This window comes from Numida meleagris, chromosome 5 (genome assembly GCF_002078875.1).
Source record: "Numida meleagris isolate 19003 breed g44 Domestic line chromosome 5, NumMel1.0, whole genome shotgun sequence".
In the NCBI taxonomy this organism is placed as follows: domain Eukaryota; kingdom Metazoa; phylum Chordata; class Aves; order Galliformes; family Numididae; genus Numida; species Numida meleagris.
The window spans coordinates 15,707,228-15,983,967 of NC_034413.1; the positions used below are offsets into that span (position 1 = coordinate 15,707,228).

At 40.5% G+C, this 276,740-nt stretch overlaps 5 protein-coding genes and 4 long non-coding RNA genes across 15 annotated transcripts; 3 read left to right on the forward strand and 6 right to left on the reverse strand.

Annotated features, from left to right (window-relative positions):
- On the forward strand, positions 15,248 to 16,907 carry LOC110400203 (D(1)-like dopamine receptor). The gene has a single exon (XM_021399916.1). It carries the CDS (start codon positions 15,543 to 15,545, stop codon positions 16,872 to 16,874), a length of 1,332 nt encoding a protein of 443 aa, XP_021255591.1. The 5' UTR covers positions 15,248 to 15,542; the 3' UTR covers positions 16,875 to 16,907.
- LOC110399281 lies at positions 22,740 to 26,294 on the reverse strand. Its single transcript, XR_002439068.1, has 3 exons — positions 26,113 to 26,294; positions 24,817 to 24,963; positions 22,740 to 23,000 (listed from the first exon to the last, which is right to left on the reverse strand). It is a non-coding gene; the product is annotated as an uncharacterized LOC110399281 (long non-coding RNA).
- On the reverse strand, positions 42,438 to 73,721 carry TNKS2 (tankyrase 2). The gene is made up of 27 exons (XM_021398859.1): positions 73,505 to 73,721; positions 68,093 to 68,317; positions 67,057 to 67,152; positions 66,699 to 66,735; positions 66,310 to 66,385; positions 65,788 to 65,882; positions 64,677 to 64,743; positions 62,891 to 63,077; positions 61,819 to 61,940; positions 61,267 to 61,358; positions 61,099 to 61,177; positions 59,863 to 60,034; positions 59,097 to 59,176; positions 58,535 to 58,680; positions 57,952 to 58,117; positions 57,433 to 57,652; positions 56,919 to 57,028; positions 56,027 to 56,215; positions 55,354 to 55,606; positions 54,624 to 54,706; positions 53,925 to 54,045; positions 52,562 to 52,659; positions 51,894 to 51,968; positions 51,366 to 51,471; positions 49,847 to 50,033; positions 48,700 to 48,856; positions 42,438 to 48,375 (listed from the first exon to the last, which is right to left on the reverse strand). The coding sequence occupies exons 1-27, from the start codon at positions 73,704 to 73,706 to the stop codon at positions 48,313 to 48,315; spliced, it is 3,504 nt and encodes a 1,167-aa protein (XP_021254534.1). The 5' UTR covers positions 73,707 to 73,721; the 3' UTR covers positions 42,438 to 48,312.
- Positions 75,045 to 125,514, reverse strand: LOC110400326. Of its 4 annotated transcripts, XR_002439750.1 has the most exons (7): positions 125,377 to 125,514; positions 120,585 to 120,686; positions 117,993 to 118,083; positions 116,961 to 116,996; positions 113,095 to 113,226; positions 86,439 to 86,513; positions 75,045 to 76,021 (listed from the first exon to the last, which is right to left on the reverse strand). It is a non-coding gene; the product is annotated as an uncharacterized LOC110400326 (long non-coding RNA). The 4 variants fall into 4 exon arrangements; XR_002439749.1 differs by lacking the exons at positions 75,045 to 76,021; positions 86,439 to 86,513 and adding an exon at positions 103,479 to 103,693; XR_002439751.1 differs by lacking the exons at positions 75,045 to 76,021; positions 86,439 to 86,513 and adding an exon at positions 103,479 to 103,696.
- PPP1R3C (protein phosphatase 1 regulatory subunit 3C) lies at positions 94,872 to 99,246 on the forward strand. The gene is made up of 2 exons (XM_021400123.1): positions 94,872 to 95,068; positions 96,638 to 99,246. The coding sequence occupies exon 2, from the start codon at positions 96,639 to 96,641 to the stop codon at positions 97,581 to 97,583; it is 945 nt and encodes a 314-aa protein (XP_021255798.1). The 5' UTR covers positions 94,872 to 95,068; position 96,638; the 3' UTR covers positions 97,584 to 99,246.
- HECTD2 (HECT domain E3 ubiquitin protein ligase 2) lies at positions 140,492 to 177,103 on the reverse strand. 3 transcript variants are annotated; one of them, XM_021400662.1, is made up of 21 exons: positions 176,858 to 177,103; positions 171,851 to 171,980; positions 165,994 to 166,132; positions 163,758 to 163,860; positions 162,921 to 163,010; positions 162,270 to 162,334; positions 161,296 to 161,341; positions 160,129 to 160,238; positions 158,588 to 158,736; positions 155,981 to 156,104; positions 154,018 to 154,114; positions 153,003 to 153,110; positions 152,352 to 152,484; positions 150,189 to 150,277; positions 148,603 to 148,761; positions 148,075 to 148,149; positions 146,992 to 147,079; positions 146,635 to 146,741; positions 145,353 to 145,468; positions 144,534 to 144,677; positions 140,492 to 142,595 (listed from the first exon to the last, which is right to left on the reverse strand). In XM_021400662.1, exons 1-21 carry the CDS (start codon positions 177,065 to 177,067, stop codon positions 142,475 to 142,477), a joined length of 2,403 nt encoding a protein of 800 aa, XP_021256337.1. In that variant the 5' UTR covers positions 177,068 to 177,103; the 3' UTR covers positions 140,492 to 142,474. The 3 variants fall into 3 exon arrangements, 2 of the variants coding, with proteins under 2 accessions (XP_021256337.1, XP_021256338.1); XM_021400663.1 differs by lacking the exon at positions 165,994 to 166,132 and adding an exon at positions 173,251 to 173,278; XR_002439973.1 differs by lacking the exons at positions 140,492 to 142,595; positions 144,534 to 144,677 and adding an exon at positions 146,022 to 146,199.
- LOC110400630 lies at positions 177,961 to 199,567 on the forward strand. Its single transcript, XR_002439974.1, has 4 exons — positions 177,961 to 178,039; positions 187,292 to 187,439; positions 187,635 to 189,574; positions 191,462 to 199,567. It is a non-coding gene; the product is annotated as an uncharacterized LOC110400630 (long non-coding RNA).
- On the reverse strand, positions 208,491 to 211,172 carry LOC110400631. Its single transcript, XR_002439975.1, has 3 exons — positions 208,996 to 211,172; positions 208,831 to 208,891; positions 208,491 to 208,518 (listed from the first exon to the last, which is right to left on the reverse strand). It is a non-coding gene; the product is annotated as an uncharacterized LOC110400631 (long non-coding RNA).
- PCGF5 (polycomb group ring finger 5) lies at positions 214,219 to 267,476 on the reverse strand. Of its 2 annotated transcripts, XM_021400665.1 has the most exons (10): positions 267,393 to 267,476; positions 247,176 to 247,484; positions 237,846 to 237,942; positions 231,774 to 231,829; positions 231,592 to 231,651; positions 230,304 to 230,452; positions 229,592 to 229,690; positions 228,125 to 228,214; positions 226,160 to 226,219; positions 214,219 to 223,837 (listed from the first exon to the last, which is right to left on the reverse strand). In XM_021400665.1, exons 2-10 carry the CDS (start codon positions 247,285 to 247,287, stop codon positions 223,790 to 223,792), a joined length of 771 nt encoding a protein of 256 aa, XP_021256340.1. In that variant the 5' UTR covers positions 247,288 to 247,484; positions 267,393 to 267,476; the 3' UTR covers positions 214,219 to 223,789. The 2 variants fall into 2 exon arrangements, with proteins under 2 accessions (XP_021256340.1, XP_021256341.1); XM_021400666.1 differs by lacking the exons at positions 226,160 to 226,219; positions 267,393 to 267,476 and having other exon boundaries at positions 247,176 to 247,464.

The following is a 276,740-nucleotide window of genomic DNA, read 5'->3' on the forward strand; positions in this document are numbered from 1 at the left end:
GCTCTGCGCCCGGGACCGCGGCCTCGGCGGGGGGGGCAGCGAGCCCGCCTCGCGCAGGCGCGGGGCCCGCCCCTCAGAGAGACACCATAGAGAGGGAGCAAGCAGAGAGCGCCCTCCCCCGGCGCGGCCACATCCGGGACCGTAGAGCTGCCAGCGAGACGAGGTCCGCCCGGCCCTCACGTTACCGTATTGCCGCGAAAGGCGCCTCCTCACGCGCAGTGACTACCGTATTCCTCCGCCGTGTCGCGCAGCACTGCCACGGCGGCAGCTAGCGGCCCCTCCCCTCCCCGCCGGCGCCTGGCCAGGCCTCGCCCGCTGGCGGACCTTCCCGGTCTGCGCCAGGAGCCGTGCACGGAGCCCCGCAGGACACTGCCCGGAAGAACGCAGCGGCGTGTGGATACCTGGGGTTGCAACGGGGACCCGTCGGGCCTTCGGCAGATAACCTGTCTTTTGTGGAAAGAATAAGGATAATAAAGCCAGGGGCAGCTGCAGCGGGGGCACCGGCAGCGCGGGGCGCTTACGGGAGCTCTGAGGAGCGCGGCGACGGCACCTGCGGGCTGGAGGCAGCTACTGACTTGAGAGCTGCGCCGGCCGTCAGCAGGTGCCGGAGGAAGGGGCGCGGCCGCCCTGTCGGTCCTCAGCACTCACCTCACGGGGTGAGTGCTCCCCCCTCAGCGGGGGCATCGGGCCTGCCCGGCTCTGCTGTGGGATTGCTTTTTTTTTTTTCCTTTCCTCCCTGAGGAGGTAGTTTGAATGAACTCGAGCTTTTGGAGAGGAGGAGGTGAAGAGAGAAACAAGAAGTAGGATGGGCACTGGGAGGCCATAGGGTGAATCCTCTCCCGAGCCATGGTGGGATTTCACAGCTCCCCAGGTTAGCACCGTGAAGGTGGATGGAGGATGCGTGAAGGCAGCACCATACCTGTGCTTCCCACCGCTTTCTCAGAAAATAAATAAATTATTACAGTATCCCATTTCTCATGGGAGAGGAGGGCCAAAAGCCACATGTAAAAGAAAAGGTAGAGGGGCTTTAAGCCCCCACAGCATCAGCAATAACGTAAACTATCACTCTCCCTAGGCGAGCACCAGAGGTAACAACACCTAAGCCTCACAAATTGCCTTTGCATTTCTGCAGTAAATACTCACATCCGGTAGTAAGGAAGGTACATTTCTCCAGGAAATCCATAGCCAGAGGTATCCTCCATTCTGTAACCACCTTCACATGCACTGCAGTGTGGCAGGGGTCCTGGCTTTTAAAGGCAGGCAGAGAGACATGCCTAGAGAGAGGCCTCAGTGTGACATGGAGATGGGGCAGGAGCAGTCGGCCTCTCTAAGTGCTTTTTTCCTTACCTGTGGGCATTTCAGGAAGAAGGATTTTAACTGGGAATCTTCAACAAGATAAAAAGTTGATGAATTTCATTGTGTTATGACTTACTGCTATGATGTTGAAGTAGAAAGTCTTCTGGGCTTAGCTTTAGCAAAGAAAGAAAAATCTGTTGTTGGTGTTTTTTCCCCTTTCTTGTTGCCCTGTAGCTGAACTATTGAGGTCAGGCATGCAACATGGGTGTTTTATACAGCACAAGTAAGCCTTTTGACTTGAGTAGGTAGCAAATACCTGGAATCTCAGTGGCTGGAGAAGAAATGAATCCAGTTTAGATTTTTTGTTTTGCTTTGCCTTGATGCAGGACGTGCAGCTTCATCCAGCTACAGCTGTGCCAGACGAAGGACCATTGGCCTCAGCTGCTTAGAAAAATGCCCAGTGAGGGTTGCCAGGATTACCTGCCCTTTGGATATACCAGCTGAACTGCTTGTAGGAACACTTTGTAGGCTGCTTCAGTCAAACCAACTATTAGCAAAGATGAACTAATAAAGCTTTTTAGTTAACTAAAACTTTTTAATGGAGCTTTTTGTTGTAACTAAGATGGTAGGTTTTCTGTTCTGCACTGCAACATACTGAGCCTGTAGTATTTTAAGCTGATGCAGCGAGTACAATATCCCAAGGAGCACTTTAGTCAACAGCCACGGGCAGGACAAATACTGTGTCTTCAGAAGTAATTAAAAAAAAAGGTCTGAGTAGTGTTCTCCCCATCTTAAGCTGGAGACTTCATACACAGTAACAAGGGACCAACAGTGATTTCACTTATCATCTGTATGTTCATTGTTACTCTGGGCAATGTAATATAAAGTGAATTGTTCTGAAGACACAGCAGCACTGTATGCCATACAAGTAAGGAAAGGGTGGATGCAATGTGAATCCATAAAGTATGAATTATCCAAGAGCTCATTCTGTCCCAGGACAAAAGCTGCCTTGATTGGAGCAGATTTGGGGTTTAAACAAACACTTGGAGATCCAGAGTGTGTTGTACATATTTTCAACGGTGTTCACTGTTTAACTGGGATGTTGAATAGCAGTGTCCCTCCTGAGTAGACTGCTATTATCTAAGCCTATGAAAACTGAGATTTTAACACAGAACCAGCAATACAGTACAAGATGCAAAATGAAGACTGACCCTGAGATTGTCACACAGGATTGGCTTAGGGTGAACTTATTTCAGTCAGTGCAACTGGGACTGTTGGTAACTACACTAGATATTCCAAAGGACAGCAAGTTGTTTCACACGCTTGGTTCACTGATTTGCATTGATTCCCACCTCAAGGACTTGCTAGACAGATAGATTTTTATGTATTTTTCAATAGATTTCCAGAAAATTATTTAGTATTTAAATCAATCCTGTATGTTGAAATTTAGAAACTAATGAGGATTATGAAGTTCCATCTTGTACTTTCCAGAAATTCTCAATCCTGTGATGTACTGGTTACGCAGCCTAGCAGTCAGAAGATAAAAGCTATATTCTTTGCTTCCACTGATTTTATGTGAACACAGGCAACCTACTTCATCTTCAGTGCCTCAGTTTTGTGCTGGTAAAATATGTATTATGATTTCCATTATCCATTCCACTTTCTTAAAGATGGAAAGTGTTATATAAAGTATAAAATGCAGTTACTATTAGATGGTGGGGTTGTATTGCCTCTCTATTTTTTATAACTAAGGAATTAAAGAGGGTATTAGCAGGGATACGTATCATATGGTTCCCACACAGCTATTAATGAAACGACTTTTAGTCAAGTATCTGAAAGTCAAGGCAGTAATTCACAGAAGTTCGCATGCATCTCTGGGCAACCAGCTCGATGTGACCTGGCAGAGCAGGATGAGACGGTAATACAGAGTCTGTAGAGGATCATCAGCAACACTCAAGGAAGAACTGGGGACTAAATAGCAGACAGGTGGTTACAAAGCCTGGAATTTTAAAAGCAGGATTGCAGGAAATGCTACAATAAGGACTAGGACTGAAGGAACATATTTTGAGCCTTGTGAGAGTGCAGTCCCGTGCCACAGTTATTACAGATCTGTGAAAACATCTGGTTCAGAGAATCAAAAATCTAGATCATTTCTCTGATTCATTTTAGGGCAAGACCCCCAGAGAGGTGAATCATCACAAGGGAAAGAGATTGATCTATGGGTGTAGGTTGAAAATGATGGGTCAGATTGTGAACCTCCCGTCTTACTGACATTGAATAAATCATGACATGAGATACAACCCTTACCACACCACAATGTAACTGTGCTGTTGCCTGATACTGTTAAAAACTACGTTGTTTATTCTATAGTTCTGGCCCTTATTATCCAGTGTTTTTGACAAAAGATAGCGTAATTTGTTAGTGAAAAGGAAATAGCTGCTTAGCTGAATATTGTCCTCAAACTGATTAGGGCAATTTGCGTGTAATAAGATCCTTTGTGCTCCTGGCTCTCTAAGGTGACCATTACGAAGGAGGAAACTTTACCAAATAGAAGTGTGTAAAGAAAAAGCAAGTCATGCCACATAATCGTGAAGCCGAGTTGTTTTTCCCGTGGTGAGAACTCTTCTACAGGAACAAAGCCTGTAGTTCAATTTATAAAAGATCTCAGCCATGGAAAATTTACTCCAGGTGATTTGGATCACAAAAAGAAAAGAGCACCTTTTCTACCTTAGCTCTGAGTGCAATGCTATTTGTGGGGAGGTAGCAAGAGAGTGCCCATTAGACAAGAGCTAAGCAAGAGGAATTTGGCTCATTTGTTTTCACTTTTAGTTACTGAAACAGAAAAGAAGCAATCATCACTGGTTTAATTATTGTTTGCCACAAAGCACACATAGAAGTTCCATATAAGCAAGAGTCTCACTGGGTGAGACTGTACAAATAAATAATGCAGGTAGACTTTGCTCCAAAGAGTTTACAGTTGAAGTAGCACATAAGAAACACGCCAGGCTTCTCAATACTCCTTACTCAGGGGGTTGCACAAACTGAAACCCTGCCCCTTGTTCCAAAGATTTATGGTGTGCTGCAGTGACCCAGTCCTGATGCCTTTGAGGCTGGTAAATACACAGGCAGCAGAGAACTAGACATGTCTGCATCCTTGTCTGTTTTTGACAGCTGACCTTTCACTACAGTCCCATGTTAGGAATAGCTCCTGTCTATCACTGCACCCATTCAAAGGTCTGAACACTAGGAGACGTCACATATCTCTGACATAATTAACACAGTTCTAGGTCACTAGTTTTAATTCTGGTTTCCATTTTGATCGGCTCATTATTACTAATTATAATTAAAATTAATTATTATTAATTATCATTAAATTACTTCATTCAGTTATGAATTACAGTGATACAGGCCATTTTTTACTCCCAAGTCTAAAGCACAAGGAATATCCTGCAATAATATAAGCCAAGCAATTGTTTTCAAGGTGGCTGGGAACATAGGCAAAGGATCCAATCCTGCTAATGTTTGTAGCAAGGTATACTGTGAGTGGTGGTAAAAATACATGGTTATGAACAATGCATGCTTTGGTGTATGGTCTTTGCAGAAAAAGACTTAAACAATGCTACTGGCAACACTGAGAAAATATGGAGATATTTATTGAGGAACAAACTGTACAAAAACTAAGCCAATGTCCATCACTGCATTATTCTTTTCAAAAGAACAATGTAGTTAGGCATCAGATGTTACTTAACCAACAAAGTTACACACATAACTAATATGCATCTGTTGGTTTTCCCGTGCCGTTTCATTACTTCTGTAATTAAGAGATTGGAATAGCTTCCTCAGATCAATATATAAGAAGAACCATACCCCTGGGCTCCGCAAACTTCAGATGGTTTTCTATTTGCAATACAGTTGTGCTGTTTGGCAGTTTGCTCCAGAGGCTCTATTCCTTTGGAAATGCTGCCTTGGCAAGAACAGCCTTACTCTCCACTCTAATAACAGTTCGCACTTTTAATACAATGCCTTCTGGACAAGATCTCATCACAGACTCTAGCTAGCAATTAATTAAGACATTCAGAGATACACTGTTTGGCAGGCTCCCACACACTGCAGCCTTCTCCTTAGAACATTCCCAGTTGTGCTGCAGACCCAGAACTGAATTACACTCAGAAGTGTTATATACTTGTATTTAGACAATTCAGTCTGCGGTGCCTTGCTACTATATGCTTATGCTTTCTGTGATTCAAAGAGTGTCAAAACCTCCCTGAGCACTGGAATGGGTTAAACTATATTTTCCATTGCTCTGCTCTGGGCTTGAAGGCTTTCCAGCACTTGCAGGCACTGGAAGGCTCCCCATGCATGTAACCTCCATGTTGCCCACTGCAAGACTGCCCTGTGTAGATGACATTCCTACATAGAGACTTAATCTGTTACCCACTGAGTATTATCATCAAGATACTGAAAAGATAGTGACTGCTGACATCCCAATAATCCTATTTCAAATGTCAACTTGGCCGTCAGGCTACAACAGAAAATAATTTTATGACAGCTTGTTCAGCTGCAAGGACTCTACTTTGTGCTTTTCCTGGCAACTTTTAATGTCACATGCCATGAGAGTTGTATACATTTTTTATTTACTTTTCTAAAGCTAATATGTAGTTGATAAAAAGCTGTTAGTCCACCCACATGGTGATTACAACGTTATCACAAATTCCTGTCGCAGTCTTATACTCCATTTACTTGCTGAATCACTAATAGTAATAAAATTACTTAAATAGATGATAAAATACTAGCAGAAAAAAAAAAATCAGATTATTTTGTTTTTTGCCAAGTCAACTTGTTTTTTTTTCTTGTTTGTTTGTGTTTCTTTTAATTTCATGTTGAAACACACTTTGTGGGCTATGAGAACAGGACTCTGTCTTTGCATTCTTCAAATGCGGGCCTTTTCTTCACAGGCTATGTTCATATTAACTTTCTAGGAATAATCTAGATGATCTGATTTTATGCTGCTCTGAACCTACAGTTGTTATGTATGCATATACAGAATAGCTGTAAATGTTTGGTTAGGCTGAGCATCAGGCCCCGAGCACCCCAAAATTCCATCCACTAAATTTAGTGGCAAAAGAAGTCCGCTAAGAAAACGGTAAGGAGCCTGAAACAGTCTTTCCTCTTGAATTCAGTGAGAACTGAACTGGGCTTAGAACTACATGCAAATGAAATTGTTTCGTTTAATTTTATTATCTCTTCTTGGGATCCAACCAGCATGGAAGCCTTCAAACTTTTCAAAGAATGTTGAAAACATTGTCACAGGGTGTATAAGAGCAAACAGTAGAAAGAGCAAACAATTGTTCAGCGGCAATGTTGGTGCGTACACCAATTTCCTTCGCTCCAGCTCCTGGTCTTGCATTCACCTTCTTAATCCTGCCTGCTGTTACACCATCTCAGCTGTTTTTGCAGCAATGCAATGAATCAGACTGAAGAACTGATATGGCTGGAAAATACCTTAATTTTCTTGCCATGCTATTTTACAGCCCTAGCAGTTCTGTTGGTTTTGCAGCACACAAAACCAGATGATGCAGACATGAATAAACAGCTAGAAGCAAATCTACAAAGTGCTGTTTGCCAATGCTGAACTAGGTCCTGAATAGTAGTAAACTGAAGTTTATCCTTAAAAGAACAGCCCTCCCTTACCTTGGGCAAACAGAGTAACAGGGAGTGGTTGGAAGGGGTAAGGTTCAATTTTCTGCCCTGTGTTTAAGCTGTGCAGAGCGGCAGACAGGCTCTTAGGTAATGCTGCAGCCAGGTACAGCTGGTACAACTGGGGTTAATCACAGGCAAGGCAAAAGGGCAGAAACTTTTAACATGTATTATTTCTTAAGGCTAATTGTTGAGTATATTCACTAAGAAATGTTTGTCTATCTATAATAACCAACATGCAACATTTGGCACCATGGATGGATAGGAATGAGAAACAAGAAGGAAAAAAGGAGAGACGTATATTTACTATGCAGAAATGTCACCTGCTAGTTATCCAGTGTTGCATCCTATGCACAACCTGAGCTATTTTCCAGCTCACACAGAAAGCTTGTGTTAATCTGTGCAGGTTTTTATGCTGTGTTCCTCACTACAGTATCCCAGTCCAGCAGTGCATTAAATAATGGCTCTAAGGACAGCCATTAGGTAACGGCTATGCCCAAATTGTAGGACTGAGGAACATTTATTATTAGTTCCAAGGGTACAACTCATTTTATCCCAACTTGATGTCAAGAGCTAATCATACATCATGCTCCCCACCTTCTCCATGAAAGGGTGTGCACAGAAGGAAAGTCAAAGAAGGACTGAAAAGGACACGGTCGCCAATAGAACCAGAACTCATGTTACATCGTCAAGATGTAGCCAGTGCAACAAATGTTTGTCATGTTCTGCCAAAGGGAAAGAAGGACATCTTTACAGATAAGGATTTTTGGTTGTTTTGTATTTGAACACAAATTTGTTCCACTTTTGCTAGAGAAGAGCAGCAGAGCAGTGGCTAGAACTGCCGGGGCTAACACTGCAATCAAGTGACTCCTGCAGGATGCACTTTATCTGAGCATAGAGAGATCCCAAGTAGTTATTAACCATGATCTTTGCTGTGAACTCTTTATCTGGTCTTTACAAGCTTGAAGCCTAGGGAAGCCCTGAAGATAAAGAACAAGAACTTGAATCTGAATCAGTTTCTGAGACAGTCAGCATAGGATGTGAGGCCTGATTTGTTGTGCCCACATCTGTAAGTGTTCACATGCCTGTAAGTGTCCTCAAGCACAATGCCCAGTCATTTTAAATGCTACATACAGTTCAGCCACAAGCTTACAGGAAGTTAGGCTTTGCATTGCTTGACAGCGTGGGATAATTATCCAGCTTAGATAATAGAAAGTTCATACTGTCAAAGGAGTATTCAGGAAGAATCTCAAGATCTTTCTAAATACAGGTTGGATAGATTGTAGGGATGTGGGATCTTCAAAGAAAAAAGAGTGAATACAGGGTTGTGAAACGTTATAAATGGCTTTCATCTGACTTCTGGCATCACTTCTGTCTTGCTTACACAATATGCACCTAATTGTTGTTACTCCATAAACCCAGCTCATCCTAGCTCCAAGCTTCACTGCGGGCAGTGGATTGGTCATCTCTTCAGGACAGAAAAAATTGCACCTCATCTCTGTGTTGCCTGACCATGTTGTCCTAACAGATCCAGTAGTAGCTGTCTGCAGACTTTTAACATGACTAGAGCTTAAAATGGTCCTTGTGAAAAACTAAAATTCAGTGTCTATTGTGTGTCACATCTACTGGGAGCTAGAAAGCCTTCCACGTTGCTGGCAATCATTGTTTCACTAAATTTCCAAAATGAGCAAGTGTAAAACAAAGCAAAAGGCAAAACTATGGCTGTCTGAAATTGTTTAAAGTCAAATAACTTTGAGTACAGATTAAACTGCACTTCTTAATGCTGAGCACTATCCTATACAGATAGAAAATCCATTTTCAGTCTAGCCTATGAAAATATCATGCATCTTCTGTCCAAAAACTATTTACACATTATGGGTACTTGAAAAAAACCAAAGTAAAAAAAAACATTGATTTTCTGAAGAATTGAAATTTGCATCTTGTAAAGCAAACCAAGGAGACACATTCCCAACCAAACTTTTTGTCTGAAGAGAAACACAAATTATTAATTTCCATAGGACTCTGAATATGATTTGGCAATAATTCTGCCACATCAGTTAGTACACGCGGTTATCAGAAATTTTTCATCCTGCAAAGTGCTGCGTGTGCCCTCTATTGGAATTGTATGATAGATTGCATTTCTTAATTTTAAAGCTGGCTTTATAAATGCAATGACAGTCAATGAAATGTTTGCATCCTAGAGAATATGGATGTACCATTTTGAAACAAGCAACACTTTATTATAGACTTTTTCAGTTATTATCTTAATTACTTTAATCTAGACTAAACACTGGTTAGAATAACGAAGGTAATGACTGCCATAGCAATGTAGTGTATTTTGCATTCCTGTTTATAAAGCAAAATCAAAAAGCCCTTTGCTCTGCCTCTCTGAAAAAGGGCAGCTGTTTTCGCAAAGTACTCGAGCAGCTGGATATGTTGCTTTGTTCAAGTTCTGGCTTTTGTGCAGTGGAACTTTAAAATACAGCTCATATGTGAGAGGGCAAAGATAGCTTTAAAATAATCTTTCCGCCTCCTAAATGATGGGTTGTGTTAGAGGCTGACTCAACCCAATGCTACTCCAGGCAGCCTTGCAGGCTGCTCTGCCTTACAGCAGTGCTCCCTGCCTGCCAGACATCAGAAAATCAGGAGCACTGCACCAGGCCTGCTGGGGCATCAAAGCTTCTGGGTTTTTGGACCGTACCTAAATGTCATACTGGGCCTTTCATCTCTGCCTGAGTTATCTTCTTTATTAAATGGGGAATACTTGCACTGTCTAAAAGTGATTTGAAGGTGCTGAGTGGGAAATACCAGCACTCAGTCACTGCCAACCCTCCCAAGGAAGCTAGAGCCAGAAGGCCAGGGGAGATGCATGACAACCAGCTCCTGGTGTGAGCTTGTTGGTGAGAGAAGCTAACTGCAGCTGTGCTGGGGAGGAACGGGCTTGGGAGCTGATAAGGGCTGGGCCACCAAGAACAGCAGATGGAGAAAACCAGAGTGACTCACTTATGCCAGCTCTGATGAATGATGGAAGGACAAATGTCTTGAGAAAAGAAAACTATGTGATATCATTATCAGTGTGATATCAGTTCAGAAATTCACTGGAGAATGGGCTGAATTACTGAAGCTGGTCAGAACAGTGCTACCACCAAAGATGGATTTTGCCTTTAAGCTGAGCCTCACCCAGCAGACTGAAACAAATTCTTTTAGTCTTATCATCTGTTTTGGAAAGTGAACACGATTTTTCTATTTAGTAATAAATATTCACTTGTTTCTTGGCACAATGCTGAACTCATTTGTTCAATCACAATAAAGATTTATTCTGAAGTTATGATCTTTTTTGAAGGAAAAAGTCTAGACATAATTCTTTTTGTATATATATTGCTAACAGAAAAGATTAAATAGAAGCAATTGAAGCAAGATAGCTCTGGTAAAATGCACAGTTAAGAGATGTTCCTTTGAAAAGTAAGCCCTTTGAATTAGTTGTTTTCTTTCATGTTTGTTCACATTAAAGACGCAATTGAAGTGATAGTTGATTGGACCTCCTACGCTGCTTCAGCCTCCTCATGTACTGATTTTCATAGTTTTAAGGTTTTTAAATCTACCAATTATTTTAAAAAGTTTATCATTCAAACATCATTTGTACACTTGTTATTAGCAGTATCTATTATTTACAGTAGTCACGTAGTCTAAATGTAGACTTCCATAAAATGCCAGCATTAATAAAATTTCTCAAATAAGAGAACAGTGAAGGAGGCAGAACCATTACAGCAGTGCTAACTATTGCTTAAGGAAACAACAGAGACATTCAAACAGAGACGAACCTCTGGAGAGCAGGTGGTACACTTAGCAAAAACAGGCAGGTTTTGTGTCAGACCTGGAAGGTAAAAATATTGCATTTGTATTTAAATTACTACTCTACAATGATGTCCCAGGCATTTCCTATGAGAGGGATTTACACAAGACATCTGGATTGAAAAGGACAGCTCACTAGAATCTCAACCAAATGCCTCAGTATCAGCTAGAAGCCCATGCCATGCCCCAAACAGCATCTGTGATCTCTGCATTGAGCAAAGTCTGAAAACATTCGAACATTTAGCTCCAGATACTCTTGTGTTTGTGTAGAAATGTTCTGACCCATCTGCTGAAACCCCTGTGTGTGCTGACCTGGTCACTCTCCTGGGCATGTGGGCATCTGTGGGAACGAAAGTTGGGGCAAGAGCAGAAAAGGAGCCATGTTGTGTTCCTGTAACTCTCCTGATCTGGGTGGGGCGTGCTGCAATGCGCACGCACAGCTCGCTGCAGACAAAACCTCTGATCCACTCATTAGGACATAGAACTGCTCTGTTTAGACATGAACCAGATACACAGAGGAGGCACAGACTCTGCATTTAGAGAATTTGTCAACTACAAGCATATGAAAGCACTGTAGCCTGGTATGAAAGGATCTGATCAGCAAAGCTTCTGTGAAGAAACACCACCTTTTGCTGAGCTGGTATAAAATACTGTCTTGATTTTGTGAAAATAGCAATAAAGAAGAAGCGATGGTGCTTTTTCTTTAATGCTGAAGCTTCTTTAAACATTATTCCTCCAAAAAAGATTAATAAAAATATCAAGAAACTTCCCCTTATCTCTCAAGGATATCTATTTCAGTGCTTAGTGGTCCAAACGTGCGAGAGGTGGTGTCTTCGCTGCTGCATACCCATTGCAAATGACACTAGCAAATGTTGCAGAAGAACAACTTGCCTGTAATGATTGTTCTCCTGCTGGTTGGTCTGAATTCAAGAGCTGATTATTAAACAGCTCTCTGTGAAATCACTTTAAGAGCCATATTAACTTCAAACGATGTGAAGAGCCACCATGGACTCTGTATAGAACATCACGAATTCAAACTATTTCTATTGAGTGTGAACAGACTCAGTGTGGTTTTGATACTTTGCTGCTGACTTATTTATTCTTTCTTTAACTTGTCTAGACAGCTTCTGAAACAATGAATTATTCAGTGAATTCCAATTCTATTATGCAGGTAAGCCATATCTCTGTAATAAAAATACTATTTAATTTCAACAGTAAATGTTGGCTTCACTGTACAAGTGGATTAGCAGTCTCAGTATATGATCAGGTTAATGAAATTCACATAGCACTGAAAGCAAGAATAAATTACCTAGAGCCAAGATGATAATACACATACACCCGTATTTAAGTACACACTTGTGCAAAACTGGATATAGTCTTTAGCTAAACAGAGCAAAACAAATAGGTAGAGAGACAGATAATCATACTTGTTTCAGATGTTATGTCTTCGCCATCATGATATTTTCTTCCAATGTACTTAAAGTCACTCACAAGCAGTAGCTGTAAAGGTAATCACAAAACCCAATTTAGTGCAATTCAAATGCTGTCACTCAGACTGTAAGGAGGACCACTTCTTCAGAGCATCGTTTTACCAACACGTCAATACATCTTTACACAGCGTAATCACATTCCACTAAATGATAGTACTTCATACAGTTGGTTATAAAAGTTCTCCCTCACTGGGACAAAGTATCAGAAGTAAAAGAACTAGCTAATTGACCACTGTTGGCATTAAATCCATTTGACAAAGCGGTGATGACTGGCACAGGGTGAGTGAGGCCTGCGGAGTGCAGTCATTGCCTGTTGGACCTCGCAGCGCTCCGTGCCCTCCAGCTGGGCCCAGGGCGATGCTAGCAGGCAGGAGCACGGTGGCACAGCACACAAGGGCTGCGTGTCCACCCAGGAGGCACCTCCTTGGGCTGATGGCGGAGCTCTGACCTGTTTGCAGTTGTCCCGCCAGCCAGTGCAGTAGGGACCTACACAGAGGCTTGAGCTCTGAATGCAATAATAGTACACTATCAAAGGCTTAATTTTAAGTTCTGAATCAGATCTCTTCTTAACCATAATATATGCTATAAATATGTGAGCACTGAGTCCTGGATGAGATAGCTTTATGAGGGAGAAGTGAGAGAAGCAGAAGGGAAGGAGTAAGAGAAGGAAACTGGTTTGGGTTTCTGACAAAGGTCTCGCTGAGCAGACTTCTTTCTGTTCTTGGAAGCAGACGGTTGTCTAGTACAACGATTGCATTTAAAAAATGTACAGCGTGGAGGGATCACATGCATTTATATACATTGCAATATGTTTCACGTATATTCTCTGGGGAAGTTTCCTTTTTTGAGAAAGACCAAGCTTATAAATATTCTGGAGTAACAAGAGACTGTTTCACCCAGCCTAGTAGCATCTTCTGCAGTATTTTTCTCGGACCCTTCCTATTCTATACTTGATAAGCTTAATGCATGGAACATCCATATGCCTTAAAAACAAAGTCTGCAACATTTTCAACTCACTTCACACACTGATTTTCACACTGTTGTGTTTTTCCCCATCTCTCTTTCCTCCCTCTGCAATAAGCTTACTCTTCACTCCACTATGCCCAATATAGAAAGATGAGTCGGGCAGTGTTTCTATTCCTGTCATTGCCACTGACTCACTGTATGGTTTCTTAAGCATTTGCATCTTGCATCCTGGTATCTAGGAAGATGAATGTGACTGTCAATGTTTTCTCTAGGATCAGGGCATTAATAACATCTCCCTTTTTGTGGACTCAGTTGTGCTTAATAAGAGTTGTGTCCACAATGCAGACTTCTACCAGTGAGACTTTCAGTAGGGGCTCTCACTCCTACCTAGATTCCTACTTTGATTACAACTCTAGGAACTTAATTTTTTAGAGCTCTGCTTCCCAGCTAGATTTGACTTCAGCCAGCAGTCTCAAAAATTCAAGGTAGGGCACTTGCATAAAAATGTATGCACACAAAACAGTATGATCACATTCACTTTCCTTTTTAATGAATGCTAAACTGCAGATATACAGAGACATCAAGAACAGATTTTTTCTTAACGCTGCCTGTCTTCTACTACAGAGCCCTGTAGCAGCACTGCTGAACATATAAAAACTCTGCTCCTTCGTTCTCGGTGTCTTTCTGCCTTAATTCCATCTACTGTTGTGTTTACAATTCTTAACAAATTCTGTTCTTTGGGATCATTTCACTGATCGTTAAATAAGAATAAAAGTATTGAATAACATTAGCAAACATGTAGATAATTCTTACAAAGATTCAGTTTTTAACACTGGAACAAAAGTCGGAGACATACTGCAGCTTGCAGATGCTGGTAAAATACATGTACGTGGAAAAACAGATAGCTCCAAATAAGCTAAGGTGTGCAGCCTGCTTGCATCTTACAGCCTAGATTATTTTGACAGCAACTGTTACTTTAACAAATCATATTTTTGATCAAAGATGATTCTAAATTGTTAAATAATGAGTTTGTCACAGACAAACACATTAACAAGGATTGTATTTCAGTTCCCAGAGACACAGCAAGAACAGCACGTGGTTCTGCACTATGAAGAATCTGGTCTCCAAGGCACAAAGCAACTTGGATTTTAAAAGCCACGACCAACTGTTGACAATCTGCTACGAGCTGACACAATGCAGCCAGCTTATCCCAAACATGCTGATTTTATAGGGTAAGCTGCCAGCTTTACTATTCAAAATTTGTTTTAAACGTTACAGTCTCTATTTTAACTACCAGGAATATCTTAACCATACAGTGGAAATCCTGGCTTGGCAATTATTTACACTGACACTGGTGGGTGAAGTAGTTTTTGCTGGAGGCAAAAAAGAAAATAAAACAAAAACCTTGTCTAGAAAGAGGTGCCTGTTTGACATATTAAGTAATGACATGAGCTGATCTTTGTTATTCACATTCCAACACACACACACATATATATATATATTTCAATGGATTATCATACCCATTCTTCAAAAAGAAAGGATTATGCCCTATCTGCATTAGGACACCTTCTCTAAAGCAGGCTGTAAATGTATGCAAGACACATTTATATAACAACACGTATGTCATTATAAATGCAGATGGAAATACTGAAATGCATTGGAAAACACCTGAGGCTGAAATCTCCACAGGCAGTTTTTGGGTGCTAATTTCTGCAGGAATGCACGGACAGCCTCCTACCAAAATAAAAACCCACGCTGGAGAGGTCTGAGGCTTCCACGCTCTGGGTTTCTTTACTCCAGAGCAAACAGCAAAACAGAGTAGCTATATTGTGGTGAGAAGGCAGCTTCCACAGCTTCCACCCAGATTTGGTAGCGCTCAGTGTAGGCAGATGCCAAGCTTTACCCTGCTCTTTAGGAAACCAGACATCTCATCACAGTCTCCAGAAGCCGACACGGGGGAACGTCTCCCCGGCACTCACGCAGGAACACACCGAGCACTGCGAAGGCTCCGACGGGCACTGCCCCTCAGCTGGCAGGTGGCCGCGGCTCTGCCCAGCATGAAGCAGCCCTCAGGGGCCCATCCGTCCAACCTCTGTGGCCGCCGCATTCTGGGACGATGCTAAGCAGCGAGCCGGTGCCTCCATCCCACGGCCGCCGGCGGAGAGGGGCACGGGCCACAGCGGGGCACGGTGAGTAGCCTGAGGCGCGGCCAGAGATGCCCCCGGCGGCAGAGTGCCCCTCATGGCGAGCGTGGCAGGCGGCCCACGGGCACTGCAGGCGCTGACAGGCTGCCTGCTGGGATCCCTGGTGCTGGGCACGCTGGCAGGCAATGCGCTGGTGTGCCTGGCCGTCCTGCGCTTCCGCCACCTGCGTACCAAAGTCACCAACTGGTTTGTGCTGTCGCTGGCCGTCTCAGATCTCTGCGTGGCCACCCTGGTGATGCCCTGGAAGGCTGTCACTGAGGTGGCTGATGGCTCCTGGCTCTTTGGCAGCCGCTTTTGTGACACCTGGGTGGCCTTTGACATTATGTGCTCCACCGCCTCCATCCTCCACCTCTGCATCATCAGCCTGGACCGGTACTGGGCCATCGCCAGCCCCTTTCGCTACGAGCGCCGAATGACGCAGCGCCTGGCCTGCGCCATGATCGCCATGGCCTGGGCCCTCTCCATCCTCATCTCCTTTGTCCCCGTGCAGCTGCACTGGCACAAAGCCAAGGACAAGAGGCACCCCAGCTCACGCTGCGACGTCAGCTTGAACCGCACCTATGCCATCACCTCCTCCCTCATCAGCTTCTACATCCCTGTGGCCATCATGATCATCACCTACACCAGGATCTACCGCATTGCCCAGGCCCAGATCCGCCGCATCTCCACCCTGGAACGAGCAGGTGGGCAGTGGCCAGCCCATAGCAAGGAGCCTGCCTCCACTCTGCGGAGCTCCCTGCGCAAGGAGACCAAGGTGCTGCAGACCCTGTCCATCATAATGGGAGTCTTCGTTTGCTGCTGGCTGCCCTTCTTCCTTCTCAACTGCCTGCTACCTTTCTGCCAGCCCGAGAACGACCGTGATGGGCAGTCACCCTGCGTGGGCCAAACCACCTTCAACGTCTTTGTGTGGTTTGGCTGGGCCAACTCCTCGGTGAATCCAGTGATCTATGCTTTCAATGCGGACTTCCGTCGGGCTTTCAGCAACCTGCTGGGATGCCAGTGCCTCTGCTGCAGCACCCCCAGGGCTGCAGTGGAGAAGGTCAACCTCAGCAACGAGCTGGTCTCCTACCACCAGGACACCACCTGCCAGAAGGACGGAGCCACTGCTGCCATGCCACCCACCACCATCACAGCCTGGGTGCAGCCCATGCCCCATGCAGTGAGCCCTCAGCAGGAGGACAAAGAGGAGCTTCCCATGGAGGAGAGGCCAGACAGTGCCCCAACACAGGCTATTCCAGACAGCAGCCCAAAGTGTTGTCGTGTGACAGCCACTTCACAATTGGACTGTGGGGCAGAGCTGTCCCTGGAGACTATTAATCCCTTTACAGGCAGACATGAGGAACACTGTCACCCCATTCCAGAGGGATAAGCAACTGCGTGTTTCACACACGGAGCCACCCCACAGGGACAGCTCTCTGCCTCCACGTAAAGTATGCCCATACCCCTGAAAAGTCCCAAACCAGAGGGATGGGGGCCATTGTTTTTACCCCGGGGGGGGGGAGGGGAGGTGTTTGGACTCCATTCCAAAAGCATACATCAACCACATATTGACATCTTCCCACTGCCACCTTCACCCCTCACCTTGTTTTATAGTAGACTGACATTTCCCATATGTCTGTTTGCCCCCATTCTTCAGTCAAACTTGTGATACTGAGAATTATGTAACAACAAAATTTACATAGAAAACTTAATCTTAGATGTAGCTACATTTCTAAAAACAGGGTGTTTTTTTGTTTTTTTTTTTCCCCATCTCATGGTTTCACATCATATAGGTACATACAGGTCTGAAAGTTTTGTTTGGTTTTAGTTCTGGCTTTAGTTCAAAGTTATGTGTGTGGATTTATACAACAGAATCTGTGCTTAGGCTCTAAAAATTGCACAGTTTAAACATCATCTTATGTTGAGTCAGAAGAACGCTCAACACCTGGAAAACCTATCTGCTGTTATGCAGGACCCCAAGCACAGATTCATGTGTTGAACTTTGGAATCAGTGTTTAATGATGTGGACCTAGGCTCTTCATAGCGATTACCCACCTTTCATTTAACATCACCCACCCATCCACCATTTAGCAGCTGACATTCAGCATGCTCAGTGCCTCACCTGGAGAGCAATCCTGAACAAACCCAGTATTTCCTTGAAAGAGATAGATGCTCATTGTTTTTGTTGGTTTGATTCCCTTTGATTATTGTCTCGGTGATCATATATGAACTGCACATGGATTCAGAAGCTAAAGGCTCAATATCAATTTGTTTGAGGATTTTCCTTGCTACATTTCTTCCTTCTTAAACAAATCAGAAAGTCATATTGTAAGAGTGGCAGCACCTTTTATCTCCTCTGAAAGAACAAGGCCATATTCTAGAGCTGCAAGGCATCTCATCTCACCCCGCAGTGCTCCACAACAGAGCCATCCTGGGGATGTCCTGGCACACCGATAAAACAGTCCTGAAGAGCAGCCCCTCGCTGCCTGCCACACTCCTGTCTCTGGTGCGAGAAATTATTGCTCACTGGAGACCTTAACATTTATTTTTATTTTTTAATGTGTGCATTGTCTCATTATCAATGATAAAAACTGTTAATTAATGGAAGGGAGAAATTTACCTTCCCACAAGGTTTGCTCTGCATTTGAGAGCTGTCTGCCCTAACAAGACTTTTGGACTTAATACATATACTGATGAAAACATATATGACAGAACGGGTTGCAGAAACTAGGCAGTGAATGTATTTGAGTAATGTTCTCTTAAGAATAGTCAGCAGCAATGCCTGGTAGCTTTGACGTAAGAAACTATATTTGTGCTAAGAATGGAAAAGACTTTTTGTATCAGTTCTTTTGGTTATGTTTTAAAATAAGGTTCACTAATGGTCAGATTATACCAAGAAATGAATGGTTATTGACTTAAGGAAGAAAACAATTTGGCCTTTACTTGCAAAGCTTACTAAATGGACAGTGTAGAATTGCTCTTTGTAAGTGATTGTGGAGAGATGTCGCAGAATCGTAGAAAGTTTGTTTGCACCTAATTTATAATGGTCTTTATTGATGTGCGGATGATACACACTATGATATTTTTCAGCTGTACAAACTGTTGTAGTAAATAAAGTGTAATGCTCATGTCTGTAACAAACTTCAGAAATAGTGTATTAGAAATTGTTTATAATCAGTTTAAGTGGCATATTACTGAAGGTGCTTCATGTGAAAATTACACTGCATAGCCCTTCAGGCTGCATCTGCAGTCCATTTAATAATAATCATATATAAATGTTGATATTGTATGTATTTTTACTTTCCTAAACCGGGAACGTTCCTGAATGATAACCTCACTACAGCCCAAACAGCTCTCTGAGCAGTAAGTGAGCAAGACCTGTGTTCCTAACAACTTTTCTCATTGATTGACTGTGATTTCTGATTGACATTTTTCTTGCAACAGAGCAAGCTGCTGAGTTACATTAGGTAAGATTCAATTGACACTGTTAGGCTCAAGTGTGATGAGATGTATTAAAATTACTGCAAAAAGCCAAAGGTTCATTTCAGCAGGATTTAAGAGACAAAATTCTTTCATATTTCTATCACTGCAATCCCTTAGAAGACACACTTTCCAAAGCAGAACTTTAGCAGCATTTTATCTGCTTCTGGATCACAACTTCCAAACAAATCACAAATAGTGAAGGTGTTATTTTAGGGACACCTACACAGGGCTATTCCTCATGCACACGTTTTATAACTCAGATCAATAGATACTTCTTTATGCGCTGACCATATGTGAGGTATTTTCCTGCCTGAAAGCAGTTCAGTTCCGTGCCTAGTTCCACACTCACTGTACTATTAACTTCAAGATGACCTAAAAAATATCCTTGGTGTCAAAACAGTCCAACCTGACAGATACCATATCTAAACACTTATTAGCCAATGTTTAAACATGCTAATCAAAACATCTTCCAGCCCCAGCAAAGTATACCTTGCAGGGCTTTATTATGTACACCGACTGCCTTCTCTGCTAAGGCAAATAATTCCTGCTCCCTTTTCCTTCTGGCAGTCGGTGGGAGCAGCAGGCCATGGTAAAGGTCATAGAACAGTTTGGGCCGGAAGGGACCTTTAAGATCACCTAGTTCCAAGCCCCCTGCTACAGGCAGGGACACCTCCCACTAGACCAGGTTGCTCACAGCCCCATCCAGCCTGGCCTTGAATGCTTCCAGGGAGTGGACATTCACAGCCTTGATAGGCAACATGTTCCAGTGTCTCACCGCCCTCACAGTAAAGAATTTCTTCCTAATATCTAGTATTTGATGTAACTGTACACCACATTGAGACACAGTTTTATCTTGTTTTCTAAGCAACACTTTTCACAGGTAAACTACAACACATGCATACACCACTAGATACCGGTTCCATTTTTGTGTTTTGTCTATTGCTTATCTGTTTCCTTTATTATTATTTATTATAATATATGTATGTATAATATAATATATTATAAAACATTTATATTATGTTTTACCTTGCATTATACACAAACCTTCTGAGACTGCCATTTTCTAAGAAGCCTGTTACAGCTGCAGCATTGCCCCAACACATACCTGTTCCAGGAACTAGAAGGGACTGAAAAATCATGTGTTGCTTGTTTGGCATGAGAAAACATGAAGTCTTGTGACATTGCTGCAATTCAAACCTTAGTAACAAAAAAAACCAGTCTCAAAGAAACACCCCATCAGCAAAATCCTAATAGGTAAAGCCTGAGAAGACTAGATTTCCACCCAACCCCCTCTTTCCACCCTTCTACCCATAACCTAGACAGAAATGCCTCTGTTCCACCCATCATCCTTTTCATTCCCAAATGCGCACAAACGTGCAACTACTGCAGAAGGGTTTCCAGCTTCAGCTCTTCCCACACAGCATCGTTCCATCACTGATTTTGAATGATAAACAAAGCAGTACAAAAGAAAACCAAAAGGAAACCATCACCAAAATAAACATGGTTCCACCATCTAAAGTCTAAGCCCTCACTTTACACAGCAAAAACCAGTACAGTCATACAGATGCTCAGATTTACATTTATATAAGCTTTTCAATTCTTCCACTCGGATGTTTTCATGACAGGCACTTCACAGAAGCCTGTGACAGTTCTGTTAGCTTTTACCTATTGCAAAAAGGGGTTCCCAAGTTTTGGAGGAGATAATGCTTTTCCAAAATTAGTCTCCCTCCCCCCACCCTTTATTTCTTCCTAAATGCAGTTATTTGCTATGCTGAATTGAAAATATCAATGTAAAAGAAGCCAAGGTCATACCTCAACCGTACTTATTTTTTTATATCCTCCCAGAACTAAGATGATAACTTAACATTGCATTTAAACCTTAATTTCAGTGAGAAACAGCTGACCTAGGTAGCAAAAGAGAAATCTATTATACCACTCAGTTGTCACAAACATCTGTTGCTTTGCTGTTGCCAAAATCACGCCTCTCGTGTTGGATTTCAGATGCCGCACCTACACACACCACGTTAAGTATATTTCAATTAGTTGACTTTTTCTCAGTAAAAACGATGTTGAAAAATTAATTCTTTGCTCTTCATAAGCTACTTTTTCCCTTAGCCAGGGGGCTGAGAAACACCATTCACCCAGTGCCCCAGGCTCTGGTGCCTGGAAGTGGTTTTCACCATGGTTACGTGACATCCACCACCAAACTCTTCATTTATCTCATTGTTATAATCTAAGTCACTTTTCTGAATCCTCCCGCCTTTCCCGGTGCACAGGGACACACAGCAGGCTGGGTAACGCTGGGTACTGCCTATTCCTCAGAGCTTTCATTTTAAGCACTGGTTTAAACTTACACCAAAGAAATGTCAGGCACAAAGACATTAGAGCACAGATTTTCTCCTAGCATATTTGGCTTTAACAGCTTTCTAGTAATTCAGGTCTGGGCTTGTTATCCTTTATCCATTCTTGCCTCCAATCATTCGAGACATTTTAGAAAACCCTGTGAATGACACCTGGCCTATACCCACAGTCCATATTTTTCTGTGCTAATTATGTATATGATAACTGCCTAACAATGGAACTTCTGAAAATATTAAGAAATATATATAAGAAAGAAGGGAATAAAAGAAAGAAGGGGATAGACTCTTCAAAAAGGTCTGTTGTGACAGCACAAGGGGAAATTGTTTCAAACTAAAAGAGGGGAGACTTAGATTGGACATAAGGAAGAAGTTTCTTACGCTAAGGGTGATCGGCACTGGCGCAGGTTGCCCAGAGAGGTGGTGGATGCTCCATCCCTGGAGACATTCAGGGTCAGGCAGGAGGGGCTCTGAGCATCTGATGGAGCTATAGATGTCTCTGTTCATTGCAGGGGAGTTGCACTGGATGACCTTTAAGGGTCCTTTCCAATTCAAATGCTTCTGTTCTATGAATTACTGGATGAAGATACCTGATTCAGCATTAGAAACTCCTCCGACTCTGACAAGATGAAGAGAAAAAGTGATGCAGCTGGGATAATATAATCAGGTTTTGCACACTTGCTACAATTTTTTTGCTGTTAATAAAGCTGAGTTAATCAGAAGTCATACTGAAAAATGTGACAAATAGTGATGATATGTACTACCTATAGAGAGCTGGGTTTATCTTTTCCTTGGTGGTCAATCTGAAAATTCTCTCCAGTGTTCCATTTAGATTTCAGGAAATAAAAATATGAAAAATCAGAAAGTGAACTATCAGTTTTCCAAAGAACTTAAATAAATTAATGCATAAAATAACAGCACATAAGGTGCTTACAGATGACTGAATCAGTAATACGATCACCAGAAGCAACATCACAGAAAATGTTCTTGGTAAGCATTTGTTAATAGAGGGAAGCAAATATATAACAGAGCTGAGTTTCAAGGCAGCAAACCAGAGATTAGACATTTTGTCTCTTACGTTTTGGATTACGGCGGAACATGAGTGCTGTCAACCTAATAAACTATAATAAATCAATTGATTATGGTAATTAATAACCATAATATTCTCTCTAAGCAAGCATATCACGTAGTATGGACCCAGTGCTTCTGAGCCATGTGTTCTCACTAGACTAGTAAGGTCTGCCTGGCATGCTGACAGCCTCCAGTCTAAAGTTCTTCAAGAGCTTAAAAGAGAAAACAGCTGCACTATCATAACCCAGAGAGCCCTCTGCTACAGTCACTCCCACTATTAAGCCTTTCACTTTTACAGCAACAACTGATAGAAACATTCTGCTATGGCAGGTAGGAAAAAATAATTTACTAACATTTTCAAGAGTATGTTCCTTCTGCAGTGCAGTGGCACTTGGGTACAGGGTCTGTTCCACGTGAGCAGGACATCTGTAAGGAGCTCTGCTTGTGCCCTTTCACACGGCACTTTTTACTGCACTACTCTTGCTATGACGGCAATTCATTTAAGCTTGTTGCAGAAATCTGTGCGGCAGGACTGTGATGAGGTTCTTGTGCTGTATGGCTTCTGGCGCCATCCTGCTGTCTTCTTCACAGCATCACCGAAAGAGCTTGTGAGAAGAGAATCCTTTCAAACCAAATTGTTTCTTAAGTGACAACAACAACAAAAGCCACATTTACCACCACATTCAAGCAAAAGTTTCTCAAGCCTGATGTGCTTCTTTCAAGCACTTTTTATAAGGTAATAGAGACTTCCTTCCCTGCTTTTACTTCCAGTTGCATATTGTTAGGTTCCTGTTTTGTCTTCAAACTTTAGCACCAACCACTGGTGTTCACCACGGGGCAGTCCAGACACCTGAACTGCTTTTGGACCCAGCCTGACAGCGCTTTACCCATACAAAGCTTCACTGAAAACAAAGGCAACTTTTATGGACAGAGCTACAAGAAAAGTTATGCACTACTGATACGTTTCAAGAACCTTCTAGAGCTGGATTTTAACGAGTATTTAGCTAGCTATCTCTCAAGGAAAAGAGAAGACAGCTGCCCAAATGACTACATAATGTGTACCTATATGAGGAACAAGAAAGGAAAATAGAGCAGTGTCAAGCAAACAACAGGATCCAGTTGTGGCACAACTAACTTCATGCTGTTTTCAAAAGCAGGCCAGACTTCCACTAGCCTAGCCACTAATGTTGTACCACTGGCAATTTATGCTACTGAAGAAGCATGAAATAGCTTTACAGTTATTTGTGGTGGAATTCATTTCCTGGAGACAGTGTGCACCTCACCTGCGGTGTTGCTACAATGATACTTATGCATCTTAGCACATCTGGGACTTGACCAGGGAGAAGGAACACAGATAAAGCATAATGCATTTTGTGCTGGGCTGATATCTCACCCAAGACTTAGGTAATCTTGATTACTTACTCACTACTACCATCTCCCTGACTTCCACGTAACATGCAGTAGATGCTTATCTAAATATGCATTACCTTTATTTTTTATCGAAAAAAAATTATGATTTTGCTTCTGAATAATTCCCTTTGTGAATTTAAGTCTAACTTTCAGAGACAAGCAAGCTGGGCAAGGAAAAATTTGAATTGTAGACTTCTTGTTGAGCTTCAGTGGCTGTCTTACTTTATAAAGCTGAAATGAGTATCTTTGGGGTGGCACAAGCCAAGTTCAGCCAGTGCCTCAAGTAATATGCTTCCAAAACATATTCCCTGCCACATACTGCTACAGCCTACAGCCTTACAGCAGAGTCAAGAATTTGTTCTGATAAAAACACTGATTAAAGATTAAAGGAATTTATTTAAAATAAAAATAATATAAAAATAATAATAACCTTGGAGACTGAAGCAGAACAATGCCACAGGGGAAATGTTCATGTAGTTTAATACTACTGAGTACTGACATTAACATTTCAGAGTTACCTAGAAAAATCCTACATATCCATTCAATAAATGCTCATCATACCTAGGCTCAGCTGTAGTGTGGTTGCAATGAAACAGATGTTCTTCCTCACTAACACTATATTCTCACTTAGATTAAAGGACTTCAGTGGCAAAAGATCCCAAGTCTGGCAAGGGATAGGATGGGGTAAGAAAAGCAAAACTCATCATGGCATATCACTCTCATGCATATTATAGCTCTACTTAAACACAGCATCTAGTCGATTTTATTTTTTTAAACAGTTGACATGGGCCATGTATAGCCTGTGTATTCTGCCTTCATAAATATCATTTATTTGTAGGGCAGGGCCAACTTCATCTTTTGATCGCGTATAACTATGTTCTCCCACTGCTTCAGATATTTAGATAAAACCTCAAGGTAAGCATCAAAATAAACACTATTCTACAGTCAAGGCATGCTGTGTGGTGGAAACAGGATATTCATCATTAAGATAATGACATCTTTCATAATTACCTTTTGACGTTTACTCTTCCTTATAAGTCTTCACACATCATGGAAAGGCAGTGTCCAGCCCTCAGACTGCTAGCAGCTTGGTAAAAGGATTAAGCTCTGAATAAACTGAACATCTGAACTTGCTCCAGGTTCAGGTAGGGTACTTGACTGTGATGACAGAAAACATTTCTCATGTTACATTTTTCCCCAAGAAAAATAGAGTATTTGTTAACAAAAAGTATTTTGTTAAACCTACCAGGTCAGTTTGTTTAAAATACATGTGCCATTTAGGTTCTCTGGAATTTTTACTGGAAAAATCACAGATCAGACCTTCTATTCTAGAAATCAACATTTTAAAAAAGTTTGTATTGCAATATTTGGGTTTGAAGCTATCTACTCAAACCATAAGATATTTCTTCTATTTCCAAGAAATCAGCCTTCCACTTATTAATCGTTTGTCAAACAATTACCATTTTTATTTCTTTTTTTTGAGACATGCTTCAGCTTTTACTTTTAATGAAAGCCTCAAGCCCAACATTTTCAGAATGTGAAAATGCCTCACATTTCACAAAAAGAAAAATAAGAAATCCCACCGTGAGCTTTCTTGGCGGTCTGTACGTTTCCTCCCACAGAGGGAGAACAGGGAGCTCATGCTGCAGCACCAGGTTTTGCACTAGCAGCAGCCTGCCATCCTCACACTGTGCCTGCTGCTTCTTGAATAAAATTGCTCTCACACACCATCTGATACAAATAGTCTGCGTTACCTTTTTAATAGCTGATCTGCATCATTTAGCTCTCTCTCTCTCTCTTTTACTCTTTGCTGACTCTTCTCATTTAAATTATGAAATGAAAACCTTTCTTTCCCAGCATACTGGTCACCTCCACCACACTGAGTCAGTAAAGAAATAGTCTTGAGATGCATTTCTTGAGTTACAAAAAACTTCACTTTTCTAAAAGCGTTCCAAAGACTTTTTTTTTCCTTTTGTGTGTCTAAAAGAGTAGAGGCCAATTGAGAAAAAGGAATTAATTTTCATCCCATAGCACTTGCATGGTTTTTAACTTAGAGTATGTCTGCGTGTTGCTAAAACGATAAGGAATGTATTTTCTACCTCTTTAAATGAACTTAGAATAACCAGCTAAAAGTTCTAAGAAAGAATTGGCCTTTTTTGGTATTCCAGTGAAGTTCTCTTAAGCAGTAGTAGCAATCCTTTCTTTCTGTGATTTTCTTCACTATGACAGGGCAGACACTGATTTATTTTGAACCAGCTTAAATAAGGAAAAAGACAAAGCTGAAGCTCAGCCTTTCACAAGGCTTACATTTTTGATTAGCTGATAGGAAAGCCTGGAGTGGTAGAGGTATTTGAGCATGCCAAGCTCAACAAGGGGCGTTGTCAGTGCCTAGGTCAGTCCACTGATCGTAGAATGAAGATATGAAATAGAGGTCACATGGTTTCTCCGAAAGGTGACAATAAATCTTTGACATACATCTGAAAAAGCAAATGAAGAAAAATCCTGTTTTCCTTCCCAAGACAAGAGAAGAATAAGCATAGCAATCTCAACACGTCTGAAAGAGAAGCATCCTCAAGGCAAAAGGCAGATAAGAAAACACTGAATAGGTGGAATTTCAAATAAGAAAAAATACATATGTAGAAAAATTAGCATGTACTTGTATATCTATCTCTTACGCAAACAGTCTGACTAGATAAAAAGCAAGTCAAAGCAAGGAATGAAAATACAGGATGCAGAGAACAAAGCGACTCCTACAGAGCAGTGGAACCACTACCAAAAACCCAAATCACAAAGACCTCCTGAATCCCACTGTGAAAAGCAGCACTGGAGAACACCAGATGTGAGACTCAGATCAGCTTGTGAAAAAAGAGCCTGCAGGAAGGAGAGATGGAAAAGGTGGTTAACATCCTTTGTTAAAGCCAATGAATTAGGGGCAATATCGTATTCTGGGGTGATTCTGAAATGCCCTACACTGGTCTGGCCACCAAGAGGGCATTCAGCAGCAGCAGCATCTGGTAACTGAAAGACAGGCAAATTTTAAACAGATTCTGCAGCATAAGAAACTGTAAGTCCTCAAATCTCTGATCAATACTACAAATTTTCCTTAACATTTCTATCATTTTTGCAAAAATCAGTCTTCTTAAATGAAAGGTTGGGTAGAACTTGTTGGCACCTTATTGGCATAAAAGAAAAGAATCTGCTCACAAACAGACAGAAAACCCAGACAAAGGCTTCACTCTGACCTCGGAGAAGTGCATAAGCAGGTTCTAGAAGAGACTTAAGAGGAAAATAACATTTCAGCAAGGAAGTTCTTGTTTCATTTTACTCCAGCTGTACTTTCCTGTTGGAAACAGGACACAAACCCCCAGATTTCAGCTGTCTGCAAGTGAAATTTGCTAACAACATATTAACCTTCAAATAATCTTACAAGACCTCCCAGCAGCCATGCTTATTCACCAGCTTGTGATGGAGGATAGATGAAACATGCTTAGTGACTTTGCCTTGAAGCACTCTATAGATTGGAGAGCTGGGTACCCTGCAGGGTAGGCCTAAACTGCCTTTCTGCTGGGAGAAATTGAGACATCTGTCTCCTCATGGCTCTTCAGCCACCACTTCTTGTCTTTTACACCATGCAGAGCTTGGCTTGTTCTGAACAAAAGCAGAATGAGCCTCCCAATTACTTGTCTCCCTGTGGACAAATTTATTACCACATAAAATGATTTTGTTCTCTTGAACCAAAAGCAAGAAATCTGAAGATTGTCATCTCAGACAAGTAGGTTAAACACAGCTATGTTCATGTTGTGTATTTAAATTCAGATTTATGAATCATCATTCCTTATACCACCCACTTCTCTGAAAAGGAACTTTGGATGACAGGACCGGAGACTGCGGCTACTTAACACCCACAAAGCAAGGCTATTCTTGCAACAATTATTGCTGCAATCTTATGGGCTACAGTAAGAAGAATAAGTATTATTCTTCCCACTGACTGGAACTCAACTGAATTTTGAAAGATCAAAACTCTGAAGTCAGAACCCTAACCCAATTGCCTGTACAGTATCTTCCATGTGGGTGAAGTGGCCTACAAATGGAAGAACCTTTTTTTGTCCAAAGAGTTAACAAAAAATAACACCAACAACCACCAGGATAATTCACCCACTAGTAAAATAACTGTGATTAAAGCTATGGACTGTGCTTCTGAAATGGAAAGATGCATAAGGAGACAGCTTTACACAGTGATTGAACGACTTCTATTGCTGTATTTTCCCTCTTAGTTCTTTCCTTCTTTAAGTTAATAAGCCCACAGCTTAAAATATTTCATCTGAAGTCATATGCTTTAGGTTTGTAGCGTTCTCACTGTGCTTCTGCCCTCATTCCAGTTGATCTTTAAGATCAGTGCTTAAAACTGCATACAACATCCCAGTCAAAGGCTGGCTTCAAGCATCTTATGAGTGATACTCTTGATTCCACCTGCCTCTTTTGCAGTTACATGACAAATGCCTCCCATTCAGCTTGTGATTCTCCACAGCCTCACATAGGTTTCTGCAGAGGTGTTATTCAGTCAGCATTCCTCATCCTGGAGATGCACAGACCTGTATCCTGCACTCCTCTGCACTGAGCTGAATCCCATGTTTTAGACTGCTTGTGAGAGTCCTTATGTCGGTTTCAATCCAGATTCTAGCCTGACTCCAAACTGCAATCTAACCCAGAACATCTGTAATTCTTCCCAGTTTCTCCCTGCACAAGTCACACTATTTACTTAAAAGGACAGGGCCATTAACTTCCAAGAGCTTTGTTTCAGGTTCTCAGTAGATGCAATCAAGTATCTCTGTCCTGGTGTACAGGTGAGGGGGAGGAAAAGAAGTTAAAAACCAAACCACAGCAGCAACACAGGCTAGATTATTATTATTATTGCTACTAACTGCAAACAGAACAAAAGGATACAGAGACTTTGGTAAGAATTAGTGTTTTTTTCCCCACATGTTGTCATGGTTTTGTGATTTCCGGTTATTGGTATTCCACATCATAACATCATGTAGTGGATATACCTGGTTCTCAGAAGAGAAGGACTACTACATTCCCCACGGCACTTTGCTCCTCTGTTACCATTTTCCAGCTGGAGGGAAAAGGTAAAAGCTCGCAGTATAAAAACTTGCAGATCACGAGACCTCGTCCCTTTTTCCGCCGTCTCTCGTCTTGGCAGCACCTCGCTCTCCAGCCGTCTTATCGTCGGTAGTAGAGTAAGGCCTACCTTGATTTTGGGACATTCTCTGTATTGGATTTATCAGCTTAAATTGTAATTCTATTGTATTATAGTATGTTGTTTTGCATTCCGATATCTTATTTAGTAAATTAGTTTGTTTCTCCTCAGATTGTTGCCGCTGTTCTTTGCTCTCAGGGCCATCTCCTTACCCTTTTCCCGGGGTGTGGACCCGTGGATCCCCTGTCCCCTTTGTCATGGGACGGGGCCAAACACCCATAAACTGTTGACACATGTCCACCAAAACTGAGAGAAAATTGTAGCATATGCAGGAGAATTAATACAGAAGTAATCAGTACTGAGAACTGACATCCACTTTACCACAAAAGCTGAACCTCAATCATGGAGGAAAGTGTGCAAATAGGTACCAGGAGAACAGGTGAAAACCATTAGGGAAGATACAATTACCACATGGGAACTCTAAGTAGTCTTTCATTGTTTCATTTTATTTCCTCAATTCCTCATCAGTAATAACTAGTATGTGACTCAAAGCTGTCCGAAGCGAAGTACAACAGTCAAGCATTCACTAAAACAGTTATTTTCCTCCAGATCTGATATGCTTAAGATAACCTGCTTTAAAAGGGATCTCAGACATGAGGCAACTCCATTTCACATTGCATAAATGATACCAAGAATGTGGAAAATGGAGGAGGAGCTCAGTGTAATAGAATATAGCAATTACAGGTGGTCAGACCTTAATCTGAACGCAGCACCATGGTTTGGTGGACAAATAAGCTGAGGCACATGATGTGCCTTACGCTCAGTGGAGCCACAGAGGATCTTAATAGTCACAATGCAGTTCATTATGGTGCCTCATGGTACCCACATCCCTAGGTTGGATGCCAAGATTCCTCCTGCAGCCCATGGGAGGTCCTTAGGGCCCATGAAAGGGATTTACACAACCCAGCATGCCGAGCAGAGCGCCGTGCTCAGCTAACAGCAGCTAAGTTTTGTCCTGCAGAGGTAGTTACATACATAACTCCAGGACAGAAGGAGCTACTGGCTTCTACTTGAGATTTTTGGTCATAAAGCCTCTCCTATGGCTTGTTGTCATTTTATTTCCTTATCGAGACCCTCTCTCCCCCTGCTGTTTCCTGCTCCCCAAACAATCAAATAGGGAAAGTGATATCACCATGCTTTAAGTATTAAATGCAGCTGGGAAATAGAACCCCCACACCCCAGTTTTCCCCTGAACTGGAGAGAGGACTTCACATCCTACACCTTGGGCAGCTATTCTCAATCTCTGCAGAAAGGGTTTTTTTTTTAGGACTTAAAGACTAACGAGTCAGTATCAGCCTCCCCATTGAATCCTGCTGGACAGCACTCGCTCAGTGCAGAACAACAGCTCCATCAGGAAAGATTAGAGGGCTCCTGGAACTCCTGAAGCCCCGGGGTAATCACGGCACGCCTTTGCCAGTGCTGCTTCTCCAAGCCAGGTCCCTGCCCTCAGCCACCGGGGCAGCCGCCCACGAGCCAGGCTCGGAGGCAAGCAAAGCACCCTTGCATCCAGCTGACATAGGCACAGATCGCCCAGGGGAGGCAGGGAGGGAACCACACTTAACCCAAACAGCCACGCGAAGCCTTAGAACAGATGTGTGAAAGCCGACATCTACGTGCCTGGGTGCAGCTGGCTCCCACAGCTCCCAAGGGCACCGCTTCCCGGGGCTGCAGCCGCACGTCTCGCACGGACGGTGCGACACCAGCTGTGTCACTAGGTGTCCCCCTCGGGCCGCGCACGGCTGTCCCGAGCCGAGAGGACGCAGCCCGGCTGGGCTCCGCCCGCAGCTCTGCCCCGGGATAACGGCACTGCTTCACGGACCGCCCCACCGACGGAGAGAGATGCTGTAGGTATACGAAGGGATGCGCGCATCTACACGTAAAATTCCCACGTTAAGGAAAATAACGCCCCTAGAATTCTCCACTTTGATACTTCTGAAGTGAGAACTCTAATTCTAAACCCACTCAATTCAAAGGCAAAGCCATTTCCGAGGGAGCTGCCCGCAGAACCGCCGCCGCCGGACGGGACCCCCTCCCCGCCCCAGCGCCAGGATCCCCGAGCGGAGGGGGCGGGCAGAGCCGGCGGTCCCGGACAGCCCCGCGTGTCCCGGGGGGGCCGGCCGGGGAGGGGCGTGAGGGGGAAGCAGCCCCCGGCCCTTGATAACCCCCGCACCCGGCCCGCCGCCGCCAGCCGCTGCCGCGCCGTCCCCGCACCTGTAGCCGCCCGCCGCGCACCGTGAGTTGCCGGGGAGGCCGGGGGCCAGCAGTGCCATGGCGGGGGCGGGGGAGCGGTTCGATGGGAGACGCGGGGGGGGCAGCTCGGTCCCCAGCTGGGTTTGGCCGCCCTGATGCTGCGGGCTCCCGGCCGGCCGGTCCCGGGCCGCCAGCGAGAGCGGGGCGGCGGCTCCCGGCACCGGGACGGCCGCCCCGACAGCCGCGTGTCTCCGCAGGGCGCGGGGCATGCGGCGGGTCCCCCGCCAGTTCGCGCCGTCGCCGAGGCACCGGAGGAGGCTCCCGCGGCGCTGAGAGATGAGGCTGCCCCTGGCCCTGCTGGCGCTGGCCGCGCTGGGGGCCGCGGGCGGCGGGCCGGGGCAGGAGGCGGCGCCGGCAGGGCACTTCTCCACGCCGGAGCAGCACCGGTGCGGCTGGGAGGTGCGCCGGGCGGAGGGGAGCAGCGAGCTGCGGCTGAGCTGCCGGCCGCCGGCGGGCCGCGGGGCGGAGCAGAGCTGCGTGTACCGCGGGGAGCCGCGGCGCTGCCCCGCCTACGGCGCCCGCAGCCGGCAGTTCTGGCGGCAGATCGTGGCCCGGCTCCGCCGCCGCCGCCGGCCCTGCGCGGAGGGGGGCCCGCTCAGCGCCCGCTTCTGCGGCCCGGGCCGAGCGCCGCCCGAGGCACAGCTGCGCCTGGTGCCGCCCGGCCCCGGCCCCACCCCGCCCGGCCCGGCCTCCGCCGAGCCCTCCCCCCAGCAGCTGGCCGAGACCTACTGCGCCCAGCGCTGGCACTCGCTGTGCAGCTTCTTCGCCGGCTTCTGGCAGGGCTGAGCCGCCCCGCCGCAGCCGCGGCCCTCGTAGCCCCCGCCCTTCCGCTCTGTCAGTTTTTCTATTTTAACCTTTCTCCCCCAATAAAGTGCCAACTTTGATAACACTCTGGAAGCTCGCGTAACTCCTTTCGCCCCAGAGCCCGCAGTACGGCAGCGAATGGCAGCCGGGAGCTGGAGAGGTTTGGGGATTGGGGCAGCGCAGTGCGGAGCGCGCTGAAGTTTGCACAGGAATTAAAAAACCACAAACTTATGTAGCGGGTTCAAGGTACAGTGAAACTACCCGGCTAAAAGCCAGTGGTACCAGAATACGGCACAAAGATTTCAGCGTGTAGCTCTAGTGAAGCTGCCTTGCTCGCACAGATCTGTCACAGGCAGAACAGGCTGCCCAGCCACGTTCCTACAGAGCAGATCAGGTCAAACGAGCACAGACAGAGGTGAGAGAACAGCTGCAAACAGACAACCTCAGAGCAGCTGAGTTTGTCCCAAACGATGTGTTGGAAATGAGTGATGTTTTACCTAGCTAACGAGCTATTGCCAAAGCTGCGTTCCCCTTTACAGGAAAATACTTTTCTCACCTTGCATCTGGATTATACAGAATACCAAGAGACATGCACTCAACAGGCTTTGAATTCAAACTGCTGAAAACTGAAAGTACCGGTGTCTCTAAGATAGGGACCTACGTTCTTGTCACTTAGGAAACATCATCTACTCGTGGCCAGTAAGATAACAAGTGCTTCCTAGTGGTTACAGCAGTTCAGGAGGAGCACGGCCGCACCGTCTGGCTGCTGCCCAGACCACAGGTGCAGCTGCTGCCTGCTCACATCGCCCACTGAGGGCCAGAGGTACCAGCATGGACCACAACAGCCCAGGTCTTGCAAGACTTTTCCAGCTATCCCTCTATTTTCCTCCATTCAGCACAAGTAAGAGCAAAACAGCAGGAATTAGGCTGATTTTATCATTGTCTCTCTTCAGATACATCCTTGCACCACACAAGTATCTTTTCTTTGAAGCAGACAAATTGCCTTACAAAGGAGGAGGAGGGGTTTGAGATATTAAACACCTTATCCACTTACTGAAGTAGAACTCCGTGGTCCATTTTGATGGAGAACGTTCAGGCTTCCTTCAGTCTTGATTTTTCATTTAGACATTCCACTCTGATCCTTCAAGAAAAGGAACAGCAGTTTCTACAGCACATGCCTGCCCCGCATTATTTACAACGGTGGATGACATAATTCCACCTTTTGATACAAGGAAGTAACGTATCACAGAGGTTTGATTCTCACAGCTAAGCTGGTGGCTTGTCTGTTAGGATGAAGCGTGATCACACCTCACAGCTGTCTACAGACACGATGCTACTGAGTTAAAACAGGATTTCAAAAGGCCAGCCCTCCTCGGCTGCCTGCAGGCTGTCCACCCGGCACATTTAGATACCTGCACTCCTACACAGCCCTTAGTGCCTGGCCATCAGTGGGAGCACCTGCAAGCTCTGCGTGGTTTTAAGGGTGGCTGGGAAGAGACCACCAAGAGGCAATAAGGATCTGCGCAGTGGCTCCCACAAGAGGTTTGGGCTGCTGTATACATCTCTTTGTGCCAAGGCATTTTTCTTTACAGCAAATAGCTTGGATGCTCCTCAGCAGCACTATGCAAAAGGCTGACTGTAAATGCGTAACTCGCACTTCTTTTTTTACATTCTATCTCACTTTTCCCTTATAACATACAACCAGCCATACAGCAGGCTAGTGGCCATAGCATTGCATGCTCTCTTGCAGTAATATGCAGCTTTGTTTTACTTCCATAGCAATGGCACAGAAGCTTTGTGCAGTGCCTTTAGAGCTTGTGATTCATACTATCAGATGCAAAGGTGCAACACCATGGCAACTGATCTGCTAATCCACATCACACTCCATTTACAAAACCAACTAGGAATTCTGAACAAATACATTGTTTTACCCTTGGAGGAAGAGAAAGAAGAGGATCCTTGCTCAGTGCTTCACTGCATTATTCCCCTTGTTCTCTGAAAGAGCACAAACTATTTCCTACACATCACAAAATAATGAAATATAACAACCCAAGAGACCATATTCATTTAATCTACTGTGGCTAATAATACCAATGTCCATAGTTGAATAGCAACAAATGCTGTGTTTTTGTACCTCAGGTGTTGCAGATCCCAAAGGATGGAAAACCAGTCAGATCTGTAGAAATAGAAGGGGAGTAGACTTTTGCCTCCTCAATCAATCAATAATATTTTCATCTTTCTCCTATGATGAGGTAGTAGCTGACCGCAGACATTAAGCCAGCCAAGCACAGGAAGGATTTATAGCCAAGATCTTCACCTCCACTGGAATCTGTTCCTTTCCAGCCCCACCACAACACAAGCTTGTCATCCTCCCAGATCTAACCCAGACACCCAAGTCTGTCCAGGCCTCCACTGCAGCCAGCCTTACCTCTGCTCTCCCACAGCAGCTAGGCTCGTCCTTCACCACCTCCCTGATTCCTAACTTGGGTGGCTCCTGCCATCTCATCCTTCCCTCTTCAGTTCTTTCTGGCCAGGGCCTGCATCAAGAACAAGAAGCCTGACCACAACACTAGAGCCCAGCCCTGGCTGCTCTCCCCCACGGGCCCTATGAGCTGTGCTATCCCAGAGGCAGGGGATCCCAGGCACCGCTAACAAGAGGGCACTTCCCCACAGGCAGCTGCAGGTGCCCTTACCGTCACAAGGGTGCTGCCAGCTAAATCTGTCAGGATAATAGAGCTGTCTTTCAAGGAAAAGCATGACTTATCTTTAAAAATAAAAAATCAGTGTAGTTTGTAGCTTCTGGATTTTGAATACTAGAGGCTACACATTTTTTCAAGTTTTCAGGATTAAGAAAATCATCTTTGTCCCATATTGTACACAATCAAAATTGTTTTCTTGCCTGTGGTTGCTCAGTAAAGATGGCAACCAGTCTGAATTCGCATGCATTTAATGAGGTTATACAAACAAACAAGTATCTCAGTGTCTCGAGTTTCCAACAGGATTACAAGAGCTGGCAATATCAATTTTCCTTAGGAGAAAAATCAGTGATGCTGAATCCTAGCATGTTTGTAGTGCAGCTGGCTTTGCCTGTGGTTTTTACACATACAGACCCTTAAGCTTAATAAATAGCAAGCCAAAAGTCTCTTTCACCCGTTTCTGATTTTGGAGGTACAATTACAACACGTTACTCTAATTTGTGAGGTTAAAAAGACAGCAAGCTGTCTTGCCGCTTGCAGCAATCCCTGCCTATGAAGTGACACCACAAGGTTGTTATACAAAAGGTTAATATACAAAATAAATCTTTCTCCAATAACTGAGCAGAGCTGAACTAAGAACAGGCATCTGCCAATGTTTTGCACAGCGGTGATATCCACAGCGTCGGCTGCTTTAGGGCTCACCATGGCTGTGGGTTGCTTTAAAGCATTTCTCTTTCTCTAAGTCAGTTTGGCACCCCGTGGGTTAAGTCTGGAACAAGGTGGGAGAGCAGTCCAGTATCCTCGAAAGATGGCTCTGCCCTAGCTGGACAACGTTGCCATCTATCTATTCTTGGTTTTTAAAAGGGAATTGAAATAAGCCAATGCATACCAATATACTGCAATTCAGAGTACAAGTTGCAATTTAAGGTGCAGTTGTTATTGAGCTGTCATAGGCACGCTTTAAATACTTACAGATTCAACTTACCAGGCACTGCCTTCTGCACTTTCAGTGTATCAGAATTGCTCCATTTGGTATTACTGTTTCCTACGTGGGTTTGAGCACAACCTGCTCTGGAAGGATCCCATAGGAGGATACTGTGTCTGTGGAGACTTGTGCAACTTAAAAGCAACCATTAACAAACAGTAAGACAGAGGAACAAAGAAGCAAGTGAGATCTAGTTGGTTAAAGGAACCTTAAATTTCTGGGAATTCCTCTTTAAATGACTCCAATGTATTCCAGGCTCTCCCTTGTGCCTTGAGCCCTTTTCTGGAGCCCACTGTACAGCAAAGCAATGCAAGTGAATGGCAGGCTTTGTGGTTTTGCCAAACACCAAACTCTTTCCTTTGTAATAATTTGGATTTATAAGAATTCCAAGCTCAGTACATTAAAGTGGTTACATGAAAGAGGCTTTTACCCATACAGTATTAAAGAGCTCAGATTAACTCTCCCCACCCTCACAGCCTTTCGTTGCGTGGGAGGGATCTGAATACAATCACATATAAAATATCTGCAGCTTTAGAAACAATTCCGTGTTTTGGGCTTAACCTCGCTTGGTACGTGCCATGCTTTGTGCAGCGCGTACACTCCATGCTGGCTGCTGTGAAGGCAAATATTTTGCCCAGTTTATTTCAGGCATTCAGGAGGTTAATGCTGCCATGTTTCCCCAAGGGGGATGAGGGCGTGAGAGGGCCAGCAAGAGGCAGCAGCTTGGTCTCCATTCCTGCGGTGAATAGCGGCCTGGCCTGCCCGCCATGCTGCGACTCCACTCCTGGCTCCAGCCTTCCCACAGCAGAGCCCCAGTGGCCCCTGTGACAAGTGCCGCGGGCCCACCTGCATGGTCTCGAAGACCAGGGAAACACACAGATGCCTATTTGACAGCAACAATATCTGTGTGTTCCAGAGCCCTGTCCTCGCTGCTGGTCCTCACACTCTGGTTGGGTGCTCATGTTTCTGACTGCTGCCAGTGTGCGCGTTGGGAAGAGGGTTCTGCTGCCTGGGGCCAGCACCACTGCCGTGTGAGTGGCTCGCTTACACTTTGCTCTAGGAAACATGATAGAATAAACATGTAAAACTACTGAGTATGTAGAGCTCACCTGTTCGGTTTTGTCTTGTGCCCTTCAGAAGTGTTCTGTTACAAATGAACCACAGCGAATAATTCTGATGTTAGTTCGATTTTACACCCACTGCAGAGCTACTAGATCAACAATAGAAGTTTTGCGTTCACTGCTCAGAGGAATTTTTTTTCCAATAAAAGACATCAAAATCCTAAAACATAGAATTGATCTACTTCAGCACACGCAGTAAACTGAATATAAAGCAAAAAGTCATGGATCTTTTTCTGCAAATCATAACCAGAGGCACTATTTGGTCTGAGCAGACCTATTGCAGTCAGTATCTTTTGTTGCATGAGTAAGTGAAGGTCTCAGGTCCCAAAACCTCTATATGATTTAAATTGTTGAGAAACAACAAAAAATCCAACAGTAATACATTTTTTTAAGATTGTGCTTGGAACTACGAAATATAAGAGACATCATCCTCTGAGTTAAGTTAGTGAAAAGCTGGGGACGGAACCCTAGAGGCTGACTTTTTGAAGCTGTTTTTCCTTTCGACTAAAAAAAGTTCTGTTTCCTTCCCAAAGTCACAAATAGCAGCAATATGATTTGCACTAACAGGAATAAATCTAGCCTCAACTCCTTGCGTTTTTTGTCTCCTTTTTTAAGAAGAAAACCTTTCAAAATTGTGAATAAATGTATCACGTTTTCTTTTGATGGGAAAAAGGTAACACGACAGCCACACAAGGGAGTATTATTTCGTGTTAGTTGAGACAAGATGTTGAGGGTTCAGAGCTGATCTTTTGTCTCTGCTCAAAGACAAATGGTATAAAATTTATATGCATGCTTCTGTCCTGACAGCAAAAGGGCTTCGACACGACTCTCACTGAGAGCTAATGGCTCTTTGGGATTCTGCTCTCTAAAGTACCCCGGCATGAAATGGTCCCTTGCGATTCATCCCCTGTTAATAGCAGCTCCAAGACTACGGTCTCGCTCTTTTTTTTTTTTTTTTTTAAAGTTCTATTATCCCCAGCTGAAGCTGCCTGTGTTTTCATTGGATCTGAGGCCATGTAGCGTGGACGCTTTCTCCCCTCCGCTCTATTCTCTCGCAGCCCTCGGCAGACACTGAGGCAAACTGAAGGCCCTATTGAGAGCAGGGCCTGATGTCATCCCACCCAGAGAGGGGCCAATGAGCACTCTCCCGCAGCCAACACAGACAGCCAGAGATGTGCATATCAACGGCATCTTAATAGCTTCGGGGGGCTTTTGAAATCTTTATTAGTCCACAGTAAACAGCAGAGGTAATGCGACTGTTTGTTGCAATGGACCCATAGCCAACTACTTGACAGTGCCATAGTCATGCAGCAGAACTGCACCTGCAAACAAAAAAATGCTTTGGTTTAAGAAGTTATTGTAGACCTAAGGGAGACAAAGTCTCCTATTTTCATCTCTGGGAGATGAAGGCAGCTCCACAGACAGGGCCAGCCGTGTACAGGACACACACGTGGGGACAACACAGCACTGGGCCACCAAGAGGCCCTGGGCTGACTCTGCGAGCACCAGGCTGGCAAGGGTAGCCCAAATCGCCTGGCGCTGCTTCAAGCAGGGCATGGGCCCACCCTGGGGCCAAGCCATGCTAGCCAGCTCTGGAGAACACACATCATCTAACCTTAAATTGGAATGGTAGTGAGTGCAAAAGCTAGAGTGGGAAGATCATAAGATGGTGCTAGAAAAAGTCATTATTTCCTGAAGATGAATAGCTAATTTGCTTTTTACTATTACAAATTCCAGGTAAGGACTGAGTACATATAATTACTGTTTGTAAACTTTAAAAAGTGTTTTTTTGGACATCATCTCTTTCCTGTGAACCCTGAAAATCCCTTTCACCACGTGACTCATGCAATTAACTCGGCCATCTCTCACCGGCAAACCAAGGCTGAGGAACATTGCTTACGCCATCAGCTCCCACTGGCAGAAGCTGGCCTTGCAACTGAAAGAGCCAGCCTTGTCCTTCTCCTGTCTTTATCTCTCTTCCCTGTTTCTTTTTTCTTTTTAATGTCAGTGCAAGCGTTTATGCAGCTTTATTACAAACAAGATCAGGGATCCAACCAAGGTTAAAGCACTGTAGGGTGAGGGAAGTTTCAGCTGGATCAGTTCCTCCAGCAGCAGGGAGGTCATCACACAGGAGATGAAGTGAGGGTCCAAAGCCAGACAAGCATGGCTTTCAGCAACAGTACTGCTGAAATCTCACTGAAAATGGCTGTAAGTCTACAGCACAAGCAGTTCGTGTCTTACAACAGAAGGCAGTTAGGAGCGCACAAAGATCCATTTATTTACCTTTCCCTAAACCTAGTCTGAGGAAAGGGTGATTTGAGATTAGCTAACAGAACTGTGTCCCTTAGCATCACAGATCTGTATGATTCAGAATCATACAGAACACTCAGAGTGACCCAATATAGCTTCCAAATTCTGCATGCACATTTCCTAGTGGCTGTAGAAGAGACCAGGCTGTTCCCAGCAGCACCTCAGAAAGATTGATGCCACAGTCATCAGAGAAACAGGACTTGGGTCGTGTCACCCAGCAGTGATAAGACAAACTCCCTGGAGACACAAGGACAGAGCAGCAGGCCTGACACTGGAGAGTTTTACTGCAGTTAAGTTGTGCTTGGGGTGTGGATGGAGAAAGCTTTGTTATAATTGCTTATCATCTGTATTAGAGGAACACCTGAAGGGCCTAACTGGGATTAATTACATAGATCTTTGTAGAGGCAGTCCTTACACCATAAAAATTTGCAACCCAAGAAGAAAACATGGCAAGAAAGGAAGTACAAAATACTTATTTTTGAGGCAGTTTTAAGGTGTTCCAGTGGATTCTCTCTATGAGCCAGAGATTGAACTCAGCTCTTCTGAGATAGGCTTGGACTCTGATTTCCCTCTCTCTAGGGCAGTTCACAATCAGAACAAAAAACAACAAAAAAAGACCATTTGGAGCTGAAGGGAGACTCCTAGAAAACAAAGTGGGATTGCTACTCCGAATGTCTGCATAATCTGTTTTTTGTCAAGAAAACCCACAGTAGGCTGTAGTGAAAAGCATCAAAAGCTGTCATAGACAGGAGGCAAAAAAGCTCAGCTCACCATACATACTGCTGAATGAAATACTAGTGCTACAATAAAAGGCAAAACAGATACACTGGTGCTCAACAGCAAGATGAAATGATTGATTGTGCATTAAATTGCACACAGAGACACAGCTTTCTACTCCTTCATTTAATACCTGCAGTTAACTCCTGCAGACGCTTGTGGCAGCTGTTCCTGGGCCCCTCGCAGAAGCGCTGACAGTTCAGAGGAGCAAGGTACCAAGCTTTGGAGCATTCCCACTTCCCTACTGCAGCAAAGGGGCACAACCATCTGGTTTTGGCCTCTGGTTCTAAAGATCACCAAACATCTGAAATCTTCATTACAGAGAACTGACTGTAGTTCTGTTCACCTTCCATCTGTAAATGCTCTGAATTGCATTATCTGGGTTCGGCTTGGGTTAGAGCTTCTCTCTTTTAACACAACTTCTGTGGGCTCTGATAAAAGTGCATTGGTTATTCAAGTTGATGCATATGTGTACACACACACACGTCCAAGCTCGTCCCCAGTGAAGCACAACCTTCCTCAAGTGAAATTAAGAGTTTACTGCAACTGCTGTTGCTCTTGGTTAAGATTTTAACTAGAAGAGGTCAGACCAAGAGGTATGATTTCTGCCAGGTCTCTTAAACCAATATATCTGCACCACTGCCAACAGCGGCTGAAAAATGGCAGGATGTAAAAGGGAGAAAGCCCCCCACAAAAATCTATTAAAATGAGCCACAAACACAATACCAATGTGGAAAGTCAGGGGGATATGCAAATAGCCACATGTCCCAGAAACCCTAATCCTATCAAGAATGCAGAAGATGTTAATTTGACCATCTTTCACAGCTCATAAATCTATCTGTAGCAAAGCCAGGCTGCCAGATGTCATCAAGTAGCACTTCTTTGATGCTGGCACTTTCAGCATAGATGCTGATCATGCCTCAGTAAAGACCAATAGAGAGCATTGTATGTGTGGCCTTGAGAGCAGCTTCTCACATTTTGCTACAATAGGGGAAAACAGTGGGAAATGTGAATGACTGATTGTCAGAACTGGTGGTCTCCCTTGTGCTGGTTTCCACATATAGAGCTATAGAATTCCCATTCGTTTTACAGTGTTAATATGCAGATTACTGTATCTTGTTCTTAACAATTAATGGTATATGCTTCTCAGCTTAATTTCTTGAATTCTAAATTATAAATATGAATGGAGACATAGTTCCCTTCTCAGAGACAGATATTCCTTATTCTGAAACTGCTTAAAACACCAAACAGCTTTGGCACGATCTTACTCTCATGCTTTTAACATCAAGAATAGAAATATCTTACTTCAAAGCAAGTACAGTTCTCAAAATTAAAGACCTCTAGAAATACATACACACATTTATCCTACCCAAATACAAGGCTGGAAATTGTCCAGTGCAATTTAGGTTCTTTATTACCAACCCAGATCAATTTATTTTGCTTTCACAGGTGTGTACAATAAAGAGCAACAGTGGGTGTTTTTGTGTGAAGGTCTTACCTAGGAGTAACCTGGACAGATCCTCCTTCCATTCAAACTGGAATGCCTTTCAGCTTCTTGCTGGATCTTGTGGTTATCTAAGCTCCAGACTGAACTACTTGGGTACACAGCTTGGCTGGAAAAAGAAACCAGGCAAAGTTATGGAGAACGCTGCAGAGAAACAACTGGAGAGAAAGAGTGGACTTTCCATCAATACAGATGGCATTGGGCTGACTGCTAGCCAAAGACCCAGAGATCCTGATGGAAATTATGCTTTATCTGGGACTTGTCCATTCCTGCCACATGCCATTAGACGCCCTGCTGAGCCCCTGGGCTGAGCTCGGGAATTGCCATTGCAGCCAGACTGTATGCGCAGCCTTTTCTCTGCAGGGCTATGCACTGAATCCTGGTCTGATGTCCATGTAGCAATAACAACACAACGATGCTTGTTAATCCTCTTTAGGGAGCACTGTTAAATTAGAACTAGTTCAGTTGGAAGGAGCCTACAAAGACTGTGTACAAGTAGATAAAGGAATTCCACTAGGTTGAAAGAGAGAAATGCTACGAAATCAGAATAAATTTTTTAAACTATATGACACATATCATTAATTTGCTTGGGGAATCCTGGTTACATCTTATGTCCAGAATTAGATACAAAAGGACAAGTAAATTGCGTCGGAGTTTGTCCCAGTTCATAACTTTACAGTATTGGTACTGCTAAATCAATAAACATAGTTCTGATTAATTTTTCTGAAAATACTGAAATTCTGAGACAAATGCATGGGATTTTATCCTGCTTACACATACAAGAACATTCGTCATTCTAAAACCAGTAATCTGCTAAGAGTCCAACCCCTGTCTTAGCAGCAATCCTGCAGGGTAAAGACAATGAACCACCAAATCCCCAAACCTGCACTTTAGAATCAGTCCAGCAAAGGAGACATATTAAATGTTATTTTAAAATATTTTTTAAAGGAAAATATGTTATTTATTGATATTACAATAGAGCATCTGTAATACATAACAATTCACCCTATTACACAATTAACAACATTTAAGCTATTTATTGTACAACATTGTATCATTACTTATTCTTCTTCCCACAAAAGTAAACACAACCTAAACTTGATACATGAAACATTGTTAAGCCATACATTGAGTTAAGCTCCTGTTCTGAAAAGCTGGCGGTTCTGGGAACAGGAGGGCTCAGGGGGCAGAAAGTGGGCACAGCTAACGCGTAACTGTTTGCTTGCAGACCGCTCCCTGCTGGTTCTCGGCTGTTAAAAGCTGCTACGTGTATAATGAGAGATTCTTCTACCTCCCGCAAATTATTCTCATGATTTCACTATGTCTCTGAACTACTTCCATCCAGCAGCATACCAGGCACTTTATATATAAAACTACCCAGAACTGGCTTTAAAGCTTGCCTCCGAATAAATTTTGCCATTTACATTAAATGTAAAATCCATTTTAACTGGTCCAAGTGTGAAATTACTATTATTTTTTCCTTCTTTCATTATACGAGCATCTTGCTTCCTGTTATCATTGATGAAGTGAACTTTTAAGAGCAGTCCCACCCATAGCGTATGACTCCCATTAGAACTCCACCTTGGGACTAGTTGCCACATGCTGGCACCCACACCTTCGGTGCTGTTGCCAGTCTGACTATACAAATGCTTACAAAGAGATTTTAAAGATAGCTGGAACACTTACAAGGCATATCTAAATAGGACTTTGGAGAGAAGGTTCTATATTGATAATTTAATTTATATACTATAAAATTGGAATATATATATTTATTTCAGAAGTTCAGCAATATGACTTATTCTCCCCCAGTGTAAAGAGCAGCAGTTTTATCATATATATACGATATTTGCCTTGTAATCAAGACACGGCCTGTTCTGTATCTTTAGAACTCCAACTGACCAGCCACATGCTAATCTGTTCTCCACTCAGACAGCTCTGGCACCAATAGAAATTTTGCTTCTCTTTTTAAAAAATCTATATGGTTTTTGCTTAATTCACATCTTTTGAAATAAACCGTCATTAGTCTCTTCATTGTGAAGTCAGATGTACTTTGTCGTCTGATTGCTGGGTTCTGAACCCTTGCATTAAATCACACCTTTATACAATGCGCTTCAGAAGACTCTTAAGTCTCTACTGGGACTATGCTATTTGTGAAACTGCCCTTCTATCATTTTTCCCTTATCTGTAAATATTTTAAATAATTTACTGTAAATTCTCCTTAAGTCTTGACTGACACTTTATTTTATGAAAACAGGAGCACTATCATGAATATTTACTACTCAAATGGAAAGTTTCTCCTTCAGCAGTCCATCTTATACCAGACTAATTGCTTCAACTGCATGATTGCAATGCATCAATAAAATAATTTGAGTTAGGGAAGCAGGGTTCATCAGGCATTGCTCATTACATACAGATTTGCTTATTTAAATATGACACTTTCAGGTTGCCTGGTAGTTCATTCTATCATTAATTAAAACAATAATTATGGTAACCGTAATTAGTAGCCTCCGCTTTAAGTATGACAATTAAAAGCTATTAAATGAAACACACTCCTCAGTTGGCTCATAAATATTATACACACTAATTGATTTACTCTTTTTTTGGAAACAAAATCCACTTTTTCCTCTGTTCACATTATTTCAGTTCTTCCTACATCAGTCTCATTTTCCTGCTTACCCAGTATTTACCTGCTACTTTACCAGGTTAGCAACGAGCTACAGCTCTGTCTGACCTGTGCTGTCCAGTGCCCCACAAAACAGAGTAATTCCCTGTCCCCTGTGCTCCCACCTATGGAGACCTGAGCTGAAACGTACCTCACTTGCACTTCTGCCCCCTAAGGCAGCTGAACAGATTCAGCAATTTTATCAGGATTACAGGGGAGATGGAAAGGGGCATCTGATCTGCACCTCCCTCCTCCAGTTTTCTGGCTGCATTGAAGTCCCCAACCCCATCTGCATACATCCTACCCCTCGTCAGAATCTGTGCAGGCTATTTAATGTGCTACGTTCATTTAAGGATACGAGCTGCTGTGTTGTTTTGATTGGTGCTTACCTCCGAGAGTGCTTCCCAAACAATTCTTTTAAGAACTACTGCTTAGGATGTTTGCCTTCAGGTTTTGAATCCTATTTCTTTTGCTTGCACACATTATTTCCCAGGTCTAATGTGAAGGTTTTGAATTGGCTGCCATTTTCTCCTTACAACCATTTGTTCTCTTAACAAGAGCAGCTATTTTAAAATCCCTGTAATGCCTATACACCAACATTTATTTACCATTTTAACTCAAAATGAGACAGAAATAACCATAAGTTTACAGTACCCTTACAATTTACATTTCTTTCTTCAAATGTGAATAGTATCTCTCTCCCCTCCTATCTTGTCAACCTTCCCCTTTTCAGAGCAAAACACATAACTCCAAACCAGTCGTCCACGTGCTTTTTCTTTTTGTCTTGCTCTCTGTCCTGGCCGCCTGCAGCTTTCCCTGGTCACCTGGGGAGGCACAGGCAGAGAGAACAACCCCTCCCTATGCTCCAGAGCACCACTTCCGAGGCCTGCTGCCCAGGGGCAGCTAGGAGGCAAGTGCCTCCCAGTGCACCCTCAGCTACAGCACTGCCCCTGCTGCCACCATCCTCAGCCACTGCAGCTCCAGCGTTACTGCTCCTCTGTGGTGAATGAGGTAAGGGAAAAAGCATGTGTGCGTATTCATAAATACACACGTATGGATACACATGCAACACTATGCTTAATGAGGAAGTTCAGGGTAGAAAAGGCAGGAGCAACTCCTTTTATACAATTTTCTCCATTCAAAATCAGTGCCAGCACAGCTCTTGAACTTTGGACACACATCGTAGGGATAAATCCTAGTTTTCAGTTACATACAGCAGAAGAGTCTCGCCAAATTATTTCTGAGTTTGTTAGAACTAAAGTCTTACTATGAGTATAGTCTTGAGAAAATCCTAAAATTTTCAATTTCTTTAGTTGAAGCAATTGTTTTTACATTAATTACCTTATAAAATGCAGAATGGGAAGCTAAATTTACTTTTTTGTTTGTTTCTGGTAACAATCTAGATAAGCAAAATTTTCAGGAACGATTTTCTTTGTAATTACACTCCCAAGATACCTTAAGGAAATTTCATCACCTTCTGTCTTCCTAAAGATTTACTCTCCTGCCCTCTAGCGATCATCTCTTTTTGCATCTTCTGTTCAAGTCTGGTTTTGGAAGCCTCCTACCACACAAACGCTCCTTCTGAAAGAGAACTTCTACTTATTACTGCAAGTAAGTGATTTATCACCCTGCTACCAATACAGAAACTGAAAGGTCCAAATTTTAAGGCTACTCTTCATTTTACAAGGCCATTTTCTTCCAGCTTAGGACCAGATAACGGAGTTTTAAATGCAAAATAAATCCAGATGGAAGCTTCAGTGTACTAAAACATCTGCACTGCCAGCTAAAGCGGTTAGTTAGCTATACACCAAACTACAAGTTTCCACAGCAGTTACAGGTTTTTGTCCACACTTCTCTAATGCAATTAATTTCCCCTCTACTGATGTAGTTTGTTATATCATCTTGCATGCTAACATTCAAAACAGTGGGCTGACACACTACATCTGTAATTACTCGTGCTACCAGAAAACCAGTGAATTAAGTTTATTTAGTGTTAAATGAATATGGAATGTTATACAGTACATGTAAAGACACTTCAGGATGAATAAAGCAGAACTAATTGCACGAGAACGAGATTAAAGATTCACCTCAATAGTCAATATTATCAAATCATTACAGCTTCCATCTTCAGAGTGCAAGGTATGCCATGCAAAAAAACAGCTCAAAAAATCCCCAAACAGACAAAACCAGTGTTGTGGTACCACTTAAATCTATCATACCACAATATTTTACAAGACATTAGGTGATCATTCATAGAGAATGAAGCATTTTAGCAATAACAAAGAAGTTTTAAACATACTTAACAGGTTTTGCATGAACACCAATTCCAGCGTTACTATACCAAAGGAACAGGCAACATGCTGGGAAAAGTACCTAAAAATCAAAGCCTTTTTAAGTCATAGCCAATATTACTTTCTGCAAGAGTTAAGTTATGCAATCTTATTACTCAGATTCCCCACATAACTGGGTAAGGTTCAATACATTTTTACATAGAGCATAATCACATAACCACCACATCAGCAAGACGTTTTCATTATCTTGACCAGTTACTACATTTAAAACCATGGTGATAACATGGCCAGCAAACAAATTGCCTTCCGGGATGCTGTCCTGTATGTAGAAATATTAAAAAACTCAAATATACTCCTAACCACTTTAAACCCAAAAGAACTCTAATTTGTATTTACATATTTTTGAAATACGTAGGCAATAAACTGCAGATGGAAGTGAAGTAGAATACATATGAAAGCTATGACAGGGCCGACCGAACCGATCAGCGCATTCAATAACCCTGAATGCGACCTGGCACGGGGCGGTACCTTTGGCACTCCTCTTCCACACCAGTGGTCTCAACAGGGTACCACAGGCAGCCATCCCCACGGGAGAACTGCTCGGCCCCCTTCCACACTGCTCATCCAGTGGCATGAGCACGAGGGACCTGAGCTGTGCGCCCTGATCAGCTCCACTCAGCCAGAAGCACTGCAGGTAAGCACGCTTCTAGGCAAGCGCTTCAACTGCAGCTTGAACATTAACATGGAAGAAACACAGGAGATGACAGGATGGTTTTAACATTTCCACCTCGCAATACTCACATCCTGAGGGCACCAACAGGAGATTCATTTACCAAAATAATCACACGGAGAAGGCCAAGCTGCCCGCCCTCACATTAGGAATGAACCATTTAACTTCCTAGCTTAAATGGAAGCGAGAGGAACTCAAGACAGACCTCCTTGAGGTTAATTTGCCAACTACATTCATGGAAAATAATTTATTAAAACTAACTTGCAAGGTCTACTAGCCTTGAAGTGAGGATACAGGTTAACTATAGCTACAGTTAAATAAAAACTTCAAAAGACGTTTTACAGAAATAAAAATAGGAGACTCTAGTAGAGAGGTGGAAAAACACATCAGCATTCAGTTGGAATATTTTCATAGCCTATCATTCTCAGGAATGTATATTTCATAAATAAAACTACAGACAAAAATTGAGTATTCAATCTAAAGTTGACTATTTCTAAACTTCTTCAGATAAAATTTGTTTTCTCCCTCCCAAACAAGTGATAAACCCTGAAGAAAATTGGCTTTTCAAATCTATTGTGCATGAGCAAACAGATGAACAAACCAACATTTGGAAAAAAACATTTTGTACAAGGTTGCAGTTCTAAAACACTTATATTACAAAGCAATGTAAATAAATACCAAGCTAGTACAAAAGCTCTTATTTACAGTTGTACAAATGAAAACATTTTCAGTGTAAATGCAGTGTTTTAAAGAACACAATATTAGTAAAATGATTTCCTGTATAGAGCATTATAATTTCTGTTAAATTTCAATGCAGTACTGTATAAAACCATTGTTTCAAGTTATTTTTTGTTTATAATTTAGTACAGGCCAACCGCAGTTTACGCCTGAAATGGTATCTGTTAAAGTGCTGAAAAAGAGGACAATTCTGAAATTTTAGAAAAACATACTATACATTATTAAAGCTTTATCAAGTCAAAAACGGCAGATTTTATTCACATTTGCTACCACACCACCTGTGGATGGAAGTTTTTCAACAACTCATTGCAGATAACAGGATGGCAGCCATTGGCATCTTCGCATCCAAGTCTGATGGTTTCTCACACATTATTTGTCTTTAAGCTTCAGTGGTGGCTTCAGGTTTCATGATCTGATAAGTAATCAAGTATTCTGGATAAGCCTGAAAGAGTGACACACACATTCTTTATTATGATTACATTTTCTGGATAAATTCAGAACATTTGCTAGAGAGAAAAAAATAAATATATATGTCACAGAAAAAGACGACAAAACGTCAAATGGTAGAATGCCTCGAGTATTCAGGCAACAAAGAAAATTCATGTTCAGCCACAGCTGGAGTCTGTTTTAAGACAAAAGCTATTCCTAGCACATGGAATGTAAGGGGAAAACAAAATAAGAAAAACAAAAACCCCTCCACAAAATGCAACATACTACATGACTTAAAAAAAAAAGTCTGAAAATCCAAACCAAAAAAGCAACTTACCTGCTCCCCTCTGTAAATGACATATTCTGCCAATGCCAGTCCATTTACACTGGGTCGTCCAGTAACTGAGTGATGTCCAGGGGGAGAATGGGCCATTTTCATAGCACTGAACTGCAGGAAAGACTTGCCCAGCGTTACACGACAAAACAGCAACTGCCTATGTTAAAAGGGAAAAAAGGATCACGAATACAAAATGCTTGCACAGCACTAGAAAGACAGTCTTTGTAATTTTAAACTTTTGCTTGAGAACTATGGAACTCTACAGACACTTTAGTCAGTCTTTGCAGCATGCAAAATTCTGAAGTTTTGTTTGGGAGGACAAAAGTTATGGCATCCTTGGAAAAGTTCTTCAGTCTGAGGAAAGGGTTGGTATTAACAGCAAAAAATACTTATTACTGGAAACAATATGCTTAGCAAAGTACTCAAGATTTCTCAAGAAGCTTTCCCTCCCCTCCCCTTTTCCATTTTAATTTTCTTCTGGTCCCCACTCCTAAATTAATCATGCTAACAACATAGGTCACTTATGCTCTCACATTAGATTTCCATCTAACAGCGTGACTAGACTCTGACCTCCTCTAAAAGTCTAGAAGATTCTTATTTTTACTTGAGAGTACCAGAAAATGGTAACAGTATGAAGTGGAAACAGGTACAGACTCAAGGATTTAAGGGGATTTAAGAACCTAGGTAGTGGCAGAGATTGCATAAATCCATGTCTATATTTTAGTGTCTGAAGCAGCAGTGACATGGCGGAGATGAACTCTTACAAAGCGCATACTCCTCAATACAGCATCTGAGTATCACCGAGCTTTTCCTGTCTCCGTAACAGGCAATCACGTGGACAGAACACTGCTCTTGCTGCATTTTTCACACAAGCAGCTAGCAGATCCTCCTTGCTCTCACACTTAAGTCTGATTCTTACAGCAAGTTAAGGGCAAAGGCTTGGTTATACACACTGAAGACGGTTGAGGGTTCTGTAAGACAAATATCCAAGTTCACTGATCATCTCTGCTAGGTTCAGTGTATAGCAAGGGCTGAGATGGCCTCATTACCGAGGAAATCTTCTCTCACAGGATCCGCTGGCTTGCATGTTGTGTTGCAGACCACCAAATCAAAATTGGATTCTTTTGTGTAAAAGATCATAACTTACCTGTGGCAAACGTAACAAGATCTATCTTTGTGAATTGGACATCCAGTGCCACCTCCAATCCCATACACATATTGATTGCTTTTGGAAGAATTTTCGGCAAAATAAATCCCAGCTCCAAACATGCCACCTATGTAAGCATGTCTCTCATCAAAGCCTTTGTGAATGATTGCATTCACAAATGGAGAGCCTAAGAGAAGGGAAGTAAAATAAAGTACAGTATATAGAAATTTGTAGCAATTTTACTACCATCCCCCAGCTTTTATCTTTTTGGTATGCCATTTCCACACACACAGAGGGAAATCAATTCTGAGTTTCAATTTACACGACCAGTTTGCTAAAGATTTTATGCAAGTGATAGGAGCTGAAAGGTGTCAGCTTGTCATATATTTACAAAGGATAGTATCTCAAGCAACTCTTGCTACAAGAGAAGGCTCAGTGAATCTGCATTCCCTTCAGCACGGCTTCATGCCACAGATTCTGGACTGCACTGCTACACAAATCCCATTCTCTTCTTAACAGTAAGTTGCATTTAAAAAAGAAGTTAAAAAAAATACACTCCAAACAAAACTGTGCAGCAGCTCTCTAAAGCATTCTTCTGTTTGCTTTTCAGTGTTCTTTTTCACCATTTATTTACTTCCAACCAACGGTCATAAAATTTGGACTTCGAGAATAACCTATTAAAAATAGTTAAGACTCTGGATCTTGAGATGCATGATATCCATTAATTTTGAAGAAAGTACGCTTTTAGTAAGCTTTTATATCACAGTATGAATATGGGGGAATTTTTAGAGAAAAGCTGTTCTAGGAAAACACGGCATTTCAGAGTTACATAAGGAATTACAGTGAAAATAATCTCAAGTCTTTTCCTTAAAGAAAGGTCATTCCACCAAGAGGCCGATTCCTCTTACGGTGGTACAGACCACAGTCAAAAGACAGTATGTTTTTCTCTACCAGTCTGGGAAAGCAATAATTACTGTGTTACTGTGACTTCCAAGAGTATCACCGTGTTGGGAACGAAGTAGTTTTTTTTCACTGTAAGGATGAACAGTGGATGTATTTAATTTGCCTATCAGGACAAATTACTTAACTGCACGCAAGACACCTTTCAACTAGCTTTGATATGGTAATTATAACCCTTATTTATTTATTCATCATTCCAGCAAAGGCTATAAATAAGAACTAAATTACCAAATTAAACAATCCCCAGAACTCATAGTAGAATATTTTGATCCTTCATCACTTTCATCAAACCACCAATAAAACCAAATTAGTAAGTTAATGAAGGAGGAGGCACGTCCCTTGGTCTCCATTCATTACTGCTAAAAACTTTTCATTTAGAACTTCAAAATCACCTTTGGGAGAGACAAGGAGGTGCAAGTTTCAGAGGAAGGATCCAGTACATGATACACAGTGTCTTAATAAAACGTATGAAAAATCTAGTTCATATATCCAACAGAAACCCTCCATTAAAGAGTACTGATGGTTAAATGAGTATCTAAGACACATTCCGATATCTCACCATGAAACAGCATCCTTTCGTTAGCATGGTTATGATTCTCTTCAGAGACCTCTTTCCTCCTGTGAGTGTATCTTTCCCATAGCTTTTTGTTGCAGACCTTCTGAATCTGAAACAGTAGAGGTTCCACCCCCAACTGAAAACCTGCATTTACTTGACACATTTTTTTTTAAACATACATTAGCTATATCACAATATGTGAAAACACTTAAAGAATACTTAAAGAATATTTCTTAAAACTCAACAAAACACTGTAATTCTCTAATTTATCCTTGAGTTGATTATTCCAGTATAATACTGAGTAAATTGTAACTATATGCTTAATTAAGAATCAATTATTTTTAAACATCTTAAACATTCTTAATTTGCATAGTCACAATTATACTTTAGTATCCCTCCAAGAACAGGTTGATAAAGCCATCTCTTACAGAATTCAACAAGTAAACACAGAACATTTTATGGACAAGTTAGGGATAATTTCGACCAAAACACTAAGAGTATAACCATTAGTCATGAAAACGTGACAGTTACCTTTAAAATGTTGTATCTATTGAAGACTCCGCCAGCATGTCCTCCATCTCTGTGCTCTCGGACAGTACTCTGCATCTGAAGATTGAGAATTTTAAGGGGGTGGTCACTTTGCTTCAGAATGTGCTTTTTTCACACTTTCAAATAATCAAATGAACTAATTCTGTCTTGGTGCTAAGCAATGCCAGACGGTCTGGATGCACATAATCAGCTTTTACAATTTTATCATTTTTTTTTTAATTGTATCTTGACTAGCTTATGGACTAGATTTCAAATGAGAAAGGCTGCCTTTATTCTGTTTGGACTAATGTTTCTTCGTAACTTTGTCTTATGTGATTAAGTCACTTTCTTGCAAAGTATAGTAAATATATATCTTAACAGGCAGGCAATCGGCAGCAGAGAATTTGAGTTATATGCAAGAGCTCTTCTATATTTTAGAGTTTTAAAAACACGACTAGCAATAACAAAGTTGGTAAGGAAAACAAAACAATCTCATCAGCATGGATTGTAATGGTGATATAATTAAGATGGAAACTTGAAGTATCCTTAATGCAAGTTTCTTACTAATACTTAGAGACACTGGTCACACATAAATTGTCTAGCAATGCTCCTTTGGCTGCATCTGCAGTAGAAATAACAAAACTACTGAGAAGCAACAAACAAATGCATACCTCCTCTTCTACTGACTGAAACTCCTTATCTTCTGAGGAAAGATCTATGAGAAGAGTTCCACTACTGGAGGTGTTTAGAGTCAGGTATGGGTTAAGTCCTGTGAATATAACAAAACATTACAGCATTTTCAGAAACTGCTTTAAGACTGCTGATTTGGAATGAACACCAGTAACAGTTTTCTTCTTAAAGGACCTGTTTTCTGTAAACTCATTTTACAGGATGAAGAGTTTTGCCAAAAGTAAGGCAGCAAATGCCCATGATTTACTCTGCCTTCCATCAGCAACATACGCTTCTGTGGGTGTCAAAGCGCCATCCCTCAAATTATTTCAATGGTTTCAAACAAACTTTTTCAATATCTCCTTTTATAACCCCTCCTCATATATTACCATGAACATACCATAAATGCCATCAAAGCATAGCAGCTGTGTTTTAATACAGATCAAGACCATTTTTATTTATCTGAGGATACTGATCATTCTGTCCACAAAAGTGAACATTTCAGACACCAGCCCATCTGCCTGCGCTTAGCTCAGTATTTCCAACCAACACAACAGGGCAACTTCATGTAAGCTGCTGCCTGCTTGAGAGTTCATTTCAACATTAGGCAGTGGAAAACGATGCAACCTGCCCTTCTGCGGAGTCCTGGAGTCCGCAACTACTGATAATGCTATCATAACAAATAATCAGCCTGAAGTGCTAATACAGCAGGAATATATCTACCAGAAAGAGCGGTGAACACGACTAACACAGTCCATGAAATGAAAAGGTCTGAGTGTGATATTGAATGTTTAGAGGAAACTTAGCCTTATCGCTCCAAATATGCCAAAAGAGTGTTATAGAATGTTCATACAGATTTCAATCATATCTATCAAGTAACTGTGAAGTAATTACTGGACATAAGAATATACAGCCTTTTTGCTTGCCTTCCCAGGTAATTAACAGGGGATCAGATTTAGGTGCCTGGTCAGATATGACATCTCTAAAAAGGAATAGTGTGGGGACAAGGGAAATTGCAGATTCATCCACACTCAGACATCTCACTATCACAGAATCATAGAATTGTAGGGGTTGATACTGGTGTTCAGCTGGAAGATGCTGTTCAGGAACACAGAACTCTGTCAAGAAAACATTGTAATAATGCTCTTCTGTAAAAGCCTTTTAAACAATGGTAATACTGTGTTCAGGGAGAGATATCAAAACAGCAACACAAACATACTTCAGTATAAGAGCACTAGGGCAAGATACAGAAAATTAACAAAACCACTGAGACACAACAATGCCCTTGCCTGAGACAATCTGAAGTATAAATGAAATGAATTCTATGAAAGTAGTATTAGGTAATAACTTAAAACAAGTATATACCTTGCTGTCCAGAAATCAGTCTTTCAACTCCCTTAATGATTTTGTGCCTATGGCCATAAGCGTTAATTCCGATTTCCTTCAATTCTTTGTGTCCCATTTCAACCAACACATCCAATGTTATCTAGAATGGGAGAAATATCATTTTTTGTACTACAGCATAAACAGAACAGCACAGCTGCCAATGAGAGCAGAAACATATCACAACTGCTGAGGCAAAAAGCGAGTAGGAAAATATACACGACTTAGCATATTATCCTTGTCCTTGGCTTTGACTCAACTGTTTTCTCCCAGCTTCTGTCTTCAAAAAAACATGCTATGAAACACACAACCAAGCAACTGGTATTATTAGCAAGGAGCATGTTTCTGACTGAGAAATAAACACAGAAATTACTAATTAGTACGTACTACTTATTTAACTTCATCATTTATGCCACTGAAAGGAAACACGGATATACTCTCAAACTGGTACAGATGCTCTTGTTCACAGGTTTTACTTATATGAATGTAAGTATTCATACATATAATACACATCTATATTAACATATATAAAAAATTCCACAGGGTCAAATCTTTCCTTCATTCCATTCCAAGTTGGAACACTGACTTATTTTAAATACACCTAGTTACACTATTCTAGCCAGTCAGCATTTATTTCCTTGCTTTCTAGCAGAGTATCTGGAAATAGCTGTATGTACTCACCTGTTCTCTCTCAAATATGTCAATTAGATGCTCAAGGCCAAGGTTCCGCACAAACTGATTTATGCTGAAATCTACACCTGAGACTGGAGAAGAAGAAAAACCTCAGAAGAAACATTCACATATGTGCTACATAACAAAATACACACATCTTACACTATCAGTGACAATGATGGGAGATAAAGAAGTTCCTGGCCTCATGAAAATAGGAAATAAATATTTGTTGTCACTAGTTAGTGACGCAATCAGTCTACCCTAAGACTCCAACAGCTGTGTGAGTGTGCACACATAGAAGTGGTCTTTTTGCCTCTGTGAGATAAGCAACTACCTACCTAATAAAAATGCATGTTCAAACAGCAAATATTTTGAGAACTAATACATTACAGAAGTAATCTGCTCAGGACATCTGATCTAACCTTTTAGAAACTGGATAAAGTTAGTTGTAAAACACTGCTTGGAGTCAAACTTCATTTGACTTGTCTTTAAAACACAGTTCACCATTCTGAGTCTGTACAGAAGAAAGAGAATCTTTTAAAGATACTCTGTAAGGAGAAAATATTAAAGTCTTATACTAAAGAGTTTCAGACTTCTGTTCTTCATTAATGACAGCGTAATGAATAGGGATATTGTGTATATTCTGAGACACAGGAACTGTACATCTGTGGGAAACTTCACATACGTATTCTGTAATACAGTAGAAACTGTTAAACATTCCTACTTGAGAAAATCTCACCTTCCTTCTTCTCCAGAACAGTAGCTCCCTCTGCACTGTTTGTACCAACAACTGACGGAAGTTCAGAAAAACTACCAGACAAATTGTCAAGACTACTCGCAGCAGACAGATTGGATGGACTGGATGGAACAGACGACAAGGGATCAGCTGTAGAACCTGGTGTCTGAGATACACTTATAACCTGAGGTTTGTAGCAAGACGGTAAGGCAGAAGGAGGCATTGCTGCTGTCAATAATGCGCTGACATCATCTGCCTAAATATCAGGAGACAATTTATTAAAATAGAGCAGCATTTTTACAGACTTGTTTATCCTAAACGCACTATCATTATTCCAGGCTTACTCCTAAGTATACTGAAATACAAACAAATGCATATTGGAAAACATACATACTTTACAATGCAACTCACAAAGAGTCTTTTATGCTAATAGCAGAGATGATTCTGTAAAAATGTTTATAAATACAAACTAATAAAGATAGAACTTTTGACTTTAATACTTCTTAAAAGCTTACGAGACAGTTACACAAAATTAAGACACATACAAACAAGAAAAGCCATAGCATTTTCAACTCCGCAGGAGTTGCCACACTAGTATTTGTTTGAAGAGTCGTTTTAAGATGAGCTGCCACAAGCAGAAGGTAAGAACAGATTTCCCAAGAACCCCAGCACTTACAGTGACCAGGTCTAAAGGTGTTTGTCCTTCCTGGTTTTTCAGAGTAGGATCAGCCCCATGTGCCAGCAACAAGGCACAAAGCTGTGTCCTTCCTTTCTGGGCTGCTTCATGCAAAGGAGTGAAAGCCCATTTGTCTGTAGCATTCACACACGCATTATACTTTATAAGTAAAGCTGCCACATCTACATGCTGGAAAAATAAAAGCACCAGGTGTATTCCAATGTACTACCAAATATTAAGTTAACTCAGAACTGTTGCTGATAACTTGTGTGTAATTCTCATTCTGAACTTCCTTAAAATGCATTTACTTTGCAATTACTATAAAAATAAGTTTTAAGATGAGATGTTTTCTTCCTGACCTATTATAATACCCGTAAAAGGCTAACATTTCTTCTCTTGAGAAAAAGAAAGAAGACTACAACAGAATTCAAAATCCAGGAGAATCTGAGGGAAAAGTGCCTGAATTCATGCTTCCGGTTGGGAAAGCACACCAATAGCTTTGATTAAAGTCTTGAAAGACTTTAAAGAAAGACTCACAAAGATCCCGAGCCACAATTAATATCTCAATACCAGGAGATTTTGTTGATAATATCAAACTGGCACAGGTATGGAAATGAATTTTGTGGAACACCTTTTGAGCAGCTAACTTTGCACATCTTCATGTTCAGAAAACTGAGCTCTGTCAATTCATACCACTGTTTTACAAATTCAAAAAAGTTTTGCATATAACAATACACTTACAATGACTGAATTATTTCACTTTTTTACAAATAAGATTACGTTACAACTCAACAGCAAAAGCTTTCTAGAGAGTATTGGCTCATAATGCTGTCACTGAAATGCACTGATTTTTTTTTAGTACTAAAAAATCCTCAAAGTCCGATATATTTACCCCATAAGATGCAGCATTATGCAGAGGAATCAAACCTCCTTTATCCTGAGCATTCACATCTGCTCCATGCTGTAACAGGTACTCTGCAACCTCCAAATTGTTGTAACCAGCTGGAAGGGTGCAAAAGGACAGAATAAATGCAACATATCCAACATACCTTTAAAGACTATCTTGACAAGCTGTAGAGAAATGATAATTCACTTAAATTACTTGGAAGTTAATATGCACTGTTTTCACTGGAAGGGACATTATCTGTTCGGGAAGACAGCTTCATCCTACTTAAGGATGACCGATTTTAAAACCTCTGTCAATATATGCCCAATAAAAGACCCACTTGGGCTAGACAGAACAGGAAATTGAATTTAAACAGTTTAGAAGAGTGGAGGAACAGAAGACTAATACGCATATAATACTAAATTAAGGACTTCAGCTTGAGGCTAACATCAAACTAGACATAGTAAATACAGCTACAACAACTTACTACTAACCCTAATCAGTTACACAAAGTGCTGACCTGCTAAATGTAGCGGTGTTGAATGCCGTCCCTGTGTGTCCCGACAGTTGACATTGTCAGGTGAACACAGCTTTTTAACCCGGGCCAAACAACCTTTCTTAGCAGCATCTAGTAGAGCTGCATCTCCTCTAAGTAGGTCTTGAATATCAGTATCACCATCTTTAACAAGGTCTAAAGGAGTATTGCCATCTCTGTTTTTCTTGGTTGGGTCAGCTCCATGCTGTGCACACAAAAAAAAAAAAAGCAGTTAAGTATGCACATATGCAGAATAAATACTTTGCATCGTAGGAATCTTCCACCTTACTAAGCAAATATTCTGACACATTCTTGACTCCTTTGGAGAGAGCCTTCCATTTACTATGAGAAAGGACAACGTACTTGCCAACAGTAGTCCTCCTACTGAAAATGTTTACCTACATTCATTTAGAAACCACAAACCGATTTCTCCAAGAAGTACGATCACACTTCAGGACGAATAAGAAAGAGAAGCAAGCAACCTCCCTCAAGCATATGTAATACCTGCAATAGGAGTTTGCAAATCTCATATTTTCCTTTTGCTGCAGCTTCATGCAAGGGAGTAAACTTCCATAAGTCAGCTACATTGACAACTGCACCATGTTTAACGAGCAGCTCTGCAACCTCATAGTGACCATACGAGCAAGCGTTATGTAAAGGAACAAGTCCTCTGGAAAAAAAAATAGTAAAAAGGTTATCTTAAAAAAAATAGAATCTCTTTTCAAAAACAGCTAAGAACCTAAAACACAACGTACCTTAAACAATCAAATCGTAACAAAACCCCTTTTAAGAAAATTACATTTTCCATAGTAGTCTAATGCAGCAGGAATATCTGCTACCATAGTAGTACAAATACCACTAGCATTATATAAAAGTAAAAACACAATAAAAAATTTTGATGCTGGTCTCAAGTACTGCAAAATGTTTTTCTGGATATTCTAACAGTTGCACTGCAACAGAAGCGCCCATGAAAATAAATGACTGACTGAACAAAGATGGGATGCATATCAGCCATTAAAAATCAAAAGCTCACAAATATAAGAAGTTACAATTGCCATGAAAATATACAGTAAACTTGAATATTTACCCCTTATCTTTTGCATGCACATCAGCTCCATGCTGAAGCAGATACTCAACAACAGACACCCTATTGTATCCAGCTGCAAAATGAAGTGGTGTAGACTGACGCCCTTCAATATCTCTGCAGTTCACACTTTGAACCGTGCATAGTTTCTGTGAAGCCCAACAGACAAAACATGCATCACTGCATACACTGTAGAAACACAGTAAATTTAGTCATAAAACGGTGTTATACACACCCAATTTTGAAAAAACTTTTTTCATTTTAAAAGCTGATTTTTAAACAGAAATTTTACTTTTCACAGGTAGTATTCCCTGAAAAAATAATTATCTTCTCTTCCCAGTCTCATATCTGGGACTTATGTACGGATTTATGTAAGAATCAAATGCAAATTTAGGAGGTGGTGAACATCGAATTTTGTTATCAATAGTTTTTGCACGATAGAAAGGTTTTAGCATGAATCATAACTTTAAATAAAGCCGTGAGAAAAGCTGTTCATTTGCTTGTTTTGAGAAATGACAGTTTGGCATGTAATTCTCACTTATTTTTAGGACATGTTTAAGCTTACTTTTACAGTATCCACATCTCCAGCCTTTGCAGCCTCCAACAACTGTCGATCTGCATCTGAATTACCTAGAGGGATACCTTCTGCAAAAAGAGATTGTATGACAGATAATTAACTGTACATAGTTGAAATAATTTAGGATAGGAAATATTTTCTCTATTTCAAGAATTTAAAGGAAGTCAAGGATTTCATGGAAAAAGCTATTCAATTATAGACAGGTTTTATATTTCCTTTCACATACAGCTGTAGCATTTAAAAAGCTGCTGACAGCAACATGCTTCCTACCAATTTTAGAGTACTGTGAAACCAATTAAATGTTCAGAATCAGACTAATCTGAAGAAGATTACTTATGCATATAGTACCTAAGCTTTAATCATTAAAAATCTGTAGACTGTTGCCTCTGCTAACAAATGCACAGCAATCTTTTTTTTTCCTTTTTAAACTCATTTTCTACTTACAAGATTGTACCCTCCATACATCAAGACTTCTACAGAATCATTCCAGGTAGCTATACCATTAAACATTCCGAGCAGCTCTGACAATCCGCACACCAATGCTACAGATTTAACCATATCTATAAGTGGGACCTTTCCATCTGCACGTGGTTATGGAATAAGAATGGAATAACTCAAGCCAGTTTTTACCTTTTGTAAAAAAGTACTTTTTTTTTCTTTGTGTTCACTATTAGTCCTTTACAATACTCAAAATAGCAAGTAAAACTTGTTATCACATTACTTCATAAAGAGATCTTGAATCAATCAGTTGTACCTTGCAGTAGCTGTTGCACACTTTCATTTCCCATTTGTAAGGCTGTAAAGCCCTGCAGAGAGACAATGGAAGGATCACATCCAGAACTCAACAACAACCTGCAAGTTTGGAGATGACCACAATGTGCCGCTCTGTGAAGAGAAGTCTGGCCAAGGTTATCCAAAGCATTAACCTAAAAATAAAACAGAATCGTTAGAATACATTCTTTAAAGAAATAATAACATCAAAACACTGTTACAGCTATTTTCATTGCTAACTGGGAGCGTTTCATAAGTATTCTTCCTACTTTGATTAAAATAACATTCAGCATATTTTCAAAGGTCATGTCATTTCAAAAGATAAGACAAACAATAGCTGTTCATAAAGTTATAACTGCATTTTACTGAGGAAGAATAGACTCATTTTAGAATCATGGGAATAATCCATGGAGTGAACAAATAGTTACAGCAGTTTTACCGCGTACAGAAGTAGCCTGTGATTTTCACTGTGCAGCAGGAGTCTTTCGTGTCAGCGAGCAGAGTCACTTTTATCTATACTGGCTTACTGTTTTTCAGGTCTAGGACTTTATAATAGTGTTTTAATCAAGGTAACCAACATGTATTTAACAATTCAAAATTCTGTACCCAAAGGTTATCTGTACTCCCTACTGTTCCACTGGTTTTGACTATCACTTTGTAAACTTTACAGCAGTTCACTTCCAAAGGCTGTATCCAGGTTTCCATAAGGAACAACTTAAAATACCAGTTTGGAGCAACCCAAGCCCAAAATTACAGATTATCTCCTTTCTACATTCTCTTTTTGTGGAAATTTGGGTCAAAACACTGTACGGATTTAACATTTTGTTTTCACTGTAGTTTTTACCGCACACAACAAAGTCGACCTGTTTTACAGTTCAGACTTACCTCTTGTTTGTGCATCGCCCATCTTTTTTTTTTTTTAAGCAGAGTATAATTTCTACTTCTTAATAATACAGCACATAATAAGACATTCTGTAAATTTTTAACTAACTTTTGCAATTGAAAAGAGCTATGTCTGCACATTTTATAAAGTAAGACCCACCAAAGACAATGTCTCAGAGTGCAGAACTGTACCGATGGATTGATAGTATATGTCTTAAGCGTACAAATCTATAACTTCAAAATCAAATTTAGCTAAGTGTCTACTCTGCTGTCCATTCTCATGATAAGAAAAGATACACAGAAATTAAACAAGAAAAGTACAAACAGTAACTCATACCTTAGCTTCATGTTTCACAACTACTTCAACAACATCATTATGAGCTTTTTCTGATGCTACATGCAGAGGAGTCAAGAAGCTTTAAAGAAAAAAAAAAAGTAATTCAGATGGTATTTTGCAAAAATCTTCTAAACAAACATTTAGGAGGATTCACTTGTAACCACTCACTCCTTTGTCTTTTCATTAATGTTGGCTCCTTTCCTTAGCAGCAATTCACAAACTTGTTTTCTCTTAGGATATGGTGATGCAGCAGCACAGTGCTGAAAAAACATTAAAAACCAGTAACATTAATAACTCGTTTGCAACACAAGGTTTTATTACTTATTAAGAGCTGGTTGTGTGCAAAGTCAGCATAAAAACAAATTCACACAGAAGCTTATTAATTTAAGACGTTCCAGATGAGATCTTTAGATCCATTCTGCTATTTTCTAACCATCTCTCCAAAAATCTTAAGCTTTACAAAGCTAACATACGTTACTTGCTGTTGCTTAAAATTAGAGCATTCTGTAGAAGAGAGTTCATACAACCTAAGTAAAACAGGCAATTTATGTTAGTCTTAACATTACTCTTAAACAACTTTTTTTTTTTTTAAGCTAGACACCAGTCTGAATTACACAATTACACTGTTTAACAATGCAACTCTGAGTCCTCAACTACTGCTTACTATATTTAGGTCAGTCACAATACACGCAAGACAATTAAGAAATCCTGAAACGTTACCAGTGCTGTCTCATGTGTTTGAGGATGCTTGAAGTTAACTGTCTCCAAAGAAAGATGTTTCTTTATACGAGCAACATCTGATTCTCTTGCAGCTTGTAGCAGCGAGTGACCTTTGAATTCATCTTTAAGGAGAAATACACACATACCATAACATTACATTCCTTAACACCAGAAGGATCAAGAAGATTGATTCTTTCAGTCAGATGAAATTTTCATTTTATTTTCTGGTAGGATATTTAAGGGGCTTCTCCCCCTGCAACAGCCATTGCTGCTAAAAATTTCCAACCCAGACTTAAGCTTTTACACCACTTGACAGAACTTACTAGCTAAGTTAAAACACAAGAATTCCTCTTTGTTTCTAAACCAAACAAAGTTAGAGACATCCAAGCTGGCTGAACAAGATCTACTTCACTCACTCCTGTTCTAGGTTCCATTCTGCACATGTGCCAGTCCAAAAGTACCTTTACTTCTGACCTCTCTTTCCAAAGAAACCATTTATAGTTGCCACCACAAAGTGTAACGTAGTATTTGATTAATCATTTTCAACACATCCCAGAGTTACTGTTTGACCACACAGGGACAGAATTTGAAAGCATTCTTCTCAACCTGTTAAGTATGCTGAACAAAATCAGAGCTTTTCATCAATTTTTTTTTTTTTTTTTTTTATCTTTTAGTGATTGTGGCATACTCAAAGCAAACATAGTCAATATCCAAAATGGTTATTTTTTTTACTTTTCTTCCAACGAAGTACAACGGAATAAAAATGAATATTTCAACAGCCTTGATGCAATGACAGGAGTAAATGGGGAAAACAAAAGTGTACTGGCAAGGTCACGAGGGAAAATGCATTTAGGGAAGAAAGGTCACAAAAAACATCCTGACCACATACAAAGCTGACCGACATTCAGGAACACTCTAGCAACTTTAAAACATAAGTAGTGAAATACAATGCCAAACATTGCACAATTAAGTGTAAGCATTTTCCAAATCTGACTTTTGGCAGTCACTGTCCAGGGAGCCTAAGCATACAGTCTAATCTAAAACTGCAGAACTGATCTCACTTTATACTTACATGCCAATCGTTCCTTTAACTGTGGCGTTGGAGCCAAATCAATGGTGCTTTTGTTGTGACAGTTCAACAGTGTTGGGTCAGCACCATAACTTAACAAAAGAGAACATACTTCCACCCTGTTCTTAGAAGCTGCTTCATGCAGAGGAGTGAACTGCCACAGATCCATTGCGTTCACACATGCTCCATGCTTGAAAAGGAAAGGAGTAAAAAAGATACAATATCAAAACCAGATTTTCAGAAAGATTTGTCAATCATTTCAATGCAGTAGACTGTTAAAAATCAAAGCTTGTATGGAAATGATATCCAAGACATTCTCCAGATATTCACATTCAATATAACAGAACATTTCAGCATACTGCAGTTTTTAATCCTCTGCTGTCTCAAAGTTACATTTACAGAAGCCAAAGACAGGCTAGTCTCTTCAGGCTCTCTTCTCTGAAAATCGAATAGCTAATCTACAGGTCAAATCAGATAAATAATCTAATTCACCTACATCAAATCACCTACATCTGGACAAGCTCCTGTTTCTTATTGCTCTAGAAAAAGTCCACAGTGAACAGCTGCACTAACATCAATATACTTTCTGTAAATGCCCTCCAGTAATGACAGCCAAGATGTCTAGAAAGAAATAAGCAAAGTCAACCTTGATTCAAAACATTAAGTACAAAGTTCTGCAAGTAATACTCTTGGACTTCTAACATCTATGTAATTCTTCTCCAGACACCTTCTGTTCTAATCATAAGCAAGCCTGACTGGACTGCTCCTGGTTAACACTGTACTGCTCACAAAAAATAATACAATAATTACTGGAGCAGATATCCAAAAGGAAATACAACTGCAGTTTGGCAGTTAAGAGACGAAGAGTGGCTAGGTATGTTTTTTGTCTAGTACCAGAAATAAAGATTCACTTTATGATTGGCCTGTGAAGTCACAACAAACAAAAAACATGTCAGTTTATACTTATTACAATATATGCCTATTTCAATCATTTTTAACTTATTTTCTTCTAAACATGAGATTAGTGGGGACAGAGATGACGAGGTAGAAAACCAGCTGCTCCCTGAGCATCCAAACAGCTCCAGTTATCCGACAGCACCCCCTCAGCTGTTTTAATGTTCATGATTTACTGTGACAGATGAGAATGGGGTAAGTTCAGAAGTCCCTTTGTGGCACAGACTTTTGCAGGGCACATCTTGAAGCCCTTCATTTAATGCGTATCATACTTTACCTTCAAGATTAACACAATTCAGATAAGACAATTCAGTTTCAAAAGTTCACTTACATCAAAAAAGTTCACACGCTTTTTCTCTGGTGTGCGGGCTATGATTCTGGCCCAGAATTTACGTTGCCATGTTTAATCCTACAAGAAACTTACTCTTTAACATTAAACCATGTACAACCTCTACCAGTTTTCCTTCTGAAAATCTTTTAACTCTCCATCTTCAAATATTTTTCTATTCTTGAATTCACAATATTGCTCTTTTGTCTGGCTTTTTTTATGGGTGAGGGCGGAAGGCTTGAGAGCAGCAGTACTTACTTGATGGTATAAAATCACTCAACTTTCAAGACAAGAATTAAAAACAGAAAGCACATTTATAAGCTGAAAACTTCATTGCAAGCAGAAGATTCTGTAACTTCAACTTGATAACTAACACACAGCAAGTGGAATCTATCGCCTTTTAAGTTTTTAAAAAGAATGAAAAACATGCAAATTTAACCAGTCTATTAGTCTAACCTGTTCTTACTTAATATTTTCCAAGCTAATTAATTTTTAGCAAAGACTAACCTTTACTAGAAGCTCTGTTACTTCATAATGACCATAGGAACAGGCATTGTGAAGTGGCACCAAATCTCTGCACAGGAGAGAAGGTAGAAATTATCTTAGTACTCCTATTTAAATTCTAAATACATCTAAAACATTGCTAATAATACTAAGCTGCATCTTGAAAATTTAATAAAAAAACAGTATTTGAAAAGTTCAATGAAGATGAGGGGAAATGAGAAGCTGGAGAAGAGCTCATATAAACTGATCAGCCTTTTTCAGAACAACAAACATACAAGTTAACAAGAAGATGAGAAATGAATTGCGCTGTCTTAATGCAAATGAAAGAGCTCCTCTGAGACTTGGAACCTTAATCAGAAAGAAGTAACGGCAGCAACTGTCTAGAGTGACAGCCGTTATTTCCTTTTTCACAAGAACACTGCTATAAAATTAACTTCTCCCTTGGAAACCAGAGTTTACTGGTACTGTTTAAGTAACTGTACATTATTACACAGTAACAGCAGAGCTAGTTCTAAAGCCTGTTTCACATTCTATCAAGCTGAATGGCCTTAGTAGCAAGCGAGAAATTGCCCAAAGTGTATTCTTGTACTGCGGGCTAGTAAGGAAGAAACGACAAAAGTGAATTTCAACACTGAAGGGACAAAGCTGCCTGATCAGACAGCTACTTACATAGCAGTGAAGGGATCACAGGAAAAAAGGAGGGGTAAAAGTTTGCTTTCCATAATCTTTAACGTACATAAGCATATCAATTTTAAAATATGTTTTTCATTGTATTTTATGCAACCATAAACAAACTCAGCACATCCATATTTTGCTACATGTTCTGACATAAGCCATTACAGTATCTGCTGACTCCCCAGAGATTTATTGAAGTATTTTCTTAAACAAAAGTAAGTTGGCTAGTGATATCTGAAAGGCTGCATATTTTATGGTCAGCTCTGCTTGAATTCTTCTGCCTCACAATACTTGAGACTGTCCATGTTGCATTTTTGTCACGACAGAAAGATTCATTATCTCAACTCAGAAATTCTTCACAGTTAAAATGGTGGTACTACTCCTCACTTCAAATTTGAACATTTTCTATTTCCTCCAAACAAAAGAAAAATGAACCTACCCCTTATCCTTCGCGTGTACATCAGCCCCGTGCTGCAGTAACAGTTGTACTATTTTTACACGGTTATACCCAGCTGCTAAATGTAGAGGAGTAGACTGAAACGACAGAACATAGAAGTAATCAGTAACACAAAGCCAGCAGCTGGTTTTATTCTTTTCCTCAAAACTTGTTAACAGTACTAATTACCAAAATCCTTAAAACACTTGTAATACCAAAAAAGCCCAGGGAATATGAATCAGACGTGCAATAACTCTGTTCATTCTTTACTGTCATAATTAACACAAATCTTGAATCTACTTTATTTCTAATATGCCCTGGGATGAAGGTCCTCTTGACAGATTTTTGAGTCCTGCAATTCATTTCTGTGTTTTAGACTGCCATATCTCTAAGAACTTTGCCAGGATAAACAACGTCACTTGCAAAAGGTGAATTGAGATGGCCAGTACAAGCAATGGCTACTAAATGATAAACGGTTTATAATAAACGATAATGAGTTTAAATCAGGTTTTTAAAGAAAAATACCTTTCTGCCATCACTTGCATGACAGTTAACATTTAACGGTGTAAGAAGAGACATCATCTTCTCTTCATTTCCACTCCTGAAAAATAAGATATGAAATAGGCAGAATTCTTTTATTAAAATTGTTAGCAGCTTATAGTTTCATACTTTTCCTGCCTATAACTTTAGAACAGATCTGCAGAATGTTATTTACTTATTTCAGTACTAAGGCAAAGCAAAAAAAAAAAGTATTTATGTAGTTATTTTTGTAGCTTTATTTACAGAAACAGCCAAAGCTTAGTATCTAGATGGAATGTCAGCTCATGGATGTATATATATTCATTACATAGAAAAATCCCTATTCAGCTCTAGAAATGTAACTAAGTTCCAAATGTGTTAATAAAAACGCATACCTGGCACTTTCTAAGAGTTCATCTTTCTTGTATTCACCTGGAAGACAAGGGAGTTCCTTTAATTATAAAAAAAATATCCATATATTGAAGTTCATGAGTTGAGACTGTTTATCATCTTCTTCCAAAACTGCAGGGAGCTAAGTACTAAAAATTTGACACTCCATTTCTGAACTGTTATAATAAAGTATTTATCCAGAACGCATCCTGTGAATGACACAATAAGGCTATACAGGGAACTTCTACCTCGAATTCCAAAACAGAAGTAAGTTGAAGTAATTAAGGAAAAAAAACCCACAGTAATTCTGTATTACATTCATTGGAGTGTTATTAGTTAAAGTAATATAAGATTATCACATACCAGTCAGCACTGCTTTTGCAGATGGGTCTGCTAAATCCAAAGCTGTTCTTCCATCTGTGTTCCGGATGGTTGGTTCAGCACCATGCTGCAGCAATACTTCAAAATGCAAGAGTATTCCATGAGAGCACAATTAGACAAAACAAAGCTTATGAGACATTGTAAGCAGCAAGCAACAACCAAAAAACGCCATTACTGTTCCCAACTTCCCCTTTCAACCTTTTCATGTTAGAATTCCTTAATGGCACCTGTGAACTAGTGAAACATGAGGGAAAAAACCTGACTGTTCCTCTTCTGTTCAGAAACCAGCAGGAGGCAATTTCAGTGAAAACCTGAGTCTACCCCCTAAAACCAGCAGCTAATGCTCAACAGGTCCAGCACACTGCCTCAAAACCACAGGTGACTATTCCCTAAATGGTACACAGTGGTAGCAAGCCATGCATCTTCACAGACCTTGCACTGATACCGGGGCCAATCAGGCCATGCTATATATACTGCTCTCCAGATGTGCTCCTGAATACAGTGAACTGGAGGAAGCCACACAATCAAAACACTATTTTCTCAACCTCTCTTTCTACCTCTTCCTCTCTCTTAAGAATTGTGTAGTCAATATACACAACTATATGGATGTGCTCAACTTGTTGAAGTTTACTTTATATCCTCAGCTAATTTAACGTGACTGCTACGAGAAGAGACATAACTAATTCATTATTAAAGTTTTGTTATTTCCAGTGCACTATGAGTAACAGCAGAAAGCAGAATAAGAGGCAAGGCTGAAGCAGAAGAGTATCTATGTCTATCAGATAGCACTCTAAGGCTCTTTCCCATCAATGTCAATCTTTATGCTTGGGCAATTAACAAAAACAGATCTAAAAATGGTAGTTACTTTGTTTCTCAGAAAACTGGCAGGAATTTAAGTTTACCGAAGATTTTTAACACTTACAGACACAGTTTCATAAAGCAAAAATGGTCTTTAAAAGGTTCTCAATTTTTTTACGGTGAAAGAAAATGAGTTACAGTAGAAGTGCAAGAAAATTACCAATGCAGACATCTGTCTTGCCCTTAATGGCCGCTTCATGAAGGGGAGTGTAATTCCAATTGTCCCGAGCATTGGGATCTGCACCGTGCCGCAAGAGGAGATTGACAACTTCGGCGTGACCGAAAGAGCAAGCATTGTGAAGCGGGATAAGGCCTCCATCATCTCGTGCGTGGACATTGGCACCACTCTGCAGTAAGTATTCAACTACATCCTTCCGACCAAAACCTGGAAGAGAAAGAGCTTTGTCTCATCTGCTAGGGATGAAAGAAAGGTGTAGGGGAAGACAAATCCCCGTCCTCAATACCCATATTGAAACAACACGTTTAAATGACAGTAACTACTGTGAATAAAAATCTCAGCTGGCATTTCTTACAAAAGGAGCATTTACACAGTAACATTATTTTCAAAAACACCCAAAATTATTATATTAAAATCAGTAGAAAAATAATATTCAAGATTATTAAAACAATGAATATCCTGGTAGGGCTCCCACGAATCAACAGCTTCTTGAAAACACAACAACTACTGACAACAAAGCCTCTTTTTCAGTCACTTCATGTGGCTGTTTAAGCTAACACTATGTTGTATGATGCTCCGCCACTCCACAGCCCATCTGCAGAAGGACCAATAGATGAGCTGAGGGAGCAGGAGCGGTGAACAACTATAAGCCAGTGCATGTACAAGTTATATTTTAAATAAAAATAAATACATCTTATAGCATAGTATGAAAATTATTTCACATCGCTTGTTTATAAAAACAAGTAAGCAGTGTTGCTCTCAGGTTAAAACTAGCAGCACTGCTACCTGCTCTCTGAGGGTTCATTAGCATAATGAGCACACTGTTTTCATCTTTGAAATTATCTCTTAAGAAAATCCTTAGGAATGTAAAACATTTATCTGACAGCATTTATGATGAGTATGCACAACCATAATTTAAAGATATTCAGGAAGTCTACTTTCACTGATTCCCAATGTGACTACAAAAACTTGATCTGAAGCACAGAAATGCTCTTACTCCTTCAGAGGCAATTTTACACTCCTGTCATTTATGTTAGCAGACAAAAAAGCATATGCCCATTTGTGGCTAGAAATGCATCGTAAGTAAGGTAATGGCTTCTTCAAAGCCAATTCTACAGCTACTATTGTTTAGCTTCAGCTGTATCTTGCACATTTATATAATAGCACATGCACCACTACCAACTGTGTCCATGTTTTCTCTAGGACCTTTGTAAGAGGCCAGAGTGACTCAGGACTGCTGCTCCCGTGCCTACAGAGATGCTCTAGGGGACACAGCCTACAAAATTCCCTCAAATACTTCATGAAGACCCATCAAGGTCTCAGAGTTATTAGGAAAGATAAGAGCCATATGTTGGTGTACATGTACCATGTACCTGCTGGGTGACAACCCCTTTTGCATGTGACTTGGCCTTCCTTGCTTTAAACACCTGAGTTGCAAACCATTTTCCAGTGGAATCAAGAACTGTGCGGGATGAGGCCTCTTCATGTGAGCTTTTCCCTCAGCCCAAATCACCGTGCGACTGCAAACAGCAGTGCACCCAGAGCCAGCGGGTTTCATCTTTGTTACAACCCAGCCGCCTGACCTCAGCAGGTGGGCAGGAGTCAAGGCAATTGGAACCTCAAATGGTGTTTTTTCCTGACAACCACACAGTGCTCCAGCGACAGAAGCACAGAAGCACAAGATGCGCCAGCATTTTAGTTACAGCAGAACTTTTTAGTTCTAGTTTCATTGCAGCTGAAGTTTCTCATACCGTCTTCCTCACTAAACCTGACTTCAGTGACTCCTTCTCCCAGACAGACAGCAGCCACATGCCCAGAGCCCCGGGAGGCAAGCAGAGAGACCTGGGGCTGTTCAGCCCGGACAAGAGAAGACTGCGAGGAGATCTTATCAATGCTTACAATTATCTAAAGGGCGGGAGTGAAGCAGATGGGGCCCGGCTCTTCCCAGCAGTGCTCAGCGACAGGACAAGGGGCAAGAGGCACAAACTGGAACACAGGAAGTTCCACATGAACATGAGGAAAAACTTTACTGTGAGGGTGACAGCACTGCAACAGGCTGCCCAGAGAGGTGGTGGATGCTCCTTCTCTGCACATACTCAAAATCCGCCTGGACCCGCCCCGCTGTAGCAGAGGGTTGGACCGGATGACCTCCAGAGGTCCCTTCCAATCCTGTGAGAAGCACCTTCCATCTCTGACGGTAAACAGCTTAAAAAAAAAAACAAACCCTGCAATCTGAATTTATTTTAATTTCTGGATTTTTCTGTTGTTGTTCTAAGTCTTAACTTGGTCAGCTCACCGTGCTCAGAGGAGATTCCACATATAAGCTGCATGTGCCAAAGACAGAGGCCAGGAAATGCATCTCTCCTCCTCCCTGAAATGCCTGGTGAGAAGCCACATTCCCCATAAAGTTCTCACTGTTATAAAACCAAATTAGGTGAAACTTTTTAATCACAGAATTCACTCCAAGATACAGTAACAATCACATTACTACACTGGTAATGTGCTTCAATTCTTCAAAACACATTTATTCAAATCTTAGTTTGCTAGCACCTTTGCCAGAGCAATCTCTATAGGTCAAAAACCAGCTGCGGTACAAGTTATACCTAAAAAGCCACACTGTCTACATATTAAATTACATGCGGCATAGTTCTCGTTCTTCCACTGAATTTCTCTTGCATCTTCAAGACTTCCAGAAATTCTGTTTCTAGGGTGAATGCATAATCACAATTTGCTAAATTCTTACAGGATCTATTCAGATGAGACTTTTCACAAGTGCCACAGTCCTGCAAACATATCAAAACTGCTGCTATTTGATGACAGACTGTTTGGTACCCACTTTTGGTACCATAAAATGTTTTCCAGAAAACTACTTTACTAGTTATATTAGAAAAGCCTCTGATCCAACTTTCTGCCTCACAGTTAGGCATCTGATGGATAAACATCACTCATTCTTGCACAGAAGGCATCGCTGTCCCTCAAAGCTTTGCGGTATGCTCACAGTTCTGCATACGGAAAACCAGCATGAGCATCAAATCATACCAATACGACAATGAGCTCCGGCAAGCCTCATTATAGGTGTAGAGAATTCATTCTGCAGCTCTCCAGTTAGTATGTAGGTTCAATCAAATAATGCATACCCATAGCTTCTCTCAGGGCAAAGCCAGCCCAGCTGGGAAATATCCCCCAATACAGCAACACCTCCAAAACACCCACAGTTATTCCGGTGTGGAGACAGAGGATCATTTGCATCTGAACATTTTTATGGAACTTGGCTTCAGCATGAAGTGCTCTGGCAGGGGCTCCTCACAGACTTGTGGGAGCATCCCTACCAGAAGGCACCATATACAGAAGCAAATGCATTTCCTAAGGGAGTACGTGCACAGAGATGGCCATGCCCTGTGCAATCGACTCTCTTACTTCCACTGCAAGCTCAAGGAACGCAACCCTTGCTGGCACATGCTGGGTAGTGGCTCCTCTTTGCTAGTAGTCCACTGCTGTAAGAATGGCTTCAATACTCTTCTATTCTAAAGCTTTTCTTTTTGGCTCTCAAGTTTCTACCAGAAGACCAACTAAACACTATCACAGCTTGCAGCAGTGCAAGATAGCTGGTCTCACCATCACACTTCATTTCTTACTGCAGAGCAGCAAAGCTACTCAGGACACAGGGAAAAAAAGAGCATTTATGTTTTTTTCCTTTACACTGATGGTTAAGGGAAAAAAAGGAACCAAGTTCAGGACCCCGAATATCCCTAAAAGAGGAAAAAAGGCAACACAAAAACTATCTTCATTTTTCAGCACCACCTCTTCCACAAAACAAAGCCTTGCAAGTGAACAAAACTAGTCAGAGAAGTTTTGTAACATTTTTTTTCTAAGAACATGCACCTAGGCTAAACAAAGCAAGAAAACAACAGACTTTTGCTTTTACTTCCTGGAATGTAATTCCTTCGGGCACTGGAGACAAAAGAAGCTGGTATTACTCAAACTGTGAATGACATGGAAAAAGCAAAACAAAACAAAAACATTCATAACCCCAAAACTGAGGAGCCGCTTATGATCAACTTCTAAGCTGAGCCTGCTGCAGGTAGAGCCCTTTTTGCTGTCAGCCTATCTGAAGCAGCAGAAGCGCATTACATCAAGACATACCACATGCACTTCACATCCTGCCTTAGCCAGAAACTTTCCGCACATCCTACAGCTCTATGAGAAAGGCAGTTAAATTCTCAGTATCAGGCTTGAAGGGGACAGAAGTATGGCCACAATCTCTCCTACTTACACACCATCTTCCCTCATGTTAGAGGCCTATTAAAAGGAAAAAGGCATCCAGTAAGTTAGAAGTTCCAGTTTTTAAAGCCAAGACAGATCAGCCCCTTTCAGAGAGCTGAACTAGGTCACTGCCTATGGGGAACACCTCATGCACAAAACAAAAACAAGAAATCAAAAACAACAAAACACAACCACCAGCCACTCCCAAAATCCAACCTAACATCTCTGCTTCTCCAAAATGCTGTTAAACAGACTCATTTACTCAGAAGTTCACAGCTAATGAGTGAACAGGCAGGGCTGGTATAAAAAGATAACTGCAAAACTCTTTTCCTCTGACAGGATGCTTTAGTTGTCCCCTGGGCTCTCCTGCTGATCAAGTTTCCCAAATCTGTGAATCGCAGCTGTCCAGAAAATCCATTAAGTCTACTGAATGTGAGAAAATGACATCTTAATTAGAAACCTTTCCTAAAATAATTCACTGAGAAAACAAACTTCTTTATTAGTTATGCACACTGCCTAGCTAAAAGCTGCCGCCCCTTGCATCCTGCCTGCCCCATGGTCCTGCCACGAAGGCTGCAATCCAACCAGACAAACAACATGAAAACAACAGCCACAATCGTGCCTTTGTCTGAAATAGGTGGTATACAGTCTTCCGGCCAGCCTCCAGAGACAGCAGTTGTTCTATGATGTCAGCTATTTGCCTAAGTACCAAATTAACAAAGTCTATCTGTTAACGACACGAATGCAAAAAAACTCCAGAACCGTGCTGTGCGTCGGGCACCCTCCGAGGGTGAAAGGCTCAGCGAGCAGGCCTGCTGAGGGACCGGGAGCAGTACGGGGACGCCCAGCGCAGCCCAAGCCCGCACGCAGCAGCACCATCAGCGCTCGGTGCCACGGCCGGCAGGGCCGTTCCTTTCAGCCGTGTAACGCAGGAGGCCGCCAGCCCCGGCAGCGGGACACCGGGGGGCAGGGCCGCGCCCCCAAGGGCAGGGCTGCGGCGGGGCCAGCAGCGACCCAGGCCGAGGGCCGCCCGACCCAGACAGGCTCCGCGCCTCGGGGAGACGGCGGTGCACGGCCACCCTCGGCCCTCCCCCGGCGCCGCGGAGGCGGCGGCGCGGCCTTAGGCCGTACCTGCGGCGAAGTGCAGCGGGCTAGACTTCCTGCCCGCCGTGTCGCGGCTGTTCACGTTCTCGGGCCGCACCAGTCGCTTGACCCGCTCCACGTCCCCATTCCTGCAGGCCTCGAACAGCTCCCGGGCCGGCTCCACCGCCGCGCCGCAGCCTGGCGCCTCAGCCAAGGCGGCCGCGCCGCCCGCGCACCGCCGCGCCGCCATGCCGGGCCAGGCGCCCCGGAGGCGGGCGAGCGGCCCCCGCTGCCCCGCTCACAGGCCGCGACCCCGCGCGGCGGCAGCCTCGGACGCGCGCCGCTGGGCAGGGCGCTGGGCCCGGCGCATCGCGGCGGAGGGATCCGGGCGGAGCGGCCGCGGAACAGCCACAGTCAGCACCGGCCTCGCTGCAGTCGGGAAGGGGCGGGCGGGAAGCGGCGCGCATGCGCCACACTTAGGGCCGAACGGCTGCCGCGGGCGGGGCAGCATCGAACGGCGTGTCCGGGTCTCCTCTGAGGGTTGAGGCCCGCAGGTGCTGCTGGAGCTGCTTGCGACCTGCTGAGGCTTTGCGTGTGCTTTGGGACCGCTGCCCCTTCCCCCGCTGCTTCCGCACAAGAAACTCTTCCGGCCCCAGTGCTGGTTCTTGTCCTGCCCCGCAAAGGCCCTTATCGCTGCGAACACAGTCCAGACACTGGATTCCTGTCAACACGAAACAGTTTTTCCAAACGCTTTTTTCACAGATCAGCAATAATCATGGCAGACAACAGATACGTCCTGCCTGATCCTTATTAGGGGAAAAATTGTGGCTCAAAAACTCATAATTATGAGCTGATGATTTGTCCCACAGCTGTAGAAGTGTTCCCATGCTACTTAATCAAATGTAGATTAGGATGTGCTTATAACGAACTTTTTTTTTTCTCCTCAAAACCTAAGAATGCATTCTGGTGCTAATAATTTCCTGATGCAATTAAAAAATAAATCCTGAAGTAGTTGTTTACATAGCAAAACACTGCTTGAAACTAAGTGTTTGCATAATTATGAAATGGGAACGATAGAAGTTAAACAGTTTTCTTTATCCTGGAAAAGTGGGAGGTGAGCCGCGGGCACTGCTGCCCAGAGGGCTGTGGGTGCCCCATCCCTGGAGATGTTCAAGACTGGGTTGGATGGGGCTCTGGGCCCTGACGTGGTGGGGGGCACCCAGCCCATGGCTGGGGGTGGAGATGAATGGGCTTTGAGGTCATTTCCAACCCAAGCTATTCTATGATACTGTGATTCTTTGACTGCCAGTTCAAGCATTTGAAGAAGAATGGAGAGCATCTTTTTTTTTCTTTTTAGCCTAACAAGTCTGATGGGGAAATCTGAGCTCAGATGAGACTAACTGGAAGGGGATTAATTAGGTAATTTTGAAATGTATTTTTCCACTCAGGCTATAATCTTTCAACAAAAACACTTTGGAAAAGGTAGTTGACAAGGGCCAGGAGCTTCCTGTTCCACAGGCAGGAAGGATAAGTGCCTCCAAACTCATTGAACTTGCAGGTTATTGTTACAGCAGTAAATTAAATGGCCCAAGAGCCAGGAAACGGATCTGGCTGCTAATTTGTGCCATTTAGTCACTTCCATTCTGTTAAACACCATTCCTCTCTGCAATAAGGTAGTTAAGCCCAAATGACCTATCCCTGCTAATGTCTAAATTGTGCCCAGGATTTTTTGTGGGAAGAGTACCAGCTGCCCCAGCCACAACAGTGCTGCAGGAACAGGTCAAGGTCCAGTGCCCCTGGCTGTGTAGTTTAGCCCAGAAATAGGCACACAGCCAACAGTAGAAGTGTGACCAAAGGATGCAGCCAGCGCAGGGGCAGCAAGCACGCGCTGTGACAAACAGCCTCATGTCATCCCATTGGCTCTCCTCCCCTTGCAAGCTGTGCTCAGCAGGCAGGAAAATGTCAGGCTGTGGCCACGGTCCCTCCTCAGCTTGTTGCACACATAATTCATCTGCTGCTTTGCATGTGGCCATAATGCTCTGGCACAAACTATCACAGATACGGTGCGTGGGCTTGCAGCCGTCTCAGAGCTTCTCAACAGCTCCCCTGCAGCGCTGTGGTTTGTGTCCTGCAACACCAGCTAGACAAACAGGGCTGAAAATACCACTGAGAAAACCCAGAGTAAGGAACAAAAGAGCACTTACATGCTGAGAGTCAGAATTCTGGTTTCTCCCTGAAGCACCGCCTTGCCTTTACTCTTCAGATCGTGGGGTTCTGAGAGGTGGTGTGGGTCAGAGCCAGCGGAACCCAGGCAGCCCCTGATGTGGTACAGGTGGGAAATGGGCATTGCCAGCTCCCCCTGAGCCTGTCTTCTGATGGGGAGATGAATGGTAGAGTATCCCTGAGAGATCTGAAGTATTTATTTGTCACATCATCCCATCTGGAAGAAGAAGGCTGTCTGTAAGCAGAACACAAATCACAAGGCATACTTCTGAGAAATGCTCTTCATTTTACCCGTGGTAATAGTGTTATCACTGTGATGTACAAAGTGTAGGAAAACAGGATCTGCAGAGAGAAAATATATAGACTTATTAGCATTGCAAGAAAAAATATACAAGCTCTTGCGTTCATAGATTGTTCTTCACACCTATGGCAGAAGTAGATATTAAGTTCAAATTCAGAGAATCATAGAATCATTAAGGTTGGAAAAGATCTCTAAGATCATCTAGTCCGGCCGTCCACCTTCCACCAATACTGCCCACTAAACCATATCCCTATGTACCACTGCTTCTGTTTCAAAGCAGATGAAGGGGCTGTGTATCTGTAGAAGTGTAAATACCTGGGTCCATGTGAACATGTCCTGCTACCAAGGCCGTCAAAAGGAGTTTACAACTAGAACTAATTTTTACTAGTTCAGTATAAACTCTACTTATGTTTTTTTCTTTGGCAAAAGCCATTCTGAAATGCCAGTAGAAATATATGAGAGTTAGAAAAAGGCCCTGATTATAAAACATATTGCTATTTTGGATCTAAATAAAGAAACTCCTCTTTCTTCTCATACCATTACACTGAATTACCTATAGCCTGACGTCCCTTTCCAGTATGGTTTCCCAACAGCAAGAGTAGAACTACAATAGGGCTCTCTGAATGGAAAATTATTTTTAAATGTATTCTAAGAGCAGGATTCAATTAGCCTTGAATTCAGTGAGTCAAAGACTTAGTATTTCAGACTTGATTGCCTTTCATCGAGTCACATCATGTAAAATAAATCTACGTTTAAATCATATTTCAATGTTTGTTTCTTTTGTGAGATAAACTGTAAAATTCAGTGCTTTCTTTTGGTCTTCTGCATAGTAGTACAGTTAAAACACCACTGCTGAAATACATTTGCCCGATCTCACCCAGTAGGTGTGACAGGGGGTTTTGTAGAGGAAGGGGGTCTTGACCCCACTGCTATCAGCACCGCTCAAGAGACTCATGGTGATGTGATGGCCATTCTGTGTGTGTCATTTGTGTAGTAGCCTCTAGCTCTGCAGCGCATTTATTTTAGTGGCATGACCTGCCCTAACTGGTACATTACTTTTGAAGAGTGCTTAAAAATTCATTTAGAAACCTGCCTGGTTGGTCGCTAGAGGGCAGAAAAGAAAAAGGGACGGCTGAGTAGGGACGGCCAACAATAATTAGTGCTGTATATCAGGAAATTATAACAAACGCCAATATAGAAAATACGCATTTTTTTTTGAGAGAAGTGGCCTATTAATAAACTTTTAAAACTATGAATGGAGTTTCTCAGTGCAAGCTATTTTTTTCCAAAATAAAAGAGACCGGTAAACTTAAGAAATAAGAGCATAGCTCAAAATGAAAGCAAAACAGGTTGCACAACAGTGAATGTGCGTGCAGCCACTGCTTCAAAGGAACTCACTTTCTCCCTTCTCACCCCATCTCTGAAGTACTTCGGCAACTTGTCTTAACCAAGCAGGAGCTCTGCCAGTCTCTCTGCAGTTACTGGTTTGTATGTGCCAGCTTTGCTTTACCAGCAGATGGAGGTAAAGGGGAAAATATAAAATGTTCTGGAAAAAAATAAAATGATAGTTTTATATTTTATATTTTCGAGGTAGTGAAACACAGAGACTGGGTATTGTGGAGAGGAGCAGATACGTAACTAAGTGGTCCCTATAGGAGATGGAGCTACAGCTGTGCAGTGCTGTCAGCCTGCAATGGTAGAAGATGGAGTCATCAAAATGCTACATCTGTGTATGCAGCAACTGTGAGTACTGTTCAGCATCGTGGTGACCAGCTGCAAAGATGATAGTTCACATAACATGTTTAGGGGAGATACTTGTAGGGAGAAGGTTGTGTTCCTTATGCCAAAAGCACAGAAAAGTGTATTGGAGTTTATGGAAACTGAATTACTCAGAAAAAAAGCCTTTAGTCCCAGACCCTTGGAATTTCTTTAAAATGATTCAATTTTTCCCACTAGAGACTACTAAACAGACACATGCATAGAGGGCTTAAAGGAAGCTTTGGTTTGCTTTTCTGCAGTGCCCCAAACATATCAGGGAGGACAAAGAGCATTTACAAAAGCCTAGGCTCTGCACACACAAAACCGAATTACGTGGACTGCCAGCATAGGAACATGGCAGAGGCCTGGAGAATTGGTGTTTGTTGTTAGGAGGAAAGCCACAAGCAGCAGAGCAGCAGCAGGGCCAAAGACAGGCATTGACAAAGAATGCTAGCAAAACAGATCTGTTTATATCTCTGAAATACTATAACAGGAAAAAGCTAAAAGGATATGGGCAAACTAGAATGTCTATCCAACCACAACACATTCAGCTATTCTGAAGCTAACCAAAAGAAAAAAATGTGGAGAACCTAAGTATCTTAGCTTAGAATCTGTCTAGAAATGACTGAGATGGGAAATAATAATTCTTTGGGAAAATTCATTTTAGCAGGAAAAAAATTCAGAGGTGCAAGAACTAGTGAGAGAATCTCCATGCATTTAAATTGCAGGTCAAGTGACATTATTTTAATAATGTTGATTGATTAATTCAATCTTAGTTTATTGACCCAATTAAAAAGAGCAACAAACCAGCTTTGGGATATTCAGGCATCCTCACGGCTTATCCTGGGAACTTAACAGAAGCATCCAGGTTCTCTATGCAGTTAACAAGGCAAGCTGACTTCTAACTGATGTGCTCTTAATTGCCCTCTGAAACACTTTACCTCTTGCCATTGATGGCATAAGAAGCCTATACTTTTAATGTGGATACCTAATTTGCTTGCCTATAGTATGTAATGTAAATACCATGCAGAACATGCAGTGTAAAGAAAAGCAAAGCAACTAAGTCTAATAATTTTTTAAAAGGTGGTAGTGTAGGCAACTACTTGCACATAGATTGGCAAAGTGTCATTTCAGGACAAATCTCTGAGAGATGATTTCTCAAGAATTCAAATGATGTCTTCTTGGAACAGCTAGTTCCTCAGTCTGAAACAAAAAAAGGCTATTCTGTTCTATTCTTGATATAAGCTGAACCAGTGCAGTTTCTTGATTCAAGAAGTAGCAACAGTTTTGCTATGAAATGATAATGACTAAATCCAGTGAATTTCAACATTTCTTATAGCAGGCTTCTACTGAAAAGTAGTCCGTGGCACTGGTTCAGAAAGTGGAATTGTGACGAAAATAAGGATGTGGTTACAGCAGTATTAAAATCAGATATGAAAAAATTAAAATCCTGAGGCTTCCTGTGAAGAATACACTTATGCAGATTCCAATTGAGTGGCAGAAGCTAGGAAGTAGGTTCAAAAAGCTTATAAGATTCAAACTCCAATTATCTTAAGTTGTCGGTTGAAAAATGAAAAAACAATAAATAGTCTATTTAAGAAGGGAGGACTATGAGAAGTGAACACAGTTTTGTATGCCCTAGAAGCTTTTCCTTTGGGATTTTTCCTGACATCTTATCACTTACTGTGGCCAGAAGGATATTCTTGGAGGAAAAAGAAAAAATCTGATCTATTAGAAGAATTCTTATGTACCTGTAAGCAAGGTTTAACATCTGCATCTAAAGATAACCAGGTAAACATATTTGCATTCCTGAATGCAGAATAGGCAGCCACTTTGTATTTAAGGGACTAATCCTCACTTCCTTTTCATATGTTCATCACATGAGTAAACTGAGGACAGAATGAATTTTTCCAACCTCACAGATCAAGTAAAAGCAATGCAAGAGTTGTTTCTGCTTTAAATGCAATATAGAATTGGATCTAATGAAGCCTAGGAAACCCTGGGTGGTTAATAAGTTCTAAACTAATTCTCTCCTTGAACTTTCTTAAAAGCAAACTAAATTGCAAACTGAAAGAGCAGTCACAAATTTGGCTTCATTTTGAGTCTCTGCAGCATAGCTTTCTGTTTCTGCATGCATAACATGGCTAAGTATGTGCAAGAAAAATATCTTCCAACAGTTTCCATGATGCAATACAAAAGGTTTGCTGGATTTTACACTAGAGTATATCACTAGAAAGATCCAACAAATATTTAGCACAAAAAGGGGCACTGAAACATGATAACAAACTGACTCCTTATCTGTAACAGATTTTTTTTGTACTGTGGCTACACAGGCTGCAAGAAAATAATCTTTCTTGTTTTGCTTTCATTGACAGATTATTAATGTTGGAAAAGTCCTCTGTCAACCACAAACAATACATTACCGAAGTTCAAACTGTTTAAAATTAGTTTTTGTCTTTTCATTTGGATTACATTTACATGCAGGTTCACAGAATTGTCAAGTAGATAAATGGACTACTTCCCTTTCAATTGCCTACAAAAAACTTGTCAAGAAACATGTTAGAAGACAAAGGTCTTGGGCATCAGTGCTACACACAAAAAACATGTGTAACTCAACTTTAAAATTGCTCTCCTTTTTGAAAGAAGAGATGATATATATTGACAAGCTTTATTATAGCCAATATTATACATTCACAGGATGGGAAAATAATAGCAAATTGAGTATTGTTGCTTTCTATCGTACTCGATTAATGTAAACTAATGGAAGACATTCACTGAAGTACAGATAAAACTTTTTCTGATTTCTGTAAATTCTATAAAGAAAGGGGAAATGTTGAGAGCTTTATTCAAATAGTTCATTCTAGGATTATTTCTGTGATCCACTAATTTATGTAATTCCTCAGAGTGACAGAGAAGTTGCTTCTGCATAGGTTATAGAAAGCCTTATAGCAGTTATTTATGTTTTTACTGGTGACATTTTTTTTTTCTTGGACTGAACATACCGTGATTGTTGAAATGTTGCCTTATGGTTGCCCTCAACATCGTGGTCACGCAGTGAAATATCCCAGCTGCCTAAAAATAGTAAATAGTAATGCTTGTATTTCACCTGAGACTGATTATTTCACATGGCATGTACCCACTATGCACTTGGCCAGTACACCCAGTGCTTAACACCTGATAAATTCCTCTTGAGATGACAACGCTTTTGAGTGTATAGTATAATCCTAAATGTAGGTTTGGTTTTATATATATTTCAGGAAATGTATTTCAAAGTTATCAGTTTTGGATTCTGAAGGTGACTGAATATGTTTCTACAAAAATACAAAATAGGCCCTTTTTTTTTTACAGTTACCTAAATGTCAACTATTGCTGTTAGGGCTAAGTTACACAGTTAACTAAGTTACAGGATGTCATTTCAATAGCAAAGTAACTTGGGGATAAAACTAAATATATCTCAGGGATAAAATTAAATATATCTGGAGTCCCTCCAGGAGAGCAAGTGGACTTCTCCCTTTCCTTCTCGGTTCTTTGCCTCGCCTGGCCAGGCTCTTTGGCCTCCAAGATGAGGTCTCAAGGTGCTGGCTGAAGGCATTTTCTACCTCACTTCTCCAATACTTGTCCAGTGTTAAGGATGATGTCTGCCTCATAACCCAAACAATTTCAAAACTGGAAAGTGAACAGCTGGAAAACTACCCTGGTTGCAGAAGTAGTGGCCAGAATTAAGATCTCAAAACCTTCACACATCTGAAATGCAAACACACAAATTAAATGCTCTAGAAGCACATAATAGTGCAGTATAGTTATCATTGTAGATTTTTCTTCAGAAATGGCTTCACCAATGACTGTTTCTTTGTTGTCTAGACAAATTACACAGCAGTGCTCTCATTCTCTTTCTCAATGCTGTCCACACATGGAAACTCTTCAGCGTGCATCAGATAGTCCCTGCAGTGTGTACAAGGACATAGGACCTTGCTTTCTTTACTATTCAGGCATTTTCAACTAGAATAAGATCTAATAAGTTTATCAGGAATATCAGTTTCCCACTTAATAGCTGATTAAGTAATCTGAAAGATGTCTGCTTGCTTTAGCAAACATTTGAGTGACCAAAGTACAGACTTTTTTATGGTGGATGGTTAGATATATTGCAAGAATTAACTCTGGTGGAAGAGTTAACTCATGAATGAAAGAAGAATTAAGTGAAAGCAGACATGCTACAGAGCAACAGTACAACTGCCCAAGTAGTTATGGAAGTCATAACCTTGCTGTTATTGGTGGTCTGAGCATCAGAAATTCAGGAACTATAAACCATGCTCCAAAAAAGGCCAAGCTCATCATGTTATTCAAGATAAGAGATTTGTGTATGTGCATATAAGTCAGGTTTGGAAACCACTGAAGATCAAACTCTGGGACAGAGGATCCTAAATAGCCAGGTATGTCCTTTAGTTACTGAAGTACTTCAGAAATATATTTCTTCTTTACAATAAAACAAAAACCACACAAGGAATCCAAGATTGTGTTTGCATTTTGAAACTCCCCAGTTACTGAGTTTTTTTAATCTCTAAGCTACAAATTGTCCAAGTGCTTTAGAGCAAGGATTTATTGCCAGTTATTTTTTCTTAGGCTAAGTGCCAGTGTCCTCTTTTAAACTCATGCTTCTGCTCCAGCTGATTCCAGCACAAATCTGAAGGCTTAGGTGACTTCATATACCCTAGACAGAGCTTTCCAAACTCACAATGTGTAGAAGCTTGATATAGCACCTCTGTGCCTATATTGGGAGTTGTGTAAAGCACCTAGATATGTGGTTACTGTGAGTACTGGAAAACTCAACTGCTTTTTTTATTACTGATGCCAGGCACTCTGATACCTCTTGGAGTGGTCTGTGCCATTTGGAAATCCTGCCTTCTACCCACTATTCAAAGCTGAGTGAAGAGAAACTAGCAGACACAATGTTCTGTATGTATCTACAAGCTGCAAAAAGACCTTGATGTTTCAGGCCAAAATTATACTTGTTTTGATAACATCTGCCCTAAATATAGGGTTAAGAAATGATCTTTTAATGCTCTGTGCCAACTATTTTGTATCTCTATCTTTTGTCAAACACTGGAACACTTAAAATTAATAAAAACTAAAGTATTAGTATAAATGTTAACTATCCTCCCCTCCAACAACAAAAAGAAGTGAATATTTAAAAAAACAAAAAAAACTTTGTCAAGATGGAGGAATATTTATTTCACAGGCATGTGACAATTATCTATACTTTGTGCTTGATAATGAAATTTGTGTTGCTTCTCTTATAGGAAAAAGTATGTTTGTAAAAAGACAAACCATAAGACATCTTCCTGGGCTTGATCACAGAGAAGGGAAAGACCCTTCATAATTTCTTGGTATGTTAACTGGTGCTCTTTTGCACATCTCACTTTTAAGTTCAGGGATATCTAAGCTGGCAATTTTTCCATAAGCTATTGGAAGACTTTAAACTGCCAAGTGATTACATGGAAAAATAACACAGAGATAGGGGAGCTGCTTTTTATGTTTGCAGCTTCGGTTGGGCAGGTTGTGCTGTGTCTGAGGACCCACAATTCAGACTGACTTGAAATGGGTATTGTTACTCTAGGCTAAGTTCAGAATGTCCACAGTGACCTGGAGGGACTTACACCTGGTATTATTTGTATGTTCTTTTCCTTTTTTGCGTGTTTTACTACCTTTTATCACTCTCACACATTTGTCTATATGAAAATAACGTCCTACTGTTTTTAAATTGCTTCTAAGTTTGATCAAGGTCCTTTCTTTTTAAAGATGTGTTCACAATTGTGCATTTGAGCTCCTGAATTGGAGCTTGTTCTCAGCAGACCCACTGACATGCAAACTTTGTTTTTGCATCTGACATGTTAACATATGGTGAGTCTAATTGCACAGTTGCAGTTTGGCACTGCTTTAGAGCTGACAGGCTGATAACTTTTTAGCTGCTGCTCAGCTGCAGCTGAGAACATAGAATCATAGAATTGCTCAGGTTGGAAAAGACCTTCCAGATAATCAAGTCCAACCACAATCTAACCATGCTACCTTAACTCTAACAACCCACCACTAAATCATGTCCCTGAGCACCACATCCAAATGGTTTTTAAACACATTCAGGGATGGTGACTCAACCACCTCCCTGGGGAGCCTGTTCCAGTGCTTAACAACCCTAAAAACCCAAAGAAGTTTTTCCTGATATCCAACCCAAACCTCCCCTGGCGCAACTTGAGGCCATTTCCCCTTGTCATGTCACCTGTCACCAGTGAGAAGAGACCAACCCTGCACATGACTGCTTTCAGCTGTTTTCATGGCAAAGAAATTAATCTGACCTCCTGCTGTGGTTTCAGCAAAACTCTTTGGCATGACCTAGAACGAATTAGGAAGACTCACTGATCAGTAAGCAACAGGTAAGAAGAAGCACAGATGGATCTGATCCCTTCCCCATATGAGCACAGGCCAAGGATGGCAGGGAGATTGCCTGTTGTAAGGAGTTTTCCCACCAAGGAATATTATGCTGGCACACACAGCAGCTAGACATATGACTGGCATAGATCCTCTAACTGGAGACAAAAAAAAGAGCAGTAGGAGGAGGAACGGGACAGCAAGAAAATGTACCACTTAAAATGTCACGACAATTTTAGCTCTCACCTTCTCCTAATATGACTATTACATTACTTCAGGCACAAGCTGAAGGGATTGGAGCGAACAAAGGGGAGTAGTTAGCATCACCTCTGAATTAGGATCCTTGCGATTAGCACTGCTCAAGGAGAATGACTTTTATTTTTTAATAAAACCAAGAGGGAATTTCTGCTAGAGTAGTGATGGCTGGGCAAAACCAAGTGTGCCTACAAAACACCGTGCTGTAGCAAAACCACAGTTTTCGAAGACGTAAAATTTTCCATCATATTTAGATACCATGTCTAAATAAAAAGGTTTTTGCTTACGTCTTTCTTGGCACATATTACATTTAAATTACAAAATATGCAATGGGAGGAAATGACCCATGTGAACTGTCAGAGCTCTCTTCCAGTTCCCCTTTGAAGAAAACTGAAGACATCGTAGTGAAGTTCTGCATCAGCAGTCATTTGGGGGCAGCCTCTGGACATGAAGCCTCCAACTCAACTCGTCTCCTAGTGTGGCACGCATTTTTCCTATCACCATTTCCTCCTGTTCTTAGAATCGATTTAACAGATAATTCTAGACATTCTTATTCAAAAGTGCCCCATTTTTCAGATTAAAAACAAACTAAGCATTTCTCAGAATATATGCTTATATCTCTCTTACTCACTCTAAATCCCTACATACACTTTTGGCATCAGTCAACCTGCCATCTGAGCCAGGCTACCACAGACAAACTGAAGGGGGATGAATAGTCAGTTACCTGCAAGAATGAAGTCTTAGGGTGTAATTGAACTAATCTGCTCAGGGCTTTAGAAGGAAGAAAACTGGTTTTAGGTGTGATGCTGTGTATCAGCAATGCAGTCACAATGTGTTTCGGTACTCTTACCATGCTGAAAGTATGCTGACTCAACAGTGAAAACACTGTACAACATAGCAGTGACTCAAAGAATTTTACAGCAGTCTGGCATTTATGCAGTAGCATAACCGTGAGTCTCCTCTCCTTTTTCCTGCTAGTAAGTCTTCTTCTAGTTCCATGTTTCAGAAGTAAAGCAAAAAAATCTGAGTTCAGAAAGTTCCCTGCTTTGGACAGAATGACTTTTACATTCAAGAGGGACTGGTTTGCCTTCATTTTTGTGTATGACTATAATAATAACAGCAACAAGCAAGGCACATGCAAGAGTCTGCAATGCGGTTGGCAAAGCTACAATATATTACATATTTTTAAAGTTCCATATGCCATTTGAAAAGACAAAGGGTAAAACTAATGCAGTATTACCAAAAACATTTGACAGAAGCAGGGCAGACTAGAAAAGACTGTATGTCTAAGGCTGATCTAGACCTTCTGATTTAGAACAAGATTAATAACAGAAGGCACAGGCACACTCCTGTATATAGCATTATTTTTTTCTGAAGAGATTTTCCAGTAGTCAAGAATATGTTTAGACTTGAGAAATTTTAGGATGTAGCATATGAATCAGCATCTTGTTTTTTGGATGAACAGATAATGAATCATTGCTTTTCATTCTCTATCTGTACCTACGATATGTTGCATAAAAAGGGACAGGCATACTATTTCATTTTCTGGTATACCTGCAGGGTGTTCACAACCTGATTTTGGAGGTAACAGCCCGGATGATAAGGTGTCTTTTCTAAAACAGAGACATTCCATTGACCAACACCCCATCCTGCTCTCAACATTGCGTGCTATGACTAGCTGAGAAGTTTCTCCTTAAATACCTTCTTCACAGGATGTTCAAATACAGACAGTATGAATTATGGCTATTATCTTGAGAAATCAAACGTGGTGTGTAATGGTAGTGATAAAATGCATATAGCATTTCTACTCTACCACTCTAATACAGAGATAGACTTTATTTTCTCTCATGCTCACCATGAGATTACCATGAGAAAAAAGCTACAAATGCGGTGACGTTCGCTTTCCACTGGGACTAGAGAGTTTTAAAAAGTTAGCACTGGATGGAAAAAGAGTTATTAAGCTTTATTGTTTAACATTTTATTTCCCATCTTTGATCCCAAAGGACATAATCACAACTTCCTCACCTGTAATAGGTCTGCGTGGCTGGGCACTTGCTCATTCAGGGATAGCCTGTTCTTGTCTACTGCAGTGAAATACACCTATACAGGAACATGTAAAAATGTTAAGAGATTTAAGAATGGATTTTCTATAATCCAGGAGAATAACATGAGAGCTATACCACCCATACTGTGTTTTATTCTGTTTCCTCTCTTGCTCTCTAAGAAGGGATCCTTGGTAGAACTCCTTGCTAAAGGGAGAGAGGAAGTTTTTAAAAAACTCATTAACACAGAATGGCTAAAAGAACTTGCCAGAAGGGATGTGTGTGGGTTAGACTAGCATTTGAGCAACCTTAAGTGGTCTGAAGCAAATGTTTGTTGGCATAGGAGCAGCATGGTTCAGAAAGAACTTCAGATAGAAAAACTGAAAGGTTGCCAGCCAGAATGTTTAAATGAGGTGAGGTGAAGTAGTACTGAAAATCTTAGTGGCTTCTGCTAAGCTAAGAGGGAAGTAAGCTTTGGGTAAAAGTTTATGGGAGAGAAAGTGGAAGTGGGGTGAAAGAGTTCAATGAAGACTTGGAGCCAGAAGGAGTGAGAAGAAGGTGAAACGTGAACTGAAAGCATGAGAAGGCACACAACCAAAGGGAAGTAGAAGAAATAGGAAGATGACAGCGACACACAGGAAAATAAACATGTAGTGCCAAAGCAAAAGCTTCTGAAGATGTTTGAAGTGGGCCTATATCCATAACTGATGAGGCAAGCACAGTAAATGGCTTGTGTATCCGCATTTGGGAGGGCTGAACAACAGTTTTATAGATAGGTGTAAATGAGTGCCATTTGGAAATGGTAGCAGATTTAAATCAGAAGTCATGAAGGCCTGAGAGAACAATTGCAAGTCTGTTTTCATTGTCTCTTCCACTCTTTGTACTGATGACTGAGATCATATATGAGAGAAGGATTTTCAGAAGTCTCCCAAACCACAAATAAAATGTAACTTATTGTATGCCAAAATACAGATAACTGCTGTTTCCTAAACAAACCAAAGAGCACTGAAGAAATTACACAAATATCAATATCAAATACCAAACTTTAGATTTACAGTCTGCCACAGCAAACAAAGTTCTGCCTTTGTTCTGCTGAGAGAACACCATGAATCTTGTTTAAAATCCTGATATGAAGGCCAAGGGAAGTGATTACTCTGCTTAACTGGGTACTTCTGAAGTTGATTCTGTAGTACTGTGTCTAATTTTGGTTCCCTCAATAAAAGCCTCATGGTCTAACAAGGAGGGGTGAAACCAGTGGAGAGTCACCAAGAGAGTTGGGGGACTGCAATGTGCTACCACATGGCAGGCTGCGGGAGCAGTTCCCTTGTTTTGCAGAAGAAAAGGCTCAGTAATGGTGGATCAGAGCATAGTCTTCACCTACTGAAAGCGGGACGATAGAGAAGATGGAGCCAGACCTTTCCCCAGTGGTGTGCAGCAAGAAGAAAAAAGGCAAGTGAGATGTTGTAGCTAAGACATTCCAGTTATAAATGGAAATATATTACAAGAGTGGTTAAGCATGGGCAGAAGTTGTCTAGAGAAGCTGTGGACTCCCTATCCTTTGCATGTCGGCTGGACAAGCGGCCTGAGGAGCCAGATCTGACTTTGAAGCTAGACTTGTTTTGAAGACAAGACTGGAACAGATGACCTCCAGAGATCTCTGCCTGTCCCAGTCATTCTATGACTGTAGTTCTCCAGGGAAATATGAAAGATTTTTCTCACTGATTAAATACATTTTAAAGATTGCAAAACATACTGTAAGCATTATTGCATATGTGGAGCAAGCACATTTTGACAGCAAACTCACTGTGTTCTGGGAAGCAGTATCCAAGAATAACCCAAGGAAACTAATTTATTGCAAATATGTTATTTAGGCCGTAGATCTCTCTATGCTCAGGGGCTCTATTTCCCCACCCGCTGCGGGATGAAACAAGACTGATGCTGTTACAGTCCTTGGATTTGAGAGGCTTCATTCTTTCCAGCAAATCTAAAGATGAAATTAATCTCTGTGTGAAGTTTGAGCCCTGTGAAACTGAAGAAATATATGTATATGTGTGTTTATATTATGCATCCAAAAAGAATGCTGAAATAAGTAGGTCACATCCTAGGAAACTCCTATTTTAAGGTTGAAGTGATTAGAAGTCAGACTAAACCTGAAAGAAAAAAGGTTCATTCATCCCTTAGACCTATGCCATAGTGGAGCTCTTTCCCGCAACAGAGCAAATCCAAGAAAAACTCAACACAGAATTTCACTGTATTAATTTTCAAGCACTGCTCTTCCCTTGTGATACACAGGACAAAAAGGACCTTGTAAGAGAACATAAAATACAGACATGGATCACTTCTCTTCAGTGGCAGCATAAGAAAAGGAGCATTATTCAAAGACTTACAAACACTGTGTGAACATATTGCAGATGTCAGTTGGACTGCTATTAAATACAGCAATGCTCATTCAGGATGAAGGGTTCTCATAAAAGTGTTCAACATAAATCTTACAAGAATGGAAATCATACTGAAAAATCACGTGACTCATGCAAAGTTGTAAGGAATTTTTCACACCTGCATAAAGAGGTCACCTATTTGCTTGAAAGACTGTGAGGAACAAAAGACTTCCCATGTAACTGCCAAAAAGTGTCTATTCAGTCAGTATTTGCTTGGTCACACAGAAACCAAAAAGCACAAAGCAGAACTTCACTTGCTGGCTTTTTTTTTTTTTTTGGACAAGACTTGATATTCAGCAGAGTTATTTTCTCCACCTGGCTCGTTGAAAAAAGAATAAACACTGATTACCTATATGCAGCAGTATGATTTATATGTATGAAAAGTTTGGCAACAAAATCTCACAAAATCTTTTTGGATGTTTGGTTACAAATAAAGAAAAAAGAAATTTCGTTTCCAAAAATACTGAAATACTACTAAAGAAATACTGTATTTCTTTCAGACGTCTAGGACAACCTTTATGTTCTCAAAAACTCATCTGTATTCACAAGCCAGATATATATGTATTTTAAGTTGTACTTATCTATACAATATATGAAAGTTTCCTTTTATTTATTCTTGTGGATCTTTCATTGGAAGTTCAGACTATTCCAAGAATGAATACCTACAGTCGCATTCTTCCTTCTTTCAGTTTTCCTTTCCCTTTTTACCTTAGGTATCAGCAATTTATGACAATGCCACTACTGTGGCATTGTTTTTATTTCTTTTGTTGCTTACTATATACAAACAAAACAATTATACTTTCAAAAGACAACATTCTTATAAATGCTATGTAAGCAAATCCTGCTTGAAATATCCTGAATTCAACATAATCACATTACACACACTTTTAATTAGTTTATGATATATTCCCTTGCTTTTCTATGACAGTTGTTTCAGAAAACAATGTACTTCTACGGAGCACTACATTTCCGATGTGATGACACATCTACCATCAACTAACCTGTCATTAATGTCTTCTTAAGATTAGAAATTTTAAATGAATTTCTAGGCTCCAATGCAGTTCAAAGCTCTCAGTTTCTAGGAACTTAAATACAACCTTACAAGGTTCTGCGATGCTATCCTGGCAAGAACCATTGCTAGCAACCTAGCAAGAAGGAAGCCGAGAGCCCCTGCCCATGCTGAAAGATTTAGGCCCCAGCGAAAATGACTGTTCTTATGGTTGCTATAGGAAAATCTAAAATTCATCCATCTTTGCATAATTTCTCAGTGAGTTTGGTGGCTTGACCCTTTCTCCAGGGGATAGGTGTATTTTGCTGGGCAAATCTGCAAGGCAGCCTGATTTCTCCAAACAAATTGCAAATGTGTAGGAAACTGTCAGACTGTCAAAGTCTGAGTTTTCAAGCGTCTAACAATGAAATTCCTGGAATCGCGAAACATTTTTAAAACTTGCTATTTCCATTCCCAACAGTTTATATCATTTTTTAATTTTTTTAATTGATTTACTTTTTACCTTCTTTCATTCAAAAGATAAAAGCTTATTCCCAAATCAGCACGTTAAAAAAGAAAAAAAGAAAAAAAAAACACTTCCGGAGTTTTCCAAATCTTAGCAGTACTGTCAGTATAAAGAGGAGCTTTGTGGTCACTGCAGTACTTTTTCTAGACTTTCTGTGATTTGAGCCATGAGGTATGGAGTAATGAGGACTGCAAAAAGATAAAAACTAAATTATTCCTTTTACCGACTGTGCCAGTGCTAAAGAAATCCCTAAAACAACACTGGAGTTTCCCAGGAACAGTTTTCTTGGTCCACATTTGTAACCATAAGAAATCCTCAAAGTTCACTGAAGGGCTCTGAGAAGTAAGAAAAAAAATAAGTTTCTGTTAAGACTAAACCAAGCTTCTGCTAACTGTATTTCATCTGATAAATCACTGATTTTATGTTCTCAAAGGTCTACAGGCTCAACTCAGTTTGGACTTCCCTAGCCTTGATGCATACGCGAATAATTGTTTGCATCATAACCACAGTCATAGAAACCTGCTGCCCAACCTCATAGATAATATCAATTTACAAAGATTATTCTTATTAGCAGAGAGCTGATATTGAACACAAGAGCTCAATTTATTAAATGGCTGGTGGAAGCCTTGTGTGACTGTGGTGTCCCCTGAGCTGATGGGCCACGACTGTGCTACCACAGATACTCTTTTATTAAAGCCCTTCTTTATGTGTGTTGAGAGATGCTGTGGGAACTGAGTGTGTGCCAGCCAAAATCTAATGTGTATTTTCTATTTTCTAGCAATCACAGAATTTTGCCTTGGATTAGCAATTGATTTTAGCCTCAAGCCTAAAATCAAATCAAGAACATCCCTGTTAAATTGTATAGTATTACTGCATTGAGCTAGCATTACTCTCTGACCCTGCAAACAGCAGCAATTTTTCAAGGGACGTGTTGTTATGCAAGTAAATGGAGATTTATAATTTTTTCTCTCTGGGATTTATTCTACGAATGTGGTTGTGACCAAACTATGCTCTCAGGAAATGCTTTCTTATCTTTGCTTACAAAGGCTTCAATTAAACACTGAAGGCCATTCAACTTCTTCCATACTCACAACTGCAATATATCTCCTTTCTTCCTGCCTGAAGCTCTGGAGGAGGGGAAGAACATAGCAACCTAAAGTAATAAAGCCAAAGAGTAAACACAGAAACATGCTTAATTACTCCATTTTGGAGAACGGATTGAGAGAAGCAGCTCTTTCATTCTCCTCTGCCATGAAATTACCAGAGCCAACAAATGAATGACCAAGTCGTCCGATAGCTGACAGAAACCCAGTCGCTTATTACCGGCTCTAAAAGCCACTCATTGAAAAAGGAGCTGGCTGGATCAGACAGGTGAAGAACAGCAAGACCTGCAGCTCTGTCTGCATAAACAAGCATTCACAGGGGAGCTAATGCTGTTGGTCTTTGAGCAGAATACCTCAAACCTGACTGCCTGCTTGCCACAAAGCAACCTGCGTGGGCTCACCAGAGAGCCAGCCTGCGTGCTACCTTGCCTAGGAATAATGCAGACTGCAATCTATTTTGAAAAACAAACATTTAAAGTTTTCTGAAACTACGACGACAGTTTAATTTGTTAATTTGTTGCAATTTTACACTTAAAATGCAGCATTTTCAGAAAAAGGGCCAGAAGTAGTACCAGAGGTCAGTGTTGGTTTTCTTGCTACAGAGCCAATAAGGTACAGCCGCCTCTTATGTGATCCCCTAGCCTCTCCCAGCAGTGCATTTCTCCCTGTACTTCTCTGTGCACCCACAAGTGTCAGGAAAGTGGCTATGACTCAAAGTGCTGTCAAACACACAGTGAGACAATGATTTTTTTTTCCTCTGGAGCTGCTCCTATTTTAGCAGCCCGGTTTGAAAGGGGAGATGGGCAGACAAATCTACATTTTTAAGCTTCCGATGACAGGAGAGTTGCTGAACCAAAATAACCAGAAACCTGAGTCCTGTTATAAAAAGCACAGATAGAAGACCATCACTGACAGTGCAAACTGTTCTACTACCTCAGCTAACCCCAGCAGTGTTCCTCAGTGCAGGGACCTCTCATCAAGTGAGGAAAGAGCAGCTCTGGCTCTGCACAGCCCTCTCTGCTTGCAGCCAGAAAATGGGGCAGCACGCTGTGGCCATGAACGGGGCTTCAGGTCACTGAGTAGCCACTGAGCTGCTGGGTGCAGTCCATATTTACTAACTTGGGCAACAGCATGTCCATGAAAAGCTCCGCATCTCACTAGTGTTGTTGTTTTTTTTTTTTTTTTTCCAAGCATATCACCTTAAATAATCTTTGATAATGTTTTCTAAGCCGGGAAAAATAGAGTATTTAAACTCAACAGGAACAAAACATTTTATAGTGGCAAAAAAATACAGCAAGCTGTTCCACAGTAGTAGAAACATGTGCAGCAAAGGGTACTTGCTGCAACTGCTTGTGTGCAGGCTTCAAGCATGACTCAGCCTGGAATAAAACGGCCCAGAAGTACTACGGGACAACAACTTCAACAGCACAGGCTCATAACACTTCTCTTGAGTTGCTCATTCACGCTTTGAAATGTATAAATACAGGACATTTGCTAAGTGCCAGCTGTGTGCCCAGTGCTCGTTTATGCCCTTGGAGGTCTTGGGCCTCAATTTCAACCCCTGGCAGCAGCATTTGTAGCTCAAAAGAAAAACAAAAAACAAAAAAAACAAAAAAACCAAACAACATACCCTGCAACCAGCAGGGCTTGAAGAGCAGTTTTCCGGCACATTCCCTAAGCAAACAATGAGGAAATATCATCTGCCATTGAGAGGGAGCAAGCAGTCATTGAGAGACAAGGAAATGAGAGACGTGACATGGGGAGCAGAGGATCATGGAAGGTCATCCTGAATAGATGGCAGCAGGGAACAGGCCAAAACCTCCCCAGTACTCGTCTGCACTGCCAGGTAGCATTTCATGCTCCATCTGGGTGACACTTTGTGTCACGTACTGGCACGAAGGGCAGGAACTTCAGTCACCAAGGGTCCTGCTAAGGAACTGAAGCCTTTCTGTCCTATGAATGCTTTCATTATACACACACAGGCAGTGTATAAGACTGCATGCCACACTTCAGTCATTAGAAGAGCCTTCTCCTTCCAGCACTTTCAAGGCTGTTCGTTTCTCGGCTTCTATGCAGCCTGAATCCAAAAGGGAGGCATCGCTGTCACCTGCCTGTGCTTATGTGCTGTTTCCTAACAACCTTTCACGCACAGCACTACAGCCTTTCATTCACAAACCATGTAAAGAAAAATGATTTGGATGAACCAGAAAAACCCTGTTATCTTCTATTCTTCTTCACTGTAAGCCCCCTTTGCTTCACGTGGAGCATAGTGCTTCCTGTTATTCGTTGTGCATGGTCTCGTCTACTGATAAAAGCTCAGAATAGCTCACAGACTCAGTATCACATTGTACGGCATGAGTGCAGGGCTGCCCTTGGGAGAGTGGGCAGGAAGGTGACAGTGAAACCGTGCAGCCACACCAGGCTCACAGAGCCAGGCAGCAGTGGGGGCAGGCAGTGATGGTGTCACTGTGGTGATGCTGCAGAGGCCGTGTGCTACTGCTTTCTGTCCCTTTGCTCTAGAAATAGCTAACAGCTACAACGTGGGAAGTACAGCAGGGCCTCCAGCACCCTCAGACTACTGTGTGTGGGAGGGGAGCAGCCAGCAGCACCATGCCAATGAAACCTCCAGCTTTTTGTCACTGAGGACAAGGACAGGTATAGCCCAGGATGACAGACTTCAGGCCCTGGCAACACAGGCCTCCAGCTCCTGTTCATCAAATCTGACAGTCTGTAGTTTCAAGCTGGCGTTACTCTTGTTCTGCTAGGTAGCATCCTGCTATAGCAGCAAAAGGAAGAAGCCCCAAGTTGACAGGCTAAACAAAATCCACTTGGATGGCCCATATAGCAAATCTGTTTGCTTTCCTGGCGGTGGGAAAGGCCTGCTACCATTGAGCCCCATTTGAAGCTCCTGCCGCCCCCGAGCCGTACTGCGGCCACGTCACCCCCTCTCTTTTCCAGGGGATGCAGGGGGTGCAGGCAGTCTGACCGGGACAAAGGAGAGCTCCCCATTCCAAACACTGCTGTGAGACACATATCCTCCAACTCAGCCAGCACCCTCGGCCATATACAGCCAATGCAGCAGGGCTCGGGCTCTTAGGGGGAAGGAATACAGAAGTTATTTCAAGCACAGCAGTTTTAGAAAAGGCTTTGCGGGGGGCGGAAAGGAGAGCCCTCGATGCGGCAGGAGGCAGCAGCACACCAATACCCCTGGGCTAGCATCACCCCATGCAAACAATAAAAATCGCCATAGACCCAGGGGGCGGCACTAGGCGCCGCCCGCCCCGCAGCCGCGGCCACGTGGAGCGACAGCGGCCTCTCCCCCCGCGGGCCCGCGGCACGCACAGCCCCGGCACGCACAGCCCCGCCGCGCCGCGCCCCGGGGCCGGGCCGAGCCCGGCGCATAAAGGCGGTGGCCAGAGGGGGCTCTGGAGCAGCCGCGCCGCGCTGCCCGTGCGCTGCCGCAGGTGAGAGCCGCCCGGCCCGGGACGCCTCTGGCTGCGCTGCGCCTGCTCTCGTTCGGTTCGGTTCTGTCGTGCGCTTCCAGCCCCGCAGAAGGAAGTAAGTAAAGGGGAGGGGGGAATAAAATCGAGCTTCGTCCTTTTGGGGAATGAATCTTAAAACTTGCACTGCGCTCCTCTGATTTTTATCAGGCTTGCAGAAGCACTTAGCACTTGTGTAGTGCCTTGTGAATGCTGCTGAACCCCATCATCTTTTGCTGGCAGATTTTTGCCTCTTGTAGTAGCCTAGCTGTTCCGTTGTGCTTTTTTTCTGTTTTGTTTTTAATGTTGTAAAACCCTCGGAGCAGCAGCCTATGGAGCTGGTCATGAGAACTATAGAGAGAATACAATCCTGTTTCTGGTAGAAGCCAAACAAAACTTGATAAATTTGATGACGGTGCTCCACTACCTATTATGGTAAATGCTGCCACAGTTTAAGGAAAAAAAAAAAAAAAACAGCAAGGAGAAGAATGAAGAGGTCAGTGCAGATTCTGCTTTTTTGGCAGTGCTCTGGAATACCAGTGAGAACACTGGGAAGGAGAATGCCATTTATTTAAGTGACAAAGCAAGTGCACTTGCTTCCCATGACTCAACAGAAATCTGTATTTCCAGCAAGGATGGAATCTTTACCAGAAGAAATGCACTGCAGCTGGAGCCCCTTCCACAAATATTCCTGCTAACTGACCACGGTTTCAGAGTCATAGAATCACAGAGCATCTTGAGTTGGAAGGGACCTGCAAGGACCACAGAGTCCAACTGCTGGCTCCATGTAGGACCATCTAAAACTCAAATCATAATTCTGAGAGCATTTTGTAAAATAATTGTAGTTTTCATAATCTGAGAGATGGGTTTAGGAATAAATCTTAACAAATAAAACTGTGGCATTCTTATCGAATGCTTGCAGTAGGCTTTAGGCATGGTCTTTGGGGGTTATAAGGGATATAAGGTGAAGAAAAAGACCTCCTTCAGCTCCTTTATTCTTTTCCCCATTTACCCAGCAGTCAATGTTCACAGTACAAACCAGCTTTCTTAACTAGACCTAGGTTAATAGCTCATACTCGATTTAACCAAAGCTAGCTTGCCTAGCAAATGCACTTGTGATTATTCAGAGCCCTAAGGTGATGGTTCTGCATTGTGGTACGTAGCATCCCAGCTGATGCTCTGATGGGATAGGTAATGTGATTAATGTAGTGCTGTCTGCTCAGATGCAGCAGCTGATCCACCTTGTTGGAATTTCAAGACTCGGCTCAGAGTCTCTGAAAGAAATTGAAGTGGATGAGCACTTTCACTGTAACTCGATCTGTTTATGCTGGTACACTAGAATGTTCTTTTGTGCATTTTCAGGAAAATGTGTTTAATTAGCTGTTACTAAAATCCATGTTTCAGAGGTTTGGAAAAAGCAAATGAGATTACATTTGTATTGAAAGATTGCAGAATTGCCAAGAAATGACAGTTCAGGACAGGAAACAGAATGAGCATACTGTCAATATTAATTTAGGCTGCATTATTTAAAGCTGTGCAAAGAGCAGAACATGAATAATTAAGATAGCAGATGAAGCAGATATGCATTCTTAACAAGCTTTTCCCTGATGTAACAAAAAATAACGTGGTGTCTTTCTGCTCATTTCAGAATGATTCAGATCTTAGATCCGAGACCCTTGCCAAACTCCATCATGCCTGTGGACGTGGCCATGAGAATCTGCTTAGCCCATTCACCACCACTGAAGAGCTTCCTCAGCCCCCTTGAGGGCTGCCAGAGAAGTAACTTTGTGAACAGATTCAAACCTCTCAGACCGTGTCTCCATGTGAAACGTGACTCTGAGGCACAGAAGAGTGACTGGAACCACTCGGCAGCCCGAGCCAAGAAGCGAGTTGTGTTTGCAGACTCAAAGGGGCTCTCCCTGACAGCAATACACACCTTCTCCGAATTCCAGGAACACCCTGGCTGGGACCTCCAGTTTGACCTTATAGGTCTTGAAAATATAACATCTAACCTGAAGCTTCATGAGGAGAAAAACTTGATTCTGGATTTCCCTCGTCCCTCAGCTGACTACCTGGACTTCAGGAACCGCCTGCAGAAGAACTTGGTCTGTCTGGAAAACTGCAGCCTACAAGAGAAGGTGCTGTCGGGCACGGTGAAAGTAAAAAACGTGAGCTTTGAGAAGAAGGTTCAGGTTCGAATCACCTTTGATACGTGGAAGACTTACAGGGACATTGAATGTGTATACATGAACAATGTTTATGGCGATTCTGAAAACGATACCTTCTCATTTACTGTTGACTTGCCTCCTGCCATTCCTTCTCAAGAGAAAATAGAGTTCTGCGTTTCCTACCAAAGCGGAGAGCGTACCTTCTGGGACAATAACGAGGGGCAGAATTACAAGATTCTCCATGCAGAGTGGAAATCTGATGGTGTTCGGATACCATCTGCCACAAAAGACTGTGTAGATGTTCCGACTCCAAGGAGAGGGCAGGAGAGAGAGCCTGATCAGCTTGGCAGCCCAAGGCTGTCCTGTGGCCTCTTCCCCCGGTGGCAGAGCTCGGGTGGGATTGAAAATTCATCACCATATTGGTGATAGACACTAGCTTGGAAGTGTTCTTCCACTTGGCAGCAAACTAGTGTTAGCTTTCTGGTTCACATACTATATAGCAAAACCACCAGGTTTTGTTATATAGTGTATATTTAACTATATAGTATATATAATGGCAGGTGTGGCTGTCTGTACAACTCCAAACTCAGCAGTCTGTGGGACTTGTTAAGCCATATTATGTTATTGAAGTTCTTAGCCAAAACTTATCCTTGGAAAGAAAGACAAACAAGATAAAACCCATGTGTATACCAGCTACTAGAAATAGCATGCATGTATCTTGAGTATACGCCACTTGCTTTCTGCTGTTGTCTCTCCTGGGTCATTAGGCAAGAGACTCTTGTGAGGAACTATGGAAGGTGACAGTGTCTTAGCAAGCTGTAGCAACTGTGTGTGTGTGTGTGTGTGTGTGCGCGCGCAGAGGTGTCACAGGAACAGAACATCACAGTCCATCTTGTGCCTGTTACTGCAGCAGAGCTGAGGCAGTGCTCTCAGGACCGAAGCTTGCAATGACCTACATGCTTGTAGCAGTGGCAGGTAGGACTGCATGGCTAGGATTTGTGGCTTCAATACAGGTTAGGAGATTTGGAGAGGATAATGGAAAAGTGGGAAAAGGGGAAGAGGTAAGATGTGCTGTATAACTTGGAGATGAACAATGTATTGATGTGGTCTTCAAAGCTGGCTTTGTAAATACAAGGAAAAGTTCATGAGATTAAAAAGGAGAATACAGAAAATGATGCAAAGTGAGTGGTGGAAGTGACCCCTACTTTGGGAAGGCATCTCTGACCTCATTGGCCGTGGGAACAATGGATATCTTGCATTTAAGATCAAATCTAACCTTGATTTCTACCTTCATCATTCTATTCGCTTGTCAGGCAGATGGTTACCTTCTAATGTTAAAAGAAAAATGTGCCTTTAAAAAAAAAAGTTACTGTACATGCCAAAAGTAAGGGCTGAAGCCAAGGTTAGTTTATAGAACAGACTGAGTGGTTTGTAAGTGTCTTAGTCTGTGGCAGAATTAGACAATTTCACTCATTGCCTGATCTAGTCGTACAGCACCTAATGGCTAAGTATCCTGCTCCCTATTGCAGAGTCAGAGATAACTTTTGAAAAAGTGTGCAATATAGGAAAGGTCCTTCATATTGAAGACAGTGAATTAGCTGCAGTTGGTGAAAGCTAATTTCTTTTAAAGAGCAGAGTTGCTGCTAGTTTTTTTTGGAATGAATATAGGCTTGCACATAAATAGAAAACTGCTCAGTTTTATTGTACCTCATTTTTGAAGTTTTTTTTAAACTAATATGTATTTTATATCATATGCTTGTAATTTAGCTTTCTGAGCTGTAAACATGGTCTGTGTTTCATGCAAGACTTGTGTGGGGAAACTGTCCAGCACATACTCAGCAGGTGTAAATACTGGCACACCTTTTAGCTGTACAGAAGTGGTGTTAACATCAAAATACATGTGACTTGTATAATAGCCTGAGTCTGAAGCTACTTGCAATGCAATGAGAAGATAAATGCTAAGATGAAGTAAGTCTCTTCCACTAATTGCACTTTTTTTTTCTATGTAACCCATGCTGTTAAGTGTCAACTAGCTATTTTAAGAATAAATTGTATTTTGATAAACATGGTTCTTATTGAGTCAACTCAATCTGCTAATTTCATTACTTCTTTAAACAACTGCAGCTCCAACATGAGCGTGAGGCACAGCAGCCTTGCTCTGTGCCATCAGCTATGGCTGAAGCTGAATATGGTGTGGTATCTTGACACAACTTCTGATGTTTTCCTGAAGATGAAATCCAAACTCTTTACTAAATAAGAGGCTTTCAAGAGTGCTAGCCTTACAAGTTGTCATTCAAAACAAACAAAAAACACCTCCATCTCACCCAACTGGAATATTTTGGTTTGACACATTCCTCAGGGGCTTTTCCTGTTCCAAGGGTACATCTACCTCAGTCTGGTGGCCAGTTTCCTGCTGAACTATAGCATATGTGATGCATGCCTGGGTGCACCTGGACAGCAGCACTTAATGTCTTCTGGCTCACTTTCACATGATACTTCAGGTTGTTATCTCAGCTGCATCTCTGCAGCTATTGCTGCTGTTCTGGGGAGTGGGAGGTTTTGTCTCTCTCCTTACGCATGGGAACCAGCTCAACTGCCATCAGTACCAAACAACTCACTGGAGAAAAATGTCTGTCTTTGAGCCAGTATTTCACCTTTGACGCTGTTGTGTGGACCCACCCTTGCAGTTATTTAGGGTGGAGAAAACACTAAATAAACTACACAGTGCCTCAAGTCTGCAGAGGACAGAGGGGTCTGACACATCCCTGCTTCTGCTAGGTGCCAATTTAGACTAGCACAGAGCAGGAGCAGCCTAGCCACCATGGGTTGTACACCAGGTACTTTACATGGGATTTCCCAAAACATTAAGAAAATGCAGTGACAAGATGCAATCTAGTTCAATCTGTTGCGCACAAAGTCAGCGAGGGAGCTAGTTTTAATTATGAAAAAGCAATTCCAAAAAGATGAGACAGCATGGCTTTAACAGCAAACATAGGGGGAGCAAACATAGGGTTTCCAAATTGTGAAGCCTACAGTGGATGCAGAACTCTCTCCATCTACCAACCTCAAGCTCTACTAAAGCAAAATAGTACTTCATAAATAACTTGGTGTCTTTCTGTGCTGGAGCTCTTGGACCATGACACATACTGCACCATCCTGCTATAGGAACAAAAAGTGAACTGAAGAGAGATTTGTAACGCGTGGCTCGAAGGCTCCTCTGTCTCAGTATGGGACTTCACTCAAGAAAAACAAAAGCAAAGCTACTGGGTAGAGCGGAAGCCTTCCGCTATGAGGAAAAGCAGCACTTCTTGTCCTCCAGCCAAGTTTTGTGACCAGCCATCACAACTCAAAATGCTTACTTGTCCTTCTCTTGACTGAGACATAAATCACCTTAAAATACCAGAAAACAGCTCCTTTTAAACAAGGCTTAGCTTTAAGCCAACTTCTGTGCCAAGATGCCTTGCAAGATCACATTTGCCCAGTGGACAGGCAGTGCTTTTGCTGTGTCTCAACATTTCCTGAGAACATAATTAGAATTTACACAGGCAATTAATGAATGTCATCTTCATTAATTACACTTAAATGAATTACCATAATTTATATGGTATATTTGGTAAATTAATGGTTATATGGTAAATTTTAATGTAATTATATATATACGAAGCATAAGCTTCCATCCCTTTCAGACAGTTATGAGCTTTAAAATGAAACATAGTAAAGAGCAAAAGGTTTCAGTGAGGCCAAAATAAAAATAAGGTAAGGCTGCCCTCAATCTTCTCTTGAGATATCTCTCCTCCTGTTTCAAGAATCAGCTGTACTGCAGCCATTCCTGACTGGTATTTGCTTAATCTGCTCTTACAGCCCTCCAGTGATGGAGGCTTCATGTCTCTCTAATTATTCTTTTCTCTTCTTACCTTAAAGGAGGCTCCTGAGGTCCTAGTGTAATTAAAATTAAGCTCCTGATTACTTGTATTCTGCATAGACAAGAAGAGGAAACTATTGCTGTCTTTTTGCAGTAGCCTGTACATTCTTGAGAATGAGTAACAGCTTTCTCTCCTTTCCCCACATCCCTTCTCTAGACTACGTAATGCTTCATTTCATGAAAAAATGGATATTTCAGTTTATAATCCATGTTTGGATAGGAACCTGTCTGACCTTTGGACCTTCCTCAAGGCAGAAATACCACTTTCAGCCAGCTCTGGTGAAAGTCTGGCTGCCTGGTCCTCAATTTCACCAGTGAAAACATAGTGATGCTTGGTACCCATCTATACATTGCTCAACTGACTTCACACATCCTGTGCAATAAGGCTTGGGAACACATACATTACTTCTGTAGTGCTTGACAGACCATCTGAAGCCTATGATAGCTGGGCAGATTGAATCAGTGATGCAGTTCACTGGGCATTTTATTTAAGGATGTCATCCCCTCCACTGAAAACATTCATCTTTTTGTGCATCTCCTGCCTGTGTTACAGACTCCTTCTAACTCACCAGCCTTTGCTCATCTCCCTTCTGGATCAGTCACCAAGATGGTAAGCCTTCACCTCTTCTGTGCCAAGAATGGTGTTGTCTGCGTTAGGGAGAAAGTTCATGCCGAATAGGTAGACTAACTTCTATTTATGCAGTGTTTGCTGCAAGTGGCCCAATGCTGATCTCAATGAGCGCATCTTTTGAAGAGTAAGGTAGAAAATACTGGGGTTAATTCTGCTGGGGCAAAGCAGGAATGTGGCACTGGGGTCCAACTCACTTCTGGATAACTTTGCAACATGTTGAGGACTGAAAGCAGAGTAACCTACTAGCATATGCATTACATCCTCAGCTTACTTTGAGTACAGGGGAACATATGAAGCTCAGGACTGGGCTTTCTAACACCTCTGTCAGGAAGGTTATGGTTACAAGAAGTTAGCAACCAGAGCTGATTCAGGGGAAAGTACCAGTACTTGAACAAACAAAAACCAGAAAGTTGAAGTCTGTAACAGAAAAAGTTGGTATACAGTTTATTATACTGTAAAAGAAATAAGTGGGGAAGAGTAAAACCCCTTGAGAAGCTAAATGATTTTCTTCAAAAGGATTACTGGAGAAATGCTTTTGCTTTCTCATCATGGTTCAGGCCACCATAGCACTTCAGATGCTGTCAGCCTTGAAGCATTTTGCACCTTGCACTGGAATATGATAGTGGCGCTTCTGCACTCTCAGTTGGTGGCAATGGTACCAACACGGCAGTTCCCCTCTCCTGCTGCACACTGCACAACTCCTGCCATGGGCAAGCTCCTCTTCCCCCAGTTACAGCTACAGTCAACCATGAGGTCAAGTCCGGGAAATTGTGATGTTAAAGGCAAATAGCTGCATTTTTTAAAAAATAACATGCCTTACTGACCCTCCTTTGAGAAAATATCTTTTTAAGAGAGGAAGAATTCACATTGCACAGCAAGTATCATCAACTAGAATAAGGGAAAATTCAAGAGTGAGGGTTTTTTATTTTTAAATTTTAGTTTCAAAGGCTTTTCTTTGCAAGATCCTTTTGTCTCCTGCCTTCCCACTCTCAATCTCCCTACAGCTTCCTTGGCCTCAGAAGAGCAAGCCAATGTGCCTGGAACTAATTCAAGGTACAACCAGGAGACAGGCTCTGAAAGCATCCAGCTGTTTCACGGTTAGAAAAAAAGATACTTATGTAGATTTACAAAAGCAACAAATCCGAAACAAACAAAAAAAACCCAGCTCTATTCCTCAGCTAATTACATACCTTATTGCAGTTGGGTCATGTCAGGTCAAGATACATTACACAGACATTTTTGACTTTGCTCTGACCTCTGAAGTGAACCCACTGGCCCCAGGAAAGCAGCCCAGCCCATGACTGCTCTGCATAGCCATAGCCACTGATTGATCCATCCCCACCCGTAAAATATTGAGGCCACACACTGCAAGAACAGGCAGGAGTTGCAGAGTTCAATCATGGAATCATGGAACAGCTTGGCTTGGAAGGGACCTCAAGGATCAACAAGTTCCAACCTCTCTGCCACAGGCAGGGTAGGTTACAACTAAATGTAATTAACCGTTGTAATGAAACATTGTCAATGGTTACAACTAAAGGTAATTCTGCGTTCAAGTGATAATCAGATACTGAATATCAATACCCTTCAAACACTCCATCTAGCACAGCGAAGGTGAGAGGCACAGAAGCTTGTCAAATATTCTGCCCAACTTCATTGTTCCCTTGGAAGAATTCTAGCCTCCTTCTGCCCTCAAAGACACGCAATCAAGACCAGCACACAATCTCTCTGTCTCTAGCTACTACCTCTGCAACTGCACCAGTAAAACCATTTACGCTTTTCTCTGCACAGGGAAGTCAGGAACCACTAACCTCCAAGCCATTTTCCCTAGCCCTAGAGTTTCAGGCTATAGCCTTTCTTACCTGGTTTTGTCTTCCGGAAGACTGTGAACATCCAGATTGCTGGACTGTGTCACATTCAGAGATCTGTCATCATCTTCAGGAAGGATACCAGGGCAGACGTGTAATCCCACCAAAGAGGAACCATCTGCTGGTGGAAAGGAGACCCCAGAAACTGAGATGACACAAGTTAGGACTCCCCATAGGTCTTCAGAACAAGAGCCAAGAACCACTCCTACCAGTAGGTGAAAACGATGCATAAGGGATAGGTGTTACTGCTGAAGTCTTCTGTCTTCTGTGTGCCTCCTGTCAGCTTGGGAATGATGGGTTAGTGCTGAGTGCTGCAATAGCAGCAGCTGAGAAAACTGGAGTAGCAAATGCTGATTGTATGGTACACATGGTAATTATTTACTGAATGGCATTTATCCTCCTCCAAATCAAACTTCTCCTCTGCTGAGAAAAATAACAGGGAGGTTTCACAGGCCCTTATCTCAGCACCCTAGCTGCACTGGGACCATTGAAACCGTGAGTCCAATGCACCACTGGAGAAATCAGCAGAGAAAATGCTGGATATTTTGATATATGGATATCTCAGAGATGTCTCAGAAGCACTAGCTGCCCTTGCTTGTAGAAAATGAACAAGGTAGATAAAAGCTAACCCATCCTCTAAAAAAATTCTTAATTTGCACCTTTGCTTGCAAAACTCAAGAGACTGGCAGAGCGATATTCTCTTCCCTCTCATGGCAGCTTGGATGTTAATGGACAAGAGGTTGTAAGAAATCCCTGGGGCAGCACTGAGAACAGCACAGACCTTGTTAGAGGAAGCAAATCAGTGCAGGTGTGATGTGTTTCTGGGTACCTGTTGGGCCCACTGCATTGAGGAGAGAGTGATGGGGCACCATGCATAGAAATAGAGCCTCTATTCCAAGCTCCAAATGCAGCTTGATCAAAGAGCCTAACTTGGTCAAGTTATAGCTAGAATTGCTAGCTAGAATGAAAGATTCTCATTGCCTTGTTTTATCTGGCACAGAAGCCTGCTAGAACATTATTTCAGGAGACAAGGGGAAAGTGCTTTTATCTGTAGCCCTTTTGGCCAAAAAAAGGACTGGATTGTAGCTGGCTTGATGGTTAACTGCAGTTGTTAGCAGTCAAAGCAATCTGACAAAAGAAAGTAAAATAAGAGGTTTTCACTGGATCGTTCTGATGCATGAAGCTAAGAATCTTAAAAACTATGGAGAGAATGGGAAGTGCATTTTCTCTGTTCCTAATGCAACATCATTAACAGCTCCAGCTGACACTTTCTGAAAGGCCAATGGACGCTTTCCAGACACCATTCTACTCCTTTCCCATTTCCTCTTGTTTACCGAGTGTTTTTTAAACCCTCCAGGCAAAGCTGTGCTTACAGAAATGCTCTCCCATCACACTTCTGGAGATCGGCTCAGACAGCAGGGCTACCACCTCTCCTGCAAGACTGAAAACCAGAAAAAATTCCTCATATTTTACCTTTATTTTTATACTGTTCTTTTGGTAAATAGAGCAGTGTAACTCACAGGCACAGAACACATGGTTTATGCGCCACAAGGACATTTGCCACAAGTTTAAAATAATTTTGAGACAGTGGTGGCTGTACTTTCATCGATGGTTTCAGTTTTTGTCAGAGCAGCTTCTTGCTTTTCCTCCTCTGAGTCACAACTTTGTGCCTGGCAGCATGGGATCCTCTGCAGCATTTTGTGTGAGTATTTGTGTTCCTTTATAGAGACAACTCTGTGTAGTTGTTTGCAATATATTCTCTTCAATTGTTTTTAAATTGCAGCCTCCTGCAACTCATCTTTGATGTTGCTGTTAGTCTGTTAGTCTGCCTGTTCTGGGACTACACAGGAGGCTTGATCTGCTGCTGCTGCTGGAGAGTGCTCTGCAGGGTGGTTCCTCTTGAACCACTGCCAATCCTGCAGGAGGGACTCCAGCCATTCTGTTGAAGCATCTTGCCTAAGCTGTCATTCTCCAAAGGGCACTCCTTTTCAACATTGTAAGCCCACTTGGTTTCCCTGGTCAGTGTGGATTTCCCTTCACATAATGGTTCAAATTAAGTGTCTCCATCCTTCGGTAAATTGGGGATGTGTGTGACTGCCTCCCAAAGTGGCAAGAAGTACAAAAGGGAAAAATGAAAGAATGTGGACTGGAGTCCCTGGATGTTTTCCACCATCCGGTCCTTAATGCTCGCCACGAGTTCCTTGCTTCCCACGCTGGCTGCCAAGCACCAGACAAGAGTTAGGGGATGGCTGGGTCAGCGAGGGCTGTGCTGCAGCCCCGTCTGCTAAAGGAAACGTTCCTCTACTCTAAGAAGACACTGAAATAGTTGAGCTGACAGCATCTGCTTCCTCTTAAACAGCTATTTTACTCCTACATTTGACAGATGGACCAGTGACAGGGAGATGAGTGCTGAAAGCCTCCGGCTAATTTTACTGATTTGGAAACATAGCTGAGAAACACATGTATTTTTATCCCTCCCTATTTTCACAGAGATTTTACTCCTTCCATTCAGCAAATGCCAGAGCTACAAATCAGACTTAAATTTAATTTAGCAAGAAATGGAGTTGAAGGTGGAGATGTGAAGGTTTGGCTGATCTAAAGCAACCGTTTGGCCAACCTAAACCACTTCACCCAGTTTCATGTTTTTGCAGGCCAGGTGAATATTTCAAACATAATTAGCAAATGTATTTTCAGTGCAGAGACTGCTTCTGGAGCAGGAGGACCTACTTTTGATTTTCATGCCTGAACTAACCAGCTGGATTGCCTACCCTACTTGGAATGTGCTCCAAATACAGAGGCTGCTCCAAAAGTAATGCTTCCTATTTTATTGTGTTGGCCCCAGATGTGGATCTTGGTGGTATGGCAGTAGAGATGAACCTTCCCAATACTATTCCACTACATGTTGCTGCCATGTGACAGATGACAGCAGAGGGGCAGTCTGACAGAATGGCATATGACATGGAAGTGTGTGTGAAACAAAGGTGTGTCATTGAATTCCTCCATGTGGAAAAAACGGCACCTGCTGACATTCAGCCATGCTTGCTGAATTTTTATGGAGCCCAAAGAGTGGATGTGAGCACAGTGAGGTGGTGGGTGGTGCATTTCAGCAGCAGTGACAGAGACAGTGGGCCATTTCTGCTGGTGCAGCTTGTAGGCTCTTGTTCATAACTGGTAAAAATGCATAGGTATTGGTAGTTACTATTTTGAAAAAGAGTGTTTTGTAGCTGAGAATTCTTGCTCTATCCTATCTGTTGTATTTCCATGGAAATAAATAGGAGGCATTAATTTCAGAGCAACATATGTAGTACATTTCTCTCAAATAGCCCCTTCCTTTCATTGTCAGGTCAGGCAATAGCAGTTCTGCCACCTTGCTTGCCTCAATTCTTGGGCACTGTGCAATATTTCCCTCACACTTCCTGAATTCTCAAACTTGCAATGGAGCTGTTCTCACCTTACATCCTGCCTGAAATTCATAGGCTGTATGTGCTGCTGTGAGTCAGCAGTAATTACACTCCATCTGTTGGAAAGACAGTGGGGATGGAGTTGAAGGTGATTCAGCAAAACACTTCATTATCATACTGGCAGTCATCATGCCTGAGTCATCAGCTCCAGGCTGCACAATCACAGGCCATCGTGTAATAGATCTGTCCCTAAAGGCTTTCTGTAGTAGCCCAAAATATGCTGTCCCATTATACTTACAGACTGCAAATCAAAGCACTACAAAAGGGCAGAGTTGGTGCCTAAATGCTGTGCAATTTCACATTTGCCGATCCTGTCAACCATTCTTCTCTCAGTTCTCAAAAAATACAGCACTGAAATCAGAAATCAGTTTATTCTGATGAGTCAGTGCTCATAGTATTATCCTGGCACACTGAGACACTAGCAATTAAACCTTATTCTCCAGTTGTTCTGCATTTTTAATCACTGCCAGTTCTCATGTGTTTCTGGCTTATTACTTGCTCTGAAGGAGATGGAGGCAGATGGCCAAGAAGGTATCAGAGTCGTGCCGTGCTGATGTCAGTCTAACTGTAGAGTTAAAATCTGTCATCTGAACAAAACAGATTGAAAGTATTTAGTGACTCCACTGTGGGGTTAAGCTGCCACATCTATTAAAACAAGATCAAAACAGCACTGAATACCAATATTGTAAAAGGAACCAACACAGTTAATTGTGTGATTGGCTTAGTTAATGTTTGTTATAAATTACAGTAATTAGCAATGTAAACTAAAGTAGAAGACATTTATTCCAAGATTTAACTACTTCTAATTTCTTTTTAAAGTAGTATGGAGGTAGGTAGCTATTTCTGAGCCTGAGGGCCACGTGCACAAGGAGGTTGTTCTGCTGTACGTGGGCACACTGACCTTGTCTGCCCATGCCTCCCCCTGGCCCACCTTTCACAACAAAGCCTACTGATTGATTGTGCAATATTTTGTATGGGCAAATCAGTTAAGGGCCAGCATGAAACCAGGAAACCCATTCCAGTTTGTGGCCTGTTTAAAGAACGAGATGCTCAACATCTTTTGCCTATCAAGCATTTTACAGCAATGACATGCTGTCCTCTCAGTGCTTTATAAGACCAAGTGGATAATCTTTCCTTATCTCCTAAATATGTTTGATGTAACACCCTGAACAGCACTTGCAGCAGCTAAGAAGGACAGTATTTTTTTATGGATGTTCTAATTTTGCAAAATTGCAGTTTATTATTTGTTTACTTAGTATAAAGATGATACATTCTGCAAATATTTTCTTTAATGCTGACAATATTGTGAAGGCATGTCAGAAAGGAAGTGCTGGATTTTTAATGCAAACTGAAGAGACTATCTGAATGCTGAACAGGGAAAGAGAAGAGCAAAATGACTGCAGCGACTGTGCTGAGGAAGTCAAACGTGACAGCAGACCTGATGGTTCCTAGGCTTGTAGCTGCATCTTAGTCATACAACAACTTTTTCCTAAATTCAAAATAGAGGCAGCTTGTGCTTTTTTAAGGCATTTCAAATCTGTCTCTGTAAAATCTACATGGTTATGGATACCATTCAAGTTATCCAATGTGAAAGTGTCTCAAGCTTTGTTCCTCTCAATAACTTATTTAGCACTTTACTTAATTGTATTTTTAAAAAAATCACTTAATGCAACACTGCCAAATGCCACTATGCTTTAAGTAATTACCTGGCTTGCCTTGTCCTATGAACACATAAATTTCTATATCAAATTGTTATTGGATAAGATTCACAAGCAGTTCCTGAAGCAATCCAGGGGTAATGTATTCCTCCATTCAATTGGAATAGAAGTGAGTTTGAAGTAGATACTTAGTTGCTGGAGTTTTTCACAACTGATGTACTTCCGGGCCCATATAGTCCCATAATTCTACACTATTGGGAAACATTAACAATGAAACCGCAGCTGCTGTGGATTGTGCCTGCCTGGAAGACTAAGCAGCAGCTAAATGAAGTTAGGAGCAGAGAGATTTTGATGCTAAAATTCCTTTCTGGATCTGGACCACAGAGCAGTGAAGCTCCCACTAGAATTCAACAAGGGATCTGTCATTTGACCTCTGGTCAGACCACTTCATTTTCAAATGAAAGGTGAATTCATAATAAGACTACCAAATACTTCTGATAATAGTTAAGGTAGCAGCTAAAGAGATAAAGGTAATTTATATATGTATGTACTCAGAGGAAATTGATTTCCATGGAGAAAATAGCAAAATTTATCTCTGAAATGGAAACAGCATTTGCGTTTTCCAGAAGAAAATACAGCTAATTCTTTAAACAGTTCTACAGAGATCTTAAATAGTTGTTCAATGTAAAAAGATATGTTTCATCCAAGTATATATAGTTTCAATGAATATTTAACAGTGACCAGAAAAAGACTCCACAGTGTAACACTTATTCAAAGTTGAATACCTTGTTATAAATATAGTCAAGATACCACAAAAATATTTTCCCTAATAAAAAGCAAAACACAGCCGTATATTATCCTTATTTTGGTGATGCTGGTGTAGAAAAATACTTGCTCATCAACTTGCTTCACTAAGCAGTACCATAAGGACACACCTATCAAGTTTCCAGGAGGATCCCACAGGAGCCCTACACTTCATTATGAAGCAATGTTCCAGCTTCATTTTCAATGAATGGTGTTTCCTTTTTTATTTAAAAATGGGGCATCATCTGAAAGATACATACACTCAATCCAGGCTCTGGGGTTGCTTTCATCTAATCCCTATATTATAGAGCTCACAACAGAAAATGTTTTATGCTCACTTCAGACGTAGCTTTACCTACATTTATTTAAAGATCTTCTCTTTAGGCAGGTGATGGCAAAGGTGAACACACTCAGAATCTTCCTATAGAATAACTGAAGTGTTTTCCATTATGATTCTTTTACTTTCTCTACGTTATCCCCACCTCATCCTTAACCTGGATTACTGAGCAGTGAGCTTACAAGAACATGGGATTATGAGGAAGAAGCATCTTAGTCAGATGACCATACCCCACAGAGCTTCCCAGGAATTTTCAGGGAGGCTGAAGAGAGACAGATGTAGACTGTGTCAACTTTGTGCCTTCCAGATTTGTCCCCAGTATAAGAACTAAAGTAGGTGAGGAGCTGCTTTGAGCAGCAGAGTAGACTGCTCTGAAGTTATGGGGCAGCTGGTGTATAGAGCACTCTGGGGATGTTTCTGACTGTCTAGCTTGTCCTCTAGACCTTTCCTGAAGCCACAGCCTTACTCAGGCCTACAAGGCAGGGCACATCAGGTGAAACCATTAGGCACCAGCGCCACGTGAGGCTGCCCAGAGTTCACAAATAGAGAAGGAAGTGGGCTGCAGGCCTTTTGCCAGGCCTCTTCATAGCACAAAAACCAAAAGGGTGCCCAAAGTATGCGGGGTCATGTTGTGGGTTTGAAAGTAGAGATACAAAGAGCATGAGGAGCAACTACATTTTGCAGAGTCAGAAGGCAAATGCATTTCTAGCCTTGAATCTTTGCAAAATGATGGGCCTGAGGCCTTGCACCTGCCCTTTGTGCTCTGGGTGCTTCTGGGATCTGGCAGCCACATCTAGTCTTTCAGAACTGCTGAAAGAGTCTTCAACAAACCAAACCTAAAACCACCACCAGCACAATTTAAGAGCTGAGATGAATTATCAAAGGTGTCATTGTTAGACACCTTGCCCTACCCCCAGCTGTGCTCAGTGGAAGGTTTCCTTGCTGGAGCTGCATTAGAAATGCTGCATCCTCAGCTTCATTTCCATGAGGAGAAAGACTCCACATTACCTATGTCAGAGCTCAACCTCAAGCTCACATTTCTAGTGCTAGAAGGTATCTGTTTTTTGGTTAATACATGACTTGATTTCAACCTGCAAAACACCTACCTTGGGACAGTGCTACTTGGAAGACCACAGAGGGCAGAACCTGCACTAAATGAGCTAGGCTGCGATCTTTCCTTACCACGTCAAGCCCAGCTACATCCAGACTATCCACCCTAGGCAACAATCTCATCATCAAGAGTTAGCATTGCACAGCTCAGATGAAAAGGCTGTCAGTTAAGCAGGCTCAGTCTAGGAATAAATTATCAGTGAAAGTCACAGACCAAAAGCTTGCCAAAGCTTTTTTGCAAGAGATTGCAACACATACAAGTGATTAGTAAATTTCTGTGGGAAGGCAGAATTTCAAATCTACTTAGACAGTGTGTGAGCTCTGGTTCTCCTTTTGCGCTCCTCTTCTGAAAAACTGCCCTAAGTATCCGTAGCATCACTACACAGAACTCCAACCTCTGCATCCTTTGAACCCTGGACGCACTGTTTTGGTGTTCTGCTTTTTTTCGCTTTTATTAAGGGAGCTAATTCCTGTGAATGCTACTCTGTTAGAAACATTTACTCTCTGGAGAGAAAATCAAGAAATATCCTGTGAGACAGCAGCATTCAGTGAATTGCTTTGGTATGACTCTTATTTCTTGAGAAATATCTCTCTGAGTAGTTCTCTTAAGAATTCATTATTGTCACGTCCCACTTGTAGGGGGAAGGAAGGCATGACCAGATTCCACCACTGGCTTGAATTTATCCCATATAGGCCAGATACATTTAGAAAAATTCACAGTCAAAAGGATTCAGTGTCATCACTGATTTATGTGCAGAGCAGTAGCAAATGAGCAGTGAAGTTAAAAAGTATTAAGAGCGGTCTAGCAGATGGGCAAACTACCAAAATAAATGTTCTGATAAAAACACAGATTCAGCAAACTAGCAAACCCAACGTGTTCTCAGGAATTTGGGTTTATTTTGTCTAAGTAAATTTGCTAAGAATGTTGTTAAGCCATTATTATACAAAGGCACAGAACATGACCAAGGGCAGTTCAGCTTAATTTGGATATCAGAATATCAGGAAGAAAACGACCATCTTATCGTAGCTCAGTCGCTGCCCTCATCACAAAATTGTTAAAGTCCTTCAAAAACAGCTGCACTTCCCCATAATCTGTGTCACTAAAACTAGATGCAGTAATGGGATTTGGGCATCCAGAGCCCTCAGCTGCTACTCCTCACACTGTGCCCTGTCATTTTCTATGAAATTGCTTCAAATATCAGGACATTTTTGGGGGGAGAAAAAGTAGAGTAATGCAAGTGTATAAAATATTCTGCCATCTTAACATGACATGGCAAGTAATTTCTCATTAACAAGAGTTTTAGTCAACTTAATTCCCGTCCTCTGCTGTGGGACAGGGAATGTTAGATAAATAATACTGGTGTTTGGGGGAACTTACAAGTAGCTTTAGTTAGGAACAAATGCTGTGTGCTGTACAAATGAGGTGAGTTTGGTCATGGGAGACTGCACAGCAGTTCTCTCAAATATATATTTGTTGCTTATGGCTGTCTCGGTCTATGAAATGAATAATTTCTAAGTTAAGAAGTGTTTATATAAAGTGAACCTAGCCACTAAGGAACTTTTTATGGTCTATCTGGTATAAATACTTATTGTCATTCTAAAAATAGTGATTTCTATAAACTGTACAGTTGTTTAATATACCTCACAAGAACTTCAATGATAAATATTCAGGTTTGGTTTTTAAGAGGGAAATAGATGCAGCATTGAAACCCATTGTACACAGTGCTACTATGCTGGCTAATCAACAGAAGGCAAAACGTTCTCATTTAATACTGAACCTGCTTCTTGAACATTGCCTATTTGCATTCAGTTGCAATGAGAAGACATCATCATGAATATGGCAAGTGCTCCAAAACATCTGGAGAATCAATAAGCTTCCACAGAACATATTATAGTTAAAGAGCATCTGTTATGGCATAGCTGTCTCTGAAAATACAAATAACTAAATAATACACTTAGGTGGAAACAGTTTTCCTGCATAGAGCCCTCTTTAAGCTCAGTGATCAGCTCTATAACTGTCTGGGTTGTTTTCCCTGTTCTGTTTTGTGGTTTTTTTTTTTTTAAATTTAAAGTCTTACAATTCATCATTCTGTAATTTTTAAAGCAGAGCTGTCCTGAGACAGATAACATCACTTAGGACTAGGCTTACCACTGGGAGGAGTGCTGGCAGGGCTGGTGCTTCTGCAGCTGAACTTGCTGGCACTTTTGCCTGGGCATTATCTGGATCTGGGAAAGGGGAGAACAGCTTCTGTTCTGCCAGTCCAGGGTTCTTGCATCAACACTACAGGGATAAAATAAAGCAGATATTCAATTTCCCTTGGAATTAGAAAGTTTCTGTCTCATACATCTACTGAATATTCTCTAACAAATGTTGCCTTGACACGGGCTCTTTGCTTCCAGTGATATACACCATACCTTCCTTCTAAAGTTTTCACACGCATGTAAGGCGAAAGGATCACTAGCAGGTCTCTAACAGGGAAAAGAGGGACGAGGGTTTTCTCTGGAGGATTTTTAAATACCGGGTTCATTTTGCATCTCCCTCTGCTTCGGGCAACTCTGGATCTTTCTGAAGTTTGTGGTAGTAGATCACTCTGTGCAGGGAATGGTAGGCTGCCCGAAACTGTCTGTACTTAATAGGTGCTCATGTCAGAATGTATAAGGGAACTATAGTTTGTTTTTCATTCTAGTCTGTTTTTAAATGCCTCAGTAAGAACACACTCCAAATACTCAGCAATAGCTTATATGCCCTTATGGATACGAATAAATGTACACATGAATATGTCAAAGCAGAGAAATATGGAATTGCTGCCATATGTGTGTGGCACTTGCAAACTACTTGGTTCAGTGCTTGTGTGGTAAAATTATGTAGAAATTTCACCTGTCCCTCTTCTGCTTAATCATGTCACCTATGCGTAAACAGAGTTTGTAAGCACGTAAGTTTCACTGCGTGGGAAACACACTCTTCTTTATTCTCAGTTTATTAACTATACATTCATAAAGCACCCTGTAATTATTTGAAATTACATACAAAGCCATGGTGGGTAGGGCACTTCCAGGTAACAAAATAAACACTGTAGTTTCTACAGCCCAAAAGTTGAAATTTGCCTAGAAGTTGCTGTTACCATTGACTGGATGGGAGAGGGTTAGGGTTTCACAGAGCTGCCGTAGAGAACGCCTTGCTCAGCATGCCCAGAGCGCCTGGCTCTTAATAAGTAATCCGGGATTGCTAAAATTAGCCTGGCAAATCTTTTCTCGTCTTTTTGCCTGGTGGATTTTTTTTTCCCAAAAGGAAATTACTTTTGGCATTTTAATTCTTACTCTCATCACATTAGTAATGAGAAAGTGACTGCAGATCCTAACTTACTTGAAATGTTACTGGTGACATGCACAGCTATTTTTCGCAAGTCCGTTTCTCAGTATATTGCTCATTATTTCTGAAGAAAGTTTGTTCCAGGATGTTTGGAAAACCTATGAACAGTTTGATTAATTGCCTTTAACTAAATGACTGAGAAATGAGTCGTGTGTTTTGCCGGAGTCGTGTAAAAGGTGCATCTTTAATTACAGTTCAAACACTGTAAATCAAATGATTGAACTATAAGTAAAAGACCCCGCAGCCGTCGAGATTCTAGTCTGGTATCAGTTACCAACCGTTTTCTCAAAGCCAAATGAATCCCATGTGCTTCAGGTTCCTGAGATTCACTTTGTGCTATTTTCTGCAGACCACTTCCTAGATGTACAGAGAAAGCTGCTGAGCTTATTGAGTCTCAGTGATAAAATGAATTCCTGCTCATCACGTAGTGATCATTCTCTTTACAGCCACTGGATCTAGTCCAAATTTCTTTATCCATGTGTACTGCTGCAATACCATTCTAGACTGAATCTGACCAGAAAGAACATTGCATTCTGCTCTGCCTCTGGCAGAGGCTTTGTGTACACAGCTAATTTGGAACACCCTTTGCTAACTTGCTGGTTATTTGGGCTACCTCTTCCCCTTCTTGCCTCCCTTTTTAAAGATTTTTCTCCTTTTAATAACATCCATACATTTTCCACTTGTTTCTGACTACATTAAATTAAACTTCTGTTTTTTTCCTTCTGATCTCTTGCAACTCCTTTTGCCACAAGCTGCATTTCTTATGTTTCTCTCTCTTTGCTTAGTAGTTGGCCCTGCCAAGAGTTGCTGGTGTCACTGTGCTGCTGCACAGCTCTCTGTGAGGCTGCTTGTTATTAAGTGGATATTAGTCAGCCCTGGAGAGAAGGGCTGCATTGTGCTGCAGGTGAAGTTGAAGCTTGACCAAATAAATAAAGCTCAATTTTGCCTTCTTTCAGAGATCAATTTATTTTTCTGCAGCCTGCAGCAGAACTAAATGAATCGAGTCTCAAGGCTGTCAGAAGACATGGAGATTTCTGGATTTTTTTTTTGTACATTGACTGGTTCAAATCATTTACTTAAAGTGGGACAAATATCAGCAAATCTCTTATGAACAGCAGCAAAAAATTGTGCAACTACAGAGAAAGCACAGCTGAGAAGCAGCTGTTTCTGAGCTGACTGCACAAGGCTGACCAGGGCTGGCACTGACAGCAGGACTGAAATCTCCCTTCTGTCACATTGCAAAAGAAACTGTAAAAGAAAAAAGCTAGCAACTACCCTGGGAGATGGTAAGAAAGGCACAGAAATCATTCAGGCTTGAATAAGACCCTTCTGTATTCTGGAGATCAATTCTTGCTGTTTCCTTGCACCTGCTCATATTCAGTCACTACCATCCAAATGACTCTGGGTGCAGTGCATTTCCCCTCTGCTCTTCTATCATTTTATCCCTGTTACTCAATGTCACCAAAGATGACACATAAGGGAATTGACTGTCTCAGTGGTTCTGCAGGCGTTGAGGAAATCAGTGAGATAAGATGCAGATACTGAGCACCCCCTAACAGCACTGGGACTTTGCTCAGTGACAGCAAGTACACCACGAGTCTGCTGCCCCTCTTCCAGGCCTTAGCCATAAAAGCTCTCTGAAATGTCCCTCCCTGTTGTCACACTACTTTTCTTACCTTCTGAGTATCCATCCTTCCAGTAATTGTTGCAAAGAAAAAATTATGTTATTTCTTGTATGCCTGGTTAAAACATAGCAACAAGAGCTGCCCCATAAGTCATGAGAACCAGCCCTGCACTCTAAGAACACTTCTTTTACTAAGATGGGTTTCTAATTGAAGTACATCACAGCTGATGATAAGGGCTCTCCTGAGAGCTGGATAAATGAGAACTGTTGCTGCACTTTGCATGAGGCCTTTATACTGACTTCCAAGAAGGTTTCAGTTCCCTCATTTGCTCAACATATAGCTGCCAGCACAGAAACAAGCCACACACTGCTGCTTTCTGGATAGGAAAAGAGTTGCCCAGTTTCTTCCCATCTAGTTCTACTGGGGAATAAAAGCACAAGACAAGGCACCAACTACAGAACTGCAATAGCAAACAGCCAGCCCCAAACCCCAGTGAGCAGGCTTCAAGTTGCCAATGCATCCTCCTTGACATGAAGGAAGCACAAAGGAAGCAAACGCCTGACTCTGCAGAACTGTGATCAAACTCAATCAGGCACAGAGAATGGCTGGAAGCAGTATCAGCCTAATATTTGTGTCAGAATGAGACTCCTATCTGTAAAGTCTGCCTTCTGTTTATGTCCAAATCAAAATATTGGACATTTTTGGGCCCCATGTACTGCAACCCATGCATAAAAGTCCACATGCAACTCATTTACTTTTGCAGGTATGACTTGCAAGCTTTACTCAACCATGAATCTGTGTGGGCTCTCTACTCTCTGGAAGTAATTCACCTCTAAGCACTTATTCTCAAGTGACATGATCCTTTCCTCACATGACCACGATGGCCTTTGCAAGCATATTATCCATGCCATGCAGTGATATATATAGGAACAGACAGATATATACTGAGAGGAAGTGCTGAAGTCTACATCTGCCTCCTGCAATAGAAGTAATGGGATCACATGGAGTGCATCTACTTACTCAGATCCAGTGTCAGAAGGATAATTCATGTCATCTCTGCAGAAGTAAAAATAAATAAGGTTCAGGTGGAGTTCAATGACCTAAGGTTGCATATTAGCAGCTCACAGTGTAGATGAGAGATACTGTCAACCATGACAGATACCTAAACTTTTCCTGGGATATGAGGCCCTTTGAAGATCAAACTAATAGAAAATCACAGTCAGGTAAAGGCGCACTGCATGGATGAAGAGCGTGGTGCTCACACTTCAGTGACTCATACTTTGGTCGTGACTTTAGTGGGCTTTTGTGAGCCACAGCTACAGCATCTTTTAGCAGGATTGCCTTGAGTCACTGGCCTGACTATTCAAGGTCTACAGAGCTATGGAACCTGAACAAGTTTATAGAATAAACTGTTCCTGTTCATGCACTACATTATGAACTGCAAAGTGCAACTGTGGGTAGACTGTCAATTTATTTCTATCTTAATCTCTCATTTGAATAAGGAAGCTCTATTAATAAGTAGTAACCAACCCTTTGCCAGATCTTGCAAGTACAATCTACTCTTGCCTCTGTGTTAGAGAGAGAAGTAAAAAACAAGAATAATAATCAACTGCAAATTGCTATGAACTTCCAAATCTGACCCAATTAAGACATTCAAACAGTGCCCCTTCCTGTCTGCCTCTTCCAGGCCCTTTGTTCTCCCTTGTTATACTGCATGGGAATGCTGACTTCAGAGCATAAGCAGAAATGAATTCACTATGGTCCTCCACAGATGTGCTTCAGTGTGTCTGACATACACAAATGATTTAAAGTTACTAAGAAAATTTACAGTAAAGGCTGAGAACTGAGAGACTGTAAAGCGTCCAATCTACTGTAACAAATTAACCTGTATGAGCCGGCAAGTTGAACGATTAATGTAATGTACATCTGCAAATGGGAATAAATTTTTCCAAAATGGAAGCAGACAGTCTGTAGCCACTTAAGAGAGAAGAAATGAATTCTATAAATGATATGGGACCATAAGGAGCAATGAACATGAAGGTTTAAAAATACCTGATGGTAGTCAGGGGGAGCAAAAGAGAATGAGCCAGACTCCTCTCTGTGGTGACAGGACACTGACAGGACAAGAAGCAAAGGGCAAAACCTGAAACACATAAAATTCCCTTTAAATGTAATAAATAAATAAATAAATCAAAGACACAAGTTTTTCACCGTAGCATAATCAAACACTGGCCTTGAGAAGTTTTGGAGTCTCCATCCTTGGAGACATTAAAATCTAGACTGGATAGTCCTGGGCAACCTGCTTTGAGCACAGGGCTTGGGTGAGGTCCCACCACCCCCAGCTGTCTGTGATCCCACGGTACGGTGACTGTGGCCTGTCAGTACCCACATGGAAATCATAAATATGAGAACAGGAGGACAATAATCTTATCTGTGTGGCAAGATCTAGGAGCTGCAAAGCTTCGACAGTCTGAATTGCTGGGACAATTTGCAAGAGCGAACTCTCCATCAGCGCCAATTTTTAGAATATAATCTAATTTTATTTTAACAACACCATGTCTCTTAAGTAGGAACTTATTCAGGAAAGCCTCTGGTCTCAGCTGCAGTATTTTTAGGGTAGATTTCTTTTAACAAACGGTCTCTATATTGCTGAATGAGGCCTACCTTCTGGGGAATGGAAGCATCTTGGTGCATCTTTTAGCTGTACTTTTAGTTACATCATTTTGGCCTCAGAAAATTGAACAAAAATACAAAATATTATTTCAATAGCATTGTCACCATGTAAGAGAACCCACAGTGAGAAGACCAGCTGATATACTAACTCCACAAATTTGTCTTTGAAGATATAAAAATACTTTTGAAAATGAAAATGTATCACAAGAGAGCCCTGTACAACCTATATTTCTCCCTGGGGTGCCCTGCACCATGGCTCTTCTTGGGGAGAAGATCTCAGCTGGTGAACAGTTTAGGCTGTGGCTTTAAAAACTTCTTAAGAATGAAGAAATTATTTCATCTCATAAAGTACAACTACAACAGTGTTGCCAAACTTCAGTAATATTTGTAAATTCATGGAGAATATGCATGCTCTCCCACCCGTTCTGACTACAGAGGGTGATCAGTTATCATGGGCACAGGGCTGCATGTTACCAAAACCTATTTTGAGTCAGCCCAGAACATAAGAGCACGTACATCTGAACAACATATTTTTCTGGTTCACTGTGTCACCGGGATGGCAGTTGGAGCATATAGCATGCTGCACACGAACAGAATCCCTTGAGAAACCTGCTTTAACTCAAATATTTGTTTTGTAGATCATACAAAGATAGGCTGTTTAAGGTCTGTGCAGCCTTTTTTTTCCCCAGCTATGGCATGCTGGTAGAAGCCGCTCACATGACAGTGCTCAGGAATACGCACACCCTAATGTTTTGAAAAGTCAAATATTCTGCCCCTTCCTCCCTTTGAGTCTGGCAGTTTTAAGGAGAGAGGGCACTGCAGCTTCCTAGCATTTCCTGTGACACAGCTGGGCAGTGGCAGCCATGTGGCACACCAAGGGTAGGGGCTGCTAGTCACAGCCAGACCAAATTCCTTCAGACACCAAGAGGACATGTTTAGAATAACTAACCTCCAGCCAGCAAGAAAACAGTTTGTTTTGAAAATTACTGCTCAGGAAGGAAGACTGGAGATGTGAAGGAAATAAGATTCTTAGCTTTAGAGAGTCACATCTTCCCCTCCCTGGAAGCATTCAAGGCCAGGCTGAATGGGGCTGTGAGCAACCTGGTCTAGTGGGAGGTGTCCCTGCCTGTAGCAGGGGGCTTGGAACTAGGTGATCTTAAATGTCCCTTCCAGCCCAAACCGTTCTATGATTCTATGATACATGCCATATTATTCTAAAAAGATGGAAAATTAATTGGCTAAACACACCAAGCACTTTTGACCTTTTTTTTTTCATATCAACAAAATCTTAGACTTGAGTTGAGGTGTCTCTAATGAAAATAATGAAAAAATATTTTTTTCCTCTGGCACATTATTCCTCTTAAGGAACATGGAAGGTGACACTTGTATTGCATCCGATGCTGCCCTTCCACCCAATTGCCCTGGCCAGAAAGCTGCACCCAGACAGACCACAGGCCTCCAGGGCAGATCCATCTCCCCAGTGGGGTAGATGCCCACGGGAACAACCCCTGTGTTGCTATTTCTTTGCAGCAGCCTGGAGCTGATCTTTGAATTTGCAAGAATCAGGGCCTAGAAACAGGTGATGCACCTCACCAGCCTCCCCCGAACCTTTCTCTCAACTTTCATTAACAGGAAAACAATCAAAATATCATCAACAACAACAACAACAACAACAACAAAAGAGAATAGGAGCATGAAAACCATTTCTCACTGCTACAATTGCAATGAAAACCTCAGATCTCCTCTCCCCCACCCCAAAGTCCCCAGTCTGAAAGGGAATGAGGCTGGGGCAGCTGCAGAAAACCCAGGCCTGAATGTGAAAAGAGCACAACTCCCTCAAGCGTGTAAGCATATTTCTAAGTAACTGCTGTTACTTAGAAATACTTGTAGCGACTTGGCTGATGTGATTCACTTGCAAGGTTTATTTTGTAAAAGAAATCCAAACAACCAGCACCATTTCTTTTTTTATACCTGAGCCAGACGACTGGTGGAGGCCTACACCAGCACACAGCGGAGATCACTGAACACGTGAAAAAGAAAATTTCTTCATTTTCCATTCCTCCCATTTATGGACTAAAAGAAGAAAAAAACTTCTTTCAAAAGTTTGCTGATTTGCTAAAATTTGATTGAAAAATTCTTAGCTGGCAGTGGAACAAAACCTCTTACAATCCAAAGATGAAATAATTCAAATTTATTTATTTAGTTATTCTATAAAAAAAAAGCTGCATTCAAAACCTAGAGGCCTGGGACTTTCTTGATCAACCTCAGTCAATTTACTACCATGCAGATGGCTAAAAATATGTATTTACCAATCATGGGTTATCTGAGTTTAATATAGCAGAAAGAAACTTAAATGCTAGTTAAAATGTAACAGCTGCCTATTTCCTTGTGTTACTATAAACACTGAAGCCACGTCCAAATTAAAGTAGGAGTTCTCTGTGCAAGTAACCTGATTTGAGCACCAGCAGAGGGTACCCCTTGAAGGACTGCCAAGACAAATTACCCTGTTTGATAATGTCTGCCTTGAGCATGATGAAATATGTCTCTTGGGTCCGAGTCACTACACGTTTCTGTCCTCTTTGAGTGCCTTTTGAGTTTAAAAAAATCACAGAATTTTAGCCAAAAGTTTACCTTAATGATAAGTCTAGATCGTTGACATAGAGTAGGGATTGCCTAATCCCTTTTTATGTTTTACTAAATAAAGATATTTACTCTAGCATGATGTTAATGAATAACATGAATGTCTGATGGGCTATGTTGGAGACCTCAGGAGGGGAGGGAGCTATCATAAGCAGAATATTTTCTCATTTAGTCTGCACTTCATGTCAATCTTTTATTATCACTGCTCCAGCTCTCTTATGATGAACTTAGAGCTATGAAGATTGTTTGCAATCTTCATAGCTAGGACAGCTACTTCATAGCATAGGACAGATGTGCTCACTGGAGTTCATGCCCCTTTTCTCCTTCCCTCCACAGTAAATAGTGCAGTTGTTCACATATGCATCTTATGCTGAAAGTACTGCGTAGCCCAGATGTAGGCAGACATATACTACTCTGCTGCAGAGAATGTTAATCCACACAGATTAGGGAAGGATTTGTTTGGAAGCCCAGGACAACCACCTCCCCTTGGCTGTAGAAGGGCTTCCAAAATTGCGAGGGCTGCTTCTCCTGCTTATGGAAATGAGTAGTTTTGCTGCATGCCACTGGGTCCTGCACATTTCCTCGCCATTTCTGGCCACCTTGGGTAACTCTGAGACATGCCACTGCTGTTTCGTACTTCACTTTTGGAAGATGCTGCCTCGGATTGGATTTCAGAAAATGGAAGACCCTCACAGTTTTGCTTCAGTGCCCAAACTGTAAGAGGTTACTTGTTGCCAGTGCTAATATCAGGCCTGTCCTGATCTACATACCCTGTACGTGACACACATTTCTCCTGCTATCCTATTAGCAAAGTATTACCACATTTAAATCCAATTATGATTAAATTCAGAGGACAGCCAACAGCAGATAGCTTTGCTATTAATTTTTTTAATGCAGTATAAGGATTTGCAGGTTAAACAATGTGCTTCTTTTTAGGATAAATAAGTGCTCACTTCATTCCCAGGACAAACCCTTTCCTCCAGCTCGGGGACTTGGACGAGTTGCTGCACATCCCTGAAACGTTTTGGGGCTCTCTGAAGTACTGCAGTGATTTCACCCTCTGCTCCTGGTCTGGAGATGCCACAGTGTGCACTTCCAGCATGCTGGGAAGACTCTGCTTGCAGTAACATGGTCCAAACTGCCACAGCATGTCAGCAATTATACTGTTTCAATTCCATCTGCCCTGCTCAGTAGCACATGTAAACTCCGATTTTGTAATGTGACACTTAAACAAGTACTGTAGGCATGTGAGGAAATGGTAATAAACTGCAAGCCTTCGTTGTGGCCTCTGCAGCATCAGTGCTGCTATAGTAGGAAGCAGAGATCACTTTCCTGGTTATGTGAGAAATACCACTCTTGCCAAAATTGTATGTCACTTGCAAACAATATGAAAGCTGTTACAAAATGTGGTATCCAACCCCCAGCCTCATACCTTTTTTTTTTTTTTTAATTTAAAATACATTCTGGGCTAATGTCTTCCAGACACATACAAGGCAACTCCACTGCAGCATAAAATGCCATCCTTCTGCTCTGCTTATTCATTTATTTTGTATTTCAACACATTTTCCCAGATGCCACTATCAGCTGAGATAAGTGTGCTATTCCTACATTTAACAAGCGACAGTGTAAACACTCTGCAGTTTAATAAGCTAAAACAGTCACATGAATCAGAGAACTTCCCTTGCTCTCCTGCCTCTCCAAGCATTTTGTTGTGCCTCTAAACACATATTTAAACTTGTTCAAAAGGAATATTGTCAAAAAGGAAATCATTGTGGCTTTCATTCTCTCTCCATATCTACGAGCTAAAAACTATGGAAATATCCTAGGACTCATTAACTGTCAGAAAGCTGCACACTCCTTTCAGTTTCATAAGAATTTGCTTAGTTTTTCCAATCTCAAAACAAAACAGATTTTGCTTAGCAAAAATATGCATATATTGTTTAAAACATTTTTAGTGACTTAAAACATTTTTAGTGACTGTAGTGCACGTAATCCTCACAGCCGATATATTAACATTCTTTTGCTAAGAGCAATGAGGTCAGGTGGCCAAAGTTTTCCAGAAGGCCACTATGTTAGCAAACAGATGCACTTCAGGGGCAGAAAGCTCTGGATCATGCAGCAGGTAGGCAGCTGTGTTACAAGCTCATACGTGGAGAGGATCAACAGTACTGCAAATTCAAAGCACAGAAGCTGAGAATAATGTGGTTGTCCCAGATGCAGCCCGGCTCTGTAGGGCTGAGCTCTGAAGGATGCCAGCCAACCTCAGTGCTGACTTTGAGTTTGATCCTCCCAGTTCACTGAACAGAAGCATCTGTCAACTGTTCAAGAGCAAATGCCCACCTGACTCTGTCTGTAGTGTCAGGAACTGAGGCAACAAAGAGAGCCTTGTGGTTGGTATCTACTACAGACTGCCTGATCAAGTGGAGCCTGTTGATGAAGCCTTCTTCCTCCAGCTACCGGAGACATCACGATCCCAGGCTCTCATCCTGCCTGGGGGACTTCAACCATCCTGACATCTGCTGGAAAAGTAGTAAAATGAGCTGCAGGAGAACCAGGAGGCTCCTAGAATGTATCAAGGATAACTTCCTGAGCCAAGTAATAGGCAACCCCACCAAGGGGAGATGCAGGGAGTACTGGGGGAGCATTGCCCCTCCTGCTGTAAGTGAAGATCAGGTTTGTGACCGCCTGAGAAACATGAACAACCATAAGTCTACGGGTCCCAAAGAGATGCATCCCAGAGTCCTGAGGGAATTGGCTGGAACAAGCCACTCTCAAAGATATTTGAAAAGTTGTGGTGGTCAGGCGAAGTCCCAGGTGACTGGAAAAAGGCAGTGTCACACCCATTTTTAAGAAGGGTAGAAAAGATGACCCAAGGAACTACCAACCTGTCAGCCTCAACTCTGTGCCAGGAAGGTTATGGAGCAGATCCTTCTAGAAGCTATGCTAAGGCACATATAAGAGAGAGAGGTGCTATGGGACAACCAGCATGGCTTCACCAAGGGCAGGTCCTGCCTGATCAACCTTGTTGCTTTTCATAATGATAAAACTGCATCAGTGGACATGGGAAGTGCCACTGCTGTTATCTGTCTAGACTTCAGTAAGGCCTTTGACAATCCCCTGTAATATCGTTCTCTCCAAATTGGAAAGATATGGATTTGATGGATGGATTGTTTGATGGACAAGAAACTGCTTGCAAGATTGTACCCAGGGAGTGGTGGTCAATGGCTCAATGTCCACAGGGAGATCACTGATGAGTGGAGTCCCTCAGGGGTCAGTAATGGGACTGGTGCTCTTTAACATCTTCATCAATGACATTGACAGTGGGATAGAGTGCTCCCTTAGCAAGTTTGCGGGTGACACCAAGCTGTGTGGTGCAGTCGACACACCCAAGGGACAGGATGCCTTTCAGAGAGACCTAGACAAGCTGAGCAGCGGACCCAGGTGAACCTCACAAGGTTCAACAAATCCAAGTGCAAGGTGTCGCACCCAGGTCACAGCAACTGCCATTATCAGTACAAGCAGATGGATGTAAGGATGGAGCAAAGCCTTGCTGAAAAGGACCTGGGCGTACTGGCAGGTGGCAAGCTGGACATGAACCAGCACTGGGCCCTTGCAGCCCAGAAAGCCAACTGTATCCTGGGCTGCATCAAAAAAAGTGTGGCCAGCAGGGTGAGTACAGGAGAGATGTGGACCTGTTGGAGCATGTCCAGAGGAGGCCCACAGAAATGATCCAAGAGATGGAACACCTCCCCTATGAGGACAGGCTGAGAAAGCGGGGGCTGTTCTGCCTGGAGAAGAAAAGGCTCAAGAGGAGACATTCAAGGTCAGGCTGGACAGGGCTCTGAGCAACGTGACTGAGCTGCAGGTGTCCCTGTTCATTGCAGGGGAGTTAGACTAGATGACCTAGCTCCTTGCCTCAGCTGCTGCCTGCCCAGCCCCAGAACTCAGTGTCCAGCTACACTGTGTGCTGGGGTTTTTCAGTAGGTGGAGAAACCCAAGCCAACCTGCATATGCATCATTTCTGGTTATCAAAGCCATCATCTCTCTCTTCCCTTTCCCCTAGCCAACCAGGCTCTGGAAAGCACAGAAAGCTGGTGTGCACTGCAAATGGAGAAAATCCTACCGAGCTCAGCTGATCAGGGGCTGCACCCAGAGCAGGAGTCTTCGCTGGTTTCAGCCTTCCCTTCCTGAAGCAGCTTCAAGATTTTTTTCCCCAAGCATTTCCAACCCTGCCTGCCCTCTGCTGTCTCAGCCAGCATTGTTTTTCAGCTCTGTTAAGCTCTCTTCAGGGAATTCTGCTCTTGTGACTATGAACAGGGTGTTCTGGTGTTGCTAATGATCCTGGCAGTAGTGCCAGGGCTGCAGCACTAGGATGTCATATGGTGCAAACTTGACTACCTCTTACCAGCTGTAAGGTTGGCTATTACTGAGGTTACTGAAGAGAAAGAAGGGCTGTTGCAATAAGAAATTAGTGGTAGACAAAAGGCAAATTAGTAAAAAGGAATGACAGCAACACTCCTGACACACTAACACCGTGATCTGATGCAGGAATAAGGAAGTTTGAAGCCGGTTAGAAAACTTTCAGTATTACAACGCTGGCTATTACAGATTCAGGACATTATGCTATTAAGTCTCCACAAATGCTTCCTATGAAGAAACAAAGTAATCTCCTGAGATAAATCTGGTTTACAGCAGAAAACCACCATAAAAAATAGAGACATTGGCAGCACTTTCCTTCTACGCACACAAAGAACTTGCTTGTTCTACCCTCCAAAATAAAACAGGGCAAGGTAGCACTTACCATGAAAGGAAGTTTTCCCAATCCAGAGAATTTTAGTTCTTTTCTTTGGCCAGTAAATTATTTTCTTTCAGTTTCTGACTAATTTCCCTTGAATTTAAAAATGATTGTGAGCTACAGGAATGCGTCCAGGTTTTCAGTGGAATTCAGCTTACGTAATATTATCTGAAAATGGAAAATAACAACAATTTTTTTTCTGAAATAATTAAGATAAGTCAATGATATTTGAAGATTAAAAGCATATCATACTAGTTAATGACTTACATCCTAATTTTGGAAATCTCTGTAGTCTTTAGAACTGTTAAAAAAGAAAATCCAACAAATGGCAGACAGGTACATGCATGCATTTCTCTTGTCTTAGCATGGCTTGGACTCATTCTAAATACCTTGAAATTAGTAAGAGCCCTTTCAAGGGTGCTGGGCAGGATCTACACTGATTGGATCAAGGGAAAGTAACTTCCCAGCAATTACTGCTGGGTCAATTACTGCCAGCAGAATATGCTGGTGACAACCACTAGCACCGCTCACATTATATTAATATTCCCTAGTACTTTCTTACTTGGTTTTGTTCCCTTTTTTCCTTGACTGTTTTTCCCCTTCCCTCCATTGCAGTGGCCAAAGACAGAATAACCACTGAGCTTCTGACAGCCCTAGCCCTGGAGAAAAAAGTAATGATAAGTGGTAATTGCCACCAGGGGAAATCCAGGGTCATCAGGAGCCATTGCATATAGCTTAATAATCACTTGCCATCTTGGACATGCATGTGGAGCAGCTTCCTGAGCCGTGCTGCTAATGCAGTGCTAACAGAGCATGTCCTGGAGAAACCCCTTTCTTTCAGGAATATAAACACCTCCTGCTTAAATATGGTGAGGATTTGGATGAAGATCTATCGCAAGTGAAAGAAAGCTCTGCTGCTCATTGTAGAACACGATTTTTGAAAGCTGAGTATGCATCAATCTTAGGGGACAATGATCAAGAACAATGTATTTCTCAGGGTGAAAGGGCGGCTGCTTTAATCCTATTTCAGAATCGGTCTTTGCTGATGCTGTCAGGTTTCAACAACTGACAGAAAGTCACGGGCTTTCTACCCTTTAAGCATAAAAAAGTGCCACACTATTTTAAGAAATCACAAAGAGTCCCTGGAAACACAAAACATGTTTCTTAATCTGCAAAGAGATCGTTGGGAGTAAGTTGAGCTAGATGCAGAGAAACATGATTCAACCATAAAGAGACAAAGAAAGTCTATTGTAATCACAGACTGTATTTGTAAGAAGCATGTGAACGTAGCCAGCAGAAGTTGGCAGTTTTGTGTGTGCAGCCAGTTTTTCAAAGGAAGGCCAAAGAAAAACAGGAGTGTTTTCATTCTGGCACCAAAACACTCTCACTCTAGCTGAAAGCTCAGCTATATTTGCTCTAAATCCAGAATTCAGTTCATTTATCTCAAAGTACTGTCATTCATTTCAGATACATAAGCATTCCTAAAATCAATTGTCATCTACAGCCAGAGGTAAGGTTTTCAAGGAGGGTTAACTCCAGCAAGGTCGTCTGACCACTCCACAAGCAACAGAGGCCCTTTGCAGCTCTCTTCTCGCTGGGGCCCTCCAGCGTTCAGAGCTTATGCCAAAACCTTGCATAGCTCCCACTGTGTCATACTGGGAAACTGAAGCCCTGGAGAGATGATCTGATTTACTGTAGGATCGATAACTTCTGATTTGTGGCAGGCAGGCATCATTTGAGGGGAAAAGAAAATGACAACGTACCATTATTCTCAGGGAAAAGCTCTCGGCTTTCAAACCAGGGCTGCAAACATCAGTCTGTTGCATTATAGAAGGAATACCACGCACAAGCGACGTAGCCCAGGGAATTAACCGGGCATGCCAAACACAGAAGCAGCAGAGAGGAGCCATGGAGCCCTGCGCAAAAGCACGTTTGAGACACTCTGCTGCCCATGCCCTCAGCGCTGCGCCTGGCTGCAGAAGGTAGCAGAAATTTGAACACCAAAGTAATTATAGCTAAGAAGCCTATGGATTTTTTCCAAGAATTTCATTTGTTATTCTCATCTGGACACATATTCCTGCTATAGAATTTCACAGCAAGCTTAAGAAAGCACATGGATCCTACATAAAGATGACCAGGGAAATTATTGCTTTATGCAAATTAGGAGTTTCACACTCAAATGAGAGAGAGCTTGCCTTCAACAGAATTCATTAGTATCATTATAATTGAACATTTTTAGTTCACCCTTTTAGTGAAGTATTGCAAGGTGACAAAGGCATTTTTGTGTCTTTAGATGTATGCCTATTAATAACGCCTTAAATCAATTTATTTCCAGGACACACAACAGATACATATGACATGAATACACAATGTCACACTGTTAAAGCTCCCACAAACATGTTTTTTTACTCACAGTGGGAAAGGACTTATATTCTGAGCTAGATTTGTACCTCTGTTCCTGTAGATGCTAGCTGCTACTGGAACTATCAGAGACATCAGTAACCAGTTGTCAGTGCCAAAATACCAGGGGACTTAATAGCCTGCTAGGTTGGTTTTAAATAAGATGCTTTACCAGCATTGGTTGACATACCTGCATCCAACATGTGGTTGCTGGAAAGAAGGATTTGGGCAGCAGCCCGAGGGCACTCCTCACCCAAAACAGCAAAGGGTATCAAATCCTGAGTCTGAAGTGGGGTATCATTTTGCAAATCATTTTATCCAGACTTATCAGGCATGTGTCAGTTCCTAATTTAGTCCCTGCATGAACTTATTTTCTCCCAGAGCAGATAGGAGCAGATGTCAGAAAGATGGATTTTCATTACCCTGCTATGTGATTTTTCTAATGCTAATCCTGAAAAAAAGCCTGAAAAAGTAGAAGATAGATTAGATCCCTGCCTGGGCTATGCAGGACATTTGTGAAGCTTAGAAAAGATCTAAGGAAACAAATTCAGCATCAGGCATACAGCTCTCAGACCAGCTGGATTAGCAAGCCTGGTGCGATGGCTGGCCTCGGGGAAATAGGACAGGTCGTGCTGACGAGATTTTGCACATCTAATGTTATGCCCAAGACCTTACAGTTTGCATGAAATGCTGCCTCAGCTCAAGGGGCTGACACATCACTCATCATCTGTAAACCAGCAAATGAGGGATGAGCAGGCACTTAACTGTGTGCTGCTGCTGATATGGCAGATGGGCTATTTCCAGTTGGTGAATTCCTTTGTTTGTTGCTTCCCCCAGCACCTGATAGATGATGTGGCTTTTATTATTCTGCTGAATCCTGTCATCACTTGCAGTGTTGCAGAACCAGGAATGACGTAGGACTTGGGAACAGACAGAGAAAAGGCTGTTTCACACTGTCTGCCTTTCTCTTCCTCTTTGGCTTATACTTGATGTTTGGAACTGATGACCTTAGTGGTCTTTTCCAACCTTGATGATTCTGTGAGATTATGAAGCCCAGCACCTGCAAGAACAAGGTGTGAATGCTGCTGAGTGGCCTTGGAGAAGTGTGCTTTGCTCATGGGATGCTCAGGGCTGTCACTGTCAGCCAGGTCTAACATGAGTCTAAACTCACAGAGCTAGATATTTTAGGTAAAAAGAACCTAAAAACTGGCTTGCTTCACTTCATCTTCCATCTCCGTCAGCTGCCACACAAGCCTTTAAGATAAACTTCTGCAGTAAGTCGTGACAGTGGGAACATTATCCCTGGAAACATGTTCAAGTGAAGTCCAAAATAGCCCTTTGACTTGCCTGCAGCACACCCTGTGACTGCCAAGCAGCCGTGGCCCACTGCACTGGGGTCATCTAGCCCCACAGGCAGGCCGACATGCCCAGCACAGGAGGTTCTTTCTCCAGTTGCCAATCCCAGCTAGAGCATAAGCCAGCTCCCGCCTGGTCAGAGCATGAAGGGAAGGTGCTGAGGGATGTGGAAGAGCTGCCAAAGGAGTGACCCGTGGGGCGGGGACCGGAGGTGCGGCTGTCTGCTGGGAGAAAGCTTCTGTGATGGACCTGGCCACCTGTGTGGTGGGCACATGGCATAAATCCATCTCTGTGTGGGGTGTCGGGGTACAAGTGCACTTTGGGGATGTTTTATCTGCATTCCCATATCTGTCACACACAAATCTCAGAGTTAAGCGGAATTTCTACAGGGCTTCAAAAATTCATGAATTACAGTTTAGAGGTGAAGTAATTAGGTGGTGATTTGGTCTTAGATAATAGAAAACATTCAACAGTGGTCAAATAATTTATAATGTAAGACTTGTATCACGAGACGTTAAAGTGAAGATAAAAGCATAGAACAGATTCTTACCCAGTGTGAACAGGCACTTTTGGGAGCAAGGATGACTCTGCTTGTTTAAATAGCTGCTAGTGCTGTGAATCGTGTTTCTTGGTGCTGACAATGTACGTGACCTGAGCAAGCTTCCTAGATGAACTACACATCAACTGAAGAGCACCACTTCTTGGCTTGGACAGCATCAGCGTTCTTCAATAAGTCTAGAGGACAACTGGCAAACACTTTCTCTCCTACATAAAATAAATAACTAGAACCAGAGGGAGTGACTAAGCGATCAGTGAACAACAAAGTAACCATTCTGGAACAAATATGAAAAAAACCAAAACCAACCAACAAACCCAGAGTGGAAAAGTCTGTTTTTATATCAGACGGATTCACAAAAAAATGATCTTGATGAGGCTACAGGGGATTAGCTGTTACGTTGAGATCCCAGTGCAAACATACCTGCAGAAACTGCAGAGGACATTGACTTACTTAATTAATAAAGTTCTGTTAAAAAACAAAACAAAACAAAAAAAACCCATAGACTTTAAAGATTCAAGGGCAGTCAACAGTTTTGGAAGATGGTGTGCCTATGCAAGTTATTGCCTCCAGGGTAGGTTTCTACAATCTGCAGTAGCCTCATCCTCAGAATAATTACACAGAAGACAGTGATGGAAGGCGTTAGAAATGGACAAACTTGGCTCAGAGAGAATCTCCCCAGCAGCCAGTGGAATCAGAAAGTGATTAGGCACAATTGATTCCAAACACAGAATTATAGCAGTGACGTAATGGTACAATTAACTATTAATGAATAGCACACACATGTAAAAGATTGAATAAATACGTGCTGTAAAAATACCAGGGGGAATGGACGCACATTTACTCACAGTCTTTTTTGTTCCTGTTTTGATGATTTTTCTCCTTGATGAATTCAGAACCACCACGTACCTGAAGCTATTACCTCTCCCCTCAGACTGGAGAGTTACAAGAGCATTTCAATCTATTTTACTTTTGTTTACAAAATCATTTCATTAAAGAACAAGAGGTCCCGTGAAAAAAAACCATGATACTCAGTGTAGCAGTACTTAAAGGCAGGGGAAAAGCCTAGAGGAACACTATTTATCTTCTGGCATCTGAAAACAAACAGCTCCTCAATTTAAACTCCGTACTTGTGTTTTAAAGGTATTCTGAGAAGTAACTTACTAACAAGACAATTTAGGAGTATTCAGAGAAAATTGCTTTTTGTGTTTCTGGCATGTTCCTTGCTTTGGGTATAATGCTTGCAAAACATTCAAGTTTGATATAGGGAAAAATACTGGGAATCAAAGCCTTGAAAACTCCTTTTCATCATTCAGACTACAGTTGTATACAGAAAGTTAGGATTTTCATAAATAAGCAAAGAATGATCAAGTTGTTGAGTTCGGGGAACACATTCTGTAAATTAGCAAGTGCATAGATAGTTGTATTAAAGTCTTTGCCAACTGGGTTGTCAAAATGAAATTTCTTCAGTCAAAACAAATTCTATATTGACAGCATTTTTACAAGTTGGCAAATATGGGACCCATGCAGAGGCTGCTGCAATGAATGGCAGTTTCTCATTGGCTTTAATAAGGACTCTATGTTTCAAAATGCAGGCAACACAGTGTTCTCAACATCTATCTCTGCAGAACTGCTTTACAATCAAAATGGATTACTTTCAGCTAAGAAAGCATGTTAAAAATACTACATTTCACAGAGAATCCAAATGTTTTTTCTTTCCTCCCAACCCAGTATTTTTCAAAGCCGACTCTATTTCATTTATATGCATGAGAAAAGCAGCTAATGATTAGAACAGAGAACCACGAGTCAGGAAATTCAGGTTGGTTTTTGTATTGTATATGATTTCAAGCAAAATCCTCTGTTCTTGTGATGAAAACAATTCCAAAATTCTATAGGCATGCCCTCCTCTAGCACTTGAAGAACAAAGGTTTTTCTCCTAACAACCAATAAATATATACCAAAAAGAATTAGGCTTCTTTCTGTAATCAGAAGTACCCAGAACAGGGTTTTACAGAAGAAAAGGCCCAGAAAACATTCATAAGCATCAACTGGTTTGTGCAGTCTCTGCAAACACCCACTAAAAAAATTACATTTACAAATCTCTCCATATGTTATAGAAGCAGAAATTTTTGGATGCCTTAAATTGCAGTTATTCACACAAAATTGCTATCCAGTGGATGGGATGCTGATTGAAATACTGAAAAGAAGCAGTAAATTAGTGGTGATAAAGTCTCTTGTTCTCACACAAGAAAATATTTGCAAATAAACTGGCATCAAGAAATAAATTCCATACCTGATGGGAAAGGCAGTGGTGTCTGCGATACTGAAAGTTCTTGTCTTATTCTCCCTAGGGGCTGTCCAGACTGTGGTTCAGCCCCTGGCCTCCCCAGACAGAAGGCAGTTTCCCTGGAGAAAATCAGGGGTCAGAGGCCAGCCAAGGCCTTGTCTGGGTTTTATGATGCTATTTAAGCTGCTAAACACAGCTAGAAGAATATTGCATTGACATAACAACAATACACGTGCCATTTTCTGAGTCCAATAATAAAAAAGAAGTTGTTGCTAACTAATATCTGGAACAATTTACCATGATGACTTTTACAGCATTCTCTGTATTTTCAGCCAGCAATATTTTTCTGGCTCATTGTTTTTCTTATTTTTGCACGTTGCTCAGTAGGATTTCACACTGAGACGTGAAGAATGATGGTACTTTAGTTATTAGAGTTATCACAATTTGCTTAATGATTTCCCATTCCCAGCCTCCTCCTGCCCTCTGCTTAGGTAACGCCTCTCTTGCACACAAATGGGAAGGTTTCAGGCAGGACTCCTGAGCGTGGTTAATGTTTTGGTTTAGCCGATTAGACAATTTCTATAAATCAAAGATAGAGATCAAATCCAGCTAAAAGTGCAGTGTACATCGTTTTATTTCCCCGAGATGAGGGTAGAGAAGGCTTTGATTCACACTGAAGCAGAAGGAAAGCTCATGTTCCATTTGGACACATTTAACCCACAGCAGTTAAGAGCTAGACCTCAAACACCATTCACAACAAGTGAGAGATTAGATCTGGCTTTGACTGCTTCATTTTCCTTATCTCCAATGTGACAGGCCCAGGCTTCCTCTGCCCAATGCAAACCACGGATTTAGGAGCTCACGTTCTAGGAGCAACATGAGTTCAAGTTCTGCCCTCAGGAAACTTGAATATCAGTTCCCCCATCACCAGCAAATGCCATGGCCACCTGAGTGTCGAATGGAAAGGCAAGGCACCACTCTCACTTTGTAAATCATGCCGTGGAAGGATATTATTAGCTGAAATTAACCATTCAATTTTATCAGTAACTTTGTAACACATCTTGACAATCTCTGGTAGATTCTGAAGGCACCAGGGAGCATTGCCATAGGTTTGAATAGCTGCAAGAATGCAAAATACTGTAGATAAAATTTATGGATAATCTCTTTATCAAATGTATTTTCTGATGTGCATTCATATATCTTGCAGAAAAAAAACAGACATTTGCTGTAAAACTAAGTTGTGAGTGAAACAAGCATTACACTGTAGGGTAGACCTAACACTGAAGGTAAGGACTGGTTACAGACTAGAACATTCTTGTTTTCTAATTCACTTCAGCCAAAGCCATTCTGTGCTCGGCATGTGGTCAGCCTGGGAACACGATCAACAAAAAAATCAACCAACCAACCAAAATAAACCTAATACAAACACACCACCAAAATAAAAACCCAAAGCCCGAAGGAACCTTTAATGCACAAAAAGAAATCAACTTTTTTTCATTATATTCAAGTTGACAACATATTTTTCTGTTTTCTGTGGTTCTTTCTTCATGAGCCACCTATTTGAAAAAGCAGCAGATGGAGAAAAGAAATTCTGTTCCTCAGAGTTACTAGGTATAATGGACATTTTAAATGCCCAGCATGTATCAGCATACGATAGTACAAGACATCTTTATTTGTATGCTTTGCTTGAGTAATATTCAACAACTATAATGAAGCTTCAATCTAAGCAATACTTCTCTGATATTTTTATATCACTACTTTTAGGTTTGACAAGCTATGGGGAAAAAAATCTCTGCTAGCTACTATTGACATAAAGCTCTAAGACAGCATTTGTTGTAGATGCTTTGTCTTTTAATCTGCTATAGTTAAGACTTTATGAAATTAGGATATCAACACTGCACATTTCCAAAACTGCTTTGACTTTAAAAAGTGGTGGCAACTTGTCAGTGCTATCTGATCTGTCCAAAACTTACATGTATTCTGCTTCAAGTTTTTCTCCTCTGACCCCTGACTTGAAACTGGGGTGCAAATTGAGTGAGATCATGACAGAGATTCCCACATCCACCTAATTAAAGAAGAATACTAATTGCAGAAAGGTCTCACACAGGGGCTTTGTATTCATGGGATAGCAACTTGTCCATACACTAGAGAGCATGAGCAAGTGAAACCTAAAAAAAGCAGATAATAGTTAGGAGGGAAAAAATGACTCACAGTTGACCAACTACCACCATCAGTTTGGTAATAAATGTGCATTTTACGCTTTTTGTTCACCTCCACTTACCAATTTCTAGCAAACCTTATTTAAACAAAGACAGGAAATGAAACACAGAATACAGAGGCACCAGATTCAGAGCACTGCCGCTGGTATATACCCTTCATTGGCTAGCTGACATAAGTGCCAGTGATTCCAGAGCAAAAAGCTGAGAAGCACTTGAAAAGCACAAGTGAAGAGCTGCAGCCTCTCAGGATCGGCAGCCAGCTCACTGTATCCCTGGCACGGTGCTGCTGAGCAAAGCACGCTGCCAGCTCCCATGGCAGCCTCGGCAGTGTCTGGTACAGCAGTAGGCTGTACAATGGCTGAACAAACACCAAGCAGCACTGAAATCAGCCTCGGTTAAAAAAAACAATCCATTTAGACAGACTTGAGACATATTGTTAACTCTTCAGCTTTCTAAATGTTGTCAAATGTTGTTGAGGTGGGATTCCATGCGGTTCAAGACAAGCCAAGCTTCCTTTCACATAATGGAGCTCAACTCTCCCATTTCAATCTGAATTCTGAAAATCCAAAAGCATGTGAAACCCATCACCAGAAGATAATAGGTAAGCATGGGATATGAAAAGATGAAAAGGAAAACAAGCAAACATCAGCAAGTAATTCAATTAATAAGTTAATCACACGAAAAAGGAAGAAGAGATTAAATAATAATGACTTAATGACTGGTTTGGAACTCAAAGAGTTATCCAACATGAATTTTTCTTAAACAGGTCTCAGAAACAAGAGGTGAAGAACAGTGCCCCTACTCCTTCCTTTGACACTCCTCCCAAAAAAAGAACCCCCCCAAAACAGGCAAAGACATTTACAAGACTGAGTGTTCCTCATTAATATGAGAATCACTCCGAATAATGAAGATGTACTGCAAATAGAGGATTGACATCGTAGGTAGTGAGGAAAAGGACTGACAGGAGAACAGCAGTGTAACTCGTACACAAGTGACAACTCTGTTCTAAAAAGTCTGTTAAATTACCCTATGTCATAAAAAAGTACCAAGTGAAACCTGACTTCTAGACAAAAAAAAAAAAGGGAGAGAAAATTTAAATATGTCACAAATAGCCTAAAGGGATTGATTCTGTAACTAGGGACGTTCAAAGTGAAAGCTTCAATTTCTTTATAATTCTACAATTACATCCCTGTTGTGTTATGAAAGACAGACGATCTTGAAGACAGTGAACGGCAGCAGCAGTGTGAAAAGAACATGGGTTGTTGCTCTAAGGGATGACAGGAGGGATTAGCCAGGGATTGGTTCTGCTGTATGAAAGTAGTAATTTCTTCTTCACGGTACACCTACAAGTATGAAAATTCCTACTGAATGTATGATTAAGTATAGCATCTGTGCTTATGGCATACAATTAATAACCTCTGCTAATAAAGTCAGCAACAAATAAATTGAAGAGAACGGATAACTTAAGAATAGCTTTGCACTGTAAGAAATAGATCTGATGCACCAGTTGGTGCCTTAGAGATGAGGAAGGGAAAACCATTAAGTTCATTTCTTCCTTTGAAAGAAGTTTGAGATGAAAAATGACACAAGCAATTACGCTGTCAGATTTGTAAACCCAGTGTATATGAAGTGTGTGCATTGCAAGCAGGTACAAATGAAATGAACTCCCAAACACAGCTAGCACACAGTGAGGGAAAAATCAAGCAAAGCTCAGAAAAATCCAGTAGTATCAGCTTAATATAAAAAATTACTCCTATTGCATCTCTCATATTTGGTTACATGCCAATGCCAACGCCAAATCCAGGGCGTTATATTTCAGTGTAAGAAATATATGTTAAAAACCTGTAGGCATATGAAGGCCATTGCCAGTGGAAATCACGTGAGTATGGGTTATGAGATGATCAATAGAGCAAAAGCAAACAGCCTCTCAGAAATTCAAACACAGCTTTATCATAATACCCCCCGAGATTGCAGCCCCTATCTGGCAACTAACAGAGCAAAGTAATTATTAATGTGGAATCCTTTCCACAGATTTACAGTAATCTCCAGTAGCACACGCTACTGTAAGCAGACTTTTCACCTTCCAGAATGCTTGATTTGAGATAACAGCTTAATGCATTTAAATCAATACACAGAGATATTCCATTGAATAGATTCCGAGTCCTGAAACAAAACCACCCAAACCAAAATGGAATTAGGTTGTTCATAAGCAACACGCCCAAACTGACATTATTACCTTAAAAGCTTCAGTTTGCATGAATATCAAATGCTTCCAATGCTTGGGAAAGCTTTTCTTTCACTGCAAAACAATTACCACCAAAGTCAGCATTCTGAGGGAACAGTGAGGCAGAAGGTTGTACTGATGTTGGTGTAAGCAGGCAGTTCTGTAAAGCACTATGCGTTTGTGCACACGGAAAAATACTGGTTTACTCAAATTTCAGCCTCCCTATTTGACATGGAGATTGAATTAAGGAAAACAACTGCAGTTCTTAACACACTCTAAGGGATTCATCAAACAGTTAAATCATTAGAAACATAAACCTCATCAATTCAGAAGGGAATGAGATTAGGTTTCTGTGACTAAAAAGCAATTCTACAGAACTATTCTATGAGAAATTAGATTTTCCTTTCCACTAATGATGGTATTTTTCCTCTGCTCCCAGAATTCCTTCTCCTTGTTTCTCCATTGCTCCGATCCACCCAATAAAAATACAATATTCATTTTTGCTTGTTTTGTACTTCTCTTACCTTTACCCTCACCCATCCCATGGGGAAGTGAAGTCATTGATTAGTGCATGAAAAAATAACAAACTGGGGGGGGAAAAACAATAAAGAAAACAAGCAAGCAACCACTGAATGGCCTTCCCTCCCACTTCTGGGTTTTACTTTGCTATTTATTTCAAAATTACCTTTTTTTTTTTTTTTTTTGCCAGCCACCTTCCTCTCTGTTCTTAATAGAGCAACCAAAGAAATTCTCTGCAGTTCTCTCAAAGCCAGTAAATGGCTACAAAGAAATGAGCCTCAAAAGGTGTGAAACGATTTTCTAGGAAAAACAGCAGCAGCATTAAAGGATAAATTAACCTGCCTGAAGTTTAACATGCTAAACAGCATACTGAAACAGCAAAAAAGGGAAACGTACTCTCACTTTTATGATGGCTTGATAGAAATATAGATCATTTAGAAAGAAGAGAGGGTCACTGCTCATTGAAAAATGGAAGATAACTGGCTTCTCCCAACTATTTCTATTTCTTCTTGTGAGAATCCTAGAGGAGTCTGAGATTCTGTGCTTGCTTTCTTATGTATTAATCTCTAATTTAGGGTGGTAGCATTTACTTTCTGTAATGAGCTCTTTTCTGTTCTGACTTACATGAACTTCCCCCACCATTCCAGATTAAATGAACAACTACTCCACCATCTCCTCAGAGACACAATTTCTCCATCTTCCTTGACCTCAGAGTTCTTTCCTACGTAGATTGTTCCAAAAGTAATGCCTCGTACTTTTTTCCATAGGGGCTACAGCAGATAGATACAAAGAGCACAATAATACTATTTGATAGACCAAATTCTCAGCTACAAAACACTACTTTCCAACACAATCACCACTATTAGTTATGCATTTTTGCCGGCGATGAACCAGAGCTGCATGCTGTGATCACAAACTTCTGCACCAGCAGAGGTGACCCACCATCACTGTCACCTCTGCTGAAATGCACCACCCACCACCTCACTATGCTCACACCCACTGTTTGGGCTCCATATTCAGCAAGCATCAATGAATGTCAATGGGTGCCATTTTTTCTGCATGGAGGAATTCAATGACCCATCTTTGCTTCACACACACTTCCATGTCATATGCCATTCTGTCAGAATGCCCTTCTGCTGCTTTTCGTCACATGGCAGCAACATGTAATGGAATAGCATTGGGAAGGTTCACCTCTACTGCCATACCACCAAGATTCATCTCTGGCATCATGGGCCAACATGATAAAATAGGAGGCGTTACTTTCAGAGCAGCCCTCAGATGTAGATTGTAGAACAAATCACTTTTGAACCAAGTATCTATTCCACAGTTATGAATACAGCTACTCCAGGAGAAAATCAAACTACAGCTTAAAGATCCTAATAAGAATTTAATTAAAAATTTGAAATGTGCACATCTCCAGGGACTTATTTTTCCTCATTAATTTAACAACAAAATGCATCTGAATATGAATTAGAACATTTTTAATACACGCAAGTGAGGTATCTGCAGCACTCCGAGCAACCCCACTGTTATTCTTCTGGATGCTATGAAACTTCAGAAGTGGAAAGAATTTCAGAATATACAACATCACAGATTCTGAAGGAAAAAAATTGAAATAGAGTGGGAAATTATTTGATCTAAAATAAAAAGAGAAATTATCTTGGAAGGGATATGGGGGCTCTAGCAGGAAAACCAAATGCTCTTACAGTCTTGTTCCTTATGACATGAAAATGACCATTAAGGGACCCCGTGAGATCTTTCAGTGTTTTTAGGGAAGGATTCTGAAAGAATAGTAAATACAGCATCTATGAAAAATAACAAGGAATACAGGATTCCTATTTGGAATAGGACAAGGCAAGCTAAGCTTTGTAACCTTTTGTTAAGTATCAGCCTTGAGGCTATCTACTCCTGTTGAGGCTTTGTAAAAGTCTCTCGTTTATCCCAACATACATTTGAGAGTTTTCATGGAATGAGAAGGTATTTTCAAGAGCCAGTGCTAGGACAGAAGCAGTTTCTTTTCTCTTCTTCATATTCATTTACTAGAAGTAAATTTACATTTGCTGAATTTGTCAATCTGAAAAGATTTGTGACAAACCTATACAAAGAATAAAGTTATATATATATATTCAATTATTTTCTTAAGAATATTTATATTTCTTATCTACAATATCGATTCTTAGTTAAAAGGAAGGTCTGACATCTAATTAAGTGATTTTGGTCCTCCTCTTTGCTGCCATCTGTAGGTAACTCGAGAGGTACAAAGGAGACAAGAAACAAGTTTAAATCTGGTCAGATGTCAGTCCTGTGACGGGGACCTGCGGCGACGGGGAAGGATACTGTCCTTGTTCCCCGTCCCTCCTGATTTAAACGTTTCTAAAGAAAGATAAAAAGAAAAAAGCAGACATGTAGATCATGCTTTCAATCCCATTATGCTACATTTTAAAAATCTGAAATTAAACAAATAAGACCAGGAATTGAAGTATTTAATTTAATGACTGCACAATTTTAATACATAAAAATAGATACTTAGGAATGAACAAGTTTATACAAACCAGATTTCTTTTGTATGTTACAAAACAATGATGGAGAATTAAAAAAAATGTTGCTGTATTACAGGCAAGACAAAAAGAAAAAAACCATCATTGAGGAAAAGTTTTAAAATGATCGGAGGCTTGTTTCATAAATACAGTGCAATGCTTTCATTTAACAAATACAAAATTTACTATTTATCAACATCAGGAAATATATAAAATGTTATTGAATGACTATCTTATTTAAAAACCAATGCAAATACAATAGCTTTTTTCGAATTCTGAGGTAATATTACACAGTAAAATCAAAAAAGCATTAATAAATAAAACTAAACCCAAGACAAAGTGCAATTCAGTGAAAATAAAATAAAGCTTTTATTTTAACAACAATAGATAAATAGTTATTAAAAGTGGGCTTCAGCCCTAAAAAAATATTTCGGCTAATTTGCCATGTTTTCAGATAAACTGTATAGATATTTATTCACAAACCAACATTCCATTAGCCCAGTTCTGTAAAGAAGGGAAAGGGAGGGGGTGTTTGTATATCCACATTCAGCTTTTAGCTTCAAGCAATTTTACATTTCTGTCTAAATCATTCAGTGCCGCGGTGAACATTTCATTTGCTTCTTAACGTGAAATACTGTAAATTCAGATTTATTTTAAAATCTCCATTTGAGAGCAGCAATGTAAAATGCACGAGTTTGAAGTGTTGCTTTTAAAATTCCCTGTGCTAACCTAGCTTTGTTCCAAGCTGAGGTCAAAAGAAATTTTAATATAAATTTTGAGTAAAGCACAACAAATAGTGCCAAATATCATAAAATACTCTATTTATCTCTCCTTCAATAAAACTGTAGCATCATCATTCTCTAGGAAAGAGAATAAAATAAAATTTGTGCTTAGCTGTTGAAGAAACTGCACAACAGCTCTGAAACTACAAATTAGGAAGATTAATTTGCTGATCATGTGAAAATCTGTTAGCTGTAGAAGAATAATATACTCTTATTAGAAATAAATAATTGAGCACAGACACTACAAGCTATTTAAGCATCCAGCTTCCAGTACAAGTCAACTGGGAAGACTGACAAATTGGATGCCTCAATATTTTGAAAGATCTGGGCCTCGTTCAAATGAAAGAAAAGTCCATAGATCACACAGTAGCTATTCATATTAAAAAGGTTTCTATACTGCACACTGATAAAATCTTTCAATTTAATGAATAAATCTAGACTTACAATTATATCTGCATTTTAGAACCAGTATCTCCCCCAGCTCCTAATTTACTATTTTAGAACACTCACACCAAGAATTGTTTTCATGTAGCTGTGAAGTGAAAACCACAAAACACTGTCTTTAAATGCTGGTCTTCAGGCTAAGGAGAGCTTCAACATTCTTCTGTTATTGCATTCACTCCTGCCATACCTTACTTAACACTTTCATAAAAGCTGCTGACAAAATGATAGGCCAATCACTTTTCTAGGTGTTGCAGATTTCATTCTTTTCCTGAAATATTTCAACTTATGTGGAATTTACTTTAAATATCTAGCTTTCTTTACTATGACATTAGAGTAGATCTGATTAGTTGCTGTGAGTTTCAAAGAACGAACGGAAAAGTTGCGTAGTACCTGTAGCTTGGCCTTGATTCCCCCATGGTGAATAAAGTACCTTTGAACGTTCTCCGTACAGCCGATGCGGTTGATTTGTAAAAGCCAAATACAGAACATCTAAAACCTCTTATTAATAAAAAATATTGTTTTAGCAGTAAATGGCACTATCAAAACTCTGTTTGTTCACAGGCAGTTATTTACATGCTTCTTACATAGCCTGTTTAACTGAGAAGGAAACCAGAATATTAAAACTGCATACGTTTTATAAAGACTAGAATTCCTATTTGCTGTTGAAAAAATATGGCTACATGCTGTAAGTTATATACTTTTCTACTATTTAAGATAATTGAAAACATACCATCACTGGGACTAGCTAATGAAGAAATATTCTGTATATTATTTCCCAGAGGGATACCTATGACGTTAAGTAATTACAATTAATGATAAAGTGCTATTAAGGAAAAAATGAAAACAAAATATAACTTAGAAATCTTAATCAGGTTTCTTTTATCAAATAGACTAGTTTTTTGTATGAAGAAAATTACTTTCTGTGACAAAGCAAGCAGTGAATGTATTGCCGTTAAGGAAAGAACCAGACACTTTATATTGAATTAAAAAATACCTAAGTTGGATAAGACTCGCACAGTATCGAGACAACAAAAAGCTTAAAGGCACAATTAGAGGAGAGTGAGTGCTACATAACAATGCTGTTTTTGAAGTGTATTTTGTTTTATTCCAGACCAAACCCTTCCGCATTTGAAATTCCAATGATCAACTTCTGCTTCAATTCTTTCTTGTTCTTGTAGGGAGGGAGACAAAGCTGGTTGAAACAGGTATGGGCCACAGGCAACCTAAAACAAAAACAAAACCAATCTCTTATTTGATAATACGACAGAAGCAGGGCAATGTCATCTGCTAACGTATTTTCATTTAAGCAATATTTAAGTAAGAAACCAAGTAAAAGGAACATTACAAATAACACTACTCATATACACCTCAGGTATTAGGATGAAAATTTGCCTGCCTCTTCCTCCACAACTTTCTTGCTCTGCCTCTCTCTCTTTTTTTTTTTTTTTTAATAAGTTGTAAATATGTGTATCCAGGTTTTTCAAAGTCCAAGTAACCACATGACTTCAAAATTGGTTCTTCTCTTTACAAAGTCTGGATATAATCAGAATTCACAACATGAGGAAGGAAGTTTGGACACAGAGTTGGCATAAACAGAGCTAGATGAACCACAGTTACTTTAAGGACAGAAATCAGAAAGTTTTGTGTAGTTAAAGGCATCCTCACAGACACAGGTCTCAGGGAAAAGCACTGAGGAGCTGAGTGAAGCCCTGGAAAAAGAAGAGTTCACAAACTTTGGTATTAGACATAACAACATTTAAGTTGCAAGTATCTTCTGAAAGTTGAGGTCTGAATATACATGTTCATATACATTCAGATCACTCCTAGGACAGCCTTGTTGAAATGCAAAGCACTAGGAAGAATTAGTCGGATGAGAACAGTTCTTTAGCTGGTTGTGCTGAAGCTCCATCTGACATTGGGAATTAACCCAACACACTGAAACATTTCTAATGTTTGACCACTTAAAAGTTGGATTTTAGCACATGACTCATTTTAGCATGTTCTCTTTGAAGCCAGTGTTTTGGAAGGCAGCCGCTTGGAATCTGATCATTAGCAAACGTCCTTGAAAGACGGTAAAACTCTTCTCCAGATCTGCCCAGCCAAACAACTGCTTTTCCCCCCACTGAACAGGAGAAGAAAGTATTTGTTAATCAGACTGGAGTCCTGCTTCAGAATTTGGAAACCTGGGAAACTGGATATTCATTTGAGAATTCTCATGGCTATTACTGTCTCTGATCCTATTGTGAGAGAATGCAATGTCAGCACACACTATGTTCACCCTTGTACAGGGCATCTGACTGCAACAATCATCTCACAACACAGAACTACATAATTCTAAGATGTACACCATTTCAAAACACAGTTTCCCAGTTTCAAGACAAAGAGACTTTGAATCTCTGTTTAAGAGATTGACTGTTTTTTCTTCATTTGTTGTGCAAGATGCTCATGTCCCTTTGACATATTACTGGAACCAGTTAGCAGCTGACTGAATAAAGCATTAGAAATACTACAGTAATTTCTAGTTTGTTTTAAAATCTGATTTCATCTATGTGTTTATTTCAGCTCTCCGCAGAAAATAAAAAAAAATTGCCTGTTAAAATATTGTTCCTTTTCATTGTTTTGACTACCTTCAAAATTTCAGAAAACTGGGTAAAGTCAACCATTACTGCTTAGCAGTCAGCTCCACACCAGTAAGTTTTTCTATACATTTTTCTAAATGTATAGAATGTATTGCATTCTAAAAAGAAAAAAGAAAAAACAAAAACTGCTAGCTGGGAAGTATGAGGAATTTCTTAATTCACTTCAGTTAAAATAAAAGGCTACCAGAAACATACAAACTTGTCAAGAAGTTAGAAGGCTCAGCAAACTCAAAAAGGATCATGGTGATTCACGCTATTTTTATTAGCTCAGTTGCCAGTTAGGAATAATTAAGCAGTTTCTTTGAAATCCGGGACTTGAATGTGAAGATTGACTAAAAAAACCTGAATCTAACATAGATTTATGCAATCAATAGATAAGTTTAAAGCATTTTGAAGATAAATTAATGAAAATTGTGCATTCGTTTGCTCTTCATTAAAAAGACATTGAAATGCAATAAAGACACACAGGAAACAATTTAAGAGCAACAAACTGAAAAACAACAACAACAGAAGACTACTTACCAATCAGTGGATGTTTCACTCTTTGAAATCTTGAAATTCAAATCAGCCATACCTCCCACGGGTACTCTGTCACTTCCTGTAGCAAAATGCAGTAGCTTTTTTTGAAGGTCAAGAGAAAATCCAAGTACAACATCCCAGAAGTATCTGTATTCAGGGGTAGGAGAAGAAAATGGTTTGAGATGCAATATCCTGACAAAGCAGTATTAGGATATAATACAACAAAAAGTATATGATGAATTGACACTCGTTAGAAATTATTTAGTGTAATATATAGTATATTAGTATTATCCTAATATTCAAGGTTGAAAAAATTCCCAAGGACTTGACAAGCACCACATTTTATGAGCTTTATAATCACGTATTGGCAAATGATGCCCAAGTCTATTCTATTAAAGAAATAAATAAAACTGCTTAGTATGAAGTAGAATGGATGAAAAACGAAATTGAATGAAAAAAGTTTTTAGAAGACTGTATAACAAAATTAAAGACAGTTTTCAGTCTCAGGGATTTTAAGCTAATTTTTTTTTAAACAACAACAACAAAAAAACTCCAACCTTCATTTCCAGCTAATTACATCATTTTAAAAGTTCCTTTCCAGCAACACAGTATATCATTAAGGCCCTCTTCCTCTTCATACAGCCTTTGTTTTGTAGTGTCTAAAAACACTAATTTAACAGCATCTGCCTTATTTGGAAATAAGCTTTTTAAAACATCAATAATTTATGATCCGCTTTCAGATTACACTTGAAGAGATTATTCCAACAGCCTACCATACTACGCTGATTTTAAAGTTTAGAAAGAAAAAAACATTAAGCCTACCGTATAGTAACATCAGTTTTCTGGTAGCCCTCATATTGGGTACTTCGCTGTAAAGCAGACATATCCAGCTCAGGACTACCACAGACAAGAATTTCAACTTCTTCGGGACGAAGCAGCTGCCAGAAATTAAGTATAATATATTTTATTTCCATTAAAGGTGAAAAATAATGCTACTAGAATCAGATTAATTTTTTTTGCATGATTAAAAATTAACAGAATATTATTCAATACAATTTATAAATTAAATGGATACATATTGTTTTTATAGAAAAAATTCCTCAGTTGAAATTGGAGGAATCTTTTATTATGGCATACAGTACCATACAGTACCAAACAAAATTAACGGATAACAAATTTTACTACAGTTCTTTTGTTCTTCACTTCCTTTTCATTCTTACAGTTATTATAACAGCTTGTCTTCTGATTAGATTACAATGAGATTGAAGAAAATTAAGTTTTACATGTGCATCTCAGAAAGAGTATCTTGATTTTTTTTTAAAACAATTTCCATTACACTTGCATTGAAAATCCTGATGTAGGTTTGTAAGTAGCAGTGGCTGACAGAACTTACTCTTAGTTGTACTTACTGCTGTGCAAAGCATATAACCATAAATCATGTTTTGCAATCACTAAGTTTACTACAGAAGAACCTACTTCTTATTCACTTACTACATCATCTTTTAAATGCCTGAAAATACTTCACTGCACTTCAGTAGATTATCATTCTCCTTCCTGAAACTTCCCGGCAGCTAGCCACATTCTGCTTTACTGCAAGTCTGCCATACTTGGCTAACTTCATAGGAATGCAGAAATTTTCATGAAAAACGTAAATACCTCTTCTTTCTCACTGCAGAAGGAACAATGTAAAATACAAAAAAAAAATTTCAAAAGCCAAATATGACTGAATATACAAGAATATTTAACTTCAACCTCATTGAAAGCTCTTTCTGCAAAAAGTAATGTGATTTTAAGAGTAATCACTCAAGAGCACACAGACATACTTGCTCTACTGCTCACAACTGTAGCAAATGCAGAGCACTCACAAGAGCCTTTGAATTGTCTGCAAATATGTACTGATAAACATAACTTGAGCTTTATTTATCTGTAGTATTCCACTAAAAGCAGTTATCAGCTGACTGCCTATTTAATTCTCCTTTTCAACCATATCCATTGACTAAGATGCTTGATGAATCCTAAAGCCATCCAGTGTAGATACTAAGTTCCATAATTTAGGTCATGATCACATATTTGAAACAGAAGTGATATTCTCTTTCATTCTTACCAGTAATGCATACGAAGCACAGACACTATGAAATCCGTAATAGAAAGCTGCAAATTGTTTGTAGATTGATTTGTTGAGAAGGAAGTCAACATAAAGTTGCACATACTCTAAAAAAGAGAAAAAATAATTTCTTTTGTTAGATTGTAATAATTTAAACAGCCATTTGTAGCGCTCTCCAAAATTGTACTGAATTCATAAAACAAAGGACATTCGTTTTTATTTACTATTAAATTGTTAGGCATACCAGAAAGGAATGCAGGAATTTAGTTTTCATATTTTGTTAAACAAAACTAATGCTTATAGTAAGTGAAAAATTGATAAACGTAATACTTGTGTAGCTAACATGTACTGAAGTACCTTTCCTATTCTGATTTGTGACAGGAATTTTATCTCCATTTGGCTTTAGGTTGTAAGATTTTATAACACCAAATTCTTCCTGAAAAACCTGGAGAAAGAGAGAACTCAAGTTCAGTACCTTAAGCATTCAAATACTAGCAAATTACAAAGCTTGTATTCATAACTCTATGTCATTCTTCTCTCTCTTAAGCACATGTTTTAATCCTACGGTGTTTTTTTAGTTAAATAATACAGTTCTCAGCAAAGTGCTTAAGAAATCCTGTATTCAAGATAGAAAGACTGTCCCCATTCAACTGTGATCTACCAAACCGTAGGCTGTGGATTCAAATTTAAAGTTAAAAGAATACATTTCTAAGAACAATTTAGGAATATCAAATACAATTCAGAAGGTGTTTCTTCCACTGTAGCTCTCTAGGAACTCAGAAACAACCACTTTACAAAAGTTCTCACATAGTTTCATAATAATGAAATAGAAAGCTGAGGCAAGAAAAGGTCAATACAAGCCCAACACAAGTTCAGAAACCAGCACAAAATTTTACTAAATAATATGCTTCCTAAAACAATGAATAAATGAAATAGACTTTCTTGACTGAATAACAGAAATACAGTCATTTCTTAGATATACGGGTCTGGCAGAACTATTTTAACTTTAACAAGCAAGTATAGGCTATGTGAGATTTCCGGGAAAAAGCACATAAATTAACAGGAATAAGCTCTGTCTTCAGTTAGACAGAAAAGGGATTGTTTTGCAGCCAGATGAATTCCACAAGCAGATCACTGACTGCAATGTCAATGTCAGAGCAAGCAAAGAGCTGTAATGGTACCAGTAGCTGAGCATGGATCCCCAGCAGTCAATGCTCAGGTCCACTTACACTGTCAAGGAACAACAGCTAAAAGCCCCATAATGAAGCCAGCCACTATGTGCCCCAAGCACTACAGCGGCTCTTGAAGCAAGCTTTAATGATCATGCAGATACATTATGAACAATAACCAATCATACAGTAGCAGACCACTCCACTGCAGAAACAATGGTAAGATTACTGAACTAGTTTGAGAATCACTTATAGTTGAGTACTTAATGACCTGAAAGGTTGAGTAAAAATCCTCTTCAACGTTGCCTTCATAGGACAGAAGTTCACTCAGTCCATGGGCTAATTCCTACAATATAAGTACAAGCTCTTTAGCAAACCCACAAAATGAATTGATGTACTCTGCAAGCGCATGCCAAAATTATTCTCTATAAGCTATCTTGGAAAAAGCGTCATATTCAAAATGTGTATGTGGAAAAACAAAGACCTGCTTAATCAGAGTACTTAGAAGAGTTTTTTTTGTCACCGAATTTCAGTATGAACTTAAAATTTTCCTTTTACTATGGAAAAGATGTTTAAAATAACATATCAAATTTTGTTATTCTAACTTCAAGTAGTCCTACAAAAGTTCTGCTGTGCATGAAAACATGGAGAATTAACGTTTTGAACAGAAAAAGAGAGACTATATCAGTTGGTGCAAAAAAAAAAAAGGGTCATTCTGAAACAGTCTACAATTCAAGCATTATAATAAATAGAACAGGTTCTAAATCAGTAATTTAGCCTCCAAAAGCTTAATACTTACAGGCATTATCTGAAATAGGTCATCTAATGTGACATCACAGATGCCCACGAGTGTGTTATGATCACAGGGAACAATAGGAGGACTCAACAATTTCTTGTAACAACAAGGTGGGAAACGAATATCCAAGGTGATGCTATTATAGACAGCAAGGCCCATAAGCTAGACGTGTCAAATATTAAGGGCAAAATCTACACATTTTTATCACGATTAGCGATTTAAGTAACTTGGAAAAATATTTAACATTTTACTGAGCATACTCTAAAAACCTGGTAAAGAAACTGAGGGAATGGAAGTTAATTAGATTTGTTTGGACTGATGTTATTTTAAACACAATTTTGTAATAGTGTTTCAGTATTAAGTAATAGTTAAAATGGTCAAACGAGGCATGTTGCCAAAATGCTTGAAAATCTTCATCATATTTTCTAGAAGCATTTCCTGAAGAAATCGTTCCAACGTATTGTTATGAAAAAATTTTTGTTCAGTTTTTTTTAAAACAGAACTGTAGTCGTGTACATTTTTAATAAAAAAATCCGGAGAGCTGTAAATATAGACATTTTTATTTGAAATACACTTAAAAGCATGATGACAAAGCTGAGACTACAGCTCATCAGCTAGCACACTGAAATGTACCTGGTAAGACATTGTAATTCCAGAATTTGGTTAAAGTAGTGATGGGGAGAGAGTAGTCTATCACTCTCATTTAGAAAGATGTGCATATATGAGAAACAGATCCCTCCTCTTAGGCTTGTGTTTGTTAGTATCAGATTTGCTACTACAGCCTTCTGTACTCATGTTAATTAATACTGAATAGCTTAAGTTTTATGCACTGCACTTCATTTTTTTTTCTTTCATAGCAGGGACACTGTCCTCAGCAAGTCATTGCATACAGCTACCAAGGACTACTCATGATAAATGAGAAAATGTCATCCACGTCCTTACGATATTTAAATAAGGCATAAACACCAATCATGACACTTACCTGAACTAACAATTTATAGTAGAAACTTGAAATTAATAAAAAAAATAGAAGAACCCAGTTCATGATTCAGCTTCCTTCTAGTAAAATGGGGGCATCACCCACCACCTCATCTTAAGGGAGTTACAAGACAACATTAGCATTAATCATTTGTCTGAGGACTCCATAAATTAGTACAACAAAAGACCTAGGAAACAATCTTACACTCACGTGGAAAACATCCAGTTTAAAACCAAACCAAACCAACAGAAGGTCACATATTTCCCAATAGGAAGTTAAACAAAAGATTAATGAACCCAGGGTCAGTTATAGGTACTGAATGAAAGCCAGAAGTGAAGTACAAAAAAAAGTTACAGCGTATACACAATATAGTTGCATATGAAATCTTAATTCCACTATTTTCCGACTTCAAAATGCACCATGTACCCATATCAACCATTTTCTTCCCATTTTTTTTAGTCTACTTGCTTGAATGACTTTTTTAATACATTTAAAATGGAACATACTTGTAGATACGTCAGAATGAGTTCTGATCAGCCTTTCATATCTTACTTTATCCCTGTAATTAAATCACTGCTTCTTTAGCACCGTCATGAGGACAAAAGGATACAGCTCCAACTAGTCGGAATTCAGAATAGTTATCGCACTTAAAGCTGCTGAACCAATGGCAGTGAGAGTCCTTGTGGTACGTGAACATGCCTGCAGAAGAGGAAAGCTGCACTTCAAAAAGCCTTATCTTTAATAGAAGGCCACACAAAACCAAATTTTTCTCACATATGCACCATTAAGTGCTTATCTCCATGCTCATTCTCAGTCCTGTGCCTTCCCTTCCCTAGCTGTGCCCTGTTGGTCCTTGGGCAAGGACCACCAGGAGCAGCTCCAGCCCTGAGGCAAAACTAAGGCCCTCAACCTGGTCTTCTTCTTCAAGTGCCTCATGATCTGTAAAGTCAGAAATGTAACTGATCAACCAACAATTTTCCTTCTGCAATGTAAGTCTATTTCTTCGCCTCTTCCTATTGCAATAGCAGATGACAATCATAAAAAATGTTGGCATGAATCCCATGATACAGATACCAAAAACTTTACCATCTTAGAATAGAAAGCTGTAAAACTTTATCATGTGAATATACTAGCATCAAAGGGTACGCTTCATATTTATCTGTCTAAAAAGTATACTAGAGTAATTTAAAAAAGCCACACCACAAAAACCCTAGAAGTACTGGCCACTGGTCTAAATTACAAGCTAGGTCCTACCAAAATCAAAACTGTAAACTAGCAGTACTGATATTTGCTTTAGATACAGGTTGTTCTGTTTTAAAGAGTAAAAGAAAGCAAAAACCTACACAACGAACCCACAAAGAGCTTTAAGACACCCAGGTAAGAAGCAGTTCTCAAACAAGAAAGACAGTGCACTCTTAACCTAGAGTGCACTGACAGCTTCTGACAAACATCATTTATAACTTAAAAAACAACAGTTGACTATACAGTCCCTTTCCAGGGGATGAGAACATCTCTGAACTCTTCCCACACTTGCCTGATAGCCATATCAATGAAAGAATTTACATCTTAAAGAAAGGAAGCCTGCCAAAGTTGGTGAGAACTCTTGAGTGCTTTTAAACTCATCCGTTACCAAGTTTTACTGACAACATATTTTTATTAACAGAATTGTCAAACTTACAGAATTATTATCTCCCCACAAAGAGCCCTTTTTACTAGAGTAAGAACTTCAGGCAAATAATGATTTCAGCAGATCTGAGCAGATACTTCAGAACCTTTAGAAGGAGTCCTATAAACAATCAAGCACCACGCATCTGAGGGACACAAACACTTCCCGACAAAGACACACAAGCTCTCGGATTCTATCAAGGACTATCAGGTGTTATGCTGTAGTCCCTGGAAATCAATGTTTCTAAATTTAAGTCAGCTTGGGAACACTTTAACACATTATAAAATTAGTAATGTATCCACACAGAGCTGAGGAAAGCTGACTCATTTGTAAAAAAAATTAGTATGGGGAAAAAAACCACCCAGTTCCACCTACAGCAATATACAAGTACACTGAACTGCTTTAAGAACGTTCATTCATGTCTTTTGACTTGCTATTTACTCAAAAAAACTCTCCCCTTTTTTTTTTTCCTCCCTCTTGGGCCAGAAAATACTTGTCTTACTCCATAAAATAGTTGATGGTCTTCTCCCCTTTGCTCAGATGTAAATCAAGATCCTGTCTCTGGATATAGCTGGAAACACTAACACAACAGATATATCAGGGGAAAAAACTTCAAGAAAATATCAACTACTACTCTTGATCCACTCTCCTTTGTAACCAGTACGCTCACTAGCCTAAGGGTACTAACAAACCAAAAACAATGAGTCTCTGATAACTGAAATAATATTTAGCATGATTAAAGTCTTAAATAGCTGAAACTCAATTTTAATTGTAAAACTTTTAGGTGATTAGAGCTTTGTTCACCCTCTAATTTTGTTTTTCCACTGAAATGAACTTCCATTTTTTTCAGCCATACTTGAACCTCCTTGTCCGAAGCCAAGATTTTGTAAGCTTTTCAGTACTTTTCACTCTCTTATGCTGTCTTCTATTCCAAACGCTCTTCCCATACTCCTGACATATATTTTAACTTGCCTGGTTTCATTTATTACATAAATTAGTAAACGATCTGCCTAATACTGGAATAATGAAGAGTTCTTATCTATCACTGTCTTGATGATTTAAAATCAACAAATTTTCAAGTTGTACTTAACATTCATACAGACTCACCATAGTCTGGGTGAAAAATCTGGCGAATGAGAAGAAGAAACCATTCTTTTGTCAGGCCACCCATATCAAGACCAGCTTCTCCTACAAACGTGACTTTTAACTTCTTTTTTAAATCTGCCCTCTTCCTTGTTAGCTATTACAAAATATACAGGGGGAAAAAAAATAGAGGAGATTTAACATACGACCAGTATTTCTATCCATAGAGAACATGTCTCTTTTTTTCTACCACTCTTGCCTTGTTTAAACTAGTAACTTGCATCACAAACCCTAGATGACTAGTCGCTATTTGTGCTCGTATCATGGATCTGGATCCTTCACAGTTTGATACTTATGCACTATGCTCATACGACAAAAATTGCAAACATACACACACACCCCACATACCCTGTACACACCATGTGGTACTCAAACATATTTTCATTATGAGTTTAGTTATAGAACAGCTTAAGGACAGAAAATAAAGTTCTGATTTTTTAAATCTATTTTAGCAGAACTCCTACTGTGATGTGGTAATTCAATTTCTTTTGTTATGTATTACATAGCCGTGTTTCCTGTCTTAGCACAAGAAGATTTAAACACGACTTATCATACTGAATTCTAAGTGCAATGCCAATTTTGCAGCTACACACCATTTAATTTCATTTTTGATACCTCATCAAGTGAATCACTAACGAGGTGCGTCCTCCTCACTTTCACATTTAGGAACAACATATTCATGTCCGGTTTCTGTCTGCGAGAGACTTTATCCACAAGGCTTTGCTATTTGATTGAAAAAGAAACACCATATATGTAACAACTTCATTTAAAAAACAAAGTGCCACACTTGTTAAATGTAAGAAGCCCTTATAATCTGGCATCATAGACATTATCTTAACTATCTAGGCAGCTGCTTCAATACATTCTAAGAAGTAGAAAGCAATGCAATCTCTTTTTCAGTGCAAGCAGCATTCACATAATGTAAACTTATCGGGATACATAAGAAGTAGGTGGTAATTGTACGGCAAACTTTTAAACTCCCTAAATAGTTGAAAAACACCCATAGGATTCTGGAGAATGGCTTGCACATTACTTAGCTATTCACAAGATAAGTCTAGCAAGTCGGGGATGGAGACGTGGTGCTGCCACATACTGAGTAAACCAGTAATTCCTAGCACCCGATGAAAGTTACCACCTAGACAGGCAGACAAAGCCTCTTCCAATACGCAAGAGGTTGCAGTACCTCTTCTGTGACTTGCGAACATGCAGCCATGTCTTGGTCTCCCATAACACATTCACAGAATAAAATAGGAAACGGACCAAAATTCTCAGGGAATTTTCCTTCGTAATTAGATCCTTAACATCATGATTTCTTATCAAACCCAGTACATTCTGTTGGTTCCTCCAAAAGAAAAATGAACCAAAAGAAAGCCAGCAACACTTATACTGCAACCCTTTTCCCCAACACTGGCATTTAGAAGCATCTTAAAACTGAGCATGTTAAAATAAAAATTACTGAGGATCTAGCATGGACATTTGTAGACCAGTAATAGTAAAATGGCTCACATTTTTTTCAGGATGATCCAACATATTAAAAGTAGTGATGAAAGGCTGTATGGAATATTTAGCTAAGAAAAATTTACAAAATGCCAATTGATTAGACAAACCCATTTATCACTGAATGACTTACCCGTGCAATACTTATCATTTGTTGTTCTGAATCCCTCTGAATAATAACTTTTTTCGCTGCTATAGAGATAATAAAGGGGTACTGACAGAAAGAAAACCTGAATGACGAGAAAAAAGAGAAAACATTCCATTTTTAGCATCTAGCATAGTATTTGCTTTTTAAGAAAATAGGAATGAATTTTCACGTTATCATTCAGTAATGTGAATAATAATTTAGAAATAGTTCTTTTTTTTTGCATTGTATACATAGATAATCAATTAATTAGAACTCAAATTGCTTAGTTAGAAATGCTACTAGGAATTCTACTTAGTAGTGATAACAATTCTGAATAAAATTCTTAAATTGTTTATCAATAGATCTAATAAAAAGCAGTATTCAATTACAAATGTCAAGAAGTAACTTCTGTTTTAAATATTAAATTCAAATTGCTACAAGGAATTAAGGAAAGTGAGAATATTTTATTAAATACAAGCTGGACAGTTATCTCAGTGTGGCATTCATAGGCATACAGGGGACGTATTTCTGATTTGGCTTATTTGTGTCTCTGGTTTTCAAAGGCACTGATTTTCTTCAGGTCCTTCTGATTTAACTTAGGGCTACAAGCACTCAGGACTTCTAGATCACATTACAGCTATATTCCACTGCAGTCAAATAATACTAAGAATTTTTAAACTTTTCCAAAACCACCAGGAGAAAATATTTTTTTTGTCACTTGTTACTAAAGTAAGTCTTTTGCTCTGCAAAGCTCGTGCATTGCCTAACAAGTTCACATTGAGATATTCAGAGCTTCAGACTCTGCGTGCACTATGAATGCTGCCTGTGAGGAGCTCTGGATTCTAATGTCTTTAGGAAATCAAGGAAATTGAAAAAAAGATTCTCAGTTGGTCCACTGAAAATACACATACAAAATGTTTTATCAAGAAGTGTCAAGACAGTTGGAAGAACTATGTATTTCAAAATACTTCATACTCAAGGTAAACCAGAACTTCTTCATACTTGTCCTTAATTCTAAGCATACAGTCTTGACTGTGATTTATTTTTTTAAATAGAACAACACAGATTTAGAAGATATAAAATTGGAAAAAAGTGGTTGTGACACAGTACAAAAACTTACTTTAAATATAATAGAGCTAGTCTGCACTACTTCCAAAACTACGTATCACACAAACTTTGTTTTGATATATACTGAATTTCCAGCGTCCCAGCTAACTGAAAAGAAGCAGGTAGAAATCTCACAGCTCTTTTATAAGCTTGGATGTGGGTGTTGAAGCAGCCAGATGGTGCCCATGGAAAAATAAACAATAAATAAATCTGAAGCTCGGCAGTATAGAGCAGTATACAGATTCCAGCGCTTTGACTGAGACTCCACAAAGCCAGCAGTGTATTTATTACTGTCATAGCCGTTCCTTCCTCCTTCCCAAGCAGATTTTAAAACTTTGCAGGAAGATTAAATGCCCGTTTCTCCACGTTTCTAGATCATACATCTGGCTGCCTGTAAAGACTTAAGTTTCATGCAACAGAAATAAGCACAACTGATATGACTGGAACAAATATGGTCAGACCCACATACACATAGGATATTTAGCTACCATCCTTAAGTGTTAAGTATGCATACAACACTTCCTATGAATGTGTCAGAAATTAAAATATGTTCGTAATAACATGCAATTAACAAACAGGCACTGCAGAATCTATGCTAATAAACAATAAACTCATGTTATTATGAACATTTTACATCTTTTCTCCAGTTTGCAACAGTAGAATTAGATTTTTTACAGTCAACCTCACATCCATGCACCTTCTGCAAGCAGTAGTTATGTTTTTCCAATAAAATGCAGTATTTGATATGGCTATATATACACACATGGATATGGCACATATACCATTTACACAAGTATATACGTGTATATGTAGTGCTTTGACATATTGCATACATGAAAAGAAACAACCACATTTTCCTTACCTGTGAGAATTTCCGTAACATTGCCAGTTATGATATTCTTCCATAAGATCAATATGATCAAGTGTAGAATTATAGAAATCCGTATATGAAATAATAGGAGGGCTAATCAGACTATTTGCAGCATCTGCAAAGAAAATGCAAGAGTCTTTCAAGGTGCTCCTTGGATTGGGTACAAACACATTTTCTAAGGACTGGGAGCAACACTGAGAGAAAAGAAACTAAGACAAGTGGGTAACTTGGTTTCAGTCTTAACCACAGCACTGCAAGTATGACATTAAACTTCATGACATCATATTGATAGCTGTAAAAGTAGTAATTTCCAGGATCAGTCTGAGTATGATAAGAGAAACGTGATACATTGGATATTATTTCTGACCTCAAGACCAACTTCACAAGGGCATTTGACTCTAGCCCACCTAATGACATACACAAAGTTAAGGTAAAAAATGCTGTATTCTGCTGAAATCAATGAAAAATGACAGACTTCTTAAACATTTTCACTTAACTTCAAGCACACCTATGGATATAACATCTGCATGCTTTCCACTTATCTGTTTGAATTAGATGTCTATTTACAAAAAGGGTGGAAATGGAGGAGCACAACAAATTATGTTTTTCCTCATCTAACTACTATACCACAAGCACAAAAATTGAGTACCCAACAAATGAAGAAAGCTAATTCACAGTTAAACAGCCTATGTAAAACTCACATAACACATAGCTAATAAGTTCTTTCTAAATAATTTAATTTTGATCATTCAGGCAGGAAGCAGTGCATTTTGAATCACTAAATATCTTTTTCCTAGTTTTATATATGCAGAATGAACAAATAAGCAACTCTTCCACAGATGACTACAGAACAAAGAAGAAAAGTCTTGGTTTTGGATACAGCTGAGCCTGCGTGTCCAAGTTGCCCCTCTGGATAGGCAGGACTACGCAGGACTCTAGATAGGAGAAGTTGGGTGGTTTTTTTTTTAAATAAGAATCCAGAGATATGACAAGATCCTCGCCCCAATCAATTTTCTCAACATTTTCATTTGCTCCTAGAAAGCATGAAGCAAATAAGGGTTTTCTACCCCTCAGTAAAAGGGAACTGACCTGAGGCTTTCCATTTCCATAGTAGAAGCTCTGATTACTAAACTAGCGAGGGCTGGACAAAGAGAAAGTTTGCATCTGCAGTGGCCACATTTGCTGTGTTCTACATTGAACGGGACAGAGATTTACTTTTTCCAGACTGTAGTTCTGAACTTAGGAAGCATAAACATTGTTTAACTTACCTAGATGTTAAAAACATCCACGAGGCTAAGCAAGTTACAGAAGAAATTCTAGCAATTGCACATTCAAAACAGTTTCTTTCATAAATCCATGGGAAACTTTTCCCATTGCTTACCTCTGTGGATTTTTCTTTGAATGATCTCCTGTTGTTATTATAGGAAAATGATGCTATAGCAATTATCGTTTACAAAAAAAGCGAGTATGAGGGCTTCCTAACAGATGCCTTTGCCTGATATAAATTTTGGCACTCTTTTCTATTGTAGTTCATACTGTGCTACCACCAACATCCAACTTTCCCCCTTGAAGAGGAGAGGCATAAAACCCAGAGAGTAGCCAGAGAGTGGTAGTCAGTGGCTCAGTGTCCAGATGGAAATCAGTGATGAGTAGTGCCACTCAGGGGTCAGTACTGGGACCCATGCTCTTTAACATTTCAATGACATAGACAGTGCGATTGAATGCAAACCCAAGTGCAAGATCTTGCACCTGGTTTGTCACAACCTCCATTACCAGAACTAACTGAGGGATGTAAGGACAGAGCACAGTCCTGTCAAAAATGACTTGGGGATACTGGTGGATGGCAAGCTGGACATGAGCCAGTAACGTGTTCTCACAGCCCAGAAAGCCAACTGTATCCTGGGATCAAAAGAAGCATGGCCAGCAGGTCATGAGGCAATCCTGCCCCTCTGGTGAGACCTCACCTGGAGTATTGCATCCAGATGTGGAGTCCTCAGTACAGGAGAGACGTGGATCTTTAAGAGTGCATCCAGAGGTCCACAAAAATGAGTGAAGTGATTGAACACCTTCCCTACGAGGACAGGCTGAGAGAGTTGGGGCTGTTCAGCCTGCAGAAGAGAAGGCTGTGGGGAGACCTGAGAGTGGCCTTTCAATATTGAAGTGGGGGGCTACAAGAAGGAAGGGGACGGACTCTTTAGAAGGATCTGTTGTGATAGGATAAGGGGAAATGGTTTCAAACTAAGAGGGGAGATTTAGATTGGACATAAGGAAGAAGTTTTTTTACAATAAGGGTGGTAAAGCACTGGCACAGGTTGCCCAGAGATGTGGTGGAAACATCCGAAGTCAGGCTGGATGGGCCTCTGAGCAACCTGATCCAGATGTAGGTGTTCCTATTCATTGCAGGGGAGCTGGACTAGATAGCATTTAAGGGTCCCTTCCAACTCAACCCATTCTATGATTCTAAGAAACCAAGCCTTCCCATTACCGTATCTGCATATTTATATATATATATACACAACAAAAAACATACACATGTACACATACACATATATATTCATATACATGCACATGAATACACAATTTAAGGAAGAAACCTACTAAATAAAGCCAGGACTTTGGTTGCTGATGGAATCCACCAAGTACATTTCACCATTGGTGGAAACTCTTCAGGTTTTGCAGGAAACAGGCGTAAAGAAATAAACTGCAGCAACCTGTCCACTACCTGCTTGAATCTCCTCTGTGAGATCCTAAAACAAACATGCTGCAATTACTGTCGCGTGATTAGTGCCCACAATGAAGCCTATATTATTAGATTTCAATGTTATTTTCTGAACAACATGCTTTTGTTCTCTACATAAAAATAAAATTCCAAGTATAAAGTTTGAGGAAGCCTATTTTGAAATATTGGCATGCAGCAATACTCTTCAGTGCATCATTTAAACATATTTTTTAATTTCTGTAATTTTAAAGAACTTTACAAAAGAATCAATACTTATTCTTCACTTTCATTGAACAAAAGTAAAAAAAAAAAAACATTCCTTCATGATGGATACTAAAAGACTCTGAATTTTTAGTTTTCAGAAGCTTAGTCCTATTGAATCAACAGTGGAAAATACTTCATGCACTTGTCACAAGTGCACGTGTAAAGTTACATGCTGCACTACTTCCACAATACAGCAAAACTTTACATATACGCAAAGATACAAGGAAATGTATCAAAGCATCATTTAGTAACCAAAAGTTCTTCTCACTGATTGTTTCAGGTTTCTAATATATGTTTTAAGAATATCAATACACCTTTTGCATCCTTAACCAAGAGGGTTCATCTGGTTTGTAAACATCAATCAAATGAAATAATAAATTACCACAACTTTAAGCAAATCTGGACATATTTCAGGGGGAATGAAAGAAATATATGCATACAATTTTCAACCTTGCAAAGAATAAAATCCTTAATCAGCAGATTACCTAGGAGATAATTGTAAATATAAACAAAATTTATTGTTTTTTTAAACTCTAGACTGAAACTTTTGCACAGTCATTATAAGGAAGGTAACATACATACAAACTTAAAAGCCACTCTGGGCAGTTACCTCCAAATGACTAATGGCTAGGTGCTACTAGAGTTATTTCATTTAAATCTAATACCTTAATTGTACTTTGTAACCATCTGTATTACACTATGAGCAAGGACTTGATTTAATTTGTGGTTTTTACATAATACAGAAAAGCTATAGTATCTTTTGGAAATAATACAAGAGAAAACTTTACATAAAGGAAGATCATAAAGATGGTTGTATTAATAATATAATCTAAGCATGTATCTAAAACATTTACATGCATAATTTTTTTGCAGTTACATAGAAATAACTTACAGAAGTTATTTTGCAATCAAAGCTTTTTGCATACAGATGATAACTTTTATACATTATATATAGTTTGCATCTATAAATCAGTATCACTTAGTGGACTATGTCCAAATGTACTTTGAAAACAACAAAAACAATCTCTGTAGTCAATTAACTTTCTTATAATTTATATATAATATAAAACAGTCAACATCAATGGAATTACAGTAACAATTGTAATCCTAAAAATTGAATTTTTTTTTAATTTTTATTTTCATTTTTATTTTTTACTTTTTAGACCAGTGCACTAGGAAATGGTGGTCAGCTTCTGTTAAGGCTGCTATCTGTCTTAGCAAGTGAGCATAGATGACATAAGTAGAAGTGTTACTAAATTGAGGATTCTGAAAAAGATTAAAAAAACGTGTTAGGTTAATAAACTGCATAAAGGGAAAGACGTTATTAGGACTGTTTCTTATGTTTGTTTCTGCCAATACAATTATGTAGGACAATTATGCTGTGACAGTGTTAAATCTATTAAAAAAATTATTTGCAACTTCTACTCAAGTGAAAAATACATAACTTCCACATTGTAAAAGTATGATTTTTTTTTTGTGTGTGTGTTTTGAAAAAAGTCCACAGGTAACAAAGGCAGTATTCAACATATTATTTCTGGATTATCATTTACTGTATAGCACATAAATTACACTCCTCTGCACGATGAGCTTTCCCTTTCAGTAACAAAGATTCTCCTTTCTTTTCACACAATCCAAACTTATTTTCCCTCTTACGTATGAGTTCAAATTCCCACTTTTCAGAAGGATTTATTTCTTGTAATTCACAGCTAATACACCCACCCCAGAGAAGAAAACTACCATCTCCAGAAATTATATAATTATCTGATCTTTGCAATTAACAACAGACAGTTCTCTCGTGTGGCAAATCCTAAAGGGGAAATTTGCTATGAATGCAAATCAATTTTAGTAGGAAATTTCATTGGTTAATGCAGACAGAAATCAGACAGTGCAGTCAGTAGATTGATTGGAGAGAGACTACTGGATAAACTGCAACACTAGAGAAAGTTACAGAAATACCAAAAAGTGCAGATACTGAAACTTTCTGGAAAGATCAGCATTGCAGCATCTCAATAAGGGAAATCCAGCAATAAATTGGAAATAAGAATTCACTGAAACATTTGCTCTTTCAACATAGTGGTAGGAAACAATTGCATGCCTAATTTTTCTCAGTTCATACTTTTAATGGACATGACCTTTAACCCATCAACTACCTGTTATTATGTCATGCATACCCTACACTTCTTCCACATGTTAATACATTCTTATAACAGAAAATTAAATATGATTTTTTTCAGTTATACTATCTTGTTTGTACAGTATACTGGTTTATAGATTAGGAATTGTGCAGACATATACTTAAATAAAAATACTGCATTTTTCTTACCTGTAGAAGTATACAGTATGCTCTGAGATCATCTTTTGTCCGTGGTCTATGAATGAATGAAATAGTAAATGGAAACATCGTGTATATATATTACCCAGACTCTTGAAGACTGACTACTCTTAAAAGGTGGCTACCTGTTTTAGCATCTGTCTTTCATGGTACAACAGAAGAGAGAAAGATAAAAGTAAACTGAAGAGCAGATGGTACTCCATGCCATTATCACTGGTGACACTCCAGAAGAGTTTGCAGGCCCCCCGCTATGATATTTCTTGCTAGAATTCTCCATACTTTTCTACCACTGCAGCCTCTGTGTTTCCTCCTGTTTATCTGCCTTAAGGACTTAATGTACCCACAAACACATGTAGCAACAGCACAAAAAAGGCATGCAATGTGGAGAACGGAATAGCTAAAGGCTGGCTCACTGATGAGTCACTACAACGACCTGTCTCCTCCTATATCCTTTTTGAATCAAACTAAGCATTCCCACTTCTACTACTTCTTGCTAAAATCTCACCCTCTCCATGCTTCCTGGCTATCCTCTTCTACATTTTGTATTGCCCTTTCAACGCTGCTGCCACACGTGAATGATACTGCAAAGTGAACTTCAGGTCTAGGCATTATCCAGGTTAACGCATGTTAGCTGGGGGGTAGGGTGAACATGTTTTAATCTAGATACATTACTTAATTCATTTTACAGTAGAGATGCCTGAAAGATTGCCCTGGCAAAAAGAAGTTGAGATTTTGTAGGGGTATATATGGTAAGCTCAGCCTCTCAGAGGTTCAGTAGCAGCTTACAGAGCTTGGGTATATTTCGGCAGATTTGCCTGCCAAAAGGAGACAAGTTCTTATGAGTCAAGTAAGATATATCAGAACATTTTCCTTCTTTTTCTAAAACAAAGTAAAAAAACCCAAGAAGTATACCAGTTGTAAATAAGTGTTGGAACAGTACTAATGCAAACATTGGTGATATTTACCCTTTCCATTCTTGCAGCAGACCGTTAATTATTCCCTTTAGGACTGACTTCTGAACATCTTGAGGCTATGCAAAAAGGAACAGAGAAAAAAAATCATATTTGATCAAATTATATATACTCTTTAAAAGATACTGTACAAAAAAGCAAGTTTGTTTTGCTCGTGATTCAAGTCAGCTATGAAGTCTTTGACTATGCTATGGTGCTGAGCTTTGTACCTCCCCTCCCAGGCTATTAGGTGAGGCCTAGAGTTGTGCCAGCTGTGGCTTTCAAAACATTAAACATCAGTTCAATATTATTCCTGTTCTGAGTTTACTAGCTACAGTATTTACTTTTTGCTACCCCAGTCCTCACATTTTATTTCCCATCATGCAGCATCCCATCACAGTCATATCTTATCTTTCAAACAGTCTTTGAGATCTACCACAGTATGAACTGCATAACTACTAACAAAAATTTCCTCATCTTTTACTAGAGTGGTTTTCATGACTCTATGGCAATTCTCAGGGGATCACTTTAAGTATGTTTTGAGAGATTCTACAGAAATCGTACCTATCTCTGAAAAATTTTTGGTATAAATTACTGCTTTGAAAATTTCTTTGCTGAAGAGATTGTTACAATGTTATCAAACATGAATTCTATTCTTCTACTTACAGTATTTAATAAGGCATCATAGACAACATTCACAAATTTCGCATTGATTCCAGAGTCCTCAGTTGTATTAAATGGAGAATTGGCATCTTTCTGGAAGTTATATAACAGACGAAACATTTTGATTTTGAACTACTTTGTTTATATGCCTTTAAAAGTTAAATATTTAACAGTAGGTTTAAATGAAACACATACACATATAACTATTTGTTTTCCTTATCAAAACATAAGAATCTAAGTCACTTTCATTAATATGTAAAAGATGAAACTAAAGTATACTAATATTGCACATTGCCAGTTGTTCCACTTTAAAATCTAGGAGGGTCTCAAATAATGAATGACAGAGAAAGCACAGAATGTTCATCCCATCTTTGCTGCAGATCCCTCATGAAACAAGAGCAAAATTATAAATATTCAATAGTCATTAAGTAACTAAGAGTTCATGGGTTATTTTGCCCAGGTTTTTGTTCATCTGTTTGTTTTTAAAAGGGGCCAGAGAATAATTTTACTTCCTGATTTACCTGCGCCTCTTTATTAGCTGCGTAAGCTTGAATTTTTTAAAACTGTAGTTTCTGCAGAAAATACTTCATGCAGTCATAGTGGCAGAAAGCAAACTAAACACAAGAATTTTAAAGCTTCACATTTGCTTGAAATATACTTACTTAAACTGAAATGAATAAATCAATGCCATAACAGATCAACTGCTAAAGGTGGTTAAGATGACGCTAAGATGATCTTAATGGGCTTGGGTAACCAGCTGCAAGCCTTTAACTGAAGGTTGTTTAAACGCTTTGAAATCCAAATCACTATAACTACTGAATAATATTATGAATTTTCCACCTTAAATGCAGCATTTATCTCCAGGAAGGAATCAAATGTTGTAGAATAAAAATCATGTACAGCCTTCCAGTCTCCTGATGACTTTGCCTTTTCCATGTCATCCCTAGAAAGAATGCATTAAAATATTAGTAATACAAGAGTTAAATCTTCCCAGTCCCTCAGACTCCAGACTGCACTATAACTGCATGGTTTCTTCACTAAGCACATGTAAAAGACAGGTAAGTATAATATCAGTACCTTCCTAACATCTTCCTTGTCATTGTACAATCATGGTATTACAAGAGAACAAAAGCACAGTTTGTGTTTGATATATCTGAGCAATGTCTTTTATTCAAAATGTTAATTCATGGTGTCACAGTTCAGTACATTAAGACAAATCATTAGCAGAACGGAACCACACTGAAGAAACACTAACACAATAACATTTCTGAGATTTACTTATTCAGTTAAGTATGTATGCTCTTAAAGTAGTCAATTTCATTACCACTGTACTAATCTCTCTTCCATTTTTTCAAATTAATCTGTGTAGGAACTGTACACATTTTTTGACAACAAAATCTGTATTTACCCTTGAAGTCCTTTTAAAGTACAAATTCTTAGTACAAATAAGAAGAAATCAACGGGTCATTAAAAAAATGCTTCTTGAAAGAATGAAACTCTTAATAGTTGCATCATTAGGCAGCAATCAATAGATACAAAAATCTCAATGTGGAACAAATGACAGCTCTACAGAACACCAAAATGCCAGCAAAGGATTTTCCATCAAATAAGCACACTGACCAGTAAAAAAGCATTGCTACTCTTCGCTGAAGGCACAAAATTTCAGACACTGAGAAGAGCAATGAAAAGTATATGCTCACATGTCTCCTAGAGCAACTGTGATTTTTTTTTCCCCCATCTGTTTGAAAACCAGAAGAATCAGGCTTCTCCTTAGGAATACTTCTCCCCATTTCCTAGCTAAGATTATCCTACCAGTAAAACACCCAAGGATATTACAGTATCACAACGCTGCTTTGCAGGTGCTAATGCTAAACAACAAACAAACAAAAAAGAAACACTCTGCCAATCCATGTAGGCACGCTCATGAACGCAGGCAGAAGCCCCTAGTGCAGATACTTTGTGCCACTGTTTTATTCATAAAGTTGTGCCATTTCTGCAAGTGAAAGCATCGATTTCATAAATTTGGTGCACACTGCTATGTTAGCTAGAAAAAACGCACTCTCTATTCCCTTACATCCACAACAAACTGAGCAAAACCAGCTAAATTAGTGGCACAGACCTGGCATCAGAAAGTCAGGTTGTACTAGTTAAAAACAGTTCTGCTGGTTTCCCTGGGGACTTCCGCAAGCCTAACTAAGCCAACCAAGCACCTTCTGCTGCACAGCATGACATTGCTGGAAGAAAGTGAACACGGAAACAGTTTTGACTAAGGGTCTGTACTGAACTGGAAAAATAGAAGTGCAACAGGATGCTATTTCAGCTCATTCTAATTTTCTTTTAGCTAAATCACTGTTACAGGATAATAGTGTAAGTACTGTCTGCACAGACTCTTAAAACTCTTTCTATTTAGACGCTTCCCATAGAGAAGTGCTTAAAAAGCTTACACGTACACTGCTTAAAATAGTGGCCACAAAAGCAACAATGATGCACGAATAAAAAATTTTTGCCCTGAAGTTAATACTGAAAATTAATGCATTTTTAAACATAATGCATAAAGAAATGTTATCTGCCTTTTTAAATCAAGTTAGAATGTGTACTCCACACAGTTATCCCTCCAGCTCCTCAAATATGATGTTATAAGTTTAGATGCGTGATGTGCAGTGTTTTACAGAAGATTGAAAAATGCTCAGTACCTACACGGACAGGACACACCATAGCTGGCAGTTCCAAAAAATCCTTAGCATTGAAACGTATTTTCCAACCTACAGTAAGCCATATGTATTTGTTCTAAAGCCAAACATCTACTTCATGTTAGAAACAGAATTTCCAACTCAAGTACAAACTTTGGCATTTCTTGACCAGAACAGCAAGCTTCCGTTACAGAAATTCTTTTGATAATTTCCACAGCAACCGTTACGGATCACACCATTACAGCCAAGCTAACTACTACTGCTACTAGGCAGTCTTACTGAATTCATCCCTTGAGATGAACAAAAAAAAAAAAAATCAAGTGTACGAATTAGAACCAAAGTACAAAGAAATAAAGGATACTTTTAGGAACATCAATGAAACTTACTGAAAGTCTTTCACAGTTTTGGTTCGGATGGGAAGGGAAGGTTCAGGAGGAATTGGTGCTTTCAGTTCTTGGGGCAGTGTATCTATAGAGATGCGCTGCTTTTGTCTAACATCGAGGCAAATAGGTGGTAGGTCTCTCACTTATTAAAAAAATGCAAAGAATAATAAATACAAGACAATCATAAACATAACAGTTAGCTAGCAAAACATAAATGTAGAGGAACTAGGGAAGAAAAATGAAAACTCACCCTGGTTGATTATATTTCTTTAAAGCCCAGCTCATCATCCAAGTACTTTTCCTACCACATGCTCATCCCAGAAAGGATGGAAACTTCCACTAATTGAAGTGAAATAAAATCATTTATTAAAAAAAACCATCTATCTTGAGTCCATAACTATGTGAACAAAGTGCTCCCGCTACCAAGGGAGGAAGAAAATCAGTCCCTCTGCCTCCTGCCTGAGGCCTTCAGAATGAAGGGAGTATTTACTACCGTATAAATGAACTGCTGGACCATGTGGCGAAAAAAAATGATTTGTCCATTACAAAAACAGAGAAAACCACACCAGATTTTTCACAATTGAGTTGCTAGCATATTGATTAAAAAAAAACAAACAAAAAACAGCCTGAAACAACTGCTGAGCTGTTTTCCAACTCATTATTAGGAAAATAACAAAATATTGTACTTATGGAAGACAGACTAGTATTACAACTTGTACTACAGCAATAGCACATCATACAAGAAAACTCAAGTTGATATATAGTTTCATTTTCAGATGAATGCTGTGGAATTTTCATTAAATATGTTTGTAGATGCAGATGCTTGACTTTCTGAACATTAAGCCAAGTACCTTCTGAAGTCAGATTCATAATGAACTTGCCTATTCTGAACATTACATCCACCTGAACCTATGAGGAACTCCAGGTACACAAGTTAAAACAAAACCAAAAAATCAAAAGATGCCATGGAATTACAGGTATCCAGGTGTTCCTGTGACATTTACTGTGTGAAAGCCAAACTGAGCAGTCCACAACCAATAGCTACTGATCAAGAGTAACACACAAACTGCAACAGTAGTGTTTCCAACACCTATGGAAAAACCTGAAACTTAACAACATCAAATCCAAATCATTTTCTGACATAAAAGGACAAGTTTTCTATAGTCATACATAATTTTAGCTAGAGCTGACTGTGAATCATCTACAACTTCCTGAAAGAATTTTTCCAATAAATTAAATGGGCTATGCAAGTCTTCTGCCTTTCAGAGAATTACTGCTGAAACAGTAGTACAATTAAACATTGCTATTCAATAAATTTAGTTGCCTAATACTAAATTAATAAAACTTATACTAATATAGCAGTGCTTTAACGAGGTCTCTGTCTTCTATTCCTTATTTAATTTTATCTGAAAACTCTCTACTGGGTTTATGTGACAATGTTTAGATAGGGATGGGAGTGGCAGAGGTTGCCTCTGTGAGAAGAGCCCAGGGCTGCCCTCACGACGCACAAGGCCAGGCCCAGGCGGCTCCAAAATGGACCTGCCGTTGGCCAAAGGTGTGCTCAAACAGCAAGGCTGGCTGTGCTCCAGGCACACAGCAGAGGTTCCCTGCAGCCCAGAAGAAGCCCATGGGCACCATGCAGAGCAGATCTACACACACGGCCTGAAGGAGGCTACAGCACACGGAGGGTCCCGGCAGGAGCAGGGCCCAGGCCAGACCTGCAGCCCACAGTGATGGGAAATGCCCACAGTGCAGCAGCTTATGAATGGCTCTATCGTACTGGAGCAGAGAAAGAGCATAAAGGAGGAGTAGAGACTACATGTAATGAATTGACCAGTCTCCCTTTCCCATCCTCTGCACTGCTGTGGGGGAGGGAGGTAGAGACTTGAGTTTGAAATTGAGCCTGGGAAGAAGGGGAGGTGGAATGAAAGGGTTTTTGGTTTTGTTTCTCACTATCCTACTCTATTTTTAATTGGCAAAAAAATTAGTCTTCCCCAGGTCAATTGTGTTTTGCCTGTGACAGCAATTTTAAGTGAGCTCTCTGTCCTTACCTTGACCCACATGCTTTATCACGTATTCAACCAAAAATTCTCTAAGAATTGCCTAAGAATCCTCTAAGCCTTTTCTCTATAATGCCAAGAGTTTTTGTTTGGTTTTCTTTTTTTTCTTCCTCCTTCTAGATTGTTCAGGTTTTTTTTTTTTTTCCCTTAAATGAACTAACTAAACACCAAAGTAGTATCACTACTCTACTGCCTGCTCCATTTATCACAGCAGGGATATATATGCTAATAACATCCCTAAAGCACAAAGGAGATTCTTTTCCCTCATGCTAATGACAGGGAAACTGTCAATGTCATTCAACTCAGCTAACACTCATCAGAAGAACAGAGCTGTTCTCAGTCCCAAGCGTGTCTTTAATTACAGATGTTGAACCTTGTCACTCTCACAGCTGAAATTTAAGACTATTCAAAGAAAAGAGCAGTAATAATACAACAACAACAACAGTGGACACATAATAAATTAATTCAAGCCAATATGCCCAACAATCCCACTGTGTAAGTGCTATGCTATTGCAGATGGGCTGACTTACAAGAAACTAAGACTATGCATTATTTTTTCTTCTCCAAAAAAACCCAAGTCATTTTAATTTAACTCTCATTCTGTCTTCTCAGTTTTTGAATGGATTAAACATTGAATTATAAACAGCTGAATACACTGAGATGATGAAAATATTCTCTGCATCTGCAGAAGAGACAGCTGCTGATGGAAGCTGTTTCTCATTCCAGTAACTGAGGCTGCAGGTGCTAAGCCTGGTAACCTCCACCCTGACAGTGATGCAATTTGCTTTGAAATATACTGCTTAAATTAGAAATACTAAAACTGTGTTTTAATAATATATTTAATAAATACCATCAACTTTGGAATGTTTTACCATAATTCCAGTTTATTTGTTTTTTAAGAGATTTGGTTGCCTAACATCCAAAAATATTTATTAAGAACTGTCAATTTAATTCTACTGAGGACAAACTTTAAACTTTTATGTACTGAGTTGACAAACAGCAACAATCCACTATTACAAGACAAGAACAGGCGATCGTTTCTGGCTGTTTGCCCAGTTGTGTTGCATAAAAAGACTCAGCAGTGTACGACTGCTCAGGAAACTATCAAAAATTGATGAAGAAAATCTTGTTGATACAAAGGAGAATTGACTACTACACAAATCTAGGGTGAATGAATCTAAAATAGTAGATATTTTCACAGTGACCAACACAGCTGCCAGCAGATTTTCCAAAGTTAAGAATTTTCTAAGTAGTTAAGGCAAACTAGTCTTATTCACAATTCTAACGTCAAAAAACTAGAAAAATCTAGTTCATATACAGATTTCTCAGAACTTATAACAAGTCTTATAACACAATAATCATCTGGTGTAAAAAAAAAAAAACAACCTCTGTGGCAGCTATATAACAAACGTCAGCCCAGCTTTCATGCTGTATTTACCAACTAAACTTTATCAACACTTCTCTTTTTCCCAGAGAAATGAATTTTCTTATAACTCAAGCTTTAAGAATTAGATTATGTGCACACATACACATTCAGAGGGAGAGAGAGCAGAAACATATAAATGTACAAAAAAGACAAAAAAAAGTCCCTAACCGAGCATCACTCATGAATCCTAGATTACCAATAGAAGCATTCTAAACTGTGAGGGTTGTTTCAGTGTTCATTTTTTTCCCCATGGAATACAAACATATGTCCTCAAATAAAAGTGAATGCACCTTGGACTGTTAAGACAAAAGAACCCATTTTCATAAGAGCAGATTACCCTGATCCTGAAATTACTAGAATGTCTGCTCAATCATACATATTAAGCTCTCAATTTCAAGAATGTATCTGTAACTGTAATAAATATTGCCATACATTAAGATGGTGAAAAATAATAATTCAGTGCTGTAACAGTAGTTCAATTCTGTAACAATTACAACCGAGACTGTAGCGTGTGCAGCAAGATCTGGGGGCACTTTAAGAGTGACCAGTGTTTGAGTTCAGCATTCTTGTCACGTACAAGAGGTGAAAGAAATTCTGCAAAAGATTAATGTATTTTTCACAGTGCTTGGTCCAATACTAGATTTAAACTCGTTTTGTCCAAAATTTTAGTAAGCAGGAGACTTTGATACTCTAAGATTGTATTAAGCAACTATCCAGAGAGAAATTGGACAGGAAACAATTAAGGATTCTCATACATGAAAGACACAAGTATCCAAGAGCCTATGAAACAGCTTCAGGCAAGTTTCTGTTAAAAAGGCCAGCAGCTGCATAGTTAACGCTGGCAAGCTGTCAGTTTTAGCTTCAGAGGAAAACAGTGTTATCTGGAAAAGGCAAAACATTTTATTTCCGAGGTCTTTCAGATTCCAACAATAGTGCAATTGTTTACATGCAGTTCACATAAGAAGATTGTTCTTTAACGTATAGGTGAGACGTGGTTCTTCCACTTTTGGTCTTACAGCACTGCATAAAAACGAGCAGAGCTCCGACCTGCTTTACAGCATCTTCTTTGTAAGTAGTGCCCTCAAGAACACCACTTCTACTTCAACCTTGCTAAACTGACATATATAAAAACTCAAGTTCTCCCACACAGCAGTGGGAAAATTCTTCACTGGCCACCTCTCGTTGCCTTTGTGAAGTACAAAGTGACTTGAACAAAATACAAAATCATGTCCAAACCCTCATTTACACATAATTGCCTTTTGTGTTTCAGCGATTTCCTCCCCTCTTTTCTGTTCTTTTTTTTTTTTTTTTAATAAAGAAGGAAGCACCTCCTGACTGCACAACAGAAGTTACCTAAAGCAAAAAAAAAAAAAAAAAGCTTACATTGACTTTTACATTTGCAGAACAGCTAGCAATGACAACAAGATTATTTTTTTTTAAGGGAATCGATTCTTCAAATTAAGCCAATGTGCAATACCTATCCACTGTTTTGTTTCTAATCCATACTACTTAGATCATTTAATTAGCACCATTTTTTTTCTTTCTAGCCTCAAATTCATTAAGTGCTCTAAAGCCTTAGGGAATCATAGAACACAAAGGAACCTGCTCACAGGTAAGGTCAGCTACAGGAAAGACAAACATGACAAATGTTTATACAGCCTTTTATCAAAAGTCTGAAATTACTGGAACTCCATAACCTGCTTCCCCCAGAAAACATTTCAACAATGAAACATCTTTGTTATTAAAAGTACCAGGTCTAACTACAAAATCAGTTCAACAGGCTCTGTCATTCTAGCCCACCAGACTGAACATGCAGCTCCACTTGATATCTTTCCATTGATCTTTACCTCATCGTAGCACAACAGTTTTCCTTCTCACCTATGAGGTTCTTCAGAAGGCACCATTTTTTTGCCTGTAACTTTTATATCATGTTATCACTGGCCTTCATCTTCACTGAAGAAGAGCAACTCTCTTCCTTAAAAGTGCTATGTATGTCACATTGCTGCCATCCCACAGATTCAGTTAGAAAAATCTCTATGAAGTTTGACAATTTCTAGAGAAATCTGCTATCTGACTGCAGTTAGACAAACAGTATCTGGAAATGCAGTTCTGAATCTGTAACTTTTGAACTTCAGATGATTATTTAATTCCTCAGGTCTGTTAGTTCTTCTTTTCCAACTTGTCTCTATGACATGATCTCTACCGAGGACGGACAACAATACTGACTTCCTGACTACACAATGTAAAGCATAACGTAATCTAATGAAACCTAGATTTCTGGGTTTTCTGGCACTAGTGCAATAGAAATGTTGGTGGAATGCTCAGCACCTTCTTAAATTGGTGACTAAATAAAACAAGGCTTTTATTCTCTTACCGTTTTTGATGTTGGGTATAACAAGTTGCGTGGGTGAATTTCTGTTTCCGGTACCTTCTTTCTTTTGGTTGATAGTTGTGATGAAATTGCTGAAAGTAGAAAACTGATTTTTTGCTCCTCTTTCCAATCCCTGTAATTAAGATGACAGCATGCTATGAAGGGATAGTGCATTTCTAACTAATTCTATATTTCCCACTGCAGCCAGCTCAGTTTAAACAGATACAAGTGTCACACATTTCTTATTCAAAGGAAACCTTATACAGTGAAGTAGTTTAGACAGACTTCCCCAGACTTGAGATACAGAGGCAAAAATTGTATGCAGACTACCTACTAATAAAATTTAACTACTGACTACCTGATAAAAACACCTGATTCAAAGTTCTAACCACAGCTGCCACTGAAGAAGTGCTATCCAACAAACATCTGTTTAACACAATGCTAAGAAAATCTGCTAAATATTTGTATGTCCTGCCACCAGAGAGTCTGCTTAAGCTTTTGCTAAGAAACGTTGGGTGCTGTTGTGTTTTAAGAGTGAACAGAAGTGAAGTAACACAACAGACTTTGAAGGGATTCTGCCAATCAACCTGCTGGACACCAAGCACCAATAGTCACTAAATGACTAGATAGAGTTATTTATGTTTAGATATAGTTATTCACTTTGGAGAATTTGCAACACACAGGGAAGGTAGGGGGCTTGTCTAAAACGAGTTACATGGTAGAAATTTTCATTTGCATCTCAGGTCCAAGCCATCAGCTGATGTCCAGTAAAGTAGACCTACTTAAAAAACCAAACAGAGTATTCTTGCACATCATGATTTTCAGCCTCATTTAAAGAGACTACACAAGCATTCATAAACTTAAAGAATCACTTGATCATTATGTGCTATTTGTGCTCTCAGTGAGAAAAGTTATTTCCATGCAGATCAAAACTGTCATTCCAAAAAGCAGAACAGAAATTCCAGAACAATTCACATTTTTAAAAAACCCATACATTTCCCTTTCCACTTTAAAGAAATGAATTTTGACTAAGACACGCAGCCAGAGTTCTGAGGAAAGTGCTTCTACCACAACATCCTGAAACACCACCAGGAGGGTAATAACACAGCCCATAAACCTGCCATGCTGTGGTGTGTGCACATTGGTACACTGCCAGGAATTCTAAACAACTGCAGCAAAACGAGCTATTTTTCCATGGCTTATAACTCAGCAAATTACAAATCTGAGCAATCGGCAGGATTTCTGGCTTAAAAAATAGAAACTTTCAGTTTCTAGCTCCAAATTCCTCAGATGCATAAAACGTACAAACATAAAATGTAATTACCTCTATTTTCACATTACCTGTTTTTTAATTATTATTCTATAAACTTTAAAATATCATTAAGATGGTTCTTAAAACTTACCTAGCATGTGATTGGAAAAGCCCCGACCCTGAATAAAAACAGCAAGATGTGACTGAGTGAGAAAGGACTTCCAAAACAAATCCATATCTGAGGTTCATCTGCTGGGTTACAAAACGTATGCTCTAGGTAGAAAACCTTCTGGATTTTGGATTAGTCCAAACGCGATTAATCATAATAACAGAGCTCTTATGATGCAGGCTATTGTGACAGCTGTTTCGACTGACATAACCTTTCCTCAGCTCTCTAGGTTTTACTCCAGCCTCACCACAGTAGTAATAAAGAAGAGAAGTTACTTTAAAAGGTTCTTCTTAATGCCACCATCCCGAGAAGCAATCAGAAAAAACAGAGCTCGCATGTGCTAGCTATTCAGCTCCATCATCCTGCTCCAAGTACAGTTCCAACAACGTTAAATAAACAGTTTGGATAAAAGCTTTACTGGAAAGCCCTGGAGGAATACTGAGGAGCTACATGCTCATTAAAGACGATCTCTGACATCTCCTGGGATAGTAATCTAGGACAAGCATGCAGCCCTGTACCATATTTATAAAACTCTGTAGGAGGTCAGTGAGCCTCTAGGGCCTAAGAGGCTGCACACACACTGTCATCAGACAACAGAACCCCCACATAAGGAACAAGTATGCTCAGAGGAAGTAAGTGGATCAAAGTGATCTTTAATCCTCCTTTTTAAGAGCACATTAATAACTCACAACACTTGGCTTCTTAGCGGAAATTTTCAAAAGCTTCAAGTCTTTCATGAGGCCAGAGAGGCACTAGCCTTCTACCTTATAAATGTACGTTTTTCATCACTGAAATTAAAACGGTGAAAAAAAGTCAAGCTGTTTGCAAAGAGCAGGTACAGAGTGCCTCGGGAAGAGGCAAAGAGACCATCTAGAAGAGTTTCTTGAACACCTTGCTCTTCAGCTCTAACTTAGCTCACTCATCCTACATGTGTGGCAAGCAAAGGCCAGTGAAGAGCAAAAGGTTTTCTTCCCTGTGCAAGAAAACACGGAGCGCACTCGGAATACCCAAAGGCAGCTGTCAGTGCAACAGCCTGCTTGAGAAGTGAAATTTTCCCTTCCTCTTATATCTTGAAAGGTGTAACATAGGAATGTTTTGCCTTACAGAAACCTCTACTTGCTTCTGTTTACAAGAGGGCAAGCTTTCAAAGTTTCCACAGATTTCTTTTCAGAACTTGAATACTGACATCCAAGCCTTATGCACTGTTCAACCCATAAGAAAAACCTCAGCCTGCTGCAGGAGCACATTAATTTATTCATGGAGTAGCTTCATCTCCACAAGACCCCTTAGAAAGCAAAAGAATAACACCCCAAGGGTTACCCTCTTTCAAAAACTGCACATGATCCTCAGCTGGATAAAGCCACAATGCGAATGACAATATCAGCAGTCACACAAACACCCGATTACAACTTGCAGTCAGATGTGACAACTTGCTCCAGATGTGACATCTTTCACACGTGCTCATTTAAGAAAAAGGATACTACAGTTTCTTATTGACTTCCTCAAATCCTGACCTTTTCCACAACTACGGTGGAGAACGGAAGCTGTTTAAAAGATGTGTCACGCCTTCATGCTGCCTTCTAAGAAGCTTTAGTCATGGCATGTCAGTTGCACAAATCGATGGTGGGTCTCGAACACATCGAAGAAAATGTCAGTTACACAAATAACTTGGGGAGGTGTTCTGAGCAAGGACATCTGAGGCTCACTCATCACACAGAGATTAGGTAAGTCATCGCACAATGGCTGTCAACTAAGAAATAATAGGCAGAGAAAATTTATATCATTTGGAGTATCTTCATGTATGTATCAGGCATTTGTTTCTAAAGGAAATACATTTCAATGGAAAAAAACAACAACAAGGGAACTAACAAGTATTTTTTAAGACAATAATTTCCCCCTTCTGTCACCATATCAAATTACAAACTTTTCTACAGCTTAAAGATGGAAGTGAGAAAACGTCTATCTTTAAAAGTGCTTGAGAAGATCTGATTAACTGGTGCTCATTTTTGATGTTCAAGCAGAACATTCAAAACAAAAACTTTTACTGAAATCACACTATATCAAATCAACTTCACAACACACTCCCCAGACCCTGGAAGTGGATGCGTAGGGTGGTCAGCGCCAGGGCTCAGCACACCAACCGTCCAATATCTTCTTTTCTGCAGCTGATAAAGGTCTTGCAAAAGCATATCCACATTCCCTGTTTGGTACACTTGGATCAAAAACTGCATCCGGTTGCACACAGAGAAATCCAGGGCTACGGAAAGATCTATTACATCTGTCAAAGAAAACTCTCCCTCTGGAGCACACTATAATAATCTGTATGCATCTCTGTAAATTCAGAATCCCACGTGCGTCTGACAGTTAGCATAAGCCGGACCTGAGCCCTGCAGCAGTTAACTCAGCCCACAGGCAGCAGCTCAGAGATGCACACAGGACATCCAGCTGCAAACAAGATTTCTTTCCTGATTCTTTAGGGCAGTGGAAATTCTACATGGCAGACCAGCTGCACACATTTCTCATTCCCTAAGCTAAGCCTGACGCATTTTAGAGCATCACTGGCACCTTTATTCTACAGGACTGGTGTTTGCCAGTCATTCCAGAGTCTGAAATTGATGTTTTCAGAGGTGTAGATCACTCCTGGGTACTTGTTCATCGCAGACTTCTCCCAAACCTCTATTCGAATCACAACAACAAACACATTCTCCAAATTCTGACAGATCTGCAAAGCTGAGAGCCTTTCAGAAGATTGGAACAGTGTAGGCAAAACACAAATTGGCAGAATTGCTCAAAGGAGTTTGCAGTTTGCCTACAATCACTTGGTTTAACATTACAATTATTTCATGACAGTCATAACCACTAGACACTCAATCACTTAGACTCAAATTATACGTGAGGATAATTTCTAGTTAATCAGATACTTTTCAGAACCATTCAATTAAGTCTCGTAACCGTATTACTACGGGATGGGTGACACGTTCTTTCCGGGGTGGGACTGAAGTTGCAGCTTTCACGTGGAGCTACAGACAACGAGCAACTCATGCCAGGAAAAACGTACGTTTCATAACACCGGGCAGCCAGCAGAAGGTAAGTCATAGCTCGAAGAAGACTGAAGATCTCGAATGAGGTTTCCGAAATGGAATTACCCCGGCAAAGAGCTTTCTCACGGATTTTTTTTTCTACCTGCGTTAACTCATTCATCAAGCGCAGAAACGTTCTGTCAGCTTCGCTTCAACACAACGTGGAAAACGGAAAAGACCGCGTAACAAAAAGTTAAAAATACTGAGGCATTTTCTAGGAGGTTCTTTCCGTACGCCCATGAAAAGCGGACCCCCCCAACCTCCCCGAGCAGCGCTGCGGAGCCTCAGCTATGACTAACGCGGGAGCAGACCGCTGTAAAACGTTGCAGAACTATAAGCAGACGGAGCATTTCTAGCTTCCTTATGTCACTGCTGCCCGACACAAGCGTTATTTTTAAGAAACTTGACTGAAAGCCACCCAGCGGCGCAGAGCGCGGAAGGAACGGCTCAAGGAGCCCCGCGGAGCCGAGCGGAGCAGCCCCGACCCGCCCCGCCGGGCCCCGACCTACCCCGGCCGCCGCGCCGCACGCCGCCGGGATGGGCGGCAGCTTGTCTCGCTCCTTCTCCCCTTCTTCCTCTTCTTCTTCCTCATCCTCGCCGTCCTCCTCGGCCGCCGGCGGAGCCGCGCTGCCCTGCTCCTGCTCCTGCTCCAGCTCCGCGCCGGGGCCGGGGGGCAGGCCGGCGGCAGCCGTGGCCGCGGGCGGGCTCTGCAGCGACATGGCCCCGCTGCCCTCACGGCACCCCTCAGCGCCCGCCGGCACCCGGACCCCGCGCCCTCGCCCCTCCCTCCCGGCGCCGAGGAGCCCCGCTGGCACTCCCGGCGCCGCCGCTCCGCTGTAATGCAGCAGAGCAGCTGCTCCCGGGCGCCCGGACACCCCCGCACGGCGGGGCGGAGCGCTGCCCTGCCGCCCTCACCGCGGCCGGGCGAGGAGGGGCAGCGCGGGACAGAGCAGCGCGGAGGCGGCCGGACCCGCTACCCTGGCGCCGTAAAATTACACCGCCGCGCCACCTACAGCCCGCGGGCAGGCGGAGGGGCCGCCGCCGCCATGTTGTTTATAGGCGCCTCATAGAAACGCGCTTGGCGACCGGGGGCGCCGCGCGGGGGCAGCGGAGGACACGGCTACGGAAACGCCGTAGCGCAGGAAAAGGCGCGGGGCCGGGCACGCGGCGCCGGCCGTACGGGAATCGGGGCTGGTACGGCGGACTGCGCAGCCGCGCTGTGAGGGGCTCTGCTGTCAGGGGCGGGGGGTGCTGCCTGGCAAATACAGGAGTAACGAACAGAAAAGTATGGATAAAGGACTTCGGGGTGCGCACCAGCGCGGCGCTCCCGTTCTTCTTCTGCACTTTAGCGAAGTTGCATGTTACTCTCGCAGTCAGTGTTTCCACACGGTAACATTGTCACAGTTTCAAATTACACTCTTTAATAAGCAAAAAAGAGAAATTAAGCATGAAAGGGTTCTCTCCTTGTTTCATTGGCAAAGCCAGGGCAGGACAGGGCCCTGCTGATGATGGCGGGACTGTCCTCTGCTGGGTCTGAGCCGTGGAGCGTTGAGGTGAACTGTTCAGAGCCCCCGTGCTGCAGCCAGGAATTGCTGAAGCTTTGCTGTACAAAAAAGAGGATAAAAAGGAAAAAATCGTCTTCGCAATACATGCTGTGTTGAACTGGTTGCAATGCAACATCCAGACCAGAGGTAACATACTGTTTGTCTGAGTGCTGGGGGCAGTTGGTTTGGTAAGAGGAGGCCCTGTAGCTTTCCCGGTGTGAGAGGGCTCTCAATGCTGTGTACACCGAGCAACAAAACATTTAAGTCCTTCACACCCCTAGCTGCCAGCTGAAGCTTTCAGCCCACTCTTAATTTTGTCTAAAGACTTCCCTTCCCAGCATTGTGATCAAAGGTGTGTGAATGGTTGTGTACTATTTGGAGCAAGTCATCAAGATGATTTCTCAGGTGGAGGTAAACCACGTGATGGTTTTCCTCAGTGCTGGCATTACACGAGTATCTCCTGCAGGTCAAAGCAGTGGTAAAGATCTCTGTAAGCTGCATAAAAGCAAGCACATAATAGGTACTGCGGCAGTAATCTAACACATTGAAAAATGCTTTCCCTTTCTGAAGGAACTGGCAGACCTAAAGTATATTAGGTTTCATTAAGAAACCCCTTTGTCTCCTTACCATGTTAAATTCAAAATTTCCAAGAAGTTCACTTCTCACTGTGCTTGCTTCCTAGTAGCTCTCGGTGGTTGGCATGAGTAAGTGGCCCACTGCAGTTAAACAAAGCACCCCAGACACTCACTTATCTTTCTCCTTTCCTTGCCAAGAAATAACATAATGATAGTAATTGCAACAACTTCAGTACAAGCAGCTATACACCCAGTGGTAGTCCTCAACTGGAAGTAATTGGCACAGCTGTTCTGTGGAGCCATGCCAACTGGAAACATGGAAAGATCTGCTCCCTTGAGCCTGCAGAGAGAGAGAAGCAGCAGAGAGGAATGGAAATGTAGGAAAGCAAGTATACAAATGAATTAATAATGCTCTCTTCCTGTAAAACTATAAAAGTCTGATTTTCAGTAGTTTCAAAAATACTGAAATAGCCTTTTACCAGGATTATTTCACAAAAAGCTAATGCAACACCAGAGCGAGACATCAATTTTTGCTGTCCACAGAAATATTGAACAATATCCTGTGCTATTTTAAACTGAAATATTCTATTGAACTAAACTAATTCAGGGGAATATTTTGACCCATGGCAATTATGAAAATAGGCAGAAATATACTGTTAAAAATGTTTGTTCTTATTTTCGTAAGAGAGTAAAAAGACCACATACTGAAGGTAAATGCATTTTCCTCCTTCTAATGGAGGAAGCACACATCTGTTTCCTAGGGTTTGTAACTAAAAGTATTTCAATATAATTCATATATCTACAGTCCAAGAAGCAACCATGGGTGGAAAAAACATGTCTAAGCTGGCTTTCAGTTTGCAAGCATGGGTAGATGCTAGCTGGCTGCAGCAGTGCCACGTGTAATGAGGCAATGCCTATAACCATGCAGTCAGTTGTTGCAAAAATGATAAAGAATGGTAGTGGGCAATGGAGCAGTCAGAAAACAGGATAGTCTGCTTACTAACAGACAAGATTTGTGGGATATACAACATCCAAAAACTTTGCAAAACTAAACAGAGATATGCAACTCCTGTTTAAAATACTTTGCAAACTTGTTGGGCAAGTGGCCTTGAAGTCTAGACAAAGTTCCATGCCCAATCAGTACCTTTAGTATGAAAGTGTTTGCAGGCCATTTGTTTGCATCTACTTTCATATTTCCAGTTCTTTCTTTGAGGCTGCTGTTGCTTTGGCTTAGCTCAGTGGTAGCTTTTCCATCCTCAACATTCTCTCCTTTATCCTTCCAAAGGATATCCTTTCCTTGCTTTTTATAATCTGATGTGAGTGGCTTAAAAATCTTAAATCACACGGTGCCAGCTCCTTCACAACATTTTGGTGGAAGAGAGGGTTCAATCACAATCTGTTCCTCATGCCAAGAACACACTTCCTGGGCCTACACATTCACCCTGGTTCCTGGATGAGTTTGCAGCCTGTGCTGGACCCCATGCTGGCATGCTCCACTGCTGGCTCAGATAAGCATATGTAAACTACAGTAACTCCCCTGAATGACTACGTGAGGGATACAGGCAGTATATGACCCTGAATGTACTTTCTTGTACTGATGGGAGAACAATCTCACCTTAGCAGTGAGTCCTTTCAAGCTGGAGACGGTTGTCAATTTTTTTTAGAATTATCCTCAAATATATTTATTCTATCTAAAAAGTTCGAGTTGTTGGGAAGGGGAAAAAGTCAACTGCACATCTCTGTGCAATGACGTGTCCAGGCACAGACAGCGACAGGAATGACAGATGGAAACAAACCAACTGCTAACATTTGTTCACAAATGATTAGTAAATGCTTACAAGTAATAGATATGCTCACAGAGACTGGCATTTTGGAATGATGCACACGCACACAGAGTTAAATTTCCTGGCTAGTATTTTCATGACAAATAATTGACTGTACCTGGTCACGTGTACCTCTATAGGCAGAATTCAAAATTCAACCATAGCCAAATTCAGCTCTGGTTTAATGCAGGAATGTTATTGCCGTTTTTGCCAACTATGGTGTTGCTTTGGTTTTTTTGTTTGTTTGTTTGTTTTTTGTTTTTAGATGGCCCTCAAATGCTTTACTAATGTTTGCAGGAATGTCAAAGATGCCTGAGGCAAGCTGTTATTTCAGGAATTGAAGTGGCCTTTCTCCTTTAGACAAGATGGGCTGAACTCATGTTTGGTTAGTGAAACACTCTTATCACACAGCTGTACTGTGTCTTTTTATTTGGCAGTACTTTTTCTTCCTCCTCATACTTTGAAGATCTTACACTTCCTAGTACAAGCGTATTTGGACCCTCTAACAGATGTGTGCTTTATGAGATGGACCCTGAGTGGGCACAAGAGGAAACATTGGAAGGTTGATACATCGAAAGGGAAAGCAAAAGCTGGAGACAATCCATTTCTTCTGTACAGGAGTAGGAGAGACATAAATGGTTGGGAGTTTTCCAACACAACAGGTTTTCAGCAAAACATTTCAGTTTCAACAGAAAGACCTGATTCATTGAAATGGAAATGTTTTACAAAAAAGCATCTTCTTCAGTGACCTTTTAGCAGAACTCAGGCAGGATTCCATCAAAATCCACCTGTTACTCTGCCAACACAGTTGGAGGGTTCACCACACTTGCTGTGTGAATCATATCAAAAAAAGAGACTGCGTGACTTCTCAGCTCCCGAGCTGCTTTGCCCTCCCATGCCACCTGCTCGTATCACCCGTAAGGAAAGATGGAAGGTCATGTCTGCCCCATACCTGTTCTGAGACTGCATGGTCTCGGCTCTTGTGAGGAATGACCCCACTCTTGCATGTCACCCCCTGGTGGCAGCCATCCATTTCCCTTGAAGTTAGACTAAGGTAGAATCGTGACTTACAGAATCTGAATGATTGCAAATCCATCTACAATTGCTGATAAGCTAGTTCAGCTATGTTTAATATTCTTGGTAGGAATAGGAATTTATGTCAAACTTGAGCTTGTCTTAGTCCAGCTTTCCATCCCTGGATCACATGTCTTCATCTGCAAGGTAAAAGAGCTCCTTCTTTTCCAGGAACACGTGTGGAGCATATACGCAAACTCTCCCCATCTATATTTGCATTGTTTCCCCTGTGACTAATATTAGATGTACTAATCTATAGGTCTCCCTTACTCTTTGCCTGTACTCCAGTGTCTGGGGATCCCCATTTTTAAAGCGTTTATAAAAAGGAAAGTGATGTAGAGAACTCGTCAGCTAATTCATCTGAGGCACTTACATGCAAGTTATCCAGCCATAGTTTTGTCTTGTCAGATACTCAATTTTATCTTTCACTTTGGTAAACGGCAAACCTTTGATTGAAGATGCATCATCAGATGGGATACATTCTGCTTGTGCATTCCTAGTATGGAGAAGGAAGAGGTAATAAGCAGTTCTGTCTTTTCAGCACCATTACATTTTCATTTCAGGTTCCTTGTCATTACTGACAGGTGCAGTACAGCATTTGTACCAGCAAACTGTAAAAGACTCCTGGTCACTGGTGTCTAGGCAACAGCCGATTTTTTAGGTCACTGCTTAACTCTTTTTGTTTTTGTCTACCAGAGGAAGCCGAATTTTAAATTACCCCTTGCCAGGGAACAGGACCTTTGGGTTGAAAGAAATAATTAGCCTCTGTTTTTAAAAACACTGTGGATATTTTAGTGATGTTCAGAGTGAGGTTATCTCTGATGATAACACGTGAAGAAACTTATGATGAGAGAAAAATTCACCAAGTGAAGAGAGGGAACTTAGTCACCACACAATTTTAATAAGGTTTCCAGTTTTTCTTTCCAGAAAAATGGCGTTAGTTGGGAATTGCTTTTGTCCTGGATATATCTTAACCGCTATATTCAATCTTAAAAATTCAGTCTCAGCTAACTTCACTTAAACTCTTAAGAGATGCAGTAGTAGCGTGATCTTCCCCCCGGTGCTGCAAGGGAAAACAGCTGAGGCTCGGACAAACACTGTACTTTTGTCATGTCTGACCTGGATTTTTTTTTTTTTTAATGGGATAGAGGCAGATATTATATGCAGGGTGTTAGCCAGTTTCTATTCAAACATTACATAAAGAGAAGTATGCCATGTTAAAGGGGAAAAATTATCCAACACTGATGAGAATTAAGATCTCTGTTCAGAGCATCTTTACAGATTTTGGCTTACTTACCGGGTTAGAACACTAGCTTGTCTTGCTTTAAAAAGAGAGAACGTTCTTGAGCTGAAGTGACCGCGAGAGATGCCATCTACGGCGCTCGCAGCGCGCCCTCCCTCTGCGCTCAGGGCTGGCGTAGCCGGCGCGGTGCCCGGGGCGGCAGCTCCCTCCAGCGCTCGCTCGGCGCTTCCCACTCCGCCGCCCCGCTTTGCGCAGGGCTTTGCTGCGATCTGCTCGCTCACGGAAGTTCTGAGTTTGCACTTCGAAAATAGGGAGTCTGGGATCCGATCACGTGCGCAACGATGCGTGTATCTTTGGAACTAATTGTACCTATGTCACTTGCCCTGTCAATCTCCTATGTTAGTGTCGGCAGGATTAAGAGCTGGATGCCTGCAGGCTGTTGAGCATTTAGTACCTTTAATGCATTATCTGATATTTCCTTTGCCATGTCTAAACGTGATGGGTCTTGTTGTGTTTCCTGTTCTTAAAAAGACAATGACTAATGATTATACATAAGTGAGAAATCTGAGCAACATACAGAGGTCTTGAATCATGCACGGAGGTAAGGCCCGACAGCTGCAACAGTGAGTGCAATTAGAGGGCAGAGGCAGTGCCCTCACCCACTGAAGGGTGCTGTTCTTGCTAGTGAACCTGCCTTTCTTGTCTGGCTGCTCTGTCAGGTAGGCCGGCCCTGATTTTCATCTGTTGTTACAAGTCTACAGGAACCCAAAGTGGAGGGGAGCCTCTCGTGCTGGACGCTGGAAGGGCTTTTCCTGCAGTGGAGCACACCCCAAGGATGTTTTTCCCTAAATCTCATTCCTCATGTGCAGCTGCAGCCAAGTGTGAACCCACCTGCAGCTGTACCCCGCAGCAGCCTTCAGGATATGTTCTCAGGCAATGCAGGCTGCACAGAAATATTCACATTCAACCAGAACTTGTTCCTTCCTAAACAGTTTCTGTTCTAGTAAGGCTCCTTTTCAAACTTAAAGCACAATGAAGTCTCGTCGATGCGCATGGAACAAAAGGAATGATGCTAACACAACTGAATAACATAAAGAAACGGTGTTCAACTCTAGTGGTAGAAACTTTATAATAGCCAAGCATTGGTCTAGATAATAGGACTGATGTATCTGACTTCTTCCCGAGTAGTTCTCTTTTAAGAAATGTTTCCCCTTTGTGCTTTACCTGCACTTATTCTCCTTCAAAAATAAATCTTCCAGCATTTTTTCACAAAGATCTTCACCTCTACATAATCTTGTAGACCCCCCACTGGGTCTGTAAACCCTCACTCACTGGAGTCCCTGAGATACACAGCAAAGCAGTAGAGAATCCTGATGCCACAAACACTTTTCATGTATAAGTAAGAGATACTGGAACTAATAGCTATACCAGGTCCATGTATAAACCATTACTAGTCTTGAAACTGAAATCTCTGTCTCCCAGAAATAAATCTGAAAGCTTTTTTTCTTAACTGGCTTCATCTCACAGAATCGTTAGCCAGTGCTGGTGTGAGCAGAACATCACTTTCCTTATAAGTCTAGGTTATGGATGGGGCCCATCTCACTCTTCCATCCTTCACTGCTCCTCCTGACCTCTCTAGGAAAAGAAATGAGCAGAGGGGGGGTTCCTGCAGAGCTTCCTGTGAGCCTGTGCCCAGCAGAAGAGGCAGATAAGGAGATGGGAGCAGATCTGCCCTGTGTCACAAAGCCTGGAGAGGGGCTGTGCATGTAGCACCACCTCCCATAATTTCAGCTGATAATGCAGAATTTGCTGATGTTGAGTACAGGGGTATCTGATTTGCTGGAGATCACAGCAAGAGTACAGATTCCTTCTCAAGACAGCAGCACCAAGTTGTAATGTAATTTGTATTCAGCCCAGTTATTCTATTTATAATAACCTTTCAGGTGACCCAATAATATACTTGGTGCAGTGTTTCTAAATAAGGAGATTACTTTCTGTCTTTCCAGTATATGAAGTAGTGTACTATATAAATACTGCAGCTTAATTACCATCTATTTGGAATGTCAGTTAGGATTAGGGACTGTTTATAAACTCCTAATTTTTCACAGTTTTTATCCAGGACCGCTCAAATTTTCATCAAGCTGAAACTTGGCATGTAAGCTGTCAGCACAGATGCTAGGTTCATTCCCAAAATAGAGCATGTTAAAGTTTTTAAAGGTGTTGAATCGCTTAATTATGCCGTGGTTGCAGATGTTTTAGTCACTTTTAACTAATGCAGAAGCTTACTATATCACCTCTCTCCCTCCCTCCCCTGTTCTCCAACATTACAGTTCTTATCAGCGAAGAATAAGAAGTCATAACCCCAGGGCAACGTCCCCTAGCAACATTCATTAGTAACACTCATTTTGGGTGAAACAGAACTATTCTAATGGATTCACCATAAGAGAGAGAGAAAGAGAGAACAACTGAAGTGGACATAACGTCACCCCAAATGAGGATGTATTACTGACAAAATCCTCAGCACCATAGCCTACCGTAAGGAAGAGCCTCCTCCCAGAGATAACTGACCTCCTCCTCTGCAGCGATTACTGCAGGGGACAGCCCTAAATCCACCATAGTATTTATTAAGCCTAAGGCATCACAGTTAAAAAACCTGGTATGTACCAGTAGAAGTTATGTTCAGTGATTCACAGTATTGTTTGAATGGCCAAAAGCTGCCCCTCACATAGTGAACCAAATAAAATATATTTCCACAGGTGAGCACCTTTGTTCAGTTTCACGCAGGTAAAGAAATGCATTCTGACGGATCCTGCTGTTAACAAAGCTGAGTTCTGGTAGACTAGCAAATAAAACCAGGAGATTATAAAATACAGGGCCTGCCCTGCAGGCAGCAGAAGAGAGCAAGTCAGTGTAAACATGACATAAACCTGCATGCTTTCTTCTGTAAGAACCCTGGAAGACAGGAGGAGAGCGAGAACCCAGCTAGTGAGGTCTTGCCTGGTCAGGAACCTGCCACAAGAACAAGTTTCCATTTGTAACAAATGGAGGCAAACCACACATAATTACTTGCAAACATTTTCAAAGGTTGACAAGAAGTATCCCATATTATGAGGTCTAGGTTTTAATTGTTTTTCTAAATTTTAAGATTAATAACAGGATGCAAAGATTGTGATGAGGCTTCAGCGGAACTTACTCACTTAATATGAACTTCAAATACGTAACTATATTTTTTTTCCAGTATGCAGTTTGTTCTTGTTAGAAGCACTTACACCAATGACTTCTTTATTCTACCCCTCTTGGAGAGGAATACTCCATCTGTTCGTAAAGCAAAGAGAATTTACCAAAAATGTCACAGACAAATATTTTTTTAAGTTTAGATCCCTTCATTCCATTCAACTAGCTTCAAATATGAAGAAAGACAAGATTATAAATTTGCTCATACATAATGTAATGTACTCACTGCTCAATCTTTTTTTTTTTTTCCTCTGAAGAATATCAGAATTTTAACATTCAGTGAGTATACTTCTTTACAGAGGCATTCACCGGTAACTTTTTCTCTAAAAATTACTTCATTTTATGTTCAGCGATGTCAAAATAACAGGTAATGAGGCCATATCAAGGACTTAATGGTCAAGATTTAGCAACACACACCTATGGTAATCATGACATGCAAATGTTTTAGTCCTTCCTGTCGGAATGAAGCAATATGAAGAACCTGAGTTAATTTCTTTGGGTTTCAGACAGCTGTGGCTGAGAACTAATTTATGGCCAGGTTTTGAAATCATACCACCAGGAGCTTGCTTTTCAAACAAACATTCCAGTATGCTGTGAGGAAGGTCACACAGCTCATGCCATCATTTGATGGGAACCTTGTCAGGAGGTCTCCTCCCCTCCTGCTAATGCTGTCCTTGTGAAACAGCAAACATTTTCTGATCATTATGTGCTCTGTGAACTATTTCTGTAAAAGCTTTTTTACAGAAAACTCAGAGATTCACTTTCTTAACTCTGCAGGTCTGGATGTTGATCCAAATGATATTTGTTTTAAAAAAGTGAATCCCCAGTGCTGTACAAATCTGAACTTCATAATGTCAAATTCACTTGGCAATTAAAAACAAACAAACAAACAAACAAAAAAAAAAACAATAGCAAAAACCCCAACCAAGTCCACAAGGGATTCTTCTTTATAAATCCTTTGCTTTTGAAAAGATAAATGAAAAATTAAGGATTGCGTTCTTTTTCCTAACATTTTTCCTAGTGTGGGAGATTTCAGTCTCCTAAGAGTTTCTTCTGCAGCTGTTTTCAAGCGAGACAAATATAAACTGGGGTTTTTCTTTGTAAGTTATCCATGCTGGTGATAGTCAGCAGAGGCTATAGTGCCACGAAAGCTTCCAGACAGTAGAAACCAGTTCTGGTATTGAAAAAAGCTGTCTACCCTTCCTGCCTTCCAGCTACCTGCTGTCATTCCACCACTCACCTTCCCCTGTGTGTGCAAGGATGCCTTCTGTCATCACCTGGTTCTGCTGCAACGAGGGAAAACCAAACAAGGGTGGTAGAACATTTGTGAGAAGGCATCCTGATGCTGCAAGAACTAGCAGCAGTGCCTGGGCCCAGCAGTCCTTCTGTGCCTGTACTTCAGGCACCAGTTCCAGGCTGGCATTCACCCCACTAACGCAGTGTTGTACAGCCACAGGTACCAACATTGACCCACGGGGGAGACTCAGAGAGGGACACCTTCAACCTGAGATTTGGAGTCCAAATCCACTTCTGGCACCTAGCTGCACAAGAAGGGAATGCTCGCATACATTGTAGATTGTGAGAACTGCCTGAAGAAGGTACAGTGAATATTTTTTGCTTGTGGTGTAATTTGACACATATTATACCACAGCAAGTTTCCAGGGCTAAGAATGTGATCCTAGTATGTATCTGATATAATTAAGGATGTATGACTTAATTACCAGCTCATGGCAGGAGTCTGAAATGATACCACTGGACTGAGATACAACATTGTGGCTCTGCTTCCCATCTAGGGAATTGCAATATGTGCTAAAAATACTGTTGAGCACATGGAAATACAGTGTTAGTTATCGCATATGGAGGGGAAGAAGGAATGTCAGACCCATTAGAAGCAACTGTAGAAGAGGGACAGCTTAGCACTGAATGTTCTGAGGTAAGACTTTTTAAGTTGCCAGCAAGATAAGATGGGACTTGGTTGCCATTCTTTACCCCTCCCTCCCTTTTGTCCCTCACAGGATGAGAAAAAAATCTGTTTGGAAGCGAGTAATAAGTAAATAAAGCATACAGGTAAGCATGTGAACCATATTAAGTATCAGTTTTCTGCTACATGTTTTATCTCTGTAACTCCTTGGGGATGTTGTTTTGTCACAGGAAGAGTCATTTATTATTTAGCTGTATTTAAAGTCACTCATCTGTGGAGAAACGTGGAAGGGGATGCTGTTTGATATGGAAGGACTGCGGTGACACTTGCTCCCCTGCAGCCCGTCATGTGCCCTGGCTCTGCTGTCCCAACTCTGGGTGGCACACAATGACTGTGATTTAAGAGAGCAGCATAAGAGAAAGGTGCTTCTGACAATCTTTTTAGAAAAAGTGCCCACGACCCTTTGCAAAATTCAGATTACAGAGAGCAGCAGCTGCTGAATTATTTACATCTGTACATTCAGGTACTACAATTATATAATCAGAAGAGAGAGTTACTTGTGAAGGACAATAAAGTAATAAACAAAATGTTCTGAATAAATAACAAACTAACCAATGTGATGAGATTTCAGCCTTAGAGAGCTATCAAGCTAATTCCTGCCCATTTTACTCATACGAGTAGTTTCATTAAGAGCAAACTGCTTCTTAGTAAATTGCCAGTTGTAATAAAAACAATTAAACTTGTTGTTTTAGTTCTTCTTGTTCTGCATTTTTATAATTCTAGTCATAACCATTAAAACTTGTACTTTTATACTCCCCTGTTGCAAAATACTTTTCATATCACCATTTAACCACTCAGTTTCCCTGCTCTGCAGGACTCTGAGTTTAGCACATGCAAAAGAGTTAGAGCACAAGTAAATACATCCAGAACAGGTGCACGAGAGGGATGATGCAACTGTCTGTTCACTCTGCCTACAGGAGGACGACGGCGCTGCAGATCTGTGAGGGCAGTGGATCCAGAAAGCGGGACCTGGTGAATTCCACACCAAAATGTTGACAGCATCTGATGCACACAAGAGGTATGCTGAGCACCCAGAACTGCCTGGACGCAAAGGACGTCCAGGACCTTTGCTGGTCGCAACACCACGCAAAGACAGTAATTATTTACTTGCCATAAAAAAGAGATGTGTCCTATAAACGTACATCTGAAAGTTACACCCCCAAATCAACACAACAATAAATGTTTTGTAACTTTTCTATTAAAGCTGCTCTCCCTTTTCTTATCCCTTAAGTAGCAGTATTAGTGTCATAGTGACTTCTGTCAAGTTTTTCTATTAACATTACCTTTTTTTAAAAAAATTTGTCATATGTTTATAACAGTTCTCCGTGCTACATAGAAAAAGAGGTGGCTATGTATGTATTAGCCTTGAGCAGCAAGTTTCTTCTAGAAGAGTTGTTTGTTTCTTTTCTTTGTACTGTTCAAGAAGCACTTAGAGCCACTCAGGTGAATATCTTGCTAAAAAATCATGATCTTTAATATGCATGTGTACAATACTTATAAAAATCTGAGAAAATGAGTTAGCAGAATTTTGTATGATGCTGTCGGTTACATTGTCCCTGAACAACCGTACATTCAGGAAGTGGCTGGAAGTTGTTTGTCCTGCCCATGAGAGGTGACACTCCAGAAGACTCCTTTGTTCTTGTTCTTCTCAGTAGTATTGCTGAGAGGGAGACTGGCTCCGCACGCAGTGTGACAGCAACGGAGGGAACAATTTCCCTCTACTGCCATTGTGCATGAAAGAGGAAAAGGAAGGTAAGAAAAGCTGGCAAGATGCAGAAAACTGTAAGTGAATGCTAACAGTCAGAAATAAGGAAATAGGCTGCTCAGTGATCTGAAGAAAGAGTTTGCAAGGAAGATAAGAAACTTCCCATTTTCTAGCAAAAATATGATTTCCAAAATAGAAAGTTCTTGTTCAATATTTTCTTACAATCTGGCTGGAAGTTCTTGAGGAAACTAAAGGCTGTTTAGTGAGTCTCAAGTATTTATTTATATTTAGTGGGGTTATTGGTGGTAGGTGGCTGGTTGGACTGGATGATCTTGTAGGTCTTTTCCAACCTAGCTAATTCTATGATTCTATTTAATCTTACATTTCTTGCATGAACAGTTATGGAAACCTCTTGGATGGCCCTAAAGCTGGAATCACTGGATTAAGGAGGTCTGTCTTAAGGCTGAAAGTGGTCCTGCCAGAGTTCTTCACTGTACACTGTGGAGGTGCTCTGCAGCCAGAAACACTGCACTTCTGGCTCTGGTGCAGATTTTTTCATGAGAATCAGACAGAGGACTATGTCTGAGTGTCTGTGGGTCATGGCAAATGTAACTCAAACAGAAAAAGTCTCTTGGGTCTGTGTACTGCATCAAGTCCTGATGTGTACTGGAGCTCCTACGTGCTACCAGAACACAAGTAAAAATTACTGATGGTAACATATTGCTGAACAACTGAAAGCACAGGTCAAGGATACAAGACATTCTTATCCCCATAGTTTTCCATTTGCTTATGATGCAATGACTATCTGTTCCTATGGCTTGTTCCAGTCTTGTGAGCAAAGCATTCACTGTGTTGAACTTGGGGCTCATGTGAGCTCATCTCACATGGGAAAGTAGATTCCATAGGCCAAGTCCTTAAGTTCAGTTGTACCACTGTGCCCTTTAGTTTCTGCTGTATAAACCTAGACCCATTTAATCTAAGCAGTTCTGCCTAAAATCGGTGGCATAGTGGAGTTTTTGCTGAAAGGTGGCTGAAAAGGGAGATAAAAAGTTAGTGATATGAAGTGAAGCCAAACTATAAATGGTGTGAACCTTGTTTTCCTTTTCAAAGTAAAATTTAATGTATGCAATCTAATTTAAAATGACAAGATGCTTTTGAAATATATATATATAACATCTCATTTTAGTAAGAAGACTCACTGAAAATCTTTTCAGCTACCAAACAGACAATTGGATGACATTGTCTGGCAGCTTGCTACAACACAGTACAAAGGGAATTTTTTTCAAACATTGCCACAGTATGAGGTTGTTTTTTTTTTTTTTTTTTAATTGAGATCTTATTACTATAAAGCCAGTCAACTAAGAAGAATTTCTCATGCTTTAGGTGCTGATAAATCTTCCAGAACAGTGCTAACCAACACTTGGGTCAGTTTTGCTAGTTTACATTACTTAATATCTCACAATAGAGATTGCTGGAATGAAAGAAAGGACTTAGGTATAAATTTCAAACATTTCCTTCTGAGTTTTGGTCAGCTTCATATGACTTTGCAAGAGATTCACTGGTAATACAAACATGGCAAGCTCCAGCTCACGGCTTTAAGTTAAAAAAAGAAAGCAAAACCAAAACAACACTTCCTTCTCCTCTCCCCCTCTTTTTTCCCAACTAAGTGTTCGACAGACTTCGTGAGAAGTCTTGGAACAATTTCCTTTTTTGACACTTTTAATTTAAATGACTTACTAGACATGAATATTTCATGGCAAATCAGTACTCTGCTCTTCAAAACTTCTTCTCTTTAGTGCTAATTATTTTAACAAGACATATACTAAAGGCAAATCCTGTCACTTCTCTAGATTGTCTACATTTACACTACAAAACTACCTTCATACAACAGTTAAAGTTCTAATGTCTGGTGTTTCCTAATTTTTACTTTTTAGAAACTCCCACTTAAGAAAGTGACACGGAATTTGGAAACTCTGCCATTTACCAGCTACAGTCTCATTAGTTGAAAAAAAAAAAAAGAACAAAAAGAAAAAGAAAAGCAAGACTGCTAAAATTTAATCCTTATCTTCTTCACACTTGAAGCCAAAGCCATCTTCGATTTCTATACTAGAAATTCCAAAGGCAGTATGTATAAAGTCATGTTTAACCCTCCAGGTCAGTTTGAAACTGCATGTATTGCTTGAGAAAGACAGCACAGCCTGTTTAGACACCTGTAAGTGTGAAAGTAAGAAATTCAGTTTCTTCTAGGCTTCACTACTCTTGTCTGAATAAAAAAAAAAAAATCAAGAAAACCCGCTAACTGTAATAATTTCACAATCTGATGAGCCCAGAGGTAATAAAACAGACTTCTAACACAACACTTTTGCAGAGACTGTCATTTGGTCAAATTGAAAGCTGGGAATCTTTTCCATGGTTTCCAAGGTCAAGACAACCCCGTGTACAATCAGATCTTCATAGCCTGGGTTGTCAGTGTTTCAGGTGTACTTTTGGAAGCTCTTGCCACAATCCCTTAACATGTTGTGCACATTGAGGATAACATGTAAAGCAAAGCCTGTGCCCTTCATCTCACCCTCTGTTGCTCTTTCTTCTTCATCTAGTCACACTGAACATTCAGCAGACCATGAGCTGCAACTAGGAAAGAGTCCTCCTGTGTCCTGGCTTCTGCCTGACCCTCACAGGTTAGCTGAGCATCCAGGTGGACCCTCACATTTGGAACCTAAATAACAAAAGCAGATGGGAATGTTCTACACTGTAGACTCTGCAGTAACACAGCACAGAGGCTCACAGAGGCATTCTACCTGTCCCTTGCTGGTATAACCCTCCAGGTGAGAGCATTAAGTGCTTAAGGTTGCTCTGTGTTGCCAAAATAGCAAAAAGTAAGCAGTAAACAGTACGAACAACAGTGGTAATAACCTCTGCACTCATGTCATAAGCAGCCTGAAGCTGGAGAAACACCTCTAAGGAGAAAAAAGCAGGAATTCCATATTTCCACTGTTTGTCCTCCAACCTCTGAGCTGAATGCCCAAGATTAATTTTGTCTTTTTAATATAGCTGTTCACAGGAACCAGACTTCACTGCTTCAGATAATCCAGACAGCTCTTCCCTCAATAGCCACACATGGCCTTTACGCAACACCACTACATTTTTCTGACTGAGAGCTGGAGAGCTTTGCTTGCTCTGAGCTTTACATGCTCTTACTACTTCCCACAGCCAATCTTCCAGGTGCCTGGCATCTTTATTCCCAGTAATCAGGCATACAAAACAATTCAAGTTTTATGAAGTGCGGCTTTCTATAAGGATGGAGTTATCATCACAAAACAAACTGCTGTTTATTATTAGACTCGACAGATTTTGACAAGTTTATTAGTTTTAGATGTGGAACTTAACTAACTCCCATTCCTTGACTATGACAAAAGTGACTATGGCCTCCTAAGCACTTAATAAAAATGATGAAACAACAAACTAGCTGAAATGAAAGGAAATGCTGTAGGATTAGCTCTGCATTTAAAATGAGCTTTTACTGGATTATTTAGCAAACACAAGGGTAAACGCTTGTCAGATGGTTCTTTTGAAAGAGTAGAACAAGTAGGACAGTTTGGGGGGACATAATATGATTAGGATTAAATCTTTTAAAGGAAAGTTCCTTATAACACTGTAGCTGAAAACAAACAAGGCATACAATTTTCCATTTGTCCATAAAGGATATTGCAACAATTTCTGCAGCAAAACTGCAAACACTGATTTGGAGCTCTTCATGGTTCTAAGTGTGGAGTGCTCTGTTGTGCACAGATGATCTTCAAGTGCAAAAGACTGCTTCTTTATTTTGCATGATGAAACATTTCCAGTAGTTTTATAGCATTCAACAGCACTATTTATGGACAAAGGCCAGATTGAAATATCTGTGTTCACAGCTACTTAGCTTTTATCCTCAGCCCTTCTCAATTTTTCTTCAGTTTTATCCTACTTGTGACCATATAAACTACATGAGCCATTATACTTCTGTCAGGCTGGTGACCCTGTTGGAACTACCAGAATCAAACTGGGCTGATAAATCTCAGTTTAGTAGCTGCTGCCAGACATAACAAGGACATCCAATGATGTCAGTGAAGCTCTCTGTGAAGCGAGGTGCATCTCAAGGGGAGTAAGGGTATCTCACTTTGTTCTGCTTGCTAGGAGTTTGAAAGTTATGGGAGCAACAGCAGACAATTATTAAGAAGTCTTTTTGAGTGGTTAAACTCTTATTATAAATACTTAATTAGAGAAAGACTGAATAAATTAAAATGATTCTTCACATGAAAGCTGACGCACAACAATGAAAAAATTACATATTCCAACAGAAAATCCATCAGTATTTACCTCCTTCTGGTAATACAATCATAGTTTAAGCTAAGCTCATCATAAAACTTAAATGAACTGGAAAAAAGAACATTCTGTTTTGCAACTGTTAAAAACAATCGACTATGATGTAAAGCTCTCCATTGACTCTGGCAGCAAGTCCTTGTTCCTTTAAACTCCTGTGTACACACTTTTTAATCTTTTGTAATAGGGACTTAAAAAGACATTAATTTGGCTTAGCTTGCATGGGAATGATGCAATCTAAAGAGCAGTGTTTGAAAAACATTGTTTGCAAGGTTGTACTGGGTGTCAGCAACACTTAGATCTGTCAAAAATCTGAAACATACACTCACTCTGGGAAAGACTGGAACAGGGAAGGAAAGTATGGTGATGCAGGTCCTCGAGCTGCAGCTCCAAGTGCAGCTCCAGAGTCCTATGGCACGTGGCCAGATCTGTGGGAAGGCCCAGAGCACACCGGCTTTCTCCATTAGCAGAAATCCCAGAATAGATCTGATACAGAACAACAGTAATTCTCACTTCATCCGCACTATTTAACAAATAAACTTGCTTAACTAATTTTTCTTGAATTGTGTTCTGAACTAAAATAATTCTTGCTTCAGAGAAATTGGAATGAGGAATATTCTAAATGCATGAACAACTGATAAGACATGAAGAAAATGACTTCCATGTGTATGTGATTATTATAAATGTGACTTCTCTTTTAAAGAGTGCTGTAAACAAACACATAATCCAGTTTATTAACTGAAATTGGCTGAATTACAGCTTGAAAATAAGATACACATGGTGGCAATTACCATACTTCACAACCGCTAGGCCTTTAAAAAGCCCAGTTCATACGTTTTTCCTGCAGAAATTGGAGTCTTTAGCTTTCCTCACTAGAAGATTTTTAGAAGCATCTTTTCAGAATGCCTATGCAAGCCAGACCACTGATCCATAATTCATCATGGGGGGGCAGACCTAGGATTTGTCACTTGCATGAGTTGGGGTAGCAGTTGCAAAGGTAAAATTATATAAAGAAATAAATCATTTTTACATGAGCTTTGAGAGAAAGGCTTCTTGCTCAGAATTAAGAGAAAAGATCCTTTTCGGCAGCAGCAGCTGCCATTTAGGGCACTTGTGGTATGGTCAGCCAAGTTCTTGCTCTGTTGCTTAGCCCAAGGACTGTTGCCTTGCTGGTGTATAAGCCCTGAGCACAAGGTCACTGGCCATTTTGGAGCAAGCCTCTCTCAGAGTGTCCGGAGGGGAAAGCTCTCAAACTACAAGACTGACAGTACATTGCAACATGTGGTTTGGGAGCGCTCTGTGCTGGCACATACTGGTTAGAGTGGAGGGAGTAAGATGGACCCTGTGGAAAGGAGCAGTGATACAGGCCCGAACAAGAGCACTGCATTCAACCTAAACAAATGACTATTGTTGCAGCGTTTAGACAGATGGCTGGCAAAACCGGCCAGAGGCAATTCAAAGATAATATTCATGTAATGTCCAACTTCCCCACATTAAGGAAATGCATGTTAATCCATTACTGGCACTAATCCAGCACTGGGCTATGACATTAGAAGGACACAAGCAGAAAGCAGGGATGAGTCTGCCTGGGGATGACTATTCACTGTCAGAATGCAAGCACTTTCTGTAGCAGATGTAGAAAAATGAAGAAGAAATGCTTCTTTTCTTTCCCCCTACAAAATTAAGTTGTGGAACTCATTGTTGCAGGGTGTTGGTCATAAGTAAGTCTAAACAGGCTAGCAAAAGAAATAAAAAAAATGTAAATGGCTGAGACTATTGAGCACAATAGACCAAATGCAATCTTGGACTCAGGAACTTCCCAAACTACTAAAAGATGCATAAGGAGAATCATAGAGTCATAAAGGTTGGAAAAGACCCCTAGGATCATCAAGTCCAACCATCAGCCCATCCCCATCATGTCCACTAACCATGTCCCTCAGTACCACATCTACGCATTTCCTGAACACCTCCATGGATGGTGACTACCACCTCCCTGAGCAGCCTGTGCCAATGCCTCACCACTATTTTTGAGTATCCATCCCACAGACCACAGCCCAGGTATTTCAAGAAGATCATGTAGGACCTCTGGCCTGTGCCCACGTGAATGTACATGCTGTTTTCCTTCCTGCATCATCTCAGCAAGAATGTGCACTGTAGGTACTGCAGCCGAATCTTACTTCAGATATCAGGTCTGGTAAGCTTCAAGCTGGTAACTGAGAGCAGAACAGCCACTCACCTGTTCAGCCACAGAATGACACCTTTCTGTCCATGTTCACTTCACTTAGGTATGAGGTGGGGCAGCGACGGGACTGTGCTGAGCTTTGGTTCTGCTTCCCAAGGCCTGGTGATGCTGTGGGATATTGGAGGGAGCCTCCTTGTACAGACTGCTTTGCGCTGAGCAACTCATCTGCCATGGACAGAAACTTGGGACCCAAATCTGTCCCAGGCTTATGGCAATTGCCAACACAACAACCAGTGAGGACATAGTGCTTTGCAGACATTATTGAAGCAATAAATTTTGGGTATTGCTAATGTTATCCTGGAATAACTAATAACCAGGAAGGAGAAAAATAGACCTTACCTCTCCCATCCTATCATGTGACCCAGAAAACCAGTGAAGCATGGCAACAGACATAAACAACCACACAAATAAAGCTCTGTATCTGATTGACTCCAATACCAATGGCTCATGGTTAAAGCAGCTGGAAAAGCATGAAGATAAAATGTCAAGTTTAAAGCTATAGGAACTAACCCTGGCCGCAGCTGGGATTCTCAGGTGGCATCTCCATGACTGGAAAGCTCTACTTACTTCAACCCAAAGTAACTGCATTTACAAGCACGAAAGAATGCCCCATGAAGGAGCTATGGCAGCCTTGCCTCCCTTCCTGCACCGCACAAAGAGAGCCATGTGGCAGGTTAGCTCACCATGCTGCACTCTGGGCTTCAGGAAGGGGTTACTTTCCATGCAACACATGGGCTAAAATTACACTGGGGCTATGCCAGTCCCCACCTGCCCTGTACTGGTCAGTAACAGGAAGATTTTTCCCTGTCTTATGTTACAGCCTTCCTCTAGTTGCCAGAAAACTTCAGATTATTTTTGGGTTTGGTGCTGCTTCTAATATTACTTTTCAATAAAGTGAAATAAATTGTCACTTGCAAAAGGGATGGAGTTAAAATTGAACCTGTTATAAATCTTATAGAAAAAGTTGTTCAAATGACTTCAGATAGGGGGGCGATTTGAAAACTCTATGAAGGGCCTTAAAATACAGTATGAGTAGAGAGATACCATCCAGTTACTCCTCTAGTCCTACCATTATTCATAACTACAAAAAACAGCAACATAGGAGGGATCAGAAAAGATTAGAAAGAATAATGAGGGAAGGACCCAGGAAAGTGAGCATTCCCATCTCTCTCTCTACTTCATTTCAATCTACAAAGCCAAAGATTGCTTTCTTGTCTGTAGAAAATGAAAGAAAGTCCTGCTCTCTTCAGTTTCAAAGTGTGATCTTTTCATACCAGCGATCTGCTTAGACAAGCAGAACATTTCAGATAAATCTTTCTAAGTGGCTTTTTTTCCCCCTTTTCTGTAGGGCTCAGTAAATGGTTGAGATATTTCTTGGAAGAATAATAGCTGATCTTCTGCTATGCCTCTGGGTTTGTGGCTGTTAATTGGTGACAGCAATTAAAAATTATTGCCTTGTAAATTGTTTTCATTACCAGACTAGTTCATGGGTTGGAGGGAGGCAAGGGTGAAGAGGGCCATGGCGTGCAGTGCATTTCTCAGGTTGGCAGCCAGCGCTAGCACTATTGCTGCTATTTCTTCCTTCCTGTGAAGGCTGTGCATGGAGCAGCACTCTGCAGCAGGACTGGAAGCATGCAGTTCATGTCATGGCAGCTCCAAAGTGCTGGCATAGTCCCTGAGTGTTTGTGTCCTCATCTTTGCTGCTGGCTAGGCTGAGCCAGGAGCCAGCGGGTGGCTTTATGGCCTGCTGGGTGTATCAGCAGGACATCATGACTAAGGTTTCACAGCAAGCCCCAGCAGGCTCCTGGTGGCAGTGGTTCTGGCATAACTTTCACTAAAACTAATGGAAACAAAATTAGATGCAAACCTATTTACGGAAACAAAGCCCCCAAACTGTAATTTCTAAAACTCTTTCTTTGATGCAGCTCCATGGAAGCCATAAGGAGGTCTGTTAAATCCTTTACAAGACTGAAGGTGGCACATAGCAGAAGAAACACACTTCAGAGTGGGCCTACTATGACAATTTCTATATCATTCAAACTTCAGCAACTGTTTGACATCTGTTTGACATTTCTTCAGGATCTATAGCCACAGTCCGTTCTTTTCAGACCAGGCATGGACAATCTCAAACTGAAACAGTTTTCCAGCCAACACTGCAGGGGGCTTAAAAAAGAAAAAAGTCACTTCTCCCTTACATAATTAAGGGAAACCCACAATGAGAAAGTCCTAACAAATACTTCATTTTATACAAAAATTCCAAGGGAAGAAGAGCAGATAATCAAGTATAGTACATGCCAAGAAATGACCTTTAAGAAGGATGAAACATTAGATAGCTTTCAAGGATAGCCTAAGCAGATATTACTGTAAAAATGGCTGTAAGAATCTCATGCTAGTGTTCCAAATCTAACTGGAAGCAGAATTTTGTCACAGTGATGTAACTGTTGCCGTTAAATACTTTACATTGAGGAAATGAGTTCCTTGTAGCTAATAAAAACATGCATTTAAAGACAGCGCACTTTCCAGGTCAGCATTACATTTCACCCCCAGTTTCCCTTTTTTCACATGCCCTGCATTATTATTTCTTTCTTCCTGAAGGTTGGAATCCTTGGGAGAGAAGGTAGACAGGCTCTACATGAGCATAACAGTCTAAACTTGTCCTTTTTTTTTTTTTTTTTTGCAAAATGAGACCAAAGAGTTTAATGATTTACAAGACTACACCTCTGCTTGAGGCCTGCTTTAAGCTTTTATTAACTAAAGGTGCAGGTCTTTGGTGAGAAGCACTGCAGGTTCCAATATATTTAACGGAAAGCTTCAGATAGATGCAATCTGGGGTCTTTATGTACAGCTCATTTAGAAATGGCTGAAAAGTCTAATGCTTAAAAAAATTTCAGCATGTTATGGCAAGCCAAATAAGAAAAAATGTTATAAGGAAAAAAAAATAAAAAAACCCATGCATTCTCTCAGGAATCTGTCTAAGGAAGTTATGGGTGTAACAACTTCTCTCTTTGGCATTGGTGAAAATCTGTAGCAGGAAGTATTGTGGAATGTCCCTGGGGAAACTTACAGAAACAAAAGCTATAAAGTTCAAAGAAGCTATAGATAAGAGAACTGATACAGATCCTTCAGAGAAACGAATCTCCTATTAGTCTGAAAGTCTAGAAGAAGAAGACGAGTGTTTTCCTTCTGGAATTAACAGCTTACTGCAGAAGAAGAAATGAAATAGTATAGAAAAGATGGATTCCCCCAGAGTGATTCTTGGAACTTCTCACTTGGAAAAGGAGCGAGAGGAATTTTCTTTTCCTGTGCTGATATTTTATTAGTTATGGCTGCAATGGGAATTAAGGAAACACAAAGAACTTCTAAGCCACATGGGGAAGTAGTCAGGGTTCTGTGACTGACCACTCTTTTACAATTTGTATAAGATGTGCAGGACTTCACAACTCACCCACCTCACCGCTGATGGATCCCAGCGCTGCTCGCACCATGACGACGTGAATGCCCATGCTTCCTGCTGGGGAGATCCAGTCCCAGCAGACGTGGTCAGAAAACGTTCAAAAGATTCGCATGGGCTGAAGTCTGACTTAGTTTTCTAAAAGCAGAAATTACCTGGTTGTCTATTGTGGAACAATATTTTCAGCTTTTTGTCTGAGTATTCAGTACAGAATTCATTGGAATAAAAAAGCAGATACATGCTAATAAAAAATTTAAATGTCCAGTATCTTATGCAAGTACTTCCGCAGCATCACTCAAGCCCCAGGACTAACTGATCCAAGTAGTTTTGATAATAATTGCCTAATAGCACTACAACAGCTCCTCAGGAAGATCCCACATTAAAAATCCCCTGCTGGCAGACTAAGGAAGGAAGAAGCTCAATCAGAAATTCTCCTTCCTACATCCAAATCTTTAGGATGTCATGTGGACCTAAGCATGTGAAGAACACAGCTTTCACCCACAGATGGCGATGAACACAATCTATGTCTTCAGAAAGATAGAAAATTACATATTTAGACTCAAAGAAATGCCAGCATATACCCTGAGGAAAGGAGATCCATGCTGTGTTGAAACAGAATAATCAATTTGGCACGAAAAAGCTAAAAGTCAGATTGGTATAACATCTCATCTGCCTGTTCACCAGGCTCCTGTGCAGCACAGAAAAGCGCAGACTCCGACGAGAGCAATGCCTCATCCTAAAAAGGCAGAGCTGTCTGCTGGCGACATAGTCTGGATGCCTTCTATATGAACTAATGCAAACCATCAGGAGAGCTGCTTCTGTGCGGCTGAGGAGCCCTATCATCTTTCCATCAATAACAAAGTACGGTCGTCTTTACAGAATTATTTGTGCTGAGTTGCACATAAATGCTGTGCTCGTAGGCGCGCTGCATGAAAATCTCATGTTACAAGAAAAGGCACTTACCGATGTCCTGGGTTACCCTCTGCATCTCCTTCAATTGGAAAGCACAGGGAAAAAACACAGTCATCATACCTGAATAGCAAGCATTATTTCTGCTCAGGGAATATGAAGTTATTGCAAATATTTGATTTATTTTTGCCTCTGTAGTAAAATGATTCTGCTTTTTCGTTTGACTTGTCAGGACCTTTCTTTGTTTAGATTTAACTTGATATGACTGAATCCTTTAGAAATAACAGATGTGCTTTGGAAAAGAAGCCACAGCACAGAAGGGCACCTATCCAAACAACCATACCTCTGCCTACTGCTGAGAGGAGATGGCAGGGTATCTGCTGAGGTAGGAGCTGCGGCTCCCTTGTTTTGAAGAAATCTCTTTATTTCTTGATATATTTATAACATTCATATCCACTACTTTAATGTGTTTCAGAGAGAGCCAGATCTCCCTACTGACGTCAAGAGGAGCAGCTGAAAACAGGCCAATAACAATTTTTAGGCTTTAAAGCAGGCTCTGTGGCTGTTCAGGAAGGAGGAGATTTCTTGTTACAAGCACAAATAAGAAGAAAGCCATTTACAAGAAAGAAAGTCAGTAAATCATGTCCAAATTATCTATGTTTTGCTGTAGCTCTTATATTTTGTTGCCAAAATAAGGATCTGTCCCGCAGCTAGATTTTCATCTGAATTATTTGGAGACTTCCTTGATCAAGGATCTCAAGTGAGGTTTACTCCAAATCTTTGTTTTGGAATATCTGCATTTCTATTTTCGTCTATCTGTGGGCTTTTTTCATTCAATCAGAAATATCCAACATTGCAAAATGAAAATGAACTTTCAGCCACATCTACCATGTCTTACTGTTTTGCTTCAATAAATATAACCCCCCCTATGCAAAACACAGGGACGTTTAGGACTTGTGCTAGGGGTTATGTTAAAGCAGTGGGTGAGCATTTCCTACTGCCTGCAATAATCAAATGGGGCTCTTCTGGCTCTTAATCTCTCCCCATGCCCTCCTCCCAGGTTGCTTCCTGGAAGAGGGTATTAGTGGCTGGAAAGAAAACAACAACCTGTGGTGAGGGAAAGAGAATGTGCTGCAGTGCTCCCAAGTGAATAGCACTGCAACTAAAGATTCTGATTAAACAGTGATGTTTATCTGTGAGAAGAAGAAAGCCTGAGCTCATTCAGCTCCGTTTTTATGAGGTGGTTTATTTTTGTTTATCATCACAGGGGTTCCCTACGGTTTATTTACAATTAATTTTTCAATTCAGAGGAGGTGCTTTCCTTTTATCATCAGTTATTGAGGAAATGATGGCCTAGACATTCACATGCAGAAAGGACCCCCTCCTACAAACCTGCCAGTTCCTCTAAGCAGCTCATTTAATTGCAAAGTTTTGCAAAAACACGAGATACACAAGAGATTAATCAGACCATGCACAAGTATACCTCCATAGCTAATGAAACAGAAAAGAAGATGAAATTTTTCAACCGGGCTCTAAACAACTGGATCCAGCTGTAGATGCCCCCGTTCATTGCAGAAGAGTTGGACCAGATGGCCTTAAATGGGCCCTTCAAACTCAAACAATTCAAAGTACCTTTAAGAATCATACTAATGAATGTACATACAGACAGCCAGGATGAATCATGGTGGTTGGGTTAAGATGTTTACTCAGACTCGCCATCTCCTACAGATAGGTCTTTTGCCTACCAGCAAACCACATGCCTCAAACTCATTCACCTCCCTGTCTCATGCAGACAAGGACAAACACATCAGCATTTTGCACAACAGAAATTGTCAGCTATGGCCACCTCTGCACTTTTCACCTTTGGGTAAAGAATTTCATTGCCCTGCACCAGCATCTGTCAGCACACAAAAACAGTCATGAAGTACCTTAGTGTAGGTACACAGCACTATGTCCTAAAGCTGAGCAAGCAATTCATTTAGTAACCCAAATTTGCGGCCTCATTTTTCTCATCTCGAAGGAATACTCTATCACAATCCCATGGTGTGCACACTTGTTCTGTCACCCACAGAAAACCCAATGATTCAAAGTGTCTGCTCTTGGGTGAAAGAAATTGGAAGACACTAGAAAAACAGTATACAAGAAAAGAAGTCTCCTTAAAACCCAGATTTTTTTTTTTTTTTTTGAGCTGGACTAGTCATAGAAGAAAATATTTCCTCTTCCTCTTTGTTGCTTGAGTTCTCCAGGCATGCTCAGGGTCCAGACTGTGGTTTGGAAAGATCTCAATCATATCGAACATCACTTGTAATAAGGGATTTACTGGACTGAATGCTCTCATTCTGGTTGAAAAACAGTTCTCTTATTTCACTTCTTTCCTTACTCATTGAAGTTTCTATCTGCTCTCTCCATGGCACTCTGATGAGATAATGCTGAGTCCAGTCCCAAGCAATGATTCTGAAAATGCATTTCAGCATTGTTGTGGTTAATTAACTTGTCAGATAGCAATCCAGGAGCAGTTGGATATATAGGTCCCTCGGGCACACTGCATATTTTATCTTTGCTGTATCTCTAGCTATAACCATAGCTGTGATTAGAATGCTGAGATTCATGTTTTTACACCTCGCTCTTCCCTTGCCAATCCTAACTTCCATTTCAGCTTTCTCTCTCCGGCTCCAGAGGCAAAGAAAACAGGCATCAGTGATGGGAACGCCTGCCAATGCCACAGGAGCAAGCCAACACTGATCCCTCTTCCAGTAACATGTCCTTGGCTGAGCGTGTCCAGGCTAAAAAGTCATTGCGGCCAAACTTACACATCTCTAAAAGCAGCCAGTATCAGGAAGTACTAAAATGAACAGAGCTGTCATCAGAAGTTTCTTAAACAGAGAGCCTTTACATTAGTGGGGAAACTGGAAGCAGCTTTAAGACTAGCTTTTCCTTATTCTGCAGGGCATTTCTCATTTGTAGTTGCACTAATAATACATAATGCCTTGAGCTGTTCATCCTTTCAGAGAGCTGTTAGGGTCTGTGCAATGAGGGAACTCAGACTAAATGAGCTGAAAGAGACATAAAAAGATAGAAGAGAACACCAAAAGGGACTTGGGAAGGACTCAGGTACCTGATGCCAGACTCTCCATGCTTGGATGCCTCTTAGCTTTGGAGAAAACTCTTTTTGACAGATATCCACTTTCTCCACTGCAGTATGCCCAGGTGCCCTGAGCTGCACTGCTTTAGGTGCCTGGAAGAGTCCCAGCTTGGTCAGAGGAGGAACTCAGCCTCCAGCTCTGCTCCAGCCTGGGGGCAGAGCTTCAGCTTGACCAGGAGGCACCAGTCCCACTGCTCTTGGCTTCCAAGTCTCAGAGGTGCAGACAAATGCCATAGCGGCTGTTCAGGGAAGAGGTGAGAGCTCCCTGACAGCACTCACCATGCTCAGGGAACTCCAGTGTAAGTAGGGAGCCCCGGTTCTACCCTCTGCTGCCAGAAATGCTCACATGTATTACTGATAAAGTGCCAAACACAACTCATCTTGGGGGCAGGAACCACAGTTCAGAGCTCTCCTCTTCCTCCTCAGTGCCCTAAGCATTAGCCCACAGCCCTGCAGCTTTTTGTTTCTTCTATTCATGCTTTCTCTTCTTCTAATTAATTTTGGCTTGGTTGCATGCATTCAAAAGGAGAGGGAAGGGTGTTCTTCCAGGATAAGCTGTTGCCTTGAAAATAGGACATGTAGATTTGAATTATCTCAGGCAGAGCAGGGAACTGAATGCAAATCCCCTGCTTTCTCTGCCAGCGCTGTACCCACCTCTTGTGGGAAGGGCGCACAATGAGCACTCCCAGCAAGGCTCTTTGCAGGAATGGGCCCTGCAGGACGGCTTCTCCCCGGAGCCTGAAGCCCCTAACAGGACATTTTACTCAGGTAACTACCCAGCAGCCTCTGCCTGAGCATCTAGACTTTACAAGACCCTTTACTCAGGGTTTCTGATAGCTAATCAAAAGTGTTAGAAAATAAAAGTCAGTGATTATGTCTAAAATTCGGTGTGGCAACAGTGCTTCCAGGATTGAGCCAAAATGCATGAGTGCTAAGCTGACCTTAGGGTTTGGGTGAAACAGTCTTACAGCTGATGTTTTCTGGGGGAGGGCTGACAAGTGCTTTTCCTTCATAACCACTCCCTAAGTATTGTTAGCAACAGACCTGGGTTACTCAGAGCTAGCCAAATCACAAGCTTCACAAGGTTGTCTCTGGGCATGATCTTTGTGAAAAAATTCAAACAGATGTTCACAAGCTGGGCTTGCATCACCTGCTGGGCTTACATCACCTCCCAGGAGGGTGTTAGAAGATGACAGACAGCTCCTGGGGATCTGCTGACCCAGGCACCCACAGCAGATGCCCAGAGACTGGAACTCACCCGGCCCTTTAAGCCCTTCTATCCTGTGTGCAAAGGGTCATCAAAAGCAGACAAAAAAAATGAGTACCGTGTTGTGTCATGTTGATTCAATACATACAGTTATACTTATTCTCTTGTCAGCTTTCCCTATTCTTTGAGAAAAGTCTAATTTACCAAAAAACCCACCCCAGCTACAAAATTAAGCTAATGTCCAAAAGCCAAGCCTTGTGTTTTGCTACATTTCAGTTAATTTACACTAACAGGATTTTTTAAAATTCAAGATATAACACCGCTGTCCTGCAATAATTCTTCACAGTATGGTACAATTCACTACCTTATTTTTCTTCTTGGCCTACAGTGAATAATCAAGCATTGCATGTTTCATAGCCTGAGTCATATAAATGTTGAAACTGATTACACAGAGGCACTGGAATAGTGTCTCATTTTGCTTGTTTCAAGTTCCACTGAAATTTGCTGAGGCATTTACAATTTCCTTGAGACTGAAAAGCTTTTTATTTTTCCCACCCACTGTCAGAACAGAGACTCAGAGAATGCAACACGTGTTCAGAAGTGGCAAGAACACTGAAAACCCCAGATACTGTCTAAGAAGTGAATGTGTGATGAGTATTGCTTAAGCTGGCTTTCTTCTAGCAGGGTGCAGGTACCAAAAGTACGAAGGCATATTGCAAACTCTCCACACACTGAAACCTCTGTGGCAGTCACTATTCCCCTGCCTCCAAGAAATTTATTAATATTTAATGAAGTTTCTGCTTACCAAAATTACCTCTTTTAGCCCTCCAACGCCACTTTAGGCATCAGAGGAACACAACTGGATCCTCCCAGCACCTTTTACTCTAGGAAAAAAAACAAATCCAACCCCTTAGCACTATTCTCCTGTCATGTGCTCAGCCTCCTCCTAAGCCCCCCCATTTTGGTGGTTTACCAGTGAATTAGTCTGAGTCTATTGATCAATAAGTGCACATGTTTAAAAAAAGAAGAAAAAAAAAAGGAACATTGTTGGCTTTTAAACTTGGGTTTAGTTTTAAAGAGTGGTCAGCTCCCAAGAGCTGGCTGTGCTCTTGTTGGAACCCGTACAAAGCCAGAGGAAATCTGCTACAGGAAATGGGGCAAGTCCGAGGTCATTTGTCACTGTTCTCCACACTGGTGTAACCAGCTAGATCCTTTATGCTAAATACAGTGACAAAGTATCATAGAATGGCTGCTTTCAAAGGGACCTTAAAGATGACCTAGTGTAGATCAGTGCTTGCCATTTTGGGACAGATCAGAAATGCTGCTTGTCTGACTTCCCAAGACAATCACAGGTTCCAGCTAAATCTCACTTGTGTCTAACAGGAAGTGTGCAGCTCAAGGTTAGAATAAATGTGGATAGACTGAAAATGGCAATGGCAATACCTACTTCCAGTTCTGAACATGCTGCCCATAGAAAACTGTCAATGGAAGGCTGTAAGAGTTTCTAAGAATTCGGTCCATTTAAATAATTGTGCTACACGCAGTAGTGCAGATCATCATCCCCTCTGTAAGTACTGTGCAAACCTTTCACGCAACACCTATTTGTCTTCCCTTCTTCTGCAAGCCTCTGAGTGCTTAAGTGGGGGCTTCGGGACAGATCGACAGAGACAATGGAGCAGCCTCCCCAGCCCTCTCATTAGTCCTCCTACATGACCAGGACTGAGCAGGATTTTCTGCACAGCATGTTCTTCCTCCCTAATCTCACAAGGCGAATTCAAACACATCCAATTAAGACATAGAGGAAGCTTTAGCTGGGAGGAAATAACCTAATTTGTGTTTCACTGGGACATGAAGGTGATACATCCCTCCTTATTAAAGCAAACAGAACAAGGATAGCAACACTCCACAGTGCAGGACCAGAACACAGCCCTTACTGCAAAGTAAGGGTTTAAATATTATTTTTATGAGGATTTGCTTTAAAGGAGCACTGCAGCCCTTGTTGGCCAGAGCTAACACCCTCTGACAGAGTTGTATTTCCGAACTGTTTTGTCCACAAAGCAACCCTGTCCCCTCCTGAACGGCCACCCTGCATGCGTCCCATTACACTTTGCCGCGTTACAGCTTTGTGTGTTTCACACCTTGCAATCCTCCACTTGCTGGTATTACTTGCAACACAGTGCTTCAATATTACTCCCGTCAACTGGTTTCCTGTAGTAACCTTTGGAAGTTACATCTTGGAAAAATTATACATCAAAACCACTGTGGCCTGTCTGCACCTCCCTGCCCCAGATCTCCACACACTGACAGGCCCCCACTGTGCTGCCACAGGGCCTGTCCACCACGGAGCATCACACACCAGCTCCAGCCCCACGCTGGTCTGAGCTGTCTCAGGCTCAGCTCTGGCAAGGGACATTTCTCTTGCACCACATGCAGGGTCCCCATCCAATGCACAACCATTGCCCAGCAGTCTCTCCAAGCCACACTGACACTGAGCCAGGCGAGGCCGTGACATCCCTTCAGGAACAGGAGGAATGCAGGAGAACACAAGAACCCAAACACCCACAGACTGGCTGAGTCAGCTCTGGTGTCTAGAGAGCCAGCTACTAGAATGAGACTGGAGAATGTCCTCTACAACGGCTCACCATGAATGCGAAAGGTCAGTGGTGCCAAAGCTGCTGAAGAGATAGCAGCATTGGCTGCTCAGGTGGGCTGCCTGGATGTCTGAAAGCCAGGGATTAGTCTGGGAGATGTTTTATTTCCACTTTTGGAGCCTGAACAGCTTTACATGCCTTTATGCCTTTTTTTCTAGAAAAAGTAGGTGAAAGTAGGTAAGGGATAGAGCTGCGAGACCTTACATACCCAGAACAGCGGACACTTGAGAACCTAGAAATATTTTACACGTGGACAATTCTCCTACTGAAAAAAAATGCACTGAAGTTTAAAATTTGACAAGGTCAGTGCCAGCATTTTTAAATAGATTTTTCAGTTCAAAATCACAAAAAATTCCTGCGAGGGTCATTTTAGTTTGGCATCTCCAGGTCAGCATCTCTCCCCCTTTCTTAGCATGATTCTGTTCTTGCCCTGCTGGAGATAAACCGGAGGATTTGCATGCTATTTTCTCACTGACTCATTTTCCAAATACGGCCATTTAACACATATTATTTCTGCAGGCAGCCATCCCCTTCAGATCCTTCATAAAGAAAATTAATCAATCAATAAAGTTAATTTTTTCTCCCCCCACAGCAGCCACCCACCCCAGCAGATGCTCAGAAACAGACTAAAACAAAGCTGGAAACTCACTCGGATCCAAACATCTCTTGCCAAAGTTCTCCTGCAGTTAATGCTGAAATTGATACTTTATCTACAGAAGAGAACAATGCAGAGAGTGAGGCCGTGTTCTGCTTCCTTAATTCGCTAACTGAAAGATTAATAAGCAGCACTGATGAGCCCACTCTCGCTATGTTTACAGTCAGCCCACTTCTGCTCTAAATACCGTGGGACAGAGGAACTCATCTCACCACACTTCTCCCCACAGGAGGTCCCCATTGAAGGGGGAGCACACACTGATGTGGGGATGCTGAGGAGAAGCTGCAGCTGCATTGCTGCATCTTCTGGAGAAGTCAGCACCAATACGTCAAGAAAAGCTGTTAACTGAAGCAGGCATTCACTGAGACTGGAGGCCTAGGGAGAAGAGGAAAAACCCTCTGTTATGGAGTAAGGGACATCACGGACAAAACAAACCTCAGGGAATGAATGAAATGCAATATCTGCACAGAGCACTCCTGCTTGAAGGACGCAGAGCAGAGAACTGGGACCTCAGATGTGGTACCCTGGGGGTTCTCTCCCTCTCCCATGGGCAGGAACAGGCTTTCCCAGGGAGCAGGATTTGCCTGTGGAGGATGTGAGGATGCCCCTGGCTCTGCCGTTGTGCTAGCAGGGAAGGAGTAGCTGAGGACTACAACTTCACATTCAGACCCTCACAACTGTGCATACCTGTGACTGTTGATTTAGCAGCAATTTCTGTCCTTGCAGAGACAACTGGCACCAGGAGAGCCTGTTTCAAAGACATTAAGTGCTGTAAGTCGGAGCAGAGCTGTTGCTATGAAGAGAACAAAGACATTTTTTTGACAAGGAAAATTCTTCTGGAGAAGTCAGCACCTGGTTCGTCAGGAGATTCAACTTGAGAGAGTGGAAACAGGTAATGCAACACAGCTGGCTTCTCAGGTGGACCGGTGGTTTGCACAGCAAACAGAACAGGCACTGCTGCAGGTAAAATTATCTACTAAAACTCACGGCTACATACAACTATTGGTTTCTACCACTTGAACAGAATTTGATGACAAAAGATGGTGAGCAAATCCTTCTATAATTTAAGTATCTGTGATGTATTACATCTAAAGAGCTTAAAACATGGAAGTCCATCATGTTCCTGACAACAGCTCCTGAGCACGACTACCTGTTTTCATTCTGCTTACTGCTGGTTGGCAGAGCATCAGGGCAATTTACCAAGGATTTTCTATGTAACTGCCTAGCACAATTGCTAGCAAAAGAGCCCAGCGCCAACCGCATCACCTGTTGAAAATAACAGATCCTGGAGATTAAGGATGTGTTTAGAAATCTTTACCACATAAGAGAGCTGGAGGAGCTGAGTGCTGTTTGGTATGCCAGCTCACCTGGTGCTGGAGCTGCACTATTTAACTAATGCCAAGCCCCTAAAGGTCAGGGCTTTATGACAGACTGCACACAGATGAGGTTTCCAACCTTAGCATAACTCTTGGCAGCTGTCTCCTGCATTTAAGGCTAGTTTTTACCTTACCACTGTAAAGGCATTATTTACAGTTCAGAATCTTCTCTTTGTCACATCCGAACCCAAGAACAGCTGCTCTGCACTGATCATTAACAGCAGTAAGTTCTGCTCTAAAAGCTTAGTGCTCAAGTGTTGGCTTTGCACAGGAAAAAGGACAGATATTAATGAACATGGAAAACATCTCTAAAACCATCAATTAGTTGTTTTTAAAAAAACAAACAAAAAAAACCTCACCAAATCTCTTCTTCCCTTGGCTCCTACTTTGATGCACAATTCAGTGAGTAGTATTTTAAACCTCCTGTAGTTCCTCCTATTCCATAACATGTTTTCCAGTCACAGAACCCTCTTCCTTTGCTGCTGCTGCTGCGTTTGTAGCCTCCCCACGCTACTGAGGGGCTCTCGCTGCTGAGAAAGGATCTCCTCTTTCTGCCCCTCCAGTATTGCTTTTTTCTTGCTATTGGCTTTAGAAAAAAATAATGCCTGGGGCCTTCGGGAAAGTGTCAAAAAGTATTTTTTCTTTCAATGCAAAACAGAAGCTCTCCATATGCAGTCCTCCCTTGACAAAAGCACTGGGTGTGGGTGACAGCTCCACGTGCTTCTGGAGAGCCACAGAGGAGCTTCTCCTCCAGTTCCTTAGGACAGAATCCTGCTTTCTGTGTCCTGCTCTGGAGCTCTGGCCTTGCACACATGCACACTGCTCCACTGACAGCAGTCAGCTGTGTGCCGCTCCCCCTTCTCCCTCAGCATCACTTTGGATGTGGCACTGCTGGCTTGCGTGCCCATAGAAGTCAGGGGAAATATTCCTGCCTTCTCTGTGATTTTGTAGAAGCACAACTGGAGCATCCAAGTGCTGCTTGGAAGGGACCCATGATGCTTTGAGCATCCTTAATTCAACCTTCATGGGTCATCACTCAACCAAAGCTGGATTTCTCCTCCTTTTCTAAATATTACTGATGCATGAAGAGATACAGATTCAATTAAGCTTCAACTCCTCGAATTAGAAATGTGAATGTGCCTTGTAGTCTGCTGCATCAGAGGTGTTTGTACCTGTGGGCTTTCAGAGATATGTATAATTGATCCTTTACTGAAGTGGAAAAAACCACATTCGACTTAGAGAGTAAATGGAAACAACCATCAGCCTCTGTGGGACTACATTTAGATAAGTTCTCTTAGCAGCAGGCTGCAACCCAGTGTGCTTTTCTCTTGGGACACGGTATCTTTTCTTAGAAGTTATTATTAGTATGAAGCACTACCCAGTGCTTACTTTCTCACAGCAGTGTTGTATTTATATTCACAACTGCGCACTCCTTACAACATTGTTTTCCACAGCCACCATCCCTAAAGAAGTGGTTGCTTGTGGGCAGATAAAAGCAGAGCAGACATAGCAGCCCCACAGCAGGTGGCTTCTCCTTCCATCACCCCCCTTCCCACAGTGCTTCCCAATGAGCACTGCAGCTGGTTCACTGTCTGCCACTGGCAGCCTTTGGTTGAAAATAAGATTTTATCCTTCATAGTGTAAATTCCCTAAATAAGCTGTATCATTATTTATTGTTATATTAATAAAAATTTGCACAGCCCGTCACCTTGACCAAACTTCTATATCACCTCTATGAATAAATTGTCAAATTAGATGGGTAATGCTTTGAACAAGCACATTCATCCTCTCAAAGTATTAGCCAGAGAGCTCTTGAATAAAGCAGTTGTTCAAAAACTGAAGAACAAGGTACCTATCACTTACATGAAGCAGATTAGCAATGTTCTTCCATTTATTCATAAGGAACTCTTGAGGCACCTTTTCACCCAGGAGAAAGGTTCTGGCAACCGGCAGAATGTGGCAAGGGGGAGGTTGACTGTGGCATGTTACAGAACTCTCTTTGCCGGCACAGGTCCACGCCTTTTGGTTATCATTCTTTAGGAATTTTCATTAATAGACAACAGAAAACTGAGGAGAACACTTAAAGGAAGAGAAAGGGTCTCGATGAAATCCCAGAAACTGCTGCTTAGCAAGAGAATGCAGTCGACACCAGAGATAAAAAAGGGATACATAGCACAGGGCAGGTGCGATTCCTGGAGGCTGCTTACTTCCAAGGGGCACCCACTGGAAGTGCAGCTTCATTTTAGTTCAGTGGATTCAAACACATTCCAGAACACAGAGAAAACAAATGCTGTTCAGATAGACAACTCTGAATGCTGTAGCAAAGGTAATAGATGGAACTATTTAATATATGCGGTATGAAACCAAAGACGTAATCTACATACACTGCTAGAGTAGGGTTCACAATACTAATAAATCTGTCATCTTCAGCTTTGCTAGCACTGAACACCAGAACAAGTGTTATCTTTTGCAGTGCTCAAATTCTTTTCCACCGAGGCCGGTGACAGGCAAACTATTCACGTGAACCTGGTTTTCAAGCTACTGTGCTGAATTTTGTGACTCCTGTGGAATCAGGTAAACAGCCCCTTGTATCACAAGTAATTCATTTATTTATTAGAATGATTCTTGCATTATCCATCTCAGAAGAGACCATTAGATCAGCTTTCAAAGGCGTTTTCTTGCTGGGAATTCTTCATGAGCAATAGGGTAGTTTAAAAACTCAATATCAGAAACCAGCAAAGCATGGGAGCAACAGTGAGCTTCCCAGGATCACCTCGTAAGAGCTCCAGGAGTCTTGATGTTGGGTGCAGCACAAGGGCACGACGTTGAGCGTGAAGAGCACTCTATGTCTGGACCCCTTTTAGTACTTTAGAGAGAGGAGCATGAGAATAAAACATTTTAAACAGTAATCAGGACAAAAATCATGCAATTTTGGGAAAAACCTGAACAGAAAAGGCCAAGGAAGAACAGTGGCCAGCAGATGTACCGCAACACTAAACTGTGCAGGCTACAGCCAGGAGACTGGAAGTCTGCAGAGGCATCAGCACACGTTATGCATCTTCAATCAACAGAGGATGAAATGTACTCCAAGAAATTTACCTTGCCTCTGTAGCTGGTATAAAGCACAGCTTTCTTATCAATAGCTTTACTATTGTAATTATTTTCTGTGTCTGTAAAGGCAATTACTGCAGTTTTTTTGTGTACTGCAGAAAAGGAGAAAACCTCACCTATAAATAGAAAAGATGGACAGAGTGTTTTTGAGTATAAGAATGTTTTCTCTTCCTGTGTTAGCTTAATGGGACAGATGCCAATGCTTTTTTATGAATTATGAATGCAGCAGTCTTCTTTCCAAATGAAGATGTTGGAAGTCTGCCACTGGAATGAGGTGCTTGCATTATGTACTGCCAGCAAATTTCTGTTTCTTTAATGAAAACTAGATACTGAATCACTTCTCTCTTGAAAAACTTGCCTATAATGATGTCGCACAGCATATTCTCTTCTAAAATTAAACAACAGAATATCAAGATATAAGGCAATTTGAATCCCAGCTCTATTAACAGGGAAATTCCTGTGCTACAGCCTTGATGTAAATAGCTGTTTGCTCACCACCTACCTGCAGCTCCAGCTCCAGGAAGGACTTACGGAGTCCTCCTTCAATGAACCACATGCAGGACTGGTAACTGATCATACATTTGCTGCTAGTCCTACATTTTTTCTATCAGCCTCCTCTTCTTAGCTGCCTTAAACAAGGAAAATCTCTAACTTAATCATCAACTTTTTTTTTTTTTTTCTGGAAATCTTCTGGAGAAAAAAAGTTCTGGAGCAGAACTTTGCAGTTAAGAGCTATTCAACAAACATCTGTTTCATTAAGACCATAGAGGCATCATGCAAAGGTTTTTCTTGAGCGACCCGTCTCAAGAATGCTTCTAAGAAAAGGGAACTTACGAGTCTATGACTAACAGACAAAACTTACATAACGTATTTCAAAACTACAGAGGTCAAATACTCGACATGAAAAAGGTTCCAAGGAGAGCCAGTGAAGCTGCACTCCTGTTGCTGACACTCAGCAGCAAATACTGCCACACGACTGCTCTCGCACTGCTGACAAACCCAAACCAGCCATGGAAAGTGTGCTGCATTTAAGCATATGTAGGCATTGCGGCATACCATGTATACCTTCGCACTTGGAGTTCACAAGCAGCTGCTACCTTTTTTCTGCTGGCATCTGGAAGAATTTTACAAGAGGATGCCAAGTGCTCATTGTCTCAGGTCATTTTAACCAGCAACCCTTTCTATCATTTCCTAATCTGAAACACATCTCAGATCTCAAGGGGTGGTAGTACAGGTTTCACAGCAGCATCTCAGATAAAAAAAATACGACTTCTCCTGAATAACATCTCCTCCTTTGTTTTTCTTCTCAGTAACTCAGTGTGTGTATTTTACAGATGGGAGCATCAATTCAGTCACCATTTGTGTTCGGCAGGCTTTGTGCCCACTAAGATTAATGGTAACTCTCTCTATGACATTAATGTCAACAAAATTAGGCCGTGTAACTGCATTCTGGTTTTTTTTTCTATGAGGTGAAATGTTTCTGTGTTCCATTTTCTGCTCTGCACATCTGTGAGTTGATAGCACACTTCCATGATGAAGATATAAAGCCAGCAAAAGTTTTAATTGATTATTACAAATTAGAGAAAAGTCAGATAAAACCAGATATTTTTTATTGCACAAAATAAATTATATAGAAACAATGCAACGAAACAACTCTTATTGTAGGCTGCACAACAGATGTCACAACATGAATATATTTATTGCTTTGAGAAAGGAGCAATTCAGTGCTAGTAAGCAGATTAGTTATACTTCTTGCTCATCTAGATTTTTCATAAAATTAATCCAGCTGGGCTAGAGGCATCTTGCAGCACATGCACCATACCAAACTGTAATTTGTTATCAGCAGTGACAAGGGTGCTGTGAACATTCTTGACATTAGCACGAAGCACTCAATCTAACATCACTGGAACTGAACCTTATCGGTAGGTATATCATTAGAAATATTATAGATCAAATATGTTTAATACACAAGATTCCAAAAGGTCCATTTACACAGTCTGCACAAGCTACCGCTCTGAAATAAACCTTGTTAACACACGTGGAGATGCATCTTCAAACAGGCACACGTCACTCTGCACCAAGAGGCAGAACCGTGGCACGTAACCAAGATGGAACTTAGCGCCGGCGCTCCCTTTACCACACTGTAAAACTGCTCACTACTGCTAGCTCAGTTAGAGCCTTCTCTTTCCTTTCTCCATGGCCACCATTCAGTTTCTGATGATTTTAGTGCAGATGCAAAGAATATTCATTTGGTGAATTAAATATCACTGGGTGAACTTTACAGCGCTCTAAAATCCTTTGGACCAACCTATTTAGCTCTTTAAGAGACAAAGATTGCAACACTTGTATTGCATTCATAGCTCGCGTGGATTTAAGATTTTAAATGCTACTTTGTGGAACCTGAGATGTTAACTCCCAGTGAATTCATATATAAATTCATAACGATAAAACACACAATATTCAAATGGCAAAACACCTTAGAAGCTGATCACTGACAGGTCTTCGTGAAGCATGCATGTTAATGAGATGGTGGCATGACCAATGTTTGTTGTCTGAATGAAATTCTCTGCTTATTTCACAATTCTGCAAGTATTTACTCAACTGAGTTTATAACACTGAATCTACTGCTAGCGTAGACTATCAGATCTACAATATTAGACGCTGAACAAGGCACCAATGAAAGGAAACTCAGCGAGGAAGTGGGACCTCTGGGCCATTTCAAGTCTTAGCTACAATGATGGGTAAACAAAGTAACTCCACTGACGATTTCCACCACTGGGAAGACCCTGGAGAATCCCACTAAAATTAAACAGATGTGGACTCTGCTCAAATAGCAAACCAATATGCTCATTGCTCTCTACTAGTACTTTAATAAAATTCCTTGGTTTACCTTTTGTTTTTTCTAAACTATGTAAATCTCCTGTGTAGAGTCAAAATAGATTAAATCCACTATACAGAATTAAAACAGGTAAGGATAAAGTTTTGATGATCCTTACAATGTTACAAGAAATTCATTATTCTGAATTTTTAAAAAGTACTATTTGTGCAAGTGCTCAGAAACGTTATGACGCAATCATATTCCATGCATGCACCTGGCCGTAGTTTCCTTCAGAGGAAAGTTACTAAACTTGACTAATTGGGTATGTTTTATTGTCTGGGGGAACTGTACTTTAAATACCATCTGTAAATATATTTACATTTACATATACATCTTTATAGGTTTGAAAAAATGCTAATGAATAACCAAATATGCCCTAAAAACATCCATTAAAACAGAAACACCATAAAAATTGTTAGCATTTTTATAATCATTATAAGTAGTAATGATATATGGCAGGATGAAGCTAATATCAAAGATGAAGAACAGCACCACCAACCTATGTTTTGCATTCGGGTTTCTGATCGGACAGAATCTGTAATGGCACAGTCAGACACACTTCATTCCATTAAGGTAAGAAATGCATTTAGCCCAGCTGTACTAACTATACAGCTTCACACAGAATAAACATTCCATAAATCAACAGAAAATGCATCTGAGCACAAAAAATAAAACATATATAAGTGATCTCTAAGCAGCATTTTGTATTTTTTTTTCAAAACGTTAACATAGATAGATATTGGACTGATTAAATATCTACAAGTGCTTTTCCTTTACAAAAATACATATATATTTTTAATAGTAGGATAGACTGTCATTAACAATGACCTGTGTTTTTTCACTTCAATTTGAATGATTTATAAGCTAAGTTTTACAACCACAAAAAGGTTTATTTGTAATATGATGTTACCACTTTTGACAAAAAGCTTAAAACATTTTATATTTTAAAACAAATCAGCAACATAACATCACAATATGTTCTATGAGCTCCTAAGTACTGTGAGGGCTGTAACATTAAAAACTGATAGCTACTGATCAAATGCAAGGAAGCATAAGAACACCGTTACTGCTCACCATAGGCTCCTTTCTTATCATAACTTGGATCACAGCTTATATAAGGACACTTAGGCCCCCATCCCAAAAAAATTCCATTGAGACCAACTCTATTCAGCAGCCTGGAACATCCAACCATTCCGGCTCTGCATTAATTAAAAAAAAAAAAAAGAAGAAAAAAAAGCTTTTTCCTCTCAATATTTAAGTCTGCAGTAAGGGGAAAAGAATGAGACGTTGCTTCATGCTCACTCTAATAAGTTTCTATTTGAGAAAAAGTGACCGTCAGTAAGTATTTCCATCAAAATATTTCAGAGGCAGCTAAATAATTAAATCACCCTGTTACTTTCCAGTTTAGCTAATCACTATCCTGGAAAAGAAAATTAAGGTATTTAGATTTCTTTATTCTATTTTGCTCTGCACAAATAAAATAACTGAATTCTTGCTAACCAAAGGTCTCACGCTGAGTCCAGCAATGCCGTTTGCTAAAAAAATATGTATAAAAATCTGAAGAACCACCTTAGTATCTTCTCATTACCCTCTGAGTCTGTCCTTCCCACCCTCCAAAATATCACTGAACTACAACTAGAAAACCCCAAAGTAGCCTGGTGAATATTTTGTGCTTCGGAAGGTTCAGAGGACCGACAGCACGCCAAAGTATTTTGTTAGCTCACAGGCCAGGTATAGCTGACACATCAGTAATGCAAGCCTTTGCACTCCTCTTTTTCAACATTAGCTATACCCATAGAGCGGCTCTCAGTGCATCAACTTAACCTGTACACTAGTCCTGCTTGTACTGCCTGCTTTCTTTTGGGAGTGCTGGGCGTGAGACAGCCCCAGCATGGGAGCTCAGCTCTGCCAGCTCCAGGGACAACCCTTGCCACTGCCCTGCAGGAACATGGCACTGTCTCATTCCCTCCAGTTTCTGGGTGGCTTACCTTTGGTGTTAAGTAAGGCCCTTGAAACTACTAGGCAATCAGATTACCCATAAAAATAGTTTGTTTCTCTTTTAATTTTTTTTAAATGAACAAACTAAGTAACTGACAGCAAAGAATAATTTTAAATCAATCAGTACGTTATATTCTCAGTAAGAAGGGAGCACGTTTCATTTTACCGCATCAAAATTCATGAGACAACAGCAAGAACGTCTATTTACTCAATATGCTATAATACAAAACACAATTTTAGGAGTAGAATACCATCAGAAAATATGTGCCTTGCACTTTGATAATAAACATCTTTATTACAACTTCATTTGTAACACGAACCTCAGCATGTTAACTAGCAGCACAAATGCGTTACTGTTGCAGCAATTTTATCATACAGCAACTGCCTTCCACTCACTCTTATGAAAAATGCACAGTAACTGCTTCTGTCCATCTCACCCCATTAACTGTCACATTAGTAACCCTGTCCGAAGTATTTGCTAAAAATACATGTAAAACTTACTTCAAAGAAAAATACGCCTAATGGTTCAGATAAACATGCAAATTCCAATCAGTGCCTCTCTTTGGTTAAAATTAATGCAACTACAGAAGAATACACTTACAGATGTATTTCATTCTAGAACGCCTCCTCCTTCCTGAGCCTACAGAAGGAGGTTCTGGTTCCCTACAAGTACAACAGGTAGCCAGGACCCTTCCACCAGCCTACAGAGCTCTTCCATTCCACTGCCACACCCCACCACTGCACAGATCTACATCTCTTACATGAGAATGAAACAACATCCTTACACATCTGCATTAGCAAGCTACCTGAATTCAGGAGATTTATGGCACATACCTGGGGTGGAAGGATTCCCATTAGAAATCCCTTAAACTGCCTATTCTGGAATCTGCTGTTTTTACCTGATCTACAGACAGCATAGTAGTGGAAAAAACAAAAACAAAAACCAACAGGTAGATCTGCTCATGAGGAAAAATGACTACCATTATAAGATAATCATCTGGGGGAACACTCCTACGAAAGGATGCTTCAACTGAGGTCTGAAGACCAGATTTCCCATATGTCATACAAGTGGTGGTAAGAGAGCAGGTGGAAGCTTTTCACATTTCCTTTAGCATGGATCAAACCCCGTATCTTGGAATCCATACTGGAACATGCTCCAGTAGATGGCAATCCTTCCTCAAACAGGTGTCTCTAGCTGAACAGCTTGGGGAAGCATTACCTTGTTCAAACTGGCTACAAAGGATTCAAAACTGTGAAAACCTCACCGAAATCCAGCAGAGACTAACTTAATCCCAAAAGAAAACATGAATTTCTTTGGTATTAAGCACTAGCTTTCTAATGTCATGGTGGCACCTGATTCTACCTTGGTCTAAGACAATGCAGTAGAGTTCCAGAGGGTCACCTACTGTTTCTCAGAGCTAGGAAATGGATGCTCTGAGGCTTTTTGGGACCTGATTAAAGCGTGCCCGTGAAGTTTCTATCCTAACAATTAGCATTTTGGTATCTGTACAGCAAAAGGAGGTCTCTGTCACATAGTCTAGGATTGCTTTGCTTTGCTTTCCTCCGCAAACTCTTTTAAAAGAAAGTCCCAGGTTTTTATGAGAATCTCCATCCTGTTCAGTCTTACCTATTAAATGATTCTTACACGGGAAGACCAGAAGACTTGCAGGATGTAACTGTGGAAGGACATTCCACATGTTCTTCCACATTAGTAGGGGCTGTACCTACGTGAATGTCCCTCTGCAAGGGCAGATGAATTATCACATTATTCCTCTTTAACAATTCACTTCCTTGAACATATTTAATTCTTATCTCTTCAAAGCAAATACAGATGAGTATGATTATTCTATGTACTTGACTGGTAATTTATGTAGCCCCTCAGCCTGTTTGTTTTGCTATGTAAGACTGGTTTTGAACAATTACCTGTTCTGCAGAATTTCTATCAGACATAGTACCTGGCAGAGCTGGAGGCTATTCCTTCTCTTGCAAAGGAAAGGAACAACACAATTCAGCGACTGGTTCAGTGAAAGGACTACAAACACTGGCACATTTTGTTATTTCAGAAAGCAGCAGAGAAAGAAAAATTCTTCTCTAACAAAGTCATGCTTAACAATTGCACACAGAAGGGAAGAGATGGAAACTCTGGACCACCGCTTTGTCCACAGTGGAGAAGAGTCTAGCTTATGCCTAAAGGGAATGTGATCAATCTCTTTCCTCCTATAGATACACTGGAACTGCTTTTGATAACTGCAGAAGAGAAAAGTAGAGTCAGATCTTTGGAGCCTAGGAGAAAAAAAAGATTCAGAATTCAAGGTCACCTCATAGAGAAAATGAAATAATTTCAATATGAAAGTATTCTTTTCACATAGTTTCTACTGAGATAGACAATTTGTAATTGAGAAAAAAAACACATTTATTTTTCTGCTTGTTTCACGTGAAAGAAGGCTTCTCAATACAGAATGATCATGAAATATTCTTGCAGAAAATATTAAGACCATTGATAAGATACAGAAGCAAATATTACCCTGCCAAATACAAATAATGGGTTTAAAAGATATTCTGTATTAATCATCAGGCACTTTATATAATATTTTCAGTAAAGTCAAAATAATACTTTTAAGAACTTCTTTTGCATAATAGCTGCAAGCTAGCTGAGTATGCACAATATACTATCATGCTGCATACTGCTAGGACCCAAATTCCAGAAGCACTCGTGAGCAGTAACTACTGAAGTGACGAGTCACTTTAGAATATTATAGCAATCTTATTTGGCATTTCATCCAAATAACAATGTCTTTTATAGCACTAGGCTCTCAGCTATGCGCAGCGTAGTAATGCACAATGGAAGATCCATTTCTTGATTATCGAATTCCCTACTGTTTGAGATTTTATAGGACCTCACCTGTAAATTCCAGCTTACAGTTTGGTGCTGGACAAATGCAGCATACAGCAATGCCCACCGAAAAGCTGCTTAAAACTTTCATTACCCCAGAGTGAAAAGCAGATAATTTTTTTCCACTTTCAGAGAAAAAAAAAAGCACCAAATGTGCTAAATGAGAGATAGCAAGGTTAGGCAGTAGTGTGGATTTTTTTTTTTTTTTAGGTCTTATTCCTCTGCAGCTATGTTCTGGCAGTATGGAAAAGTCACAGAACAAACAGTTGCAGCAACACTTCTTTACAAACATGCAGAGATGAGACTTTGTCATGGAAATGTTCAGCAAGTGTGACTGTATGCAGTAATCTGCTCAGTGACTGAATATGTTGTAGTTTTAATGGAACGCTTAGTACTCATTCCACTTACTCCATCTTTGGCACACAGGAATCAGTACGTGCATTCTTGAAGACCTATGCTGTTCAGATATCTTTAATTGGCACAAAGGAATCAGATATGCCTATATGTAGATCCATGGCACATACATACTATATAGAAGAGACATTTCCTGTAAGAAAGGCAATGCCTGCATTATACAAGCTGCCCAGTTAAGATACGTATTTCACTGGTACTTTGCTGCTACAAAATCTATTGAACTAGAAAAGCACTCAGGAGCTTTGCCATCAAATCAGAAATGCATTAATTGTAGGTAGTTGTCTAGATTATACAAGTTTAGAAGCGTTTTAAGGGCATAATTCTCAGCTGGGAACATTGAATCATGTATGTCTGTAATTTCCATGATGATTTGCCTTCTGTAACCTAGCTTGAAGTTTCATCAAGAAAATACCATGAATTACCAGAATCAATTCTGATCAAGACAAACTCATGGTTCTCTGAACTGTGACGACATAAAGTCATCAGACAGTCACATTTTCCATTGGGATGTCATTTAAAAGCCACTACTAGTAGTCTAATTTCAAGGGTCCCGTTAGCTGGATGTAAACTTCCATTTAAGGTAACTAAAAAATGGAATAAAATTAATACGTTTTTTTTTTTCCTCACCAAATCTGTTCAAATTTGCCAAACCAGCAAGAGTTGAGAAAAAAGGGTCCCCTGAATCAAGCAGAAATTATGCTTAAGAGTCCTACTGCTAGTTTTGTGATAGAACGAAACAGGCATTTTATGTTAAGTGAATCTACAGTGAAGATTCTGGTATAAAATCACATGAAATATATAAAAATTGTAAGGTGTCATTTGCATGTGCATGTCAATATTTACAAATAATACCTATTTCTACCATATAAAACAATTGTATATAACAAAGATAGCGATGACTTGCACTTAGAATGAATGCTTTGATCTGACAAGCTGCTCCACGTACACGGATGAGCAGGGCCATCCCAGCACGGAGCGTGTGGCTGTTCCTGTGAAGCAGCACATCACAGCTCAGGTGGGCAAAAAGATGACCGCTTCCTGCAGCCCGCAGGTGCACCTGTTCCCATTGCAGCGTGGGCAAAAGAGTGCCTACACCAGTCGGCACGTTACGCCTGCAGAAAGGAGCAGCAGCTTCCTTAACACCTTGCTTCCCCAGGTTCACTGGCATCTGCACAATATGTGCAACCTTGACCTGCAATGGCAGGTTTCCTAAACAGACTGCTACTGAAGCATTGCTATTTTGGCATGTCGTATGGGCTTCGGAGTGCAGTGGCAGGACTTAACCCAACGATATATGGATTCTTCAAGTCATCAATGTTACAACTCCTGCAAGCATTAAAGGGGCCAGATTTAATCCACAACATGCGCGTTTCTCCTACAGAAACATCATAATGTACGTGAATACACATTTACAAAGAAGTTACAGCCTTGTTTCCACCTTCTATACTTGATCCCATGGTAGTCAAGATGGAATTTTAACTTTGTCCTATCCAAGTATGATTAGAGTAGTTTCTAAAAAGCTAATTTGGTTCCTTTTCTGTTGTATGCGGAAGGCTTAAGGACATAAATAGCTATCTAGAATGCTAGCAGGTGTGCACTAAAAAGGAATTCTATAAAGGTACTGAACTACAGTTATCTCCACAGATTTTGAAGTAAAAAACTCATTTGACTTATAAGCAGAGCAAGACAACGGAAGACTACAGAAAACATGCGTATTACTATGCTCCCTGCAACATTACCAGAAACCTCAATAAACATTCTATACCAGAACCATTACACTTGCAGTACCTAAGGCAACAATCACTCTTTTATCCAGCACTATCAGGTCTCAGGAAAAAACAACGACCCGAAGAGTTATTTTGGTCAGACTGCTTATCTTCAGTATTGCATTGCCTCTAATTTTACGGAAATAATTATATGATGAGACTTTAAGTTAAAGTTAAAGTTAAAACTTTAAGTTAAAGATTTCTACAATGAATTCCGTGCTCCAGATACTCTCAAGAGAGATAGACAGCATAACTAAAGCTGTAAGTTATTTTTTTTCTTAAGCTTATTATAAACCTTTACCCAATCTTAAAAGGAAGCACTTACCACAAAATGCAGTAACTACGTGTAGATTCTGCCTTGACTGTAACCTTACAATGAAACTCATCTCATAGACAGATTATTTTAACTTCATTTCTATAAAGGTTTTATTAGAAGAAACGTTATCTGACTAGAAGGCATTTTCCAAAAAAAATCTGTATCTCAAATTCCAACCTTTAGGGTAGCCATAAAAAAAGTGCAATCACGAAGGCTGCATTGCTTTCAAGCAATATTGGTAGAATCTACTGAGACAATTTAAAATTCCTTTTTCGAATTATCACAATCTACACTCTAGTTAAGGGTACACTGCAAAAGGACCATTGCACACTCATGAGTGAGCTATACCTGGACCCATGAGAAGCTTATCAAGAAAAAGGTTGTGGCCCAACCACCACTTCTCTAAATATATTTTCTATACAAAATATTTTCAAGGTATGATCCTTAGCTATTTGTACAGTACTCTATGATTTAAACAACAATATTCAGTAAAATAGTAAGCGTGTGAAACTGCAACACCACATGGAATGAGCACTCTGCCATTTTGCTAGTGTGATCAATATGAGGACCAGAAAAGTTTTCTAACACGCAAGCAAAAATATTCCAGAGTTTTTGAGTCTTGACTGTACACTTCATGATTTTGGCTATGACTTGCAGCACACTTGTAAAATTCACAAATATCTTATGCACATTTCAGTAGCAGAATGGCACTTGGCTTGCTCCAATAGAAACAACAAAGATGCAATTGACAATTTTAAGAAAGACAATGTCCTTATTTGCATGCTGAAAATCTGGTTGTGTCCCCCTAATCCAGGCACATCCATTCATTGTGCAATCTGTCGATGGGTAAACAAATAGTGCAGGATTCATCACAATGGGATTTGGCCCTTTGGTCTAACCGAAGTCAATTCTAGGTCGATACTGAAGTACCATAGGGTAAGACTAAAAATAAAAGCAAGAGAAAAACAACAACAAAGACAAGAATAACATGAAGATATGATTCATTAAAAATACAAAATAAATGTGAATAAAGTTTACCTTAAGAGCAGTAAGAGCTTATTCCTAAGACACATATATAGAACTATTTAATATATAAATAAAATGATTGCAATATGCATTTCAACAATTCCATAGATGTAATTCAAAGCTGTATCTTATTTCTAAATCAGCTATAATTATTTGTTAGGAACACAAAATTCTTATATCTGACTTTTATGTATTTAGTGACTTTTATGTTTTATGACATACATGTTGGAATATTTGAACAACTTTTGTTTGTGCTGTCATGACTGAGAATAAGCAATTTTAAAATTTGTACTATGTAAAATAAGGTCCATTTACAGATGATGCACATAGTTCGATTTTTAAATATACAGAGATTCCCATAGATATGGAGTAGTGAGCACTAGTCAAATGGGAGCTAGGTTCCTTTGGTATTAAATAATAAATAAAGGATCAGATAAAATTGCTGTCAATTGACATACTGAAAAATGAAGCTAACTTTTCCCCTCCCTGAGATCTAAACTCCTCAACTTTGTAATTAGTGATACATATTCAGTAGTTATTATTGGGAAAAAAAAAGGGGGGGGGGAAATAATCTACTGGGATCCCTGAATTGGCCAAAGCTGTTGTGGTATGGGAGGTAACAAAGGGTTTCCAGAAAGTGCTGCGGAATATCTGGGCACCTGTTTCAGGAAATTCTGTTAACATCTTGTTTTTATCAGTCTTTCAGCATTTTACTGAAGATGTTTTCCTCTTACCTTATTAATCTGTTTTGACAGCAAATAAAACAGGCTAATCTTACTGATTCAGAAATTGTATGGGCCTTTGCCACAGGGCATATCTAATTAAAGTCTTGATTTTTCCCAATTTGGGGAAAAAAAAAAAAAAGGCACCCTTCAAATCCAAGACAGATGAACTTCAGGTACCAAGAAAGAAAGATATCACTGCAGAGACCTTCACAGCTTAACAAATTTTTTGTGCCATGGTAGAAACAATCAGCAGAACTAAATGTGATCATAGTTGCTGGTGATTTACAAACTGGAGAGCAGAGAAATCCAAACATAAAAACAGAGGTATTCAACACCAGCAAGAGCATTCAGGAAGAGAAGTTACGGAGCACCACGCATAGTCTGCATGAGAAATTAACAAATGTATCTGTAGACCAAATGACTTAGTCTCTGATTTTTTCCACACAGGATATGACTATATTATTTAAATGCTATTTCACTTGTTGTTCATGCTACAGAACAAATATTTTGATTGTATAAATTGTAACTAGAAGCACTCGGTTCTAACTGGAAGTGCACACAGGCAGAGATGGAGCAGTCATCTCACTGAAAAATGTACCATGCAAACCCATGTGACTCAGTGTTTTCACAAGCCAAGTCTGAATACTACTTCAAAAAACTACAAACCAACTGCACAGAAAAAAATGAAATAGGTTGGAGTGATTCTAATTACTGAAGTAGGTATGACTGAAAAGCAGATCACTCCCATCTGTAGTGAGAGCAACCCTCTATCATTCATTTTTGCTCAAGAAAAATTATTACTTCAGACTTTCAAAGTTATTTTTAGAAGAAATTAGTTCAATTCAAAACTACCAACGAGCAAACTGAAATACTGTTCACTGCCCCTGGAGGTGCTTAAGAAACATGCAGATGCAGTACTTAGGAACATGGTTTAGTGGGCAATATTGGCAGCAGGTGGGAGGTTGGACTAGATGATCTTAAGAGATCTTTTCTAACCTTAATGATTCTTTGATACATACTGAAAAAGAATGCCAAACTGATCAATGATATTTAGGAATCAACTTCAATTTGCAATTTCTCTACTTGTTTAAAAATAAAATATGATTGTCACAAAGATATGAAACCACCAGGATAGTCTCTTTTGCTTTACACTCTTCAGTTTTGGTCCTTTGTCCGTGATTGCCCAATGCTATGTATTAGAAGGGTGAGATAGGAAAGTAGGTAACCCTTCCAGACTGATGCAGATATCAGCCTAAAGAATGAAACAAGATAACTGACCTAATGGAAAACAAGAGATAGAAGTCTTATATTTTAAATCTACAAAACCAGGTAATTTGAAAAGGTTCTATTAATTCAATATAGCTTTCTCTGAGTGAATGAAAATGCTCAAGTCTTGCTTGTGGTATTTTTGCACTTCGTAGTGAGGTACCATAAAAATTCCAGTTTGGATTCTAACTGTAGCGTTTACAGGACCTTACTGACTGTAATATGTACAGTCGTGAGTGCCTCTTACCTGATAAAAAGTGCCATCCTGTGAGCAGACTTGCGAAGATGAGCAGTTCTGACACCGAAACTGCGAAGGAGATGATTTTCTGATCAGATAAGAGGCATCCACAGCTGGACATAGACATTTATCTTTCCTTTTTTAAAAAAATTCAGTTGTAAAATTTAAGATGTATTTACTTGTTTAAAGCGAGAAAATCATCTCTAATGAATAAACGGATATTTCCACTTAACTACTCTATCTCTTGTAAGGTCCACATGTGTGCCAGTGAAAGCTGGTGGTGAATAGTACAAAAGACAAAACTAAAGGATTTACTTGATCTTCATCCAAAGAAAGAGAATTAATTAGCACTGCAGCTACTGTTATTTAAAAAGACCCAACACAGTTACAGAAAACAAAACTGCAAAAGCCCAGATGTTACTGGATTTATCACCAGCACAATATAATTTTTACAGGTTTTAGTTTGTCATCTCTGACTTCAGGGAAATTATTTAAAACTACATAAAAGAAAAGATGAACACATAGCTGACTGTAATGTGCATATAAACATAACTTACATATCTAAGCAAGAGCTGCCAACTCTTCTGCTCACTTAAGGATAATTCTGAGGTTTTTAAGTTTTAACCAGTACAAGTAATGTCCTTTTTATCAAGATGACAGTTACTGCTGCTTACAAACCACTGCAACAACCAAAGGTCCATTTGTAGGCAGGGGCCGCAGGATTAAATTTTATGAGAAGAATTCCATTATCACTACTGTTGTTGCCTCAAAATTTCCTACTAGTACAGCCAATGCTAATAAAAGATAAAATGACAAGGCAGACAGACACTGCTGGTTTCAAGGCAGCACTGGAAAAATGGTACTTATTGGTGCAACTCTGGGGCTTCAGTAACAATCAAATTCCAGTGCAATACTACTTTCAAATTCAACTAATAATTGCATATACACATTAACTCCCTTATTTCCTATGAAAATGTCTTCATTTTTCTCCACATAAGGTAAAACTAAGAAACTTGTAAATTCTTAACTCCATAGCGTGCTTAATCTTGTCTTCTCTGCCCATTTCCCAGTGCATTTTAAATCTGAGTACTAGAAAGCTTAAAAAAAAACCAACCAAACAAACAAGAGTACAGAAAGTTTGGAATTTTCTGCAGAATAATAAATTCTATTAATTGCTTAAACTTAGCTGCACTCCAATACAGCCTCCATGGGTAGTGACAGGCAACAAACTTGCTCATAGCATAAAGCAATAAGAAGCAAAGAGCAACAAACAGCCAGAATAAACAAATGGATGCATTTAGAAAACAAGAAGAAACGGAGATGTGAGTCCTAACATAAACTACTTTGTATACAAGCCAACATAAGGGCTACTAAATCAAACAATATCATACCTGAAAGAAAGGTCTTCCAGTAAGTGAAATATTGTAGTTCTAAAATGTATGCACACAATGAGGAAAACTCATCTAGCTGTGTTGCCTGGTTGTTAGTCTTTGTTATACAGCACAACTAAAAAACATGGGTGTAGTACTCACTGAAAAAACCATAAATCAATCAGATTGCTCCAATAATTTGCCAGTGTTACAGTTTATTACTGACTGAATAAAACAGATTCTAAAGAAAGAACTGCTGGATGCAGATTTGTAAATATTGTGATGTAAAATGTCACTAAAAGGAAACTTGCAGAAAATGAGTTAAGTGAGTGGGTTTTCAAAAAGCTTACTCAAAATTCTGAGCAACCTTTCCTGCAAACTTGGTATACCTGCTAGTTTTAAGCTTCAGAATCTACACAATACACTTGCTGCAGGGTTTCCACTCACTAGATTCTTTTTGACATAAGAAATCGAGAAAATATGCAAAACACATTTTTAAGGACAGGTCTTTTTGAAGGGTCACAGAAGATATTTTGTACCACGCTGTGAAAGCATATAATAAATATCCCCAAACACCATTTACTAGTAATAGAACAACATTTACGTTTTCGCCTCTTAGTCTCCATCTTGTCATATAGATGAATTCCATAGTATGATCCTTTCCCATGATTTCTCCGTTGCATAGTACATCCAGCTTAAAATACAACAGAACAAACAGTAAGACAAACTGATGTACAAATTAATGACTACATGAACTTTTAAGAGAACCTCTGAGAATTAACCCCAGAACTTCTATTATTATAAAAAGCTTAATAAATACAACATACTGACAACAGGCTATTTTGTACCATAGTATTCCAATTTACTTTGTCGCTTCCTTGTTTTCCTGACCTTGTGGTCAGGAAGAAAATATACTAGACTAGGTAGGAAATTATTAGTAGACAAAAAAGTCTCAATATTTACCAGTACTACACAGTGTTTCTTTGAAGAGAAAGTCTTATGTTATTTATTGAAGGCCTTCTTGCCACATCAATGCTCTTTCAAATCCAAACTTACAATATCAGGGCACTGTACTTCTCAGCTTTCAAAAATAAATTATGAATTAACTTTACATGTTTTAGCTTAATAATAACTATAATTACAGGGAAAATGTATGTTTACAGACATGTGTCTTCATTAACTGAAGGACTAAAGGCATAAGAAAAAACAAGTACTTCTCTTGCTGCAAAATAGATTTCAGCATCCACTGAAAATCTATGACTATTCTTTCATTACAATAGCCATAATGCTTTCCTACTTCCAAGAGGAAAAAAACGTCAAAACGTTTGAAGTAAGCAGGCATCACATTACACATGACCTTAAGATGTCAGAGAAATTAAATCAATGTAAAACAAAACCAGTGACACCAAAATGGCTGGTTGGCACATCATTATATGGTGACAACTCCTGCATACAGCTCTGCAATAACCTGTGCACCTGATCTTACTCAGCCCTACCTCTGACCGAAGCTGGGGTGCTGCTGTTCTTGAAAGGAAGCCTACTGTGTGGAGTCATTGAGTTCTGTACAAGAACTGGCTGAAGTCAAAACTTCCCTGAGAAGAAGGAAAGTTGTTGCAGGAGTTTCAGGCTCCCTACCTCAACCCTACATCGCAACTTCTACCACGTCAGGAAGTCCCCCCAGAAAACAGTTCTGGCCAAAAATCAAATCACTCACAGACAAAAGACTTGTCTCTTTCTCTACTAAATTCTGGAAATGGTATATAAGGAAAAAAAAATAAAAAAGCATCTTCCTTTTGAAAAATTCAAATAGTATTTTTTGCCACTTCTTCCTAAGGATGGGATTGTTATTACAAGTGTATGAGTATTATTACAAGTGTATGCGCCACTAGCATCTTCTAGTCACTGTGATAAATAAGGACTTCCCACTTAAGGGCAGAAAGTGTACCTTAGAATACTGAAGAATAATTAATGTAAACCTGTGTGTAAATAGGGGTCAATTTCATTAAAAAAAAAAAAAAACAACCCACTTTGCAATGAAATAAAAACACAAGCATTGCTCTTCCAAATGTACCTCATAAGAACTCGGAAGTTTTAATTTTAAGCTCAGAAACTTTTTGATAGTTCCCACGGTCACTCGAGTAGAGCAGCGGATAAATTTCTTCATTAAACCCTACAGCAACAATACAAGAAAAAAACATGTTAGAAATTACAGAACCATGCCTTCTCATTTTTCATTAAATAGCATGTAGGCAATTTTCAGCCCAAGAACAGCTGTAAGCAATATTTTTTCCAATCAGTAACCATTTTTACTACTCTCTCTTCTAATTCATAACAGCATCGTAGCTTCATTCTTGTTCACTTCTTTACAAGAAGATTTGGATTCCAGACATTCAATACGCAACATACATGAGAAGCAGTTTCATTCTGGCATGTTAAGACAACTATCCTGAAAGTGTGAAACAGCTCTCTCACAACTAACTTTTAAAGCAACTCCCTGGTATGCCATAATCTGCTGTATAAAGCAGTTATATACCACTGAGGCTGGAAGATACTGCAGTCTACAAAAAAAAAAATAAAAAAAAAATCTACCTATAACCAATAGATAATGCTGTGGTGCTTTTTTTTTTTTTTTTTTTAATTCCAAGATATATTGAAATGCCTCCCACATAAAAAGACTAACTAATGGGTGGAATCAAGACAGGTCAATGTTGTTTCACTAAAATTTGCTGTTACAGAATGATTTAGTTCCAACAACAATAACACCAATTATCTTTACTACTCACTTTTACTACATTATCTCCTGACTGCCCATTGTTACGTAAACAATCGAGGCAGATGGCAATCTGTGGGTCACTCCTGTGATAGTCCTTATCTTCTTCATTTTCATCACACTCCTCATCTACTTTGGGTTTATCAGTTTTGGGGCTTTCATCTGTAGAATATGAAGATTATTATTTAAGTGTAAAACAAAGTCACAGTAGCAACAAACACTAATTTGAAGTAATAATTATCAAGAGCATACTTTCCTTCAAATTACCTCTGCAATTTTAATTTTGTGTATTTTTAAATTGATCAATTATAATCTATGAAAATGAAGTTTTACTATTGACATTTCAAAGTATAATGCACACAACAGATTCTTATGTGATAGGAAATGATGTACCCCTAATAGTTCAGGCTGTCTACTGCTGTTTGTGTCCACTGATTTAAAGGCTGCAACTATGAACACATCCAATGCAAACCTACTCTATGGTGTGGCAGTTCACTACCAGAAAACATTGCTTGTAAATATACCACGGAACAACTAATCTCAGCACTTGTAACATGCATAATCAACACATATTAACTGTCTGCTATAATAACACAGCAGAGACAAGCTCCTGAAATGTTACTGTGAAGTAAAGCAAGGGAAGCCTTTCAACAAGTATGTAAAAAGCTGAAATCAAATAGACTATGGTATCAAAACCGTGAAGTAAAATCAAAGGGGCTTCAAAACAGTTAGATGTCCTCCTCACTTGGCAGCTCAATAATGAGCTTTCAAAGTTCATGGGTCAACTACAAAAAAAAAAAAAAAAAAGAAAGAAAAAAGAAAAAGCATTTTGGAATCTGCGTAAAACAATTGTTTAGGATGTGTGGAAAACTGTTTTACTACTTGTCATAACTAATTCTTGACAACCTCCTACTTAACAGCTGGTCAAACTCAGTAACAGGAAATAATCTGTAAAAAAGGCTCAAGCAGTTCTACATTTTACTCTATGTAATATGAAGAAAATTAAGAATTCAAATTGAAAACTGCATAAATGATGACTGTGAGTGCTTAGGGAAATGCAAGCAAAAATAATGGTAAAAGAGCTAGTGCTGTAAATCAATTTGTTAAAAGATAAGCAGTAGGAAATGAAAGTCCAAATGACATTTACAGAGATTTGTTAAGAGTTTGTGCATTATCTTTAAATTCAGTAATAAAGAACATGCATGAACATTAGAAGAATCGCGGCTTAATGAGGACTGTGACATTACCTAACATACAGGTGAGGGAGGGAAAAAAATATAAAATTAAAAAACAAACATCACCTTGCCCATTTTCTTGAGGTTTATTTTTCTTCCAAAACTCAATCTCTCGCTGCAGTTCCTCTAGTTAACACCAGAAAACAGCAATATGAATTTTTAAATCAGAACTACAGACATAGCGTTACAAACAGTCATGTTCCCTCCATCAACCCAAGCAAGAACCCGAAACCAAAGCAGAAACTTACGCTCTCGAAGTCCAGGCACCAGCTTAAATATAATTTCCTCTAAGGTGTTATCCAGCCTTTCAAGGGGAGAAAATACATTTCACATTAAGTAGAAACTTGCATTTTAAATATTTTTAGCCTTTAAACAACAAATACATTTTTAATAGAAAAATGAATTGCATGTTTCTGGTAAATAATACATCATGGAAAAAACAGCTGATTTTAGCTTTAGAGAAAAAAATATGCATTAAATATTATCTCAATTATTGCTTGAATGGATTTTTTCTAGAAATTACCAAGAAATTAAAAGGAGTAAAGGAAAAAAGTAAAGTAAAGGGAAAAAACATTGTCAAGTTTTCGTTGTTTTTGTGTTACATTGAGCCAATTATGCTGTCAAAAAGGAAAAATTAGGAAAATAGTACCAAATCTTAAGGACCAAGCCATGAATAACAAGCACAGAAATTATAAACGCCATTATTGTATTGATTTTAAGTAAGTGTTGACGTCCCTTTCATTTCATGAAAGTTGAACAGATTCCCTACTCATGACAACACATACAAACTAATTTGGGAAGGATAAAGAAGCCCACACAGCATCCACGCTGCTCTGGCTAGACAGATCTCAGCACTGAAGTTCCTTCATTCTAACTATTTCTATCTGCCGTGAGTTTGTCTAGTAGACAACTAGATATGCAGCACAGGCATCTCTTCCAGTCCCCTGATCTGATTTGATCTATCATGTTATATAGTGTCAAAAATAGCTATGACTGTGCCTTTCAGAGGGACACAGTACATTTACCTTTGTTGTTGAAGCCAAACTATTTTTCAGCCCTTTCTTTGAGCTTCATTACTCTCCCATTCATTTAGTTTGCTATCCACTTCTACTTATTCCCCATTTCACTTATCCTTTGGTTTCCTCTGTCTCTCACTCTGGTTCCTTTCTCTCCTCTACCCCTTACATCTACATCTTTCTTCCCTTGCAAACACTAACTCAAACTGTCCGTAGCCTAAACAAAAAAGCGTGACAAATCAAAGCAATACAGCCAGCAAAATTAAGTCAGAAACCACAATACAATAACTTCCTTTGGTACGCTTATAATTGGCTTGATTTATCTTCTTAATAATGATATATATTTTTATCTCTATATATACATACATATATTTGTATACGTACATACACGTACGCGTATATGCCATTAATAATACACTCTAGGTCTGTTGTAAGGTATATGACAGTTCTCTACCCCTTGTCCACGAGAGGTGGCAAAGTAAGAAGGTGACCAAAAGATTTTACAGTTGATGAACGCCAAGAAGCATTTTAGTAGACAGCGATTCACTTCTTAAAATAAATACACCAGCATTCCAGGTTTACTTCTTTACACAATTTGCATTTGTAATCAAAAGTTTACAAATAGACATATTAACTAATCATCCTGTTTTGAGACCAATTCCCTACATCACTTCTTGGAGACAGTCATACCATAAGAATATGCAAGCTACTACTGTGATCCAATTTTCAATTGCTTCTTCTTGTAAAGACAAAAGGAAAAAATCTTCATCAGGTGAAGCAGACTGCACCTAAAGCAAAGAAGTGTGGAGAGCACTTTCTCATGGATAAGAAGGAAAACAAAGCCACGCGACATCAAAGGACTTACTGTCTGATAGATAAAACTGTAGGTCTATCTTTCCAAATGGTATGTTATCTTTTCTAGCTTCTCAAGATCAAACACAATTAGATGGTACTGCTTTCTTTAAGAGAAAAGACTTCTTGTGAATCTATCCAGGAAATGGAAAATATACTATGATTTGGAAACAATTCCTCTTTGCAAGAAAGTTCTAGTCTTCATAACTTACTCATTAAGAAAAATTCAGACTTCAAAGGAGAAGCTCACTACCTTAACTTAAAAATCCTGCTAACCTTTCCTCATGATGGCGTATAGATGCTGTTTTTTCTACATTTATTTCTGAGAAATTCCATTTTTTATTTTTTAACTGGTCTTCAATGGCCCAAAAGAAAAGTCAATGGCAGCGCTATCACAGCAAGAAATCTGTATACTTAGCAATTATAATGCTAGCACCATGCACTCATATCCTACTCAACAACTATTTCCTTTGAAAGAGTGAACTAAAAGAGCAACTTCCTCCTAATGAAGCATAAACACTAATTAAAGCAAAAATACCCCTGTGGCTACAGAGAAAAAAATAGTAGGAAAAAAAATAACACCTGTCTGATTCTTAAAGTACATGGAAAGTAACCATAAACTATAGGAATAAATTTAAGAAATCATAAAAATATTCTCAATTTTAGACGCATCCAACAGTGTTCCTGCCCTCCAAGCCTATGAGAACTCAAAAAGATTTTGTATTTTGCATCAAACTCATTCCAAAATGAAATTACTTGACCTAACTCTGAAGTTGCTCAGTCATTTTGTATGATACTTCCTGCAGAAGCCAAGCCAAGAACGTTTATGTTTTATACACCTCTTTGCACCCCCACATCTTCCAACCATTGAAACAGGAAGTACAGAAAGAAGAACCAAGCAATGAGGCTAGCTTTGAATAGTTACCCCACCTCCTATAATACTGAATGAGTTTTATGAACAAAGCAACTCTCTGATAACTGTTAATTATCTGAAGTGAAGCAAATGAAGGCATCAGTCAGGAAAACTTGCATCCAAGTAAGCTTCTTAAGTGTGCCTTTACAGTACAACCAACCCAAATGCTACTGAACACCGATAATACAGAATTCTTCTAAATTAGGAAAGTGAATTCCAGAACTTAATACTCTTCCCGTATTTTCAGTTTAGAGCTCAACATTGAATTTCAGACTCAGACTTATAGTTTCAACAGACTTTAAGTACTGCCAACTGAAAGATACATCTAAATAACTCATACAGCTATGAAGTTACTCAAAATTCAGTTTATTAAAAAGTTTATAAAGTTTATCTCAAAGATCTCAGATAAAAATACTACTCAGGGTGATCAGTGCCATTTCTCAGAAACTTGCTGCATTCCTGAGCAATGATGGGGCAGGCCTCTAAGTCAGAATATAACATGCGTATGAAGTTACGCAGGCAACATCCAAAAAAGATAATTCTGTTACACTGCTCATGTGCTCTTCCAATTACTAGTTTAGCAAATGCTTAGCACTGTTTCATAAAATGCAACCAGCAAACATAGTAACATGCAGTTTGTTGACAAATGGACCCACACAGTTACTCCAGAAGGAGTTTCAAGGAGTAAATGCAGAGAAAATAGGTATTCCTGCATTTCTGGCTTGTGAGTTTAATTTTTCTCATCCTTCTAGCCCTTCCTGCTTAAAGCATGCTGTTATTTTATTAAACATCTACTAGACATTTTCTGAAATGTCTTTTCAGCTCACCTATAATAGTCTTGTCAGAATAAAAGATGCACTTCTAGAACGTTTCTGTTTTCAGTATATTAGCAGCCTTATAAACTCTGTACATCATCTCCTGTTAAGGCAGACAAAGTGCTCCTGATGCTGATAGGAGGTCAGAAAAATACTTGTGGTAAACATCTACACAAACCCTTTTAGCCCTACCTTTCCAAAACATTGGGATGACAAAGACTTCAGCTAATAGTACCACTTAGAGTTGCTGGATTTACTCTTTCTCACCTATCATCTTGGTATCTAACTGAAACATGCACACATCTTGAGAATGTGCACACACGCATCTGTCATAAAAATCAAAGCAAAATATGGCAAATTGTAGCAAACAACAGTAAATTAGGAAATAATACCACCTCTAGTAAACTCCAGGTGTAAATATTTATTTTAGCACTGACACAATAGTATTTCTTCCTGAGTTCACAACAGTATTACAAACTAAATAAATCTCTAAGAAAAATTGTACCCTCTGAATGTTTTATTGTTGGTGGTGGGTTTTTTTTTTGTTGTTGTTGTTGTTTTTTTAAATTGCACAAAAGACAAAAGGCAGCTATGAGAAGGCGGCAATGCTTCCTTAGGATCAATCAGTAACATTAAATTATGATTTTAAGCACTGAAATGAGACACTCAGGATAGTCTTTCCCGAGCAGAAGGTGATTAGTTTTAGTAGTTTTCATTGCATATGCAGTGACCAGGAAACAGCTAGTCTCCTTTTACTGCTTTGGTTTCTCCAGAGCCCCCTGAAGATCTAGCTCATTCAATTCTTTTTTCAGCTAAAAAAAAAAAAATCTCCAAGAGATTCCAAGGAAAATAAACGAACAAATAAAGAATCAGCTCTCACAAGCACAGTCATGCTGTCACTTTCCCTGACACTCCCAGTGTCTGGCCAGTTAAGTTTGTTATTTGAATAATCCAAATTCTAGGCACAAAAAAATCATGTGAAAGATCAACTAAGGAACATCCCTCCTAAAACTTCTTGGATCATGTCAGGTGACACTGACATATATGAAAGAAGCAAAGTATAAAACACACCAAAGTTGAGCCTATAAAGGTATTCTAAGAATTAGAGTCCAAAGAAAACAGATCAAGAGAGTAAAAACAGCCCCTTTTATAGAATTAGTAAATACTTATTCATGGGTTGTTTGACCTAATGTGTTCCCTAATGAATAGGCAGTACTTGCTTTTCTCAGCTACTTTTGACCCTTAACATTTCCCTTCAGAAATTATTCACATCCAGTAGTCCCATGCAATCACAGCCAACACATCATTATTTTTGTAGCTCAACAGGGACATCCTGGGCAAGCAAATCCAAGCCAGAAGATCCCAGCGTACTGCAACAAAGTGCCCCCGTGACAACTTCCAGAAATGCTCATGCTCATAGCAAAGTAAAAGCTCAAACTTACAAGGACAAAGCGCTGTCCCTAGCAGTGAATGCTTCTACTCATTGGTTAGGGAGAAGTGCACTTCAGCACTTTTCTTTATTTACAAATAAAGATGATTATGCAAATAGCAGATGTACAGTAATATGATATGTTATAACCAGCAAAAAGGTGAAGAGTTTAAATCCTTTCTAAGGTCTGCAATAACATTTTAAACAATTGCTGTGGTTACTAAACATCAAGAGAATAGTGAACGTTGAATAGAAGTCCAGCTAACTTCTTTTTGAATCTATTTCATTAAATATGACTAAAACAACAGCAACAACAAAAAACCCTCCCTCTGACGTACAGCTTAAAATTACAGGCTTTTACTGGGAGATACCCATCAGCATAAACTTGTTTGTATTCCGTAACCAGTTTCAGAATCTGTCAGTCTGCCTTCATAACCCTGTACTGATATCCTGTCATCTTTCTTGCAAGACTTCCTCATACGTTAAATTCTTCTTTAATTTCTGTGTGGACTTCCAAAACACATACTGTGGAAAGCAAGTAAATCAGCAATCTTGAGGAAAGCGGGGTGTGGGTTGGAATGAGGGTGGGATGAGACTCATCATTTTAGGAAAATGTGAAGTTTTCTTCATAATGACATTTCTTGATGTCTCTAGGATAGCTATCACTTTGCATTTCTATACATCATAAGAACTTACACATCTTGTCCCAACAATTATTTTCCTTGAAATTCTGCATTCTCTTTTGGTTACGTTATATTGAAACAAACTTTCAAGAAAGGACATTTTCAGTGTCAAAACCATCTTTTACGCCTCTCCTGACTGACCAGCAGATGCCAATATAGATTGGCAAGTCTAACCCTTGGAAAACATTCAGTTATTTGCATGACCCTTTTTATACATTGCTGGAAGAACAGAAGGGTTGCGTGCAGTTTGGAATACCCTAAATTGTTGAGAAGGGGAAGGAAGGAAAAAAAGACTATTAAAGTTCCTAATCGTGTAAAGCATAAAAGGTTTCTGCTTCATTTCTTTGTTTAATAGAGGCTTTAAAATGTTTTAACTTGTACAATATACCCAAGCCTTCCTGTGATTTTTCTTTGTCTTTCCTCCTTATAATACAAGTGAAAAATTTCAACTTGCTACAAGATGAAAAACTGATACAATTTCTGGTCAAAAACAGTTGACTCATTTTACAAACAGGCAAAAAACTTAATTCCATTTCAGGACAATGATATTCAGAGCTTTTGGTTTGGTGGTTTTAATTTTTATGTCCCTTCATGTCAATAATGTCATCTTACCTTAACATTTCTAGTGGGTTGGTCTCGTGCACTTGGTTGCCACACCTGGGACAGTCATTGCTGTCTTCGAAGTGCTGAACAATGCAAGTCTTACAAACTGAGGGACAAAAAAGAAAAAAAAAAAAAAAAAAAAAAAGGACTTAGGCCAAGATCTAAGTAGTATTTCTCGAACACAACCTAATGATGCCAGCTAACTAAGCTAACTACTTCATGTATCAAAGATGAAGGAGTATTATTTTAAAGCACTAATTACTTTCCACTTCTTGTTCCTCAAAGTCACAGCCAGCTCTGGAAGCTCTCTGCAAGAGAAAAGTTCACAGAAACCCTATACTGGTTCAAAGCGGCGATGCTTCCCTTTGGACAGAAATTACAGAAAATATTTAATACTTGAATATCATCACGAAAAAACCAGAGTCATGACCTTGACAAGTACAAACAAACTCAGAGCAACAATCTGAATTTAAAAGCCAATGGAATGCAATAAAACTAAAGAAGGTGCTGCACTACTGTTGCTTTCAAACGATTAATAGCAGACTGCAGATTTTACTGTCATTAATAAGAAAATGTAACTGGAGCTGACAAGAACAAATACATCTGCAATTATTAATATATTATAACATTCAGGATGGAGATAAGCTGTTTATTATTAAACTGAAATGAGAGCTGCAAACTCATCAGCAAATGGACTAAAAAAATAAATGGACTGCTGCAACTGTAATACATTTTCTGCTGAAACACCGTAATTTCTTTCACCAGTTACCTAAAGAACTAATAGCACCACTACAGCAAACTGGTAAACTCTAATTATATGACAGTCTTTAAGGACAATCTTGTTGTTTTTTTTTGTTTGTTTTAAACAAATGTCACCTAATGTGCTCAGTCTGCACTTATCTTTGCCTTAGAATGCCCAGAAGAGTTGTTACACGTCAGCTGACTCTGATAACATAATGATATCATGTGTCAGCTGAGTCTGTGTAGGCGCAGGTTTTTCCAAACTGGTTTCAGACTCTGACTGAAAGGCATGAACTTCACAGCTTTGGTTGCGGAGCTCAGCCTGGCTCCTGGCACTCTCCCCAAGTGAAGTGGCTCCAGCAGTGCTGCATACACGGCAGATCACTGACGATCTGGTAAAAGGAGTCCAGAAAGTCTCTAAGCGCTGCCACCAAGTCCAGTGCATGCACAGTATGGCACTGCATGGTACTCTGCAGACAGGGAGCTCAGAACAGAGCTAGGTACAGGGATGTATGAGAGCTCAGTTCAACCCTAAGGACATGAGTGCACTTCTTCTTAAACCAAAGCGTGAAGTACTTAGCATTGGCATACAGATGAAGGAATTTGTAATCACAGAACTCTCCTTATGTCACAGAATTTTTGTAATTTGTTAAATTACTGCACCTAATTGATTTTTGCACATGTGTTTCCTAACACCTCCACAGGGTAAGAAATCCATTACGGAATGCTGAGTGTGATGTTTTGTACCAACAAGATTCCTTTAGTTTTCTACATGCTTTTTATAACTAATACCCCGAAAAAACCTCCACATCCCCTCTCACCTGTAGCTGGATAGCGGGGCGCTTGATCCCCTGAGGTCAACCAAGTGTCACAAGCGGCTACCAAAGTCACAGATGAAGCAGCATCACTTTCCTTAAGTCATACTTTTTGAACAGATGTAGCCACAAGACATAATGCACTGCAAAAACAGACACTAGGGCAGAAATAGAAGCCCTACAAGTGTCCAGACCTGAATTACTTGCAAACAGCCAACACCATTTGAGTGTGTCTAATGTGCACAGATGGATTTTCATTAGTTGGCCAAACAACATAATCCAATACCTTCCAAAAACATTCTTGCTCATCTTCAAGTGCTAGTTACTGTCATTTTACTTTTTTTGATATTTTGATAGTCCTAAAGATTACATGCAAAGTCATTTGAATTGGAAAGAAAAACAGAACAAGCAACACCCAGTAATGCTGATGAATACAAATTCTGATATACTCTTCAGGAGGAAGGTAGGATGAAATGAGCTTGTCTTTCTGAAAAAGGCACTTCCAGCATCAAGTCATTAATTCATCTTGCTGTACTCCAGCAAGCAGAAACAAGCCAACCACTAAAAGGTCCAGTTCTCAACAACTAACGGGAAAAGAGAAAGAGTACACAATGTGCCGTAAAACCATGATGGAGAAGGCTCATTAATTAACTGTAATGTGCATTGTACTCCCTGTAGAAAAGTGAGAAATATTTCAAACACAGGACTGCATGGAGACATTTAGATTTATTTTATGTGAGACTTTTTAGAGAAGATAGCCTAGAAAATGAAATATTGCCAGAATTGCAGTAGTTAACATTGCTGAAAATTAGATCCTTCCTGTTCTTTAACAAAGGAGGCGCCTTCTTCCTAATAATAATAATAATAAAAAATCAGGATATTTTGAGTGCATGATTCTTATATATTAGTGAAGTAAAGAACACCAAAGGAAAAAAAATGTAGATACTAGGACTAGGGATGAAGTCAAAGGTCTAAAGAAGATGAACCCATTAAGCCTTAAATCAAAGATAATAAGAAGTCTGAAACAAAAGTCCTAGAATAAGCACTTCCCAGATTATTTGAATGAGAATCTAAATAACCCCACTCCGCCTAGTTTTCACAGGGAATCTGAAACATGCTATTGTCAACAGAGCTCTTTAAATGCAGCATGTGGTATCTCAATCACGGTATCTACACTGTGTTCAAGATGGCGATTATATTCTACCTTGGACAGGAGAAACTGTACCAACCACTGGCAGGAGATGACAATGCTGATGAGAACTACAAGGTTAAGAATTTAATGCTATCCCAGAAATTCCATTAGTTGGAGAATCTCAACTTTAACGTTTTCAAAAAGCTGAGAAGCTAGTATGATGATGAAATATTTAAGTCTAACACGGTGAGAGATAATGGCCACATGGAAATTCAACTGAAAGTCATTGTGGTAAGTAACGTAAGGTTTTGGTTTATTCTAGACCTTTTCTAACTTGATTTCACAGAAACTGAGCTAGAGATAAGCCTGTTTCAATGGAGAACAACAAGTGAGATGAAATTTCTGTTCTGCTATTCCTCTAACAAAGGAAATGGTTAGTCTAAGTCTTTTGTAAGCCTCCTTACAAAAGGCTGTTTGGTGGCCACAATAGTGTCTCTATCAATTCAGTTTTTCCTACCTGATGCCAATTTTAAACAACTGATTAAGAATTTAAGTTTTGGAAAAAGTGTTACAAACATTGTCAGTATTGGTCAACATTAATTTTGGAAGTGACAGACTCTTAAATCCTAACCCTCTCTTATTTGGGAAATTTCTTGCGACAAAGATTCTAAAAAGATTAGCACAAAAACTTCCAGAAGAAAGTTTCTCTGTGCTTCAGGAAAGGTATGTCTGAAATTCTTTGAGAAGAATTTAATTCCTTTCACTTGCTTTTGGGATATCAAGTCAGAGAAGTTCTTGAAGTCTCTGATAAGATGACAGAGATCCTTTGGAAAGGACTTGTTCGTGTGCCTTGTAAAGGTATATTAAACTTGCCTCTGCTAGGCCTTGTGATTGTTCTCCAAAGCGAAAGGACATATCTGAGCCAAGACTTTCATTTACTGCTAGAAGGAGTTTGATTACCACTCAGAAGAACTCTATACCACAGAACCATAGATAATTAGCATGTTTATTTAAAGTCAGGCGATTGACTCCTGAACCCTCACAAATACTGGACAGTGTTAAACATAAAGCCTACTAAAATCCAAACTAATATAACTTGAAGAACTATTTATATAAACTAATCTATGGAAAGAAACAGAATTCCTCAGTATTTATATATTTACATGCTCTCTTCATACCTTTTCTGAGAGAGGATGACAGCCTTGAAAGCCACATGGGTCCAAGAAAGACACTAATAATTAATAAGAGCTCAATCTCCAGTGTGAAAGGTCTTGGAGTAGAATACATACTGGCACAACATCATAAAGAACTATGAATTATAAGCCAGTCCTACATGGATGTATTCCCTACGTCCAATAAAGCTAAAGATCTGGACCAAGTATTTGTGCAGCCAACACAAATCATGATGTCATCTTGTACCACAAAAAAAAAAGCCCAACACTGAAATTGTAAATCAATACTGTCATAATCTAAAACAACTTCCCCCCTCCCATGTAAAGTTATGGTGCTATGAGGATTTCCCTGACAAAAGCTAAATGTGATTTACTGATAGCAAACGTAGTCAAAAAATGTACACAAATTCTAGCACTCATGAATAATGAACTGATATGTGCTACTCCTTGTAGGAGGAGGATAATCAACCAGTATTTTCAGATATGATAGGTATAATCTTCCTCTTCTCAACATAAAACACTGAACATTTGTCAAAGCCTGTCACTTTGAAGCTTCAGAAAATGGGATGGAGTCTAAGTGTTGGATGAAAAAGGGACTCTTTAAATAAAATTACATTACAGATATTTACTTCAGTACTCCAGGGAAAAAAAGACCTTTAACACTTCTAGTTCAGATAACAAAATGACATGATTTCCACTTGCTTTATGGTAGGTCACCGTGACGATGAACAGGCAAAAGAAAGCAGTTTAACCAACAGATGTGCAATGTGTAGAATTTTGAGGTACATGCAGCACATGCCAGTGAAACGAAGACCTGTATTTCCTGACTGTACTATGACAGTTTGGATGAGCCATAATAAAAGTCACAGAAGATGATTCATTACAATTGATAAAAGTAGTCGTGTGACATATGCTAATTGGCAGGCAACCATAACATACTACACAATGCTGCATTTTCTAACACAGAGCTATCTGGTTCATGCATTCTTTTAGATCTTGGTACTCAGCTGCAAAATACATATACACGTGTCAGGACTGCACTGTATGTCATCTTACACTAAGAAGTACACGTCTTGTGCACCCCTAGATACTGTTTACTGAGAATAGGGTATTATTAAAATATTGATCACCTAGGAACCTAAATAAAGTTTCATACTGCATTTTTCTAATTAGTTTAATTAGTTAATCATGGAATGAATTCTTCCAAGAATGCCCTCTCTCAAACTTAAGTTGAGAGTGCTTAAGCACTCTTTCAGCCAGGGAGGAAAGGAAGAATGCAGTATATGCACAGATAGTGGAATATCAAACTCATCTCAGTGACGGCACAGATGTGCAACAAGTACTTAATTAGCTACCTTAAAAGTGCATTAAAAATACTTACTTTAAGGGAAAGTCTCTGCATAAAACCAGGACAGAAATCTTTAATACACTTAACTGGCTTTCTCAGAAAATAGACACGTGAGACTACTCCGCTGTTAATTACAGTTATCAGACACAGTCAGGCGGGTTCTGTCAGAAAGGAGAGAGCGTTGACCAAGAAAGCTTGCTTGGTTTGAAATCTCTTTCAAGGTTAAGACAGATCTGCTAAGCTGCTTCATGCCATTTACTGGAGCTGCTGCAGGACAAGGAGCACAGAAGTAGCTCAGCTTGCTTGTCTGAGGGTGGGAAGCTTTGCTGCAGTAAAATTCTTTCAGGATCTCTTGGTGAGAGCATTAGCGTTTTGGAGCATACAGCAACATCTGAAAAACACTGAAGTTGCAAGATTATTAATTTTATATTGAAATTTTCAGCTCTGGATGTTTTCCAGATGGAAGGGCATTTCTACAGTTCCTATACTGCGCTGGTTGACAATTTCTTAATGCAAATGCTAGAGAGGCCAAGTAGGAGCAATGCATCCTTTCACCTCCTCCTCATAAACAGTGAAAACCCAGGGATGAATGCAGCCACAGGTGGCAGTTTGCCTTGCAGTGACAAGATAACTGAACTCGGGATTCTGAGGAAGGCTGCAAAGTTAAACACAAGCTCGGAAAGCTCACAAGCTCACAGAAAACATGGGCCAGCTAATGAATGAGGGACACAACTCAGGAATAGGTAACACCAACGTGTCTGAAGTCCTCAGTGTCTTGTTTGCCTTCAGAGACAGAGGCTGAACTCAGATGTCCAAGTGCACCAGTGTGATTTGGGAAGGAGTGGTATGACCAGCAGCCAGGAAGCAGCAGGTTAGGGCCTACTTACAGAAACTGGATGCATTCAAATCAATGGACTAGGTAGGATTCACCAAGCTGAAAGCTTACCTCCATAATGATGGTGGTTACAAAGGGCATCTGCCTGACTGGAAAAAGGCAGTGTGTTATGCTCAGCTTTAAGAAGGACGAGAAGGATGACTGGGGCAACTACTGCTAAATAGCCTCCCCTAACTCCCAAGAAAGACAACAGAACACGTCGTGTCTCTTAGAATCAACGTCCTACTATTAGAGGGACAAGAAGGCAATCAAGAATAATCAACATACATTTACCAAAAGCAAATCATGGTTGAGGCTAATAGGTGCCCTGAAAAACAGGTTGCACCATTTGAATGGCAATTACAGAACTGATGGAGCCAAACTCTTCCTAGTAGTGGCAAATGGTGTAACAAAAAGCAACAGCTGCAAGTTGTTTGGGAGGACATTCAGAAACATTTCTTCACAAGGTGAACTGCACGGTGCTGATACGGTTCTTCAGAGAGGCTGTGGAGACTCCACACTTGGAATTTTTCACAGCTCAGCTATTCAGGGCCATGGCCTGTCCTGCTGTAGCGCTGGCAATCAAACTGCCTCATACATGAGGTTGGCCTACACAGCTCCAGATGTCCCTTCCAACCAACATCTCTGTAGTCATTTAAACAGCCTGACATACTGTAGGACACTAAAGATTGTTCCTGAGGAAAGCTTATTTGCCAGTTTTTGCAAGTGTTCACGGTGCTAAGCAATGGAGTGACTCGGGAGACAGATAATGGGACATACTGCCAGCTCACATCTAGCCTGCTTCACCCAGTAGTGTTTACACATACAAGGGGACAGAAAAAGGTCTCAGCACAGAAGGCAAAATCCTTCTGTTGAAAGTAGCAAGGAATGAAAGGGTGCATAGAATAATGCATTATTCTGGCAGTGTTGTAAGCATTTGCTTCCCAACAAACGCAGGAAAATTCATACTACTGATGCCTACGTTGCATTTAATCTTTCCAGTAAATAGTGAAATAGTGGAGTTCAGATGTCTGTCCAACATTTACAAAAACCCCATCAGAAACATTGCTTTTAAAAAGACACACATTTCTCAACGCAGAACTTCACCACTTAACATTTTTCAGTAAACACAGATGTTCATTAACCACTAACTGATTTGATTACTGTTCATCACATCAGTTACTACGATCGCCAGAGAACATCTATATCAATACACACTTGCCATCCTTTCCATAGGAATAGACCATATTCCCAGCATCTAAAGAGTTTATCATGCTTCTTAAACTGTTAATATCTGCAGATTTTACTCATTTGTACAACAGTTTTGAATTACAGCAATGAGCAGCACAAGACAAGCACCAAAGGAGAGTTAAAATCGTTAGAATTTGTGATGACTATTTGGCTGTGGATGAAGAATCATACCTACATGTCAAAAAAAAAACAACAAACCAAACGTATATGTATTCTGAAAGCCAAAGTGTAAAATAATTCATCACAGTATGCTCCTGAATTCTGCAACATACACAACACCTCTTCCTCCACAGACATAAGGCTTCCCTATCAACATTTGAAGTATTTTCTCTTCCATCATCATAAGCATCATATATTAGCAACTAAGCTGCTACAAAGATTCAACACCTTCTTTCTTGCATGTCTACTTAGTGACCCAAACACAGGACGGCTTTTGCAGGAGGAGACCTGCGTACCTACCTGGAAGCTCGGTGAGCTTCACTTGGACTAACCAGCCACAGAACTGGGGGCCAGACAGTAACAGAGCTGTCTCAGTGAGCTCACAATCCACAAGTGAACAAAAGCAACAGATGCTGATGAGAGAAAACGCTCCTTCTGCCATTACAGTTTTGTAATGGGAATGAAAGTAAATAAACAAATAAATTACCTAAACAGAAAAAATCCATAATAAAACTGAGGTGGTTTTTTTTTTTGGTTTGTTTATTTTTGGAGTCTGAGATGATTTCTGATGCAACATTTTTGCTTCATCCCAACTTTTGAAAAGTCACAGTTCATTAAACTTCAGCCATAACTAAAAAAAAAAAGATTAATACTGGAAGTTTTCCACTTATTTTATAGGGAAAGATTAACAATAACAGCTAATATACCTCTCTCTCATTTTATTTCAAGATGTTATAAGGGTGCTCTGCTTAACTTTTTTCCTCTTGCAGTCAAGATCCTTTACCAAATAACCTGAAACAGAAGAATTTTTTAACCCTTAACTGATACTAGACTTGGAAAAAACCTGTTCAAAATTAATTTTTCCTCAGAAAGTAAGCTAATAATAAGAGTATTGTAATGGTAAGCAATATTATAGGAATGACAAGTTTTAATTCTTTGTGCGCTTGGTATGACTGACCAGAACACACAAGGCTCTGGATAGGTAACAACATAGCATCAAAATAACAACCACAACAACAACGTTGCACAAAAAGGACAGGAAATGCTAAGACATGGCTTTGAACTGATATTTACTATAGGTTTAAAAAGGGGAAGTCTACCCGAAAATACACAGTTCCCCTAACTCTTTTCTGGAGAATTCCAATTTTAATTGGAATTATACCAAATTCTCAAGAAGGTCCCAGTGAGCTATTTTATATTCAGGAATACATCTAAAAATCCTGTGTGTGTAAACAATTCCCCTTACGGAAGTAAGCCTGCTGAGCTTGATAGGACCACTAGCACATCCAACATCACTCATACACCAATGTTTCAGAAGCACTGGGAGTGTAAGACAAACTGAATAATCTCTTCTGAGTCAGTTTCAAAGAGATCTACTCCTTAAGTAAGCATTCTGCCAACTTTCAAGTACTCCTACTCACTGTGCCACGGAAGGCACTACAGAGGTAGGTGAGCTAGGCCCAACCGAAGTGGTGTACCACAGTGCACACAGCCAACAGTTGCCCTGGCTTCAGTTTCAAAGCAGTGCAGCTCCATTATCAGAGTACCACACCTAACCAATAGTCTCGTTCTGAGCGGGCTGTGGTGACACATGTGTGTGCTGTGCCCAGCACCACCACCTCGCTCAGGGGAGAGGAAAGGGGCATCCTCGCCCTACAGGATGCTGAGGAGAGCATCCACAGCCTCAGGGGTACCCAAGTGGCAGAGAGGTACCCAGGACACCCCACAGAGTGTTCCATGCAGCACACCACCAGTAAATAGAACACTGCACAGAGGTCCAACGAGACATCAATCGAAACTTCCAGGGGTGCCACTTACAAAGGACGGATGCGTGGCGAAGTACTTACAGGTGTGGAGGCACTCCGTGACTGTGGTGGGCTTGATGAGATAGCCTTTGCAGATGTAACAGGTGATATGTGGATTGAAATCTTTCACCAAGTGCTTCCTCTGCGCAGCCATTCGTGGGGCAGGACAGGCTGCCGGAGTGCTGGAGCTCAGGGAGCGGATCTGCGAGGTGCTGCTGCCCGCCGTTCAGGAGAGCTGCGGTGCCGCTCTGCGCAGCGGGACTTTTCCAGGCATTTGCTCGCGGGGCGGGAGCTCTCAGGGGGCCGAGGCTCGTACCTCCCGCCGCGGCGTCAGGCGAGCCATCTCGGGACCTGCAACACACGTGGAGACAGAGCCGCGTGAGCCGGCGGTGCGGGCCGACGCCCGCCGACACGCGTCGCCATCGGCCTGCCGGGGCTCAGGTCGCCGTTTATGTAACCGCGGCGGCCGCTCTCCAGCCGAGCCCCGGCCCGCCCCGCCGCCCTCCCGGGGCGCCGGCCGCCGCGGGGTGACAGGTGCACCTCCCGCCCGCCCCGCCGGGGCCCGCGGCCGTCCCGCCGCCCGCTCAGCCCCGGGGAGGCACGACGCGCTCCGCAGGCCTCGCCGGGCCCCCGCGGAGAGGAGCAGTGCCCTCCCTGCCCCCCCGCCCCGCGGCCCTCCGGACGGGGCAGCCCGGCCGCGGGCGGGCTCTTCCCCCCTCAGCCCGAACTCCCGTCCCGCCCCACCCGCGGCGCCCCCCCGACCCCCGCGGTACCTGGCGGAGCCCCGCGGCCTCGGGCGGGCAGCCGCCCAGCGAAAGAGAAAGGGAAACGGCGTGCGCCTCCCTCCCCCTCCGAGCGCTCCCTCCCTCCTTCCCTCCCCGCCGGCTGCCGCGGCCGGTCCCAGGGCGGGCGGGACGGGCGCGCAGGCGCTGCTCCCCGGCCGAGCCCTGCTGCGCCACCGCCCGCAGCGCCGCGCCGCGCCGGGAGCCGCCCGCAGCCCCGAGCCGCCCCGCGGGCAGCGGGGGCCACAGGTAAGCGCCGGAGCGGCAAGGAGCAGAGCGGCACCTGGCTGCCCCGCTCCGGCCCTTGCGGCGTTCCTAAAGGTCCTTAAAGGTAACCTCAACTTTTGCCCCTGGGAAGGTGATGCTTCGGACCCTTTCCCTGCCCTCGCCTTCCCTCTCTCGAACTTTCACGGAGAAATAGTGAAGCGCCAGACCGAGTTAGGGCCCGCCGCCACCAACCAGCCGGGGAAACGCTAAGCGCGCGTGAGAGCTGTCTCCATGAGCAAACCCTCCGCTCGCCGCCCCTGCTCCCAGGAACGTTCCAGCACCAGGAAATTCTTCATAAAACCAAAGCGGCCTTAGTGGTCTTTTTCAATTGTAGTATCTCTAGAAAATGTTAACGCTCGTTCTAACACTAATGACAGCAATACATGGAGGCATTCCTTCCGTTAGCTGCAATGTCCTCGCGCTACCTGACACCGCAACTGGTCTTTGCCCTTCCATTCCGCAGCGGGACGCTCCCGCAGCAGTGCCCCTCCGTTCGGGTCCCCTCCCCTCGGTTCCTGCCCCCGGCCGTGCTCTCCAGCACCCACCTGCCAGGCCGGGCCGGGGGCAGGAAGGTTTCTCATTAACGTTTCGGTGGCACGGTGAATGCACGACAAAGTGGGCAGCACTGACACGAAGTAAAGATACTGAGGGCAATCATGCTTGAAAGTTGAAACTGCAGAAAGCACTGTCCTGAAAGGTGGCAAGATCGTTGCTAAATGAACATTGCTCCTTTGAAAGCACAGCTTGTGAAGCATGTTACTAGGAGAGAAGCTAAATTCTTCTTCATGTAAACATTTTACTTAGCAAAAAGGAGTATTTTAGTCAGCAGTCGCGTTTTGTCAGTTTAGCAGAAGTTGACAATTTCAGAATGAGCACGAGCGACCCGGCTTGGGCTACGCACGCATTTACAACAAACATCTGCCAATGCTCTCCTGACTGTTTCAACATGACTGTGGCTGGTAAGATGTGTTTTAAAAATAAACTGGATTCTAAGTTTGAGATTTCAAAACATGTTTTATCAAATCTCACTACTGGAAAAAAAACAAAAAACACATTTCCTAAACAAATTTATCAGCGAGGCTCATGTTTACACAATAATGGATACACACCGTTCTATCCAGGCACACTAAAAACACAGAGTCCTATCTCTATTCTATCATGTAGCCCATACAAAAGTAACTGCACAGCAGTCGTGGTGCTCGGAGACATGCCCCATTGGCATGGATTCCCACACACCATTCTGAAACCTTACTGAAGGGGCACCAGTCACTTCGCAGGCAGAGGACAAACACCATATTCTTGCTCCATCTCCCTAAAATTTAGGAGGTCGGCTCTGCTGGTACCACGCTGTATTTATGAGGTGCTGAATGCTTTTAACTCTGAAAACAAGGCTGAGGCACTTAGCACCTTCCAAGACCACAATATAAAGCAGAAATGAGAAGCACTGTGAAAGAAGCTCTTATTTCATTATCTGAGGAAAGCAGCGTAACGAAAATCTTTAGATACTTGTGCCTACTTTACAACAGGAGGAAGGAAATTGCATTAATAAATGCTTACAAATTTACTGCTATTTCAAAAATAGTTAACTTCCAACATTGCGTTTACCAGGTATAGTAAAAGCACAGGGCCATGGAACTGATGGGAACATTTGGATCTACTTAGTGCAGTTAAAAGGTAACAGTGTAGTGTTTGAATCAAACAAAGTGGTCGTTCTCAGGTTAAGAGAGAAACAAAATTAACAAAATAAACGGAGCTACTTCTGGTAAATATGTATTGTATATTTACAGCAGCAAATGTGCTACAGAGCATATCACAACCCTCAACATGATGATGAAAATACAGTTCATTTCCCTGTGTGTCTTAAACCTCTGACTTCACTATTGACTGACTTGTACTCAGTGTCCTCTAACACAGTAATTTCTTTTTTTTTTTTTAAATAAATCTGTTAAGTCCTTCTTTACATAAATGATCTGGTCTAACAAAAAAATAAAGGTTTCCATCTGAGCATTACTGAAGTAGAAGAGTGGTTTATTGAAAACCTCGAACAACTCCTGAATCATCCCAGTGCAAAACAAAGTGATTCTTTACGTTTGGTATGAATAAAGTGCATATTTAAAGGAACGCATAAGAACCTGTGAACTCTGTGCATTTCACTATTTTTACTTGTTAATGCAACTCTGACATTTTTGAAAAGTATCAATATTTGATGCCAGAGCTCAAGTAAACTCGAGAGAGAAAATAACCATTGGTCAATATAGCAAAGCTCCCAGTAACATCTGAAATGAGTGAATAATTCTAATTCTGCAGGTAAATCCACATGAGCACAAGCTTACATCCATGCAATCTGAATATTTAGAAGGAAGACGCAACATTCACTTTCACTGAATACCGTGTCTCTACACATTTGATGGGAATGCCATTTTAAGACTTTCAGAACTTGAAAACATCACGGAATTGCTCAGCTTGAAAGAGATCTCCTGAGACCATCTAGTGCAAGCTGAACAGGGCCAGCTACAGACACTTATTCAGGACTGTGTCCAGTCAGGATTTTTTCCCCACAGGCAGAGACTCCACAGTATCTCAGGGTAATCTATTCCAGTGACTGACCACCCTCCCAGTTAAGTGTTCTCTTGCGTTCAGATGGAATTTCAGGTGCCCTAACAGTGAGCACAGTGAAGAACAGTTTGAGTTGCTTATCTTCATTCCCTCCAATATTTATACCCACTGTTAAGGCCTCCCAGAACCTTTCTTCTCCAAGGGGAGCCGGCCCAGTGTTCTCAGCCTCTCCTCATAAAAAAGTTGCTCCAGCCCCTAATTCATCTTTGTGGCCCTGTGCTGGACTCGCTCCGTATCTTCTTTGTACTGATGGGCCCGGGCACAGCACTCCAGATGTGTTCTCACAAATGCTGAACAGAGAGGAAGGATCACCTCTCCTTTAGTGAGAACTATTGGTGATAGGCGGATGGTTGGACTGGATGATCTTGTAGGTCTTTTCCAACCTTGGTGATTCTATGATTCTATGATTCCTGACCTGCTGGCAGCTTACATGAAATCACCGTATGTTTACTCAGGTATGAAAAACAGACCTATTGTATTGGCATTATTCTGGCTTCAAAGGCAGTTCTTCCTTCTAGTACAGAGCCTTGCATTGTGCCACAACAGTTATTTTTTCACACACAACTGATTTTTGGTGACAAGATGGAGAGGGGAGTTTGCCTTTGAACCACTGGAGATTGCAACAGCAGGAAGGACACCAGATGTGCATCCATTTGCCTGGGCACTCAGTTTCAAAACAGTGATCTGGGATGGAGTTAGAAGCCATGAGGAACTGAAATACTGGTGGTATCCTTAACCTATCCTGGTTTAGTCTTATGGCAGATTACAGTTTCAATGGACTTTGGTCTCCTATACATCATCATTAGTTTCCTACAGGATACTGAAAAAATGTTTTGTGGCTTGTGGTACGCTCTGTAGACTGAAATGGAGGAGGCATTATTTCACAGTTGTTTGTGACTGTGGGGAACTACAGAATGACCAAAGTAGTCCTTTATAGTCCTATGTTTCATATAAACTCACAGCCATTCTGTGTAAAGTTGGGGCAAGTAAAGGTCACACTTTTGATAATGGCTTCAAGACATAATTTGAAATGACCTACATCAGTCATAAATCTGCTCTCCACGCACCACAAAGAATCACTCTTTTGGTTTCCGTTGGCCAGTTATTTCACTTCCACCACTTGTTAGTCTTCCTCCAAACTGATGGCACTAACTGTATTGCCAGTTCTACTATTGTATACTCTCAAATACTTCTTCTTTACCTATATTGCTGTCTGATTATATGCTTCTGCCCATTCAGTTTCCTTTACTCTGCTCTCTACAAGAGTATCAACTGCTTATTCTGTGGTTTTTCCAGAGAAAAGCTACACAGGAATTAATGCTATCTCAAGTCTCCCCACTACTGTGCAATAGGGAAAAAAGAAAACAATATATCAGTCCGTGAAAATCAGTGACATTATTGGAAAAACCAAAGCAATGTAAAATGCACAGGCCAGCCTGAACATGGCTGCTGTCTGCACAAGCAAGGCTGTGTCTCCTTTGTAAATGTCCAGGATATGTTGGTCGTGTTGGTCATTCTCCATACGTGTATCCCTTGTGGGGCAAAGTTGTTCTCTTTCAGTATAATCGTTTGTTCTAAGTTTGCTAATCAGTTTCCCACAAGACTTCCTAATGGCTATTTGCTATATTTCATTTTTTAATCCTTGTTTCAGTCAGCATTATGTTTCTTACACTATACTGCATTACATGTATGCTATCTATACCTATATTATATTGTTTTCAGTATTTTTTTCCCTGAATATGTCAAAGCCACTCACATCAACATATTCCACAGCTGAGCTAAACAGTGACGTGAAGTGTTCAAATACCTTTAAAAGAGTCTCATCTTTCAGTCTCTGGGAGATGGCAAACAAACTGTGAAAACCCTCCAATGGCTCCCACTAAAATTGTTACTAACAGATTTTGTTTCTTACAGTTGAAAGCTGGCAGGAATGCAAATCAAACTGTATCACACATGTCAAACAGCTTCACAATTATGCAATCAACTTGCACTGCAAATTAAAAACAAGACTTGCTACTAGATCTGAAGTCAAAACAAATTTAAAACTCCAATAAGCTCAGCAAAAGCAAGCCTCAAGAAAGCTCCTCATGCCAGTTATAATGGCAGAACCAGCAAACAAAGAAACTCAAAAGGAATAGAGAAGGAGCAACCAAATGTCCTCATCTTTTACAAAACAAATTAATGATATTCAAAATGTCTTAAGGTTTGTTAAGTATGTTAAGCATCCTATTTCAATTGATTTTCAACAGGAGTTCTATTTCCAGCCCTCTCAAGAATAAAACCCTAAACTCACTAACATGTTGTTGGATGGACTATATTTCATTTGCACTGCATGGGAAGACTCTCTCATTCATGGGAACCATCATTTTGTTACCAATTAAAACAGTAGACTTCACTGAAGGAAACCTAATACAGATATTTGTGAACGTCATTTTTACTTCCTAAAATAAATAATGTTTGTTTGTTTGTTTGTTCTCCAAGTAAATTAAGTAAAAATAGGAGGTAGGCTAAGATACTTCAGCCTTAACTTCACATTATCATACGTTTTTTTAACAGGACTTTACCATATATACTGAGTCAAACTCTGTGCAGCAGCATTTTCCATGTGTCTATCCAGTCATATGACTATAGTCATAGCTGAATTTGGCCTACTGAGTTAGATAAAAGGCATTATTTCCATATTTCCCTACGTTTAATCAAAAACAGAAAATCTTCATGCATTTTGGATATTTGTAAAAGTTAACACTAACAAACAAGAGTCACTCCAGATAACATTTTTCTGAAAGCATTATCTCAAAATATTTATAATTTTATCAATATACTGATGGGAAAAGATTAAGCAAAACTGATACTTTTAATTGATTCCTCATTTCAATGATGTACCAGTTTTAGGGTGAGACAAGCTGAGGATTCTAGCCAGAAGCTATTCTCAAGTGAACAATCACTCCTCAGCCCATAACTTGGCACCATATGCCAGTTCTGAAGTCATATTAGCTTAGGAAGTTGACAGTGCTGGTTTCACAACTTTATTCCCGTGACTGCAATAAATCATAAAAGTTTGCATAAGCAGTGCCATTTCTTGACAGTATCATCTTTAGAGTTTTCTAAAGAATACATTTATAAAACAATTGTCAAATATGCAAAATGTTTAGGGTTTTTTTTTTCTTTTTTGGTGATTACAAAATCACGGCCTTCAGATTCTGTTTGCATTCAAACAGCATATTCTGTGTTGATGTACATTTGATCAGACTGAGCATCAAATAAACTGAAAGCTGGAAACTGTGTTTATGTCCCCGCATCTTGAGCTTTCTCACTACAATGGTTACAAGTCAGAGCTCATCATGGTGCAAGTGAGATCATGTGGGTTTTAGCTGTGTAAAGTAGTACAGTTTGGACTCTTGTTAGGCTCTGGACAGAACAGGACTGAGTTCCTCCCAGAATACAAACAGTATACATAATTCTGCTTTTAAAAAAAGCTGTACTGTCTTCAAGAGTTCATTCTCAACCGAGTAACTTGTCCAATATCATCAAGTAGACAGGAACAAGAACTACTTCCGTAGGAAGAAAAATATGCTAAGAAATGTAGGTAATATTTCAGGAGATTACATGCTTTTGAGTAAAAAAAAAATAAATCTGTGCTTAAGCACATGAGCACAGGCAAAGACCTTCTAGAGATGCAGTTGTTTAAACAAAATAATGTCTGTTTTGGTCTGTAAGGATCAAATGGCACTTATTGAAGGAGCCAGACAAATGCTCAATTTGAATCATTCTATTAAGACTATTGATTTATATTTAAAAAGAGACCTCCATCTCCTCTTAAGAAAGCTATTATTTAGCATTGTGTGTGCAAAAAGCCTCATGTATTCTGCAGAAGTACTATACTTAAATAGCAAGTCAACTGTGTTTATATTTCATATTTAGGCCCTGATTCTAGAAACTCTACCACTCATGCTTCACTATGCATGCCCACGGTCCGCATGAGTCCACAATTCAACTCATTCAAATGGGTGACTATTCACATGCATCAACCTTAGCACCGAAGTCCATGCAGCAGGGTACATATATATATATACAAAGCTCATTTTTTCATATTTTTCAAAGATGTATAAAACGAACAGAGATCATGCACCATTCTTTACCGATGTTTTATGCCTCGGTGCTATTTCTAATCTGTACTGCTACACTTCCAAGTCCTGCAGTTACTGTCAAACACTTTGGATTCTAAGAGCCTAGGCTGATCTCAGATACAATACCTCATCTTCAGACTGCTAGCAGCTTTTGTATTATTTAACTATATCCATTCATTAAAAAGACAAAGACAACAACTTTATTTTCAACATTTTCCACAATTAGTAATGATTTGAGCTGCCTATTAAAAGCATTTCAAAAAAGTTTTCTAATGCAGACGATAAACTATGCTAAAGATACCATACAACATCCGACTATTCTACATTACTACAACCTGTTCATACTTTGCTCAGTTTTTTTAGATGTGATTGTTCAGTGTTGTGGTAAGTTAAGCTTCTACAGGCCTAAAGTTAGGAGTTTTCATCTATCAATTTACATGACAAATCTCACTCCATTCCCTAATCTAAAATCCTTGGTAGGCTTTTAAGAATAAAAAGGCATAATACTCTTAAAATGATTTGCCTTTATCAGAAATGCATAGATGGAAATATGAATTTTTGACAAGGTATCAGGCTTATGAGAACTTGTTGATACATATAACACATATCTTGCTCCTATCATCATCATGCTGTCTATTTAATAATTCACATTTAAATACAAGACCTTAGTTGCCACTGCTCGGTAGGAATAAAATTAAGGAGATTTACATTTTCCCACTGAGAAATCTGGAATGCTGTCTAGTGTATTATCCTTGTGTCTTTTAAACTTGTCAGAAATGCCTATGCCATCATAACCCTCTGTCAGTCAGGAACTAAAATATGTATGTTGGGGCTATGTCTTCTACTAAGCAGCAACTTACCAAAATCACAAGAGAAACCATTGTTCCAAAAGACATCAAAAGGAGGTACCTTCAAACAGAGACTGCCAATTTACACTTCTATCCAGCATATTTTAAATCTGTTCTACAATTTTCTTCATTTTGCTGTTCTACCACATCATTTTCTCCTTCTGTTTATGGCTTTCATCCTACAAAGTGCTTTAAGAACCAGTAAGATGATTAAGGGATTGCAGCATCTGTCATATGAGGAGGGGCTGAGAGAACTGAGATTCTTCAGCCTTGCTCAGGGGGGAACTTATCAATGTGCATAAATACCTGGGGGGAGGAGTAAATAAGATGAAGTAAGAGACTTCTTCACATTGTCCAATGACAGGACAAGAGGCAGTGGACACAAATGGAAACAGGGAAATCCCATTTAAACATAAAACAGCTTGTTTTTTTTTTCTACTGTAAAGGTGAACAAACACTGGAATTTTTGCCCTGCGAAGCTGTGGATTTTCTATCCTTGAACGTTTCAAACCCTACTGACAAGGCCCTGAGCAACCAGTTCTAGCTGATGTGCTTTAAACAGAGGTGCTGGGCTAGACAAACTCCTGAACTGCCTCCAAACTTCCCTCCCAAACCTGTCTCCGATTCTGTGACGTATTCTGGCCTTGAGGTTTCAGAATAACTTATGCGTAAAGATGTGTTTCTGTGTACCCACTATAGATCCTGAAACTTATTCCACCTCTCTGCACTTCTGAAAATTGTACTTATGTTTTGGGGAGAATTTTCAAATATTCTGAGGATGAAATTCTGAATATACCTAACCCCCCTCAAATAAAAGCTGCAGGCATTCTTGGCTTCCACAATTAACCAAAAATCTATGTCTAAATCTACATCTAGATGCCCCTCCTTATGTCTTACATTGAGCTGTTAGGATATCATTTTACTAGGCAATCCATTCTGAAAATGTGCAATAATAAACTGACATTTGCAGATTGCACAAGAGAATTTTATTCCAGAAGCACCTATACCTTGATGACAATCATGAAGGGCAAAGTCAAGGCACTAGTATTCAGCAGATAAAATGTAGCTGTGTCCTATTCATCCTGATAAACACTTGAAACAATTTGCAGATAAAAATTACATTAAAACACAACTGAGGCTAAAAGTACCAAACAATTAATTTATAGTAAAACACACTATAATAGATTGTGTGATGATCTCATAAATCAACAATTCTAAACACAATAGTTAATTCTAATCTCTGAATTTAATGAAAACTGTACCTTTGTTAAAGGCAGGAATGCTCTATCAGTGTATCTGTAAACAAGCTTACCTGCTGTATCAGTTTAGCAATAGTCATGTACACATTATAGGCTACTTAATGTAATCCAGAACCAGAGACACTTAAAAAGCATTTGGGAATCACAGAATCACAGAATTGCAGGGGCTGGAAGGGACCTCCAGAGATCATCAAGTCCAACCCCCCTGTCAAAGCAGGCTCCCTAGTCCAGGTAGCACAGGTAGGCATCTAGGCAGGTGTTGAATGTCTCCAGAGAAGGAGACTCCAAAACCTCTCTGGGTAGCCTGTTCCAGTGCTCCGTCACCCTCACTGTGAAGAAGTTCTTACCCACATTTGTGCAGAACTTCATATGCTTCAGTTTGTGGCTGTTCCCCCTTGTCCTATCGCCACGCACCACTGAAAAGAGTCTGGCCTCATCCCTTTGGCTCCTGTACCTTAGATATTTATAAATATTAATCAGATCCCCTCTGAGTCTTCTTTTCTCAAGGCTGAACAGAACCAGGTCGCCCAGCCTTTCCTCATAAGAGAGGTGCTACAGGTCCTTTATCATCTTCGTGGCCCTCTGCTGGACTCTTTCCAGGAGATCCCTGACTTTTTTGTATCAGGGAGCCCAGAACTGGACACAGTACTCCAGGTGAAGCCTGACCAGGGCAGAATAGAGGGGGAGGATCACCTTCCTTGACCCTTGAATACTGGCTGTTCCCTGTGAAGAAATATCAGAAAACAAGTAGCTAGGAACAGCCCTGTTGCCATTAGTGGGCCCAGAGCAATTCAGAGCCCCTTGACCTCTCAGTGCCTGCCTTCTATGCTTAGGCAGAGCAAGGACTTCATACTTGTAGGTGGTGAGTGTCTGCTACAGACCACCTGATGAGAAAGAAAAAAGAGTAGATGAGGTCTTCATCAGACAACTGGAAAAGAAATCACACATCCGCATATGTTAGTCCTCATGCATGACCGTGACCTTAGCAGTATCTGCTAGAAGAGCAACACAGCTGGGGGCACAAGCAACCCAGGAGGCTTCCATAGAGCACTGACAATTCCTTTCTGACAAAAATAATGAAGAGAGATGCTTTGCTGGATCTGATTCTTACAAACAAGAACTGTTTGGGGCTGTGAAGGCTGGGGACAGTTTTGGCTGCAGCCAGGCTGAGATGGTGGATCTGAGATCCTGAGAGGTGGGAGAAAGGCAATAAAAGCACAATCAAAGCATGTAAACAGGCTAGATGGTGCTAATCAAGTCCACACGTCCTGATAGGATGTACTGAGGGAGCTGGTGGATGTGTTGCTGCTCAAGGCCATCCTTAATTATCCATTAAAGATCATAGGTATCTGAAATAGTTCCTGAGGACTGGAAGAAAGCAAATGTCATCCTGCCTTGAAGAAGGGCAAGAAAGAGGACCAAGAGAACACAGACCGGTCAGTCTCACCTCAAACACAGGGAAAGGTGAGGGCGCAAATAATCCTAGACATGAAGAAAAAGAGGGTAATAGGTTAGCCAGCATAGGTTTATGAATGGTAAAATGACCTGATCAGACCAAGAGCCTTCTATGAGGAAACGACTGGATTGGTGGATAAAGGGACATCACCCTGACTTTAGCAAACCTTTCAGCACTGACTATATGAACTACATAAACAAAGAGGTGGACTGAAAACTGGTTGAACTGCCAATCTCAAAAGGTTGATGTGTGAATGTCTTTACCATATCTCCACTCCTTCTCAGCACGTATCTTTCCTTCTTCCCATGCTCTGCTTTCATGAGGGACCAATGTCATGGCCATGAGACAAGAGCTCAGCATCAATAATGGTACGTACCTCTGATATAACACAGACTCATCTGGAATTACTGATATAGGTCAGGGAAAAATACAGCCATGGTGGTCAAAAAACCTGTAAAGCATATTGTTCATCAAAGTGAAACAGAGATTTTATTCTAAAAAATGAAAAAAAAAAAAAAAACCACAGATTCATCATATGTGGTCATTTTTCATACAAGGAGCTTGCTATATGTACAGCTGCCAAAGAATAAGTTATGCAGGGAACACTAACAGCCCTGTGTGCCTGCACGTTAGTTTTTTCTTCATCAACTTAATCTTACTTCTGATCTGGGGGTAACTGGGCCAATGTCAAGCTCTAATACGAGTGTGTGTCCCTGTTGTAGCATACCTCTTCATAGGGATACACTCAAGCATGCACTGTCTCTGTCACCTTGACCTTAGTCTCAGGAAATGAATCCTGGGATCTGTTGTAGTTAGCACCACATGGTAAAATAGACAAGAGCCACCAGGGTTTCCTAAAAATCATTACAGACCAGTACGATTCTATTACTCATCAGCTCTGAGTCTGTTTCCATTTGCTCCATAATATGTCTAAAAACTTTAAATTATTTAGCAGCTACTGTATATGCTAAATAATTTAAGGACGCATTTACCATTAGAGTAAGCTTCCTAGACAACTGTGTAAAAGTACACAGTCCTGATCCAAAAGCTGATCAAAATAAAACAAATTTTAGGAAGGAAAGAGCAGATCTACTTTTTGATCTCTCTAGCTTCAGCAACTATGGAAATGAACACAAAGAATGTCCATCAGCACAGCCAAGTCACACAAGGGTCACTATAGGTTCTGCTGTCCCCAAATAGGTAGCTGGGTACCATTTACTGCAATACCAGACACTACCTTTATTGCTTTTTAACAAACCTGGCTTGATTACACTTAGTACAAATATATCCATTCAGCAAATGCAGCAAATATATCTTCAGCTGCAGTGGAAACATGCCCTTGGAGAGTCCACCTGTTCTAAAGAGTCTGCAGTCTAGCTGCATGAAGAAAAGAATGCATTATCAAGCCTGTTCTACAGAAAGAGCAAAATATTCTTGTCGCTTTCTTAAGAAATTTCTGATGCCAGCCACACAGACAGATATGACTGCCTAGGAATTAAACTTCCAACTTTCAAGTACCAATACATTGTATTAATCACAACATTACTCTTCATCTGAATGTTCATTTGACATGGATTTAAACCAGGCACCTAATCTCTGAGGTGAGAGATTTTATTTTGCATAAAATAGTTATATTGAGCACTAAACCTACACATCACCTCATACTGCTGTTGCTACTAGATCCTGAAAATAATCAAGTTCTCTGCAGTTACTTTAAAAACAGAATTAGTAAGGAATTAAAAGGTAAGTCTCCAATTTTCTGGATGTGGAGGCAAGTGTAACATTGTACGAGAAAAAATAGTTGGAAGATAAAAAGCTGGATTGTACAGAATTTCATACCTTACCCAATATCTTATCCAGTTTGTGTATTTATATATACAATTTATGCACTTGCAAAATAGGAATGAAACAGAAAGTTGCTTTGATTAAATTTTTGCATTCAGTTTTAGGCAGGAGTAATGACCACTTAAGATGATGAAGCATCAGTCCCATCAACTCATCTTTCTTTTTCTTATTAACAAACATCTCATGAACGAATGTGAATACTGCTATTTACACAGCCCAATCCCACACAGTGCCGCCATGACTTCCTGGAACAAGTTATTTTTATGTCTCTATGATGTAATTAAATGTACTTTTACCACCATTGTGATGAAGAAGTTGTTGGGCAATATACGTCTAGTACTGATAGACTGCTTTCCAGCTACATATTCATTATTAAAAAGGAAATAAAAATGCACAGTTAGGCTCATTTCCAAAGCAGCAGTTAAAACAAACAGTAGTGGGAACAGGAATACTGTCTCTCTGTATATTCGTAATTAACTGAAAATACTTTTGGTGCCAAATTAAAGAATGCCATTACAGATTCAAGCACACACACATATTATACTCTGCAGCTAGGTTTAAAGACAACATTGTCATCACTGCACTCTGTGCGGCATAGCTAGAAGTGTACTTGTAGTCTGGAGATGTCTAATTTTATTCTACAAGTACCACGACCTCCCAGCAACTAGGAGGGAAGATGTGAAGCATAAGATACCACCAGTGTCCACAGTGCACTGATAACTGTGAGCAGGCAAAGTATTGTTCCTCCTAACTCCTGTAAGACTTTCTACACTACACTATCTAGTAAAAATGCTCTGGAAGCATGTGGACACAGTTAAGAACTGAGGTGATCCTCTGCTCTGTTACAACTCTTAGTCCAGAAGCCACAAAGATGGCATTTGAATTCTGCAGATGTCACGTTAACTTTGAGCATATAGTTAGGTTGCGATGAAGACTGCACATGCAAAAATGCCCATATGAATACACTGCATTTCCATTCCTTTTCCTAGAGATGCAAACAGGATGTTTACATACTAAGTACCTCCTTCTCTGCCTTCTACAATACCTCAATACTTCATAAGCGCCCAAGTGAACTCTAGTTCACAGTGACACATCTCACTAATGACATGTGCGAGCAGATACAACAATAAGGTTTTCACAAAAGATTCAGATATCATTCTGGAAGAAAAAAATGCTTACATGAGGAATGCTGCACTGCTTATATCCCTACAGACTCCATGTCAACAAAAATAAAGGGCACCTGTTTGCTCTATTCCCAAATGAGAACTGTTGGTAAACCTACAAAACTCTTAGGTGATTCCAGCAAAAAAAGAATTTTTTTTAAAATCAGTTTGACTAGATACAACTGCCAAACGTGATTTTTCAGATCTCATTTCTCTGTGAAAGAAATACATTATGTTAGACATGAGTAGGTGGAAACATAAAACATCTAAGCAAAACGTCTACAAGACTCCTGCACAAAAAAATAAACAATCTGTTTGGAAAAAGTCGAGCATAAAATACTTCCCCAGTTATTTGTGCAATGCACATAACTGTACATATAGTTTGTTTCCTACACTTACTGATTTAAGTACATATTTGTGTCCAAGATAAACATAAATTCTTATTTTTTAGCTCATTCAAGTCTTGAGTAACTTCAGCAGGACAGACTGCTTAGATACGTTTAAGGGAATTCAGCCACAGATTCATAACAATCTTTAAAATGTTTAATACTATTTCACTATTACCTCTTTCATTCTAGATATTAATGGAAAATGCAGTGTTTGAATTCCTGTATTAATTGATTGTGGAGGCTTTTTGAAAACCTGAGTATAAGACAGCTTTTTACAATTTTTTTAAGCTAAAAATGGGTAGGTTGAGATTAGATATAAGGAAGACATTCTTCAAGATGAGGGTGGGGAAGCACTGACACAGGTTGCCCACAGAATGCCCCATACCTGGAGGCATTCAAGGCCAGGTGGGATGGGATCCTGGGCCCTGACCCAGGGGAGGTGTCCCTGTCTGTTGCAGAGGTTGGAACTGGATGGTTCTTGAGGTCCCTTCCAATCCAAACTATTCTGTGATTCTATGATTACTTGCAAAATAAATAAAAGGCATTCACTTAAGTCGGGCTTTCTTCTTTAAGAAACTCTCATGGAAAGCTGATCTTGGACCATTCTCCACTCTAGCTAGTTTGCTTTTATCAGTTGGTAAAACAACACATTTTTATATGTTTATTTTCTAAGAGTATAAAAATATAAACAGAGAAGGGTTTAATATAGAACAAATGAGGAACAGCATTTTTACAGAAAACCAAATGGCCAAGCACATAGCTAACCTACACTGAGACCAACATGTTATATAAATACAAAGCATAGCTCTCCCTTGTACCCAAGGAAAACTTTTGCAGGGCTTCAGGAGTATCTGTTGCTTTACTTTCCATATACTTTTTGAATATTACCAACCATAAAGGGATATAAAAACTCATTTGAAATTTAAATGAGCAAGTAATTCAAAGGACCACGTCACACCCTTATAAATTGACAACAAATTAAACTAGATATGCTATTCTTGAAGATGTCTCATCTGTTTAATAGCATCCTACAAACTTCTCAAAATACATGTTATTGGATTCTGCTTTTACTGAATTAGCAATTTGAATCCTGGGAATGTTCAAGTGCTCACATGCAGTACATTCTCTGCTAGGGTTGTGTACAGCTTAGCAACCAAATGCTGCAGTAAAGACTGACTGCACAACCTTTACTGTAATACATACCAAGACAGAAAGATCCCTGTGAGCGTCTAATCTGAGATGCAAACAAATACACACACAAAAAATCAACACTGGACTTAAATGTATTCATTCCCGTCTCAAGTTCAATAGACCGCTTGGACTACATCATCATTCTCCATTTCCAAGACTATCAGCACTGAGGAATCCACCACAATAATTAGTAGTTTGAAATAGTAGAAATAAATAAACCAACCCTTAATTGTGTCTCTCTTACTACCTCATTCACTGAGCTACAGTCACTTGATTGTTCAGTCTTCAGGACTGAACTATCTGTTTTTTAATATCAGCTATTTTCTCTCAAATGTTTTAATTTAGTATACAAAAAAATAATAATAATACTAAGGGATAATTTGCTTACTGCCTAGAAGAGCCACCTTAGATTTACTAAGCTGAACTGATTGTGTGCACAGTCTTCCATGATAAAGCATGTGTCCCAAGTCCCATATCATTCTTTTAACTCTTCTATATACTCTTTTCGAGTTTTCAGCATCTTCCTTGAAATTGAATTGCCAGAACCAAGTTCTGTATTTGAGCAGTGATTACACCACTTAGAAGCACAGAAGCACTGTAAGTCAGCAGCTCCTTGATATTCCCCCTGCCCATTCATCCATGACTACCTTCGTTCTTTTATCACCCCCTGACATGGGTGGACGAATATATTGTGACCCTACAAGACTCTTTCAGAAGTCTGTGCTTTGTGCAAAAAGAATAAGGCACTCTGCAAGTAGAACCTACAAATGGTTTCCTCATATATCATCTCCCTTTTGCTCTTTTCCTATTCCTCCATTTTATTATTTTAGACCTTCCAAGAGATTGGGAACATGCCCATGGAAGTCTGTAAGACTTCTATTTGAACTCCTCTAACAACAGGATGCTTAATTATGTTCAGATAGGTTACACTGATTTTAAAATTATCCCCATGTTTTTTTTTTTTCTTCTGTTGTTTCTCTCATGAACATCTAAACATCGCTTAATTATTTCTGAGTTGTTAGGATGTCGGTACCTACCCCCTTTATGCATTCTCTTGCTTCCATCTCCTTTATGATGCTTTGATTTCACATTTAAGTTGTACTCTACCATATGAGTAAAATGTTGTAGGGGAATCAAGATTATAATACTTTAAGAATATTGTCAGATTATATCTCCATTTCTCCTAATGCACTGGTCTTGATTCAAAGTGTTATGGCACTTGTTAAACCTTGTTTCTCCTCTCTTTGCTCCCTGTCTTTCCTTCTGGTTGCCCTGCACACAGAAGTAACAAGCCTCTAGCTCCAGCATTTGTAACCAGTTGAAATCAGTACTTAGCAATATTGAGAACATAACTTGCATTTCAGTTCAGAGGACAATAAATGGGTGTTTTTATGTAACAGCAGCTAGGATAGGAGCCTAGAAAACATACATTGTGACCTTCCAGTCTACTCTGTTGCACAGAGAAGGCTTTGGAAATTGTACCTCTAAGTCCATCTACATAAGACATAGAATAACCAAGCTATTTCTGTAGGATTTGGTGGCTGAAAACAACAAGAGCCTAGTACTAGAAAGTTTTCCTGTCTTTCTAGACAGTTTTAATCAATAATATTTTTCTTACCTATAAGACACTTCAACCTTTAGATAAAGCATGAAAAATACCATGGTGGATATCTTGTACAACAGAGTAAGAACTATGCTAGTCTGAACTCATGTAAACTTAGTTTTCCTAGTAAGAAGTAATTGTTGCCTGGCCAGCACTGACTCAGTGGAACTATTTTACATGCTCCATATTAAGTGAGGTTTGTCTTCCAGAGTAGTGATCTGAATTCCAAGGAAAATATTTAGAATTTCATACCAGAACTTGTACTCTACATTCTGCTCCACAGTCCTTCTGTGACTTCTTTTTAGTTTACTCAAATTTCTTCTTACTCTGAAATCTGTCTTCTACCTGGAGTTTTGGTTTGTTCCTTGTACTTCTCAGATGAGCAAGAACAAGCAAAATAAATAAATCAATAAACAAACAAATAAATAAAAAGACTGAATGGATATGAAACCCTGCTAACTCAGAAACACGGGTGTTACAGAGAAAAACACAAGGTTAAGAATTCAAACCCAAAAGACTGCAAACATATTTACACAGACAGCAATCCCAGCCCCCCCGACTGAAAACATTTAGCACCTACTTCCTTACAGGAAAACACTTTTTATAAAGACACTTAAGTCATTAAGCCCAGTGGTCTCTGGCACAAGTAATTATGTGGTACACATTGAGAAGCGGTTCACTTCTGCAAGGACATTCTATCTATACAGGTCCTTCAGATTGTTCTCCTGCAAACACCTGATCTACTGCCTCTAGAGAAGGAAAACAGCCTATCCATCTCCTCCAGCATCTGTGCATGGTCCAGAGAAAAGTACAAGCTGCTAAAGCAACTATTCCATAATAGAGATCTCATTCTTTGTTAGCAGCACTTGAAAAAGTTCTGGGGCTCCTGCTCTGTTCTGGTTCTGGGCATACTAAACAGACTGATTTTGGTACATAGTGGAAAAGGACAGCAACTTTGCAGTCAGCAGTTCGATATCCTGGCACTGTTTAGCACTATAGCTCATATGAAGTTACTGTATCCATGTATTTGGTATAGCTCCAGGGAATAATGCATGCAGAGGTGGTGACTTCCATGTGAGTTTTGCTCATGCTAACATCATACAATGAGCACTGGAGGAGCACCAGGCTTTTTAGCCACTGCTTAAAATGTGCAGCCCACAGAATACATGGATAGAAGTAATCGATTAAAAGGAAAGTTGCTATTGTTTAGCACCTAAATTGGTGCTAAACATGGGAAAATAAATAAAATAAACATGGGAAGAAACACAACGCTTTCTGTAACACTCCTGTCAAATACTTGTCTGAATACTCACGATCACCGATGCCAAAATGCTACCACTCCCTTCTAGAGCAGTGCCGCACTGAGCTGCCTGACTTCCCTGATGACAGAATGCTCCCACAGCACAGGCTCCTGAGACATCTTTCAGCACACCATGCTCAGCAATGCTTATACTACTCTTAGTGGTAGGAAAGCACAAGAATCAACATTTATCTGTCAGTCGCAACTTCTGGGGAGTGATTAGGCTTATCTCTGTGAACAAGGTAAATCTCACTCCCTCCAATAAGCACCACCAGTGCCATCCTACTCAGCAAGGCATAGAGGAAAGGCTCTGCACTGTCCAGCTTTAAGGACTGTGGGTTTTTAGCACACAGTTACGTTAGTTGTTCCCTACATTCTGCCCGCCTCTTCCTACAGATACCATGATCAGACCTCATCCACGAGATCACGGTCGCAGCTCTCCAAGTTACAGCTTGTTTCTTTAATAAAGTATTTTATTGACTCTTGTTTGTTTGAATGACAAGAAAGGCTGAGCGCTGGGTCCCAACGCAGCGAGATCTGCCTGTGCTGTATGCTGGCTGGAAACCGCTGTGGTGTTACCATGGCACTGAGCCACAGCTAGCACCACCTTGGTGCTGCTGACCACAGGCAGGGATGGATCTCCCCTGCTCCTCCAAGCTCAGGCAGCAGGAGCTCTCAGCTGCTAAAATCCCACAGATGTACCTTAACTCAGATTTAGTTTGAGGAATAAAATAGAACCTTAGTACCTCCAAACAGCACACCCAAGTACTTTTTGGAAAAAAATGGTACCTGAATGACTAGCACCACTCCCTGAACCTATTTATCTATGACATACCTTTGTATAAATAGACAGTCTTTGGGCAAAGCAACGTCTTACATGTCTCCATGAAAGCAAAGTCAGCTCAGTCCCATAGCTAGATGGAGTCTTCTGAGATTGATACAACTTCAGCAAAAATTACAGACTCCAACAGAGTTCCAAAATAAAATCTGTTCCACCAAATAGTCATCGAGCATGCAAGATGGGCAGAAACTAGTGATCCAAGGTGGCATTTAGCTTCCCTAAGCAGGAGATCATTCTTCATCTTCCTGCCTCAGTCTAAGCACATTCTATATTCTCCTGCAGAAAAATCCCACTGATAAATTTCCAGTTCATTCTATAAACACTTTACAGCAGTATCATGAACAAGAGGATGCTGTGGAGAAAACTCTTCTTAGTAATGGATAAATTATGGTCATGCCAATAGCCTAAACTAAGAAGCATCCTAACTTTAGTCCTTTAGTCTTAAAATAGTTACATTACAATGGCCTAATTTTTACATTTAACAGCCTGCCATGCTCAAAATACAGAAATTCCACTGCAGAGTCAGTATGACTCCACATGTTGGTTAGTAGCAGCTTGACTTCTGTACCTACCAAGCACATCTCACATGTCCAAATGAAGAGGATCAACACAAAATAGTAAGGCTTCAAGGGAAGAGATGTTCTTCGCCTGTTGTTCTCTCTATTTGCTGATAGCAGAGGATAAAATGAGGCTTAAGAAGTTTGTTCCCTGCTGGTCTCAGACTCCAACCCTTCCCAGTTACTGCCCCTACCCAATTACTCAACTTCTGTCTTCACATTTCCCTGTGCCTAGATCCTCCCGGTGGTTTCTAACTTCCTCTGCTCTTTTTGCAAACAGACATCACTTGCATTTTTTGCTCCACTGCAGAGCTGTTACCTCTTCCTCCTTCATGATGCCTGTGCCTCAGCATACAGCCGATTTCTTCCTTTTCAATATTTGTATCAAAGTGCATATTGGAATTCAAGAAGGGACAGGGAAAGCTCTACTCCTACTTGGCTGTAGGTGCCTTTGGAACATACAGCTTCCAAACTCTTCCCATAACATACACAAACTCAGATTTTTTTTCAAAGGCTCATACTTTGATCAAACGCTGTTCTACTTTCACAGGCACAAAAAAATAATAATAAAATAAAATAAAAAATCATAATGTAAGGGCCATATCTAAGCCAAATTTTAGGTCCTGGCTTAATGAAAAGATTACAAAAAAATTGCTTAACTGGGCAAAATGACAACTTTTCCCTAATCTTACTCTTGCAATCATTTAATAATTCACAATTTTATAAGCAATTGAAGGCAAGGTCTGTGAAAACTCAACTATTCACAAGCACAAGCAGCAGTTATGGTTAGGATTTCCTCTATCTATAGACATATCCAATAGTGGCATAAAGTTACAGATCAACTGAAGTTTGAGTTATAGCCGTTGTCATCAGCTAAGGCTGAAGTTCTAGATGAATATTTATGCATTCTATCTTGGATTCCTGAGACCCTTGACATTCCCTTTTAAAACATACAGCAACAAAACCATGCTAATCAGCTATCATCACCGGTAGAAAATGTAGAAAAATTCTTTTCAACCAGTAAGACTGAATTACCCATCAAAACTGCCTCCACAAAATGATGGAAACTATAAATCTAAAGGTCCAGTACCGGGGAGGTCCATGCAAATATCCTGTACGTGTCAGAGATGCTTGAGAAACCTGGCAAAGGACAGGTAGATGGGGGAAGTCAGGGGTTCTCCACTGCCAGCAATGAAGTCAGATGAAGAGTCTGCCTCTGGTGGTCAAGGACCAGAGGACACCTAGCTGACACCGGCATCTCATGTCCACCTGACCCAAACCTGCTTCCAGTGCAGCAACCCAGTAAATATCCAAGAAAGGAAGCCTAGAGATTACCCTGGCTAAATATTAAAGAACTGCTTTCATAACGTATACTTCAAACTTGGAAACTAGAATTCATAGATCTAGGTATCAACAGTTATAGACTTGGAGATAACGGCCTATACAGCATGATGACTCTTCTCACATACTTCACTTCCACCTAAAACCTTCTGTGTTCTGATAGTAATGACCTCTGCGCTCTCTCTGACTGTGATGGAGAGTGACCTCATGATTTTTCCCTTTCCAAACATGTGCTTTATTTTACAGATGACAACCACACTTTTCTCCCAACTTGTCTATCTGATTAGCCTCACTACAATAAACTCAAGGCAACTATTTCCAACTCATCCTAAATCTGCACTTACCTGAACCCCGGAGCAGATCTAATGGACCAGTTGTACCAGAGAAGGGACACAACCCTGGGGGTTGTTGATCCATTTGTAAGTCCACACTAGCCCAGTAGGAAACTTGTTTTTATTAGTTTCTGGCTAGGTAAGTTAATAGTTTTGGAGTTCAGTGACTGCCAGGGTTCAGACAGCATAAGAGACAGCAGCAGCATTTCCCTCTTTCAACAGCAGTGACTGTAGAAAGCCTCTAAAAGTGCACCCTTAGTCCAGGGCTTGCTGCTGTTATTTTAGACCTGAATGGCTTACATGCCCAATAGTTTTTTTCCCTATTGCAGTAGTTGGTCTTGTAAGAGCTGTTGCACCTTGAGAAGCCAGACGTTACTGAAAAGCTCCTCTGCTAGAAGTTCACTACTGGTTTCCTCAAGCTCCATACTGAATTCACTGGAAGAGCTCCTTTGAATTGTAGACTAATCCCAAACAAATCTATGTTCCAAATTTCCAGCAGCAAATGCACAGAAGTTATGTATCCATAGCACATTTTAAACACTTGCCTGTGTGAGGCACCAACTGTCACTGAGTACATCATTCCAAATCAATTTGTTTGCATTCTTTGACCAATGTCTGCACAAAACAGTTGCAAATTTTGGTAAATACGTATATGGGATGAAAGCATGAAAATTTACTTTATCTGTGATATATCAAAAGCTTTATGATGGAAAGCTGAAAAATATTGGTTTGATTAAGCAGCCCTTCAAAATCACTTTGTAAGCAGGGAAATTCTACAGTCAGAATCAACCAAGAGTACTTAGTCAAAATACCATTTATATCACATAAAGGCTCTTTTGTCTCTGCAGCAACTACTGATGATTCTTCAAAGAAGTAAATAACAATTTTATAAAGCTGTGAAAGAAAGAAAAACCCTTAACTTCATTCAATCCACACACTGGCTATTAAGAGCTGATCTTCCACAAAAAGAACTGCATTTTCATTATGAAATTAATCAAAAGCTTGGTTTCCTACATGTTCCGTTCTTCTTCCAGAGGGAGGAGACATATAATCACTCTTCCTTTAATTAGTGGTGACACTTCTCTAAGAATAATTCAAGTCATCAAGACTTTTCTCCTCTTATCTCAAGATTTTTTTTGTGACAGAGAGAATTTATCTGCCTGTCAGATCTGATCAGCAGCAACTAGCATTGAAATCTGTCTTCAGAATATTTAATGTTTGGATTCTGTTACTGTAAGGTGCTTTGTTAGTGCACAAAGATTCCAATAGATACAACACAATGCAAAAAGTTATCTGAAAATTGCATGGAAGAAACTTAGATAATCCAAACACATTTTACAACCCAAGGGAAAGTGATAGTTTCTCTGAACACAGATTGTAAATTCTAATAAACAATCCATCAAATCCAAAGTAAATTAATCAGGCAATGATATTTTACCAGAACTGTTAGAAAAAGGAACCAGAACTAGGAAGCACAATGGGACGTCTTTCGCTATTGAAAGGAACTTCAATGTCTCTACACACAGCTTTACATACAGCTTCAGATTCAGGAAATTAATAGCTTGTTCTAGGTCATGTAATCAGTATTACATTGTATTATTATGTCAGCAACTGCTAAGGAGACTGAGTGTTAACATTTGGAGAGCTTCTTTTATGACTCAAGCCTTTCTATTGATCAAGGTCAGCAAGTGCTGTCACTGCAGTGACAAAGCTACAGGAGAAATTATGACCTTACAAATACTTTCAATCTGCAGGTACCTCCTTTATGCATCAAATTCAGAAACTGTGAAGAACACAGTGATTAGAAGAAAGCCAAGGCTGGAAATGGAGACTACTGCATAACAGCATCACGGGTTAGGACACTCAGTGGGGACTGCAAAACAACTGGGGAAGAATGCACATTACAGCCTATGTTCCTGTCTTGCAATTTTTTTTTACTTCTATGATTTATCTTCAATTTTATATGACGGAAAACAAAAATGAAAAGTCTGTAGGCAGATGAAAACATAAAAATTAATGCAACTGTGCCCTCCTATATTTATCCTATCTCTATGAGTACATACTAAAATACATTGATTTCTTATACGATGGCATAAACTTTAAAAAATGCAAATGTTAATGCATATGAAAATGTTCTATTTTATAATTCTAAAGAGAAATCTTGGATATTCTACTCCCAAAAATTAGTTTGTCAGCTGCAGCCACTGCCTGATAAAAAGTCAAAAAATCATTGCCGATCCTACAACTATAAGATCATCACTGTTGCAAATGGACCTGGGTATTTTTTTGTTTGGTTTGGTAATATGGAATTTGTTAGTCCTGGCTGAAACTGCTACAGAACAACTACACTAGTTCCAAGAGAGTAATCAATGAACAGTCATGCTTCCAAGGATCACTGTAAAGAGAAATGAATATAAATGTATGAGTTAACCCTACACTGTAAATCCATATATTCCCTATACTCTGATGCAGTGCCAGTGTGAAATTACCCCTGTAATTCCAAGCTGAAGATAAATTGCTCCCCCCGCCATCAACTTGTAACCATCCCACTTGGTACCTCATGGAAGAAATCAGCTGTAGCAAACTCATCTGTCTATATTCAGCAAAAGTAGCCTCTAACTCCATGCCTTTGCAAAGGGAAGCTCAGCTATGTAAAGTGATTCCAAGTCCACAACTGAACAAACTTCTACCTGCGGCACCATGGGGCATTTTGGCTACAAAGGAAAATTAGAAATCACGTTTTTATTTTTAAAGAAGGTCTAGAAGATACTATAAAAAGATTGCATAAATAAATTACAACCAATCTGTGCCTTACAGAAGGTCATCACTAGGACTGTTTTCATTCCCATCACATTTAAGAATTCCTATGAGATTTTTCCTGCTGAACTACGTTAAAACAATACTGAAGTTTTATTTTTCCTAGAGTTTATTTTTTGCTTTTGGTGGCATTCATGGGCTCCCTCACCTGAGCTTCACAATAGTCACAAAAATGTGAATTTAGATTTCATATTCTCTTTCATTTGTACTGGTGTCCACTCAGCCTCATTTTACTCATAGTGGTGGTCATTGGACAAAATGGTTCTATGAAAACTGTAAAACTTTTCAAAAACTGTTGTTTTGTTTATTTTTCTGCATGCTGGAATAGAAATACAATAGAGATTTGGGCAAAAACATCTAAAGCAGAAGGTATTCTTATTACTTATTTCCATAGAGGGTGGAAGCCAAATCAACCAGGACAGCAAAGTGCTGGAATTTTTACCAACACAGCAGGAATGACAAAGCTTTCCCCAAAGGTCACAGTACAAAAACTAAGCTGCAACAGGTGATCCAAACAAATGCACAGGGCAGAGTTGGGAAGATGGGGGTAAGAAAAAGGATGCAAGCAGTTCTACGGCAATTACAGACTGACCCTCCCCGCTGGTATCAGATTTTACTCTCTGATTCAGCTGTCTGCTATCCATACCGAGCCATAGATTTTTCCGAGAAGTAGGTAATTGCCAGAAAGTTGCCAGAAACAATGCATCTTTGTCAGAACTAATTTTGTAAAGCCGCCATCAATAACATGCATAGAATGAATCATACCAATGAATCAGGATAAAAACACAGTTTCACCATTTAAGTCCCAGTGCTTCTTCTTGGTGCATCCACAGCAGTGACTTACTGTGCAGAAAGAGCTCTTATTGATAAGAATTTGCTTTGAGTAGAAGTGATATGGCTGCGACATGGTTCTCCTCCTTGTGGCAGAGCCAGCACTGATTCACGGGGGTCACCAAAAACACCCCATTTGCAGTGTTGGATAACATAGAAACACACACACAAAGAACACAGGCCTTCAGCAGTCCCTGCTCAGTGCCTTCGTGCCACACTCTTTAGAACAAACAGCCAGAGCAACCCCAGCCACCAGAGTAGGCTCAGCGTGACCCACAGCAGACTGCAACCAACCGCAGCCTGGTGCCTCCTCCCATCAGCTCGTAATGCAAAAGTACTTCAAGGAAGTGAAGATCCTCCCAGTAACTTTTCCTCTCATCTTTAAATTGTTCTGGGACAGAAAAGCTTCTTTTCCTCATTAGGTCTTTAATGAAAATAAGATGATTTCTAATACTATGGCAAACTGGCAGGCTGTTTTATAATTTCAGCCAAACCTAAAAACCTACAAAATAATGACAAACAGAGGAAGAAAATTCTTCCCCAACAGGAAATAAATGACTGATGAGCAGTAGCAAATGACTGGTTTGGCCAGATGTTAGGAAATTTGCTTAGACATAGATGAATTCAGATATTAATATGGGACAAATGGTTTCAGTTTTAGGTAACCAGCCAGATTTATGCATTTCACATGTAAGAACTAACAGTGGCAGCTGTTGAGACCAGAGTGGTCAAGTAACACCACATATCCTTCATTCCAGAAGTGCCCCACATTAGGCAGTGGGCAATTTTTATTTTATAAACAACAATTAAGATGGAGTGGATGGAGGTTGTTTCCCACACGCACCCATGCAGCCTTCATGCAGCCTGGCCGCTGCCTGCGCTGCACCTGTTCTGCTCATTGCCAGCCTCAGCCTCAGCCCCTGTCATGCTGTACTTTTCATGGCACTACACTTACTGGGAAAAAAAAAAAAAAAAAGCACGAGAAAAACACGGTAACGGGAGAAATAAACTTCGCTGTAGGAAATATCCAAGCCACCGCTGATCAACATGCAAGAACAGAGCAGCTACAACTCCAGTAACAAAGCGATACAAAGAGCTACAGCCTTAATGTGGGGTCAACTTTTTTTCACTTAGTAATATTCTTGGTATTCTAAAACCCCGCTTCAACCTAGTAATAGAAATTAAACTTCTTCAACTGAAACAAACGTTTTGAATGGAGGATTTGGGGAGCAAAGCAGCCCCAGGCTGATGTGTACTTGCTACCAAGTTTTCACTAGGAAGCTGAAAAAAAGATTTTATTTTTCAACACCAGCAGTATGTCATAGAATCATAGAATGATAAAACGGTTTGTGTTGGAAGGGACCTTTAATATCACCTAGTGCCAACCCCCCTGCTATAGGCAGCAACACCTCCCTCCAGACCACAGCCCCATCCAGCCTGGCCTGGAATGCTTCCAGGGAGGGGGCATGCACAACCTCTCTGGGCAACCTGTCCCAGTGTCTCACCACCCTCACAGTAAAGAATTTCTTCCTTATATCTAGTCTAAATCTACCAGTTTAAAGCCTTTCCCTACACGGCAGTTATTAAAACCATGTCCTACACCGTAATTCAAAACTTTGCATGAGAAGCTGCATCTATCTAGAGAAAGCCTTTAAAACTTAAACTACAGGGAGGAAAACACCTAATTCATTTAATTCTTTTTTTTTTTTTTTTTTTTTTTTTTTTTGCATTGGGACTGTAACCATTCATTTCCAGCCGAGAGAGCTGGAAGAAGAATCCATGAGAGAGCTGCGGCATCAGCCTTTCACCACACAGAATCTGCAAAGCAGGTGTATCACAAACCATTTTCCAAGCAAAGTATCATTTATTTCAAATAAACTTTGTGTATCCCAACATAACAAAAACCAGGATGCAAAGTTCAGAGGCTCCCCTTTGAGCTGCACTGCCCTCCACTGTTCCCTAAGTTGCTGCTTGTCAGCCCTAACAGTGGCGCCATGAAGAAGAAACCCTCAAGCAGTCTGTTTTACCTCACTTCATTTGCACACTCTGTGGGCTTACGAGTGAACTCCAGAATTTTTCACTTCTACTTTCAAGCCTACAGTGCATGCAGAGCAGTGTGCCCACTGACAGCGTTACCTGCCTGGCTGCCTTCAGCTGGGCTCTATCTGCAGGCACACAACATGCTATAGACACCGTGTGTTTGTACCTTCTTTGTAAGACAGTGGGATATAACAGGTTGACGCTGTCTGACTGCTGATTTAAATGCACAAATAGAATGCTATTGGCTCCTGTCTGTTGGCTTGGCCACTCCGCAGACCAGCAGTGTGTCCGGCTGCACACAGCCCTAACATGGGTAAGTGCAGAGCCTTCTGCAGCAGGGAGCTGGGAACCACAACACGAGTGCTGAAGTAACAGTTCTCCTACACTCAGCCGCTCCAGCTCTGGAATGAATGAATGCTACAACATTGTTTGTCAAGGGCCAGTGCACCCAGATCAAGCCAAACCAGCAACATGCCCTTTCTCCCAACAGGAACAAATTCCAACCCCAGTCCTTTCCATGGCTGATTTATTTCCCTGTTCCTGTTTGGAGAATGGCTAGTGGTACAGAACACACAGCTACATAAAGGATCCCTGACGCCCAAGGCCAAGACGGGCCTAGCAGCAAGATGCTCAGTGATCCTCACATGCTTTTATACTTTGAAACCACCTGTTTGTGAAGCTCCACCTCCCCTCTGTAACCAGTGCCTTCACTTCTGGGCGGGGGCAAGCATACCGAGAGAGCAAAGAGGAGTGAATCTGACAAAATCCAAGCACTGCCTCTGTGAAGGGAGAGATAAACATGTCAAAGAAAGTGGGAAATGGAAATTCAGCTCTGGAATCAAGTCAGGGTTGAAAAAAAAACTATATATAGAGACAGCCTTAATCCCATTTGAACAGCAACAGGCAGGAGGATCAGGAACAGGACTCCATCCTTGAAACTCCAATGTGTTTGTTAAACAAACGGGTTTCATTTGTTTTCCAAATACCTATTTATGTATTTACTCTAATGCAGACTAACTATTTTTGCTTAACAAAACTAAACAAAACAAATCCCAGACTAAAAGGATCCGGGTTTTGTCTCTGGCTTTAGGCTGCCGACACGGTGCGATACCATTTCAGATGTTAGGTTTGTCGGTGGTGGGTTTTTTGGTTTTTTTTTTTTCTTTTGGTTTAAATTTGATTTGAACTTCATCCACTTTGATGAGCACGGTTCCTCAAATCCCTGCACCGGCATCCTTGGCGCACTCGGTGCGGAGTGAGGGCCGCACGGCGCAGCCGACGCAGGGTACCCCGTGCCCCGGAGCCAGGCACAGCCCCGCTGCTCTCGCACGGCCCCGGGGGCTCGGCGCGGCTCTGCCCCCGTCCGCAGCGACCGCGCGGCTCCCCCCGCGCGTGTGCACGACATGATTCACCCGCGTTTCTTCCATGGAAGCGATGATTCATTCAGCCGGCTCCGGATCGTGCTAACGCACCGCACACGCACAACACGGATGGAAAAACCAAGTTCTTAAACTTTGCGACGCTCCAACGTTTATTTCTTTTACACCGGAGCGGGAGGAACGACGGAGCCCGCCGGGCGGAGCCCCGCACCGCCGCACGTGGGGTGGGCGCAGCGGGCCGGGCCGGGCCCGGTACCTGCGGGGCACGGCCCCTTCGCGCGGGGCCCGGCGGCTCCGCTCCCTCCGCGGTGACATCTTACATAACGCGGAGCGCCGCACTGCCGCCGCGCGTCACCCGGGGACGGTGCCCCGCACGACGGGCGCTCCGGATCCCCACCCGCCGCAACGACCCCGGCGGCAGTGCCGTCCCCTCGGGAGCCCCGCGCTCGGAGAAAGTTACTCGGCGGCCGCGGTGCGAGCGCGGCGTCACGTCCCACAACTAGTTATGGCACAGGATCCCGCACCGCCCCGCCCCGCCCGCCGGGCCCTTACCTTCCCCTGCGCGGCACCGCGGGCGTGTGCGGAGCGGGGAGCGGGGAACGGTGCGTGCGGCAGCGCGGGCG

Bases quoted from the DNA above. Each gene is read 5' to 3' on its own strand.
- LOC110400203 (XM_021399916.1), top strand. From the start codon at position 15,543: ATGGCGAGCGTGGCAGGCGGCCCACGGGCACTGCAGGCGCTGACAGGC.
- TNKS2 (XM_021398859.1), bottom strand. From the start codon at position 73,706: ATGGCGGCGCGGCGGTGCGCGGGCGGCGCGGCCGCCTTGGCTGAGGCG. The intron at 58,681-59,096 runs GTAAGCTTAAAC...TGGGCTTCACAG, and splicing joins GAGATGTGGATACTGTAAAA to AAACTATGCACGGTTCAAAG. The intron at 57,029-57,432 runs GTCAGCACTTTG...GCACCCTTCCAG, and splicing joins AACACCGCTACATTTAGCAG to CTGGTTACAACAATTTGGAG.
- PPP1R3C (XM_021400123.1), top strand. From the start codon at position 96,639: ATGATTCAGATCTTAGATCCGAGACCCTTGCCAAACTCCATCATGCCT.
- HECTD2 (XM_021400662.1), bottom strand. From the start codon at position 177,067: ATGTCGCTGCAGAGCCCGCCCGCGGCCACGGCTGCCGCCGGCCTGCCC. The intron at 154,115-155,980 runs GTAAGGAAAATG...CTCGTCATTCAG, and splicing joins TGTTACGGAAATTCTCACAG to GTTTTCTTTCTGTCAGTACC. The intron at 152,485-153,002 runs GTATCAAAAATG...ATTTTGTAATAG, and splicing joins TTAGTGATTCACTTGATGAG to CTAACAAGGAAGAGGGCAGA.
- PCGF5 (XM_021400665.1), bottom strand. From the start codon at position 247,287: ATGGCTGCGCAGAGGAAGCACTTGGTGAAAGATTTCAATCCACATATC. The intron at 230,453-231,591 runs GTGATGTTTGTT...CATATTCTACAG, and splicing joins ACCTCAAGAAAATGGGCAAG to ATGAAAGCCCCAAAACTGAT. The intron at 223,838-226,159 runs GTAAGAGGCACT...TTTTATTTTTAG, and splicing joins AGGATGGCACTTTTTATCAG to TCTTACCCTATGGTACTTCA.